We start from the raw sequence: 288,358 nt of genomic DNA, 5'->3' as shown, positions 1-288,358 counted from the left end.
TTGAACTGCCTTCCATCCATTTCCTGCTCCGTTCCATGTGTTGTTAGGGATTGTCACGCAGATGTTGAATTTTGTATGGTCTGATGACAGTTTCCGCTATTCTGCACACTGAGTTACAGAAACGCGTTTCTTCTTCTTCCTGTGGTGAATCTCAGCCTCCGCTCGTCCTCGCCGTAATATGTCCGCCTCCGTTCCGGATCGGCGGACATTTTTTATCCCTTCATATGCTGTTTTTAATAGCTTGCGATAGAAGTGCCAAGTGACGAACACTTTTGCAAAAACCATTGTTGTTACGCCTGTGTGTGGCTTTCGTAGGAGTCAAGCACACTTCAGGGTACAAGGTGCTTGCATTCAGGCTGCGTTGTATCTCTCCAAACCTTTCCACAGAGGAGTTATCCTCTAGGACCTTCGTTTCCACCCAGGCCTCTTCTTTTGTTATCTCGTAAGCTGACGTACCAGGCACTCACACTCAGTGTTCCTTCCTCTCGCGCCTAACTGCTCTCCTCAGTCTCGTCGTCGATCTGGCCGCAATGATGCTGCACCTTGGCTGCAGACTTCATCTGCAACATGCGACAGTCTTACTTTCCTTACACCCTTAGATTATGCTGCTGTCAGCTTTACTCTATCAACTTTATAAACATTAAACAAATTCTTGATATGACTTTACAAAAAATTTTCCTCATCTTCATCACGATGGACAGTAAGAGTGAGATTGATGGTGATGTCGGTTAGCATGTTAGTAACCTTTTTTTCTAACTACAAGTATTGCTGTTTTGAAAACTTCGCACCTTGACTTCGACTTCAGCGACTTTTTCTCTGCAATCTCTTCTTTTTTGTCCTTAGCAGTAACAGAACTTCGTACTTATCCCTTCCTCCTAATTTTTCGATCCCAAACTTTTACATTCCTATCTTCCCTCATTGTACTCTTCCATATAGAAATCTTTTCTGGGTGAACTTAACCTCCTACTGTTCTACCTCCTTCCACGAAATAAAATGTTTCTTGTTTAGCTTAGTATTTCAATTCTCTTTCCTAATAATTACCTCCTAACGACTACTTATTCTTATTTCCCTCATATTTCTAATTCAATATCAGCTTGTGGTACGTTCCACAAATCCTATATGCTTCATATATTCCTCAAAAGATCTCTTCAATTATTTGTTCACCGTCTTCGGCGGAACAAAATTAAAATGCCTATCTCCTTCCCCCTTAATCATCTATTTCCTACCTAGTTCTTCACTTCTTTTCTTCTACAAAAATCAACTTGTTCCTCCTCCACACTACGTCTTTAATGGAGAATATACTGCTATTTCGTTAAACTGTCCACATGGTGATCCATATTTCTCTCCTTACGTTCAATTCTTTCCCCTGAACACATTTCGTTTGTCGAAGAGTTAAATTAGTTGCTACTTTCCTGTCTTTTTATCATCATTATTATTTTACCTCCTTACGAAATTTATTTTATTTAATTAATCGAGATAAGTACAAGCTAAAAGTTTTATTTGTGTGCATTTTGCTCTCTTTCCTATTCTTTGATTTCAGGACATTCACTGCAACTAAATTCTCTAGTGGACTGTTTTTTCTTTTGTCTAACCTTTGCATAACTTTAAATGACTCACGTGGTGCAAACCTAATGATTTTCCTGTCTTTGGGTTAATCAATTCGACAGCATTATCATGGACTACTTTACTCACTTCCATGGCGCCTTTGTATACCGAAAAGAATTTGTGGCTCTGGTGTTTTTTCTTGCTAGAGAGATGGTGTGTTTTTACTAGTACCTTTTGTCCTGGTAAAAATACTCATGTGTTTGCCGTTCTGTCCGCTCGGTCCTTTCTCTTTAACGCAGCAGCTTTCGGATTGCTCAGTGCTAATTTTACTATGTGCTGTGCTGTACATGGGGTACTGGAGGGAATTTAATTATTTCTCGGGTTTTATCTGGTGCTGGTTTATTTTTAAGAACAGTAATTGGGGGGTAACAATGTACTGCTATGTGGCATTTCATTTATGACATCTTGGAAGTCAGACAAATGTCTGTCCCAGGGATTATGTTGCTTACTACAGTACAAACGACAGAGGGTTCCTAAATCTTTCATCATTCGTTCAGCTGGGTTGGCGCTTGGTTTGTACCTGGAAATGTAAATAGGTTTAATTTTTATGTCGTCGCAAAGTGTTTTGCCATTGTGCTGAACGATATTGCGGTCCATTGTCCGATAACGTTTTATCGACTCGATCAACTTATCGAAGGAAATCTCGTGTCAGTGCTTTGTTTATGCTCCTGCCTGTTGCTTTCTTTAAGGGTGTAAATTTCACGTATTTTGAAGTTAATTCTATGACTACAGCCCGCATCTCGTGGTCGTGCGGTAGCGTTCTCGCTTCCCACGCCCGGGTTCCCGGGTTCGATTCCCGGCGGGGTCAGGGATTTTCTCTGCCTCGTGATGGCTGGGTGTTGTGTGCTGTTCTTAGGTTAGTTAGGTTTAAGTAGTTCTAAGTTCTAGGAGACTTATGACCACAGCAGTTGAGTCCCATAGTGCTCAGAGCCATTTATGACTACAAGAATAAATACGTGACCTTTTTATGTGTGGAACCATGAGATCTGTTACAGATAAATGCCTCAGTTTCTCCGGAATGACAGGGAACATTGCTGGTCTCGTTTGAAATGTTATATGATTAGCTCTCTGGCATTTCTTGCATAGAGCTAGAACCTGTCTGATTCTTCGCTTCATATTTGCGAAGTGACAAGACATCTTTAATTTTGAAAAACATTTCTTAGGTCCAAAATGGCTGTTACTCAAATGAGTATACCAAATGTACTTGTTTATCAGTTCCTGTGTTATGCATGCGACCCATAAACTTGTATTTGTGTCACGTCTATAGAATAATACATTGTCTCTTACGATATAAAATTGTCTAATATCTTTCCACTTAATTTTAATTTTGGCTAGGTCTGGGTCTTTGTCCTGTTTCCCCCCACCAACTGTTTCAAGGAACGAGGCCAACGAAGTCTTTCTCGTTGGCCTCGTTCAAGGAATTAGTAACGTAGTTATCAAAGGGCACTTTTTTAGGTAACACATAAGTACTTGCTCTCCTTCTGTATTGCTCATTCTGTTTTTGTTAACCCCTTCTGGCAATCGGGAGAGGATGTCAGCTATGACATTTGAAGGTCCAGGTACATAAGTGATTTGAAAATTATATTCCTGCAACATCAGCATCCACCGATCTCGTCTCCCGGGCAATAGTTTTGCACTTAACAGGAATTCTAGTGCTTTATAGTCTGTGAACACATTGGTTCTTCACCCAAACAGAAAGTATCTAAATCTACGAAACCCCCATACTACTGCCAACGCTTCTAATTCCGTGATCGAATAATTCTTCTCACATTTTGTGAGGACACGACTAGCGAAAGCTATTGTTTTTGTTACCCGCTGTCCGTCTTCCTCATGTTGTTGAAAGAGCACCACTCCCAAGCCTGTTTTCCCAGTGTCAGTTACCACACAGAATTCTTTCGTTAAATCGGGATGCGCTAAAAGTGGTGCCTTTACCAGCGATCTTTTTAGTAATTGGAATTCCTATTCTGCTTGTTTATCCCACACCCAGGGCATCTTTTTACTGGTCAACGCACATAAATGTGGGGTAGCAAGGGATTCTATCCAAATAAATCTTTTATAAAAGTTAATGAGCCCCAAAAAACCACGCGATGTCTTTCTATTACATGGCGTACCCATGTTCTGAATCGCTTGTAGTTTGTTAGGGTTGGGTTCACTCCCTTGTTCAGTGATTATATGGCCTAAAAACTCAATCCTTTTATTTCCAAAATTGGATTTCTTTATATTTATGGTTACTCCATGTTCTTTTAACGTCCTTAGCAATTTATCAAGTACCTCATTATGGAGTTTCCATGATGGCTCGGCTACTAAAATGTGATCAACGTAACAGGTGAGACGCTGTTGGAGTTCTTTATCCAACACAGTTCCTAAACCTCTTATAAAAGTTTCAGAGGATATGTTCAGACCGAATGGGAGTCTTTTGAATTGGTAACTGCGTCTAAACGCGATAAAGGCCGTATACTTTCTGCATTCAGGTGTTAGTTCTATTTGCCAAAAACTAGCTCGCAAATCAAGGGAAGAAAAAATCTTAACTCCATAGAACTTTTGCAACAACTCTTCCAATTTTTCCGGGCGATCGTTTTCAGGAATAATAAAGGAATTTATTTGTCTTGCATCCACGACTATCCTAATAGTCCCATCCTTCTTATCTACAATTTTCAAGGGACTGTTGTATGGTGAAGTTGAAGTTTCAATACTATCATCTGTTATCATTTTGTGTAGTTCTGCAAATACCTGTTTTCTGTAACATAATGGAATAGTGTAATGTGGTACTCCAAATGGATTGTGTTCTTTCACTTGGAATTCGTATTGAAGTTCTTAATGGCACCGGGTTTTGGTAGAAACACCTCGGCATTTTTTCGTAATATTCTTTCTAATTCGGCTTCGTCTGTTTCTGAAATATCTTTTACTTGTCGCAGCTTATCATCTATTTCCTGATGAATTTCCATCATTACCTCGTCATCTACAGGTCTTAATTCTTTCGTACCCGGTATCGTGGATGTCCCTCCTCCGATTGATATATATCCAGTTGCAAGTTTCATTGTTTGTAAGCATCTGGCATCTCTTCATGTCTGATTTTCTCTTCAAAATTAAGACTCACCTTCCCGAGCATCATATACCCTTCGTCCATATTAAGTGTAACGCGATTTTGACTCATGAAAAAAGGCTCCTATTATTATGGGTACTGAAAGTTTCGGCACAATTATCATATTCGCCTCTATTTCATGACCCTGACATGAAAAAGTTACCCGCGTTTGCCTATTAATCACCGCAGACGCACCCATGATCGGTCCTTTGACTTTGAAACGTTTTGTCCTTAATTCTGGTGCCTGTTCAGCGTTACATTTCTTAAAGAGTTCTTCTGAAATCGCCGTCATTTCACTTCCTGTATCAAGAATGGCGTCTACAAGTATGCTCCCTATTTCAATCCGAATGATCGGTTGCACTTCATGAGGAGCTTTGGTTTCATCCTCGTGCATGAATGCCTCTTCGATCGAATCATCTGTCGATATGCTTGGCTTGATTTTTCTAAAAGTCTGTTACTATTACTTTATTTTCATCAATAATTTTACCCCCTGTCATCTTAATATTTTAGGAGGGAGTTATTTGCCCATAATCTTTGTCAAACGCCTCTATTATTTCTTCATATGTCCCTGTCCTATATTTTTCATCTGCCTTAGGAATCACTATCGGTGTTGCCACTGGTACATTCTCCTCTTGGCATACTATCTCTCTCTCCGTTCCGTATAAACGCGCTACATCTTCTACAGTTGGGTAATCATCATGAATTTTTGTACTTCTGTCTATATTCACCATTTCTGACTCCTCTTCCTCATCATCATCGGTAGATTCCCAGTCAATTGAATCCCAGCATGCTGGTGTCTGTATTCTATCTCCCCTTAAACCTACTTTAATATCTTGCTTGTCAAAACTAAGTCTATTTGCACGTTTGATTTTACAGTTAACTCCATTGTTCCATCGAATTACTTGTGACTGGTTTTCGTACCGCTCATCTCGTCAATTTTGTCTTCTACCTGGGTTTGGTGGCCTTACCTCAACTTCCTCTACCGGTTCATTTCGCATGTTTTGCCCCGCTGAAGTGTGATTTTTTCCAATCTTTCTGCGTTCTGGCCATTCCACTTCCACCTGAACAACCTGGATTTTGCTGCTGAAAATCTCTAAACCTTCCGCCTTCGTTTTCACGGGGATTGTATCTCGGATCATAGTTACCACCGTAGTTTCTAGGACCAAACTCCCCATTGTAATTCCGCGGTTCCCCAAAACCATAATTGTTATTTGTCCTCTGTGCGTTGCCAAAACCATAGTTATTATTGTTCTCCCATGGGCGATTACCACTCCTTCCAAAGCTATTACCTCTTCCACCGTTGTCCGTTGTTATTACCATTGGAATTATTATTGTAACCTGATCGGTTGCTGTTATTCCCCCTACTATTGTTTTCTTTGGTTGTATGTCGTTTTCTTGCGTCATCTTCACTGAATATGGATTCAAGTTCTCTCAACATTCCTTTAAATACTTGTATGTTATCTCCTGCCCTACCAGCCAATGACTGCTGATAATGTAACGGTAACTTCATTGTGCACATCCGTATCAGTTCCCCATCACTGTATGGATTATCTAAACACTGATTTTTCTTTGTCATATCTTCGAAAAACCTAACGGGTTTCTATTCTCCGGAATTTTCGAACAACGTAACGGTAACTTCATTGTGCACATCCGTATCAGTTCCCCATCACTGTATGGATGATCTAAACACTGATTTTTCTTTGTCATATCTTCGAAAAACCTAACGGGTTTCTATTCTCCGGAATTTTCGAACAACTCTTTCTGCATCAACTCATACTTTATTCTGTTTTGTGCTTCTGTGGACCAGTACCGCTCCAAGAACGCGGTTTTAAATTGTTCATATGAATGACAGTTTGCCGCTACTCTTTGCATGGTTTCCGCTTCTGCGCCGTCCATATGCCCACAAATGAAGTCAAGTTTATGGCTAAGTGGCCAATGCTCTGGTAAACCGATCTGAAACTGATTTATGAACGTGCGTGGACGTAAGCCGTTCCCGCTTTCTTTGTAATGTTGGAATTTTCTGACTGTCAAAAGTGATAACTGTCAAATCTTTCTCTTCCACCGTACGGCGTTTGTGTTTTCACAACAATTCCTCTTTCTTTCAATTGTGTCATATTTTCTACTACTCGTTCTACCACATTTGGGTCTTGAGCTGACATATTTGTGTCCCATTTAGCATCGTATCTAGGCAGTGGTGTGCAGTTGTCTACATCGTACCGTTCCTCGTGTATTGGACTGAAAGATTCGTTTACGTTTCCCGTTACTGGTTCCGTGTTTTGCCTTTCTATTAGATTTACATTGACTTGCGGTCTGTAACCTGTTGTGCTGTAACTCGGAAATTGTGGAATTGGTACATGTAGCGTCGCAATTTGCTCCGCTCCCGCGTCACCCGCGTACTTTCGGAGGGTCGGCTGCCGCACTGCTGGAATGCGTGCGTCTACCGTTCTCGCTGTCATATCTGATGTGACCGCACTTCACCTACTTCGCTCCCCTGTGTTAACTGCTCCTTTCCTATTTGTTTTTGTTTCGCTTCGGTGATTACTGACGCAACCTCTTGTGAATAAACGACTGGAATTTCATGACGTTTTTGTGTTTCCGCTACTTCTACGGAAGCTTGCACAACTGGCTTTTTTCTTTCTGGCTTACTGTCCATTACTATGTCGGAAGATACTACCGATTCCGGTGTCTCGCTACTACTTTCTGTACGATTCTCGATACACTGCTTCAATTCTGTGCGAAGGTCTTCAAACTGTTTCTGATTTTTCGAGACTATGTTTTCAATGCGTGTGTCAAATCTTTTTAATGCAGCTCGGGTGACACGTTTTCTGACCTTGTGCTCTTCCACGATTTTTGCGCCTTACCGTAATTACCGTGTTGTATCCGCGGACCCAACTGAATAGCGCGCGCGCCCTGCCGTTGCATCGCTTGCCACAGTTTCCCGTCGCGACCGCCGGCGGCGCATGGCGTTGCCGCTGAACGAAGACGTCGCGCCATTGCTGAGCTGGTGCCTACAGTGCCCTCTGGCTACACGATATGACAGGAGCGCTGGCCCCGAGTCAGGGGAGTCTTGACATAAAACAAGAAGTAAGGACACATCCCACGCACCGTCAGTTTGGAGGAATAGCCTTCCGGCTTAGCCTCCACCGACCCACAGGGGCTCATCTGTCCCTGTCAGGCAGCAGCAGCAGAGTCAGGCAGTCGTTGCAGTCGTCAGTGCCGTCGTTCGTTGTCTGGTTAGCTAGCTCGCTGTGTGAATCAGTGTTGTATAACGACTTAGGCCACGAATCAGGAATATTCTTTGGACACTAATTGGAACTGTATCTTCGGTACACCCTTCGCTGTCAATAAAGCTAAGTAACTGTTTTATACTACCTGGCGCTTATTTGTCACTAATCGTTTTCCTGCCACCAGATTTTAGTCACAACCTGGTCACGTCCTACTCCATATCCAAATTATGGTTACCACGCCCGGGCAGCCATAAAATACCGTCTATTGGCTGTCATCCCTTTTTGCATTACATACTGATAGACAAATGATCTCATCACCGCCGAATTACATTAGGTGTCATCTTCACCTTCTCGTTGCGATGTGTAAAGGTCTCATGCAAGGTGCGAATCTGACCATTTATTCTGCCACCTTACAGGCCTGTAACATTTCCTCAGAAAACCTTTGATATCAGTCTGTTTTTCTCGATGATTTTCCGTCAGTTAGTAAGTACTGTGATCTTTCTGACAGGAAATCGTGAATCCAGTCATACAACTGAAGCGATACTCCATAGGCACTCAAATTGATTAGAAGTCTGTAGTGATGAATGGTGTCAAAAGCTTTCTGCAAATCTCGAAATATTCAGTCAATTTGAGATTCCCAGTCGACAGCACTCATTATTTTGTGAGAATAAAGAGACAGATGTGTTTCACAAGAATGATATTTTCTGAATCCGTCCTGAGTGTGTGAACAGACTTCAAGGTAGAATGAAATTTTCACTCTACAGCGGAGTGTGCGCTGATATGAAACATCCTGGCAGATTAAAACTGTGTGCCGGACCGAGACTCGAACTCGGGACCTTTGCCTTTCACGGGCAAGTGCTTTACCAACTGAGCTACCCAAGCTGCCAAGTCTCGGTCCGGCACACAGTTTTAATCTGCCAGGAAGTTTCATATCAGCGCTCACTCCGCTGTAGAGTGAAAATTTCATTCTAGAAACAACCCCCTGGCTGTGGCTAAGCCATGTCTCCGCAATATCCTTTCTTCCAGGAGTGCTAGTTCTGTAAGGTTCGCAGGAGAGCTTCTGTAAATTTTGGAAGGTAGGAGACGAGGTACTAGTAGAATAAAGCTGTGAGGACGGGGCGTGAGTCGTGCTTGGGTAGCTCAGTTGGTAGAGCACTTGCCCGTGAAAGGCAAAGGTCCCGAGTTCGAGTCTCGGTCGGGCACACAGTTTTAATCTGCCAGGAAGTTTCAGACCTCAAGGTAATCTAAAATGTTCGAACATAGTATACTGGGTGTCCCAGTTTAATCTATACTGGCCGATATGTCTAGAGTGGAAAAAAAACTCTCTGGTAAAAGTTGTAAGGTTTGAGGGGGGGGGGGGGGGGGGATAATGGAATGGTTACCTTGAAATGTCCCTGAATCCTGTTTTCCAGGTCAAACCAAGGTCAAGCTCATTTTTGCAAATAGTAACTCCCATATTTTATTCCATGTCCGTATTCTACGTGAAAAAAAACACATTGTTTGTAGTGAACATTTTCTTCGAAAAACCAATAGTTTGTCACCAGGGGGCATTTCATTGTAACTTTCCCAGGTTACCAGTATCTCGAGAACGAAGCGAGATCGGGAAAATTTTCAATGAAATTCTTGTATGATTTCTGAATTCTGTCCACTGGTGAAATTTTCGTGAAGTTGAAATGGCCTTGAAATTCTTCACTTTGGATTAACCTAAAAGCAAATATCGCCAGCATTAGCGGAACCCTATAATATGAACAAAGTCGAACAGAAGGTGGCTGCTAGGGAGTCTGGCAAAGTGCAAAGACTGGCCTGCTTTCACAAACAGAGGGAATTAGCAGGACATCCACTCTCGGAATGAATATTATGCTAGACATGCCCGCCTTACACCTGTGGCTTAAAATGGAGGCAGCGGCAGGGACATAAAGGCTAAAAATTGGAAATAACTGGATATAGTTAGAATATACGGAATCCCAAATCAGTAAGGCGATGGCTGGGGAAATGCCGACTAACTATACAATAACTTCTAGCTGTTTAAATAAACCTTGCCATGTAGCAGTTGGAAGCAGGGAGCAGTGGAAGAACGAACCACTAAACCGTGCAGGAGACATAATATAGTGGTTTACTGACAGGTCTAAAACAAATTAAAGTCCTGGGTCTGGTGTACTGCCTAGAATCTCTTAAGGGAAGATGGCCACAGTACTACACGGTATCTTCTATCAGCATGTGCACGGAGGAGAATTAGAGTAGACCCTACAAAAATCGTAGCATCTACTTTTATTCAGACAGCCAAGCAGCTCTGAAATCTGTATCAGCCCCTGCAACTAGATCGAAGGTAGTTGCAGACTGCCATGAAGCATTTTCTTTCGGACATATCCGAAAGAACAGACATCACACATATATCCATATACAGGGTGTTTCAGGAGGAATAGTATATATTTTAGCAGGTGGTAGTACAGAGGAATTGCATAAAAGAATTCCATATAAATGCGTCTACTTTTTATTGAGTACAGAGATACAGCTTTTAGTACGTAACCCTAACAAACTCAAAGAAAGGCAAATGATGACATTCAAAGTTGATTTTCAAAAATTCCCCCACTAACATTAATGCACATTTGACTTCTCTTGATAGCACCACGTGTAGCTCTTCTGAGGTCGACCGAGCGAGGTGGCGCAGTGGTTAGCACACTGGACTCGCATTCAGGAGGACGACGGTTCAATCCTGTCTCCGGCCACCCTGATTTAGGTTTTCCGTGATTTCCCTAAATCGCTTCAGGCAAATGCCGGCATGGTTCCTTTGAAAGGGCACGGCCGATTTCCTTCCCCATCCTTCCCTCACCCGAGCTTGCGCTCCGTCTCTAATGACCTCGTTGTCGACGGGACATTAAACACTAATCTCCTCCTCCTCCTCCTCTTCTGAGGTCGTCCTTGCTTTCTTTTATGAGGACTGCACTATTCATAATCCGAACAATGAAATCGGCTCTTGGGTTTACTTTTTCTTTGTAGACTTCGCTTTTAACCATCCCGCAGGCAAAAATCCAAAGAGATAAGGTCCGGGGACCTTGAAGGCCAAGAAAAGTGCCCATATCTAACGATCCATCTTCCGGAAAATGTTAGCTTTCTATAATGCGTCACCCGACTACTAGAATGTGCAGGAGCACTGTCATGCTGGGGGAACATACGCATTCTTGTAGACAAATCAACCTGCATCTCGGTTCTTACAATAGTGCAATAGGTGCGCACTGGTTAGATGTAACTGATGAGATACTCCAGCACGGACTGTGGTTAAGGGCGAATCCCAAGCGCATGGCCACGAACAATTGGGAGCGGAAACTTAATGTCATCGGAACCTTGTTGAAAGACCATGGCATGCGATCGTTAGACCGACTGCAGAAAGTTCAGTTTATAAATACATACATACTTAGAAAAATATATCATGCCGCAGCAGTCTTACCGATACCGCAGGCCACTCCACATAAAATATTAGCTGTAGCCTCTTGGTATGTGTGGAAACAAAATATCTTCAAATTATCCTCCCGCACGGCGACTTTGCGGAGGCAAAACGGAGGACCTGGAATTAAAGACGTACTTTTAAACTAATACATGCCACTAAGACAGGCATTACGAAACTTCTGTTCCACTCGTTAAATCCTGGGGATTGGAACGCTCCTGTTAATGTAGCATGCCAGCCTACATTACGTCCGAAAGTACTATGGCGATTGGAGCTGTATAAGACTTCCACCATCACAAACCAACACTAGAAACGACCCTAATTATATTACCAGAAATCGTCTTCACAAACCAATTCCGGTAAATTAACCTACAAAAAAACTGGAGGAACGTCTGGAAAAATATCAACAATAAAATTCTACCAACTAGAGTCAGTGCCGTATGGTGCGACGTTGTAAACGAAACCATACCCACAGCAGAACGATTATGGAAAATCAAATTGAGACCATCTCCATACTGTAACAAATGTCGGCTTGTAGAAACCGTATTGCACATCCTCTTATGTGAAAATAGAATCAGAATTTGGAACTGGACTAGGAAGAAAGTAGCACTATCAACAGAACCGCAGAGAGTCATATACCGATAACTGAAACACTACAACCAGACTGGAACTGTTACCAGTCCGCAAAGAATAAGAGTTATTCGTGGCTTCTGGGACAGTTTCTGTTTTACGTCGTAACAAACAAAACTTAGAACTTAGAAGAGTATATGTTTTATATTACAGAAGAACATTTTAAGCTGAAGAAGAATAACAAATATAAGGAATGGTGTCAAATTTTTTTATCTGTTGCCTTATGTGGGCTACAAAGAGGTGGACAGTTTTATTAATTAGAAGCAGAATACTATTTTTCACTTTTTTTTATTCCTGGAATAATCTTTTACGTTGGTTCTAAAATCAGAACTGTTCTAATTTGGTAAAACCCCTCCAGCACCAAAATTTCTTTCATTTGATGAAAAATAAATGGCTTCGTTACAGACCTCATATGCATCCAGTGCATATTAACTTAAACTGTGAATATATTTCTGAACGAATGTTCGTCATGTATTTTTCCGTCACCCTTTGCACTGTTATAAGTTATGTTCTACATAGAACGCACGCCATTGGAGGCTGCAATCTGTAATTTATTTTACCTTAATAACTACATCAATTTTGTTCTATAATTTAAAGTAATATGTGGGTGCAAACATGGAATACATGCGAATAATGCAGCTGCTCAGTGACAGGTATGGGGGAGGCATTGTGGCCAGCCCTCGGATCTTCGACCCCTCCTCTCTTTGCCTCCGCCTTACTGGTGCTGAAAGGGGGAAACCCTACCCCATATGGGTCTCGCGGTTCTAGGCGCGCAGTCCGGAACCGCGCGACTGCTACGGTCGCAGGTTCGAATCCTGCCTCGGGCATGGATGTGTGTGATGTCCTTAGGTTAGTTCGGTTTAAGTAGTTCTAAGTTCTAGGGGACTGATGACCACAGCTGTTAAGTCCCATAGTGCTCAGAGCCATTTGAATCATTTTTCAGTGCTAAATTATGTGCGCCACCATTAACGTTACTGAACGCAGTTTGACAGCATAACACCACCACAACTACTGACAACCTGAACCATTATCATCACGCAGTTGTGACTCGCAGTGATTACAAGTTGCTGACGTTTGTCAAGAATAGCGGAAAGCGCCTCCGAAGTTCCATTTGCATTACGACTAGGACGGAGAGAATCCTAAATAACAGTAATAGGTCACCCAGCGAAGAGAAGAGACCACGTATTGTCTCAAGTTCTTGCAGTTTGATATTAATGCAGTTCCCGAAGGTTTCACACAAACGGGTTCTTTTGGCTATCGAAATACTCGTATGGGAATTATAAAATTGTAATTGCTAGAACGCTCAACTGCCTTAGTAACACCTCATTCTGGATTGAATACGACTCGGAAACCGTCGTTAATTTGACGTTTCCATTCATCACCTGTCGTCTTACTGAATGAAGTCTGAAGTGCACGCACAGTTGTGTTGCCTGCCGCATGGATTCTGTGAAGTGTTGTGGCAGCTGGCAGTCATTGCTGAATACAGACATGTGCAAATATCCTCGATGCGCTAGGGGAACTAGTCTTTGTTGCGTTTTTGCATACCGTAATTAGCACAATAACACAAGGCTTATTCTAGTTGATGTTCGGTGATCGTGGAACAAACTGCAACAGCTTTATCCTCTCGTGGCCCTGAAACCAATCTCGCACTGCTCTGCTATGATGGATGGGGCTCTGCTCCTGTAAATAATCTGTTATCTCGTTAGTTCATGTATTTATATTTAAATAACGTGTTTGTAATAAGCATATTGGATTATTATTTTCCACAGTGTTTAAGAATTCAGGCCCTGTCGTAGATAAGTGATCTATATTCAACAGTCCGATTAAGACTGTGGTTTACCCAACCTATGATACGATGAGAGTCGTAGCCGGATATCCACATTAAGACTGACTGGCTGAATCGGATTACAACGATCTGGTATCAAAATGAAATTACAGAAATCGGATAATTTAAACGTCTGTATTGCAACAATGCTGCGCACATAAATTCCTATGATTGAGTAACAGGTAGCAACTGTCTAAGAAAAGGCGAGAAATATGTCTACTAGCAGCAATGTAACGTAATTACAACCGTTATGTATGTGATGGAAATACTGAATCGAACAATACACATCTACACTACCGGCCATTAATATTGCTACACCACGAAGATGACGTGCTACAAACGCGAAATTTAACCGACAGGAAGATGATGCTGTGATATGCAAATGATTAGCTTTTCAGAGCATTCACACAAAGCTGGCGCCGATGGTGACTCCTACGACGTGCTGACATGAGGAAAGTTTCCAACCGATTTCTCATACACAAACAGCAGTTGACCGGCGTTGCCTGCTGAAACGTTGTTGTGATGCCTTGTGTAAGGAGGAGAAATGCGTACCATCACGTTTCCGACTTTAATAAAGGTCGGATTGTAGCCTATCGCGATTGCGGTTTATCGTATCGTCACATTGCTGCTCGCGTTGGTCGAGGTCCAATGACTGTTAGCAGAATATGGAATCGGTGGGTTCAGGAGTGTAATAAGGAACGCCGTGCTGGATCCCAACGGCCATGTATCACTAGCAGTCAAGATGACAGGTATCTTATCCGCATGGCTGTAACGGATCGTGCAGCCACGTCTCGATCCCTGAGTCAACAGATGGGGACATATGCAAGACAACAACCATCTGCACGAACAGTTCGACGCCGTTTGCAGCAGCATGGACTTTCAGCTCGGAGACCATGGCTGCGGTTACCCTTGACGCTGCATCACAGACAGGAGCGCCTGCGATGGTGTACTCAACGACGAACCTGGGTGCACGAATGCCGAAACGGCATTTTTTTCGGATGAATCCAGGTTCTGTTTACAGCATCATGATGGTCGCATCCGTGTTTGGCGACATCGCGGTGAACGCACATTGGAAGCGTGTATTCGTCATCGCCATACTGGCGTGTCACCCGGCGTGATGGTATGGGGTGTCATTAGTTACACGTCTCGGTCACCTCTTGTTCACAGTGACTGCACTTTGAACAGTGGACAATATAATTCAGGTGTTTTACGACCCGTGGCTCTACCCTACATTCGATCCCTGCGAAACCCGACATTTCAGCAGGATAATGCACGACCGCATGTTGCAGGTCCTGTACGGGCCTTTCTGTATACAGAAAATGTTCGACTACTGCCCTGGCCAGCACATTCTCCGGATCTCTCACCAATTGAAAACGTCTGGTCAATGGTGGCCGAGCAACTGGCTCGTCACAGTACGGCAGTCACTACTCTTGATGAACTGTGGTATCGTGTTGAAGCTGCATGGGCTGCTGAACCTGTACACGCCATCTAAGCTCTGTTTGACTCTATGCCCAGGCGTATCAAGGCCGTTATTACGGCCAGAGGTGGTTGTTCTGGATACTGATTTCTCATGATCTATGCACCCAAATTGCGTGAAAATGTAATCACATGTCAGTTCTAGTATAATATATTTGTCCAATGAATACCCGTTTATCATCTGCATTTCTTCTTGGTGTAGCAATTTTAATGGCCAGTAGTGTATTTCAGTGGTGGGATGATCCACAATATCGGATTTGCTGCTGACATAATGACAACAACAACAACAATAATAATAATAATAATCCCGTGTGGCGGATAGGGGAAATCGTACCCCATATGGGTGGTACCGAGGAAATCAAGTACTGCCGGGCGGGGTGGCCGGGCGGTTCTAGGCGCCACAGTCTGGAACCGCGCGACCAATACGGTCGCAGGTTCGAATCCTGCCTCGGGCCTGGATGTGTGTGATGTCCTTAGTTTAGTTAGGTTTAAGTAGTTCTAAGTTCTAGGGGACTGATGACCTGAGAAGTTAAGTCCCATAGGGCTAAGAGCCATTTGAACCATTTTGAAATCAAATACTTGGGGTGAACCAAATACTAACACAATCCTGAACGGCTACTCAATCCGTTGAACCCAAAATCCAGACACGTCAGAGTGAAAATCACCGCTACTCTGGTCACCGTCCGTTAGCTCAATGAGCTAGGCTGAAAATATTTGCTTCCAAAGGCTTCAACACCCTCTGGTCCTGTCCGGTCCTGGTATCACCGAAACCAAACCAGTGAAACACAAGCAAACGTCAACATTGCAAGCAAAGTCAGCTTTACCCTAGGTGGTACACAACCCGGCTGTCGACAGGCGGCAGTTGGATTTTCGGATTCTGGGGAGTCCAGGTCAGCACTGCAGAGACTATCGAAGATCTCTGGTAAATTTCCCTACAAGCAGAAAACATGCATTTGAAAACTAAACATCGATACATTGATCCAAATACGAAAACTAAATAATCTCAAATAAGAATTCAACCGACAAAAAATTCTCATCCTTGCTCTTCAAGAACCACGACTAACTGACAATGAAATATTGCGTTACGGAAACCACTGTATCTTCAAGAGCAAAATACAACAAAAGGTAGTGAAAGGCGTACCAATCTTCGGCATTGCATTTCTCGAAAACAGCTCAATCATCATCTCTGTCAAAGAATCACACCCATCAACAATCGATTTATGATTATGCTCATTCAGAGCCCCAGTAAAAAATATACACTCATCAATGCACATAACCCCACCAACATCGGAAATAAGAAAAACACCGAAAATGTCGAAAAATTCGGGATCACACTCAAAGATACTATGAGCAAAATTCACCAAGATGACGTGAAAATACTAATGGGAGGCTTCAACTCTGTATTTGGCACAGAAAAAACCTATAGAAAAATCATTGGTACAAATTCAACACACCGAAACGCTTAGACCAACGGCACACGTCTGAGTGACATTTGCCTCAAAAGGATATCTTCCCACTTTAGGAAAAAACCATTTCTCACATAATATGCCTGGCTACCAGGTGCAAGCCGCTTTCGTTCACCTTTCGATACTCGATGAAAGCCAGATTTTTAATTCTTTCTAGCAGAACTACAAGCAGGCAGATACTAATTCAATAAGGGAATCGTAACACAACGCTCGAGCAAAATTCGTCTTGCTACTTTCCGTAACCCTTAGTGTCAGAGCGAAAACCATATGGTATTGCCAATTTCATAATGCCACTTTTGTTTTCTGCCGACATATTTTTTGTTGTAGTGAATACATTATTTTATCTATAAATTGCCACAGTTTCATAATACTTGCGAATGATACAGGAAGTGAAGTTGTAAGGTGTCAGGCAAATCCAACACCTTCCATGAAAACCCTGACATGATAAGCAAATCCAGTAGTATGTCACATAGCTCCGAATAAATCGTGACATTAAATTAACCAAAGTAATACGAGTAACGAGTGAGCAAATGGAATACCACAGACTAACACAAGAATGCCTAAATGCATGTCATACCTTCCCACCGTGAGACAGACGCAGTTCCAAGGGGAGAAACGAGAACAGAAGCCGAGAGCAGAACCGTGTTAAGCTGGAAGGCCCTACGATAAGGGACGGACGGACACTCACGTCGCCAGCTAACCGCTAGGACCGCACCACCCGCAAGTTTTAGCATGAGACTTTTTCACGTCTCTGTTACGTTAGGACTACCCCCCAGCCCATGTTAACCAGAAGAACAGTATAGATCTTACGATAACACAAAAAGGGCTACACCACCCGCAAGTTTTATCGTGAGACCTTTTTCGTGTCTCTGTTACGTTAGGACCACCCCCCCAGCCCATTTTAAAAGATAGAGCCCTCCAGAAAAACAGTATAGATCTTACGATAACGCTAAAAGGACCACACCAGCTGCAAGTTTTAGCGTGAGACTTTTTCGCTCCTCTGTTACGTTGCAAACTTTAAAAACATTGCCCCACCACGAAAAGTATAACGTTTCTCATTGGATAGACAGAATTTTTGTAGGCGGAGCTTAAGGTTAACATTCAGACCCTGATTGGTCAGATGAAAACACAGCCAGATAGTTTTTTTTTAACCAGCTTCGGTAAATTTTAGTAAGGAGAAGTTAGGAGGGAGTTGCTTCCGAGAGGGCGAGCTGGACGGAGCTGCGCCAGCCGCCGCCCCCTGACGAACACTGACAAGGTAATGAACGCACGCGATGCCACATTTTTGAGCGCATAAGGCTTCACTCAGAACTGCAGAAGTCTCATCTGTTACAACCCCTTTTTGTGTAATACTAGTGTCGATCGTCAATTAAAGCTCACATTTGCCATTTGAAGTAAAAATCTGAAATGCGATGATTTTTCTGTTATATAGTTATTGAGAAGCTCCATCAGCCACTGTAATTTACGACAAGTTAGATAAGTAATTAAAGATAATTGAGGGTCACTGTAGACCATTTTTATAGTTTTCTCTTTTGTGAAACTTAATTTAAACCTAGATTATAGATGTGATATGGCATAGGTCATCCTTCGATCCATTGTAGAACTTGGAAACCCATTCAGGGAATATTTGTTCACATTTTTGTTGAACGCAGTTGGTTTTTACCATCCTGTATTAAAACATTTCCTTTTATCAATAGTGCAATTTATAAACGATGTTTTGTGAGTAGAATAAAATTTCCAATGGTAAACTTAACTGCTTTTTCGACGTTATTTTACCAGCTAACTAAAAATAGGAAAGCCTTGAACCCCTTCCACTAAATTTAGTTAGTATTGAGATTCCTTTACAGGGAGTGCAGTGGAGCTGACGCTGAAATCATTAAGTATTTGGTTATATCATCGCTAGTCTCACTGAACTCTTCTGAATTCTACATGTCATGTGTGGTCTGACGTCTCCTTACCAGCAACAGGTCCCAGGTTCAAACTAGTCAATTCCCTAAAAAACACGCTCAGAGCGTCGTTGCACGAAAGTGGTAGGTAGACACGATATAGAACAAACAGACACCATGCAGAATATTTAGAAAGTAAATACAGAGCTTTTCTAAGTCAAAAGTCGGTAATATCCTACAAATTCTTGTTAAAATAGCCTCAATCGTCTTACAGACACTACAGTCTGGGACGCGTGACCGCTACGGACGGTCGCAGGTTTGTATCCTGCTTCGGGCATGGATGTGTGTGATGTCCTTAGGTTAGTTAGGTTTAACTAGTTCTACGTTCTACAGGACTGATAACCTCAGAAGTGCCATAGTGGTCAGACCCATTTGAAACATTTTTGAACTTAATACTTTATTAAGATATACTGCCGTCATGATGTTTCTGTAGTAAGATGAATTTAATTTTTTATTAGTACATTGAATATTTTAATTGCATTTTCCATTATTTTACTAAACGCAACAGTAATCATCAAAGAGAAATTAATCAGCAGCAGAATTTTCTTTCACGATATCTAAAACAATCTGACAATGCTAAAGTTGTTTACAAATTCTACGCCCGAAGAATTCCACTGGTTCTAACAATATCATTAAACCAGAGTAGTTTTAAGAGTATTTTCGTCTAGAAATGAATTGCCTTGACGGTTGATCGATCAGGAGCGGGAAAGGTAAAATTTTACGAATATATGACGAAAGGGACAAGTGCTTGAGAGAGGACTTCCCTATCAACTCAAGTGCCTGAGAGACGACTTTCCTATCAGTCTCCTGCATGTTGTTGGCAACAAATTCCAGCTGTGTTGCACACACCCCTTCTGGCAGAATTCGTAGCCCAAAACACACTTTTGGAGCTATCAGATGTAAAATATTACGTTCACACTACTCTTTGCTCGAGTTTACGTCTTTTGGTGGGGCTCAGCCTTTCATTTCTTCTTAGGAAGTTAACGATAAAGGCATAATAACACGTCACCAGTAACACTACTGCATAGGAATGCTCAATGAGCGATCTGATGACGTTCAATAATAGCCACTCCGTTGATTTTTGTTGTTTCGTATTAGAGCATGCAGTACTCCTACACCAGACTTCTGAACTTTGCCTGTTGAATGCAAATGTCGCATGATGGTAAAATGGTAATCTATCACATATATCAGTAGTCGAGACTTCCTTAATGTGGAAAATCAATCATGCCAGAACGGTCTTTGGCGTATTTTACCCAAAAGCACTCGCTCCAAACACAGCTCAAATCTTTCTAGCTGCCTCCTCTGCGTTCACCCTTCTGTTATACCAAAAGTAAACGTTGTGTCAAAGATGTTACACCGTTTTCCACTTGCCACTCAATTTTACAATGCTTAACTGTAGTTCATAATTTTCAAGTATGCAAAATCCAATCAAGATGATAAATAGAACCTCAAATTCGAAAATGACAGTTGATACATACACTGACAGCGTCGTGCCGCATTCACCTGGGCGGCGCCGGATTTCAGGCGGCGGGTGGCGTCTGGCCGTTGGCCGGTAGCCGCTGCAGCGCGAGGAAACGCTCGATCGTAAGTGTACGTATAGGCTAGGCGCAAATTGAGACGCGTATATCGCGTGTGGCGCGACGCAGCGCAGCGCGCGTTTTTGTAACATCACAGGTTCAAATAGGACCGCGCGAATTGCGACGCGACGCGACTGGGACGCGACACGCGCCTGCGCCAGGTCGCGCGGCGTTGTGGTTGAGGCACAGTTTTTCGCGCCGCGCGTCGCTCTTGCCTCGCTGGCACCGTGGGAAATTTGAGGCGGGGAGCGGAAAGTAGCCCGGCCATATGCTCACATCGGAACGGCGCATATGAGCAGTGGTAATATTGCCCATACGATAAATTTTGTCTTACTGTGTACTGAATTTTATTGCCTTTGGGTAGTGTTCCGTTTTTCGCCATTTAAACGCTCCAGCTTTCTTCGTTAGCACGTTATACTTTCCTGTTATTTATTATATCTGCATAGTTTTGTTTTGTTTTTCTTCTGTCAAGAAAAATGTATACTTCAGTAACTGATGAGCCATTGGCCGCTGGAATTGCACCATATGCCTCCGCGATGTTTTAGATCGCAAGAAGGGACAGGGGGTAGTGAATAAGGAAGCAAGGAATATTATAAAATCATGTGATTAAGAATCAAGGCAGGAAAGTAAAGCAAGGTTATCTTCTCGGTGCCTAGTAAGCTAGCGTATCTGTACGATCTGTTACAAAAATTTAGAAAGGGATAATCTCCACACGTGTGATCCCTTTGTGCTTCCGGTAAAAAGCGTCCAAGATCTGAAGTATAGAAGTTTCACTGTGGTTACTCTGATATGAATGTAATAATGTAATACGACACACTGTACTACATGCATGTGAACAACATATTTCCACTGCAAGCTAGAAACAGTCGAAAAGCAGTCACAAATAATAATGTTTTAATTGGTTCGCCGTGATGAGAAAAAGCATTTCAGTATTTGCATGGACATTATCAGCATTAATAAACTAAGTATACAACAACAGGCAACACAAATGAAGAAAATGGTCGGTATTATTACGAAAGTAGGAATATCCTAAAAGAGTGTTATGATTAGTTATAATTAATTTGTTGAAATGTGCTGCTGACAAAGGCAGATCTACTTTCATCACAATGTTTTTCGAACTGCATCTCACAAGGCACGCCGGCCATAGTGGCCGAGAGGTTCTAGGCGCTACAGTCTGGAACCGCACGACCGCTACGGTCGCTGGTTCGAATCCTTCCTCGGGCATGGATGTGTGTGATGTCCTTAGATTAGTTAGGTTTAAGTAGTTCTAAGTTCTAGGGGACTGATGACCACAGCAGTAAGTCCCACAGTGCTCAGAGCCATTTGAACCATTTCACAAGGCACACATGGCTAGCTTGTGCATTCCTGTCGCGCGCATTATCCTTCGCTGCTGATAGTACATTGACCATTGTGTTGTGCGACAGATCAATTGTTTATTTTTCTCAATAACAACTATTTTATTCGCGATCACGCATTGTCAGTTTGGCAAGCCGTAGGTGAGTAAACAGTATCTGGCACGTGCCTATCATTCCGCCTGAAGGAACGCTCGTCATTATTTTAATACTGCTCAGATCAAGATTGTGTTGTGCGACAGATCAATTGTTTATTTTTCTCAATAACAACTATTTTATTCGCGATCACGCATTGTCAGTTTGGCAAGCCGTAGGTGATTAAACAGTATCTGGCACGTGCCTATCATTCCGCCTGAAGGAACGCTCGTCATTATTTTAATACTGCTCAGATCAAGAGAAGGAATAAAATCCTTTGGTAAGTTTCCATTCCAGTCGCTCAGTGATAAAAATGCGATGGGTTACGGGGATTCCACCAAAATTCCAACAGAATTACCAATCTGTTTTTGTGTGAGTTGTTAACCCTTTCTCATTCGAAGAAGCATCACTATTTATGAGTAAAGGCCACATTTCTCTTGGTGACTGGTTTAATTGTACTTGCTTTGTCACAATGTAATTTGCCAAATTCATCTCACAGCAGCTATTGAGACAGAATTCCGATTCAGAGGGCCTCATTAAAAAGCAATTGGCAATCACAGAACTCAATAGCTTACGAAAACCCTCATAGTATCGGTTTGCAGTAACATAAAAGAAGAAATTTCATTTTTATTTTCATACTAGGAAGCTATTGTTTCGCCAGCTGTCGATAATTATTAAAAAATTACAGTCACTGGAGTGAAATAAATAAAAAAAGAAGTATAAGTAGTGATATATCGCCATAGATAAGAAAGTTCCGTGTGTTTAATAATTGGCAAAACACTCTCCTCCTTATGTGCTATCATTCGCCAAACTTTCGTTTCGATGTCTCGAGCGGTTTAGGAGATACGAGAGATGTTGCGAGTATTTCATTGTCGCGGGCGTGAGATCGGAAGTGAGCGCGCTACATGGGATCCATTTTCTCGAGATCGGAGGCAGATAGAGATCTCCTCCCAAGTCTAAACAAAAATTCAGCATGTTAGCTAAATTTCATACGCAGCAACATATGGTGTAATACGCACCAAACGCAAAATCATAGCGACCCCTAATTTTCGTTGCAAACTTTTTGAGTTTTGCGTAGTGTCTTACTAAAATGTGTACATCACAATAAGAATGATCATTAGCGAGGTGATGGGCACTTCGTCACGAAGCTGACGCTACAAGTAAGGCAAAAATCATATATTTTCAGAGAATAGTTTCTGTAAAATCGTTTGAGAATAATGAGAGGTTGCGCGCGCTTCGGTTCACTCAGCGCAGAGCGTCGCCAGTCGGCGCGTGCGAAGTACTCGTATGGTGTACGCGTCGCAATATGCGCTGCACCCGCGCGACCCGTGCGGAACGTGCGTGTCGCGCTGTATTGTCGTGTCACGTCACACGTGCTATACGCTTCTCAATTTGCGCCTAGCCTTACACTGCCTGCGATGCGATGCGAAGCGACGCGACGCGCTGCGAGGCATAATGGCCAAAGCGATGCAATGCGATGGAGCGTTCACATTGCACACGATACAGCGCGCGCGCGATCTGGCCAGCAATTGAGCAGTCTCGGCACGATGTCGTGTTTCCTCGAACCAGTAAATTCTTTTTTATTAGAAAACAGTGCTCTGAGAATTCAACGCAGTCGTGAATGGGTGCATGAAATCAACAAGGAGAGGAGGGCTTTAGGTGAATTTCATCATTTGTTCAGAGACATGAGAAAAGACGAGGATAAATTTTGGAATTACTTCAGAATGAGTACAGAGACATTTGATTATATAGTGTCGTCTGTTTCAAATAGATTACAGAAGCAAAACACAAATTTCAGAATGGCTATTACCCCTAAAGAGAAAGTTATGATCACCATCAGGTTGTAATGGTCGCCTGGTCGTAGATATTGCTAATTGCTATAATCGCACTATTTCACTCCCATTTACGGAGCTTGTTAGCACTTGATGTTAGGTTGGCGCCATTACAATGCCTTGTAGTAATCACTGCTGCTTGCTGGATCGCTGCTGTGTCTCGATGTTGATGCTGGCTCTAAATCTGGTTGTCTAGGGTTAAAAACATGAGGTCCCGTGTTTTGTTTTATGTGCTTTTGATGATAAAGGATGAACGAAACCAACAAATATGTAAACTTCAAATATTTATTTCTCTGGTGGCCGTCTTAATTCCACTGTCCACCAAAGACTATGACACAACACAACTTCCTTTACATGTTCTTTGCATTGTTTATCCACCTCAAACAATAACACACTGTACCAAAGTGACATTCCGACTGCCTTTCGACCCTTCTTGCTGCTCGTATTTATAACATTGTCAAAGAACTACTAAAAAGAGATATAGTTTACAAGTCACATGTACATCTGTTATCATAATTTGTGCAGAAAAGTTATTAATTTGCATCGAGTGACATAATTTAACATGTTATTAAAATGACAGACAGATTTGTTGACTTGACAGAATAATTCTTTGTTACAAAAAGTCCGTTTTTTAGAAGTTTGTCAATTGACTTCTCTAATTTGCATAAATAAGTAATTAACATGAATTATTAAGAAATACATTGGTTTTCGTCTAAAACAGGATTGATTTCGTGAATACTAAGTGAAACCGCTCCTAGTGAACAAATAGGTTTCACTGGGTGACTTTTATTTAAGGAGATCCAAAATACCTAAGTTGGCCACTATTTTTCGTACTTCATATTAATTATTTAAGATGAACTCAGTGTTTTTACATGATGACATTTGCTGTATCAGTGATCAAGTGATATTAACTTTTGTGTGGGTTAGTCATTCAGTATAATTTAATGGGTTGACTGTTTATGGAGACATGTTACGCAATCATTGTTAACATACACAATAACTTTTCTATAATCATAAATACTCGTTAAACTGGTTGAATTTGGAGGGTATCGCATACTTCGGTACAGTAAAGCCTTTAATATGTTCCGTTACAATACCCCCCTCGGGTAATATCATTTACAGAATGTTAATGATATTAGCCGACTAGGACAAATGTGTCAAATGGTTAAAGTTGGAAAAGTACTACTTTAATAAAAATTTTTTGTTTTTTTTGTTTTACTATGCATAATGTGAATGTATGCAATGACCGTTACACCGTTCCAAAATGACTTTTTCCCGCAAATATTTTAGTTGTGTTGTTTCAAATGCACTTTGTGTTATGTCATTCAGTATGACAGCATAATAAAAATAATTAGTAATATATGAAAGTAAAACAAATGTTAATCTTTGCTCCCAGTGAGCCACATGGAAAATGATTAAAAAACAGACACAAATATATCACATGCGATTTTAAGATATATCAAAAATATATGTAAATTATTTCAAAGTCAGTTCTCATTGAGTCACAGATTAATCAAGATAATAGAAGGAACATAAATATATTACATAGATGGACAGGTCATATGTCCATAAGAAAATATTGCAACTGTCTGCTCTTTTTGAGCCACATAAAAGAAATGAAAACAGAGAACATAAATATAAGTATGGACATGATATATAAACACAAACACTAGAGAAGTCACATGTATGAATATAATATGCACTTGCAAAAAAAGGAAATATTTAAAAAACTTGTCTCCCATTGAGACGCATAGTCAAGACAGTACAAGAACATATTAATACTAAAATTGGACACTTAAATTGGTCACAACATAACACAAACATCAAACTTGGTGAACATCTGATTAACTGTAGAAAATTGTACACAAATCTTATGCCTAAGAACACAATAGTCACAAAATGATGGGTCTTGCACAACAATTTTTTCATTGTCTTTTATTTGGTGCAAGTATGTCCCATATTCAACAATACAAAAGGAAAGTAATAAATGTTTGTCACCTTCTTGCCCATTGCAAGTAAAGAAGATGTCTCAAAATTTAATATTCAATAGTAACAATAAAAATATAAAAACATTCTCTCAGAGATCTGGAACTTTTCCAGGGTTTGTAGGATGAGTGGTAGTTGCTATTTGACACACCCAGTAAAAACTTTGCTGATAACATGCTTTATGGAAAATGGGTAAGTAACTGTATTCAAACAGGGAAATGTGCTTAATCATGTTTATATGGTTTCAATTCAGTGATGTTTCTTAATCCAAATAACCTTCTTGATCTGGGAAAGATAAGTCTATACGCATTAGGATATGGGCTTTCTTTTATTTCAAATGGACAACTGTCAATGTTTACTTTAACATATGGACAACCTAGCTCAACATCTTTGTCTATTTCAGTATTTTCAAACAATAGATCATTTTCAATTTCTTTAGTTCCTAAGTCTAATGTCTCTTTCCTACACATAGACACATCCCTCTCTGTTTGCAAAGCATTGACATTTAAACGTAAACCTTTGTTTTCATCTGTTCCTTGTAACACTGTGTTGTCACTTAACCAACTACTGTTTTCACCCCCTTTTTTTATAAAGTCCACTACGGATTCTTGTCCACCATGTAGGATACAAGGTTGCACTTACCTTTGCTAATTCTTTCCAAAAGGCATCTTTGTTTATACAGTTTCCATAGTTGTTCCACAAAACTTCTAAAATCTTTTCCCCTTTCTCTTGAAAACACACATTTACATTCCATCCCTTTATATTTTCTTTAATATTATTATTATTACCATTCTCATAGATTAGTGTTTCATAGTTCCCAATAGGCAATAGCTTGTCCTCAGATACACATTCCCTAGTCTGCATTTCACTTACATTAACCTCATTATGACCCATGTTTGTCACACCACTTACCTTTACCTCATCATCACTTTTCAATTCTACAAATACTTTTATTTCTTCCTCCACACTCTCATCAACAACATCACTTGATTTAGGATCATTATTTAAATGTCCCTCTATTACTTCTTCCTCCTCCTCCGCAACAACCCCATCTTCAGTTTCCCCCCTATGTGTCTGAATCTCAGCAATTGAGTCTTTGGCTCCATTAAACACTTCGTCATCCCCCTTCTTATCAAATAAACCCCCCAAAATAGATTCTATTTGTGGCGTGTCTGACTTGATATTAACACCAGTATCTTTTTCAGCCCAACTATGGAACTCTGCAATACCTTCAACTTCTGCACTTTCACTAACTACCTGTGCTTGAACACTGTTTTTATTAACTGTATCACTTTTACTCATAGTATCCCAAAACCTTTTATTAAATTCTAATTTATTCATTCTAACAACATCAGAGTTTTTATGGTACTTACTCTTTACATTGTATCCTCTCCTTTTCCAGTTTCGGTTATGTGTTGTCCTATCATAATATTGTCTAGCCCCAAAACTACGGACATCTAGTGGGACTGTCCACCGTTTCCCGGCTGGTTCCCTCGGTCTGTCCGTTTGTAGTTGTCGTTTTGTTCACGAGTTTCAGCAAACCCCCTTCTATCTTGTTCTCTTCCCCAATACCTACTTCTATCATTCCTGTTATCTCTCCTCCATCCTCCCTCCTGTGTATTGTTTCTGAAATTATTTTCATATCTCCTATCTCCCCTATTTGGAGCATTATTTCCAGAATTTTCAAAGTCTCTCCTCCCATAATAATCTCTATTTACATTCCTGTTCCACCCCCCATACTGGTTGTTGCCAGAGCCAAAACTTTGGTTATTTTCTCTTTCCAAGGCCCTATCTAATCTATCCACAAATTTCAGGAACTCTTCCATTGAATCGTCTGGTCCATGGACCAATTCCCACTGCAGTCTCTCTGGTAACCTTCTTTTTAAAACATCAATTTTTGTCATAATATCAAAAGAGTTATTCAAGTGAGCAAGCTTTTTCAATTGATCTCTGCAAAATTTTTGCATTCCCCCTACTTTCCCTCTATACACTGGTCCATTTAGAAATTCTGACTTTAATCTGGCTTGTATGGATTGTGACCAAAATTTGCAAATAAATTTAGCTTCAAACTCTTCAAAAGTATTCAAAGAATCATTATTCTCATTTGCCCAGGATAGGGCCTCCCCTTCTAGAAACCGTTTTACTAACTTGATTTTTATGTTATCTGACATTCCTACCACAAACATATCCTTACATTGGTGAATAAAGACAATAGGGTGCAGATTTTCACCAGGAAAGCATTTCACTTGGATGTGCCCATACATTGTATTTTGATTGTAAATCGTTTGTTTGGACATCAATGCGTCCTCCAATTGTGTACATTTAGTGTGCATATTTTCTACTTTTGTATCTACATTACTGGTATACAGGTTATTCTTGTTTAAGGTTTTCTGAAGTTTTGTCTATTCTCTGATCTAATTTTTCAACTTCAGTATCTACTCTGTTGTAGATGACAGCAATACTGTCTGTGTTAGCTTGTATGTTTTCATTTAAACTTTTAACTTTAACTTGAAATTCTTTTCTGAAGTGTATCAACTGTTCTCTAGTGTCCTTACTGAGGGTAGTTTTAATTTCCTTACACTTCTCATTGAGATGAGTACTTAATACATCAAAATTGAAACTTAACTTACCCAGTCTATCTGTGTTTTCTTTCAGTTTCACACTTATTTCTTCACTGGATTGTTTAAGTTGCGAGCTTATTTGAGTTGCAAACCCTGCTAGCCACTCTGTTAAGTTTAATTGTTCACCATCCCCTGGTTCAATTTTTACATTTCCTACGATCTCATCACTCTCAGGTAGAGACATGTTAACTATTAATTATTTTAAATGACAACAACAACAAAATACCTGGCTTTATGCTATGATGTCGTGATCGGTGTTCCTGTTGGTTTCTTCTCTTGTATTCGGTTTTATTGAAGCTGAGGTCTTGATTGATGACTTCTGTTGACATAATCCAGACGTTAATCTTCCGAGCGGTGTGATGATGGTTTTTGGTAGTCGCACAAACCCACTTTATTTATTTATTTAATTTTGACATATTTTCACTGTTGCCACTCTGCACAAATAAACTTTTTTTTTTGGAATGCTAAGCACTTACGAAATTTATCGCTGCACTATTATCATCGATGCACTTAAAGATCCCGGACGAGCCCCCACTTTTGTAATGGTCGCCTGGTCGTAGATATTGCTAATTGCTATAATCGCACTATTTCACTCCCATTTACGGAGCTTGTTAGCACTTGATGTTAGGTTGGCGCCATTACAATGCCTTGTAGTAATCACTGCTGCTTGCTGGATCGCTGCTGTGTCTCGATGTTGATGCTGGCTCTAAATCTGGTTGTCTAGGGTTAAAAACATGAGGTCCCGTGTTTTGTTTTATGTGCTTTTGATGATAAAGGATGAACGAAACCAACAAATATGTAAACTTCAAATATTTATTTCTCTGGTGGCCATCTTAATTCCACTGTCCACCAAAGACTATGACACAACACAACTTCCTTTACATGTTCTTTGCATTGTTTATCCACCTCAAACAATAACACACTGTACCAAAGTGACATTCCGACTGCCTTTCGACCCTTCTTGCTGCTCGTATTTATAACATTGTCAAAGAACTACTAAAAAGAGATATAGTTTACAAGTCACATGTACATCTGTTATCATAATTTGTGCAGAAAAGTTATTAATTTGAATCAAGTGACATAATTTAACATGTTATTAAAATGACAGACAGATTTGTTGACTTGACAGAATAATTCTTTGTTACAAAAAGTCCGTTTTTTAGAAGTTTGTCAATTGACTTCTCTAATTTGCATAAATAAGTAATTAACATGAATTATTAAGAAATACATTGGTTTTCGTCTAAAACAGGATTAATTTCGTGAATACTAAGTGAAACCGCTCCTAGTGAACAAATAGGTTTCACTGGGTGATTTTTATTTAAGGAGATCCAAAATACCTAAGTTGTACACTATTTTTCGTACTTCATATTAATTATTTAAGATGAACTCAGTGTTTTTACATGATGACATTTGCTGTATCAGTGATCAAGTGATATTAACTTTTGTGTGGGTTAGTCATTCAGTATAATTTAATGGGTTGACCGTTTATGGAGACATGTTACGCAATCATTGTTAACATACACAATAACTTTTCTATAATCATAAATACTCGTTAAACTGGTTGAATTTGGAGGGTATCGCATACTTCGGTACAGTAAAGCCTTTAATATGTTCCGTTACAAGGTGAGTACGAAATATCAAGTTTACAGCAATCATTTTCTAATGAAAAATTTACAAATTGTGATAGATTCAAACTTTCTTTTAATAAGTTTTGATGTAAATGACAATGACAAGTAAAATACATCACAGTTCACTCACTTAAGTATCAAAGTTTTCAGAATCTGGTGGCTTGAAATAACAATGTCATCAGGTTGAATTTCAAAAATAACTGTTTCATTCTGCGGATTTCCAGCAATTACGATTTCAACTGGATTTTCAGGTGCATGGGGTGACATCAACGAATGTGCAGTGGAAGAGGTTCATTGTTCCAATTCTTCCAAAAGAACCTGCTGAATTTTTATCCTGGCTCTCAACTGAGCTGCTGGTGATAGTTTTCGCATTGCTGTCAGCAAACTCACTACAAAATGATAGCTGATAGCGTTTCTGATTTCGACATTTGTTGCTCAATTAGCTTCAACGTTTGCTTCTCTATATTTAGCAACTCAGAGTTTGTCGATTTCTTGGATTTCTTGTTTTGTTTTGTGTGTAGGCTGGGTCAGGGAGGAGGCATCGATACGATACCCTCTGAACTTACAGTCTTGAAGAGCTGGCTTGGTTGGTTTCATCAGGTGAAACACTCTCTCTATGTAAGAGCTGGTAAGAATGGTACGTTGTCGTGTGCGTCGTCATGTTGCGATGCTGTTCTTTTACTGTGATGAACATTAGTCTTCGTCTTCCACGGCGTCATTATGTCAGTCAGGAAGATCATTAGCTCATACCACGGCCAATTGGATTGGAAAGGCGGCATGCCACCTTCGTCTCCTGAACGTTCAGCAGGAGTGTTTTTTTTTTTTTTTTTTTTTTTTTTTTTTTTTTTTGAGTTCAGAGCGGAGAGTGTCACGTAGGTTCTTCCATTTATTCTTCAGTACCTCGCCTGAAAATGTAGACGTGAAAATATACGTAAATAATTGAGTACACTATATACTTAATACATTTTTTTGTCCTTAGCACATTGACTGCAAATCCTACGGAGATCCTACACATCCTTCAATTAAGCTCATTTCATTCTTTTTCAGATACTTGTCGGTTGGAATGTCTTTCCATGCACTGTCACAGTCGTTTCGGATGGGTCTAACTACAGTCGCACAATGTGTGCATGAAACGTGCGCCACAATATGTGAAATTCTGAGCCCTGTACACCTGCCTTCTCCTACTATACCACTGCTTCAAACCGCTGCAAAACACATGTATGCCAACTGGAATTTTACGAAATGTGTGGGGGCCATTGATGGTAAGCATGTTCGGGTTAAATGTCCCCCTCATTCTGGGACAATGTATTACAATTACAAAAAATATTTTTCGCTTGCTTTACTAGCTGTAGCCGATGCTAACTGCAGATTTTAGCAGTTGACATTGGAGGCTAAGGCAAGCAATCAGATGGTGGCACATTTAGAGCAAGTAACTTGTATAATAATATTTTGAACGAAACTGAAAACTGGCCTCCACCGAAAGAACTACCAGGTACTTCAGTAAAAGCCCCATTAGTGTTGGTTGGAGATGAAGCCTTTCCACTTCTGAAAAACTTAATGCGCCCTTTCCCTAGACTGTCACAGACTGAGGAAGAGAGGTTATTTAACAGGAGGCTGTCGAAGGCTAGAACGGTGGTGGAACCCACTTTCGGAATTATGGCCGGCAAGTGGCGTCTTCTCTGAAAGGAAATTGAAACTTCTGTGGAACATGCAGACACTATTATTCAGTGCATCTGCGTCTTGCACAATATAATAATCGATAAAGATGGGCCTGACACTTCCATTCAATTGTCTATTGACCAGGACATAACAGAACACAGTGCTTTAGCAGCATGCTTCCAAAATGACAGAGCAAACAGCAGTGCTTGAAGAAGAGCGAGTAATGTCAGAGAGGCCTTCAAAAACTATGTCAACAGTCATTAATGCAAATATATTTCATGTCGAAATTATCAATTACTGTAACTATTGTGAACGTCATTTCATTATAAAAATACTGTAACAGTATCTATACACAATTAAAATTAGAAAATAAACGAAGTTGTTTGTGTTACTTATTTCTTGGAGTCTTGGAGCTATTTATTTTACTTTTTTGTACTTACTGTCTGTTCCGCAATCTTCAGCTATTTCATTCCATGCTTGGCGAACAAAATCCCTATTGTGGTAATATTTATTTTTCTGGTCCCACAACACACGCACATTAGTCTTTCGACGTCCATCGCGAGCAAGCAATTACTCCAGACGTAAGTGCAAACAAGCAATCGCTCCAAACACTCGCGCGAAACGCAAACTCGGTTGCGACTACAGCGGAGTCATCGCATTGCACCGCATCACATCGCTTGGCCCAGCCTACAGGCTAAACGGGCATCGCTCTCTTGCCACTGTTAAACCAAGCCTACCCACTGTCACGCGATTTCAGCGCGTCATCGCTCCGCTCGGCTCGGCATCGCATCGCATCGCATCGCGGGCAGTGTAAATTTAGCCTAAGCTGTTATGATCGCGACGCAGCCACAAGCTGTCCTGCGGAATTTTTTCTGGAATACTTGTTATTGCTGGTGGGTAGAATGTAAAGCGAATTATCTTCCATGTTCAATCAGACTCATAACTTTAGACCGACATGTGGTTAAAAAAAAAAAATGCACTGGACGGGAACCTGCTACTACAAGACGGGCTCACCCAGTCTGAGAATCCCTAAGAAGTAGGCAACACGTCCTCCTAACTCTTCCACATCTTACAGTGTTGCCAGATTGTGCAGATAGCCGGACTTAGAGTTGTCAGGGGCGGTCAGTTTTATTGGCCACCTTAAGTGAACGACTCGGATTTAGTCTCTGTGGCGGCCGGCCGGCGGCCAGTTTTTATGTCTGAGACTATACATATAATTGCCAGATATTCATTCTCTTTAGAAACGCGTTTCTAGGTATTGTCAGCTTTGGAATTATTCGCCCATTGTTTTTTAATAGAGATCGGCGATGTGTAAAGAGAAGAGTGCGCTGTCTGCTTTAGAAGCTCTATCTCCAGAGAAAATTGTATTAGATCAGTCGAGCAGCGCAGGGGTAGTTCTTGACCCAGATGTTACTGCTAAACACGAAACAGACAAATTAAAAACTAGGATGCAACTGCTAAGGAAGAAAACTAGGCTTTCAAAAGAAGTAACGGGGCCTGCAAGCCAAGTATTCGAAATACGTTGTGGGTAAATAGATGTGCTTCTTTTACAACCACACTACTATTCTGCAGTTCGCAATTAAGTGCCCGGAAGACGGTTCATCGAACCACCTTCAAACTGTTTCTCTACGATTCCACTCTCAAACGAGAGAATAACGAGCATTGAAAGCTTTCCGTACGAGCTCTGATTTTTCTTATTTTATTACGATGATTATTCTCCCTAACCAGGTGGGTGCCAAAAAAATATTTTTGCATTCGGTGAAAGATGGTGATTGAAATTTCATGAGGAGATCCTACAGCAACGAAAAATGCCTTTGTTTTAATCATTGTCACCTAATTTGCATATCATATCTGTGGCACTCTCTCCCTGATTCGCGATAGTACAAAACGAGCTGCCCTTCTTTGAACTTTTTCGATGACCCCCGCCAATCTTATGTGACGCGGATCCCACATTACACAGTAGTGCTCCAAAAGAGGATGGACAAGCAGCTTGTATGCAGTCTCTTTAGTAGATCGGTTGCATTTTGTAAGTGTTCTACCAATAAATCGCAGTCTATTGTTTGTTTTCCCCACAACATTATTATGTGATCGTTGCAAAAAAATGGTTCAAATGGCTCTGAGCACTATGGGACTCAACTGCTGTGGTCATAAGTCCCCTAGAACTTAGAACTACTTAAACCTAACTAACCTAAGGACAACACACAACACCCAGCCATCACGAGGCAGAGAAAATCCCTGACCCCGCCGGGAATCGAACCCGGGAATGATCGTTGCAACTGAAGTTATTCGTAACTGTTATCCCTATGTACTTAGTTGAATTTAAGCCGACCTGTGTGACCGAGCGGTTCTAGGCGCTTCAGTCTGGAACCGCGCGACCGCTACGGTCGCAGGTTCGAATCCTGCCTCGGGCATGAATGTGTGTGATGTCCTTAGGTTAGCTAGATTTAAGTAGTTCTAAGTTCTAGGGGACTGATGACCTCAGATGTTAAGTCCCATAGTGCTCAGAGCCATTTGAACCATTTTTTAGTCGAATTTAAAGCCTTTAGATTTCTGTGATCAATCGTGTAACCGAAATTTAGCGGACTCATTTTATATTCACGTGGATGACTTGATAATTTCATTATTTTGGGACAATTGCTAGTTTTCTTTTGAAATAAAACAAGACATTAGTCAGTATTTCACACCAAGCCACATTCGATCTTGCATCGACAGTACTGTGGGTTAAGTCTCAGAGAAGCTTCTGGGCTCAGATTACTTAACCGGTAATGACTGGATCTCCGTAGTCTCCAGAGGGCGCTCGTTTCTCCGTCAATTGACTGGTTCATCAAAATAAACGAGTTTGAAGGGAGATTTTGCAGTTTTCATGAGCGACATGTTGCTAAGTGCAACGGAATGATGCAAAAGATAATTTCTACAAAAATGTCAAACTTTCCTGAAATGCATCACAAAGTGGTTTCTTTCTAAATAAGGCCAACAACCTTCATTAGAATAAGGCATCTGAACATACAAGCTAAAACGGGTAAACATACAAATAACTTTCTGCGAAGAAAAATCTCCTGTGGGTTGCTTCGTGATCTTTCTGAGCTACCGTGAGTATTTATTAACGTAGTAAGGTGCTACAGCTCTCAATATTAAGTTTTTAAAGGCTGCTATTATTATAACATACAAGTGTTTATTTAATAATTTTAGATTTAAGAGATGCTTAATAATGTGCATCCGTACTAAGGAGAGAAAACTACGCTTTGAAAAGAAGTAACGGGGCCTACAAGCCAAGTATTCGAAATATTTTTGTGGAAGTAAAGGCTTGTGTTAAAAAAAATGGTTCAAATGGCTCTGAACACTATAGGACTCAACTGCTGTGGTCATAAGTCCCCTAGAACTTAGAACTACTTAAACCTAACTAACCTAAGGACATCACACACATCCATGCCTGAGGCAGGATTCGAACCTGCGACCGTAGCGGTCGTGCGGTTCCAGACTGTAGCGCCTTTATCCGCTCGGCCACTCCGGCCGGCGCTTGTGTTAAAACTGTTGCGGACCGCGGTAAAAAGAATTCCGAGGCCCACGAGCGGAAGTCCAAACAATATTCCCCCTGACGTCGTACGCGTTAGCCAATAGCAGCGAGACACCCCTGAATGGCCTACAGGATTGTTTCTAGTTGCCTTGACATACCAATACAGTGCGCCGTAGCCATTGTGGATCTATTGTTGATACGTGTACGATGTTGTTCGTTACAATTCACAGTGTTATTTACAACAGTTTACAAAAATGAGCGACGAGCCTGCACCTGGACCTCCAGGTCTACATACTCCAACTACTCAGACATGAAAAAGGAGGGCTGTTATTAAAAGTAGTGTGAGAAATGTGATGCTAAATGTCATTCAGTGCTACGATAGAGAAACGAGACGGAAAATGCTGTTATAGCCGGTTAATTAACTCTCTTAAAAGAGCAACGACGTATACAGTAAGAGCGAGCGCAGCATGAAAATGCTGAGGAGTTTTATGAGGACTTGTCCTGGCGAATCACGTGCTGTCACTGACAAGAAATGGTAACTTCCAAGTCTTTTTATTTCTTTGCTGCGTAGTGTGTGTAAGATTGTTTGTTGTGTAATGTGTGTAAAGCACGAAAATAATTTACTGGGATAACCATTTTTCCATCTTCAGACAAACACTATAAATCGAATTACTAAGCCAATATAATCCATTAATCAAATTAATACTTCTATTTGCCTGTTACAGTTATACCAGTTATACCTACTACCATAATGTTAAGCTGAGCTACATTCCAATATCTTTTTGTTGCTGTCAGAGGTACACTTGATAGCAAAAAAAGTGGGTCACTGCCAAATACAACCAACATAACGTAGCTGTGTTGCAGGTCCTCTAAACACCAAATCCCCGTGGGGTACAGTCGTTTGACTACACACAATGGGTACCGCAAGAGACTACTAGAGACCAAAGGTCTTTATGGCAGTCAGTCTAAGCGTCAACTAATATCATCACACAAAACATATTAGAAAACACGTTCTTAGCGATGAGACACCCCATAACACTCATAAACTAACCTTAATTACAACAAGTGACATTCCAAAAGTTCTGAGAAAACGCATTATTTTACATACATCATACAGTAATCCTTAGTCAAAATTAAATACTTGAGACAATATATGGAGTTACAAAGTTGTACAGCAATTGAAAAACAGTTTTTCGCTCTCTAAAAGGTTTTCCATCCACGTGCTGAGGTCGCTCAACACCGAGTGGCTCTGGAAACTGGATATTGGACGAACCAGTAGAAAAACACGATTAACGGCAACAAGCACTCTAAGGAAATCTCAACATTAACAGCGAATCACCAGTAATATCATTGTTCTCGTAACACATCAACAGCTACGTGTACACAAATTTGAACTTTAAATGACATGCCCAACGTCGTCGTTCAGGACCTGGATTCAAACCCAGCACCTATAGCCATTGCCAACTAAGCTAAGCTTTGTTTGTGCCTTATTTAGACCCGATCACTAGGCATGAAGAGATATGAAGTACAGACGTTTGCACCAGTATCAGTTATCAATTGAGATCCTGAAAAAAAATGGCGAAAATGTTTGCACTGAAATGGGAATCCTGTCATAACAGTTATCTTCCTGGGAACTACCCCCAACGATGTTTAATATGGTGTCATTCACAAGGAACAAGGTATGCTCATGTTTAAAATTGAAATCCCATCATATAAAGTTTGTGACAGGGATGCGAACCCAGCACCTAATCGGATTGTTAACGAAGTACAGTCATGCTCAAAAGTATCCGAACGACCTGAATTGCATTTCGCCTGATTCCCATGCAACCCACATAACGCAGCTGTCTAGCAGGTCCTCTAATCTCTCCTTGTTACAGTCGTTTGACTATTGAAAATGGCTCCAACAAGTCACCACTAGAAAACACTGCTCTGTATCGCAATAACTCAAGATGTAAAGTAATACCACGATACTACAAATATCAGGGAACACCTCATCACAGATAAGACTGTCGTTAAGGCTTGTAAGCTCACATTTATTGCAATAAATGACATACCTGAAATGTTAGCACTCTCATTATTACGTCAGATAGGTAATGCACGTAGTTAGTTCGTCGTATTCATGATTTCCTCTTCAAAGTGACATACCATACTTGTTATTTAACACAAAATGTCATTAAAAATTTACGTTATTCACGAGCAGCTTGTTGAGAATATGTATGAACTTCAAATGACACGACGAACCGCCTCGTTCTGCATATGGATTCAAACCCAGGTCATGCAAACTAAGATTTCGAGACTGACGCAAATTAACAGTCATTCCTGACAAGGCATAAAGAGAGTGATATACCTCGATTTTATACAGTATCAGTTAACAAATATGAACTTTAAATTACATAACGTAAACATTTTTAACGGACGCGAATTCCTACCCAGCATCTATTGTCCCTGTTAACGAACTACGAGAGATGTTAAATACTGCTTCTTCACAAGTAACTTACTTGAAATGCAGTGAGGTAAAGCTTTGTGTTGGACAGGGATTCGAACCCAGAACCTAATCGAATTGTTATCGAAGCACAATCAACTTTGCATAACGGATTTTCTCAGCAGTAGCTAGATGTGTTAACTGAAATGACGAGACGAAACATAAATTTTTCCTTCCCAGGACTCCTACCCGGCACGTATCGCTGTTATATTATAGAGAATAGGAACGTTAAGTATGGGTTTGTTACACCAGCAGCGACATGTGAGCATGTTTGAACTCGAAATAATATGACGAAGAGTTCAGTGCTGACTGAGAATCGAAGCCCAAACATATCGTTGTTGACTACACACAAAGAGACGACAGTTACCGAATTTTTCTCCACCAGCAGCTCGGAATAACATCCTCGAAATTACAGATATCTCGCAAATAGTTCTGTGTCGCACTGGGAGTCAAAAACGTCAGATATCGTTAGTGTTGACAACGAATGAAAATGCATTAAAAATAAAAAATTATTATCCACCAGTAGATAGGTGTTCTCATGCTAGAGCTGGATAATACATAGTGAAAACTTTAGTGCTGGGCCAGGATTCCAACCCATTCATGCGCAATATGTGGAGATGTTGAGGAATCTGCAGTTTTGAAGAAACAACAAGTTGTAGTCGAGCTGTATTGTCACGAAGGGATCAAATTCCGCGGTAAGGGCGGTCTGAGTTGCATTCCCAGTTCAGAACCAATTTTATCGACATACAGAAGCTCAAATAAAAGATGGAATAAGTGTCCTGTGACCATACACAGGATTTTTTCCGTCACTAGAAATGAATGACTAGTATAAGAAAGGTTACTATTGATAGAGTTTCTACATGTTGCCACTCCTTACTTTATTGTGGTTCCACCTAACGTCTACTTGGTAGAGAAGGAATATCATGTTTAATGTGATTTTCAGACCACAATGCCATTATACCTTCTTCACTTGGCGTAGCCAGAAGAGAATAGAATCTGCCTCTCCCTATCAAAAAACATCAGCAGAAGCTGGAATCGAACCCAGACCATCATCATATGAAACTATCATCAGTCCAACAGACCACCATACCCTCTTTTCTACGATTCATTTCTCTATCATAACACTGTTGCTGCACACAAGATGAGAATTCTGACACACAGGCTCCCTGTAGTGGTTTGCAGGATGTTCAGTACATTCATTTACTTGGTTGACCGAATCGCCATGAACTAGCTGCCTTGGCTACCCAGTGCATACATTCGACTCTATTTTGTAATCACCGAAATAAAATAACGTAACTGCCACCTACACAGAACTGCCAACAGTGTAGTGTGCAGAAAGTTAAAAAGGTAGTGTTCCTTTCCATTTGAGCTACTCTATTGCGCTATCTGTTTGTTGAAACCGTCGTGCAGTCCAAAGGAAATGCTGTAACTGTCTGTCTCTCAAAAGTCTTGATCCGGCCATATGCATTATCTCACAGCACTGTGGAATGCGGAAGTTCTCGAGGAACTGTTGTTCACTTCCAGAGCTGCTGTAGCTACGTCACAGCTAGTAGCGTAACGGTAAGCGTCGCGCACTGTTGATAAGACGTCGCGTGTTGTATTACATTCGCTGCTACATTTTTTTGAAACGCAATTCTGGTGTCTGCTGAAGTTATCAATTTAATGTAACTTTGAACATAATTCTCTTCACTTCTCAACCCAAAATAGTCGCATGTGGAAAAAAGGCTAATTTCTGCGTCATTTTGTTCTTTTCAGGTTTAATAGACGGGCAGGCAGCAGATGCGTCTCGAAGCTTTTGTATTATGTATGGGGAGAGCGCATCGTGCCAAAATAGTCAGAAAAGTATTTTCTACATTAGCTGTCGTCTGGTAGTGGCATTTTATTCTTCTTCAAACCTTGTTTGACAGCTTTAACTCAGAACAAGTTTTACCGAGCGAGGTGGCGCAGTGGTTAGACACTGGACTCGCATTCGGGAGGACGACGGTTCAATCCCGCGTCCGGCCGTCCTGATTTAGGTTTTCCGTGATTTCCCTAAATCACTCCAGGCAAATGCCGGGATGGTTCCTCTGAAAGGGCACGGCCGACTTCCTTCCCCATCCTTCCCTAATCCGATGAGACCGATGACCACGCTGTCTGGTCTCCTTCCCCAAACAACCAACCAACCAACCAACAAGTTTTCTACATGCATGTACACAATAAACTGCATGTGCATTGTCAGACTGTTATAGACAACATCAGAGAATTCGCATACATCGTTGATGATTAATTTCTCTCTCATGTTTAATATTGTTTTAACAACACTAAAAGAAACCTTAGGAAAATTGTGCACTGTATTGTAAGAAACGAAATAAAATTACCCACGATAACCTTACGACGAAAGTCTGTTTTAACGAAACTGAGTATCTGTTCACAAGTGTGCCTCCATCTGCACGAATTAGTAAAATACTACTCACTTAGATTTCGATTGGGTCTGTGTTTAAATGGTATGCTGTGTCGTACTCAACAGGTATGCAAATGGTTCAAATGGCTCTGAGCACTATGGGACTCAACTTCTGAGGTCATCAGTCGCCTAGAACTTAGAACTACTTAAACCTAAGGACATCACACACATCCATGCCCGCGGCAGGATTCGAACCTACGACCGTAGCAGTCACGCGGTTCCAGACTGTAGCGCCTAGAACCGCTCGGCCACACCGGCCGGCAGGTATGCAAATGTGGCATTTCATAAATAAAGTTACGTATTCCTAGAAACCCAAAATTTGCTTGTCAGCAGCGGAACGAGGCGTTACCTGTTGTGCAGCATTGTAAGTTTTTCGCCATTGCACTATGAGCTGAAACTATTTTATTACTATTTGCTTATCGATGTTTCATCTGACAGCTTGCAGCTCTCACACAGAAGGGATAAAAACGTCACATTCAGCGAGTCTGGAACCGCGAACCATAATAGTCGCTATTCTACAGGTCAGCACGTCAACACAGAGCTAGCGGATAGATATAGTTTGCACCTTCCTCTTACGAGGCCATTACTGGCTATAACTCGTAAACCGCTATTTACAGGACAAGATTAGTCGCGATTGCCACGTTCAATGGCTTTGCTGGGCTGAAAACCGTAAATTTACAATCTTCTGTTACACCTCAAGCGATAACAACTCAGATTATTCAATGGAAATGACAGGAGAAATCACGTGAACTTTGAGGCTTAATTCCGTACACGCCAGGAAGTAGCCCGTCGATCACAGAGTTGCCAAACATACCTTGCGTTGTTGCTAAATCTCAGTTACATTACCAGCAGGAAGAAGACGAACCGATGTCATCCTACAACGGGCTGGAAAGTGACCATAACTGGCGCCTCAAAGACGCGGCTGCTACGGCCTGGAATACGTAATGCGTCTGATTCGCATTTCTGTAACTAGGTTTAGGGCCTGGAGCTTAATTACTAATAATACTCAGAACTGACTCTTACTCAGCATCATAAATCAGTAACTCTCAGCTGGCCGGAGTCGCTACAGTCTGGAACTGCGCGGGTTCGAATCCCGCCTCGTTCATGGATGTGTGTGATGTCCTTAGGTTAGTTAGGTTTAAGTAGTTCTAAGTTCTAGGGGACTGACGACCTCAGCAGTTAAGTCCCATAGTGCTTAGAGCCATTTGAACCATTTGAAGTAACTTTCGTACTTGTTTTTATATTTCTTTCGTAACTGTACTCAAAACTAAGAAACTCATTCACGGACGTTTTCGTGCCTCGCCGATAGTCGAGCATAACAAACAAATAAAAATAAAAAGAGAATGTGAGAGAGAGAAATAAACGACGACAGTTTTGGTAATAAACCGAGAGTCCTATCAAGACCCTTTCATCCCTGTTAACTAACCACGAATGATGTCTGATATACCTCCATTCAGAAGTAACAAAGTGTGTATGCATTTGAAGATGAAGCGCATGATGTGAAGTTCTGCGACGGAGATACGAACCCAAGACGTAATCGGATTGTTAACTAAGTAAAATCAAATGTTACGTATCGGTTTTTCTTGGCAGCTGCTAGGTGTTTGAATCTAAAATAAGGACACAAATTTTTGTGCCTGAGCGACAATCGAACCGCACTCCTATCGTTCTTCTTTATTGTCCACGAATATTGCTTAAGTATCAATATGCACGTTAATTTTTACTAGCGGGCCGGTGTGCACGTGATAGGGCTTGAAATGAAATTATGAATATTTTTGCACTGGATCAGGATTCGGACCCACATATTTACTTTTGGAGGAGACCTAGAGAAGACTGCAGTCTTGGAAAGAGCAACGAAATGATTGAACTATACTGTTCCGAGAGATTCAGATCCTCGAAAGAGGAGATACGAATTCGAATCACAGTGCAGCACCAAATTTTTCAACGTCTCTAGTTCAATTAAGTACAAGTAAAATAAGAGCCCTGTTCCTTTAGACGGCTATCAGTTCATCAAATAAAATAAAATTTTCTAATGTAAGTAAGTTTACTGGCGACAGTATTTCTGTTTACCCTGACCTCCACCTATGTCATTTTCCAACGTAAACCGGCTCTGCCCAGTTTGGAATGAAGGAACGTGACGTTTAATGCGGATTCTGGATTATAACAGCTTTCTCTTGAGGTTACCAGAGGTAAAGTAAATCTGTTTGTGCCTCTTAAAAGTAAATGCCTGAACCCATGCATTGCACTTCTGATAGTTCGTTCCACCAGACCATTGTGGGCACATTCCCCAGCCCCAGGAGTGTGCTGTAATGGATGATGTGCTTAGCTTACAAAACTGGTCACGGTGGAAAAAACGCGAGTCTATTAAATGGTTAAGTAGAAGCAAGCTTCTGACGTGGAGATTATGCTATTCTCATGTCAGCAGGATGTAAAGACTCTTCTAGGCGTCATACTCTCGATTTGAAGCCATTTTGAAATTTTCACTAATTCAGCAAATTTCTTAGTTCGAGAAAACCCACTGTAAAGTGTGAAGTTACCGGATAAGTCGATTATCACCGTTATTATTACTATCATTTTCTACATACCGCTGCTGGAACACATGTGCTTGAAGATCATTTAAGGCCTTTTGGTAATTATAGAAGTAGTTGCCCAAGAACAAGCTCTTTCCCTGTCTATGGAATCCTTTTCATGTTAATATCGAACATCAGCAATTACTCGTAGATCACATTAAAACTAAAGTAATGAATGAAGACGTTACTTGATAACGAAAACGCGCTGCCTTTCTTCATTTACTTGCGCCTAGAAATGGCTGTCGAATACTGCCAAACCAAAAGCCAAGGGATCTTACTGCCTTCCGATATACGTCGCTGTCGGTTCTTCCATATGATTTGGTCGACGTGTCCTGTTTCAAGTTGTGTATGACACAGAATGTTTTAGAAAATCAATTGTTTTCCTTTGCAATAAACAGAAAGATTTTCATTCTAAGCTATCCAAGTCCAAAATTTTTGCAATATTACTTCAAATTTAATATTCGCTTCCATAATGTAAGGAAAGTATTTCACAGTTGCAAAACCCGCATTCGACTCACTGTCCTTACACTTAGTCGCTGATCATAAATTCTAGCTCAAAGTGACGCCAGTTTAAGTAACCTAATGTAGCGAAGACTGCCAGTGCTCTTTCTCACCGGAAAATATGCAATTCACTCATTGGGCTCCATAAGTACACTGTAACAGTAATTGCTGTGTGTATGCAATGCATACGGATTGTAGAATTTAGTGGTGCTCTCTCTTCCACTTCTGTGTACAATATGCCTGACCTAAACGTGCGCTTTATCAGTACAGGCTCTGGGCGATGCAACATCATACTGACAACAGTAATGTTCTTATACTGACAACCTCATTGTTCGGTTTACCCGCTTTTGAAATCATATAAGTAAAACAACATGACCTTCGAGTGGGAGACATTTCGTCCCCCTTTTCCTTCTGTGAAATTTGTCAGTAAGCTTTTTGCCTTAGAACCAGCGAAATGCGGCAGAGTACAGCTGGTAAACAATTTACAAACCACCAATTAGTGCTGTTAACACGATTTCTTTAAACACTGGCGTAGCTGAAGGAATTTAGTTTCTTCTTAAATCGTCTTATGCAGCAACGTTCACAGGTATCGCAAATAGGAAAAGCTCTTTATCCAGGTACGAAGGTTGTAAAACAAACTTCCCACAGTTTGTGTCAGGTTGATCTTTTTCGTCTGATAGCACTGCGTAAGTATTTTGTCTAAGAGGTATTAAAGTAGTGTTCCTGTAGCTGTGGGAATCATTGGTTGAAAACAAGTTTCACACCAGTGGGTACAGTACTGATAAATATTCAATATGATTATCAACCTAAGTCTGCGTTCATCCACAAATTGAGGCGTATTTCTAACATTGAAGCTAGACTATGTATCCTTGTCTTCCTTGAGTGGGCATTGGAAGGCGTTTAGACACACGTATACGAGGGTAATCCCAAAGGTAAGGTCTCCTAACGGACACGCAAGTGCCAACGCAGGCACAAACGAGAGATCCTTAATTTTACTGGCAAGTGGAAACTAAAATGTTGGCTGCATGGTGGCAAGGTGATAAAGAACAAGAGTATGGATACGAAGGTCTCAGGTTCGATCCCTCGCCAGTCCCAAGTTTTTTGTGTGCCGTTTTGCACATATTTCCCCTCGGGCAGTGTTTGTTGATGGGAAAATGCCGAGTTGCACTGTGGTCCGAAAGCCACGTAAAACTGTAGGTTCCCCTATTAACTGGCTAGGTAAGTCAACTCAAAGGTCGGATGAAAGCAACAGCATACCACCTCCAATAAGACCGTGCCTATTAAAGCACTGTGGTGTTCAAATCACTCTTCCGACTGATGACTGCTTTACTTTCTATGGGTTCCAAAACTAATGATCTTCGGGTTATTAACATTTTTGTGTTTTCGTGCTGTGGCTTTGATACCAGTAAACGTAAGAAACCGGCCGAGCTCTGTAACCGTTCGAGTTGTCAAGGTGGTAGACGACGATGCTGTCGACCCCAGTTACAATTTTGGTCATGGCTATGTTTCAGTCGAATACCTCTATGGGCCTTTCTGCGTATTTCAAGAAATACTTTTATACACTTGGTACGTTTCCAAATTGATATCAGATAGAGCTGTATTTAGCAACATGAATCAGATATGTTTTCTGTGCAATATATCGGACAACACGTCAGTGCAGCGAGATTTCGTTTATGTGTTGCGCATGGTGCAAGAAATATTTGTGTGGTTGTGGTTGTCGGATTAAAGGGACCAGACTGCTACGGTCATCGGTCAATATTTGTGTTTTGCATGCTTCTGTAGGTTTCACCCCACTGAATGCGAGAAAACTCACGAATGGACTGTCAATAACTTGAATTACGCAATAACACACTTAAAAGTTGTATTTTTGCATTATGTATCCCGATGAAAATAACTGTAAACAGGTTATATGCCTACTTGCTTATTATCGCGCTTGTCGATGCTTTCCTCAAAAAATTAAAATAAAAATAAAGAGAGAGAGAGAGACAGAGAGAGAAAACAGAATGTATTTCAAATATCAGTTCTGTGACGCCATGTTCGTCTCGTGATGTAAAGCAAGGATAGTTGATAGGTAATATCTCGTTGTACTAGCGATATGTATGGCTACGGGATTCTTTGTTTTCTCTCTGCAAACAACTAGAACAGAATTCAGTAACAAAGTGGTAAGAAAACCTACTCAGTGCGCCAATTAAACACTCAGCCATTCTTGGTTATTTTGTTAATCGTCTGTAATGCAGTAAACATTCTTGATTATTGATTTGTAATTACTACCATTGTTATTGTTATTCGTCACCCCACAATAGCTTTCCTATCACTCATTGCCGCCGATGCACGTAACTAATGGATCAGGATGAATGGAATGTGGGATTTTTCGTCACGGGGAATATACACATTTGTCTCGGCGTCTTGTGTCAGGGTAATATGAAAATCTCAATAAGAGAAGACGACAACGGGAAGCCGGCGATGCAGGCAATAACACCCAACTATTTCTGTCCACTTAACACCATTACGACAGACAAATTGGCGTCTCGCTGTATTTTGATTATAATTCGTTAGCCTTTTTGCGACCTCATTTTAATACCTCGTGGGAACATCCATAATATTTTGCTTTTTGAACACCGAACAATAATACACAAAGATAGTAGATGGAAGGATACAAAGAAAAATTCAGACTCATGGGTGCGGATCCAGTTCATCATAAGAAGACTAAACAAGAGGGAAACATTACGAAACCAATGAATACCCTGGTTAGTATACATGATTTGTCCGCAGCTCGTGGTCGTGCGGTAGCGTTCTCGCTTCCCGCGCCCGGGTTCCCGGGTTCGATTCCAGGCGGGGTGAGGGATTTTCTCTGCCTCGTGATGACTGGGTGTTGTGTGATGTCCTTAGGTTAATTTGGTTTAAGTAGTTCCAAGTTCTAGGGGACTGATGACCGTAGATGTTAAGTCCCATAGTGCTCAGAGCCATTTGAACCAACCATACATTATTTGTATAGATCTGAAGATGAAAAGCGCAGATCTGGACAGTGCCCGCATCTGCACTTTATTTTCTGTCTTAATGGGCATAATTTTTAGTTTCTTCTCTTCTGAATTATCAAATGAATTGATTGTTACGTGGTACAGAATAATTAGGTAACTGTGTTTCTTAGAGCTTCCATTCGCACCAACATTTTTCTACATTCTCGTGCAATTCATGAAATTCTACTTGTATGATCACAAGACTGCACATAGATGCAATCGATTTTGAGGTGCAAAGTGTTTGTTATCTTATATTTCTTGACAGGTGGGGAAAGTTGATTTCCAAAGACTTTTTATTGTACTGACATAATCTTTCGTCACAAAGTAACAAGGTAAGTGTTTTATTCGTATATATTTTGTGGGAAACTGTAATCGTGATGGAAGATTACAAACCTGAATGTTTGACACAGCTGGTAGTAGAAAACGGTGCATATTAACCAAACCCCGCGCCTCCTCTCCGTGTCCTTCTATGAGACGAGCACAGGATTTTCCTCCTATAACGCTACAGAGCTGTTCCTAGCACAGCTGAGAATTGGCATCATCGTCACAAACATTTGGCAACACTGTGACAGTGCAATCACTTCCGCGTATGGTACTGAATTGACTCGCTAAATTCACTTGATATTCCCTTTCCATTTGAATGACTCGTGGTATATAATCCTCACGTAAACTAAGACACTGAGACAGAAATTTCAATTTTTTGGCTAAAGAAATGCTATTCTTCACATAAGTGACAGCTTTTAATATCTTTCACGATGCGTTATGAGGCTGAGCGACCAATACCATGATGAGAGTGGCGTGCTGGCAGCAGTGTGTCCTTAGCCCGTAGTACCGCGCGTGTCTCATGTTCCAACGGTTAAGAGACTCGTCAGTTCTAACAGTGGTAGGGGCAGCGCGTGCGACCTTTTTTTGTGTATTATTTCATGGAGCCGCGAATTCCCAGAAAAAATTCTGTAACAAAATCAGAAGAAAACCTTTACACATCAAATCCTCATGGCAGCTAAAACCTCCCCCTCACTTATTGACCTTAATGACAGTGAAAAATTAAACCGCGTGTACCTAATGAGAAATTTGGGAAAAGCAATCGTCACCGAAGTTGATTTGTCGGTAAAGAGGGAGGAAAGGGTTACATCTAAATGAAAGGAAAAATGCAAATGAAACTGGTGGAAATTAATTTTGAAAAGGGGTAAAGTTAATAAAGAAAGTAAATGTGCGGTCGTCACGTTAACAATTAATTGGCGCTAATTAGATATTTGAGATTTGGGAGAAATTACGGTCGCCAGTCCTAAGGACAATTACTATAGTAACTGAAAAAGAAAGGTTATTACACATATAATTAGCACTAGAAGCGTGGCAACTGAAGGTTGACACGTGTAGTGTGAAAACTGAAAGTTTGTCAGAAGTAATAAATTTCGCTACACTCTGACTTAATTTAGCAAAAGAATTAATAAAACCGGAAAATCGAAAGTTAATTTAGTGACTGAAGTTAATAGTGAGCTTTCTTTCTGAAGCACATCGAAATTCAGTAAAATACGGTTAGTCTTGGACTACCTCAACAATCATTTCAAAAGCTACTTGAATCTACGCAATTTAGAAATAAGAGATTTAACTTTGAACTTGAATTAAATGATTCTGAACAATTAACAATAGTAAAATTTAGTACGTACCAAGCTGAGCTGCAGTCACAGGTAAGCTAAAATACGGTAACAAAACTCGCACTCTTAATTTGTGCTTGTGTAATCTAAATAGTGTAGCCAACTATGAATACTTTAACTGAACTTTGAAGTTAAAGCAGTGGAATCGAATTATATTACTTTAATGCTGGCGTTTGAATTTCAACGACACTCGGGTTCATTTCAGAAAAGGAAGGGACCCTGCTTGGCAATGCAATTGGGACAATGAGCAACAAAGGTTCATGCTAAGTTGCTGTAATTTTGTGATGCAACAATTTTAAAAGTTTGAAAAGCTGAGGTCTGCCATACAGTTCTAAAAATTTACGTGCTTCCAGTCTTCCTTGTTGGTTGATTGAAGGTTTGATGCCGTCGATCGAGGAGGTGGCGACAGTCACTCATTGTCGGACATCGCTGTTGCAGAAGCTGGATGTTGGCGCGCCTTCTTCTCGACACGGTCAGCAGACGAAACGGGCTCTTGATGTGCGCCAGCTAATGCTTCCCGTCCGCAACACCGTGTCACAGCGTCCGCCGCTCGTGGTCTCGCGGTAGCGTTCTCGCTTCCCGAGCACGGGGTCCCGGGTTCGATTCCCGGCGGGGTCAGGGATTTTCACCTGCCTCGAGATGACTGGGTGTTTGTGTTGTCCTCATCATTTCATCATCATCCAAGAAAGTGGCGAAATTGGACTGAGCAAAAGATTGAGTAATTGTACGGGCGCTGATAACCACGCAGTTGAGCGCCCCACAAACCAAACATCATCACAACACCGTGTCAGAAACTATCATCGCAAGTCGAGCGCAATTACATGCTGCCAAACCCCGAAAGCGCGGCAACTCGCGGGAGCTTCACACAACCCACCTGCTCCACTGCACTACTCCAGCCAGACTCTGCTCTGCCCGCGCTCCACGCGGCAGAGTTAACACTACCAAAGATCCTAAACACTTTGGTTCTGCACACGACCTATCGATGTATTCGTTCGATAGCATAGTTTTCCATAGGCAAGACCCAGCGTAAAAATACAAATAGTATTTACAAAACAAACCAATTATACATCGACATAAATGCACAGTAAATAAAATAGTACAACAATTACAATACAAAAAGGCACAGAAATCTCATATCTTCAGGTAACAAAATAAGGAAAAAATTTATAATACAATAGGTGAAAATAGGAGGATATGCATTGCCGGCGTTACACAGCTCGGCTCAGTAAGTTGTGTTAATGGTCGTAGATCTCGGATTTCTGACTGCCAAGCTGCTATACAATACAAGCGTCTCTGAAGAAATTCGAATCGACCGTCAACGATACGAAATTCAATATTGTTCTTCTCTTAAGACTCACATGCCAGGGTCATAAGTATGAAGGAAGTCAATTGATTAGCAAATCTCAAGAAATTACTTTCAGCTCAAAGTGCAATGGTGAAAAACTTACAATGCTGCACAACAGATAACGCCTCTTTCCGCTGATGACAAGCAAATTTTGGGTTTCTAGGAATACGTAACTTTATTGATGAAATGCCACATTTGCACACCTGTTGAGTATGACACAGCATACCATTTAAACACAGACCCAATCGAAATCTAAGTAAGTAGTATTTTACTAATTCGTGCAGATGGAGGCACACTTGTGAATGAACAGATACTCAGTTTCGTGAAAACAGACTTTCGTCGTAAGGTTATCGTGGGTAGTTTTATTTCATTTCTTACAATACAGTGCACAATTTTCCTAAGGTTTCTTTTAGTGTTGTTAAAACAATACTAAACATGAGAGAGAAATTAATCATCAACGATGTATGCGAATTCTCTGATGTTGTCTATAACAGTCTGACAATGCACATGCAGTTTATTGTGTACATGCATGTAGAAAACTTGTTCTGAGTTAAAGCTGTCAAACAAGGTTTGAAGAAGAATAAAATGCCACTACCAGACGACAGCTAATGTAGAAAATACTTTTCTGACTATTTTGGCACGATGCGCTCTCCCCATACATAATACAAAAGCTTCGAGACGCATCTGCTGCCTGTCCGTCTATTAAACCTGAAAAGAACAAAATGACGCAGAAATTAGCCTTTTTTCCACATGCGACTATTTTGGGTTGAGAAGTGAAGAGAATTATGTTCAAAGTTACATTAAATTGATAACTTCAGCAGACACCAGAATTGCGTTTCAAAAAAATGTAGCAGCGAATGTAATACAACACGCGACGTCTTATCAACAGTGCGCGACGCTTACCGTTACGCTACTAGCTGTGACGTAGCTACAGCAGCTCTGGAAGTGAACAACAGTTCCTCGAGAACTTCCGCATTCCACAGTGCTGTGAGATAATGCATATGGCCGGATCAAGACTTTTGAGAGACAGACAGTTACAGCATTTCCTTTGGACTGCACGACGGTTTCAACAAACAGATAGCGCAATAGAGTAGCTCAAATGGAAAGGAACACTACCTTTTTAACTTTCTGCACACTACACTGTTGGCAGTTCTGTGTAGGTGGCAGTTACGTTATTTTATTTCGGTGATTACAAAATAGAGTCGAATGTATGCACTGGGTAGCCAAGGCAGCTAGTTCATGGCGATTCGGTCAACCAAGTAAATGAATGTACTGAACATCCTGCAAACCACTACAGGGAGCCTGTGTGTCAGAATTCTCATCTTGTGTGCAGCAACAGTGTTATGATAGAGAAATGAATCGTAGAAAAGAGGGTATGGTGGTCTGTTGGACTGATGATAGTTTCATATGATGATGGTCTGGGTTCGATTCCAGCTTCTGCTGATGTTTTTTGATAGGGAGAGGCAGATTCTATTCTCTTCTGGCTACGCCAAGTGAAGAAGGTATAATGGCATTGTGGTCTGAAAATCACATTAAACATGATATTCCTTCTCTACCAAGTAGACGTTAGGTGGAACCACAATAAAGTAAGGAGTGGCAACATGTAGAAACTCTATCAATAGTAACCTTTCTTATACTAGTCATTCATTTCTAGTGACGGAAAAAATCCTGTGTATGGTCACAGGACACTTATTCCATCTTTTATTTGAGCTTCTGTATGTCGATAAAATTGGTTCTGAACTGGGAATGCAACTCAGACCGCCCTTACCGCGGAATTTGATCCCTTCGTGACAATACAGCTCGACTACAACTTGTTGTTTCTTCAAAACTGCAGATTCCTCAACATCTCCACATATTGCGCATGAATGGGTTGGAATCCTGGCCCAGCACTAAAGTTTTCACTATGTATTATCCAGCTCTAGCATGAGAACACCTATCTACTGGTGGATAATAATTTTTTATTTTTAATGCATTTTCATTCGTTGTCAACACTAACGATATCTGACGTTTTTGACTCCCAGTGCGACACAGAACTATTTGCGAGATATCTGTAATTTCAAGGATGTTATTCCGAGCTGCTGGTGGAGAAAAATTCGGTAACTGTCGTCTCTTTGTGTGTAGTCAACAACGATATGTTTGGGCTTCGATTCTCAGTCAGCACTGAACTCTTCGTCATATTATTTCGAGTTCAAACATGCTCACATGTCGCTGCTGGTGTAACAAACCCATACTTAACGTTCCTATTCTCTATAATATAACAGCGATACGTGCCGGGTAGGAGTCCTGGGAAGGAAAAATTTATGTTTCGTCTCGTCATTTCAGTTAACACATCTAGCTACTGCTGAGAAAATCCGTTATGCAAAGTTGATTGTGCTTCGATAACAATTCGATTAGGTTCTGGGTTCGAATCCCTGTCCAACACAAAGCTTTACCTCACTGCATTTCAAGTAAGTTACTTGTGAAGAAGCAGTATTTAACATCTCTCGTAGTTCGTTAACAGGGACAATAGATGCTGGGTAGGAATTCGCGTCCGTTAAAAATGTTTACGTTATGTAATTTAAAGTTCATATTTGTTAACTGATACTGTATAAAATCGAGGTATATCACTCTCTTTATGCCTTGTCAGGAATGACTGTTAATTTCCGTCAGTCACGAAATCTTAGTTTGCATGACCTGGGTTTGAATCCATATGCAGAACGAGGCGGTTCGTCGTGTCATTTGAAGTTCATACATATTCTCAACTAGCTGCTCGTGAATAACGTAAATTTTTAATGATACTTTGTGTTAAATAACAAGTATGGTATGTCACTTTGAAGAGGAAATCATGAATACGACGAACTAACTACGTGCATTACCTATCTGACGTAATAATGAGAGTGCTAACATTTCAGGTATGTCATTTATTGCAATAAATGTGAGCTTACAAGCCTTAAGGACAGTCTTATCCGTGATGAGGTGTACCCTGATATTTGTAGTATCGTGGTATTACTTTACATCTTGAGTTATTGCGATACAGAGCAGTGTTTTCTAGTGGTGACTTGTTGGAGCCATTTTCAATAGTCAAACGACTGTACCAAGGAGCGATTAGAGGACCTGCTAGACAGCTGCGTTATGTAGGTTACATTGGTATCAGGCGAAATGCAATTCAGGTCGTTCGGATACTTTTGAGCACGACTGTACATAAAATCATAAGTTAAATATCAAATGTTTTCACCAATAGCGAGACGCTGACACCTTAAATGACGATAGAGTTGTTTTTGCCTGACTGGGATTCGAACCCAGCATGTAGCACCGTCGTTTTCTAGCCAGGAACAGACGATAAATAGCTATTCTTTTCCAATAATAGCTAGGAATGGCATGTTTGTACTTTCAATGATGTGATGGAAAATACTCTGCTGGCTAGAAGTTGAATCCACAACGTATCTGCGTTGGTGATCACAACGAACACAACGTCAAACACAAATTCGTTTTCACCAGTAGGATGGAGAGGAATGTTTGAACTTGAAAAGATGTAAGGAAACGTTTGATCTTGTAATGTTGTGATAAAAGGCTCATCATGTGGCTGTGAGTTGAAACGAACACGTTACAGCTCACAACGCACGAAGAGACGTTGAAAATGCAACTATTTTTCACCAGTAGTTCGGAGTGCACATGCTAGGGCTTGAAATGAAATAATGAATATTTTGTGCTGATCAGGATTCGAAACCAGATAGGTGCCTTTCAAGGAGGCCTAGAAGAGTTTGCAATCTTGGGGAACACAGTGAAATCGAATTCGAATCCCAGTCCAGCACCACAATTTTCAACGTCTCAGTTTCAAATAAAGTAAGAGCCTTGTGAACTTACATGGCCATTGGTTCATTAAATGAAATACGTTTTCTAGTTTACGACGGCTTGCTGGTGACAGTCTCTGCCTTACGGGGTTTCTCCATCTGTCACAGCTCAAACGAATGCCGCTCTGCCCCAGACGGCAGCGAAGAGATGTTATCTTTATTGCGGATATTGAACTACGGAGCTTACTGACGTTCTGCACTTGGCGTTACTAGGGGTGAAGGAGAGCTACTTGTGTGTGGAGATATTAACAACGAGTAAACATAAATGTTCAAATGTGTGTGAAATCTTATGGGACTTAACTGCTAAGGTCATCAGTCCCTAAGCTTACACACTACTTAACCTAAATTATCCTAGGGACAAACATACACACCCATGCCCGAGGGAGGTCTCGAACCTCCGCCGGGATCAGCCTCACAGTCCATGACTGCAGCGCCTAAGACCTCTCGGCTAATCCCGCGCGGCGAGTAAACCTAATATGAAATCTTTTGCGTATTGTGTGGAGGACGGAGGGTGTATTCATGGGTGGAGGGGAAGAGAGAGACGTTTTTGAAATAACAAAAACTACTGTGAGAGTCCATCTACGCTGATTAGTTTGTAAGTATGTAGACAGGGTATAAATGAAATCAAAATAGAATACTTAACAAACTGTATATTCAAAAGAAACTCACTTGAATTAAAAGGGCAAATCAAAGGAAAGCTAATACATATTGTATCTTTTCTGTTGCCACGCGATCTTCCACTAGCTCCCAATGAGGAAAAATGACGAAAAAGAAGACATAACAAAACATTTTAAGGACTCTAATATTTTATCCAGAATCCTTCATTATTTGGTACTTCTATCATGCGTCTTGGCACAGAATGTATAAGCCGTCGGACGTGACAGCCTGAAGAAGCAACTTCCTCCCAGGATTCCAGGACGCAGTCCCGAAGAGCGTCCGCAGTAGTTGGTTGGTTTCGTGGCCAGTTCTCTGTTAATGTTCTGGCGACCTCAGCCCACATGTTTTCCATGGAGTTCATATCAGTCGCCCGTGGCGGCCAGTCCATGACGTTGACGCCAATCGTGAAGAGCCGCTGCTGAACAAATGCAGACTTGTGAATGGGAGAATGATCCTCTCCCAATGTGACGTCTCCTTCTGCGTACAGCATTCGCACTGACGGAAGCATCAAATTTCGTATATGTGGGCATACTGCACGATTTCCAGAGTTCCTTCTATCCTGTGAAGGATTCCCGCCCCTCTCGCAGAAGTCCAACCCCAGCAGGTAACAGATAGCCGGCCACTTCTTCTCGTCGTGGTTACGTATTCGCGTCGATGGCGAGACCCTTGCGGCTTATAAACGATTCGTGAACCGTCGTTATTGGTGGAAAACACCTTCTCATCAGTGAAAATGACGTTGTCCCACGACGCCCTCAAATGGAGCTCCGCAAATGCTAAATGCTAGCCGGTATAAAACGTTGTCTTCGCTGAGCTCTTGTTTCACGGCGGACCGTCTTGCATGCAGTCCAGCGTCCCTCAGCCTTCGGCGAGTCGTTTCACTGGAGCCGGGGAAGTTGGTCTTCCGCCGCAACTGCTTCGCGTTCAGAAAGGGATTTTCTCTGCTCTTAGACACTAGGTCCCTGTCTTCCTGCTGTGAGATCACTCTCTTCCTCCCTGAGCCAGGAGCCCTGTTGGTGGTGCCTCTTTCAAGGCAGATCCTCCACCATGTCGTTGCAGTGGTATGTGGTACGCCATACCGTCTGCCAGCTTCTCTGATGGAACATCCTCCTTCCTCAATGAGAGAGACGACTCTACCTCGGCCGGGCGGAGTGGCCGAACGGTTCTAGGCGCTTCAGTCTGGAACCGCGCGACCGCTACGGTCGCAGGTTCGAATCCTGCCTCGGGGATGGATATGTGTGATGTCCTTAGGTTAGTTAGATTTAAGAAGTTCTAAGTTCTAGGGGACTGATGACCTCAGATGTTAAGTCCCATAGTGCTCAGAGCCATTTGAACCATTTTTTGACTCTACCTTGAATAGACCTCTCCCAGCGAGCCATTGCGGCAGACAGCCTGATGTGTATTTCTGCTTGCCGCTCTTATACTGATTCCAGGAGAGGGGGTAAACATATTTACGTCAAACGGAGAGGCAGAGGCAGAGGCATGCGGCGCAGCCGTGCTGGCTCGTCCCGGGCTGTTGGCCCACCAACGCTACCGCCAGCTCGCTCACGTCCGTCTCGCCTCGGTCAGCCTGGCTGGCCCGTAGCTCGCGAGCCGCGGCTAGTACAGACCAGGGCCGCAAGGCCACGATCACCCCTTGAAGGATCAAAAGTTACACCTAACCTATCCAAGTCTGTAGCATGAACTAAAGCAGCTACAGCTATTATGCTATAACATGTGCAGGCACACCTACAGTTGACGATTCATTCAAATATTTGACGAACAATACTTTCAAAAATACGTTCATTTTAAACATAGCTACCAAAAAATATTTTACCTAGCTAGAAATAGCATGACGCAGGAAACTATACTTTCTTGTAAGTGCTGTGCATTAGATGTAGCCTTAAGAAAACCTGTATTCAACCATGACAACTAAGCGGAATGTAAAAGTAAACAGGTTTGGCGGCAGCTTCTCCAAATAATATTATATACTTCGTATATAATACACGTTTTGTGCACATGTACTCAGTGTCTCTGAAACAATACGTGCTGCACGACGGAAATTACTTTCTGCTGAGGCACTTCATTTACATCTCAATGATACACGAAAACATTGCTCTTTACGGCAGTCAGTTCACTTGTAAATTAACGTCATGATATCGCAGATATTAGGCAACACGTTACTAGGGATGAAGAAGGCCTTAACGTTTGCAACTAAACATGCTACTCCTAGCTACTATTGAATATGATGTTGATTATTAACGTGTCTCCATAACCATGTGTGCGGCGTTCGACTCTCAGTCAGCATAGACGTTTTTGTCACCTTATTTCTAGTTAAACGTGTGCACATCTCACTGATGGTGGACCAGCATTGGACATTTCTCTTCTATTCCTGGTTAGACAACGACGGCGGTAGGCGCCGGGTTCGAATCCCGCTCAGGCAATACAACTTCAGTCGTCATTTAAGGTTCCAACCCCAGTACTGGTGACAAACTGTGATATCTACATTCTGATTTTACGTACTTATTCAACAATCCGATTAGGTGCTGGGTTTGCATCCTTGTCCCCAGCATTACATGATAGCTTTTTTAATTTTAAACATGTGCATCCTTTGTTCCTTGAGACTTCAAGCAACACTATACAACGTCTTTCGAGGTTAATTACCAAGAAGGTTAGGGTTCCTGCTTTCGTACAAACATTATCGCCATTTACGTTCAAATTGAGAATTGATAGCTGATACTGGTGCAAACGTCAATATTTGACGTCTCTTTCTGCCTAGTGATCGAGTCTCGATAAGGCGCAAAGCTTTGCTTGGTTAACAATGGCTTTACGTTCTGAGTTTGCATTCGGATCCAGACCGAAGATGTTCGTCATGTCATTTAAAGTACAACTTTGTGTACAAGTAACTGTTGATGAGTAATGTGAACAATGATATTACTTGTGATTCGCTGTTAATGTTGGGATTTCCGTAGAGTGCTTGCCGCTGTTAATCACGTTTTCTTTTAACTGCTTAGTATTACATAAAGTTGATGCGAAACCATTCCCTGTTGAACGTTGAACGACGTTCAGCATGTGTTGGGTAAACCTTTTAGACAGCAAAGAACTTGTTTCCAATTGCCATACAACTTTATAAATCCATAAACTGTCTCAAATATTTAATTGTGCCTAAGGATTACTGAACGATTTATGTGACAAAACTAGTTGTCCCATAACATTTGAAATGTCACTTATTGTAATTAAGTTTAGTTTACAAACGTTAAGGATTGTCTGATCTCCTCTGTACTATCGTGGTGTTACTTTACACCTGGACTGACTGTCATAAAGACCGGTGTTCTCTAGTAGTCTCTAGCGGTACCCATTGTGTATCTTACAACGACTGTACTGCCATACAACTTTGCGACGATGTGCAACACAGATATGTTATGTTGGTTCGATACATTCAGGTGCAGGCTACACGTTGGAATTCAGGCGTGACCCACTTTTTTTGCTGTCGAGTGTACATAAAGGCGTAAAGCAGTTAGGACTTAACACACCTTACGTAGCAAATACAGATTTATACTACTGGCCATTAAAATTGGTACACCAAGAAGAAATGCAGATGATAAATGGGTATTCATTGGACAAATATATTATATTAGAACTGACATGTGATTACATTTTCACGCAATTTGGGTGCATAGATCCTGAGAAATCAGTACCCAGAACAACCACCTCTGGCCGTAATAACGGCTTTGATGCGCCTGGGCATTGAGTCAAACAGAGCTTGGATGGCGTGAGCAGGTACAGCTGCCCATGCAGCTTCAACACGATACCACAGTTCATCAAGAGTAGTGACTGGCGTATTGTGACGAGCCAGTTGCTTGGCCACCATTGACCAGACGTTTTCAGTTGGTGAGAGATCTGGAGAATGTGCTGGCCAGGGCAGCAGTCGAACATTTTCTGTATCCAGAAAGGCCCGTACAGGACCTGCAACATGCGGTCGTGCATTATCCTGCTGAAATGTAGGGTTTCACAGGGATCGAATGAAGGGTAGAGCCATGGGTCGTAAAACACCTGATTTATATTGTCCACTGTTCAAAGTGCAGTCAATGTGAACAAGAGGTGACCGAGACGTGAAACCAATGGCACCCCATACCATCACGACGGGTAATACGCCAGTACGGCGATGACGAATACACGCTTCCAATGTGCGCTCACCGCGATGTCGCCAAACACGGATGGGACCGTCATGATGCTGTAAACAGAACCTGGATCCATCCGAAAAAATGACGTTTCGGCATTCGTGCACCCAGGTTCGTCGTTGAGTACACCATCGCAGGCGCTCCTGTCTGTGATGCAGCGTCAAGGGTAACCGCAGCCATGGTCTCCGAGCTGATAGTCCATGCTGCTGCAAACGTCGTCGAACAGTTCGTGCAGATGGTTGTCGTCTTGCAAACGCCCCCATCTGTTGACTCAGGGATCGAGACGTCGCTGCACGATCTGTTACAGCCATGCGGATAAGATGCCTGTCATCTCGACTGCTAGTGTTACGAGGCCGTTGGGATCCAGCACGGCGTTCCGTATTACCCTCCTGAACCCACCGATTCCATATTTTGCTAACAGTCATTGGATCTCGACCAACGCGAACAGCAATGTCGCGATACGATAAACCGCAATCGCGATAGGTTACAATCCGACCTTTATCAAAGTCGGAAACGTGATGGTACGCATTTCTTCTCCTTACACGAGGCATCACAACAACGTTTCACCAGGCAACGTCGGTCAACTGCTGTTTGTGTATGAGAAATCGGTTGGAAACTTTCTTCATGTCAGCACGTTGGAGGTGTCGCCACCGGCGCCAACCTGTGTGAAAGCTCTGAAAAGCTAATCATTTGCATATCACAGCACTTCTTCCTGTCGGTTCAATTTCGCGTCTGTAGCACGTCATCTTCGTGGTGTAGCCATTTTAATGGGCAGTAGTATATTACGCAAGACAGTTCTTCAAAATATCTCAAGCATCTCTTAGCATTACCGTACCTTGACATTTCGTGCGTCGACCTCTGGGTGTGAATGAAGGCATTGCCGAACCTATCTCATCACTTCCTCCACTTTCAACGTTCTGCGCGATATAGCAAAACTACAGTGGGCGCATTGTAGCTGTGAAATACTCTGACAGATGTTTGTTATTACTTTCATACCATTTTAACAGCAGCACAACTATAAATCTTTTTTGACGAGAAACGTAGTTTCACTTCATTTCCATGTATCTGGTGCAGAATAGGCGAAGAATTACGAAATTCAGGCTTCAGTCAATGTTTTTAGTAAATGGGTAATTAAAGAAACAACTGAAGAATTTTTTACCCGTAAGAAGATTGTACCGACCATAAGTAAATTGTTACCTAATAAAAAAAGGCTGCAACTGGAGTGCTACCTCCTTCAGGAAATTAATAAAGCCATTAATAAAGGTCCAAAATAAGAGACATTTACTAATCGAACGCCCAAACATTGTTCTGGCAGTCTCCCCTCGTAGCTAAAATAAGAAATATCAGAGAAGCTGGGACCGAAATTTTCTACCTTGACGAGACATGGGTAGACAATAACACAACCTTTGGAAAATGCTGGCAGAGCCAAGGGAAGTAGTGGGACAAAGTGATATGCCCCAACACTGCATTGTTGCCAAATTTATTCAAGATGGCGGATCCGAGATAGTGGCAATAGGTGCGGCAATGTCACAGTGACGTCATGGTGTGTAGTTAAAATTTTGTCGGAAAAATAGGTCAACTGGGCTATGTCCACAAACCTAACCCCCTCCCCTCCCACCTCCCTTCCCCCCACCCCATCTGGAAATTGGTGGGAAAAGGACTCAGTGTATATTGAACTGCCAGATATGACAGATGTAAGCCTTTATTTTGTATGCATTGCTCCCCTCCCCTCGCCCATCAGGAAATTGGCGGGTAAAGGACTCAGTCTATGCTGGGCTGCCAGATAGAATGGACATAATTATGCATTGTTTAGTCAAATTATTTTAATTATCATAGGCAGTAACTCACCATGAGGTTCAGAGTCCAGCTGACCTAGTTCACAACACTATCACCAGAGAGTGCTATCGTCTCTCTCCTATCCCCTCCTGGGACTTAATCCAAGATTGTGGTAGGGGAAAATGGCGCGAAAAGGACTCAGTCTTTGTCTAGCTGCTGGACTGGGAGGACAGATGTAATTGTGTACTGTGTTCAATGGACGTGATGTCTGTGCTGGAGTAGAAGGAGTATATTTCCATTTGAGGACTGCGTCAATAGCAATGATATTTTGTGAAGCTTCAAGAAATAATGAAGTTGGGACAAAGTTACGCTTCGAAACTCCCACTGATAAATGCATCTGCTGTAACCATAAATCATTTGATAAAAGCCCAGGCAGGCAGTCTTCCGAAGCGCAAGAGGCAAGACCTGCATCCGAGAGTCTCAGCGAAAAGAGAGAGAGAGAGGGAGAACTTTGCAGATGACACGAAAATATTTAAGCAATAACACGTTTTATTCTGAGCAATACCAACACCTTCACACTTGAACACGGACTCTAGAAGAAAAAGATTGCGACATCGTCGTGAAGCTGTCCCAGAGAGACTTTGCGCGCTTTTGTGTGAAGTACTCTTGGCTTCAAGCACAAGCTACTTCAGGAGTTACTAAATCCAATAGTATATGTCTGTAAATACACTTTCAAAAAGATCGCTGCACAGTAGTTTGCTTCAATTTTGCGTTGTATACTGCCACACTCGAAGACAGACCCTAAAAAATGATCGCTGCACACTTGTCAAACCGCCCAGAGGCATCTCACACGCTTTTGTGGGAAACAGCTCCAATATTGATTTTACAAGAGAAAACGATGAAAGTTGGAAGTCGAAATAAATATCTTTGTAACTCTAAACAGGACGCTCACCGCTTCTTGAGTTTTAGTTTTAGCTGCCTGTTTGAAGGCACTGCCAGAGAGAGAGAGAGAGAGAGAGGAAATTCTGAGTCATACAGCTACTGTGGTGCTCATCACTTTTCTGAAACCGCGAGTTGGCTTGGTTTTATATTTGCTGCTGCTGGAGACAACGACGTTATTTTTTCCTCACTTCTCGAATCACACACTGGTGTCTAAGCACAGATGGGAAAATCAGAACAATTACGCAAACAGAGATCGAAGCAGTGTCCTACAGACGAGAAAAATGGCTGGAATTTTCGGTGTCCGTCAGCTACTGGTCTGGAGGTGCTCTAAAGCCAGAGTGGTAGGTGAGGGACAGAATCCCGCCAGAGGTGGATGGTCTACTTGGATTCGTCTCTGGACACTCGAACAAAGAAGACATCAAGTTACTCTTAGAACTTTCCTGAGATACCTTGCCCCCTTGCCCCCCCCCTCCCCATCTCTTTTGAACCAGTCTGTAGAGGCTTCTATGCACCACACAAAAGATGTCTTGTGAATGGAGCGTTCTGATTGGTGCTTGCTGAATTTACCCACCAAACTGCTGCTGCTGCTGCTGCTGCCGTTGTGGGAGCACTGTCTGATATTTTCTGCAGACGAGACTCTCAGTGGCAAAACTATTTTGTGCAGATCAGGAAAAGAAACATACAGCAGTCATGTTATGCTCTTCTCGAGTATGCTTCCGGATATGATTGTCCTCACTACATGACATTTCGGCGATCCATCTGGCTTCCATCTTCAGGTGCGATCGCTGAGTACAGACTCACCCCGGAACTGAATGAACATCAGAAACTTCGGCTACTTTATACCCCGTGCACCTGCACGAGAAGCGGAAGCGCTGCCCTTTGCGAAGCGAAGAATTGCATCGCCGCTAGTGGTAGAAACTGGCGAAAGTGTTAAATCCCAAATTAAGATGTAAAGGCTCGAAAACCAGACAGTTGTTGTTTTATATTAGATAAAATAGAATTCCATATCTTGCTTAAAGGAAAGCCTTTATCTCCATTAATAATGTCAACAGATAATCGTATTTCGATGGATTTCTCAAGCACACAGTGCCAGTAACGAGAAGCCGGAGCAATAATTTGCGTCACTTTAAACGACGTGTTATGCCCTTCATTGAGGCAATGTTCGGCGACGGCAGTTTTTCCAGGCTGGAGCAAATGTATGTGACGCTGATGTTCCACACATCGGTCATGAACAGTGCGAATAGTCTGTCCTATATAGGCATTTCCACAATGACAGGGAATTTTATAAACTCCAGGCTTTCTCAATCCCAAATCATCTGTAACAGATCCAAACAGGGATCTAGTCCTGGACAAAGGCAAAAGAACACTTTTAGTATCATTGTTCCTGAGAATTCTAAAATTTTTTGAAGAAGTTCTTCCAGCAGAGTAGAAAAGCAACTGATTTACTAGTATCCGTTGGGCTTGAAGACAGCCTTAAGATGAGCAAGTTCCTGTGTCAAATTGTCGGAATCAGAAATGCCATAAGCTCTGCCGACTAATGTACATAGAACTCCCATGTGCTGATGTGGTGGATGGCAACTCGTAGAATGAAGATAGCGGTCTGTATTTGTGGATTTATGGCATACGCCATGGCCCAAGGTACCATTTTCTTTTTTGTGTACTAGAACATCCATCTTTTTCAGTTTCAGTCAAAAATTTGATGCGTGGATAAAGACAGTTAAAATGATCTAAAAACCGATTAAGTGCTTCCGTTCCATGAGGCCAAACAATGAAAATATTACCCACGAATCTCCAGAAAGATGTAGGTTGAAGAGAAGAAGCCCTGAGTGCGGTATCTTCAAAATCTTCCATAAAAGGATTGGCGACCATAGGAGAAAAAGGACACCCCGTAGCGACACCGTCAGTTTGCTCAAAAAATACGTCATTAAATAAAAAATATGTCGATATCAATGATGCTTAAGGACTCCATCGAAATACGATTATCGGATGACATTATTAATAGAGATAAAGGTTTTCCTTTAAGCAAGATATGGAATTTTGTTTTATCTGATATAAAACAACAACTCTCTGGTTTTCGACCCGCTGCATCTTAATTTACAATTTATCACTTTTGCCAGTTTCTACCGCCGGCGGCGCTGCAATTCTTTGCTTCGCAGTGGGCAGCTCTTCTGCTTCTCGCGCAGGTGCAGTGGCCTGGACCCAGGGTATAAAGGAGCCCCCGTTTTTGATGTTCGTTCAGCTCCGGCGTGATTGTGTACTCAGAGATCGAAACTGAAGATAGCGACCAGATGGATCACCGAAATATCGTGTAATAAAGACGATCATATCCGGCAGCATACCTGTGAAGAGCATAAACATGTACGACGCCAGGAAAATCTATGGAATCATATTACAGCATTCGTATTCCACTGACTGTTAAACCCTGCAAAAATGGTCTACACATCACGAAACATGGACGTTATCGCCAAAGGCACTTCCTCAATTACACTGCCCTGCTATTGTCGAGCAAAGCTAGAATTTTTCGATACGAAACCCGCCAAGCTGCTGATGCAGTCGGAGTGGGATCACTGTCTGCCATTTTTTTCTGCAGATGGAATAACCAATTCGTATCCTGCACCTTACTAAATCATCACTTCTGCAGCCTACATATAGCTGTAGACCACCAGAATCTCGTACATACACCGAAAAGACAGACATATCTCAAAAAAATTAAAAAAAACATAAACACGTGCACTGAATATAGTCCTCGCAGCACTAGTTACAAGTCAACTGCCCTCGCGCACACACTGGCCCAACGCGGGACCAGAGCGCCCTCAGCAGACTGCGTTCAGTCTCTGAACTGTTGTACAAAGGCTGGGCTGGTTTCAATGGGCACAAAGGCGTTACTGTTTCTGCCCCCAACCTGTTTGCTTTCTTACTTACTGTCATGCCATCACCATACTCTGGATTACAGGAACACATGAATTTCCACATGGTTTGCCAGAAAATCATACCATTTACGCAATAAATCACATAGCAATATCACTTACATATCAGTATCGCTTGCACAGTATAATTCTGAAGATAAAGAGTGGAAATTATTTCTTTAGAAACCCGAACCTTTAGCGAGTTGGAGCGAGGTGGAACGTGCTGCAAACCAATGAGTAACTATAAACTTATCCCGTTGCAAAGATCTGTATTTGAGAACTCGATAAAATAAAGGAAACTGGTAGTTCCACTTGAAAATTTCGATATCAGTGAAATAGCAGATTCAAAATCATCCTTCTACTTTACAAAGTCAACAAAGGTGTTTCTCATATCTAGAGAACCAGCAAACGTTTCTTCCAGCTGTCTCCCACCATTTAGGTGCACACAACACACACTACAATCGCTGTTCTCTCAACCAAATAATGACGGGAAATGTGAAGAAACGGACAACTGGGCAATTTACACGGAAAGTAATAACTGTCCAGCGCAAACACACGCCCATATTGAATCTTCTCTTATTTCCATGGAGAACACATGCGACCACGGAAGCTGCTCAACACATACTATTATTTCACTGTTCACCCGCCTAGAGGACGACGGGGTTAGGTCAACTACATTCCTGTGCCCAGCCGGCTTTTCCAGTCCAGACGGCTCCCACCGTAAGCCGGAAACGGCAATCGTTTCGACGAGAGGCCACCGCTGAAACGCGCTCCTCGCACGCCAGGCAGAATCGTCACAGGAAACCAGCCACATATATTTTATCACTGTACCTACAATTAAATATTATGATTGTAGTCTCAATCTAACGACATTCAACAATAAGCGAAGTATTCGAAATATCCCCTCCTGACTACTGTGGCTCTGGAAATATAAATATCTATAGCATTCTTATGACTGGGCATAATTTTTAACATAAAAAAATCTTTTATGCTCGTTATGGCTATTGCAGTTTTCCACATCTAATCCATACCTTCCCCACCACAGTACGTAGTCATTTTCTTTGAACATCTCGGAACACACAAGAATTGGGGCAACCTGCGATCTACCCTAAAGTACCATTATCCAATACGGTGGCAATGACATCATCCAAGATGGCGGTGATTACGTCATCCAAGATGATGGACTTTGGCGGAAAGTTTGAATTTTGGCAGGAAGATAGGTCAATTGGGCTACCTCCACTAACCTAAGTCATCCGACCACCACCTCATCCTATGAACTGGGGCCAAGTATGAATTTTGGTGCAAAAATAGGTCAATTGGGGTATCTCTACTACCCTAAGAAAATGGCGGGAAAGAAAGGGCAGTTGAGCTGCCTCCACTAACCTAAGTCACCTGACCGCCACCTAAGTCTAGGGCCTGGTGGGGGAGGACTCAACCTGTGCTGGTTTTGCTGGACACACTTAAGTTCTTTGTTTCAGAAGTCTGCATTCGAATAGATAATAGTATTCTATCTCTTCAACTACATCCATCGAGTAGAAATGTTTCTACACTATATAGGGCTGGCTGTACAATCTCTGGATAAATCCAGGGATAGCCAACCAAGGAATAGGCTAAGAACAGGTTAACTGGCGTTGTATGATGCCAGTTTATTCCCCTGTTAGTTATATCTGGAACAGCAGTCCCATCCATTTAAGTTGGCAACAACTGAAGACCACTCTGGGTATTTTTGCGTACGTCATTGCATAATGGAATGGGCTAAACTGCGATTTTCCGCTATCAGTGATTTCCGTGAATGCTACTTTTTGGTAACTACGTTTCTTAACGACAATTTGTCGCGGTTAACAATCATAGTTAATAACAAGTTCACAACTTATATCCCTCCGCTATTTCTGCAACTTTTTTCTGCGATTTTTGTTACTTCTGTGCTTTACGCGATTTATCACTGCATACACTACACTGTCATTGGTCGCAAGTAGGAAGTGAACTGTGTCAATGCAACCGAGAAATACGTTCTCGCCCGTATAGGCAATTATTTGTCAAGGTTAACATTTCAGTTACCCACCTAACAAAAAGTTACATGAAATGGTATTATTAATATTTCCAATGATTCTTCCTCATTTATTACATGAAACACGAAAGATGTGCTTACCCACAGACAAATTTCATCTCAACAAAATAGTCAGTACTAAGTGTGTTTTACCTAAGTTCTTTCTTTGGATTTAGTTTTATGTTAATGGGACAAGTGTGAAAGTATTGAAGTGCGATGTTGACAATCATAACACAAATTACCATACAATTCCATAAGAGTTCATGTTTAGATTATGGATTCTAGCCGCTGTGTTATCTTCACAAGCATCGGAACAACATTGTCAGTCACTCGATGAAGCGATAATTCAAAATATCAGTCACTCGAGAAGGCTATAATTCAAATTATCAGTGAAAGCATAACTGAAAAATTTGCCACGGCATCTTTACACCATCCTCATCAGAAGTAAGATTAGTTTCTAAAGTTGTGGATGAACGCAGGGGCATCGTTTAGTGAAAGTATGAAACCTCACGCCACTCAACTGCTTCACTATCCGAAATATTTGCAGTTGTATAATGTGAATTATATTGCTAATGATTAGTAGCACTATAAAAGTTTAATAATCCTCTTGATTTTTGAGATGCAGTTCCCATTTCGATTACTGGCTGCTCTGTGTAACCATCCACATCTAGAAGAGATAATCGTGAAGATTCAAAACAACTCTTGAAGAACTCACAGCATGAATGAGCCATAATTGATAACTTAAGTGTGCAAAATGAGTATTGGTACAGCGTGTTATTGAAGTCACTATTTGATATGAAAGAGATGATAAATAAATGTGAATTACACTGTGAGTGAATGATGAAAATTCTACTCTCAGCTTGTTTAAGCCATCCCATACCCCAAAATGTTCTGCCACAAAGCCTTGCTGGAGTGTGATATTGATCCCTCCATCCGTTTCATCTTGAATGCTGGTTGTGATGACAGACTGAACTGTAGCATAGCCCAGGATCTAGCTTAGGTCAGAAGGTTGAGTGTTTCAAGATTGATGATGTGCAAGTGAAAACAGTGGAAAGTACTGATCTTACAGTTAAAAGTTGACATTGGGAATACTATTAATACAGCCAAAAGTTTAAAACTGTGTATTGTACTGTAGGAAAAAGTATCCGTGTTGTGAATGCAGTTGTTAAACATTTGGTAAAAATTACATAGTTGATACCAGATTGCAATTTTAGTAGTTTATGTACAATATAAATATGTGTAATACGCATCAAAATACTCATCGGAGCCTTTTTCTGAAATTACACTGCAGTTTTAGCCTCTATGATGAAAAGTGTTTAAATATGTCACGAAAATTCCAGGCTACGCTAGAGGTCTGACTATTAGGACAACCTCTATTTGGTCTTCACATTCCTCGGCTGAACCAATTCTCAACCGATTATAAAGTTTTTCTAAGAGCAAATTAGCTCCCTGGTTCATTTCTTTGACCATAAGTAATGTGTGTAATAAATCCATATCGTGAGACACAATGTTCTTAGAACGAATCAGGACGTAGGTCAACAGATGGCATACGTCATCCAATGTTAACGGCGCTCTTTAGTTGCTATCTGCGACTTTTAGTCACGACTAGTCGCGGAAATCACAGTTAGACTAAATAGCGTGTCACAAAGAAAAACAGTAGTACCAACCCGGGTCAGATGGCGCATTGCTTTGAATGTTAACGGCCGGCCGGTGTGACCGTGCGGTTCTAGGCGCTTCAGTCTGGAACCGCATGACCGCTACGGTCGCAGGTTCGAATCCTGCCTCAGGCATGGATGTGTGTGATGTCCTTAGGTTAGTTAGGTTTAATTAGTTCTAAGTTCTAGGCGACTGATGACCTCAGAAGTTAAGTCGCATAGTGCTCAGAGCCATTTGAACCATTTTTTTTAATGTTAATGGCCCTTTTTAGTTGCGTCTTGTCACTGAAATCGCACTAAACAAAAGATCCACGGGAGGAGGTACCAAATTCGGCCAACAGATGGAACACGTCGTTGAATGTTGAATGCTACTTGCGACTCCTAGTTGTGACTGAAATCGCAGCCAGATTCTGTAACGTTGCTATTGTGATATTTGTAACTTTTCAATCGCTGTGATTTACAACAGATATGCGATTTCTTTCATATTTACTTAGTCGTCATCGTCTGTAGAAATAGCGTGGCAAACATGACTGACAATGTTCCACATCGCAAAACCGTCCGATGGACAGTATTTTGAGGCTGGCAAATACTGTAAATGAGTTCAAGAATGTATTAGAAGACACGAAAACTGCTGCAGTCTAATTCAATGAAAATATTAGTGCAAAATATTTAACTAAATTGGTAGGGTACTTATATCTATAACAGTATAATGATCTATCTTGAAATTGGTTAAATTGTTGTTTGACCAGTAAAAGATCTATCTAGATTTCCGAATAAAGAATGGGAAAATATGTAACAGTTGCCAATTACAAGCAACTTGACAGAGATCGACAGAGCAGCTACAACAGAAGTACGAAAGAAACGCGTAAATATTATGCCCAGAAATGGCAGCAGAGGCTACAGATTGGTGACGCCCCATAGTGGAATGTAAGTTGCAAATTGTGTACAATGAAATGCACGAATTGATAAAGTTGTCAACAGAAAGGCGTCTCCGTCAGTTCGATGCAGATGCAACGTTTTCTACACATGATAGCATTCCATCAAGTGTAACTGTACGGTAGATGGTGAATTGTTAACAGGCACTTAATATAGAAACAACTGTGAAGTGCTGTCTGCTTTGTGAAACAGTTGGTCTTCCCAACAAACTCTGATGACACAGACATCATGGAGACTGGAATGAGATTTTCACTCTGCAGCGGAGCGTGCGCTGATATGAAACTTCCTGGCAGATTAAAACTGTGTGCCCGACCGAGACTCGAACTCGGGAACTTTGCCTTTCACGGGCAAGTGCTCTACCAACTGAGCTACCGAAGCACGACTCACGCCCGCTCCTCACAGCTTTACTTCTGCCAGTATCTCGTCTCCGACCTTCCAAACTTTACAGAAGCTCTCCTGCGAACCTTGCAGAACTAGCACTCCTGAAAGAAAGGATATTGCGGAGACATGGCTTAGCCACAGCCTGGGGGATGTTTCCAGAATGAGATTTTCACTCTGCAGCGGAGCGGCAAAGGTCCCGAGTTCGAGTCTCGGTCGGGCACACAGTTTTAATCTGCCAGGAAGTTTCATATCAGCGCACGCTCCGCTGCAGAGTGAAAATCTCATTCTGGAAACATCTCCCAGGCTGTGGCTAAGCCATGTCTCCGCAATATCCTTTCTTTCAGGAGTGCTAGTTCTGCAATCATGGAGATTGATTTGACTGAAAATTCTGAGAGGGGTTACCGGCTATCTTGCTGTTGTATTTACATCTTAGAATGATTATTCATTACAGCAGCAATTTGTGTTCTACAGAAAAAACCCTTGATGAATTATTGAACACTATTTGTGCGTCCACATTTACGGCTCTTGGGCATATATAAATCCCGTTTCTATGACCAGGTGATCATTAATTATAATGAAGGTATATATGAAGAATAAGATGCCAAAATTTACAATAAACAACCATTATTTCATAATCCTGGGGTACAAATGTACCTATGGCACACAAACCGGACCCTATTGTTATGGTATCTCACCCTAAATGTTTGAGGAACAGAAACTATTTCATATATAATTTTGGCTTGTGCAGTCATCTCTAACAGCTATATGTAATCTGGGAGGGAAGAAGAAGTAACTGGAGGTGTGACACCTTCACTGTCTCCTTCTTTCTTTTCTACAGTCATCTTAGTTTAGAACTGTCATTTTTGTTTTCAGAATAAAAATACCTGTACTCAAATGTGAAACACTTAGCAGAGTTGCAGATGGGGCTGCTTAAAACAGCTAGACAAGAACCAGAGAAGAGAGGAAAAACTGTATTCATTAAAAAAGATCATAAAGCTCAAAATTAGGGTCAGAAAATAAAAATTAAAACAAATTTCAGAATAAAAATCTATTACTCTACGTATATTTATTTATTTTCATTTAATTAAGTCATAGAACTGAAATAATGTTGAAAAAACTGTCTTGTACATGTTATCCAGTGTCATGCACATCTGTTTAGTAATCCTGCTGGCTGTACCCTTGCCAATACCAGTGAGGTCTCCAATGAACAGAAGGAAGTCACTAGAGGCGAAATATTTGAGAGTCTGGAGTAGCTGGTTCATTGGTGGAACAGACTCATTTCTGAAACAAAAAAGAGAATGATGTGAGACAATTGAAGAAAAATTTAAAAACTTAACTTGCCGGCCACTCCATGCGCTGTTGTGTTTATGTAGCTTCAATAAGTAAAGATTCCTGTAAGATGAATCACAAGTACCTGATTACTTATAACAAAAAGCTAACAATTACTTTATAATAAATATAGATGTGGTTATGTGTATAATACTAACAACTGAGAAATACAACAGCTATCTGCTATAACTTTCTTTTAAAAAAACTGATTTTCCTGTTAATTTTACTGTGTTAAACTTACCTTGGGAATATTGCTAGGTGGTAGAAAACTTTGTTGCTCTGAAGCATTTCTCCTAGAAAAGAGTCACACACCTGATTCCACCCATAGCATGGAATGTATATTTGCTTGTCGTTGTTGCAATATTGAAGTCAACATTATCGAAAACGAACTGTGAGAACGAATCATTTGAAATATTTGGTTTCCAGAACTGAACAGCAGAAGCCTCAAATAAAAGCCACAGTGCTATATGAAGAGCAGAAACCCATATTCGAGACAATTTCAACAATGTTTTTTGATCCCACTTTACGAGACAAGTACACTACAAGACCAAGTTGCAGTAGGGAGATAAGTGAACGAGGCCTGGTAGCTGACACAATCACATGGGATATTGCTGTACATTTTTCTAAAGGCGACTGTTCACTACCTTTCTTTTCTGACAAAACAACGCCCTTCACAAATTCATGTGAAGTGTCAGGAACCATGACATCAGCATTCTCTGTCAAGTCATTGATATCTGGATAATCGGCAATACTGTAAGGAGTCATTCTTATATCTTCACGGATGATAGCTGCTGCTGCTTCTACTATTATCTTTCTCTCATCTTTTTCATCAACAGCTCGTTCATTGCGCTATTGATTCAAAAGTTTGTGGCCACTGCCACGAAAACATACAACTGGTGAGTTTTTGGCATTCTGGCAGACAAGACCCCCTCACTGAAGTGTTCAGTCAGTTTGTTTTTCAGAGTTTTTATAGTCATTGCTTCTCCTTCTGGGAGACATTCATAAACTTTCTGCAACAAATCGAGTAGTGAAAATTGACATTCCTCTGAACTATGTATAAATTTGCACAATTTTTGAAAAGCAGCATTGATGTTGATATCTTGAGAGCGGCCTCTTTTTCGAACAGAGGAGGGGTTAGACACTAATTTAGCATAGCAATCTTGATGATAATATTTCTGCAGCTACTAAACACAAAACACTATTGAAGTGTTTGGCAACCTTTCTACTGAAATCATCATAGCATTTCTCTGTTTTCTCAAGCAGCGTATGTTTCACAGTTAAAGAGCAAACTTCAAACACTCCACGGCGTTTGTGGAGTGGTTTTTTTTCGTTTCCGCCTCCATGTCACACTTCTTAGAACATATGAAACAGTCTTTTTTGAAATTAATGGGTAAGAGGAAGAAGATCTCAAACTTTTATCATCTGCTTGTGCAACATTCTGATTAATTAGTTTCCTTATATTACGATCCTTAATATAATCACATCAACACACCTTATGCACTTCAATCAGTCCAGCGTTCTGTAGAAGATTATGAGCCCCATCCCTCCGTTCCTTGACGGTACGTATCAGAGTTTCCAAGCCCTTCGTCGCTATTGATGTCTCTCCTTACGAAACAGATTTGCCACAAATAGAACAGGTAGTAGGGTCCAGAATTATTGTTTTCTCAGTCCAGACAAAAGAAATGAGAGTAAGATGAAGCACTTCATAACACCACAAACTCATGAATACTGTCACAAAAACAGAACTCTCTTCACTACTTTGACAGTTCACAACATTAAGACAACGGAACTGGACACTGGGTAGGAAGAAACGGCAGCAGCAGTAGTGGTAGGGGAGTACTGAGTGAATGAGAAGGGGAACTTGACGTTTTCATTGTATTCCAGATTTCAACAATACTGATCGCAAAAGAAATATCATCAAGTAGAACATATAGACACTTTATTATGCTTTTCATTTAAATACTTTGCTAAGCAACAAATCTGCAAACTATTATGTTAACAGAATTCTGATTCAATTCTTATACCTCAAATACCATTCGTATAAATGAAAAGATGTGCAAGATCTTTTTCATGTACAGTTTTGCGAGAAATATATTTGCTAATAAGAGCTCTGTTCGATAATGAGCCTTTTTGGCTATAAATTTAAAATATGGTAGAAATTGACTTTTGGAGGGCATAAAAGGGGGACGCCCCCCACCCCCTACGAAGGGGGAACTTTTCTGTTTCTTATTGCTACACCCCATATCAGTATTTTCCTGAAGTTTCAAAACTTTATATTTTTTCCCCAATTTTCTGATTTTCTTACTAATTTGCCAGGGGTATTTCGTGTATTTAACTCTTGTCACAACTGTAAAAGACAATACTGCACTATAACATTCATATCCACTCATATGATTTCAATTGGTGCCATACTGAAAGCTGTGCATCAACGTAGAATTTGTGGCTTCCTGTGTGAATGGTAGCTCATGATGCCACTACAGAAAGTCACAAGCCGTGGTGCCACATTAGATGTGTGTGGGAAGGTGGGAGACAATGTTGTTGCTCTGAAGCATTGATGAGACTGTGATCCTAGCATTTTCACTAAAAGGCGGAAAGTTGTCCTGACACTGTTGTGGTGTTCACAAAAAGGGCATTCCCAAAAGAAAACAGAATGGAACATTATTTTCTGCTTCTGACGTAATCTGGCTGAGAGAAAACAGGACATTGCCATTTTATCAAAACGCTTTGAAACATGAGAAATAGATGTCTTATCTAAAACAGAAAAAGCTGTGCATATAAATAGTACACATAACTGGTTTGGTTTTTCGATTTGGTTACGTATGTTGTGGCACTTCTGCTAAATGAGACGAAATAGTCCTTTCCACTACTGCAGCAATATTAACACACGCCAGACAAACAAGACTATTTTTGAACCAATCGTCATTTTAATGTGCCTGATTTACTTAAATAACACAATGGAATTTACAAAGTACTGACATCAAATGCATATTACTCCAAGCAAACAGTATTATTTATGATACAGGATACAATTTCTCACGTACAAGACTGAAAAGACGAAGTACGGCTTCCTTTGATAAGCGAAATCTGTATATAAATTCGGGATCGTCGTCGTCTTAATTTATCCTCCTTCCTCATTCTTATGAACAGTTCAGCCAAAGTCTCGTCGTCGCTGTCTGTAACTGTCACCAGGGGCGATTCTAGAAGTCGGTCAAAGGGGGAGCTAATGGGGTGGGGGAGGGGGTTTGGAACAATGGAATATCGCTTAACAAAAAGAGAATTGGGGTCCTCCACCGACAAATTCGTAAAATTTGGTGTTGCTTAAAGTAGTTTTTGGTAACTGTTTTTGAGCTCAGGGTAAAAAATGTGTATTAACAAATAATAAGACGGCCATTTTAAGTTAAATGATATTTATTGGTTTTATCCAGTGTAATATGATACTCCATTGGGAGGGGGGGGGGGTCTGTAGCAGCCCTGCAGCCCTGCAGCCAGGCGACTAGCGCGAGGTTTGGTGTTCTCGTAAAGATAAGTTATTTTAGATTATAAAACATATAGATTAGTACTGATTACGTGGTAAATAAGTGTATTAGTGTGCCGTTTAAGTGTACCATTAAAGGTTTCAATTTTCTTTACGTAATATAGCAGAAAACGCGAAAAGACCGTACAGTCGTGTTTTCTGTTTACGTTCTGCTGCAGCAAATCTATAGAATTTCGTTTAGTTGTTCCTTGCTCTCTCCAGCAATTTAACTTAGCGTACCTCTTCATTATTTAAATAGCATTTCCGGAAAGTAGCGTAAAGTTTAACTTGTTGTTTCAGAAACATTACACTTTTGTTTTTGTTTACACACAGTTGCGTATAGGCCAAATTTGTGTAACCATATTTTCGTGTTTATCTGTAATTTAACTGACTTATTCTTAATAAATTATTACGTTTATCATGAGTGAAAAGTGCTTGACTTGCCGTAGAATAGTTAGGTCGGGGCTTTGGTGTGATGGGTGCTGTAGTTTTTTCCATGTGGGTGACTGTAGTGGCGTGGGAATAGGGGAAGTAAATGAGACTCATCAGTGGTTTTGTAGGATTTGTAGTAGAGATAGGAAGATACTGGAACAGGAGGGGAAAATTGCTGCCCTTCAGGCTGAGTTAGACAAGGCCAGGGGATATCTTGACAGGTTAAGGAGGGAGAAGGGTAAAGAGAGATGGAAAGTGGCAACAGGCAACAGGAGGAACAGGCCTAGAACTTTGTCTGACAGCTGTATGGTGAATGTGGAAAATAGTTTTGACCTGTCGCTTCAGTTAGAAGCTGGTGAGCCTCAAGCAGTTACATGCGTAGACAGGGCACAACAAAATTTCAGCAGCAAATTGAAAAGTAAGAATGTAGGGAAATCAGTAAAGAGAAAGAAAGTGTTGTTGTTAGGTAGTTCCCATGGAAGAGGTGTTGGCCAACTCTTGCAGGATGAACTAGGATCAGAATACCAGGTCACCAATTTTTTTTAAACCTAGTGCTGGTCTGGAGCAGGTGACAGAGGATTTAGGATCACTTTGCAAAGATTTCACTAAGGAAGACACCGTGGTTATAGTGGGTGGGGCAGGTAACAGTATTGACAGAGATCCTGGGTACAGCATAGAGTGTGACCTGGCGAAGATTGCATCAGCATCGAGGCATACCAGTGTTGAGTTTGTATCTGTTCTTGGGCGCTATGACCGACCTCATTTGAACTCTTCTGTCAAGAGAGTTAATTTGGAGCTGGAACGGCTGCTCATGTCGGGTGCGGGGTCACACATTGGTGTGGTTCATGTTGATTCTATCAGTAGGTGGGATTATACTAGGCATGGCCTTCACCTCAACAGGAAGGGGAAGGGTAAATTGGCTGGGGAAATAGCAGGAAAGTTAAAGGGGGGAGGCACTGTCATGAATGGTAAAATACCAGTGGTTATAGGATTCAGAAAAGACCCTTTTTTAGGGTAGGGAGGACAGAAAGAAAACAAATTTTAAGAGAGGTTAGAACTGAGACAAACCTTCAGTTTGAGAAAGAAATCAAAAAACATAATTCCAGCTTATTACATCAACATAAACAGCCATTGGTTAAGAATTTTCAACTGTCAGCAGATATTTTAACTCCACCCAATTTTAACTCAATCAGTGTGAAATGTCAGCTATCTTTATTGCATCAAAATATTCGAGGACTGAGAAATAAAATTAATGAATTAACTATCTGCATAGATGAATTAGAGTCTTCAAACCCAGCTGACATAATCTGCCTCTCCGAACATCATGTGACCACTGGTATAGAACTTTTAAGTGTTACAGGGTTTAGGTTAGCATCTCACTTTTGTAGATCAGAAATGGAGAAAGGAGGAGTTGCCACATTCATCAGGAACTGTCATAAATGTAAGAACATAGACATTCATAAATTTTGCCTAGAACAGCATATCGGAGCATGTGCAACAGAATTAGATTTTCACAAAAAATCTTTCATAATATTAAGTGTATATCGAGCACCTGCAGGTAACTTTAATCTGTTTGTAAACCACTTTGAAGCTGTACTGGCCCATTTAACAACCAAAAACAAAGAAATAGTGGTTGCTGGTGATTTCAATGTAGATTTCCTTAAAGACTCTCCCAATAAGAACTTATTTGAGTTAGTAACACTATCATTCAACTTAATTCCCACAGTAAAGTTCCCCACTAGGATAGCCACTTGCTCACAAACAGCCATTGATAATATATTTATAGAAAAGTCAAATGAACAAAATTATATTACAAAACCAATAGTCAATGGCCTCTCAGACCATGACATGCAGTTCCTTCTGTTAAATGTTAATACTGAACAGGATATAAAATCTGTTAAATCTGAGCTCAAGAGGGTAATCAGTAAGCCAAAAATTGATTATTTTAGGACACTCCTCAGAGACATTCACTGGACTGATGTTTACAGTGCTCATGGCATGAATGAAAAATATAACATTTTTGCTAATAAAGTGCTTACCTTACTCGAACACTGCTTTCCCCCAAAACTTACCAAGGTTAGAGCAAAGTCTACAAAGAAGCCATGGATTACTCGAGGAATAGGGGTATCTTGTAAAACCAAAAGAAAACTGTATCTGTCAATGCGAAACATTTCCAATGTTGATGCTATAGCACATTATAAGAAATACTGCAAAATATTAAAGACTGTAATACGGATGTCAAAGCAAATATATTACAAGGAAAATATAGTCATATCAGATAACAAAATAAAGATAATATGGGATATAGTGAAGGAGGAGACCGGTAGAACCAGACATGAAGAGGAACAAATAGCATTAAGAGTAAATGATGCATTGGTGACAGATGTGTATAGTGTTGCAGAACTTTTTAACAAACATTTTATAACTGTTACTGAAAAGATGGGGTTGTCAGGTTCGGTAGATGCTGCTATGGATTACCTTAGACCAGACATTTCAAGTAACTTCCATAATATGAATTTGACCCTCACTACCCCAACAGAAATAATGTCCATCATAAAATCTTTAAAATCAAAAACATCTAGTGGGTATGATGAAATATCAACAAAGTTAATTAAAGAATGTGATTCTGAGCTAAGTAACATATTAAGCTATCTGTGTAACCAGTCGTTTATCAGAGGAATATTTCCTGAATGGCTGAAATATGCTGAAGTTAAGCCACTGTTTAAGAAGGGAGATAAAGAAATAGCATCAAATTTCCGTCCAATTTCACTGTTGCCAGCATTCTCAAAAATTTTCGAAAAAGTAATGTACAGTCGTCTTTATAACCATCTTATCTCAAATAACATACTGTCAAAGTCACAGTTTGGATTTCTAAAAGGTTCTGATATTGAGAAGGCTATCTACACTTACAGTGAAAATGTACTTAATTCATTAGACAAAAAATTGCAGGCAACTGGTATATTTTGTGATCTGTCAAAGGCATTTGACTGTGTAAATCACAATATCCTTTTAAGTAAACTAGAATATTATAGTGTAACAGGAAATGCTGCAAAATGGTTCAAATCTTATATCTCTGGCAGGAAACAAAGGGTGTTATTAGGAAAGAGAGATGTATCAAGCTATCAGGCATCATCCAACTGGGATCTAATTACATGTGGGGTCCCACAAGATTCCATTTTGGGGCCCTTACTTTTTCTTGTGTATATCAATGACCTTTCATCAGTAACATTACCAGATGCCAAGTTTGTTTTGTTTGCTGATGATACAAACATTGCAATAAATAGCAAATCAAGTGTAGTCTTAGAAAGATCAGCCAATAAAATATTTGTGGACATTAATCACTGGTTCCTAGCCAATTCTTTGTCACTAAACTTTGAAAAAACACACTACATGCAGTTCAGAACTTGTAAGGGGTGTCCCAAGAGTATATGTCTAACATATGATGACAAGAAGATAGAAGAAGTGGACGGTGTTAAATTCTTGGGATTACAGCTTGATAATAAATTCAACTGGGAGGAGCACACCACAGAACTGCTGAAGCGTCTTAACAAATCTCTGTTTGCAATGCGAATTTTGTCAGACATAGGGGATATAAAAATGAAAAAGCTGGCATACTATGCTTACTTTCATTCCATAATGTCATATGGGATTATTTTCTGGGGTAATTTATCAAGCCAAGCTAAAGTTTTCCGGGCACAAAAACGTGCAGTAAGAATTATATGTGGTGTGAACTCAAGAACATCCTGCAGAAGCCTGTTTAGGGAACTAGGGATACTAACTACAGCTTCCCAATATATTTATTCCTTAATGAAATTTGTCATTAAAAATATATCACTTTTTCAAACCAACAGCTCAATTCATGGAATCAATACTAGAAATAAGAATAATCTTCACAAGGATTTAAAGTCACTTAGTCTTGTACAAAAAGGTGTGCATTATTCAGGAACACACATTTTCAATAACTTGCCAGCAGCCATAAAAAGCTTAACAACCAATGAAATTCAGTTTAAGAGAAGCCTAAAGGATTTATTGGTGGCCAACTCCTTCTACTCCATTGATGAATTTCTTAGTAAAACCAACTGATTTGTATATAAGTACAACATAACTTCTGCACAATTTCAGTGCAGTAATGTGTTCACTGAAAATTTGTGTGTGTGTGTGTGTGTGTGTGTGTGTGTGTGTGTGTGTGTGTGTGCTTGTGTGTGTGTAAGTGTGTAAGTATAATCTAACTTCTGCACCATTTCAGTGCAGTAATGTGTTCATTGTAAATAAGTATTACAGTAGTTGTATTACATGTTTCTTACCTTATAAATAAATAAAAAACTTTTTTATTTTAAATTCAGTGCAATAGTATTTGTAAAATGACTCTTAGTGTTCATTAAAAAATGACGATCATTCCACTTGGGACCTGTGGAATGGTACATTAGCTTATTTGTTTTAGTTGTAAATATTTGTCATGTATTGTTGTTTTTCTGACATGTTCCACATCCTGGAGGACCTCCTCACTACGGATCAATTGGAATGAAAGTAAATCTAATCTAATCTAATCATAGCACCCCTCCCCTCCCTTGTCACCGCCCCTGTCTGACACTATTCCTGCCTTCTTCAAAACTTATTCCGTGCAATCCCCCGTTACGTTCGCTGACAGACCAGTAATCGCCGATTAAGTTTTCACAAGTTAATTCTCCGGTTAGGCGTTATACCAGCTTCGTACAACGTCTTTCTAGAGCTATTCCATCTAATAGAGCTTAACCAGCTGCTAAACAGAGATTGTATAACTGGCCCTATGTCTACATCTAGCACCCCATTTACATGGTTCCCAAAACCGGATTTTGTAAAAATTGTAAACACTTCAAAATCGATTCTGGAAATCTGCTTCAAGTCGGCCTACTAATTCCGCACTCGATTTTAAATCCCATGTAAACGCAACCAGTTTTGAAACGTGCTTTTGCTGTCAGGTTTCGTCTTGTTTTTAAAAACTTTCGGTTAATATGGACGGAGTGGCTTTTTTTACTTCTCGTCTAACAAGAGAAATAGCGATTGAGTAGTGAATAGTGATTAGTGTTTTATTCGTCTCATAACATACAATTTCTAATCACTCTTTGTTTCCTATTTGATAAGTATGAAGTAAGCCAACTTTAGAACATTACCCTTGATCTCATACTTGTCAAGCTTATAGATGAGTAGTGCACGATTTACATAGTTAAAGGCTTTTGTGAGATCACAAAAGATTCCTGCAACTTTATTATGGTTGTCTAATGATGTGCTGATCTTGTCGATAGACTTGTTAATTGCATCAATAGTACTTTTGCCACGCTGGAAACCAAATTGGTTTTCCGTAATAATATCATATTTCTCCATAAAATTTCGACTCTGTATAGCAGCAGCATTTTCAAAGAATATTGATAGGACTGGAAGGAGGGAGATGGGACGATAATTCCCCATATCCTCTCTTGACCCTTTTTTTAGCAACGGTTTTACTTCTGCATACTTCAGCACCTCTGGGAAGCTTCCTTGTTCAAAGGATTGGTTTATTATTTTAGATAGTTGGTATCCTATTATTTTACACACAAATTTAAGGACTTTTTCTCTAATTTATAAACTGTAACGGCCGTTTCCCATACGCGATATGTAACTGGACTAGCAAATCAGGTTCAGATCTTAACATGTAAACACGACAGCGAAAAACGGTATCCGAAATTCGGTTTTCGTCTTTCGGAAAATGCACTGGTCGCATGTAAACGTAGTATAGGTACAGTAATAACCTCCATGAGTTTACTGATGCAAGGAGGTGATTGTTATAACTTTGTGATATGGGGAGATGAAAGTCTTTGTGTATTGTAGGTTGGTTGTACACGCGTGGTAGTTTACGGTAGTGTGATAAGATTAAAAAAATGAGGGTTCACATTTTTGTGTTTTTAGTGTGCAGTGCTGTTATTTCTGCAATATCTGCATCGGTTTGTGAGAATTTACAAATAAGGAATGCGGAGAGAGCTATTGACTTAACTTCTCAATTAGTTAAGATAGGACATACAATTACGTTTGAAAACATCGGGAAAGTTACCTGTAACAGTTTTAAGTTTGCCATTGATCCAAAGCTGGCCCCAGGCTTTGCATTTATTTCTGCTCAGGTTCGTATAGTTCATCTGTTTCAGTTTCGTGTAAATACTGTGGAAATGTGTGATGCCGGTTGACAGCGTCCATGCCACGTAATCGCTGTTGCGCTGCTGTATCTTACTTGTTTTCTTAAAAGAATGTGATATGTTTTTCTACGTGGATGTAAATCAAAACAATTCAGTAGTTGTGTTTAGTCCTCTCAGTTTTCGTTTCTTACACGTCACGTCACTGGTAGTCCCGTAAACGTAGAACCATGTGACATTAGGTACTTCCGATATTGTTTACTTTGTAATGCGTGTAAATCATTTTTAAGTAGTCACAGAAAAATGCATTTCCGGATATATTATTTGATACAGCATTTATTTTTCATTGTGCAGCATTTTATAAACTGTGGTTGTATAGTTATGTACCGGTATGTTATGCCACAGGGCTTTGAATTAACCATATGTGTATCATGCTTGTATATTTACCTCCCTGAATGTGTGTTTACAACTGCACCGTGTAATAAAAGTAAACACAGGCTTCCTTTAACTTCGCACTGCGTGTTGTATTTACCAAATTATTAAATTTCCATTTCGTGTTCTCACTAAATAAATAGTGTTTCTAAATATTATTTTCCTTTCACATGTCATTACACTAATGCAAATTATCTGTTACTGAGGCTAATGCAACCTTCGCTGGCTGAAGCATAGGAAGAAACAAACACACAATATGATTGCTGCTAGTTTGATTAGGGTTGGCATGGCGGCTCCATTTGCATCTTTTGTAGTTCATACATAAAAAGGAAAATACTTATCAGAGATTTTTCTACTATAAAAGAGAGCATTTCTGAGTTTACCGTGCACTCATAGTTATTTATAAGGGAAACTGCTAAATATGAATTGCAGATGTTGGCTGTGGTGATTTTCATAGTGGAAGTAGAAATGACTGATTACTTGTCAGGGTGAATATGTCATACTGGTAATTACTTGTATCAAAATGGAGCATATGTTGCTAGTGATGAATGTAGACCCCCAAGCTTTGTTACAAATCATTCTTTTGCCACAGCTTTCATTCCATTTTCATATTCATTGGCTTCACAATCTCTGACCATTATTTTTACCCTCCAGCCTAACTTAGACCTTGGCTACACTAAGTAAATTTCAGTTTGGTGATGCAGTATCACAATCAATCTGTTAGTGCCAATGTGTGTTAATCCTTGATTGATACCAAAGTATGGGTGGTTTGGCTTAGCCAAACCTTTAACCTAACAGTTTTGCCGGTGCCTAGATTTTTATTTGAGAGTGCAATATGGAGGGTTGAGACATATAGTGATACATCCAGGTTATATTCACGTGCAGGTGAGAATTATGTAGACAGTGACTACTTTAAATAGGATGGCATATCTTGTATTTACCTATAACAGACAGGATCTGTCAGTTGCGTCTCATCCTTCGTACATCTTGTGTTTATGCAGGAAACATTTAATGGTTCCAAATTAAATCACATTTCTCAGTTCAGCATGTACGGTAATAGAAATTTGATGCTCTGTCCCAGTGTTACGCTAGCTGTTATTTCATCATAACTGCCTTGCAGAGAAGGCAAGACATAACTTTGCAAGAAATCTCTCTTGGACAGGTTGGGTAATGCTTGATTAGTGCTCAACTGTAAGGTTCAGTGAAATGGTTATAATATCCATTTGGAGATCTCATGTCAATCTAGGAGCACACTTATGTGACATCCAGCATATTATAGGATTGCTTAATTGTACTGTATAATGTTCACATTACTATTTATGCTAATCAAATGCTGTTAGGTCTCTGTATATGTAAACACTGCAAATTACTGCAGATTTGTTATGTGCAGATAGTGTGAGGTGTTGAGTGCACAGAACTCTCTGATTACTGAGCGAAACTTGGTTTTCCTAGAGGCTGTGTATGTGTGTTCTTTTTTTTTCACTTCTTTAGGTATCGATATGTTGTGCAATGCTACTGGTTTGTGCTGACTGGTTATCTTTGCACAGTCCAGTGTTTGTAAACTGTAAACAGTGTTTAATTCTATCAGAAGTGAAAAACCAAGTGTGGTGGCTGGGTACTCAAGATACTGGACTCATATTTGAGACAAGTGGGATTCAAGTCCCCGCATGGCCATCTTGTCTTGGGTTTGAGTTATTTCTATGAATCCCTTTAACTGAAAGCAGATTGTGTCTACTTTCTTCCTCCACAATACTGCAACAGTACTGGTGTGTCTTCTGTCTCTAATGAACTTACTGACAATGAGCTGAACACGTCTTAATAAGAGAAACAAAGAAACATACAGAATTAGACATGATCACATTACTGTGCTCTCCCAATGAGATAAACTACAATAACATTGCTGGGGCTTATGGTGTCATACAGTATCAAATGAGGGTAGTGTGCACCATACATTTTCAGCAGAACTAAGTATTTCTTAAGACATTAAAAATTCAAGGCTTTATTGCATCATGTCCTGTCTTTAGTTGTTTGATTTTTTTTTTTCCATTCTCCTCTGTCAAGTCAGACAAAAATAGTAGGATATTGCTTTTGATTAAGCCTCAGCTGGTTCCAGCCTATGTTCCGGCTCAGTTGGCCCAATACTCCTCTTTTAATGGCATTCCTGTTGAAAAGAGAGGTCATTGTCATGAGCAAATTTTGTATTAAAATGTTGAGCAATTTTACTGTTAATACCCTTGCCAAAATACTTGAAATGAGTATTGTTAGATCAAATTGTGTTGTGATATTTACTACTTAATGTATTAATCTCTTTCACAATCATGCAAATGACAGTAAAAATCAACTTTGCAGACACACAGTCAGTCACATTTGACATGCAGATCATGTACAAAAATAAGAGCCATGGGCAGGAAATATTGTAATACCTCTCACCTACAGTCTAGTTGTTTACTAAAATGGAGGAATACAGTAGGGTGATGCTAACAGATTCCCTAGGTGTACTAAAGAGCCTTAGAAAACCAAACTGGAACAAAATTGTGTTGCCTATTAATTGCCGACATTATTAAAGAAGTCATTACAAATAAGCAAGCAAGAACATTGACAAATTTCTTTTGGATTACAGGGCACAGGGGCATTTTTTATAATGAAATAATAGACAATGTAGCAAAGTGAACAATGAACTTGCATGAAATTGTAAATAAAAGCGTTTCCTTATCAAGCAATAGTGAACGTAATCAATGAAAAAGTGAGAACCGACTGGCAAACACAATGGAACTCAACCAAGATCTCAAAAGGGGTACTATATAGCCAGCTGCAGCCTAAAACAGCATTATCCCTTTGGGATACTTATTGGAATAGGAGCATGTTATTCATAACAACAAACGCACGCTTAAATTGTGGAAAATACCCAAACCACCTGTTCTGCATAGGAGTGAAGGAATCTCTGGTATGTGATTTATGCAATGGAGGGGGAGACGTGAACCATCTACTCTACTCGTGTACCAGATACAATTGATGGCAAAAATCCTTTACCAGCACATTGGTTAACACAGAGATTCCTCTTCCAACATCGGCTGCAGTGTTGTTGTCAACAAAAGAGTCCACTAGTTTTAATTGTGATGTTTAGCCACTTAAATATTTGTGACCTATGTCAACACCCTGTGTACGTAATGTGTGAGTTTTTGTATGGTATGTTTTCTTTTATTATTATTATTATTATTATTAGTAGTAGTAGTAGTAGTAGTGTGGTATAATCACTTGTAGTTTTATAGCGGTGAATGCATCAGTCATTTATTCATACTCTAAATATTTTTTAAAATAGCAATTCTCAAAGTGTATATTAAAGTAACCATTAAGGAAGATACTTTTTTAAATGTGATGGATGGCTGTATGGCAGTGGCCACAAGCCAATTCTAATTACAGAGGAGAACAAGCACATACGTGTAATTTCAAGACTACATTTTTGTTTAGGAATTTGATACACTTATTTAAAATGTAGTCTACATCTACACGATTTCTCTGCAATCAACAATTAAGTGCCTGGCGGCAGAAGATTCATCAAACCACCTTCAAGCTATTTCTCTACAGTTCCATTCTTGAACAGTGTGTGGGGTAAAACACTTTCTGTGCAAGCTCTGGTATATCTATTTTATTATGCTGTTCATTTCTCCCTATGTAGGTGGGCACCAAAAAAAATTTTCATACTCTAAATAGAAAGTTGGTGATTTTGATCTCATGGGAAGATCCTGTTGCAATAAAAAAAAAAAAAATCTTCTGTTTCAATGATTGCCACCCCAATTCACATGTCATATCTGTGGCACACTCTCCCAATTTTGTGATAACACGAAATGAGCTGCCTTTCTTTGAGCTTTATTGATTTCCTACATCAGTTCTGTTTGATGAAAATCCCACACCCACAGCAATACCCCAGAAGAGGACGTACAAACATAGTTTTGTCAGCCTCTTTAGTAGACCTGTTGCATTTTCTAAGTGGTCTTCCAATAAATTGCAGTATTTGGTTCTCTTTACCTACAACATTATATATGTGATTGTTTCAATTTAAGTCAACCATAATTGTAATCCCTAAGTAATTCGCTGAATTCACAGCTACACTATGCAGATGGGAATTGTCTCTCCAGCAAATCCTGCGCACTCGCAATCCCCCTAGCCTAAACCTCCTCTAACCTGTTCCCGTTGTCTCACCTTGCCTTCTCGCTTCTCTCCTCTGTCTGTACCACACCCTTCTCTGTCGAGATCCTGTACTGCTGTCTCCCACTACTCCCCCCTCCATGTGGGCATCCCCCCTCCCTCCCCATTCTCTCTCTTTCTCTCTCTCTCTGTCTCACCTCCTCTTTTTCAAACTCTCTTCCTTATCTTTCCCCTACCTCTCTATCTTCACCTGTGTCTCCTTTTTTCACCCCTATCTCTTTTTGTTGTATTTTTTCGTCTTGTTGGGTGGCTGCAAAATCATATGTACATAGACTTGCCTCTTTCCTGCTATCTCCTTCTTGTGTCCTTCCCTACCCCATCCCCACATCCATCAAGTCAGGCGATTGCTTTCAGTAATGAAGTATTAAAATTAGTAATGTTTCCACAAGGTGAGGTTAACAGTTGAAAAGTATGTAATAAAATGCATTTTAATGCTCAGCTGTTTATTTGTCCAAAATGTTAAAATGTGTGTGAATTCCTAAGGGACCAAACTGCTGAGGTCATCGGTCCCTAGAATTCCACACTAACTAAATTATGCTAAGAATAACACACACACACCCATGCCCAAGGGAGGACTCAAACCTCCAGCGGTAGGGGCTTTATTTGTCCCATTAGTCATCAGCAGTTTCAGTTATTAACATCATCCGGGATGTTGGGTACAACAGATTAGTTAAAAGCATCCCGTATTCCTTTGAAGCTGACCAATATTGAAATTATCCAATGCAGTTGTACAAACAGTTTCTTAGAATACTTACAGTCATATCTTACGTCAAACAGGCAGACATCACAGGGGAAATAAGGTCATGTTTCTCCTGTGATGTCTGCCTGTTTGACATGAGGTATGACTATCAGTATTATTGACAAATTGTTTGTACAGTTGCACTGGATAATTTCGATATTGTTCAGCTTCAAAGGTATATGGGATGCTTTTAACTAATCTGTTGTACTCTACATCCTGGATGATGGTTAATAACAAAATCAAGTAGATGACTAAGGGGTCAACTAAAAAGCTGATGCTGAAAATGCATTTTAAAAAATCAACAATTAGTCTTGCCCTGGCCATGGGAGTGCGCATTTGAGTATCTGGTTGTGTGTGTGAATGTGTGTACTATTGCTGGAAAAAGAACTAGTGTAAATGCTATTTTCTTTCGTGTGACTGTGTTCCACACGTTGATCCTCAGTGAATAGTTGCATTTTCCTTATTTTACATATTGCTCCAGCCTTTACCATTGGTGCGCTTCAACATGTAACCGAAATTTGGTGTATTCCTTTTAGTACTTAAGTGGGTGACACCACACTTCACATTACTTAGTCTATTGCCACTTTTTGAACCATATATACATCTTGGCTAAATCATATTCCAATTGGTTTTGATCATCTGATGACATTACAAAACAGTAAGTGACAGCATCATCTGCAGGCAGTGTAGTAAGGCTGCTCAGATTGTCATCTAAATTGTTTATACAGATCAGGAACAGCGGAGAGCATAAACACTACTTTGGGGATCTCCAGATATTACTTTAGTTTTACTCGATGACTTTCCATCAGTTACTACGAACTGTGATCTTCCTGATAGGAAATCACGAATGCAGTTGCAAAACTGAGATGACACTCTGTAGGCAAGCAATTTGATTAGAATAAAGAGCTAGGTATGTTTCACATGGGCCCTATCCTTTGCAGCACTACTTTCCTTTCTGTGCTGCATGTCTATCCTCCTATTCTTTTTCCCTGCCTTGGAGACTGAGTCATATGCCTTCTTTGGGAGACCAGAGTTCTTAGTGAAACTGTGTATGGATTCGTCCTGTCCACCCATCTTTCTTCCTCTGTCCTTCCGTTTCTTACCCTTCCTCTGCTTTGGCGTTTGAGGTCCAGCCTTTCCTTTTCTTCTTCTATCGCCTTGTGCATTCCTGAAGGCCAGCCTATGCCTTTGACGCATAAAAGGTGACTGGGTAATGCATAATTCCCAGTCCTGGAAATTACACATGTGAATTTTGGGAAAATGTAGGCCAAACGCATAACCTGTGGAAGGGATGCTCCTGAGGGTGAACATCCACCTCTTCCCCTCACACTTATCAACTGCAAGTGTGATCATGCTGCTTCTTCATTTGACTGTCCAATCTACCTCGGAGAGAGCCATTTGGGAGATCCAGCTGAAGGAAAAGGTTCCTACTCTCATTGCTCGGAAAATGTTGGCTAGCTGCAAACCTTGTACACCATTCTCTGGCAATTATAGTATAATTCTTGCTGCATCCCAACCTACGAAAGACATGGCTACGCAGACTTGGGAGTTCCAGTTTACTGACATGGTTGTGAAATCATCCAGCTCCAAGATCACACCCTCATCTTCACTTGCTATGTGTGCACACCATACCAACAAACCTTTGCCTGCCCCAGCGAAATCGCATGCTCACAAACAGAAGCACGGAAATCCAAAAAGGAGTACTCCTGCGATGACTTTCTGTTTACATCTAGCCTGCCAATGTCTGGATCTGCATCTGATGAACACCAAGGTTCTAAGCAGTAAAACAAAGGCAAATGATCCTCCTCTTCTCCACCTTGATGTTCTTCAATGGTGTCACCACGTGATGCCTTCACCCAGCCGGCCACTGTTTAACGGGGACGCACTGCCAATAATCAGTCCACAAGTCAACTGAAGGCGAATACCGACACCTCTGTCACACTAATGAACCAGGATCCTCCAGCCTCTGAATCTGGTTGTTGAGCACATTTGAATTCGGGCACTCAGCAGCCACCGTGGTGACTGCTTCCCTATTTGACCCATCTTCTGTCTATCATCGTATATGGTTATTCTCCAATGGAACATTCGTGGCATCAAATCCAATAGGGTTGAATTACAGCTCCTCTCACGATTATACTGTCCTGTTGTTATTTGCCTCCAAGAAACAAAATTATGGCATCACAATCACTTTAACCTCCCACATTTCACTTCAGTCCTTTTAGACCTTCCACCTGCGGCGGGGACTGTGGCTCATGGGGGAGTCATGTTGCTCTTTTGAGGCAGTGTTTATAATCACACCATTTCCTTGCACACTCAGCTGCAAGCTGTTGCTGTATGGCTTTCCCTTCCGGGTTTTACCCTCCCTCTTTGCAACATCTACTCACCCTCATCTTGTGCTGTCTCGAGGGCAGAAATTTATTCCACACACTCCTTTTCCTACTTGGATATTTCCATCTGTATTGCTCGGCTTGGCCCTCAGGGGCTCAGCATTTGTTTGCTGAGTACGGGCTTGGCGACCTTGGGGTTCCTGGGCTGGGGACTGGTAAGCACCACCAGTCTCCTGCTACCGTAAGCTCTGGGCATGCTTCAATGACCACTGTATGATGCGGCAGTGGAACGTTGTGTGTTGCAGGGAATGGGGATCTTTGTTTGACCATTTGGATCACGAGGATGGTAATAACCTCTATAAAAAAAACTCGATCTCAAGGTGCGCTGCATGCTGATGAGACGCATGGCTGTTGAGGTGGAACAGTCATTAGCGGGCAGCCGCTGGGGAACCTACTGCGCCTCAGTTGTATAAGGCTTACTCAGGCAAGCGGTGCTCTGTCTGAGTGGACCCTTTTTTCCCTAGCTGCTTGTGGGACTGAGATGGAAGCTTTGAAATCATCGTCTTCTCCTCCCAGTGGGAACGGTGTACCGCCTGGGATTATTCACACCCAAGCCTCCAAATGAGTGAGGGAGGCTAGCCCTCGTCGTAACCTGCATCAGTTGAATTATAGTAACAGGGCTCAAGGAGTCATGAATCAAAAGGTGTTTTTGGTCATCTAGAGGAAGGAGGGGATGTTTGAAAAAGTCTCCCCCTTGTGTATCAATAAAGGCTTGGAAGGACTTGCAGCAAATCTGAAGTTCATTAAGCGGCTGCAGAATAGTTCCCTATTGGTCAAGACTAACAGGGCAAAGCAGGTGGAACTACTTACAAATACCAAAAAATTGGGTGAATATAATGTAACTGTTGAACTGCATAACTCCCTTAACTCTAGCAAGGGTATGGCCTCATTCTGTGACATGATGGATACCAACATAGCTGAACTTAAACAGGAATGGCCATTACAAGGGATGGAGGATGTAGAGCAAAGAATGTGTAGGAATAATTGAGAAATTGAGAAGACCGCCACCTTCATTGTGACATTTAATTCTCCAATGTTTGACCACATCATGGCAGGTTTCTTCCGACTTAGGGTTAGGCCTTATGTACCTAACCCTGTGCGGTGCTACAAATGCCAGCATTTTGATCTCACAACGCTGAGTTGCAGGGGTGAAGTGACCTGTGGTAAATGTGGAAAGGCAGCCCTTGAAGCTGGGACTGACTGTCCATCTCCAGCAGTCTGTTTTAACTGCTCTGGGAGCCACCCAGTCTGGAGCCGAGACTGCCCTGTTTTTGCAGAGGAACGAAAAATTCAGGAACTAAAAGTCACATGACTGAAGCCAAAAAGGAATATAAGGCGACAAAACCTCACGTCTTTACCACTTCTTATGCTTCCGTGGTCCTGAAACCTTTTCCTAAGGTCAACGCCTTGACGCAGATGTCATCCAGTGTACAACCACCCACCACCAGCACCTGTACTTACATGTGTACATGCCCAGGCAAAACGAGTAAGGAAGGAGCAATTGAAGCAGCCACCACATAAGAGAACAGCAACAGTTTGGTAGTGAGTGTGAAGAAGGCACACAACAAGCAGAGTGCCTCTCAACACCCCATTTCCCATTCATCCTTGAATGGACAAGGTGCAGGGAAAGGCTCATGACATTCGGGTCAAAAGCTGTCCTGAACACCATCAGACATCATTCTTTCACGTCTGACTGGTGAGAAGGGCATCATGGAGTTAGATGCCTTGGATCCAGTCAGCCCATCCACTTTCCCTTGTTCTGCAAATGCTTCACTACTGCGGTGCACAGATAGGCTTAAATTAAAGCAACATAAATGAAATGGCTCCCATCCTGCAGTGGAACTTGTGGGGATTCAGGACGCATTTGGAGGAACTCTGTGTCATATCTCAGGGTAGACCACTGTGTCTGTGTCTCCAGGAGACTCATTTCCATCAATCATACACCCCTGTGACTTGAGTGGAGAGAGAGTTAGAGGAGGTGTAGGTATTTTCATTAGTACCGACTACCACTCCTTGCCTCTCTCTCTTACACGACTTTACAAGCGGTTGCTGTATCAGTGCACTTACATCATACGATGACAATAAGTTTCCTTTACTTACCCCCAGATGACGCACTTGATGAAGATGCCCCTAACCGACCTTATTACACAGCCCCCCTCCCTTCATCCTCTGTGTTGATTTTCATGCACACAATGTGCTTTGGGGCTCTGCATCTACCTGCCCCAGGGGTAGAGCAATTGAGAGGCATCTCGTGTCATCATACACAGACTTGCTAAATGCGGGACAGAGAACTCACTTCTGCGCAGCAACTGGGTTGTTCTCTGCCATGGATCTCTCACTTTGCTCTCCAGCTCTTGCTCACACTGCTCAATGGGAAGTGGTTGATGACTTGCACGGAAGTGATCATGTCCCGATCTGGATTCACCTGCCAGATGGGGTGGAACCCAAAAGGAAACCGCTGCGATGCATGCTCGGTAGAACTGACTGGACACTTTATAGCCAGTTGGCCCAGTTCCAACATTGTGCGAATGTCAAGGCATGGGTGGATCATATTACCAAAATGATCCACCACACTGCTGCAGTACCATTCCACAGTCCATGGGACAACAGAAGAGGCAACCTGTGTCTTGATGGAGTGCCGAATGCCATTCTGCTATCAGGACCAGGTGTGCGGCTCTGCCTAGGCTCAAGTGTCAGCCAGCTGCAGAGAATCTTGCAGCCTTTCAGGTGGCAAGGGCAAAGGGTCGCTGAATTATTTGAGAGACCAAGAAGAGGTCATGGCAAGAGTTTCTGAACACCATTAATTGTTCCACCAAAAGTTCTGTTGTGTGGGAGACCATCAGGAGAATTTCTGGGAGAGGAGGGAGGTCCCTCTGGGCTGCTGTAATGGGGAATGGCACACTCCAAACCAATCCACGAGTCATTGCCAGACTATAGCAGCATATTTTGCCACAGTTACTGAAACAGCCAGTCAGGATCCACATTTTCAGTGCCATAGAGCAGTTGCTGAGAGCTGTAGTTTGGATCTGATGAAGATTACAACTGACCATTTCCATTGGGAGCTGGATTCTGCATTGTCTGTCCCTTGTGACAACGTCCTCCGGTTACAACAGGATCCATTACAGTATGCTGCGACACCTCACAAGGCGAAACAAAGATGTTCTCCGTGGACTTTTTAATGCCCTTTGGGAGTAGAGTCACTTTCCCGACTCGTGGCGTGAGGCAATTTTAATTCCTCTTTTAAAACCTAAGAGCGAGCATACATGCCCAAGTAGTTACCATAGTGTTGCCCTCACTAGTTGCATGGGGAAGACTGTGGAGTGGATGGTCAACCACCGTCTAGTCTCGATCTTAGAATCCAGGCAACGCCTTAGTTGCTTTCCGTGTGGGTTCAGGAGGTATCGCTCCACTTTTGATAACGTTGCCCTCCTCGAGACAGGTATACAGTAGGCTTTCCTACAATTGGCTTTGCAACAATATGTCAGTTGGACGTTCGGATGAATGGGCACAGAAGAATGATTTTAAGTTTTCTTTTTAACCATTCTTGTTCCATTTTAAACTTCCTTGAATTGAGGATGAGGGACACTGTCCTTACTTTCAAAGGCACAGTGAGGTTTCTGAGCCTCATATTTGATGCTTAGCTTATATGGTTACCACATCTTGAGGACCTAAAGAAACGGTCACTTAAGGCTTTGAGTATGTTAAAATGTCTTAGCCACAGTACATGGGGAGTAGATAGGACTTGTCTGCTCTAGTTTGACAGGGCATTTGTGTGATCTCAGCTCAATTATGAGTGCACGGTGTATAGGTCTGCGAGACCCTCGTATTTAAAGATGTTGAGCATGGTACTCCGTGAAGGGATTCGGTTGACCTCTCGGGCATTCAGAACAAGTCCCATACCAAGCCTCTGTGCAGAGGCCGGTGAACTGCCACTTTATATCAGGCGATGGCTACTTACAGTGTGCCAGGCGTATAAAACACTGTCCACACCATACTCACCCACCTATCATACTGTTGCTCAGCCTCAACTGGAAAGGCTTTTTCATAACCGGCAACAGGCAATGAGGCGTGTGGGATTTGTGCACAGCATTGCCATCTAGAGATGGATGTGGCCAGTCTTCATGTTTTACATAATGGTGGAAGCAGATTTCCACCTTGGCTTCTCCGGAGGCTCAGACTTATTTTAGACTTGATGAATTTTAAGAAAGATCGCCCATCAGATTTTACATTTCAATCTCTGTTTTTTAACATTTTAGATATGCGTGAGGGTTTCACAATAGTGTATGCTGATGGCTCCAAGCAAGGGGATTCCCTTGGCTGCTCTGCGTGTTCCCTAACCATGTCACCAGGATTTGCCTTCCTGACGAGTATACCATTTTCTCAGCAGAGCTCCACCTGACCTTGAAGGCACTGGAGCAGATGCTTTGTATTCAGCACAAACAGTTTCTCATGTGCTCCAATTCCTGTAGTGCCTTACAATCGTTACAGAACCTGTACCCAGCTGAGGAGTTGGTCTGAATGATATATGACCAACTGTACTTGCTCCAACGGCAGGGGAAGCAGGTGTCATTCTGCTAGGCGCCAGGTCATGTAGGCATATGGGGAAATGAACAGGCCGATCGGGCTGCCAAGGAGACCTAGAGAGGACGGGATGTGGCACACTGTCCTATTTTCTTGCATTCTGTCATTTCTGTGCTACACAAGAAATTCATGCAGTTGTGGGATGAGGAATGGCTGATGGTGACGGTCAGCAAGCTGCGGGTGGTGAAGTCAAAAACCCAGTCATGGTGTTCCTCCTGCCAGTTGCTCAGGCAGGATGAAGTGACCCTCACGTGTCTCAGAATTGGGCACTACCCTCTCACACACAGCTTTTTACTATGGTGAGAGAGTCCCCCGTTTTGTGATGCTTGTGGCATGCACATCTCCATCCGCCATATTTTAATGGAGTGCATTTTATAATTTGATGCAAGGGCAGAAGCAAATATTGGTGGGGATCTGCCCTCTATTTTCGCTGATGATGAGATGAGTGTGACTAAGGTTTTAAAGTTTTGTGATGTGTCTGGACTCAGGCTTAAACTTTTAGGCTGGAGGTTTTAGTGTGTTGCAGAGTGGCTGGCTTCTCCATTTTTTATTTTTTTTATTTTTTATTTTATTCTTGTGGTCAGCCAGCCACATCCATCTGCTGTATTGTCTTAGCTCCTTATACCAATTTCTTCCTGTGTCGTTAATGTTTTACTACTGATGCAATACTTCGTTCCGTGGTTCTGTGTGGGTACACACATAGTTTTCCTACTTTTGTTACCTGCATTTTACATGTTGTTTTATCTTCTTGTTTTGTGTATTTTACTGACACTTGTCTCAATCTGTTTTCGCGCACGCGCTAAAGACCTTGCTGTCATGCACCCATACAAACATGTTTATGTCCGTGTCCAATGCTCAGCTTGCTCATCATCTCAAGTGGTCCATTCTCTCCAACAAACACTCAAGTGACTGTTTCCCCTCTGTCATTCGTTTGCTAACGCCTATCCCATCTGTTCGTCCAACTGGCAGCTTTCCGAAACTGACTGACAGCTCTACTCCTCACTGGCCGCTTTTGATAACACAATTTCTCCTTCATTGATGACCAGGTAGAATACCTTACAAAAGCTATCCTTACTGCCACGAAATGTTCCGTATGTCACACCTTTTTCTCGCCACGATGTGCCTCCGTTCCCTGGTAGACTGAGGTATGTCATGTCACAATTCACACGTGGAGATGAGCTCTCTGCATTTTTAAACACCGTCCCACAATGATGAACTGTATCCATTTCAAACAGCTACGTGCTCAGTGTTGCTGCGTTTTTAGGGATAGCATAAAAGGTAGTTGGCTTTCTTTTCAAAGCTCTTTTAATAGTTTTACTCCCCCCTTCTGTCTTGTGGGGTAATCTCTGGTGGCTTTCAGGAACCACAGTTCATTCCCTGGTTCCTCATCTGACCATACCAAACAATGGCATTGTAGACCCTCTTGATATCTCCAACACCTTGGGATGATATTTTGCAGACATTTCGAGTTCCATCCACCATCATCCCGCCTTTCTCCCACTGAAATGGGTGGCGGAGGCAGTGATGATACCTTTCTCCTCCCAGAATTGTGAATGTTACAATACTGCTTTTGCTATGAGGGATCTTTAACGTGCACTGTCTTCATACCAATCATCTGCTCCAGGACCAGATGACATTCACATTCCAATGGTGCACCACCTATCTCTTGAGGGTCTAAGCTTTCTCCTCCATACATATAACTGCATTTGGACAGGTGGCATATTTTCCAGTCACTGGCATGAGGCCATTGTCATTCCCATACCTAAGCCTGGTCTTTCTTTTAGCTTCTGTGCAATCTCACTCACCAGTAGCATCTGCAAGGTGATGGAATCTATGGAAGGTTGGCTGGTGTGGTGTCTTGAGTCTCGGAATCTCCTCACTAACAACCACTGTGGATTCCGTTGGCACCGCTCTGCAGCTGGTCATCTAATCACCTTGTCAACTCACATTATGAACAATTTTTTGCAGAAGTGCCAAACTGTGGCCATGTTTTTTCATTTGGAGAAGACGTATGAGACAAGCTGGAGAATGGGCATCCTCCGTAATATGTACGAGTCAGGCTTCCAGGGTCACTTGCCCCTTTTTAGCTACGAATTTTTAAAATACAGTGTTTTTAAGGTACATGTGGGCTTGGCTGTGCCAGAGACTTTTATTCAAGGGTCTTTATGCTGGGGCTGTTGAGTGACCTTTGTCCTGGCGGCAAGATATTCTCCTCAGTTGTTATGCGAGCCATCTGTCTTCTATGCGCGGTCACTCATCCTGTGCTCCATTTTTTGACGATTCCCTTGACTGCCAGTATGGACTGCGCCCATCTTCTCTGTTGCCTCCCGGAGTTCTCTTTCGTTTGGTGCTTCAATAGCTTTGGTTTACACTTCCTGCCACATGCATCGTGGGTGTGAGCTCCTCACTGCCCTGGCTTCATGCCAAGGCACATGTTCATTTTGGTCTCCATTCACTTTCTAAGGACAGTACTCCAGGTCTGGTGTATCGTAGCAGGGTTTCTCGCACTCTGCTCGCAGCTTGAGGACAATGTCTCCATCTACACCAATGGTTCCAAGACTGATCGTGGTGTCGGGTGTGACTTTGTACTTGGTGATAAACCTTTTCAGTATTGGCTTCTTGACCAGTGCTCAATTTTTACTGGGGAGCTCTACGTATTTTATCAGGCCACTTGGTACATTCAGCAACACAGGCTTCCATTTGTCGTATCTGCTCAGATTCTCTCAGTACTATTCAGAGCCTTTGTGCATTGTACTTTAGTACAACAAATCCAAGAAAGTCTCCACTCACTCACTGTGGTGGTGGGGGGCACATGTTGGGGTGCTTGGTCACATCGGCATGCCAGGAAATGAGGCTGCTGGTGCTGCTGCAAAGGCTGCAGCTCTCCTTTCTCGGTCTGTCAGTCATTCTGTTCCTCTGATGATCATGTTGCCGTCTGTCGGCATGTAGTATCACTTTGGAGTGCACAGTGGTCTTCTCTCCAGGGGAGCAAACACCAGGATATTAAACATCTCCCAGTAGCATGGTCAACTTCCTCTTGGCCCTCATGTTGTGAAGAGGTCAATCTAGACCAGCTGCATGTAGGACACTGTTGTTTTAGCCACCACCATTTATTAAATGGCGACCCTGCCTCACTCTGTGCCTACTGCTCTCAACCCTTGACAATGTGCCACCTTGTGATCCGGTACACGTTTTTTTGACTGTTTACATTTGCATCTATGTTTGCCGTCTACTTTGTCAAATGTTTCAACCGATGACACATGTTCTGTCGATCGCGTCTTAACTTTTTATTCACCGCAGCGGCATAGTGAAGCAAATTTGAACCCCCCATGGGACCCCCACTGTCTCAACAATGTTTTGAGACATTTTCCCTAGGGACATCCTTGTCCTTAGAGGCTTCTCATTTAAAATTGCTTGATTAGGTTTTTGCCTTTTTCGCCTCAGGTCTTTATTTAGTACTTGTTTTTTCTTATGTTATGATATGGGAGCTTATGACCTTTGCAATTTTCTGACCTAAAGCAAAAAGAAAAAATTATATAGTTTTCTGAGACCCTATAACCTAAAAATCTACCCAGTCCCCACCACACAGCTCCCACTTCCTGTCTGTAGTGGACTTCTGTCCTATTAAGTGGAACCCGAAAACCCACCTTTCTGTCGCAAGTCAAGGAATCTGCAGCGTGCACAATCACAGAACAATCTGAGCCTCTGACTCAGACCCTTTATTCAGAACCATGCACACAGGTGGACTGTTTCGAACATATGAAACATTTTATTAGCAGTGTCTCATCCTTAGCCACATAAATTTTTGTTCAATCCACTTGGGTGGCCGAAAGAAGTTGTTCAGTCACCTCTGTCAACTTACCCCAGTGATTCATGACCCTTGTCTGTAGTGTCAACGAAACAGTGTTCGAAGGGCTACCACAGTTAGCTCCATGTGCACTCTAGAAGCCTTGTGGTGACAATAGAAGTTCATTTAGGTGACTTTTACATCAGCCCAGGCACCAAGAGAGAGACTACCTTCTCATTCCACCCTTGAAAAACAGAAAGGATAATGTGGATATATATGACTTGTCTACTGAAACAATTGTATTGTAGCCTGAAGGGCTGCATTGCTCCTGTGAGCTACATTTGTCAACTCCTTTGTCTGGTGTTGCACTGTCTATGATCAGATTCGACAGGAATCCTGTAGACAATGTAGGCATAATGTAACAAAGGCCAAATAACTATATTGTGAAATTTTTGCCAGAAAATGTCATTCCATGCTTCATATCCTAATATTCCAGACTTCTGAGTATTCATAACTTCAGGACCCTTTTCATGAAGCCCTGCATTTGTATGCATTTGTATGCATTTCATTTCCAGACATACAGGATATTCAGTAACCAGCATTTGTGTTACATTGCTGTTTTGAAGATTGTTTAGAATATTTCCCAAAACAGTAATAATTGTCATTATTTTTTATTGCGTGCCCAGAATTGAGGCTTTGAGATAGATGTCTCATCGACAGAGTTTTGGTAAAAGACTAGCTCAGTTGGGAAAGCACGAAGGAAGAAATTGCCCATGGCCTTGCTGTAAGAAACCATAACAGCATTTATAAAAAGTGATTTAGGGAAATAATAATGTACAGAAAGTTCTGGTTGAGAATAACAAATTATTTAGAAATAAAGGAGACGACTCACCTAAAGACAGAAGCGCTGCCTCGTTGACAGATACCCACACAAAAGGTACAGAGCTTTACTTTGCTAGCTTTCGGGATGGAATTCCTTTCTCAAGGTGTAGGAGAAATGTGCGCGTGCATGCGCGCCCACACACACACACACACACACACACACACACACACACCTGTGTCCCTACACACCTGAGCCATCACATAAGCATCTTTTGTGTGATGTGCAAATGTATACTATGTTTTAAATCCTTTATTTGCAGCAGAATTCTTAGCAGTCCTTGCTTAGGAAATAACAGTTTTGCCATTTTGATTAGTTTTGTGTACTTTTGGACTGAAATTCACTCAACAGTACTTTTTCATTTTGAAAAGAATAGTATAGTTACAGTAGGGGTAAAATGCTACTGTGTTGACAGCTTCTACTAACTGTAGAGCATAGTCTCCAAATGACAGACACGAAACAAGTGTAGAACCTATTCAAAGCAACAAATATTATAATGATCTCATATCACTAATAATCCTCAAAGCAGTTTTTATAACAAAGGTGCAACTCATGGTGCCAATACAAATTTCTTTTCCTCTCCCCTCCTTCTGTATAGAACATACATTTTCAATGTCCAGGGGGAACGATTTTTCAATAGAAAGCAGGCTGACATCACAGTCAGATGGCTAGGAGCCCAGGTAATAGTCTGCACATTTCAGCAAATTCTGTAGATGAAGAGCCGACATTCCACTTCATCAATTTACACCACTCCAATCTGGTTGCTATGCATTCATCTATTATGTTATGTACCAGTACACTTTTTAATGCTGTTTTGCAGTCACCCTTACGCCCCTTCACTAATGTTGGATGTTCATTAGCTGGGACATTGAACTGACGCACACACATTATGATTGAATGGTGTGAATGAGTTTAAGCCATGCAGGACTGAATTTTTATATAGCAGTTACTTTTTTAATGGCAAGGCTTTGTATCAGTGACCTCGAATGTACTATGTACTTGCTATTGTAATATTTTGCTATTTTCCTGTGTAGCTGAAATAACTACCCAAGTATCATGTAATTCTTTACAGAGTGGGGATTCATCCAAAACTAGTCTGGGAGCTGTAGAGAATGCTGCAAAAGGCACATGGAACATAGCACTGAAGGAACCATTAAGTTCTGGGAAAACAGTGACTGTAAGTATGTTGTTATATTTTTTTTAAAAAATTGCAGCATTGTTGTATGCATTTTCTGTATGTTAGTGCAATTAAATTATCAGATCTGTCAGAGCTAATGTGATTTGCAGTGATGGAATGTGATTTACTTATAAAACATTCTGTCATGGTAAGTTATCCTGTCTAATGGGCAGTATAAGCATTTTGTCTTTGTTATTTGGACATAAGTTTGTTATTCTGCTCGTGAAATTTTGTTTGGTGTTCTTAACATAGTCTACTGTACTTGATTACTGAATGAATGTTGTGACTGATTCTGTTTTAAAATATTAGGAAATCGTATTGTAATTCTCCATGTGTATACCTCGAAGTGGATATGGTGAAGTGGAAAGAGAAAAAGGAAACATGGTCAGAACTGTCTTTCCAGTGGCATAATTTCTCTGCTCTAATGAAATGTTTAAAGTTGAATACTAAGTGATTTCATTTGCAAGCTGAACAATCTGCTGTTTTTTGCTCTTTCTTGGGTTTATGAAATTATTGGTATTGATAAACAGTTGGTGGTTGTAAAATTAAAATAGTGGTTGGATTAATTAGCAGCTGATATTACTGTTGTAATTTCAATCAGAATTCAATTCAATACTGTAATAGTTCATGTATGAATTAAATTATTGGCATACCATATGAAAATATTCTGTTATTTTTCATTCATCAGCAATATGTGCACAGTTGTGATTGTGTCATGATGGACTCGTCAGTTACGTCTTTTGGCAGTACTCTGTATGCTCTCTGCGAAGAGGAGATGAATTCAGTGTCGTCTCAGCATGTAGTTGCATGCTCCAGAACTAAGCTGGGGCTTTTTTTAAAGAGCTGTACATGCAAAATGTGTGTGTGTGTATGCATGTGCACACTTGCGATCACATGCTGCCCAAGGGTCTCCCAAGTACACAACTGGAGTTTCCTACATGTGTTTGTAAAAACACGTTCACTGATCAAGAAACCCAACACAATCCTTGCAGCTTTTTATTTGGACATTTACCATTCCTTTAGTCAGTACAACCTTACACAGATACCAGGCAGATTAGCAGCACTCGAGGTAGGATTATGGGAGTGCATGGTCAACTTTTTCCTTGAGAGAGAAGCTTCGCTTTCCCTGAGCCTATGTAGTTAATCAGTCTGAGTCTGCATTTTCTTCAGTATGCATGCCTATTTATAGTTGGTACCCCACCTTTATGTTCCCGGAATTAACATTTTCCTGGGGTTTATGGCTTTTTTTTTTATCCCATCAAATTTCCTATATTCACAATGTTAATTTGCACATGATTTTTAATTAACATATTCACAATTTTCCCATGATTTTCACTTTCTGTATTGCATACGCACAGCTTTGTGACCATTGTGATCGTCATGACTCCTTCGCAAACACACATTTTTATTGTTTGGCCACTTGTAGCAGTGCTGGTTGACACCTTTGCTCTCTCTCTCTCTGATGCTCTGTTTCTGTTTTAAATAATGAAGCACTGCACCAATTACATATTTTTTTCATGCTTAGCTAGAAACATTTTGAGAATTTATTCTTGTTGTCATGTGCAAATATTTGCATAAGTATTTTTTGTGGTGTTGTTGTGTGGTTGTTTGAATGTCTGTGGTTTTCTGTATAATGGAGGAGCACAATACCTTATAACCTCAACCAGATGACTTCAGTGCAAGAGACATGGAACAAAATACCTATGTAAATATTTGCACATGACAGTGAAAATAAATTCTTGAAATTCATCATGCTAAGCATGAAAAAATATGCAATTGGTGCAGTGTTTCATTATGGAAATGGGGAATGACACAGTTCAGGCTTTCTAAAAACACTGATCTGATAAATGAAATTAAGTCAAATGTTTCTGCTTCCCAGACAGCTACCAGTTCCAGTTAATTCAGTGGCTAAATGTAGTAAAAAATTCATATAACCTGTATTAGATATTAAACAAGTCCCTGACAAGTATTTTGATACCTGTTATATATCATATATCAACTATAATAATGCAAAACCTATACGTAACTTTTTACTGCTTAAAATGTTATTTCCCACGTTTCGCATTTTCGTGCATTTTACACAATTTTTTTTAAAGTCCCTTGAAAATTGTAAAAACATTGTTTCATTGTACATTGAGAAAGTGCCTGTCAGTTTTGTCTGAGTGTACAAATTTCTTTATGTTTGTTGGTGTTTAAAGAGAGCTACTAGTCACCACAAATACACCATGGGCACTCACAAATCCTCAGGATTGTGTCACACTGGACCATGTGGTATTTAATAGAAGTGGGTTTCAAACCCCATCCATCTATCCAGTCTGAGATGTTGTGAGGTGTCCCTTTACCATTGTTGTTGTGCTCTTCAGTCAAAAGACTGGTTGCTACAGTTTTATGTGCTGGTCTGTCCCCTGCAAGCCTCATCGTCTCTGCATAACTGCTGCCAGCCTATGTCCATTTGAATCTGGTTACTGTATTCAAGCCTTGTTCTCTGTCTACAGTTCTCCCCTCCCCCCTTACTAACATCTATTGCCAAATTGAAAATTCCTGTATACCCGAGTATGTGTCCTGTCACCTGATTCATTCTTTTAGTCATGTTGAATCACAAATTTCTTTTTTCCCAAATTTGGTTCACTGCCACCTCATTTGTGTTTCAATCTACTCATATTTAATGTTCAACATTATTTCCACATTTCGAAAGATTTTATTCTCCTCTTGGCTGAACTACTTGCTGTTCACATTCACTTCCATACAAGGCTACATTCTAGACAGATACCTTCAGAAAACACATCCTATCACTTAAATTAATATTACATGTTAAGAAACTGCTCTTCAGAAATGTTTTTCTTTCTGTTGTCAGTCTGCATTTTATAGCCTCTCTACTTTGACCATCATCAATTATTTTATCACCTGAATAGCAAAACTCATCGAATTCTTTTAAGTGTCTCATTCCCTCAGCATTGCCTGATTTAATTCTACTACATTCCATTACCCTTCTTTTAACTTTGTTGTGGTTCACCTTATCATCTCTTTTCGAGACACTGTCCCTTCTGTTCAACTGCACTTCAAAATCCTTACCCATCTAGCAGAATTACAAGGTCATCGGCCAATCTGAACATTTTTATTTCTTATGCCTAAACTTCCTCCTTGGTTTTCTTCGAAGCTTACTCATTGTACATACAAATTGAATAAAATCGGGGCTAGGTTACAAACCTGTCTCACTCCCTTCTCAACTAAGGCTTCCTTTTCATATCCTTCAACTATTACAACTGTAGTCTGGATTCTGTGTAAATGTAAATAACCTTTCACTCCATGTATTTCTTCCCAGCTGACCGATGACCAAGCAGTTTGCCCTCCCTCCCCCCTCCCTCCACCCCCTCTCTTAAACAAACTAATCAACCATCCCAGCTACCTTCCAAATTTCAAAGACTGTAGTCCAATCTACACTGTTGAAAACTTTCTCCAAACCTGCAAATACTATAGACATAGGTTCGCTTTTTTTCAACCTATCTTGTAGGATAAGTCATAGGATCAAGTAGTTCCTTGTGTGTTCCTATATTTCTTCAGAAAGCTAATCTTCAGTAAGGCTGGCTTCTACCAGCTTTTCCATTTGCTTGTAAATAAATCATGCCAGTATTTGCAACCATGATTTATTAAGATGTTTAAGGGTATTTTCCCTGTGTCATATATCTTACACACCATATGGGAAAGTTTTCTCATAGCTGGCTCTCGCAAAGATTTCCATAATTCTGAAATAATGTTGTCTGTTCCAGTAGCCTTTTTTCCAGGTCTTTCAGTGCTCTGTCAAATTATTCCCACAGCATTGTATCTCCCATGTCATCATTCTCTTTCCATAATTTTGTCCTCTAGTTAAATTTCCGTTAGATAGGCCATCTTATATATCTCTTCCATTTTTCAGCTTTCACGTTTTGTCTTAGTAGTGGCTTGTTATCAAAGCTATTGATATTTGTATCGCTGCCGCTCTTTTTCTCAAAAGATCTCTTTAAATATCCTGTAGTAGGCACCATCTATCTTTCCCCTAGTTATGTATGCTTTTGCAGCCTTGCATTTGTCCAACAAAAAAATCAATTATTGATAAAATTATTTAATTGGATAGATAAAAAATCTACTCACCAAGCGGCGGCAGAAGACACACATAAGGCTATTGTGATTGGCAAGCTTTGGGAGCATTCTGCCTGAAGAAGGAGCCACTGGCTCCGATAGCTTCCCAATCACAACAGTCTCTTATGTTTTTGTCCTGCCGCCACTTAGTGAGTAGATTTTTTTAACACACGCACTACGCCTTGTTGTTTTTACGTATATGAACATCTGCCGCCTTTCTTGTTTCATCTCTTAAAACTACCCATTTGTCATCTGTTGTATTCCTTTTGCATGTTTCAGTCCAGCATTGCCTAATGATCTCTCTGAAACTTTCGGCACACTATGGTTCCTTCAATTTATTCATGTTCCATATCTGTAATTTCCCACCTTTCTGTGATTTTTTCAGTTGTAATCTCCAGACCACAACCAATCAGTTATGGGCAGCATCAACATGTCTCTCTTGGAAATGTCTTAAAAGTTTAAAATGTAGCTGCAAAAACTCTGTCATACCATTATATGTAATGGTCATCCAGAAAGTAAAGCCAAACGATTGCACACCACTCCTGGTACTGATCCCATTTCAGCGTGAGCCGAGTTTTGTTGCTGAGCAGGAAAGGAGGTGCCCATTGAAAATCCTGCCAAATGCAAAAAATGTGGTGTCATTCATTCAATCTGTTGGGAGTGCATACCAAGAGGAGAAACAATACCGTATTTACTCGAATCTAAGCCGCACTCGAATTTAAGCCGCACCTGAAAAATGAGACTCGAAATAAAGGAAAAAAAATTTCCCGGATCTAAGCCGCACCTGAAATTTGAGACTCGAAATTCAAGGGGAGAGAAAAGTTTTAGGCTGCACCTCCAAATCGAAACAAAGTTGGTCCATTGTAATATGAGACACAGTTTAGGTCGAATGAATGACGATACAGCTACAGTAGTTTGGTTCAAGTCGTAAGCTTAGCAGTTAAGCTTTACCACGTAGCCATTGCTCTGCGTCAGGTGCTCCGTCCGTATTTATACGGGTACCCTTCCTTTTTCACGTGCTTCGTCTGGTTTGAATCGGTTGCTTATTTTGCTTTGATATGATAAGTGCTGTTTTCTTTGTTATAGGTGTTTGCGTCACTCTTAAGCTGAAAATGCATTACTGCACTGTGTCATGCATTGTTTGTCGCATTCTGATAGTGCGTGTTTACGGCCTGTCGCGGCTCGCGGCATGGCTTGCTTTTGTGTGCGCTACCGCCGCGTACAATTAAAAAAAAAAAAAAAAAGAGAGAGAGAGAGAGAGAGAGAGAGAGAGAGAGAGGAATCGTCTCATTAGCGAAACAATGGCAAGAGACTGCTATTTGTTGTTACTTACACTGCTGCTTTCTTTCATAATAATCAACAAGAATCAAATAATAGACTGTGTATGATAGAACATGTTCTGAACGAGAGTTAGGCGAAAATTTTTCTCCGTTTGAAAATCTTTGCAGCCGCTTCTTTATTACATCAAATACTGCACAGAAATTAGGGTCATCTTAGATTTAAAAATCTAGTCACTTGCCGTGCTTCATTTCTGACTATATCACTATTAGGCATAAGAATAATACGAATATAAACATGACACGATACGTATATTCTTCCGCGTTTGCTGTTGTCTCACTCTAGTTTCTCAGTTTATTAGGCAGACAGGATTTAAATGAGATAGCAGCAAACACGAAAGAATACATGGAAAAATGTTTATATTCGTATTCTTCTTATGGTGAAGAGAATACTGTATGTGATTCAAATTTCATCAGGTTCCCATTAGCAACCATCTTTTCTCACAGATAGGAAAAAATTCAGAACGTAGAGTTGGCCATATTGACAAACATCCCAGTCTTGCCAGTCAGATTTTCGTAGTACACTGAAATTGTGCTACATTCAAAGACGAACAATTCGGAATTTGTATTTACTTCGTTGGATAATGTATGAAAATGCAGTGGTCGAAACTCGCGGCGGAGAAAAAAAGCTCATCTTACACTTTTTTTTTTTTTTTTTACTGACGCAGAGGTTTTGGCGCCAGTATTTATCTTTGTGCCTACAAAGCATGCCTGCGTAGCGCTACATATATTCGACGGCAGAAGTTAGTTGTGGCAGCACGTAGCAACATTTTTCATGACTTCCGCTTGCTTTGCACTCTATTCTAAGCCGCAGGCGGTTTTTTGGATTACGAAAACCGGAAAAAAAGTGCGGCTTAGATTCGAGTAAATACAGTAAGTTCAGAGGCATATTGTGAAACTCTTCATCGACTTCAGCGCACCATACAAAATGAAACCTGGAATGTTGTCAGCAAAGGTGCATTTGATTCATGAAATTGGGTGGCCTTGTGCATCAGCATGAACATAACAACTATTTCAGCACCTTAAGTGGGAAATTTTTGAACATCTTCCTTTACAGCTTTGACTTGGCAGAAAGTGATTTTTGCTTATTCCCGAAACTAAAGAAATTTTTGTGTGTAAAACAGATCTCAAACAAGCAGTGACATCCTGGCTCAAATCATTGGTGGTAGAGGAGTATGACATGGGAACTAAAAAACTGGCCCAGTGGTACAATAAGTGCCTTGACAGCTATGGCGACTACATTGAAAAGTAGAGTAAGGCACTGGAACTTTAAAGTTTTGTGTTGCTATCTTTCATTTTTGTTTAGTTATGCCAAAATGTTCTTTACTTTCTGGACAACCCTTGTAAGCAGTCTGAAATCATCTAGTGTCCCCAGGTCTCTTCCACATGTACAAGCTTCTTTCACAATTTTTAACCTCAGGATTGTCAATGATTAAATTGTGGTGTGTACAAAATTCTACTGAGCAGCTTCCTCTTACTATTTTTTCTTCTTCTTTTTCCTAGTACCAAATTACAGTCACCCATCACAATTAAATGTTCATATTCTTTAACTATCTGAATAATTTACTTTATCTCATCATACATTCTTTCAGTAGCCTCATCTGTGGAGCTAGTTGTCGTATAAACTTGTTCTACTATAGTGTGTGTTTGCTTATATCTTGGCTACGGTAATGTGTCTACCATTATGTTCATAATAGTTTACGTCATTTAGGTTCTCTTATTCATTATTATTCCTACATTACCATTATTTGGTTTTGTGTTGATAAAGCTATACTGACCTGACCAGAATTCTTGTTCTCACTGCCACCTCACTTAACTTGTTCTCACAGTATCTAACTTTAGCCTCTGTGTCGTTCCATGTCAAATATCCTAATTTTGGAATGTTTTCCTTCTTGACTATTTCAGAATTCTATAAAATTTTATGTGAAGATTCCTACATGTCCCTAATGAACGTTGGTGAAGTTTAACATTCATTGAAGCAGTACTGGCTGAGATAAAGTCACTTGTTTGCCTCCATGTGGAACTTCATGAAGATTGAGCGTAAATTTCTGACGACTGTGAGCTGTTATACCAGGCATTATTTTATTGAAAGATATGAAATGTGACAATCTTACACAACTTTGTTTTCTCTTAAGATAAATAAGGACCAGAATTTTACAAGCCATATTCAACCAGAAAATTTTGCGCAAAATTGCCAGAAAATGTCGACACCAAAAAAAAATTTCAAAGTTTGGCTGCTTATATCACAGGGATTAAAGGTATGGCTTTATGAAACTTGGCATGTAGTAACCTAACAACACAATGTTCTTGAATTTGTGGTCTCATTTATGTACCATTTTCCAATAGTGAATAAAATAAGTGCAAAGTTGTAGATTTTGTAAGATGATCAAAAATGATGTATTTTCAACCATATTTTGTAAAAAACTGCATCCTATAAAACTTTCCAGGCTGGCCTCATTAGAAAGACCAAGGTTGTAACCACAAAAAATGTATTTGATTATCTGATTATCCAATATGAACTAACTATGCTAGAAATTTGAAACAAAGTTCAGTACAAAGTTTGTGGTATGAAAAAAAATTGTAAACTTCAGATTCTTGTATCGCGTAGAGTAAACACATGGTAAACATGAAACTTAATGTGCACTAGCTCGGTAGTACAGGCTTCAAAACCACTCTCATTCGAAACAACCCCCCCACCCCCACCCCGAGAACAGTGGTTTTAATTTCCAACATGGGCTAACAGTGCTACATAATTTATAATTTGAGGTAAAATAGCCAGAAAAAATCAAGCTACGAATAAAGTGTTAACATTGGCTTTTTATATGTCATTGGTTAAGGGCATGATAAATGTGGAACTTTGGACACAACTACTTAGCAACAAAAGGTTTTCCAAATATAAAATATCATTCACATACTGCTTCCCAAGGTTGTACAATGACAGTTCAAACTTGATTTTCGTAAAAATTGCAAAAATAGTTCACATTCGGTGTACTTTTAGGAAATCTGTTTCCTGTAATTGATTTCAAAATAATTCCAACATGTACTAACAATACCTAAAACTGATGGACAAATTTGAGTAACTGTACCATGGCAAATTTCAAAAAATGGGAACTGTAATGTTGAGAAGTTTAAAATTAAAATTGATATTACTTTTTGCTTGCTGCCTATGGGAGATACTCATGCAGGTTTGAGAATTAGAGATAAGGTACTTAGCAAATGGCTTTGTGAGTAGACGAAGCCTTGCAACCCAAATGAAGAAATGGGATTACACGCCTGGGAACATGGATGAAGTGCCGAACTGTGGCTGGTATTGCACAACCATCAAGCATGAACCCAGGGACTGGGTGTTTGTGTTGTCATCATCATCATTTGTGGCAGTGGCTAGATTGTACTGTGTAAAAATTAGGACTTTGTACGTGTGCTGATGACTGAGCATTTGAGTGTCCCACAAACCAATCATCATCATCATCATCATCATCATCATCATCATCATAAGGCATGATGCCTACGAGCAATAGGGTTGCTGGTTCATGTTCTTGAACCAGTAGTGTCAATGTCACCCTGGACCAATGCAGTATAGTGAGATATTACTTGTCATTTTAGAGATAGAAACAACATGCAATGAAACATTGGACAATCCTCCATCATTTTCAGATATTTTTAGTGCACTGCATGCACATTGGAAAATCGAATGTGATTATCTGACTGCTTGAAAACGTTGTCTTTCCAACTGCGATTCCTTTGAAATCTGTTACAGAAAAGAGATTTACTAAAAGTAGACTAAATGTGAACTATTTTGGCACTATTTATGAAAATCATGTTTGTACTGACTTTGCAGAAATTTGGAAAGCAGTAAATGAATATACAAAGTTGTTAAAGCTTTTGTGGCTACTTGTTGACAAATTGCCTATTGGCTTCTGTCTCAGGTTCTTCGGCTGATGTTAGTTTGATGATTTTACTGATGTTTTGCCAGCACAAGTAGCTGGCATTGTCAAAGCTTTGTCCTCCATTACTGGTGGTAGACTGGAGTTGAGCTCACTCCTGCAGATTATGTGAACCTGGCATGTCAACGTCCAAGGGCTTTTCCGTGGTCAATTCCGGTGCAGTTCTTCCCTTGCTACCTGCAACAGTCATTCGCTGCAGCACAGGAATCCAGGATCCTCTCTTGTTGAAACTATTGTCATGTTTATGTACTTTTATAGTTTCTCTGAACAAGCAAGTATGATTGCACTTCTTTACAGCAAGAATTTCTATGTCGGTGAATTTACTATGTGGTTGCTCTCACACAGCGCATGCGTCACCATGGATGACTTCTCCACCTGCCCCAGCCTACAATGCCACCTCTGTTGGTTGATTCAAAATGGTTCAAATGGCTCTAAGCACTATAGGACTTAACATCTGAGGTCATCAGTCCCCTAGACCTAGAACTACTTAAACCTAACCAACCTAAGGACATCACACACATCCATGCCTGAGGCAGGATTCGAACCTGCAACCATAGCAGCAGCACGGTTCTGGACTGAAGCGCCTAGAACTGCTCGGTCACAGTGACCGGCTGTGTTGGTTGGTCATCCAGACATTCCAACATAGACTGTTCTGCATGTACGTGGTATGCGGTATATTTCCCTTATTGCAAGTGGGTGCCTTTTCTCCTTTCCCAATCGGAGACACTCATTGATCATCTTTGTCAGTTAATAAATAGTCTTTATGCCTTGTTTGCTCAGCTGATTCTGTCCATCACTCTGGGAATGTATGACAGAAAGGGTGTACCTGACCTTTCTTTTCCGATATGTCACTTCAATGAGTGTTTGATTCTGTGACACACCTTATTTAACTGGTGGAGTACCCATTGCCACTCAGAATATTTTCCAGGTGTTGCATGCCATGTCCAAGGTTCTGCGGCTCACATGGGCACATTAATCACGCGTCTTTTCTGGCTCGAGTGATGATTTGACGGTTTGAGCAGGTATTGGTCTGTGTATGTTGGTTTTTGATGCATGCTATGTGCTATCCCTCATGACCAGCACATCTAGAAAAGGCAGCTGTTTGTCATTTTCTATCTCCATGGTAAATTTTATGTTGGCATGGAGACTGAGTGTCTTAGGAAGTCCTTGAGCTTTTTCCCAACCATAGCTCCACACTATGAAAGTATCATCGACATGTGTGTACCACATCTTAGGTTGATAAGGTGCCAATTCTATTCCTGCGCTTAGAAATGTTCTATGAAGAAGTTGGCCAGCACTGGACTAAGTGGACTATCCATGGAGACTCTCTCCAGCTTAGAAGTTGCCATTCCATATGAATTAGCTCTTGGTGGGACTTGCATGAAAGAGCTTGGTGATGTCTTGTGGGGAAAATGGAACCAATGTGCTCCAGAGTGGCAGTGAGTGGGATCTTGCTTAACAAGGAAACATCCTGAAAACTAGAGGAGAAAGAAAGGTCAGGTACAGCCTTTCTGCCATACATTCCCAGAGTGGCTGACAGAATCAGCCATATATTGCGCAAACACGGCATAGAGACTATTTATAAACTGACAAAGAAAATCAAAGAAAGTCTCAGATTAACAAAGGAGGAAAAGAACCCATTTGCAGGGAAATATATTGCACACCATGTATCAGTCAACACCAGGATCATCAAGCATAATGGCATTGCAGGTTGGGGCAGGTGGAGAAATTGGCTATGGCGGAGCGTGCACTACATGAGAGCAGCCACATAGTCAAGTTCATGCTGGTGAAATGTTAGTAAAATCATCAAACGTCAAGCTGAAGGACCCGAGACAGATGCCAACAGGACATGAATGATACTTTGTATTGGGAAACCTTATGTTGCTAAGTAGTTGTCCAAAGTTTCGTGCATACCATACCTGTAATCAATAAGATATAAGAAGCCAAAGTTATACTTTATTTGCAGCATAGTGTTTTATGTAGTGTTGTTAGCCCATGTTGGAAATTACATCCACTATTTGGGGGAGGGGGGGGGGACTGGTTTTGAAGCTTTGATAGAAAACAGTATTTGTACAAGAAGTGTCAGGTATATCATATTTTCACCCTTACACAAAGATCATCTTATCAACAAATTTGTAAACTGTGGGAAAATAGTAGGTGAATGAAATTTTGTATTTCACATCCTTGTGCTATTGAGCTAATGCATATTAAGTTTCATGTTCGGCATGTGTTTAGTCTAAGAGTCTGAAGTTTACATTTTATCGTGCCACGATCTTTGTGCCCAACTTTGTTCCAAATTATCTAGCATTGTTAGCTCCCATTTGATAATGAAATACAGTTTTTGTGGTGGAAACCTTGGTCTTTCTAATGAGCTCTGTTTGGAAACTTTTATGGGATGCAGTCTTTTATAAAATCTGGTTGAAAATACCATGTTTTTTATCTTTTTTGCAAAATCTTCAACTTTGCACTTAATTTATTCAGTATTGGAAAGTGGTACATGAATGAGACTATATATTCAACAACTTTGTGTTGTTAGGTTACTACATGCAAAGTTTCATGTCTGTCATACCTTTAGTCCCTGTGATATAAGACGACAAACTCTGAAATTTTTTTGAGCGCTGATGTTGTAGGGTGATTTTGCGTAAAATTTTCTGACTGAATACGCCTTGTAAAATTCTTTTCGTTATTTTTCTTGTGAGAACACATTAAGTTGTGCAAGGTGGCCAAATTTCATGTCTTTCAACAAAATATTGCCCACTATATAACGGCTCACAGTCACCAGAAATTCTCCCCCCAGGGGCTCAGCATTCATTTGCTGGGTACGGGCTTGGCGACCCCGGGGTCCTGAGCTGGGGACTGGTCAGCGCCGCCGGTCTCCTGTCACCGTAACGCCCGGACATGCTTCAGCGACCACCGTATGGCGCGGTGGTGGAATGTTGTGTGCTGCGGGGAATGATAATCTTGGCTTGACCGCCTGGATTGCGAGGAAGGACAACCTCTATAAAAACCCCTCAATCTTCCGGTGTGCTCCGCGCCTATGAGATGCATTGCTGTTGAGGTGGAACAGTCGCGAGCGGGCAACCTCTGGGGCACCTGCCACACCCCAGTTGTATCAGGCTTACTCAGGCATGCGGGGCTCTGTCTGAGCGGACCTTTAGTTCCCTAGCTGCTCGTGGGACCGCAATGGACCCTTCGACCTCTACATTTCCCCCTACCAGTGGCTTGGGTGGGCCACTGGTAGGAAAACACACCCCATCGAAGAAGCGTCTTCGTGCTGCGAGTCCTCCAGCGCCTAGTGTTGATCGAGATTTATCAGACTGTCGTAACAGAGCACATGCTGATAATCAGAATGTGTTTTTGATTATTAAACGGAAGGAGGGTAGCTTTGAGAGGGTTTCTCCCTTTTACATCCACAAGGGTCTTGAGGGGATTGCAGGAACACTTAAATCTGTGAAGCGACTTCGCAATGGGACTCTGTTAGTTGAGACATCTAGTTCCCGTCAAGTCACTTCTCTTCGGAAAGCAACCTGTCTCGGTGAGTACGCTATCGAGACCAAGCTCCACTCCACTCTGAACTACAGTAAGGGTGTTGTGACATGTAGGGACTTGGTGGATATCCCCACAGACGAGTTAAAATCTGAATGGGCTGATGAAGGTATTGTTGACGTGCAGCATATTATGAAACGAGTCGATGGGAACCTAGTCAAATCCGACTTGTTTATTCTCACATTCTTTGCCCACGACTCCCAGAGCATGTTAACGCGGGGTTCTTACGTTTGCCAGTAAGGCCATATTTCCCCAACCCAATGCGCTGTTTTAAATGTCAGCGCTTTGGGCATACTACGTTGGGGTGCAATGGGATAGCCACTTGTGGTAAATGTGGTCAGCCTGCCCATGAAGGAGCCGATTGTTCATCACCTGTGAAGTGCGTGAATTGCTCTGGGAGTCACCCTGTCTGGAGCCGGGTCTGCCCCATCTATCTCGAAGAACTGAAGATACAGGAGATTAAAACATCTAAGCGCATCCCCTATGGTGAGGCCAAGAAGCTCTTTAAGGCCATGCAACCTCCTGTGTTTACAACATCTTTCGCTTCCGCTCTGAAGAAACCGGTACAAATGGCCACTGTTGCTACGCAAACGGAGGTTGTTAGTGTTAGCACTAATACCTGCGTTCGCCAGTGCACTTGTGCTGCTGCGGTTGTTTTGCAACCTGCGGCTCTCCCTGCAACGTCGGACAAGGCTGTGGTTGCCGACATTGGGGTACTTCCTGCCTCTCCCCCTATGGCGCCTTCAGCCCAGGCGAGTAAAGCTCTACCTGTTGACAAGGCTCTGCTTTCTAAGCCCTCCAAGACAAAGACGCCGAAGGTGAAGGTTTTGCCACCTGAGGAGACTAGTCAGGGTTAGTCCGATGACGAGGCCATCGTACTGTCTGACATCTCCCGTGGGTCGTCATCGGAGCTGATGGACATTGATGTCGACCGGGGGCGATCTTCTCGCCCCAGGACTAAATCTCCGGCGGGTACGGGCTCTCCTCCGAAGCACAGAGGAAGGGTGAAAGTTCAGCCACCCTAATCACTGGCTCCCATATTACAGTGGAACCTGAATGGGTTCAGGACGCATGTGGCCGAATTACAACTCCTTGTACGAGAGTGCCCTTTGTGCTTATGTCTCCAAGAGACACATTTTCGGGCCACTGATGCTCCTTCTTTACGGGGCTATACCATATATCGGAAAGATGATCTGACGGGGCAAAGGGCAAAGGGTGGTGTTGCGGTTTTTGTCCGTGACATGCAACCCTCATCTGAGCTCCCTCTCGTTACAGACTTGCAAGCAGTTGCAGTTGACCTTCTTGTGGGTCGGAGGCTCACAGTCTGTTCAGTCTACTTACCGCCTCAGGATGCAATAGACTCTCAGGCTCTCACAGACCTTATTAGCCAACTCCCCCGCCCATTTCTTCTGCTGGGGGACTTCAATGCTCATAATGTCTTATGGGGCTCTCTGACTACTTGCCCCAGGGGTCGCATTCTGGAAAGCCTCATGATGTCTGAAGAACTGTGCATCCTCAACTCTGGTGCTCCTACTCATTTCTGTACTGCTTCCGGGTCGTCATCGGCTATTGACCTTTCCTTTTGCTCTCCTGCACTCGCGGATTCTGCTCTGTGGGAGGTTGTTGCTGACCTCCATTCTAGTGACCACTTCCCCCTTTGGATTCGCCTCCTGGATGAGGCTGTGGCATTATCTGTGCCACCTCAGTGGCACCTCTGCCGAGCTGACTGGACACTTTTCAGCCAACTGGCTGTTTTGGAACACCGTGCTAGCGTCCACGAATGGGTAGACCATGTTACGGCCGTGATCTCCCATGCTGCTGAATTGTCCATTCCACGGTCATCTGGTCATCCCAAGAGGCGTCCTGTCCCTTGGTGGACCACTGAGTGCCGCTCCGCCATCCGAGCCCGTCGTGCAGCTCTGCGCTGCTTCAAGTGCCGTCCCTCCGCTGACAATCTTGCGGCCTTTCGGGTGGCAAGGGCCAAAGCGCGGCGAGTGATTAAAGAGAGCAAACGACGGTCATGGCAATTGTTCTTGAACTCCATCTCCCGCTCCACTAATTCTACGAAAGTATGGGAAGCCATCAGGAGGATTTCCGGGAAACGCAGCCAACTACCTGTCACGGCATTGCTGCATCAGGGATGTCTCCTCACGGCGCCGAGAGACATTGCCCAGACACTGGCCATGCATTTTGCGGAATCTACCGCCACTATTAACTGTGATCCAGATTTCTGCCGCTACCGAACTGCCATCGAGAAGGGTCACTTGGACTTCCGGTCTCCAAATTCTGAACCCTACAACTGCCCCTTCACAATGTGGGAACTGGATTCGGCGCTGTCTGTGGCTCATGATACTGCGCCTGGTCATGATCAAATCCGATACAGCATGCTGCAGCACTTGTTGCTGCCATCCAAGGAAGTTCTCCTGAGTTGTTTTAATATGATATGGTTATCCGGCACATACCCTGACTCGTGGAGGGAGGCGGTTTTGATTGCTCTCCTCAAACCGGGGAAGGACTGAACGCATCCCAGCAGTTATCGAAGTATTGCTTTGACGAGCTGTGTCGGGAAGACGTTGGAACGCATGGTCAACCGTCGCCTGGTTTGGCTGCTCGAGACCAGGCAGCTCCTTAGCCCCTCTCAGTGTGGCTTTCGGCGATGTCGTTCCACTATCGACAACTTGACCCTGCTTGAGGCGGCCATCCAGCAGGCCTTCCTACGTAACCAGCATTGTCTTGGTGTCTTCTTTGACATTCATAAGGCGTATGACACTACTTGGCGCCGCCATATCCTCAATCAACTCCATGAGTGGGGCTTACGTGGCCGTCTCCCCATCTTCATTCGGTCCTTTCTTTCCCACCGCCTCTTTCGTTATAGGGTTGGTAATGTGCTATCTGATTTGTATGTGCAGGAGGATGGTGTTCCTCAGGGAAGCGTTTTAAGTGTCACCCTCTTTGCCGTCGCCATTAACAGTATCACGTCCACTATCCGGAGTCCTGTCCAATGCTCCTTGTTTGTGGACGATTTTGCTGTTTTCTGTTCTTCCTCCAATCTTGTCACTGCTAGTCGGCAGTTGCAGCGATTAGAGGCATGGACTGCGAAGACGGGTTTTACCTTTTCTGCAGACAAATGTGTGTGTGTGTTCATTTTAATCGTTCTCGACGTCTTTTTACCTCCCCTGACTTGCGTCTGAGGGACACCATTCTTCCTTTTAGCGACACTGTGCGGTTCCTGGGCCTCACTTTTGATTCCAAGTTGTCGTGGTTGCCTCACCTTAAAGACCTCAAGGTGCGGGCCCTGAAGGCACTGAATATTTTGAAGTGTCTGAGCCATCGGTCCTGGGGAGCAGATCGGGCGCGTCTGCTGCAGTTCTATAGGGCTTTCATCCGATCGCGTCTTGACTATGGTTGCACCGTGTATGGGTCAGCAAGGCCTTCGTATCTGAAGATTCTTGATGCAGTACACCATGAGGGTATCAGGCTGGCCACTGGTGCCTTCCGTACCAGTCCCATCCCCAGCCTGTGTGCTGAGGCAGGGGAACCGCCGCTCGCCATCCGGCGGAAACTCCTCATGGTGCAACGGGTGTGTCAATTCCTTGCCTGTCCTACCTCCCCTGCGTACCCTACCGTTGCCCGACCGCCTATGGAACGTCTCTTTTCCAGTCGTCCCAGGGCAACGAAACCATTTGGGATTCGTGCCAAGCATTTGCTTGAGTCCCTTGGTGTGGAGCGTGTGGCCCCCCAACGACAAGGTTTTACTCGCCTGCCTCCCTGGTTGCTCCAGAGGCCCAGCGTCCTTTTAGACTTGTCGGAGTACCGGAGGAGTTGCACTCCTGCGTTTGTTTTTATCTCCTTATTTTATGATATTTTAAACCAGCATCCCGACCATGTACCAGTATTTACGGATGGCTCTAAACAGGGGGACTCCGTTGGTTGTGCTGTTGTTTTCCCTGATCGAGTCGTCAAGTTACGGCTTCCTGCGGCGTTTACCATCTTTGATGCCGAATTGTTTGCGATCTTGCGGGCATTGGAGCAGATGAGGTGTGTTCCCAGTCTTAAGTTCCTCATCTGTTCTGACTCCCTGAGTGCCCTTCAGACCATGCAACACTTGTATCCAGCGGATACGGTCGTCCAGAACATCCATGATGCCCTCCTCCACCTGCAACGGCAGGGAAGGTGGTGTCCTTCTGCTGGGTGCCGGGGCACGTGGGTATTAGGGGAAACGAACGGGCGGATGTGACTGCCAAAGATGCATGTTCCCTCCCTCACGTTGTTGAATGTGCCGTCCCCCTCCATGCTGTTAGCTCCCTCCTGCATTTTTGTGTTATGCGTCAGTGGGAAGAGGAGTGGCTGGCAGTCGGTGACAATAAGCTGTGTCTGGTCAAGGCTACCACGCGGCCATGGCGTACGTCCTACCAGTCATGCAGGCGGGATGAGGTTCTCCTCACTCGCCTCTGCATCGGGCACAGTCCCTTAACGCATGGTTTTTTACTCCGGCGGGAGGACCCCCCAATCTGCAGTTCTTGTGGCGTCCAGATTACTGTCCGCCACATTTTACTTGACTGTCTTTTATTCTCTGACCAGAGGGCGGTGGTTTCCTTGCCACCGGATTTGCTCTCTATTTTACAAGATGACGCAACGACTGTAGTTAAGGTCTTACGGTTTTGTGTCCTGTCCAATTTGTTGCCTCGGATTTTAGGGAGAGGGTTTTAATGTGCTGCTGGGTGACTGGCTCACCCAGATTTTAGGTAAGAGGTCAGCCAGTCACGATTACCTCCTTGTTTCCCTTCGGTTTCTGTTCTCTTTTCCTTGTGTTTCCTTTCCTTTTTAGTGTGTCCCTTCTCCTCTCGTTTTGCCTCTGTGTGTGAGGATTTGGAACTGCGTCAGGTCTGTGTGTTTCAGCCGTTCTCCTTGTTCGCTGTTTGTCTTAGTCCCTTCACTGCATGTGTTCCTGTTTTTATGCGTTTGGGCGCTGAGGACCACGCTGTTTAGCGCCCGTAAACTATGCTTGGAGTCAAAGAAGTGACTATATATCTCAGTCAGTATTGTTCTGATGAATGTTAAACTTTACTAGTGTTCATCAAGGACATGTACAAATGTTCACATAAAATTTCAACAAGATCTGTGATAGTTGAGTAGAGTGGCCTTGGTGAGTTGACATGGAATGACCCCTATCCATTTACCTACGTAAGTTCTCTAGCCTGCCTACACGACTAAACAATCTAACATTCCATGCTCTGACTCATAAAATGTCAGATTTATTTATTTATTTTTCTTTTTTTAATGACATTGTCCTGAGTAGTCCCTGCCTGGAAATCCAAATGGGAGACTATTTTACCTCCAAAATATTTTATGAAAGAGGATACTGTCACCATTTAACCATACAGTAGACTTCACATCTTCAGGATAAAAGTAACGGTTATAGTTTACTATTGCTTTCAATCATTCACAGTACCCACACAACAAGGCCAAGATGGCAAGTGTTACAAGGCCACATTAGTAAATCATCCAGATTCTAAAGAGTTGTACAAGTTGTGTTGGCTTTTTTTGCCAGCAGGAATGTATTTAGAGACACAGCAAACTCCAACCGAATATGTGGGAGAACGTTGCGCAAAATGTGAATGACTGACCTTACAGTTTCAAGACTCTCTCTTCACAGCAGCATCTAACAATGTAATAATTCTCTGGTCACACACTTTAGCGTTGCCTACCAGAAAAAGGTGGCCCTCATTTCACATTTCATGCTGTACACCTAAAACACACATGCATAGCCAATGTGTGGTTAAATTTTTAGTTTAAACCAAGAACATAATGGATTACAAATTGAAAGCTGCATGCTTTGATATATACTGGTAGAATTTATGGGTTTTTACATCAGCACAAAATTTGAAGTACAATTCAGTGGTGATATTGTAGTTGTTTCAGTGGAAAAACATTGTTTGAATGTGAATGTTGGCTATATTTATGCTGATACACTATTTACTCAGATCCTTTTGACGTAATCTGAATGAGCTCTACAGAACAAGAGGCAAAGAAAAATCATGTGGATGTTTTGTTCTCTTTGTGTGTGTGTGTGTGTGTGTGTGTGTGTGTGTGTGTGTGTGTGTGTGTTAGTAATGTGGTTGCTTTCCATGTGATGACAGTTTTATATGTTATAACTCAGTGATAATGTACATTTCAGGTGGAAGTTGAGACAGTGTTCACGCACCAATTGAAACCTCACCCAGCTTCAATATCGCAGAAGGAGAAGCAACTTGTACTGTATCATGGGAGCACTGTTCTTTATTCACCATATACTGCAATCAAGCAGACAACAACTGTTACCTTGGCATCGAAAAACATAGAAAGTTACACAAAGCATAAACCGGTAGCAGTTTCTGACAATGTAATAACTTATGGTCCATATGAAAAAGTCCAGCCTTTTTCACAGGTGTGTACACACAAACTGATGTGAATTACTTTTTGGGAGAATGTTGGAAACTTATTATATTTTGTATAATGTTTGTTCTGAGTGAACTCAAATGAAAGTAATATTAAAGTGGGAAAAAAAATGTAGTTCAACCATCACATATTGTGCAAATTGGATACAAATGTTGATCGTTAAGGGTCTGAAAGTTATTGTTGATTATAACACACCAAAATAGCAAACTCATTCTTACTTTACTAACATGAAATACAATATGTATATTAAGTACAGGTATAATTTTTATATAAGCTATTTATACACACATTACATAAGCAAACAACAAGTCCTACTGAGATATAAAAAGTGCTATGAAGGTTGTATACATGGAAGAATCCTGGAGATACTAGAACACATCAGACAAATTATATAATAATAAGACAGAGATTTAGGAATCAGGTTTTAAATTGTAAGACATTTACAGGGGCAGATGTGGACTCTGACCACAATCTATTGGTTATGAACTGTAGATTAAAACTGAAGAAACTGTGAAAAGGTGGGAATTTAAGGAGATGGGACCTGTATAAACTGACTAAACCAGAGGTTGTACAGAGTTTCATGGAGAGCATAAGGGAACAATTGTCACGGATGGGGGAAAGAAATACATTAGAAGAAGAATGGGTAGCTCTAAGGGATGAAGTAGTGAAGGCAGCAGAGGATCAAGTAGGTAAAAAGATGAGGGCTAGTAGAAATCCTTGGGTAACAGAAGAAATATTGAATTTAATTGATGAAAGGAGAAAATATAGAAATGCAGTAAATGAAGCAAGGAAAAAGGAATACAAAGTCCAAAAATGAGATTGACAGGAAGTGCAAAATGGCTAAACAGGGATGGCTAGAGGACAAATGTAAGGCTGTAGAGGCTTATCTCACTAGCGGTAAGATAGATACTGCCTACAGGAAAATTAAAGAGACCTTTGGAGAAAAGAGAACCACTTGTATGAATATCAAGAGCTCAGATGGAAACCCAGTTCTAAGCAAAGAAGGGAAAGCAGAAAGGTGGAAGGAGTATATAGAGGGTCTATACAAGGGCGATGTACTTGAGGACAATATTATGAAAATGGAAGAGGATGTAGATGAAGATGAAACAGGAGATATGATACTGCATGAAGAGTATGACAGAGCACTGAAAGACCTGAATTGAAACGAGGTCCCGGGAGCAGACAACATTCCATTAGAACTACTGATGGCCTTGGGAGAGCCAGTCCTGACAAAACTCTACCATCTGGTGAGCAAGATGTATGAGACAGGCGAAATACCCTCAGACTTCAAGAAGAATATAATAATTCCAATCCCAAAGAAAGCAGGTGTTGACAGATGTGAGAAGTACCGAACTATCAGTTTAATAAGTCACAGCTGCAAAATACTAACGCAAATTCTTTACAGACGAATGGAAAAACTGGTAGAAGCTGACGTCGGGGAAGATCAGTTTGGATTCCGTAGAAATATTGGAACACGTGAGGCAATACTGACGCTATGACTTATCTTAGAAGAAAGATTAAGGAAAGGCAAACCTATGTTTCTAGCATTTGTAGACTTAGAGAAAGCTTTTGACAATGTTGACTGGAATACTCTCTTTCAAATTCTAAAGGTTGCAGGGGTAAGATACAGGGAGCGAAAGCCTATTTACAATTTGTACAGAAACCAGATGACAGTTATAAGAGTCTAAGGGCATGAAAGGGAAGCAGTGGTTAGGAAGGGAGTGAGACACGGTTGTAGCCTCTCCCCGATGTTATTCTATCTGTATATTGAGCAAGCAGTAAAGGAAACAAAAGAAAAATTCGGAGTAGGTATTAAAATCCATGGAGAAGAAATAAAAACTTTGAGGTTCGCCGATGACATTGTAATTCTGTCAGAGACAGCAAAGGACTTGGAAGAGCAGTTGAACGGAATGGACAGTGTCTTGAAAGTAGGATATACGATGAACATCAACAAAAGCAAAACGAGGATAATGGAATGTGGTCTAATGAAATCGGGTGATGCTGAGGGAATTAGATTAGGAAATGAGACACTTACAGTAGTAGATGAGTTTTGCTGTTTGGGGAGCAAAATAACTTATGATGGTCGAAGTAGAGAGGATATAAAATGTAGACTGGCAATGGCAAGGAAAGCGTTTCTGAAGAAGAGAAATTTGTTAACATTGAGTATAGATTTAAGTGTCAGGAAGTCGTTTCTGAAAGTATTTGTATGGAGTGTAGCCATGTATGGAAGTGAAACATGGACGGTAAATAGTTTAGACAAGAAGAGAATAGAAGCTTTTGAAATGTGGTGCTACAGAAGAATGCTGAAGATTAGATGGGTAGATCACGTAACTAATGAGGAGGTATTGAATAGAATTGGGGAGAAGAGGAGTTTGTGGCACAACTTGACAAGAAGAAGGGACTGGTTGGTAGGACATGTTCTGAGGCATCAAGGAATCACAAATTTAGTATTGGAGGGCAGCGCAGAGGGTAAAAATTGTAGTGGGAGACCAAGAGATGAATACACTAAGCAGATTCAGAAGGATGTAAGTTGCAGTAAGCACTGTGAGATGAAGAAGCTTGCACAGGATAGAGTGGCATGGAGAGCTGCATCAAACCAGTCTCAGGACTGAAGACCACAACAACACAACAACATGATTGTTTTACAACTGTTGTGACTGAGACCCATGGTAAGTCCTGTAGCTGACATTGGAGCCAAGTCCTGTTTCATGGTTCAGTAGTAAAATTTTTATGAGGTTAAAAAAACCGTGGTTAGCTATAAATAAAAGATAAGTATTTGTATAAAAAAATATCGTATTAGTAAAAGTTACGTACACGTATGGTTATTTTTTGGCATAAATCAACAAAATAATTGAGGCATTTGTTATTTCTGTGAACAAGCTTTTCAATTCCCTCTTCATAAAATGTTACAGCCAATGAATTGAAATGAGTTGTGACGTTATCTTGATGGTCCTCATTAGTTTGAAAGTGCTACCCTCCTAGCCACATCTTCAATTCAGAGAAAAGATTGAATTCACTCAGCACTAGGTTGGGAATGTATGGTGGGTAGTCGAAAATGTTCCAATGAATTTGCTCAAGAACCCATTGGGTTGCACTAGCACTGTGAGAATGATTGTTGTCATGGATCAGAACAATTCGAGAAGCCCGCATGCCTCTTATTTTGTTTCGAATGGCTTTCTGCTCATTCTTTGCTGAATTTCTGCTGCATTATTCCCTTCTGCTTCCAAGAAACAAACAACAGATCTTATCTCCAGTCTGAATTCATTGGCGGCAATATTTTTATGAAGGGGGTATTGGAAAGATTGTCCACAGGTACAACAAATGTCTGAGTCATTGTGTGGTTATGTTGAAGAGTAACTATAAGTGTACATAACTTTTACTAATAAAATATTTTTTATATACACTTGTCTTATATTTATGCCTTGCCAAAGGTTGAAACAAATGTCATAGAAAAAATAAGAGGAGTGTAGATAATACTAAATACAAATAATTGTGTGTACTGTGTCATAAGATGATGTAAATTTCATGTTTAAATTGTGTTTCCCAAATATTTGTGTATGTTGTATTTTTACTTTACAGGATAAAATGATAATTCACTTTGAGAACAATGCTCCCTTCTTGACAGTCACAAACTTGTTAAGAACGATTGAAGTTTCACATTGGGGCAACATAGCAGTTGAGGAGACAATAGACCTGCTTCATACTGGTGCTACTCTGAAGGGACCGTTCTCTCGTTATGAGTACCAGAGAGAGGCTCAGAGTGGGTTGTCGAGTGTAAAGTCATTCAAGGTATGAAGTGTTCATGGTTTTCTATGATGTAAGAGTAAATGCTTAAAAGCCACTGTATGTCTCCAACTATCACAACTCCATGAAAAGGTAACATGAAATGTCATATATCTTCAACAGTTTGTCAAGTATTTCATTTATCTAGTTTTATTCTGTGACACTGAATTATGCCCTGATGTATATTATTCATTATTACTAGAATTTATAAGGGAGAATTATATTTATTTTACTGTATAGCTATATATGATAGCTCTCTAAACCATGCCTAGCTTACATACATTGGTTTTCCACCCGCTGATGATAGTATACAAGCTTATAGAAAGATTTTTCATTAATGTACATTGTTGTATCCCATGTTTGTAAGGCATCAGAACAACTACCAGTTTCTCGTTATATTGTGATCTGGACAATGAGGTTTGGCACACTCATTTTAGCTGTGGATATGTGGATTTTGTCACAAGGCACTGTCAGTTTTTAGGGCAGATTGTATGGTTGGATGAAACATGAATTAATGCCTATCATTCTGTCAGAAAATACAGTGAATCCAATAATCTCTGTGAACAGGTAGTGTGTGTAGGAATTTAGTACAGAACTACACACCTGTTGCTGCCACAGGTATACTGCACGTGCAGGTAACACTGAACTGACATCGTTTCTTACCCCCCCCCCCCCCCCTTTCCTCCGCTACTATTTTTTTTCTTCCCCCCCCCCCCCCCCCCATGCTCTGCACTGTCATTTTGGTATTTGTATTTAGTTATCCAGTAGTATCATCATCATCATCATCATCATCATCATCATCATCATCTGTCTTTGCACATGGAAACTATTAAAAATGAATGTGAGTTGCATCATTTTTATTGTTCAACTATCACTCAGCATAAGGATAGGATGGTGACAGCACTTCATCTGATGTGTTGCCTAAAAAAATGCCAAGATGTATTTAATCATTCCACTTATTTTCTTATTGGATGTCATGATTTAGCGCTCTCCCTCTCCCCCCCTCTAGGTGGGTAACAATGCTAATGGCAATTTGCATTAATTCTCCAAACTGTCATGATGTGTTGGAATCAGTTTTGCCTTTAGTTCTGTTGCATTTTCCTGTAGTGTTGGTCATTTTCATATTTCCTGATTACTTTAAACCTAAAGCTCCTACTTTATAATATTCATTACTCACATTGTTACAGACCTATGGGAGTAATTATTCATGTTTAAGAAGTACTGTTTATTCTTCAGACAGCACCTAACATTTTTCATGTACATGTGCTCTGATGTACCCCCATCATGCTTTTGTCTCTCTGTCATAGTTACTACGGCTTTGAGACATCTTGTTAGAAATGACATTCAGTGGTAACATAAAAATGTTACGCTCTCGGATTTTTAGACAGAGCAAACAACATGCCAACAGCTGTGGATAAGATGGAAAAGATTCAGAAATACTCATTGTCAAGAAGAAGTTAGATACACTAAATAGGAGATCCAACAAACAGTGGCACCTTTCATCACAGGGATGCCTTACAAATTCCAATGAGAGATACTACAAGAGAAATGTCATGCATCTTGGAAAAGTTTGCTGTTGAAATTCCTGGAGCATACATTCTGGGAAGAGTTGGACAATGAATTACTTTCTCCCACATACATCTTGAAAAATGATGACAAGAAAATTGGAGAAATTGGAGGTAATACATAGGTGCACCATCAAAAATTTGTGGCTGGAACAGGGAACACTAGAAAAAATAGTAGTACAACACAACATGGTAAGCCACCCCACAAAGAAGATGTGTGTTGTTGTGCTCTACATGTAAACACATTTTGTGAGATACACTTATGCTACAGTGTTCATCTTTGGCATGCTAAAGTAAAAGGAAACACAAAACCAGGTACATGCAAAATTCTTGCCCTTCCTGACATCGAAAACCTGGGTCCAAAGTTTGACATAAAACTTAAATGACTTTTTCATGTTATCTGTGTCAAAACTTGTGCGTATATTGTGATATATTGTGTAGTACTATATCATCAATTGTAAAATAAAATTGTGCTTTTAGAAACTTTTGACCACCGTATTCTCGTTCAAATCCAATAGTTCTCTAATTTCATTATAAATTTATTTGAAAAAAAGGTATGTTTTTGAGAATTTTCGGATGCTAGCAAACATATATTTTCATAAGTTACTAGTGTTGTATTTAGTTTGTTTCACAGTAAATTAGCATTAGTGATTTACAGTTATTGTAAATAACTAATATGTTGTGCCATATTAGTCATCTTTAACAGGAGTGTGTATTGTCTTTACTTATCACACTGCTGCAGAATTGGTTAGCGACTACAACCTGAAAATTGTTTCGGAGAAGCAGTAGATTTTGGACCAAATTTTTCTGTTGTAGTAATAGATATTTTGTTTTGGCTGAAAATCGCTTCAGTTCCAAAAAGCAACTGCCAATATTTGCAGCATATCAACCCATAAATTAAAGGAGAATCAACAAGCTTAATTTAAAATCACTTATTATTATTCTCAAAATATTGCACCAAGCACAATGCAACCCCATTGTGTTTGCTGTTCTCGGGCACAGGATGAGGAAGTTGCTCTTCATGAGCAGTTGGAAATTGCCTTGACTGCTGTCAAGCGATTGGAAGCTGCTATGAATGGATGTGTTTGGAAGGTTACCGAGAGTCATGTACCAGATATACAAAAGGTACCTCAGGTGCTATCCTCTCCTGTAGATACTGTCTCTTCTGCTGGAAATGTACCTCAGGTACTATCCTATCCTGTAGATACTGTCTCGTCTGCAGGAAATACAGGATCTACCACTACTTAGCCACTGGATTGTGAGTGGCATTGTCAATGGTAGGTATAGGCATCCTGTACAGAGGAGACAAGAGACCAGGGAGAAGTCAAGATGTTACATCTATCCCCCTAAACAAGTTTGAGGTGCTGTCTTCCACAGAAACCGACAGTGACCATTGTGACACATGCTGTGTCCCTTGTCAAGGATGCGAGTGTATTAATCATCTGCAGTTCAGACATTAAGCTAGTAAAGAAACACCTTAGGGAAATAGCAGCAAGGGGCAGGAAGGTACACCATGTGCACTCAGTCTGTATGCCCAGGGACCTCATTCAAGATGTTGAAGAGGTTGTTCTAGCAGCCATTGAGGAAACAGGGTGAGACCAACTGCATATTGTGGCACATGTTGGGAGGAACAGTGCCTGTTGTTTAGGCTCCGGGGTCATACTTGGATCATTTCGACTGACAGAAGGTTGAGAATACCAGCCTTGATTGTAGAGTTTCAACAAAGCTCACAATCTGCAGCATTATCCCCAGGACAGATTGAGGCCCACTGGCTCAGAGTTGAGTGGTTTTGTGACAAGTCAGGCTGTGATGTCCTAGACATGACTTGAGCTGTAGGGCTAAAAGTTGTATGGTCCTCCTGAATGGGTCAGGTGTGAACTGCACATCACAGGATACTATCTAAGTAGCTAACTTTGCACTAAGATGGCTTTCTATCAAGTCCAGATAATGATAGCTGTAGGAGACACCCAAATGTATCAGTGTGAGATCCAAAGAATCGTCCTCTCACAGGCAAGAGTATTAAAATCATAAATTGAAGCTGCATGCAGATTGTTTGTACAAGACTCAGTATTAGGATTGGGTGTAAAATTGTAATTGGATTCTTGTAACTACCACCAGCCTCTCCTCCTGATGTACCCAAAACTTTAGAGAAACCTTCAGTTTGCTTGTACCTAAGTTCCCCAATTGTTCTGTAATCATTGGATGAGACTTCAATCATCCATTAGTCAATTGGGATAATTACAGTTGAGTTAGTGTTGGGCATTACAAAATATTTTGTCAAACATTACTAAATTCCTTCTGTGAAAACTGCCTAGAAAATATAGTTTGGAACCTTACTCCTCTTGGAAATATATTAGATCTAATGGCTCCAAATAGATATAATGTCTTTGACGATGTCCACTTTGAAACTGGCATTAGTGACCAAGAGGCAATTGTAGCATTAATGATTACCATAATACAGAGGGCAACGAAATCAAGTAGAAAAATACGTATGTTCAGTAAAATAAGTTAAGAAGTTATAGTAAGGTATCTCAGTGAGGAATTCGAAGCTTTTAGCCCAGGACAGGAGCATGTAAAGGAACTATGGCTATATTTTAAAAGAAAAGTAGATTATGCACTGGATAGATATGTGCCTAGTAGAACAGTTCATGATGAGAGGGACCCTCCATGGTATACAGTCACTATAAAGAAACTTCTAAAGGAACAGAGGCTACTGCATCATAGTTGTAAAAGAAAGCATGGGGCATAGACAGATGTTGAATGAAACACGTTTGGCTGTCAAGAGAGCAATGCGTGAAGTCTTGAATGACTACCATAGCAGAATATTGTTGGAAGATCTCTCCCAAAACCTAAAGAAATTCTGGTCGTATGTAAAGGCTGTTAGTGGCAGCAAAGTTAGTGTCCAGTCACTCACGGATGAGAGAGGAACTGAAATTGTGGGTAGAAAAGCAAAAGCAGAAATGCTTAACTCTGTTCTCAAATATTCCTGTACACAAAGGAAAACCCAGGATCATTGCCATGCCACTGAAAAGATGAATGAAGTAGGTAGTAGTGTTGGTGGCATTGAGAAACAGCTGAAACAATTGAAACTGAACAAAGCGTCAGGGCTTGATGGAATCCCTATCAGGTTCTGTAATGTATCTGCTACTGAGCTAGCCCCTCTTTTGACTATAATCTAACATAAGATCAGTTGAACAAAAAACCATGCCCAGTAGTTGCAATCAATTACAGGTTGTACATGTCTACAAGAAGGATAACAGAAGTGATCCACAAAACTAGCACCCAATATGCTTGGCATACATTTGTTGTAGAATCTTAGAGAACATATTCTGAGTTCAACTATAATGAGGTATCTTGATTAGAATAACCTCCATGCCAACAAGCATGGATACTGAAAACAACATTCTTGTGAAATCCAACTCTCACTTTTCTTGCATGATGTACTGAGAACCATGGAACAAAACAATAAGGTAGATGCAGTATTTCTTGATTTCCAAAAAATGTTTGACTTGGTACCAAGCAAAATTTATAACTGGATTAATGGTTTTTTGATAGGGAGGACACAACTGGATGGATAGTCATTGACTGATGTAGGAGTAACATCGGGAATTCCCCAGGGAAGTGTGTTAGGACCCTGGCTGTTCACGTTGCATATTAATGACCTTGCAGACAATATAAATACTAACCTCAGGTTTTTTATGTTGTTGATGTTATCTATAATGAATTACCATTTAAAAGAAGCTGCAAAGATATTCAGTCAGGCTTGTATGAAATGCATATTATCATAATGATAGCCCGCATAGTTACTTTTTTTGTTTATTTTTTTATATTGGTTTCGAGCATAGCTCATTTTTGAGCAATGTGCTGTTCTATTGTAAATGTTATTCTTATATTTGAGACATGGGACACTGATTCTACTGCCACTAACAGCCTTTACATACAACTAGAATTTCTTTGAGTTTGTGAGAATCTTTAAACAATATTATGTTACTATGGTGGACTATCGTGACGCTGGTATACATTTCATACAGTTTATTGAGGCTGCAGAACAACACACAAGAGAAATATTCAAAAAACTGCCAGCTTGCTTTAAATAACCAGAAATATAAGTTTCTACACTTTACAAAATAAATTTACCAATAAATCACAGTTGGAATCAGCAAATCATACAGATTCTTTTGTGTACCACTTTCTACATCTACATAGATACTCCGCAAGCCACCATACAATGCATGGCAGAGGTTACACTGTACACCACTAGTCATTTCATTTCTTGTTCTACTCACAAATAGAGTGAGGGAAAAATTACTATCTATATGCCTCCGTATCAGCTCTAATTTCTTGTGTGTTACCTTCGTGTTATCCTCTTGATCCGTACTCGTAATGTACGTTGGCGGCAGTGGAATTATGTGGCTGTCCGCTTCAAATGGCAGTTCTCTAAATTTTCTCAGTAGTGTTTCTCGAAAAGAGCATTGTCTTCCCTCCAGGGATTCCCATTTGAGTTCCCGAAGCATCTCCATAACACTTACGTGTTGTTCAAACATAGTGGTAACAAATTCTTGCAGCCTACCTCTGAACTGCTTCAATGTCTTCCTTAAATCTGACTTAGTATGGATCCCAAACACTTGAGCAGTACTCAAGAATAGGTAGCATCAGCATCCCATATGCGGTCTACTTTACAGTTAGACCACTCTTTCCTAAAATTCTCCCAATAAATCAAAGTCAACCATTTGCCTTCCTTACCGCAGTTCTCATATGCTCATTCCATTTCCTATTGCTTTGCAACATTATGTCCAGCTATTTAAATGACTTGACAGTGTCAAGCAGGACACTAGTAATATTGTATCTGAACATCACAGGTTTGTTCTTCATACTCATCTTTACTAACTTACATTTTACCACATTTAGAGCTAGCTGCCATTCATCATACCAATTAGAAGTTTTGTCCAACTCATCTTGTATTTTCCTACAGTCACTCAACTTTGACACTTTACCGTACACGACAGCATCATCAGTAAACAACCACAGATCGCTGCCCATCCTGTCTGCCAAATCATTTATCTATATAGAGAATAACAGTGGTCCTATCACTCTTCCACGGGGCACCTCTGACAATACTCTTGCCTGTGATGAACATTCGCTCTCGAGGACTGGGTTCTATTACTTAAAAAGTCTCTGAGCCACTCACATATCTGTGAACTTATTCCATATGCTTGCACCTTTGTTAACAGCCTACAAAGGGGCACTGTGTCAAATGCTTTCCAGAAATCTAGAAATATGGAATGTGCCTGTTGCCCTTCAGCCATAGTTCACAGTACATCACGTGAGAAAAGGGTAAGCTGTGTTTCGCACGAGCACTGCTTTCTAAAAGCATGCTGACGACTTGTGAACATGAGCTTCTCAGTCTCAAGAAAGTTTGATATATTCAAACTGTGAATATGTTCAAGGATCGTGCAGCAAAACAAAGTTAGGGATATTGGTCTGTAATTTTGTGGGGCCGTTCTTTTACCCTTCTTACATACTGGAGTAATGTGCACTTTTTTCTTCCAGTCACTTGGAACTTTGTGCTGGGTGAGAGATTCACGATAAATGTAAGCCAGGTAAGGGTCAGTGCTGTAGAGTATTCTTTGTAAAATCGAACTGGGATTCCATCTAGACATAGTGATTTGTTTGCTTTCAAATCTTTCAGTTGTTTCTCTGTGCCAGGGATGCTTATTACCATGTCATCCACATGGGATTCTGTCTGACGCCCAAATGACGGTATGTTTACACGATTCTACTGTGTGAACAATTTGTTGAACATGAAATTTAAAATGTCGGCTTTTGTTTTGCAATCTTCAACTGCCACACCAGACTGCTCAACAAGGGTTGAATGGAAGCCTTAGACCCACTTAGCAATTTTACTTAGGACCAGAATTTTCTTAGGTTCTCTGTCAGATCTTTTGCTAAGGTGTGACAATGGTAGTTGTTGTTTGCTTCACACACAGATCTTTTGACAGATGAACGAATCTCTACTAATCTTAGCTTGTCATCATTTATGTGTTCTCTTTTGAAATGAGAGTGCAACAGCCTTTGCTTCCTCAGCATCTTCTGAATTTCATTGTTAAACCATGGTTGATCTTTTCCATACTTTATCCACTTACTAGGCACATAACTCTCCAGACTATAATTTACAATCCACTTAAACTTTGCCCATAATTCCTGTACATACATCTTACTGTAACTAAGTGATGTCAATTCGCTGTCTGAGTGAGGTGCTAACAACTGCTTTATCTGTTTTATCTGCTCTGTCTTGCAGAAACACTCTCCTGGCCTTCCTGACTGATGTATTAACTTTTGTAATCATAGTTGCTATAAAGACATTGTGATTGCTAATCCCCATTTCTATATTGATGTTGATAAGGTCCGGCCTATTTGAACCACAAGGTCTAAGATATTTCCATTGCGTCTGGGCTGCCGAGCTATCTGCTCAAGACAGATTTCAGAAAACATGTTCAAAGTATTTTGCATGACTGTCTGTCTGTAACCCCACAGTGAATCCATAGACATCCCAGTCTATACTTGATAGGTTAAAGTTGCCTCCAACTAGTATTGCATGATCTGGATATTTACGTGCTACTGACCGTAAACTTTCTTTGAATTACTCTAGAACTGTCACAGCGGAATTGGGTGGCCCTTAAAAAATCCAACAATTAACGTGGTTTCGCCTACAACTGTTATACGTGACCAGATAACTTCAGTGTCGCACTGAACTTCGACTTCAATAGAGCCAGCATTTTTGTCAGTTGCAATAAACACTACTCCACATCCTTTGGCGTCTAATCTGTCTTGCTGATATACGTTCCATGACTCGCCATATTTCTCGGAGCTTCCCAACTCAGGTTTCAGGCAACTCTCGGTCCCAAGAATGAGTGTGGGAACTTTCCTGGAGAGCATAAAATTTATTATGAATACTTCGATAGTTCACTGATAAAATTTCGACAGTTGAATAAAATTTCGACAGTCGAAGTGTCTTAAGTATTCTGAATGCTGTCTGTCTTCCCTTGTTGCATATTGGCAGGTGAGTGTTCATTAGAGCACCTCAAACTACTGTCTAATGGTAAAAACTGTTACATGCACTCCACAAGTACTCTGCTACCCGAGTAGCTGCTTCCTTTGTGTAATGCACCCCTAAAGGGGAATCCTACAAATCCCCACATAATAACGTAGGTCTAGGCATCTGCAGCCAAGACTGTCATAGAGTTGATGATGACCCTCCACTTGGCTCCAAAGCAAAGGACCCCAATCAATTCGGGGAACTTTGTAGGGATGTGAAATGGAACTATGATACAGTCTGTCATAGGTAAAGCTGGTGGCAGATATTTATTGGTGGAATACTAGGAAACTGCAGTCAGTCTACAAAGAAGATTGCTTACAAATAATTTGTGCGACTCATCCTAGAATATTGCTCAAGTGTGTAGAACTCGTACCAAATAGGACTAATGGGGATATTGAACATTTACAGAGAAGGGCAGCATGAGTGGTCACAGGTTTCTTTGACCCCTGGGAGAGTGTCATGGAGATTCTAAAAGAACTGAACTGGCAGACTCTTGAAAGGGTAGAACTTAATCATCCTTAGAAAAACTACTTTCAAAGTATCAGCATTAACACTTAACAGTGCTGATCTTTTATGTAACTGCCATTACCTGTGAACTGTTCAAAACATTTGGCTTCTTGGAAGCTATAACTAGTGTGAAATTTCAAAACATTTCTAGGTTTATTGAACTACATATTTTGTCATTGCTGTTGTTAAATCTGAATCCACAGATGAAACTTCGATTTAACCCTCTAACGGTAAGGTGAAGTATCCTGACATAAACGGTAAGGTGGGGTTGGATCAGACCCCACCCTCCAAATATCGATTTTTCGAGGTAAAATGAAAAATGAATAATGGGAAAAAGTTTTATTATCAGTTAAACACATATTTGTTATAACAACATTTTTTTTTATTTTTATAGTCAATAAGTAAGAATATAAAGTACTTGGAAAAAAATAGGAACTTGATTACAAAAAAATACCTTAATAGAAATATTCTCTATAAAATTATTGAAAACATAGTAAAAATCAATAGATTCAGTCATCAACTAGGAACTTGAGTGCTTTAGAAATTCTAAAGATACGAACTAAATGAGAAACATCTCTTACTAATTGTAGAAAATAATTATAGTGTCAGCAGTTTCGAAATATAGAGTTCTCAATAATAAATGTCTTTGTACACATAATGTAATAGGAACAAATAATAATTGTATAATGTTATCCTGGAAACGATCACATACAGCCCGGAAAATACATATTTGACACAATTTATCACATCTCAGTTTCTTTACAGCCAGGGCATATAATAACTTTATGCTTTCCACATATAGAATGATTACACGTACTACAAAGAGCATTCCCCTTCCTATCTTTTGATCTGTCACAATAATCACATCTTGTTTTCTTTAGTGGCTGTGCTTAGGTAGGCTTGTCTAATTCGATTGGTTCTTTTTCTAAAAGTTTTCCAGTGGATGAACGACTCTCACAGGGAAGATGTGTGTTATTCAACGTCTTTTCCATAAGAGGTTTTGTCAAAGAGAGCGCAAGATTTTTGAGAAATGATATTCTCGCTCATTTGAAAAGCTGTCCATTTTGCTATTGCTTTTGTAAATGATAAAAATGTTTATAGCAGCGATGTCTAAAATAGCATAAAAGTACCTCATGGGCCATCTTCTCGACTTTCTTTTTGTGGTCCTGCTGTGGCAAAGCATATCTAATACATCGACCCCTCTTTAGTTAGATTGTAGAACTCCACAATTTCAGGCTTATTTGATTTTTCATTTATCTCTCCAGAGAAGTGCATAGACGATATCAGTAAAACTTTTTTTATTTTTCTTTGGGGTAAATGACACCAAAGTTTTGTCGTCCTGATACATAAATGTTGGAGAGCCTACTGGAGCAGAAAGTGGAGCTTACTGGAGCAGAAAGCAACATTGATGGTGGTATTTGCGGTTTGTTCCTCCTCAATGTACCTACAAATGTGAGTTTCTTTTGGTGGAGGGCATCAGTCACCTCCAGTGAGGAGAACAGATTGTCCGTTGTAATGTTTGTGTTAGAACCCCCTGATAGATTCCGTCAGGTGCAAAACATACTGGGCAGGTAAAGGCAAATCTCCAGGTCTCCTTTTTATTCTGTTGTCCTTGCCGGTGTATGGAATGCCACGCAAAAAATAGAATGTCCTCGCGTTGCATAGTGACATTATTTTCAACCCATATTTGTTGGGTTTCGATGAGATATATGTTTTGAATGGACAGTCATCCCGAAAACTCAGTAGAGTCTCATCTACTGTGACATATTCAGATAGACTATAATTTTTTTCACTGTTAGATTCAAACATGTTCCACACTTCTCTGAAAGCCGCAAATTTGTCGTTGATTTTTCTGGCCTCTCTGGTGGCGTTATCATTGAATCAGAGGTTTTCTAGTAGAAGAAATGGAAACCTTTTCTTGCACATAGTGCAATGGAATACCGGAGGTCCATAGGTTGCTGAGAACATCTCATCTACACTAAGCCTAGAATTTTTTAGGACACAACGCATGAAGAGAAGGCCCATCAGCCCTTTTATTTCAACACTCTCTGTTTGTGAATGAAACCACTGGAGCGTATTGTACTTTTGCCTAAATTTTTTGATTTCAAGATTTGTGTACAAAACAATTTTTTCTATAATTTTCTAATATATAAATAACAAAAATATTTCCAATTCACTAGTGACCCCCCCTTGCTTCCCCACGTGGACCAGGGAGATGAGTGATAATATTTGACGCTGGTGTCCTAGAAAATTTTGAATGGATGGGTTTGTTGGGCCATATTGTCTCTAAGTCTTTACCTAGCTCAAAATTTCTCTCATCATCTACATCTGACTGAGAATTATCAAACTTGACTGCTCCTGCCGCACAATGAAATACATCATCCTCGTCATCAGTATTAGATAATACATCGTCCTTGGTTTCTGAACAGTTTTCTGCATCGATATTGTCGCCATCCTTTGACTCAGCCTCCTGTCGGAGAAACCCCTTGTATAGCTCCTCAGGAGTTCTAAGGAGTTGATGTGCCATTTTAGTAAGATACTAGAAGAGAAAACAAAACATAGATGTAATATAAACATCAATATGGGGTTGACTCCTCCCCACATAAGAAACTAATAAGTGTGACGTAAACAGTAAGGTGGGGTCGGATCCAACCCGAGTGCGGGTAATGTAGGTTTCGGATAGAGAGGGTAGCTGCAGGTCACTCGCCAGACTGACGTGGCCTCCTCAGCGTTCTTGGGACAACTGGCTGGTAGGGTAGCTGGAACCACAGTGCTCTCAGAAAAGGGAATGGGGAGTTATAACCAAAACAGACTTGCTGGGGTCGGATCCAACCCCAACCTTACCGTTAGAGGGTTAATAGTAATTATTATAGAAAGAAATTGAAAAAGAGTTCTGGTATTCAGGTACATTCCCTGGTAAACAAACAAGTGATCTTTCTGTTTAAATTTCTTTTAGAGCCAATTCGAATCTAAAGAAACACACAGAACACAAGAACAAAGCAAAATTTAGCATTCATAGTGGAGCACAGTGTGATATAAATTGAGACATGGACAGATACACAGTTCAACATTACAGTCACTGGAATCATATGCTTGGATTGATTTCCTGGTGTAACGGTAAGAAAACCCTTCATAACAATAAACTGTGAAAATAATGATAGGTTTGTAATCTGGATCATTATTAAATATTTTTTTCTCATCTTTTGCAAACTCGTGAAGGACTCTGTAAATCATTCGCTCCAGACATTTCTCTTCTTCACTGTACATTTTGAACACAAAATCAATACAAAAGCGCACAAAACACATGAAACAGAGAGAACTTAAATGTCAGCCAATACCTGCAAAACAAGAGACGATAACAAAGGTTTCAAAAACTATGAAGTCTGCAGACCTGGCATACGGTTGACACAGCACAAAATCATAACAACTGGTGTGATGTAATATTAAGTTTGCCACACATCCCAATTTCCCACAAGTGATGTAATATTGTGTCAGCCACTCACTGAGATGATGGATCTAGGAATATACTAAAATCGCATACATATCGCTCCTGTAAGTATCATGAGAACAAGAACAGGTTAGTTATAGCACTCACAGAGGTATTTATGCTGTCATTCTTCCTTTACTCCATACATCAAAAAGCTAATAACTGGTACAATGGGATGTACTCTCTGCCATGCACTTCAGTGGTTTGCAGAGTGGAGATGTAGATGTATCCATCACCTCACATTGTAAGGTACCTTGCAGAGTATAGATGTGGATTTAGAGGAGGATAAAAGTAGGATAGCTGAATTCAAAGAGAGATTACAGTGTTCTGCTTGATGTCTGTAAACTGACAGAACATCTGTATTTCTGAATCTGTTGCACCTGTAAGCATCATCGTGTATGTAGAAAAATCCTCAATGTGACAATAACAACATAAATCACCACCAAAGGGTACTATGAAAGTGATAGTATTTAGCCTATTGACTGCACTATGCGAGACACGGTGACAGTGTCTCTGGTAATGTATACTTACGGCACATACAACATTTCATTACTTTATTTGCAGTATGTACATTCATACGTGATAAACATTTATTGGCCAGACATATAAATGCATTAACAACTGTTATGTATTATTTATTATTAGTTTGTTGTTGGAGTACATTTTGAAGCATTAGGCAGGACCTTCAAACCTATCTTAAAAATAGTCCACCTGATAATACCTAAGCATACCAAGGCGTCAAGCATTAATGTAGCCTTTGCAGATATGGTGGCAACTAACTGAATGAGATAATACTGAAAGGAATGATAGTATCTGGAACTATTTTGATATGCATTTTTGTACTAGTGATTTACATCTGGACAGAAGGATTGTAGAGATTATATTGTGAAACTAGGATTATTTCAAGTATCTCCAGGAGTGAAATGTTATACTGGTTGTCAGTGTTGTCTGTGTTACTTACAGATATAGGCATTTTTAACAGTACTTCTGCGTTTCTCTATGGTGTTGTACATATTGCTTGTTTTAAAAATTATGCAGGTTAGAGATGGTAGTTCCTTTTTGGAAATAAAATGAAACCTGAGTGAGGAAAAAGAATGCAATGATTTGGGGGATATAAATTTGCACTGCTCACACTTCCACTCACTATTTAAATCATGACTGAATCTGTAGTTTCAAAATGTTTCAGCAATTCCTTCACCAGGGTAAATAGAATGATGCAAACTGTTATTTCTTTAGTTCTATTCAGATTAGCTATCATGTCTGAGGTACTAATACTAGAATCTTATCATTAGCAATAAATCTTAAGAAATTTTTTAAAGAAATAGAATTTCATAGGTGTTTTCAATTTTGTATGTTTCAACACTACTCCACAAGTAATTGTTGCCATGTGTAATAACTAGATACTTCATTTCTGTCACAAACAGAAGTATGTATGAAACAACAGTTCAGTAAAATGGTTGTAAATGTAAAATTTCTCAGATATGGTGAGACACACAATAATTTTAATTTTCTTTAAAAGTAAGCTTCTTTGGGTGAATGCCAATTCTTCCTCAAAGTAAAAAATTATCATTTCAGACTATTCTTCCTGCTGCTGCAACAGATGCGTACTATCGGGATGAAATTGGAAACATTTCAACATCCCACATGAAAGTATTGAGTGACTCAGTGGAACTTGATCTCAGGCCAAGGTTCCCACTATTTGGAGGATGGAAGACACATTACACGATTGGCTATAATGTGCCAAGCTATGAGTATTTATACAACTCAGGTACCTAAATATTACTCTGAATAACATCCTCTTAAAATGCCACATTATACATCTTTTACTGATTGTAAGGGCTGCTTGACATTAGCAGTCACTCTAGAAATGAATTTCATTGCAGTGGTTTTGCAGTGATACTGCAATAATGCCTATAGTCTTATATAAGGGAATTCTGTGTTGCTAATGCCGGCCTGATTATTTTTATGTAGGTGTACCATATGATAGTTCCTTATCCAAGGCCACTGTCTCGCCATTCCATTTTCTTCCTACCTTAGTGAGCTCTGTTGATAATAATCTTACTATTGACAGTACTTTAAAGAAAATCCATGTCACTCACACTGAATGTGATTCCTTAATAGCTTTATACATCATCTGCATTCTGTTCAGCTTATGATACTCATAAACAACTAAAGAACCAGTTTTTTTTTTTAATTTAGCATCTGGATTGTTTAATTCTAATGTTGAGTTCATTTTCCTTTTTAAATTTTAGGTTTAAATTTTAATGTACATTTCTGCTGAAATTACTGTAGTATTTCATAGATATGCATCACATGAAGCTAAAACAATGTTGTGGGCTGTGTTTTAAGAAATTTTGCTCATCAAGCAACAAGCAATGTTTGTGGGTTCATGTTTGCTGCCCCCCCTCCCCCTCTCTCTCTCTCCCTCTCTCTCTCTCCCTCTCACTCTCTCTCTCCCTCTCTCTCTCTCTCTCTCTCTCTCTCTCTCTCTCTCTCTCTCTCTCTCTCTCCCTCTCTCTCTCTCCCTCTCCCTCTCCCTCTCCCTCTCCCTCTCCCTCTCCCCCCCCCCCCTCTCTCTCTCTCTCTCTCTCCCCCCCTCTCCCTCTCCCTCTCCCTCTCCCTCTCCCTCTCCCTCTCCCTCTCCCTCTCCCTCTCCCTCTCCCTCTCCCTCTCCCTCTCCCTCTCCCTCTCCCTCTCCCCCCCCCCCCCCGACTCCTTTTGGTAACTCTCTCACTGTAAACTTGGCAGTTCAGCAACCCAACACTAACCAGTGGCTGAAGGAGACATGGACTGTGAGTCTCAGGGCTGCTCTCTCCCTTCTTCTGTTCCAACACCCACACCCCAAACTTCAACTGCCAAAATTTTTGAAAGAGAAAAAGAAGATATCTCTGGAGAAGGCTACTCAGGTGATCCCAGAGGCACCATATTCCCCAACACCATCAGACTATAAACTGATGTTGTTAAACCACAACGAGTGAAAGACAGTGATCCTGGGGTGTGACCTGTCCTGCTGGCCCCTGCACACCTAACCAGGATACCCTCAGAGTGATGATCTAAGCTCTTGACTCGTCCTACTATATCGCTCCTGGCCCTGATTTGATTCATAATCATACGATCCAACTTGTGAATGTTGTTCAAAAACTCCATCTACTCAACTGTATTTGGCTAGAATGTGGTTTTGCTTCACAGTTACAAGAAAGTATTATCATTCTAATCCTTAAACCAGCCGAAAACCCACCTGTCAACGCCTGCAGACCAGTTACCTTATCAACGGGCTCTACAAACTGCCTTTCCTTTCCATTTTAGTGTGTTCCTTCTCCTCTTGTTTTGCCTCTGTATGTGAGGATTTGGAACTGCGTCAGGTCTGTGTCTTTTAGCCGTTCTCCTTGTTCGCTGTATGTCTTAGTCCCTTCACTGCCTGTGTTCCTGTTTTTATGTGTTTGGGCGCTGATGACCACGCTGTTTAGCGCCCGTAAACTTCAAACACACACACACCTCTACAAACTGCCTGAAAGGCTTAGTCCACTGCTTATGCAGGGTTCTCGAATTGAGGAGCATTTTGTCCCCCTATCAGCTCTACTGGGAGGATGATCCACAACTGACCATCTGGTTCAGTTGGAAATAGCAGTGTGACAGGCTTTTTCTAAACATCTTGTTGCAGTCTTTTATGACCTACATAAGGCACCATCACCTCTTGATTCCATCACAATTTGCTTATCCTCCATAACTGGGGCTATCAGGGCACTCTACAGATTTTTATTCATCCATTTTTATCCCATTGGTTGTTTGAGGTTAGAGTTGATACATCATTCAACTCCTCACTGGCCGAATGGAATGGTGTCCTTCAGGGCTCCATGCTGAATGCTACTCTATTCCTCGTACCATCAGTGGGCTAGTGACCTCTGTCGCACCACTGGTTGCCCCCGCTCTGTAGGTCAACAACTTTTGCTTGTGATGTAGCTCCCAATCTGTCACCTTAGTTGAACACTGGCTCCAAGGCACCATCTGAAGGTCTTCCATTAGACCCTTTCACATAGCTTCCAGTTCACTCCTGTGAAAACGCGATTCATGTTTCTATCATCGTACTGCAGTCCATTCTAATCCAGAACTCTACTTGGGTACAATATGCTGTTTTGGATGTTGTTCTAGAGTCCCAATTTTTGGGACTCCTCTTGGATAAAAAGCAAACATGACTGTGTCATATTCTTCAACTAAAGACTAGCTGCATGCAAAAGGTTAATACTCTCTGCTTTGTCGGCCACACTTCGTTGGAAGCAGATGACCCACCTTACCCTCCATGTTTACCAGTCCCTGGTCTTGTCTGGATTGGACTATACAGGACATGTTTACAGCTCAGTGGTACCTTCAGCTTTGAAACTGTTGCACGCAGTCCATCATAGTGGAGTAACTCTGGCCACTGGAAATTTCTGGACTACTTTCATAGATGGTCTCTTTTGCTGAAGCAAGGAACTTCTGTCTTCAGTTCCAACAGTACAAACTTTTGTTCCCATACGCAATCATTGTACTCATCAAATTCTTTTTTAATACAAGGGACTTTGATACTGTCATACCCTCCCTCAAGTGGGATGTTGGAATGAACCCTGAGGCCCTCTGCAAGACCTCTGCCTAATCTGCTTAGAATGTGCTTTCTGTGTTTTTCTCCATATCACTCCTTGGTTAGTACTCAGAACATGAATTAGGACCAATCTATTTCAAGAATGTAAAATTTCAGTTGGCCCAATGACCTTCCACCTTCTGTTCCTCTCGGTTCTTCTTTAGTATCGTGGTGCTGGTGTTATTTACACTGATGGTTCAAAAATTGTGGATAGGACAGAATATGCGTGTACATCTCCCGGCAGTCAGAAACAACATTTATTTATGGGAATGTGTAGTGTTTTTATGATAGAACTGATAACTGTTAGTAGAGCCCTGTGTTTTATTAAACAGGCCTCCTTCAACTGCAGTTTAAGTTGTTGTGATTCACTAAGTATTTCCGGGCTATTGATCGAGGTTACTCTTCACCCTGTGATATCTGCTACTTATGACCTTCTCTCTGATCTTTGTTGTACTGCCTTGTCTGTTGTCTTCCCCTTTGTCCCAGGTTTTGTAAATATCTCAGGGAATGAACTGGCCGATCATTTGACTAAGCGAGGGATTACTCACACATCATTTGCTTTTGTGGGCCCAGGTGCAGGTTAGCAGGTGCAAATAAGACCTCCCCTTCCATGGAGATAGAATAACAGGTGGGCTACTGCCCCATCTAATAAACTCCACACTAACAAGGACACTACTGCTGCATTACATCTCTTTCTATCCCTACCAGAAGAAAACCACTATCCTATGTTGCCTCCATATCAGTCATACCAGGTTAACCTGTAGTTTTTTATGTAATGAGCCACCTCTACATCTACATCTACATCCATACTCCGCAAGCCACCTGACGGTGTGTGGCAGAGGCTACCTTGAGTACCTCTATCGGTTCTCCCTTCTATTCCAGTCTCGTATTGTTCGTGGAAAGAAGGATTGTCGGTATGCCTCTGTGTGGGCTCTAATCTCTCTGATTTTATCCTCATGGTCTCTTCGCGAGATATACGTAGGAGGGAGCAATATACTGCTTGCCTCTTTGGTGAAGGTATGTTCTCGAAACTTTGACAAAAGCCCGTACCGAGCTACTGAGCGTCTCTCCTGCAGAGTCTTCCACTGGAGTTTATCTATCATCTCCGTAACGCTTTCGCGATTACTGAATGATCCTGTAACGAAGCGCGCTGCTCTCCGTTGGATCTTCTCTATATCTTCTATCAACCCTATCTGGTACGGATCCCACACTGCTGAGCAGTATTCAAGCAGTGGGCGAACAAGCGTACTGTAACCTACTTCCTCCATGGTATGGAACCCTACATCCTGGTGGAAATCCCCCCCCCCCCCCAACGTGCGCACGCACACACACACACACACACACACACACACACACACACACACACACACACACACACACACACCTCTTGGCTCTCCATGCTAATCATGATCTTCTGGATTCTTTGCCTCCAATGGTGGCAGACAATTCATGGCAGTTGAACTGGTTCTCTCTTTTCTCAATGACAGCTGTTTTTCTTCTCAAATATAATAGAGACAACATCCAGTGCCTACAGGACCTGGTGGATCCTTAGCCCTATCTCTTTTGCCAGCGTGCTTGGTCATCCCACTTTTACTCTGTTTTAATTGCCTTTTGATGTGGTTAGCTCTTTTTCTGCTGCACCCTGTTTTCTGTTTTAAGGTTAGCATGCCAATGAATAGTGGTTGCTGTTCCCTCTTTAACACTTTAGCTATAATGGATTGGGAGTGGGGCAATTGTGGTAGGGATTGTCCCCATTCCAATGCAGAGCCCCAGGGACACTCGCATGGCCCTACCCGCCCAGTGACCTGATTATTTCTCTCACCATATTATTTTATTGTTGGTCCAACTTACACACTCATTATCTTTTTAAGCCTTCTCACCTATACTATTACGAATCTCCTGGCTAGAAGACCTGTTGCTCATGCCACAGATGAGCCTTAAAAGGCTCCTCGCTTGCTCTGACATATGTGCCAGCCTGGCTGATACACTTTTACTTATCTTTAAATTACTTCTCAGCTTTCAAGATCTCAATTTTATTACTCTTACATACATTCATAATTTGACCAAGTTTGTGGCAGTCATCATTAACTCCAGACAAACTACCTCATGACTTAGCGACTGATGGCCTTGCTGTTTTGTCCATTAACACCTGACCAACAATCTTTTTACCTTTTTTAGGGAACAATTCAAATTTTTGTATAGCTTTCATATTCTCTTCCATAGTATTAAGCAAAAGATATTAATGTATCTTCAAAAATTGGCTTTGTCATGTTTACAAAATCAACGAACTAAATTTAATAAAGCAAATTGGTGAACAAATTTTTGTCATAATTTATATAAACAGTGGATTTGTACTATTACAGAAACTACTGATTAGAATGTGAGCTGTGTTGATAATATTTAAATTATTAGTAAATGTGTATTTCAAATAATCATTACATCAACATCTGACCTTGTATAGACTAAAGTTTGCCAACAATCTTTTGGGAATGAAAACATGGTCGAAGTAGGCTGTAATCTGTTTATTGGTCATGCAGTTGGCTAATTTCAACTGTGGGTCATTTTCAGGCACCTGTTAATATGTTCAGAAATGGAGACATTGGTTTGTACATAAATTGTCTACAAGCTCTCATATATACATCTACTTTTTAACCCAAATTACTTACATATTTTAAGCTTTATGCTTCATTTCACATTCCGTGTGTTGCTGATACATGTGGACAGGCATACATCATATTTTTGTGTGCATGTGGCACGAGAACAGTACAATAGTGTACATGATTACGTCCATTAGCCGAAACAGAAAGCTGCCAATCATAGTATAGGTACAGTTGTTATGGTATGACCAAAAAGGTTTAGAATCCTATCTGTGGGGAATCAATAACATTAAGTAGGCTACTGGTGCATTACTCACTGGCATATTATGTTTGTTATTCTCACATGTGCTATTTTATTAAAAACAGAGGACCGAAACTCATACATTGTATGCTCCACCACATTTACATACAAAATTGTGGTACAAAGTCTGAATTACAGAAGATTATGTCAGGTCTTTTAATGAGATGTGCCAGTCAGTCTATGAAATAAAACAATAGGAATTAGCAAAAATATGTTGTGGTACATTTCAACCAGTGATAGATTATATTTCACTTTATTGAATACTTCTCAAATTTACACAACTATTACACAGTTCTGTCAAATCTATAATATTGATGATTATCAATTCTGGAACATCCCCCAATGTTCACCCCTTTCACTCCCTCCTACCACCCCCCATCCTACACACACACACACACACACACACACACACACACACACACACACACACACACACACACAGAGAGAGAGAGAGAGAGAGAGAGAGAGAGAGAGAGAGAGAGAGAGAGAGAGAATATACCTGTACATTCAGTAACATCATCATCTTAATGTACTGGATCCCTTCACCTGTAACTATAATCCCGTCTTCCCCAAATATTTATTAAATTTATTAATTTTCTAATCTTTAAGAACTGTGAATTGTATAATACTTTTACGTCTATAGGCCCAGACTTTTATTGAGATTATAATATTAACTTACCTGTACTGTTTTTTTTTTTCTGGGATTAAAATGTCCACTATTCCTCAATTATTCATTTGGTTCATAGACTTAACAGAACTGTGATTTCCATATACAATACTGTAACTTAACGTCAGCTTGTAATGTTATTTTACTGCCTCAACTTAGCTGTGTTATTTTGCCTGCATTATTATTTTAGTATTTTAATTTCTGGGCACCTTTACTTTTACATAAGTAATTCACATATATATAACAGCTACAAAATAGCTAAATTCATGAGGAGAAGCAGTGTTATAATACAGGTAAAATAACCTAGCTAAATTTAGATAGTAAGATAACATTATGAGCTTACAGAAGTTACAGTATTGTGTATGGAAATCACAGATCATTAAAGTCTGTGAACCAAGTGAATAATTGTCCAGGGCTATAGACATAAAAGTACTACACAATTCAAAGTTCTTGATGATCTGAAAAATAAATGAATTGAATAAATGTTTAGGGAAGGTGGGATTATAGTCACAGATGAAGGAACCCTGTACATTTAAGATGATGATAATATTAAAGTACAGGTATTGTGTGTGGCTAAATTATCTATAATGAAAGGGATGTTCCAGAGCTGAAAATCATTAATATTATAGATTTGGTAGGGGGGAAAAACTGTGCACTTCATGCATTAGAAACAGGTGTTCGACCGTGCATTAGAAAGATTTGTGCATTTTCTTTCTTACAGTACTATAGCACCATATAAGTGTTACCATATTTACCTGAGTATAAGACAGCCCCCCCCCCTCTCTCCCCCCCTTCTCCCCGCCCCCCCCTCTCTCTCTCTCTCTCTCTCTCTCTCTCTCTCTCTCTCTCTCCCTATCTCCTTCTTTGAGAAAAATTTATTTTTTAACGTCTTCTGACTAATTAGATTTACAAACTTCTGTGGTGTATGGGATCTGTCTAAAAAGCTAACATTACATCTCTTCTAAATTTAAGCCATTTATTGGTTGTCTGCATTTTGATAATACAAGGAGAAATAAAGTGAACAAAAGAAATTGTTAAATTAATTTTTATCTTCACTGTCTTTCTTGTGTACTTAGTCTCTTGTCTGTGGTGACACTATTTTTAATCCTCATCCTAACAGGACAGCTGTGGAACTAATTTCTCCATTCTCACAAATATTTGGCTATTTCTTCTAAATATTTTGTCATTTCTGAGGTTGTGGTTACTGTGGGACCCAAGAACACAGCCGTTTTTTACACACATAGCGAATTTCACTTCTATACTGACATGAGAACGTTACAATGTGTCTTACTTTCAAACATATCGTCTGCCCACCACTCTTTCATTGGCTGTGTGGAACCAGCAGCTGACATATTCCCAGTTGTTGCTGTCATATTTCATAGTGAGTGTTGACAACATTGCTGTATGAAACACATAAGTAAACCACTGGCGCCATCTAGACTTTTTGCTTCTCCTGCCAACATATATGCTATTGTTGAGATTTGCCCAAATTTGAAGTCAGTTCGATTCCGAGTGCAAATGGATTCAGGCAAAATGCAGTTTAAATGTGGTATACATTCATAAAAAGCCAAAGTAAGCAGTATATATTTTCATGGTTGGCTGCACGACGAAATTTCTGCCTGCTCAACATTCCCATCCCCACATGTATAGTAGCTTTCGGTCAAGCTGGGTCTCCGTTATCTCTCTAACTTTCTGTAGCGCTGTGCTTGAGCAACAGTGAAACATGGACAGCAATGTTTTCTAGGTTGCAGGTCATATGTGCAAACAGCAGCTAATACATAAATAAAAGATCGCAGTCACTATTCAATCCAATTATCAAAGTTTAGATCGTCCTGCAATCTAGTAATGTCTGTTGGTACTATCTCCATAACAGGTCTTCCCACTGTAATCTGTTCTTGTGACAACAGTGACAGTCAGTTTAATATGATTTATTTCATTTGCTAGACATTTCCATTCTGTGTTAATTTTTCCTTCTCATTTCATCTCAGTGTCATATTGTCCTAAAGCAGATACGAAGTTATTAACAATTTTCTCTGGTTCTCTAATACATGTACAGTGACTGAAATTCTCGTTTGTCAACCTGCTTGTTAGTTTCTCATAACCAAATAAAATATTTTCATGGGCTCAGAATCAAGTAAGGATTTTTGAATGATAAGATTTTTGTCTGTGATTGTTACCTTTACTTAAAAAACAGTATAAATTTATGTATGCAGTATCCATACATGTATGAAAACTATCGCAAACCTGTTCGAATACAATTAAAGTTTGTAAGTTGGTAAAATTTAATGTTATTTCCTCTTGTGTTTTACAAAATTGTCAATTTTTAAGCAGAGTTTTTTTATTGTAGCACTGGCTATATAGTTCATAGTTTCTCGTGTATCTCTTGCACTAGTGTAGCAAGTCAAATGTCACATGATTAATCGAGCAAGGTCGATACTGTATCAAGCACTTCGGTGTAGTGTGGAATCTAGAATCTGTTCAAACATAAGTATTGTTTGATATGCCCTACCCTTTGGGATTGTTCAAAGTAAATTTGTACAACACCTCAATAGCCAAAGCTTCATCAGTAAATGTAAGGTGACCCCAATATTAAATTATTAAACAATGTAAAAACTTTGACCCCAGCAGCAATAGTTTAATCTGCGAATATAAGATAACTCGATATTTTTCAAATGACAGGTATGGGAAAAAAATTAGTCTTATAATTGGGTAAATATGGTATGTGGAATTTGGATATTTTATGTATGTATGATGTACTAGAACTTCAACTTAGTGTATAATGTATGAATGTTTATGTTGGTTTAAAGTATTCAGTTCATCCTGTTAATAATTTGCTTATGAAAATTTTAGTTTTTAGTCTGACTAATACGCCCCATGAGAAAGTCTGGCATGTTTTTAGTGCTTTTAACATGAAAATAATGTTACACTTGTATGTGTACACGAGACCTGATGTATGAGCTCTAAATGAGGCTATTTTCCTGTAACTTCTACTTCCATTTCGCATCAAGTTGTACAGTAATTTAGATGACCCATACAGGCAATCCAAAGTAGGTCCCTTTTCCTTCACATAACACATATAGGTTTCAACATCTGTACTGTAATATATTGTTGGAATAACTGTATTGACATGGTGTAATCCAACTTTGGTTTTCCAGCTTTATTATAACACTCCATAAAAGATACAGTGACATATAATTTATCACTGGCTCTAATGTAACACATGACACAATTTTTGATGCATCTCTATTGTTTTATTTTATAGACTGATATACTCTTTTGTAATTCATACTTCGTTTTGTGGTTTCTGATATTACATGTGGCATGACATACGATGTATGAGTTTTGGTCCTCTGCTTTTAATAAGATAGCATAACAAACATAATGTCAATGAATATTGCACCAGTAGTGCTTAATGTTATCGGTCATGCACAGATGGGATTCTAAACATCTTTGGTCATACTACAACAGCTGTACCTAGTCTGTCTGTCTCAGCTAACGGAAGTAATCGTGTACACTATTGTACTGTTTTTGCGCCACATTTGCACAGAAATATGATTTATACTTGTCCACATGTACCAGCAATGTGTTAGAATGTGAAACAAAGTGTGAAGCTTAAAATTTAGATGTATATGTGAGAATTTGTAGACAATTGATGTATAAAACAATGTCACCATTTTTGAAGATATTAGAGGTGCTAAAAAAGGACCCAAGGTTGAAATTGGTCAATTGCATGGGTTATAAGCAGATAACCTACTTAGGCCACTTTTTCATTCTCATAACATGTTGGGTCTGTGGATCCACACAAAAAATTAATTTTAAAAATATGCCAACATTCATTTTTCATAGCATAATTATTTTTGCGAAGTGTTTACATCTTATTACTAACTGAAAACTATACTAATGAAAAAATATATTTTAATTTCTAATTTCAGGAGATGACTATTTGCTGAAAATGCGTTTTATAGACCATGTTTTTGATGATATGGTTGTGGATGAAGTGACAACCAAGGTCATACTACCTGAAGGATCACATAATATTGAAAAATACACTCCATATCCCGTAGAAACTATGCCGGATTCCCACCACTTTACCTATCTGGATACAAACGGGAGACCAGTAATTATGTGGCGGAAGAAAAATTTAGTAGAAAATCATATTCAGGATTTCAAGGTTAGTGTTAATTTTATTGGACACAAATTATATGTAGAACATTTATTCTCATATTTTTCCTAGTCTTGTAGTTCTCCAGTGATAAAATTTATTGTACTTTGTAGTGCAAGGATACTTGAGGCAGAATTGGCAAATTCTTGGATAACAGAAATAGCTCTGTGAACTGCTATAAGTCATCTATTCGAAAGATGAATGAAATTTTGCACGTGAAACCATCTTTAGTGTGAAAGACAATACATTTTTTTCCCAGCACAGATCAACCCAACATATTCAATTTCTTGAATAGTATGTTTCCTGGCCCCTTTTTCCTGCCTTTCTGGCTTTCATAGGGACACTATGATTTCATTGAGGGTTATGTGTAATCTTTGAACTATTGATTTTTGACACCTTAATTGGACCTATGGGATTTGAATCCCACTCCATCCTAATACCATGCATTTATAGTAAGTCAAGGAGTGAATTTTCCTTTTCTTTATCACATGAATGTCCCAGCCTTCCTCTCATTTTCATTTTTCCTGTTTCCCTATTGAACTAGAGTGGTGTTTTTCCCCTCTAATGTCATTTGCTAACACTGCACGATATTTGGACTGACAGGAATGCCGGGAAAAAAAATTAAGTCTACATTAATGTTAATGCAAAGCTTGCTTCATTTGTGTGGCCCTAATCGGTGTTGTTGTTTCCAGCTCCAATACAGATTCCCACGTATATTCATGCTGCAGGAACCTCTTCTTGTAATTGTGGCATTTTACCTTCTGTTTCTGATGGTGATCATTTACGTGAGAATAGACTTCTCCATTTCAAAGGTAAGATTTTAAAATTTAGGAAGTTACACGATATAATGATGGTCTGGATCTTTCTTGGCGGTGTAGTGTGGGTTAGGGCTTCAAATTTCATAGTTTAATTATGCACTGAGTTAACTATTTGACATGTTATGTCTTAACAGTGGTATATTAACTCACACTCTGTTCTTGAATTATGGAAGTGTTGGGATGTATTCTTACTATTCGAACATGCAGCACAGCTGAGTGTGAGCTTCAGAATTATTTACATTAGTTCATTTCTTGTATGGTTTTTAAAGTAGTAAATCAAAGTAAAGATAAACAAAGGAACAAGATATTGCTAATATTTGGAGGATATAATTATTTTGCTAATTGTGTAACAAAGTCATCAACATGTATAAATATTCAAGTGATAAAATTTTCAGAGCAAATATTTTGGAAGTGTGTTCCTAAACAGAAAATGAAAGGGATTACATTGTGATTTGGAGATATATGTAACAGCAGCATAAGCTGTTTTGGCCTCCATTTCTACATTTATTAGTGTTCCTTATAACTACAAAGTACAAACAGGGAAATTACTCATCAGGGTCCCTTTCTCATCACGTCTTACATGTGTACAGTCAATCTATGGTGTGCATGTTGTGACATGTGATGTCAATGGTGCAGCAAACATTCTTCACAGATTTTGGCTTGTGATTTCTTTGGAAAACCGTGTGATGAAAGTGGACATCTATAGTGTATTTCTTAATGAAGAGAGTATAATCCTTCCTGAGAAGTTGTACAAATACAAAATTCATCATTTTGAATAAACTAACACTTTTATTCCTTATGGTGTTAGGTACCACTTGAGGGTAACAAATTTTCTGTGTTAACACCTTGTTGTTTGAGCTGTCATGTTGAAAGTTAAATGTGTGAATAATAAGTAACAGATACGAGTGCATATCAAGAAGAAGTGCAAAATCATGCATATTTTGTAATTATAGAGCTTCCCTCTGGTCATACTTACACATTGGTAAGCGTTTGATAACAGTACTCTGAGTAAGTTGGAGGTTTAAATTTTGTCCAAATCCAGAACAGAGAAATGTTAGCTGATGGCCGTGTATAATGTGGCTGTGCCATGATGAATAGAGATGTGGAAGATGTCAAAAAACTTGTCACAGTATAACAGTTGTTTTGGCTGCATTTTTGCACAGCAAAATCCAAAATTTCTGTATTGTTTTCTATTATTTAATGAAGTTTTATTGGTCCTTTTGCATTGTCAGGTGGTACTAACCGTTGTCATTACTTACACACTGTGTGTGTGTGTGTGTGTGTGTGTGTGTGTCAAAGTTGTGAAGTCTTTGAAGTAATTTTTGTGAAATAGTGTTTTTAAATTTCATGTTGAGACAAGACTACTTTACAGTACTAAATGGTAAGCTTTTCAAACAAAAAAAATGTGTGAAATTGTCAGTGTAATATTTGTACCTGTTAGCATACCATTTCTGCTTCATTATTTTTGCAAGAGCTGCTTCCAGTCTATAAAAAATTGCTGAAACCTGTGAGCTCAGTTCATTGAGCTCTGATGCACATGGCATAAATCAATTCACATTCTTTGGTGTGTGTGTGTGTGTGTGTGTGTGTGTGTGTGTGTGTGTGTATGTGTGTTTTGCTTTATTTATTACTGTAACTTCTTTAGTTGTGCAATCTAAATTTGAAATTTATGTCATAGGATGAAGTGAGCGAAACTCGGATGAGAGTTGCTGGTTACTGTGAAAAAGTTTTAGCTTACCAAGACAAGCGAGCACAAACTTTTGCACGTTATGATGAACAGCTAGCCAAATTGAAAACGACAAAAGATATAAATTCCTTCCAGGTCAGTAACTGTTCTTAAAAATTTGTAATCATATCTTCCCAATTTTTTCCTACTATACTGTAATAACTCATTGTTGTAAGATTCATTCCTGTTTCTTCATTTTGGCAACATTAATGATGATAAAATAAAAGTGCGAGTGTATACCTGTCCTTTTTTTCCCCCTAAGGTAAGTCTTTCCACTCCCGGGATTGGAATGACTCCTTACCCTCTCCCTTAAAACCCACATCCTTTCATCTTTCCCTCTTCTTCCCTCTTTCCTCATCAAGCAACCGTGGGTTGCGAAAGCTTGAATTTTGTGTGTGTGTTTGTGTTTGTTATTGTCTCTATCAACGTACCAACACTTTCATTTGGTAAGTTACATAATCTTTGTTTTTAGATATATGATAAAATAAAAGTGTAGATTTAATGACATTTCATGCCTCCATTCCGCTATGTGATTATTAATCATGTTTAGGTGATTACTGGTCCGGTTGTGGTAGTTAAAAGTTACTAAGAATAGCCAGAAAACTGAATTGATTGTAATTTCATCAGAAATTTGCACTGTCTGAAGTATGGTGAGAAATTCTGGGATGGAGCAGTATGTAAAATAAGAAGGAGGCAACACTCAGGTATAGCATATCGATGCTTGGAGCACAGAAACATGTAAGAGAAAATGACAGTCCCACTAGCTTTTGAACACTAGCTCTATTTCTAGCAAAAGTATGCACAACCACACAGACACCCGAATGCACACTCCTGTGGCCACTGCCATTTCCTGTGCTCCATACATTCATCCGCTGAAGGTGAGTGGTTGCCTTTCCCTTATTTTACACATTCTATGTGTAGTTAGACCTCACAGCTGACATTTGTAATACACAAAGTGGAAAACAATTAAAGTCTTCTACATTGAGGTGACAAAAGTAATGGGAGAGCAATATGCACATATACAGATAGCAGTAGTATCGTGAACACAAGGTATAGAAGGGCAATACATTGACGGAGCTGTCATTTGTACCCGGGGAAATAAACAGACTTTGAACATGGAATAGTAGATGGAGCTAGATGAATGGGACATTCCATTTCAGAAATCATTAGGGAATTCAGTATTCAGAGATCCACAGTGTTAAGAGTGTGCTGAGACTATCAAATTTCAGGCATTACCTCTCACCATGGCAACACAGTTGCTGACAGCCGAGAGCAGCAGCATTTGCGTAAAATTGTCAGTGCTAACAGACAGACAAAACTGCTTGAAATAACCACAGAAATCAATGTGGTACATACGGGGAATGTATCCGATAGGACAGTGTGGTGAAACTTAGTGTTATTGGGCTGTGGCAGCAGACTACTGACGCAAGCGCCTTTGCTAACAGCACGACATCATCCGCAGTGCCTCTCCTGGGCACATGACTATATCGGTTGGACCTGGGATGACTGGAAAACTGTGGCTCGTTCAGACGAGTCTCAATTCAGTTGGTAAGAGCTGATAGTAGGGTTAGTGTGTGGTGCAGGCTCTCAAAGCTGTGGACTCGAAGTTGTCAACAAGGCACTGTGCAAGCTGGTGGTGGCTCCATTATGATGTGGGATGTGTTTACATGGAATAGATTGATCATTGACTGGAAATGGCTATATTCAACTACTTGGAGATCATATGCAGTCATTCATGGACTTCATGTTCCCAGACAATGGTGGAATTTTTATAGATGACAGTGCACCTTGTCACTGGGCCACAGTTGTTTGCAAGTGGTTTGAAGAACATTCTGGACAATCAGAGCAAATGATTTTGCCACCAATATCGTCTGAAGGGAATCCCAACGAACATTTGTTGGTCATAATTGGGAGATTGGTTCGTGCACAAAATCCTGCACTAGCAACACTTTCGCAAATATGGACAGCTATAGAGGCAGCATGGCTCAATATTCCTGGAGGAGAGTTTCAGTGGTCTGTTGAGCTCATGCCACATTGAGTTTCTGTACTACGCTGGGCAAAAGGTGGTCTGATGCCGTATCAGGAGGTATCATATGACTTTTGTCACTTCAGTGTAGTATGTGGCAGAGGGCATTTTGTACGAACCACAGCAGTTTTCTGCTGTATTACATTCACATACACTGAAGAGCCAAAGAAAATGGTACACCTGCCTAATATCATGTAGGGGCCCCGCGAGCATGCAGAAGTGCTGCAACACAACACAACGTGGCAAGGACTTGACTAATGTCTGAGGTAGTGCTGGAAGGAATTGACACCACGAATCCTGCAGGACTGTCCATAAATCCGTAAGAATACGAGGGGGTGGAGATTTCTTTTGAACAGCATGTTGTAAGGCTTCCCAGATATGCTCAATAATGTTCATGTCTGGGGAGTTTGCTGGTGTTTAAACTCAGAAAAGTTTTCTGGAGCCACCTCTGTAGCAATTCTAGATGTGTGGGGTGTCGCATTGTCGTGCTGGAATTGCCCAAGTCCGTCGGAATGCACAATGAGTGCGAATGGATGCAGGTGATCAGACAGGATGCTTATGTACATGTCAACTGTCCGAGTTGTATCTAGATGTATCAGGGGTATCATATCACTCCAACTGCACATGCCCCACACCATTTGTTATAATGTCAAGTTGAACACACATATTTCCAAACGACACAATACATATAAGTCACAAAGCAAGTTGACAAGCAAGACATGTGAACACGGTAACATTCGAATGAGCACTGAGTCCAAGTTTAGTGGCCGCTGGCTGGCTGGCTGCTTAGGTGGCTCGGCTGCTGCATGGCTGGCAGACAGCGCCGCATGTAGAGGATGCGCGTAATTGCGCGGTGGCACTTTGAATGATTGGCGAGTCACGACACTTTTCCCCCCTTTGAAATTTTTTCACTGGTCTTGATGGAGGTGGCCTGTAGATTGCTAAGGTCCATAGGCGTTGTTTGACTGGCCATAGAGTCTCGAGGAGGAGGCTTCCCGTACGGACGGAAGTGTCCCCAATGATAACGGGTCGAGATGACAGGAGACGTAGGGGTCGAATCTGCTGGGCCCCCGTGCACCAATCTGCCCGTTGCGGCAAGCCCAGTTGATATAACAGGAGACATGGGCGATGTGTCGGCGTCCGTAGGAGAAGGAGGCGAGTAGATTGGCTCAGACAGATGATGGTCATCCTGTTCCTGCATGGGCACGTCTCCTGGTGGCGTCCGTTCTTGTACTGGCACCGAGATGACGGTGAGAGGGCTGCGTTGTGAGTAATGAGAGATGCCAAGATCCCGAGCGTCAGGTTGAGCCGAAGGTGGTGTAGCGGCATTCGGAACAGGTGTTGCCGGCACATGAGGCCGAAGCTGGTCCGAATGACGCACTGCAACACCCGTGTCCGTCTGGATTTCATACAGGTGTCGGCCATGGTGTCGTAAGATATGGCCCGGACTCAATTTTGGCCACCTGCCGTATCCCCATACCCAGACAAGGTCGTCGGCGGTGAACCGGCCAAGCGAAGGCATCTACATCTACATCCACATCCATACTCCACAAGCCACCTGATGGTGTGTGGCGGAGGGTACCTTGAGTACCTCTATCAGTTCTCCCTTCTATTCCAGTCTCGTATTGTTCGTGGAAAGAAGGATTGTCGGTATGCCTCTGTGTGGGCTCTAATCTCTCTGATTTTATCCTCATGGTCTCTTCGCGAGATATACGTAGGAGGGAGCAATATACTGCTTGACTCTTTGGTGATGGTATGTTCTCGAAACTTTGACAAAAGCCCGTACCGAGCTACTGAGCGTCTCTCTTGCAGAGTCTTCCACTGGAGTTTATCTGTCATCTCCATAACGCTTTCGCGATTACTAAATGATCCTGTAACGAAGCGCGCTGCTCTCCATTGGATCTTCTCTATATCCTCTATCAACCCCATCTGGTACGGATCCCACACTGCTGAGCAGTATTCAAGCAGCGGGCGAACAAGCGTACTGTAACCTACTTCCTTTGTTTTCGGATTGCATTTCCTTAGGATTCTTCCAATGAATCTCAGTCTGGCATCTGCTTTACCGACGATCAACATTATATGATCATTCCATTTTAAATCACTCCTAATGCGTACTCCCAGATAATTTATGGTATTAACTGCTTCCAGTTGCTGACCTGCTATTTTGTAGCTAAATGATAAAGGATCTATCTTTCTGTGTATTCGCAGCTCATTACACTTGTCTACATTGAGATTCAATTGCCATTCCCTGCACCATGCATCAATTCGCTGCAGATACTCCTGCATTTCAGTACAATTTTCCATTGTTACAACCTCTCGATACACCACAGCATCATCTGCAAAAAGCCTCAGTGAACTTCCGATGTCATCCACCAGGTCATTTATGTATATTGTGAATAGCAACGGTCCTATGACACTCCCCTGCGGCACACCTGAAATCACTCTTACTTCGGAAGACTTCTCTCCATTGAGAATGACATGCTGCGTCCTGTTATCTAGGAACTCCTCAATCCAATCACACAATTGGTCTGATAGTCCATATGGTCTTACTTTGTTCATTAAACGACTGTGGGGAACTGTATCGAATGCCTTGCGGAAGTCAAGAAACACGGCATCTACCTGTGAACCCGTGTCTATGGCCCTCTGAGTCTCGTGGACGAATAGCGCGAGCTGGGTTTCACATGACCGTCTTTTTCGAAACCCATGCTGATTCCTACAGAGTAGATTTCTAGTCTCCAGAAAAGTCATTATACTCGAACACAATACGTGTTCCAAAATTCTACAACTGATCGTGCGTACTCTGTGTAAAATTGAACTGGTATCCCATCAGGTCCAAAGGCCTTTCCTCTTTTGAGCGATTTTAATTGTTTCTCTAACCCTCTGTCGTCTATTTCGATATCTACCATTTTGTCATCTGTGCGACAATCTAGAGAAGGAACTACAGTGCAATCTTCCTCTGTGAAACAACTTTGGAAAAAGACTTTTAGTATTTCGGCCTTTAGTCTGTCATCCTCTGTTTCAGTACCATTTTGGTCACAGAGTGTCTGGACATTTTGTTTTGATCCACCTACCGCTTTGACATAAGACCAAAATTTCTTAGGATTTTCTGCCAAGTCAGTACATAGAACTTTAATTTCGAATTCATTGAACGCCTCTCGCATAGCCCTCCTCACACTACATTTCGCTTCGCGTAATTTTTGTTTGTCTGCAAGGCTTTGGCTATGTTTATGTTTGCTGTGAAGTTCCCTTTGCTTCCGCAGCAGTTTTCTAACTCTGTTGTTGTACCACGGTGGCTCTTTTCCATCTCTTACGATCTTGCTTGGCACATACTCATCTAACGCATTATGTACCACAGTTTTGAACTTTGTCCACTGATCCTCAACACTATCTGTACTTGAGACAAAACTTTTGTGTTGAGCCAACAGGTACTCTGAAATCTGCTTTTTGTCACTTTTTCTAAACAGAAAAATCTTCCTACCATTTTTAATATTCCTATTTACGGCTGAAATCATCGATGCCGTAACCGCTTTATGATCGCTGATTCCCTGTTCTGCGTAAACTTTTTCAAATAGTTCGGGTCTGTTTGTCACCAGAAGGTCTAATATGTTATCGCCACGAGTCGGTTCTCTGTTTAACTGCTCAAGGTAGTTTTCAGATAAAGCACTTAAAAACATTTCACTGGATTCTTTGTCCCTGCCACCTGTTATGAACGTTTGAGTCTCCCAGTCTATATCCGACAAATTAAAATCTCCACCCAGAACTATAAAATGGTGGGGAAATCTACTTGAAATATTTTCCAAATTATCCTTCAGGTGCACAGCCACAACAGCTGCTGAGCCAGGGGGCCGATAGAGACATCCTATTACCATGTCTGAGCCTGCTTTAACCGTGACCTTCACCCAAATCATTTCACATTTCGGATCTCCGTCAATTTCCTTCGATACTATTGCACTTCTTATCGCTATAAACACGCCTCCCCCTTCACCGTCCAGCCTGTCTCTGCGGTATACATTCCAATCTGAGTTTAGGATTTCATTACTGTTTACGTCTGGTTTCAGCCAACTTTCTGTCCCTAGTACTATATGGGCGTTGTGACCGTTTATTAATGAGAGCAGTTCTGGGACCTTTCTATAGACGCTCCTGCAGTTTACTATTAGCACATTAATATTGTTATTCCCTGTTGCATTTTGCCTACTCCTACCTTGCCGCGTCTCAGGAGGCGTCTTGTCGGGCGTAGGGAGGGGATTCTCTAACCTAAAAAAACCCCCATGTGCACTCCACACGTACTCCGCTACCCTTGTAGCCGCTTCCGGCGTGTAGTGCACGCCTGACCTATTCAGGGGGACCCTACATTTCTCCACCCGATAGCAGAGGTCGAGAAATTTGCACCCCAGATCGCCGCAGAATCGTCTGAGCCTCTGGTTTAAGCCTTCCACTCGGCTCGAAACCAGAGGACCGCGATCGGTTCTGGGAACGATACTACAAATAGTTAGCTCTGATTCCACCCAGCGAGCGAGGCTTTCCGCCTTCACCAATTCCGCCAACCGCCTGTACAAACTGAGGATGACCTCTGAACCCAGACGGCAGGAGTCATTGGTGCCGACATGAGCAACAATTTGCAGTCGGGTGCACCCAGTGCTCTCTATCACCGCCGGTAGGGCCTCCTCCACATCTCGGATGAGACCCCCCAGCAAGTAGACGGAATGAACACTGGCCTTCTTCCCCGACCTCCCCGCTATTTCCCTAAGGGCTCCATCACCCGCCTTACGTTGGAGCTCCCAATAACTAATAAACCCCTCCCCCCCTGTGCCTGCTCGGACCTTGCTGAAGGAGCAGCCACATGTCCACTCACAGGCAGAGCGGGCAATGCCACACGGCCAGCCTCCAGATTGACCCTCCGCCTCGTGCGCCGCGAACGCCGCTGAACCCGCCACTCCCCTTGGGGAGAGGGTGGCCCAACCGCGCCCGGTACCCGCGAAGATGTCTCGACAGCAGGGACAGCGGATGAAGCATGTAACACCTGGGGTGTACCTTGCGATGCACCAGACTCCCCACTGCCGCTACACTCCGAGGCAGCAGCCTGAAGACGGCTGACCGCGGCCATCAACACGCTCAGCTTTTCGCGAACAGTGGCCAGCTCCTCCTGCGTCCATACACAGCAGTCACACATCCTATCCATCCTAAGGAATCAATTTACTGAAGAGAGTTAATCAACCTTTAACTAGACTGCTAATTCACTAAAGGCGGCTGTTTATTCACTAAACTGTGCTTGCTAGCCACTTCTTGTAGAAAACAATGAAAATAGCACTACTTGTCTCTGGACTGTATTGAAAACAAACACTAGCACTACTGGCACTATGGTTGATTAAAGGGACTCTCTCTGACTGTATTCAAAACAAACACGAAATCTATGGAACTATTAATAGCACTCGACAATTAAAGCTTCCTAAAAGCAAAAACACACGGAAGAAGAAGTGACAAGTAAGAAAAATACAGTTAATACTTAAATTACGGTAGCTCGCTGCACAGCAGACGTGAAGCGGACGGCGGTTACGACGACACCCGCGGCCGTGAGGTGGAAGGCCGCAGAAGATGAAGTAGCGTGCGGGGCTGTTGGCCATGTAAGAGCTCAGCCGGGCTGTGGTCGCCCATGGGGGTGAAACGGTAAGAACCCAGAAACTGGAGAAGCACATCATCAGCAGTTTCCGCGTGTGAGCCTTAAATGTGCGGACCAGTCGTTCAGCCTCACCGTTTGATTGTGGATGGAATGGAGGGGCCGTGACATGGATAACGCCGTGACGAGCACAAAAATCCACAAAATCGGAAGAGGCAAATTGCGGACTAATATCAGTAACAAGAGTAGAGGGAAGGCTTTCCAAAGAAAAAATGCGGGTGAGAGCTCTTGTGGTTGCCGCGGTGGTAGGCGACGTGCAACGGACAATGAAAGGAAAGTTAGAGTAGGTGTCAATTATGAGGAGCCAATAAGTACCTACAAAAGGTCCCGCGAAGTCAGCATGAATGTGCTCCCAGAGCATCTCAGGCGAAGGCCACGGTGACAAAGATGACTTTGGGGCGGCGGCCTGTGACGCACAAGGGTCGCAGGCAGCGACCATGTGTGCTATTTCAGAGTCGATGCCAGGCCAGTACACATAAAGCGCGCCAGAGATTTTGTGCGAGACACACCCCAGTGCCCTTGGTGAAGGAGGCGCAAGACCGAAGCATGCAAAGACGCAGGTACCACAACACACGGCGAAGCATTGTCGGTGGAAAGGAGGATAACACCATCCCTAGCCGTGATGCGGTAGTGCAAAGCGTAGTAGTTCCGCAACGAGTCAGAAGTCTTAGCGGACAGACGATCTGGCCAACCCTTCTAAATACAGCGTAAAACCCAGGAGAGGGTAGGATCAGAACCCGTAGTCGCTGCCAGCCGGTCCCCTGTGATGGGGAATCCGTCCACAACCCGCTGCTCGGCAACATCCAGACGGAAACACAAAAGTTCGTCCTTATCGAATGCCAGATCAGGACCCATGGGAAGGCAAGACAGTGCATCAGCATTCGCATGTTGAGCCGTCGGCCGGAAATGAATCTCATAATTGAAACGAGACAAGTCAAGAGCCCAACGCTGGAGGCGGTGTGCAGCCTTGTCGGGAAGTGACGATGATGGATGAAACAAGGAAACAAGTGGTTTGTGATCCATAACAAGGTGAAATTTAGATCCATAGAGAAAAACACCAAACTTATGAAGAGCATAAATAATGGCCAAAGCTTCTTTTTCAATCTGAGAATACTTTTGTTGGGCATCTGTGAGCGTTTTGGAGGCATAAGCAGTGGGTTGTTCAGAGCTGTCTGAAAAACGGTGCGCAAGGACTGCATTGACCCTGTATTGAGAGGCGTCCGTGGCAAGAACAAGAAGTTGGCCAGGTTGATAAGTAGCCAGGCACGATGCCTGTTTCAGCATAGTCTTCAATTTCTGGAAAGCCGTATCACATGATGCGGACCAGTGAAAAGGTACGTTTTTATGCAACAGGCAATGCAACAGCTGAGCCACCGAAGCAGCAGACGATAAGAAGTTGTGATAGTATGCTATTTTCCCCAGGAAGGCCTGCAGTTCCTTAACAGATGTAGGGCGAGGAAGGGCATCGATCGCAGCAACAGTTTGCTGAAGTGGACGAATATCATCCCAAGAGAGTTGAAACCCCAAGTACGTGATAGATGCCTGAAAAAATTGTGATTTCTGAAGATTACACTTAAGACCAGCAGTCTGTAAGACATGAAAAAGTGTGCGGAGATTCCGAAGATGTTCTTCAGTGGTGGAGCCAGTGACAACAATGTCGTCCGTGTAATTAATATACCCAGGGACAGGGAGCAATAATTGTTCCAAGAATCACTGAAAGAGAGCAGGGGCGCTAGCAACCCCGAATGGCAAGCGTTGGTATTGATAGAGGCCAAAATGCGTGTTAAGGACCAGAAACTGCCGGGAGGCAGTGTCGAGAGGAAGTTGATGATAAGCTTCTGACAGGTCAATTTTAGAAAAATACTGGTCTCCAGCAAGTTTAGTGAACAGTTCTTCAGGTCGGGGCATAGGGTAAGTTTTGAGCATTTACAGTGGCTTTGAAATCGCCACAGAGACGAATATCACCTTTTGGCTTAGCAACGACAACGACAGGAGAGGACCACTCACTGGAAGTGACAGGAAGCAAGACCCCTGAAGTAGTGGACGATCCAGCTCCCGTTTTACCCGATCACGAAGGGCCACAGGACTGGGCCGAGCAGTGGGTTTGAGAGTGATATGAGCTTCAAAGTCGTTTGCACGGCCTAACCCAGGAGAAAAAAGGGATGAAAATGTCGTCGACAAGGAATCCAATTGAGCATAAGGAGTAGCATCAGAGATGATAAAGTCATCTATGGAGAACCCAAAAACACGAAAGGCATCGAAACCAAAATGATTCTCTGCATTACTCTGGTCGACCACAAATATGGGAACAGTGCGAACGATGGATTTGTAAGATACCTCAGCATTAAATTGTCCCAAGAGAGAAATCTTCTGTTTATTGTATGTCCGTAATTGCCGAGTGACAGGTGATAGGAGTGGAGAACCCAACTGAAGATACGTCTGGAGAATTAATTATAGTGGCAGCAGAACCGGTATCCACCTGCATGCGAACATCCCGACCAAGGATTTGGACAGTGAGGAATAACTTCCCTGAAAGGGAAGAAGTGCAATTGACAGACAACACAGAATCAGAATCAGCGTCATGTTCATGAACATCATGTATGCGGTCGGATTTGGAAACGGAAGACACATGACCTTTCTTTTTGCAATTGTGACACACAGCCCAATGTTAGGGACAATCCTCGCGTGAATGTTTCTGAAAACATGAAGGAAGTTGCCGGGGGTATTGCTGCAGTTTCTTAGCGGGCTGTTTACGGTTAGGCCGAGGCTGCGCGTGGGAGTGCACGTCGGCCGGCGGGGACGCGCCGCACGCGTCGTCAACAGCGCACAGAGGTTGTATTTCCTCGACATCGCCCCACGCCTCTATTTGCGCCCCAGTGGCACGAGAAATTTCAAAAGACTGCGCAATGGAGAGGACTTCATCTAGAGTCGGATTTGCTAACTGAAGGGCACGTTGCCGAACTTCTTTGTCGGGCGCCGACCGGATAATAGCATCCTGTACCATGGAATCGGCATAGGATTCTTTGTGAACATCAGTAACAAATTGACACTTTCGACTGAGGCCGTGAAGTTCAGCAGCCCAAGCGTGATGATGCGGTTGTTTTTAACAACGATAAAAGGCAACACGAGAGGCTACCACATACATTTGATTTTGAAAATAGACAGACAGAAGTGAGCACATTTCAGCAATGGACAAAGACTCAGGATCTTTCGAAGGAGCCAATTGCGACAACAACCAATACATTTAAGGTGAAATCCAGGAAAGAAACAGAGACTTACATGTTTGTTCGTCCGTGACATGAAATGCCAAGAAGTGCTGTCAAAGACGTGTTTCATAATCAGACCAGTCTTCCGCCGTCTCGTCGTAAGGAGGAAAAGGAGGTATAGCCAACGACGAGAAACACCCTGCATTTGACGCCGTGACGAAATCGCGAATCACTGATGTTAGAAGCGTTTGCTGTTCAATGAGGCCTTGAAATAGTTGGTCGACTGCAGCCATGGAAACCTGTGGGTCAACGATGAAAAGGAAAAATACACTAACTCGTCGCCAATTGTTATAACGTCAAGTTGAACACATATATTTCCAAACGACACAACACATATAAGTCACAGAGCAAGTTGACAAGCAAGACATGTGAACACGGTAACATTTGAATGAGCACTGAGTCCAAGTCTAGCGGCCACTGGCTGGCTGGCCGCTTAGGTGTCGCGGCTGCTGCATGGGTGGCAGACAGCGTCGCATGTAGAGGACGCGCGTAATTGCGCGGCGGCACTTTGAATGATCGGCGAGTCACAACACCATTACAGAGCCTCCACCAGCTTGAACAGTCCCCTGCTGACATGCATGTCAATGGATTCGTGAGGTTATCTCCAGACCTGTACACGTCCATCCTCTTGATACAATTTGAAACAAGACTTGACAGACCAGGCAACATGTTTCCAGTAATCAACAGTCCAAACTAGGTGTTGATGGGCCCAGGTGAGGTGTAAAGGTTTGTGTCTTGCAGTCATCAAGGCTACACAAGTGGGCCTTTGACTCTGAAAGCCCATATCGATGATGTTTTGTTGAACGGTTTGCACGATGACCTTGTTGATGGCCCAGCATTGAAATCTGCAGCAGTTTGCGGAAGGATTGCACTTCTGTTACATGGAACGATTCTCTTCAGTCATTGTTGGTCCTGTTCTTGGAGTATCTTTTTCCAGCTGCAGCAATGTTTGTGATTTGATGTTTTACCGGATTTCTGATACACTCGTGAAATGGTTGTACGGGAAAATCCCCATTTATTCGCTACCTTGAAAATGCTACGTCCCATCACTCGTGCGCTGACTATAACCCCACGTTCAAACTCACTTAAATCTTGATAACCTGCCATTGTAGTAGTAGTAGTAGTAGTAGTAGTAGTAAATGATCTAACAACTGCACCAGGTACTTGTTGTCTTATATAGGCATTGCCGACTGCAGTGCCGTGTTCTGCCTGGTTACATATCTCTGTATTTGAATACAAATGCCCATACAAGTATTTAGCGAAGGAAAAAATGTCTCCATAAACATCCTATTGTCTCTCAACTTATTCTCATTATTCCTACCTGAGTTATATGGTAGTGGAAGCAGATTTGTTACACAGTGTTCTGCTAGTAGTGGTCCTCTGAATTTACCCAGCAGGGTCTTCACGTCACCAACATTCCCTTTCTTCCAAAGATTCCCAGTTATGTCCACCAGTCATCTCTGTTAACTTTCATATGTGTGTAACCATTGCAATACGATCCTTGCAGCATCTTTATAAATTTGTCCACTGTCTGCTGTCATACCTACCTGATAAGGACTCAAATAACTGGAGCAGTATTCTAGAACTGTTCACAGTAGTGTCTTCGTTGTAAATTTTCCTTTTCATAGCCCTTTCAACAAATCTAAATTTTTCTTTCACCTTCTATGTTACTGTTACTTTGTGTTTGTCCCGTTAAATACCACTCCTTAGTATTGCCCCAAAATATTTAAATAATCTGGTGTTCACCAGTAATCTTGTAATACGTAATAGTCAGGACCTTTGTTATGGGCATTGTCTTGCCCTTTTCCACGTTTAAAGAGAGCTGCCATTCATCACACTAAGTGGAAATTCTGTCCAAGTGTCTCTGCATTTTCAGGTGATTGCCCAGCAACAATAATTTTCCTACACTAAGGAAAGTGATACTGTAGTAAGACAGTGGACTTGCATTAAGGATTACAGCAGTTCAAATCACCATATGGCCATCCATATTTACTTGTTCTATGGTTTCTCCAAATTGGTTAAGCCAAATGTTGGGACGGTTCCTTTGAAATGGACACAGCAGATTTCTTTTGCCATCCATCCTGAACTTGAGCATGTTCTCCATCTCTAATGACCTCGTCATTGAGAAGACTTTAGACCCTAATTTCACCTTTTTTTAAATACATTTCTGTAATTGAAAACACCTTCAATGAACAGTCTGATAATACTGGTGTGACCCTATGTAATCAGTTGTTGAAGTATACTGAGAATGTCCGTGGTCCTATTACACTTCCTTTGGGGCTCACTTGATAAAATGCTGGATTCTGTTAGTGAAAAATTCACGGAGCCAATCTTGGCTGTTAGTCAACAAGGTGATGCAGTCTTCAAGACTCTGGAAATACAGGAAGACAGATTCTACATGTTGACCTACGTTTATTGTTTGCAGTATATTTGGTGTTTCACTTGAGTAGTTTATTATTATTATTATTATTATTATTTAAGTTGCTGGTTAATTTTTTGAGAGAAACTTCTTTTTCTCCAATAACATTGTAATTACACAAGCTGCGACATTGTCGGGAATAAAACAGTGATCTGTATATACAATAAGTTTCCTTTAATTTACGTCTATGGTCACAAACTTTTTGTTAACAGATTACCGGTTTTGGCCAATAATGACCGTAATCAGATCTGCAGCAAAAACTGAGATAAAACATAAATATACTCGCAGATTGGCTACAGCTTAAAAACAATACATAGATCATAATGAAAGTAGTATTGACAAATATATGCATTTGTGCACTTTTAAGTATACCTGTTTTATAAAAACAACATCCTAATGTACTGCAGCCATAGTGGCCCCGTCAAATGTTAACTGCAGAATCAGCACCAGCATCGTCAAATATATATAAATGACATGATATGCACGGGTCATGTTGTCAGTAGCACTAATGTTCAAAACAAGCTGCCGTACAGTAGTCACAAGCTATTTGTGTTGTAAGTTCACCACATGTCGCTAATGTCGGCATACACTAGTTTTCAATAATTAATTGCACAGCAAAAATAAAGGGGGATACAATAGTTGATGTCTGTAATGAGCTTATAATGTACATAAGGCATTACAGTAATAAAAAGCAATGAGAAAGAACATGACGAAAGTAAGATTGTTAAAAAGAGGAAGAGTTAAGAAACAGTAGTGACATATGCTCTAGTGCCAATATTTTAGAAAACGGCATAAATAATAAACACCTTTAATAGTGCACCAGATAATATAAAACAACCATAGAAGAAATTGCTAAAGAAGCCACAATGAAAGAAAACATAGTGTTGCACATAATCAGCGCTCTCTGTTAGCGTTAACACCAGAATTCCGCATAGGCCGGAAGTAGTTGGAGGAATGTGACCGCCAGAGGGCCCCTCATACCTGTGGCACTGCGTTGCAAGAAAAGAATGATAAAATTCTGTAACAGCGCATGACCCAACTTATCTGGTTAATGCGGTCTATGAAATGAACAGAGAAGGAACAAGAAAACACTAGAGTCATGCGTAAAACGTACGAAAACGAAGTAATATGTGAGGCACTCAATACTAAATTAAACTGTCAACAAACTATATATAACAGAGGCATGCAGTGATTAGAGTAAAACATTGTCAAATAAAGCAGGCTAAAGAAACGTATAACAAACAGCACGCACCCACACCCTCACACACAAAATAGAACCGGCAAAGATAGAATAAAAACCATTCCTATGAAATTTAACGGTAAAATGTCCCTGCAAATAGAAAAATGTTTGATGTCAGACGTGGCTTTCAGGATAACAACACCTTAAACTGTGAATAAAACATAAACTGAAAGGGAAGTGTGACAAATTTGATGGCTCTGGAGTATATAGGATTGACTGCAGTAACTGTGACAAATATTATATCAGTAAAACAGGCCACTGTTTTAAATTAAGGTTTAAAGAACACTCACAGCCACGGAACAAAACTGCTTTGGGACAGCATTTATCTGAAACTGGTCATTCCATAGGGAGCATTGAGAATTGTATGCGTATTCTTCACAGAGTGCGTGCTCTTAATTTGTTAGAGGAGTTTGAAATTTATAAAGCAAAAAATAAAGAACCAACAAAACTGCTTAACTGGCAGAGCGACTTTGTGCCCAATGCCTACTTTGCTTTATTTGACAATGTTTTACTCTAATCACTGCATGCCTCAGTTATATATAGTTTGTTGACAGTTTCATCTAGTATTGAGTGCCTCACGTATTACTTCATTTTATTACGTTTTACGCATGCACCATCAGTGTTTCAGTTCCATACAAGGCTGCACTAAAGACAGATCCCTCCAGAAAACAACTCCTAGTATTTAAATTTGTATTTGCTGTTAATAATATTTCTCCTTTCCAGAAATACTTTTGTTACTGTAATCAGCATGCATTTTGTATCATCTTTACTATGATCGTGGTCACTTAATTTTGTGCCCAAATAACAATACTCATCCAATACTTTTAGTCTCATCTTTCGTAAGCTGATGCTCTCAGCATTGCCTGGTTTAATTTGACTATGTTCCATTATCCATTTTTTTAAACTTATAATCTCTTTTGAAGGCAGTATCCATTCCATTCAACATATTTTACAAGGCCTTTGCCATCTCAGACAGAATTTTGGCAAATCTCAAAATTATGATTTCTTCTCCCTGAACATTTTCTGTTTCCATGTTTTTTTATTCATTTTATTCATAACTTGGACAGTGTAATGTAGGCCAAGGAATCTACAGCTGAGATCATCAGTGAACCAATGAAATGTCTGGTTTAGATCTTCCACTCGACTCCCCCCTACCGCAACCCCGAAATGTAGACATCTTAATACATTATTTTAACACTTCTTTTCGTCAGAGGTACCGGTAGAGTGTACCGGTGCGTACTGCCACAAATCGAGCACTGCTTACAACTATCAGCCACTTCTTTCCCTTCTGTAGCTGCCTAGATTTCAACAGTGGATGTACCACTGCTGAAGGAGGAAAAGCAGTGTCCATTGGCTCTGTCTCAATATCAGCAGAAGGCAGTGCCTAAAACCTGTTCAACATCAGTATGGGATTTTTGTTTTGGCCATTTGCTACATACAAACTTCCCTACGATACAACTTCAGATTTAAGGGCGTCCTGCCAGCCACCATCAGGTGACTGCTTAATATTAGTCTGTAGTTCTCTGCATATCACTTTTTCAATCGCAGAAGCTGGTAGGCTCTGTGTTTTATTGCAACAACATTAGACCCCCCTACAATTCCATCGCAGGTGAATCTTGCAGGTATATGAAGCCTGTTAGCAGGTAGCACTGCTGCTTCCAGGTATTTGCAAACAGCTGCCAGCTCCCTGATCATGATCCTGCGAAGGCCACAATCTGTAGCTATGTCTGCCTCTTTATGTAGCTGTTTTAAGACAAAAAGAAGTAAGGAAACCAAATGAAACATTAATTGCTGCTTACTTCCAAATATAAGCACATAAAAAACTAAACAAAATGCATGCACGAGCTTCAAATTGTGGCTGCTGAAAGTGTTGTAACTAACAAGAACCGATGCTTTGGGATCTCCTGCTCTACATTTGGCACTCACTTGATACTTGACTGACAGTGTAAAGTGTAAATGACATGTTGAGACTTTGAGTTGGTAGATGAGGCACACAAACTGAGAGTGTAATTAGTAGCAAGCTGTCTATGAAAGGCAGGAGTTCCAGGTTCGATTCCTGCTCTAACATACAATTTTAACTTGTCAAGAAATGCTAACTGTAATCACTGTTCTTCATTCATAAGATGAAAAAAATGTTACATTTCTTTTTGGCACATACTGAAGTCCTTGCAGAACAACTTGATCAGCTTTGTAGAAGCTAAACTGACTGACAAGCACACAGTTAATGCCCCCTATGTTCTGTTCCGTACAGTGACAAGAACTTCGTGGAAAATCCTTCAAGACAATGAATGTAATGGAAGTAATTGTTTGCATACTAGGCCTTCTGTATATTTGAAGTATGATAATATTTCGCATCACTTTGCTGTGTAATAGGTCAACAGACATCAGCTTTTGAACAGAAATATTATTTTAAGGGATGCAGTAAGACCTAAACAAGAAATTTGCACAACACAGTTTGGATTGTGTCAGACACCACAGGTTACCTCGATATTGCTAGATAAATGCTTGGTAACAGCAAATATTTACAGTGCACTTCAGGCATTTAATATGAAACTGATAAAATGGGAGAGTCAGGTGGCAACTCCTGAAGAACAAACCTAAATTGATATGTAGTAGTTTGTCTAGTTCTGCAACTGAAACTTATGATTAATTCAAAGATTTGAAAAAAAGAAATTTGTGTCATTTAATAATTTCAGCAAAACTGCTGGATGCCCATAATTTTTTGCCACAGTGTTTTGATCCATAGTCTTCTGACTAATGTTTGATGCAAACAACCTGGGCCCCTGACACTCAATATTTAATGCACAATAATGTTGCCAATCAAATCTGGAAAAGTGCAAGGACAATAACAGCACAATAATATTGGCACAATATTTATGCCTTCGTAGTGAACATGTTCGCACTTGATAATGTGGCACTCGTATGTATTGCAATTGAGTTTCTTGCCTTCTCGCAGAACACAAGCAGAAATTATGCAGAATGGATTAAATAAGTCAGGAAAGCTTCCAGTAAATATTTCAATGGACCAGGGATCTTTCATTGGAGTATAGATTCATAAAGGTCAGCAACAACTAATTACAAATTAAACAAGTGAGCTGTGTAATTTGCCATGTGCATGTGCTGTTTTCTATGTACTCGTAGTTCTATATTATAAAAACTGTTGCAAACAATATATAACGGTTATTTACTGATTACTAGTTGAAAATTTGTGTGATCATATGTCCATGATGTGACAACAGTTGCAAGGAAATAAAGTGTGTGCTTACTGGACAGCTGAACATACCTTATTTGCCAATTCTGAAAACTGCTACAAGCAAAATAAATGTTATTTACTTTTTCTCTTCTTTATGGAAATTCCTTTGGGGTAAATTGAATGCTTCTTGGTCTCTGCAGTAAGTGCTATTGATTGCGTAGTACTATCCTCACTCGGTACAATACATTACACAATATATTCACTGAGTGTCAGTATTTTTAAGACCCCCTTAAGTAAATTGTGTAAACTTTTAGTCCCGCTGTCAGATGCTCAATATTATTGTGCAGTACTGAATATTGAATGTATGAGGGTCCCTTAATCCTTTGACTACTGCAGACGAGTGAACTCCTCATGCTCTGCTGCTCCCCAGGTACTGAGTACATGTTTAAACACGATCTCGCAGTTGTCCTTAAGGGCTATTGATGTATTCTACATGTCCTGGTCCGCCAACCCTTCCACTGCTGTGGAGGAGTTACTTCCATATCTCAATGAATAAAAGGAAGTTGAGTGTTTATCATACAACACAAGTGCCTCTTTACATTCTATCCTTTGCAAAAATCTTGTTTTGATATCGTGAACCGTAAATGAAATATGACGATGGTTATGACCACGATTCCCGATGTGCAGGGGCAGAATTGGGCGCACTGTGTGCAACCATCCTTTGGATATAAAAATGAATATCTTGAGAATGAAATGTGATATCATTGTGCTCTCAATTTTAAATAAAATTTCAATGTGTTATCTACATTTCAAACACAGCAATGTACGAGCTCAAATGAACCATACACAAAGTCTAGGAAATGCATTTCTACCTTTGCAAATTCTTTAAAATTTCATGGAGTGCTTTACTTAATTTGATGCTGCTCTGTAACTATTACTAATAATGAAAAGAAATTCCATCCTTTATTGAGTGAAGATAGCAGATGGCAAGTCATGCAAAAATCAAATTGTTTTCACTGAGTAGTTTTTCTTAACATCAGGTAACAAGTATTTCGTAGTGGTTGGAATGCTGCCTCACAACATAGGTAGTACATTAGGGGAGCAGTGACAGTGATGAGAAAGCCTCACTAAGCATGGACTGCAGAGAGCACATCTGTAGCTGTGATAGGGTTCAGGAAAATATTGCCCTAAAACATAGCAAGATTTCAGTTGGTGTGTGTGTGTGTGTGTGTGTGTGTGTGTGTGTGTGTGTGTGTGTGTGTCAGCACAGCTATGAACTTCACTCCTTCCATTATTTGTATTCCACCCAACCGGAACTTTGTAGTCTCATATTAAGACTTGTCCATTCACATGTAATCCTTTAGTTGTAGGTCATCATTGACAGAGCCCAAAAGCACTGAAGTGGTTTCTGCCAGAAGCCAAAAATCACTTTAACTTGAAGTTTACTCAGTACTCTACTCATAACAGTGTGTGCCATCATCCTCTTTTTTTGGTATTCCTTTGATGCAACTGTATTTCATGCTGTATCTGACAAGACATATTTCCATGAGCATATCTCCATCTGAGATGATGTAGGCTTGATTAATTGTCATTTTGAGAAGGCCCATTGCCTTTGCTGGGCGGTGGCAACTAGTGTTCAAGAGTGTCTTAAAGAATTTCCCTTTTCTTTTGCAGTTAAACAACCACTGCCTTTTGCTATTTATTTTTTCATCATTTGTTGTCCCCATACAAATTATCTGTTTTATTGTCGAGGTTACTTTGGCATCCTCCACATTTTGTAAGCTCTTACGTGTTGAACAAAATGCTTTCGTTTCCAGATAACTTGTTTCCTTACTCTAAATATAGCAAATTACTGTCAAATCGTTATATTTTTCTGGATTAATAGGTGAACAAAGAATAAACTCTCAAGTGTTAATTACTGTTAACTGCAGCTCCCTCACATCTTTTATCGCTTCCTTTATCTGCACTTCTTTTTTTCCCTACATATGTAGCATGTGTTTCTCCTGCACTCCATTGCCCCATCTATTATGGAACAGCAACTTCTGAGTGCTTTCAGTCTCCAGACCGAGATCTCCAGTCTAACCTAGTCAGTTATCCACATAAGAGAAGCTCCTGATTTTGTAATAAACATTTTTCTTTTTCAGAGTGCAATGAAAAGTATAAATCAAGAATATAAGGCACAAACATCAGCCATTGCTGAGCTGTTATTGAAACTGAAAGATGCACCAGATATTGCTGAAAAGGTTTCTGAGCTGCAGAAAGCAGACAGGTAATATATTTTACACTTAACTGCTAAATAGCTTGAATGTAATGACTGGAGGAAATATAATGAATCTTGAATTCAAGCCAGACTGCGGAATTTCAACTTGGCCATTTATCTGTCAAACATGTTTCTCCCAAATGCAGAATAAAAAGAAAGTATTCATGCTTGCATGTACACTGTGCTTTAGAAGAGACAAACATACTCATCTCTGTTTAATTCAAACAGGTTACTTCAAGCCAAACAAAAGTTACGTGGCTAGTGCAGCAACATGAAGTGTGGAAAAAATATTTCTCTCTAAAGGCAATTCAATCCTATAGATATTTTTTATGGTTCATGTAATTCTTCATTGTAAACTGCAAGCTCACTTCCTTTGTTTTGAGTAGAATGGCAAATCAGTTTGTTAATTAATGCTGTCAATCAACAAGGAACCTTATTCCATAATTTTTCAGGTGTGCATCTGGGATATTTTTAATTCATGTTTTGATATTTCGGCTGATAACCTTTAAAACTTTCTCAAGATGAGTTCTCGCAACAACAGTGTTACCTCTGATGCTTGCAAGTTTAATCTAAAGTGTGTAAAGTGATTTAAAAACTTGCAAGCAGCTATCTTGAGAATGGCTGAAAGGTTGCCAGCCAAAATATGGGAACATGAATTAAAAATATCCCAGACACACACCCAAAAAATGATGGAATAATTGCTTTGCTGGGAAAACGTCAAGAAACATGTAACAAAAAACCTTTCCACTGAATCCACAGTGCCATACATTGATAAAGCTTACTACCGGAGCAACTTCAGAAGCCTCTGGTAAACTTTTCGTAAAACTGTGACTTCTGCTGGATGAAGTAATTTTGTTTTAGCGTGTAACAGATAAAGTAATGTAGGAGGAGAATTAGGAAACCAGGAGAAATACTGTCTCACCAACAGGAAGCAGAAAGTAATTTTGGAAGCTGTGAATTACAAACTGGACATAGCGCTCACACCAGACTAGGATGTTATTCATCATGGAGTCTCACAAGGTTCTGTTCTAGATACTTTATTGTTTCCAGTTTATGCTAATGATTTGTCTGAAGCTGGGATGATGAGTGCAAATTTACTATGTTCGTAGACAACACCAGCATTTAACTGACTTTCTGTTAGCTCCATTTCTGCCAACCTAAGCAAGACAAATTTTATGCTGTTTCAGTCAAGTCACAATGATAGTGGAATTTGATGACCAGCAATTGCAGGGAGTTGATCACATCATATTCCTGGGCCTTCACTTAAGACTGCAAACTGAACTGGGAATATCACATACTTCAAACTGTGAAGAGATTGAGCTTAGCTGCTTTTGGATTAAGAGTGCCTTCTCATATTACAGTGCTCTCTTCAATACCAAATGGTCTGAAAGACAGCGTATTTTGCATCTGTGCATTCCATCATGTCATATGAAATTATCTTCTGGGCGAACTCTTGTCTTGTGCAAAAAATCTTCATTGATCAGTGAAGTGTGATTACAGTCATTCGTAGAGTAAGTCTAAAAACCTCCTGTTGCAAATTGTTTAATTAACTGGGAACACTTAACGTTTCTTCTCAGTACATTTTTCTCTCTATTTGTGTCCTTATAAAGAACCCCATTCCTCTGAAAGCATCTAGCAGTCCGAGTGCATGACATAAAATATAAGAAAGACTTAGACTACCAACCAAAAAAATCTGCCTCTCGTGCAGTGAGGTGCTAAGTATGCTGGTGCAAAAAATTCCAACTTTCTTCCCACTGTGCTTAAAATCTTAAGGATGGGTAAATCCTTTGTCGAAACTAAATGAAGCAAATTTCTCTTGAACCACTCATTCTACTATGTTGAGGAATCAGTGAATGAAAGATACAGGTATAATTTTCATGATTGTCAAATGTTAATAAAATTATTTTACATCTAGTGTATTCAAAGCTTATTTAGGATTGATAACTACAGAGAAAGTAGTTGAGTGAGGTTCACGAGAAAGGTACGGCACAAATTCAGCCAATACTGTGAGACCTTCAGCCGCAGAAACCATCTGCTGTTGTCAGTCATACATGGCCCACTGTATAACACTGCCTGCTTGCTCTGTGCTGAAGTTCGAGGGGTCTTGCTGTCCTGTGGGATCATGTGTTGCACACTGTTATTTTGTATGTTTTCATTTCTTGCAATTGTATGGTTAATATTGTATCTGTCATTACTATTTTGTGTTGTGTGGTACTGAACAATGTCGGAAGCAGGTTCGTCAAATGTTATTCAGTGTAAATCTTCATTAGGAGTTGTCATATGAGATCACTCAAGAAATAGCTCACATTTACATGCCTACGCTATCAGCAATTGGTTTTGATAATTCTTCCAACTGTTTTGTTGTTGTTGATGTCGACAAGATGCCTCATAATATGTCAGACCAAGAGGAGGAGATGATAGGCTTAATAAATACATGAGCTGGACAGAAATGTGGAAACACGAAAAACACAACACAACACGACATTAAGTCACTCTCAAGTAAACATTTAGTGATGTTCGTAGGTATAACAGTAACAGGTCACACATTATGTCTTACAAGAAACAAAATATAAGAGAATATTGCAAGAACATCAGAATTTCGTCAAGCCCACTAAAAAGCATATACCAGTAACCTAGGTTACTGTGCACGTAATGTACGTCCAGATTCACCATAAAGTAGGCTACCTGGTATTATTCCTTTAATTGTGGTTTTTGGTATGCCAGTTTTGTTGGGGTATTTTCTCATGATTTATTATACTACAGCATCATATATGATCTGTTAGTGCAATACACATAAGAAAATGAAAATTAGTAGTTGAAATTAGGCAAGCAGTCAAAACTAGATAATTATGTAGAATGAAACACTTTGTTTTAAATGAATTGATAGTCTCAGTGGAAAAGAATAAGTCCATTTCATTATTATTATTATTATTATTATTATTATTATTATTATTCCCTTCCTCCGTTGGCTGGGAGAGCTGTTGCACTGTATACAGACACCTTTGTGGCCTTTGCTCTTTGAAGATTCTGGATGAACTGCCACTGACTAGTTATATATGTTGGAAACCGCTATTGGCCTCGGGTCACATACCTTTTGGCTTCTCAGGAATAACTGAAACTGGGAGAATCCACTGCCTGAAAACAACTACCGCTCTGCACTGATGATGACTGGTCCCAACTGTTGCTCAAATGGACCTAATGCAGCTCTTCCACAACTCAATAACGCTAGTTCCATCTTTTTACACTGAATAGTCTGTAAGTTTGTGCACGTTGAGTGAAGTGTTCACACGTCTTCTGTGTGAGGTGTGGCAACTCTCCTTCATGACTCCACGCGTTCCTGCAAAGATGTCAACCCTAAAGTAATTTTGAACAGGCTATAGAAAAGGTTACTTTCATCCAGTCACTGCATAGTATGATATTTGTATTGTGTATATGTTGCTGAACTGATTGGCCAATAGTATGATAACTGTTCCTGTCAAACTTTTCTGAAAGGGTCATCATTAAAGTGTGAATATGATAATCATTTGTTTTATTTGTGGTATCTATTTGTAAAAGTGTTGAGTAGTAAACTATAATAAAATTTATATGTAATCATAATATCGGCACATTCTACAAAGGGCGTTCAAAAACTTTTGCACAGTTGTCTCTAATTTATTTATTTTTTGCAAGAGGAGAGTGAAGTTTTTTGTGAACATACTTCGAACATTTAGCTATACATAGAGCCTACTCAATGTAGCCTCCATCAGCTGCAACGCATCTGGCCCATCATTCTTTCCATGATATAAATGCACTTTGGTAAAATTCTGGGGATAGACTTTTACACCATCGCTTGACACAGGAAATGAGGTCTTTCTCACTAACAAATGTTTTACCGTGCACGTGGACCTTCAGACGGCCAAAGAGGTAAAAATCAGATGGAGCCAAGTCCAGACTGTAGGGAGGATGAGGAACAATTTTCAACCCATTTTCCTGATTTTCTCCTGCGTCATAAAGGCTGTATGGGGTTTGGTATTGTCATGGTGTAGTCTGGTGAGCTGACCCTGAAGCTGTGGTCTGTGGGTCTTCATGGCACGTCGCAGCTTGTCCAATGACAAACAGTAATGGTCCTTGGTTAATTGTGGAGCCAGGTTCCAAAAAGTCAATGAAAATGACGCCATACTGATCCCAGAAGAAGGATGCCATCACCTTTCGTTCTGCTGTCCGTGAAAGTCTTGGGTTCTTCTTCTTAGGGGAACTTGGATGATGCCACTTCTTGGATCGGGTTTTGCTCTCAGGTTCAGAAAAAAACAACCCTGTTTCATCCCGGGTAATAACGCCGTCGAAATACTGTTTCCACTCTTCAGTAAGTGTCTTATTGAGACCCTCACACACATACTTCCTCAGTGTTTTCATTTCCCTTGTCGATAATCTAGGCACCCAATGTGCACAGATTTTTCTGTACCCTGGTGACTGTACTAGTGATACCACACTACCCAATGACAAACAAGTCATTTTTGCAAGCTGTCGTGTCGTCACTCATCTGTCATTTTGGATGATTTGTTCAATGGTCTCCTTATTCACATCACTCACTGCCGTCGATGGTTTACCGCATCGTGGATTGTTCAGTAGAGAGAAATCACCTTCTTTAAACCTCTGCACCCGCCGCTGTACAATGCTGCGATCCACTGTGTCCTCCCCATAAACAGGGAGCAACTACCTGTTAATCGATGTGGCCGAGTCATCGCCGGTCTTGAAGAGGAACTCCATCACCGACTGTTGTTGCAATCTGGCATCTACTTCACGGTCCATTATGGCTCACCTGTAAATAAAAGAAAATACTTTTATACACCAACTTATAGCTAAATGTTCCAAGTATGTTCACAAAATATTTCATTCTCCTCCTGCAAAAAATAAAAAAAAAATTAGAGATGATTGTGCAAAACTTTTTGAACATCCTTTGTACATTTGGGGCTGGCTCACCACTGTAAGAATCTGATTTCCAGCACTGGATATATATCAGAAATATTAGTTTTCACATCAGTCTTAGTTCTTGTTTGTAAATATTAAAGGTCAGGAAAATAAATAAAAGTGTACATTTGCTCTTGTTCAGTCAGGTGACTCCAGCAACATTGGTTTTAAGTCTTGATCTGCAAAAGATTTATAGGTGGTTGGTGTAGCAATCATTTAGTTGCAAGGGTACAGGTAGAGGAAGACAGTTGTTTCATTCAGACCTTATTTGAATATGATAAAATTCATGATAGTAGTCTTACTTCCCTGTCTTTCTATACACAATTCCTAAATTTTGGTCCGGAGTGGTTTCCTTGTGATAAAATTACTGTCAGTGAGAGATGATGTTACAAAATAGTGTTGAATAGTAACTGGGGTAACTTAGATTGTAAATGGGATGTATTAGCATCTTTATTGTGACTGTATTTTATGTTACAGAAGTTGAGATGCATGCATAGGGATTGACTGTGTACTGAAGTATCTTAGAGGTGGACATGCAGTTGTGTTTGGAATTTACACGACAAGATTGGTGTGTTTTACTGGAGAATTAGCCACCTTATTTACCAGTATTTGCACTTATTTGCAAATCTTACATGCAGATATTTGAACTAGTGCTTTCTAGAAGAGTAGAATGTGCTCAATGCTTAGATGTCTTCCACACAAAACCATCTACATACACGTTTGTGCTCCACAAGCCACCTTGTGGGGTGTGGTGGATGGTACATCTGGTACTACAATCAATTTCCCAGTTCTCTCTTCCATTTGTGAATGCTTTGCGGAGAGAATGACTCGCTAGACTTCCACATGAGCTTTAATTTCTGATTTTTTTCGTCATCCATTTCACTATCCATATGTGGGCAAAAGTAATGTGTGTCCCAGTTCTTCTCGGAACAGATATGCAGAATTTCAGCAATAACTTCCTCCGTGACACGCAATGCTGTTCTTGTAGAGACTGCTACTGGAATGTGTTGATCGTCTGTGTAACACTCTCAGGCCACCTAAACGATCCTGTGGTGAAATGCGCCACACTTTGTTGGATCTTCTCTCTCTCTCTCTCTCTCTCTCTCTCTCTCTCTCTCTCTCTCTCTCTCTTCTGTTTTACTAAACCTGGTAAGAATCCTGGACTGATAATCAGTTCTCAAGAAACAGTCGAACAAGTGTCTTATAAGACACTTCTTTCATGAATGAATTACATTTACTTAACAATGTGGGAAAAGATAGATTGCTACTTAACTGTAAAGATACCATGCTAACCCTCAGATTTAGCGGTAAGAGAGTGCAGTGGACAGCCCATCAAAAATTGAACACAGATCTAGCATGTAAACAGGAAGAAGGTGTACTGAACTGTGAAAAACAGGCAAAATAGAAACAGTAAACGGTTGAAGAATAAGAAGTGCAATGTAAAGCATGTGTGAAGAGAGATGGCGTCGTGGTTAAGTGGTTATGGTGTTGGACTGCTAAGCAGGTGTAATGTGTTCAAACATCCCTCATGCGGTGTTTTTCCATTTCGCTGTTTGCTTTATTCAAATTTGTGTCTGTGTCATGGTGTAAGATCCATTTGCAACAGTGAGGCGTAAGATAGGAACCAATAATGGCAGCTGATTCAGCACAACTACTACATTAGCAGTTGAAAGGAAGTGGCTTTCGAATGGGGACCACAAACATTTGATGACAAGGCGACAAGTCAACCGAATCCTCCACTGGAAAATACAGCTGGTGTGTCATACATGACATTAGTGACAGTAGGTGTGTCATATGATAGGAATCTCTTAGTATGCACTAAATTTGTACATCTGGTAAGTGAGTGAGATACACCTCCTTGCCTGATATAAGTGTTCGTATGAATGTGAATGTGATCACTCCCAAGGAAATGATGAAAACTTATAATTTTTCACATAATCTGCAACAAATGGATGCAACAGTTTCACATCTGTGCTCTGTCAAAACAAATGTTTTTAACGTTTTTGAAGTTGTGTTCCATTTTGGGAGTCTTGACTCTTGAATTCCTTTTTTTTAACATATTCACACTTGTTTATTTGTTGTTTTCATTTCTGTGGGACATCGATGTGGTATCTCGCCTGCTCTCACCATTCATCACATTTATTTACGACACTAATGTATTCTTACCACATGACTCGTATTCTATCACCAAAGTGTAGTATGACAACTGCCAAGAGCAGTTGTACCCAATAGCGGAGGTTGAGAAAGTCACATCCGAGATCAACGCAGAATCATAATAGCCATGGTTTAGATCTTCCACTCACCTCCAAACCAAAGTACTGCAATTGTTTCTGTGAATGATGCTGCAAATAAAGAGCCATGCTTCTACCCTGTGTATGACTCTCCACCAATTCAACCAATTGTCTAAAGCAACCAAGGATGGCCACAGAAGCCAGATGGCACACATCTTTCCTGCTGACACAAGATACTACTTGCAGCAGGTGCACCCAGTGCATTCAATAGTCACTGGCAGAGCCTCCTCCATGTCCCAGACAAGATCTCCCGGCAAGCATACCGAGTGCACACTAGCGTTCTTTCCTGACCTGCCAGCTGTTTCTCTGAGGGGCTGTAGTACCCACCCAATGACCAACAAACACACCCTCTGTCATTTTTGAGATTTAGCAGGAAAGTTGGCCACTGGCCCAACAGATGAGGTATTCCATTCTGCCTCTGAATTACTTGTATTATCAACAATGGGTAGCCTCTCATATTTGTTACGAAGAGGCAGCCGTGAGGGCTGTACCCACTCTTGCCCTCAATCTAGAGATGACCAAACCCAAGATGTCTGGCATCTACTTTTGAGTGAAGACAGACCGATCAAATGTTGTGCATTTGGAGTTGCAGTGACAATGGCATTATTAGGGGATTCCAGTAGCACCATAAGTGTTGCAGACTTCACCAGTGGTGTTGTAATGTTGCTGCAGCTTAATAACAGCAGCTTATAGTTGTTTGCAGACAGAGGCCACACAGGCACAGTCCTATCCATTTCTTTTAAAGAAGAAAACAAAAAGGGGCTCCAGCATTTTCAGATGACAGTGAAGGTGATACTACTAAACATTTATTAGTTTATTTATTTATTTTGCTGTTAAGTGAGAGAGTGCAGTGGTTTGCACACTGGACTCATATTCAGAACAGCAGTTCACATTTGCATCCTACCATCTAGATTTAGGTTTTTTGTGTTTTTCCTAGGCAACTAATGTTGGCTGAGATGGTTCCTGGAAGGGTGACAAATCCAGTTTCCTACCCCATCCTTCCCACTAATGTGAACATGTGCTTGATCTCAAATGATGGAATTGTAACTTTTGATTTTCCTTCTTCTTTGAACTGACAGTAATAATATGCAGTGTTCAAAATTATTTTTGAACAGGTAATAACAGTGCAGATGCTTCACAAAAAGAAACTGCATAACTGTGTTGAAGCTATCGTAATCACCACAGTTTTATATCACTCGTATTCTATCACCAAAGTGTAGTATGACAACTGCCAAGAGCAGTTGTACCCAATAGCGGAGGTTGAGAAAGTCACATCCGAGATCAACGCAGAATCATAATAGCCATGGTTTAGATCTTCCACTCACCTCCAAACCAAAGTACTGCAATTGTTTCTGTGAATGATGCTGCAAATAAAGAGCCATGCTTCTACCCTGTGTATGACTCTCCACCAATTCAACCAATTGTCTAAAGCAACCAAGGATGGCCACAGAAGCCAGATGGCACACATCTTTCCTGCTGACACAAGATACTACTTGCAGCAGGTGCACCCAGTGCATTCAATAGTCACTGGCAGAGCCTCCTCCATGTCCCAGACAAGATCTCCCGGCAAGCATACCGAGTGCACACTAGCGTTCTTTCCTGACCTGCCAGCTGTTTCTCTGAGGGGCTGTAGTACCCACCCAATGACCAACAAACACACCCTCTGTCATTTTTGAGATTTAGCAGGAAAGTTGGCCACTGGCCCAACAGATGAGGTATTCCATTCTGCCTCTGAATTACTTGTATTATCAACAATGGGTAGCCTCTCATATTTGTTACGAAGAGGCAGCCGTGAGGGCTGTACCCACTCTTGCCCTCAATCTAGAGATGACCAAACCCAAGATGTCTGGCATCTACTTTTGAGTGAAGACAGACCGATCAAATGTTGTGCATTTGGAGTTGCAGTGACAATGGCATTATTAGGGGATTCCAGTAGCACCATAAGTGTTGCAGACTTCACCAGTGGTGTTGTAATGTTGCTGCAGCTTAATAACAGCAGCTTATAGTTGTTTGCAGACAGAGGCCACACAGGCACAGTCCTATCCATTTCTTTTAAAGAAGAAAACAAAAAGGGGCTCCAGCATTTTCAGATGACAGTGAAGGTGATACTACTAAACATTTATTAGTTTATTTATTTATTTTGCTGTTAAGTGAGAGAGTGCAGTGGTTTGCACACTGGACTCATATTCAGAACAGCAGTTCACATTTGCATCCTACCATCTAGATTTAGGTTTTTTGTGTTTTTCCTAGGCAACTAATGTTGGCTGAGATGGTTCCTGGAAGGGTGACAAATCCAGTTTCCTACCCCATCCTTCCCACTAATGTGAACATGTGCTTGATCTCAAATGATGGAATTGTAACTTTTGATTTTCCTTCTTCTTTGAACTGACAGTAATAATATGCAGTGTTCAAAATTATTTTTGAACAGGTAATAACAGTGCAGATGCTTCACAAAAAGAAACTGCATAACTGTGTTGAAGCTATCGTAATCACCACAGTTTTATATCACTTTGTGCTCTTGTTCCTGTCACCAATGATAACAAGATACCTCCCCCTCTTCAATGAAAGGAGACTTTGGACAAGGACTGGGCACGAAAGCTGCAGGCCTTATGGATCACAGGCACATGTTCAGGCCAGGTGCCATGAGAGCACTTGCAGCTTGTTTACAGGAAAAAATTCCAGAGCACCTTTAGATCCTCTGCTCATCATGGGCGGAAAACACGCACATATTTTGGTTTGTAGTTTTAGTCCATTCAGTTTCAATATGTTGTAATATGTTTTTAATTACACGGGCGCAAATGGAACATATACACAAAGTATTGAGCAAAAGATACATTATATTTGTTAAATATGTACAATATATTTCATTCACTCTTACACAGAAGTGTGAAGTTCCAAACAAGCTGGCTATGTGCAAAAATAACAAACTTTTTTTTTTACATCAGTATTTGCTAAGGTCATTTTGTTAACATTATTGCATTTAGAGTGAATCTGATGGTTATCAGATAGAAAACTCCATTCTATGAACATTAGTGAGAGTATTCCTGGGTTTTGATTCCATTAATTTCATCGCTGAAAAACTTTCACAAAAATATACGACTCCAAACATTCTGCAGGATCGAACAACTATTTTAAATAAATGCAGGAACTGTTCATAGGGATAGTCCTTGCAGAAGATTTTCAAATTTTATCCCTCACTATGTAACTACACTGAAAGTTGATGAGCTCCATTTGAATTTCAGGAAGTGCTTTTTCAGTGCCCTTTTCAAAAAAATGTTAAAATCAAATTCAAACATATTTAAGTCCCTAAATCTACTGTCATTGATTTCTCACAGAGCTTATAGCCCTGGAACAAATCCATCGAAATTTCATTCAGTGTCTCCTTTTTCAGTTTATATTTGCCCTGCAAAGTTGTGCCCAGGACATTCAAGTGCTCTCTCAAGATCTAATATCCATCGATAAATGTCCACCTCTCTTACTTTCTTCCATGTTCTATCCATGAATAATGCTGTGTCTTTACGTAAGTTAAAAAAAATTGTGTGAAGACCACATCTCTGCACATAAATAAGGCACATCACCACATTCACAGTTGAGTTGTCTCTGTGAAGATGTGAACTACTGATGATTGAAATTGTTCAGTCTTGAGTATGTTAATTTTCTTTACAACTATGCCCATAACACCATTTACTTTTGTGCATTTTGCCAGCATATTAATGTGCTGTAGAACAGTGTATTGGTGATTTAGTCCAGTGATGCCAGATTTGTGACCAAAGATCCAATGCAGTCAACAAAAGGTTTTCCCATGGAAAGACCATCTTTGTCAGTTATATTTTCTAAGCGAAACGTTACATTGTGAGCCATAGCTGTCACTCGTCGAGATCAGTAAGAGGAGCTCTTGCGTCAAGTTGAAGCTGGCGTCAACAGCTCTCACTAAAGTAGTAAGTTGAGCAGCATCAGGTACATAACTGCTTTTGTCCAAAGCAAGGATGGAAATACCAAATCATTATCCTTGTCTTTCAACTGTGCTTCCACATTTTTCAACTCAATACAGGCCGTGTTGCTGCACTAGCATCAGTTTGAAACTAGAAATTGGTAGATGTTTTATCTATTTCTGTATGTTTTGTTTTATTTTTTCATTTGGTCTGTATTTTGTCACTGTGAATGTGACTTTATTCAGTACACAGGAAGTTTGAATAACACTACCTGCAGTCACATTCTTTTATGTTTTGTTAGATTATGCAATGCATTTTGCACTCTGTGGGTGCATCTTCAGGTGCAAATAGTCTAATACATAATTTGCATTTGCTCTTCAGTGACATGAAATGCATGTTCCTGTTACAAGAAAGTTAGATGTTATGTTTTGTATTTCATGAGTCAAGAGCGGAAAATATGTGAGAAATAGTGGAACTTACTGAACAAATAAGGAAGATCATTTTTAACATTTTGAGGTCAGCATACATTGGTTTATTCATTTTGTCATCACACATCATGTCACTCAATGCATAAATTTGTTTACACATTGTAAAAACACTTCGCAGATTTAGTTTAACCTTATTGAGCAAGGATGAAGTTTATGCTGTATCAGGTTAAACTACACTGCTGGAAAAGGAAAATGGTACACCTGGAAAGACGACGTCGATTTTGCTCCAGTGGCATCAGATGCTACCTGGAGGATAATAAATGTACTAAAAATGGTTTTATCATCATCTGCCAACATATAGTGTAGTGTCGTAACTACCAGAGTGCCATCTGTGCCTACCATTGAATAGGGAATGCTCACAGCCAGATGACTCAGTGTAGTGCAAACGTGTGAAGCAAACAGCCAATCATACCACAGAGATGCACTCTCGCTTCCTACAGCCAACAGCATGAGTTTGAAGTAGATCAAATTGTGGCCTTCTGAGTGATGGAATGCTGATTTTGGAGGATTGTCACACAAGATAGACGTTCTGCGTCAGTTGTGCAACAATGCTGATATGAGTGGTTAGGTGAACATTCTCACATTTGTAGACTAGGTTCTGGACATCCATGCAGTGCAGACACTCACCAGGATTGTCGTATTGGAAGGGCAGCAGTGGCAAATTGTGCAGCTACCACAGCACGGATGAAAGGATTTGTGAGCCAGGTGTGTCAGCACAACCAGTTGTTAGCAATAGCACTGTGGGCATGCACACCTTTAGCCCATCTTCCACTCCACCACAGGATTGACATGCATGACTTGCTTGATTGATACCATCGGAGGATCACTTGGAAAATGAAATGGCGCGCCATGGTTTTCAGTGATGAAAGCAGACTCTGCCTGCACGCACATGATGGCTGTTTACATTTATGACGTACATCTCATGAGCACTATTGTTGAGTACATTTGCCCAAGACACACTGGTCCCACCCCAAGTCTTACGGCCTGGGATGTTAAAAGCTACAACTCTTGTTTTTCTGCAGGGAATGCTAACCAGCACTTGGTAATTGCAGAATGTTGTTAGACTCATTCTTTTGCCATTCTTGCAACAGGAAAATTATGTATTTTTCCAACAGCATAATGCTCACCCAAGACTACCCGTGAAACTCGATGTGCAACAGCTTCCCTGGCCAACACAATCTCCAGACTTGTCTCCAGTGGAGCATGTGTGGGATGTGATGGAGCAGAAGTGACTCCTGTGACTCATCAATCAACAATTCTTACAGAACTAAGGTTATCCAGTCGTATAGTGATCAGGTTTCGCAGGCATGGAAAAATGCATCCCAGGACAGTATTCACTGTCTGTATGATTGACTGGATGCCAGAGTTAGTGCCTGCATTCCTGCTGCTACAGGCTGCATCACTTGCTTGTATGGGTGTTTCAGTATGGGTTGATACCCGGTACCTCAGAACTGCTTGTGCTGTTGATCTGTAAATGTAATCATTTCATATACTCCATATGCATTGTTGTAACAATAAATCTTTACTGATTTGGAAACCTCTAAGACGGTGTACTAATTTTTTTTCTGGCAGTGTACTTCTGTGAAGTGAAGTGTTTTTAAAATGTGTAAACAAATGTGTGGCTTGAGTGACGTGACATGTCATGACAAAATGAACTAATGAATGTTTGTTGACCTCAAAAGGGTAAAAATGTTCTTCCTTGTTTGTTCAGTAAGTTTATCGCTGTTTGTTCCACCATTTTTCATATATTTTATGAGCTTGAGTCATAAAATACAAAACATAACATCTAACTTTCTCATAAAAGAAACATGGGTATCATCTCTCTCGAGCTTGTGTAAATTAGGTATTAGACATTTTGTACCTGAAGATGACTCACAGGTTCCAAAGTGGATCACATAATTCAATAAAACATAAAAAATATTGTGACTGAAGGCATTGTTGTTCAAACTTCTCATGTATTTCTGTATAAATAAGACTGAAGGATGGTAAATAAACCTTCAGTTATCATCAAAACTTCTGGTAACTTGTAACACTTTGTTTTAGTGATTTGATCATGATACTGTAGATTTCTACCTTTGAAGAACCTGTGTCTTATATAAGGTACTTTCTTCTGTTAAAATGCACGTGATTGGACACTCTGGTTTTTTTTTATGTAGACAACTCCTTTATTTTGCCCATAACTGCTGTGATGGCTTAGGGAAAAGACAGGTAGAGACCCATGTTTTGTTATTTTTTTACTTTCCTTTAGGCTGCCTTTGATAGCATTCATCATCTTCAGTGATTGGACTGTGTCATTCACATCAGCAACCACAGAATGTCATATGCCAGTTGTAGAGTTTCATATATCAATCAGACATTTGAAAAGAAAATGCACACTATAAGTCAATATAATGTCCTGTTACAGAGCACAGCAATGCTGGAAACTATATTCAACAATAAAATCTCTAGCAGTGGGTCAAACCGTCGACAGGAGAAAGTGAAGATCATGGGCAGTAGAATGTGAATATTTATAGTCATTATTTTAGGAATATTTGCACTGAGTTTTGAATCTCTGTTTGTTGTAATTTGTGATGTCAAGCTTGTATAAGAAATTGTTCATTTGCAATGGAAGGAAAAAAAATTAGTAACAACTCGTGTTTATATTTTACAGGCAATTGAAGGAGCTTTATTCACAGCATCAGAGCCTCTATGTTGATAAAGTGATTCCTGGAAAATCAACCAGAGCTCAGATTGATACAGAAAATCAGATTAATAAGAAGAAAGAAGAATGCATTGAAAAAATAAATGCTATTGTTAAATCTCTTCAGTGAGAACTTACATATACCTGTGAGACTTGAAAAAGACTGTTTAGCATTTAAATGAAAAAGGGATTTACTTTGTTTCAAGAGAGGTTTCTGTTGAATGGGAACCACTCTAAAGAAAAATATAGGTAATTGAGAAAGACTTTGTGTAATTTTTTTGTCAGAATGTTGTATTTCGCTCAGGTATTTGCCTTCATTGTGCAATGTGGACTTTTTTACATTAATTTTCATGTATAGTGGTTTACATTTCTGTTTTGGGCAGTTGTAGCCTGGCAAAGTTTGTGCTTGGAAGGAAAATGATGTATTTTGGAAATACCTGAGTTGTAGTTTGCACCAGGTATATTTGTTCCAAATTCTTTGGTATTCCTTCTCTGGTAAAGGGAATAATACAGAGTGAAATAGGTTGTACATGGTGTTTAATTTTTTCCCGAATACAGGAATAACTCCATCTGATTAATTCCAAAGCTCACTGTTAGCCCCTTCACCAGGCTTACACTTTCATCGGTTAGGCTCTATCTGGGATGTTCCACTGTTTTGTATATGTTTGTATAACTGCACAAAGAGAGTATAGATATGTAAGGGGACTCGAGTGTGATAATATATAAGTGATAAGATTATCTTTTTCCTTTTTTAAAATGGTATTTAATGTGGAAGATTTGCTTTCGTGTTCAGTCACATTGGCATTGCACTCCTCCAACATGAACTATTCACAGTACAGCCATTCTGCTTCACATCTCTGACTCCTTAGTTGTACCATATTAAATTAATCTGTAAGAATCTGATCACTAAATTTGTTTGTAATGGCACTGAGTGAACAGTATATATTTACACTAGTAGTTATGTATAATTACACACAGATTTGATGTGCTCTAGACTTTTACTCAATGGTACACAAATTTGGGGAGGAGGGATAAGAAACAAACAGAATACACTCAGAGAAATGAAAGTATCATTTATTCAATCTCTAAAATACACTGAGATAGCTTTTGTGGTATCTGACATCCTATCTGTGGCCCTCTACACTTACTTTTGGTGACTGGTTTAACAACTGTAGCCTTACCCTAGTAATTACTTTTGGCAGTGACGTGCAGAACAAGTGGAGCATAGTAATATAGCCAGCCCACAAGGAGTGATATGCAACTGTTATGCAACACAACCTGTTACTATATTTACTCATGGCATGGTAACAGGGGGCACTACATAAACCTAATTGTTGTTGATGCAAGAGGGGAAGCTGGCTCACCATTAACATTGATGGAAAGATGTCATCATCCCTATTGTAAGCTAAATGTCAAAAGATACTTTAATACTACTATAGCTCATGAAGGATCAAAAGATGAGTTTAAAGTGTGATTTGAAGGCCACAGAATTTTCTTGAAAGTCCTGAGATTAAAATATATCAAGTTTGTGCTTCTGGCAAAGAGCTGTTCAAGAGTCAGAAAACATGTGAGGAAAGGTAAGCACACTCATGTCACATACCTGAAATAACCATAGATATTGGTAAGTATTTCACTTATCTGAAAGATATGTCTGCCAGATGATATGTTCTGAGCACCTTACTGTGTGCATACTGGTTGAGAATATTGGAGACATGTCTGGATTCTATGGGCAATCACAGTCCCTCCTCCCCCTGTACTTATTAACAAAATTGTACTTCCAACTTTCGTGAGAATGGTCATTCAATAAGAAGAGAGGTGTGTGTGTGTGTGTGTGTGTGTGTGTGTGTGTGGCACAGAGGAATGTGAATAGCCCACTGTGTGCATGCCCTCAGAAATGGACAATCTGACGTGTGGGCCACAGACAATTTTGGGGTAGTGTAATGTGACACTGTGCTTATCCTGAGCGCAGCTGTGATACCAGTGGCCACTACAAGTTCTGACATCATCTCACTCATATGACTTGTCACTTTCTTCCTTGCACCAGGAAGTGCTCTCAGCATCACAACAGCTATGCCTGCTTCAGTTGCTCATAAAACTGGTAACAAACTGTACTACTATGGGTTACAGTCTCTTATAATTTTTTTTCTTCTGTGAATATTTCTGTCACAGTCTCCTTGTATTTGTGCTCTTTGGTAGAGTATGCAAGCAACACAAAACCATTGAAACACAAATATATGTGGTGGGTAAAAACACCAAATTTTATACGCTTTTTATGTTGTGTTCACACAGTGAAAAAGGTGGTGGTTTGATTACGTTACACAATACACGTAAGGAAAGATAAGCGCACTTACGTCACATACCTGCAATAACCATAGATTTTGGTAAGTACTTCACTTACCTGAAAGCTATGGTCTGCCAGATGATTTGTTAGTTCCGAACACCCTATTGTGTGGAAACTGATTGAGAATACTGGAAATATGCCCGGGTTTTACTTACAAACACAGTTCCTCCTCCTTCTGGACTTTTAACAAAATCTTACTTCCGACCTTTGCAAAAATGCTCATTCAGTAAGAAGAGAAGACAAAATTATGTCTGGGAAATTTGATCTGCCATTTCTTAACAACTCTGTTGAAAATATGACAGATCGAGAACTTCCAAAATCTGAACACGGTTTCACAAATGTTCTTCCAGATATTGAGGGTCCATCAAAACATTTTGTTTTTTCAATCCCACATTCACTGGAAATGAGCAATCTTCCGCCACTATAAGCTGAATTGAGAGATGGCATGCAGTGTAATGGTGAAGTGAAAAGTCCCTACCAAGCGAAATTTGTCTCAGGGGTTGATTTAGTGGTGTCAGAATAGGAGTTAAACATGAGAGGATGCAAATTAGCCATTTCATGTCTTCCCCCCCCCCCCCCCCCCCCCAATACTTTTTTAAGCTTAGTGGGTGCTATAGTGAATGATTTCATCCATGTTCATAACCAACAATCAAATTAGTAGGCAGTGGAAATATAATTCTGCTCATACTTAAAAAAGGCACAATTGCAAGATACTGTTTAAAGTAATGCTGACAGATTCCGTGGACTGAGGGAACACCAAAGACACCTCTTGTCCATTCACTTTCCCCCATCCTGATCATTCACACCTCCCTCTCTCCTTTTCTTGTGGTGCTGTCTTATTGGTGATGTACACAACTTCATACACAAAATGGAAGTTAGTTTGATGCTCAATTTACCTGTGGCATTGTGAACTACAAATGCCACGTACATGGTGCTAAATTGCTCATCACAATCAGTGATGGCTGAGTTTGTGTTTAGTGAATTGTGGACCAGTTAGCACCCAATAGGGTGGACGACTATTGACACAAAACAATAGGTAATGTATTACACATTCTTTGCTCTGTGTGAGTGAATATTTCATTCCGTATTTGTTAGCATGACTAGCTGAGTAATCGATGTCACCTGGGTAGTGTGTGTGTGTGTGTGTGTGTGTGTGTGTGTGTGTGTGTGTGTGTGTGTTCCAAGCTTCTATTAGTCCATACCCCACAATATTATTATTATTATTTTTGCCTGATAGTAGTATGTGTACCAAATTCAGTTGAAATTGATCAAGGGGTTTAAGAGGAGCTTTTTGCCCATGGCTTTGCCCACATATGCCCATCTCACATATATTTAAATATATCTACACGTAGCTCACTTGTAACTCTAGTGATTTTTGTCCTTTAGTTTGTTTCATGCGACTCAATGTTTATGACGTCACATATCCTGAACTATGTGTTGTATAGTGTTATTATTTCATTGGTACATTTAGCGGTATATGTGGGTACAATCTGTAAAATATGTTCCGAATAGATTTAGTAGCAAAGAAGTAACAAATTTAAACATCATGCATGATGCAACAGTTTTACTGCATGAACAGCAAAAATGTAGTAAGCGATAAAAATTTTTCCTTTCACCTTTTTGTGGGATTTTCAGTGAGAAAAAGGTTTCGCATTTAAGATTATGTATAACGTGTGTTGCAAGTTACTAAGTGCTCTCATTCTCAAATAATGGGTGAGTAGAATCTGGTTATTTGCAAGTCTTGGGCTACACATCTTTTTTCACTCCCATCCCTGCCCGTTTCAGAGGTAGGAGGTTCTTGCTCCTACAGTGATTCATTCTGCACATTTAGTGATATGTGTACAAAGTTTGGTTGAAATCCATCCAGTGGTTTAGGAGGTGAGTTATATTTGAAGGAATGTACAAGTAAATAAAAAGTCAAACTTGGCAACTTGTATGTGCTAACATGGAACTTTAGGTGCACTCTACTAACAAAGCAGGGTAGTTTAACCTTGAAAAATTATTGAAAAGAAATCTGAAATAATCTCATTAGACAGTGTTGCCTGTTCCGGCAATTTGTTCACACAACCCTGTTGTGCAACTTCCAGTGAATATTGGCTCTGCAGCAAAAGTGTTCATTATCCTGGAACAGTGTGTTTGTGTTCCCAGTTCTGTATGAACTCTTAAGATAGCCATCTCCATCTGAAGCAACCTGGACTCGCATTCGGGAGGACGACGGCTCAATCCCGTCTCCGGCCATCCTGATTTAGGTTTTCCGTGATTTCCCTAAATCGCTTCAGGCAAATGCCGGGATGATTCCTTTAAAAGGGCATGGCCGATTTCCTTCCCCGTCCTTCCCTCACCCGAGCTTGTGCTCCGTCTCTAATGACCTCGTTGTCGACGGGATGTTAAACACTAATCTCCTCCTCCTCCTCCTCCTGAAGCAACGATTGACTCAAGACAAGTCTAGGAGACCTTTGGTGATACAATCCTATATTTTCAAGACCCCATTGCTCCAGCTTTACAAGTACTTGGTGTAAAAATAATTGCTTGAGCACACTCAGTGTCAGTGTTTGCCTGTCCACCTGCACCTGTAACAAAGTAAGATGGCACCTGTTGTGGAGTAGTGATAATTAATAGTAAGAGTCCCATCCAATGCACTAAAGTACTTCAGTAGGAAGATAGATTTTTAAAAAATGTTTATACAAGACAGTACATTCTTCTCCAGGGAAGGGAAAGATTTCTACAAGAGGGGTAACTGGACATCATAGTTTACAGGTTGTCTTGGTGGCAGTGAGGAGTCTGTTGTGGACCTTATAATTAGCAATATACAGCCAGGTACTTCAGTAACTCCTCTACTAGTTGTTGAGAGATCCTCTGCTCAGTGTGAAAAATTCCTTTCCTTGTCCTTTGTGATATGGCATGATGCTGAATCCTAACCATGGTCATGACTGATATCCTTGTGCTTTCCTCGTTGTGTGATGCATAATCCAAATTATACAACACACAATAAACAAGGACAGAATAGTACTGTTAACATCACAGCACATTGATATGGAGGTTATTAGCCAGCTGGAGTAATTTTTGACACAAGAAATAGACTTAGCATTTGTTTCCATGGAAACTTTCGGAGTTTTGATTTTTGGGCAGTTGTTGACCTACATTAATCTGAACTCTTACCCTAATTTATCGTTGTGAGGATTTCTAGAGAATTTGCAAGGAATCAGTTGGAAGTGGTGCAGTGTATGTTAGTAGTGTTCCTTTTCCAGTCTAGAGATCAGACCTTGGAATCTTTCTAAATGCAATAAAATTGTACATGGCTTATATGTGAGGAATTGTACAACTGATTAGTTAAGGAAATCTTTATTGATGAACCTGAACTAAGTCTTGATATGTAAGTGCTGTAACAATCTTATTGCACTCAGAAAAAGTCCAAGATCTGATCGCTAGACAGGAAAAGAAACACTGCTAATATACACTGCACTGCCTCCAACTGATTCCGTGTCAATTCTGCAGAAGTTCTTCTATGTCTATTCATGCACTCAACAAGTTTAGTGGTGGTAATTCCTAAATATAAATGTTGTACAGTGAATACATGTAAGTTAGTAACTGTAATACTTGATTCCACAGCCACTTATGTTAGATTTATCTGTGTCTGGAGGGAAGGGGGTAGTGGTGGCAAGTGGGCAGGTTTTACGGTGAGAAAGATCGCAGGTTAGAAATGTTGGGGTAGGGCTAATGTTACTATTGTTTTCTCAAGTTTATCTTCCTTTTAATGCAATTAATGCAATGGTCACATATAAAAGAAATCTATCTAAAACAAAAAAGGAAAATAAAAGTACAGCATCCTTTAAGAAAGCAGTCTCTAGTCATCCATACCATGATTATTACTAAGTAAACTGACAAATATTCTTGATCAAATCATGTGAATGAAAATAATAACTTATAAAACTCAAAAATAAAAGTAATACATATTGTATCTTTAAATTCTGAGATACTAATGATCCTAACCAAAAAGTCATTACTAAATGAAATGTGGAAACATCTGGAAGCAAGAAACGTAAGCCTCAAAGTACAACTGTAACAAAAGGAAAAAACTACAGATTAAGAGAGTGAAATTCAAAAATATGTCCAATTTAGCTAAAAGATAACCATACCTACCTATTCTACATCTGTACTCTGCAAGCAACTTTACAGTGTTTCGCGAATATGCAGTTATATAGATAGATACTGTTAATGTAACACTTGTTGTCCACACAAGATTATCAGCTTGAGAAAAGAAACTACCCTTTAATGAAATCATTAACGAACCACCTCTTCACCACTAACACATAGGCAACAGTGTGCAGTCAAAATCTTGTACTCTGGTACTCCAAATTCACAGATGTAGAAGTCACATAGACTTTCACGGAAAACTGATATAACACATGTCACCATCTTAAACTATCTGTTTGGTTTCACTTGATTTTTAAGGACTTAGCCTTCTTTCTCTTTAATTCCTCTCCACTTTCCTATCACCATCACATATTTGTTGCACATTTAAATCACTTAATGGATCAGTGAGCAAAGTTGTAAAAGCATGGGACCTAGTGCAGTGGTCATTTGAAAGCCCAACAGAGAGGATTTGAATCTTTATTTACAAAGCACCTGATGATAGAAATTTGCAGAAATGGGCTCATTGTGATAAAATGTAAACAATTTAGATAGCAGTATAGCTGGCTATTATTAAAAAATAATCATGTCATTAAAAGACATATTTTGCACTGTGGGCCCCAAAGAACAAAAGTTCATCATAATGTTTTTTTCATTTATATATATAATGTATTTTTATTTGGACCACCTCCAACTCCCTCTTTGCTGTGCAACAGATTCCAGCTCTGATTTCCGACTCATATATTGTCTACAACATTACCATGATACTTTCAAAAACTGAGCAAGTCTCACTAGTGCCTGAAACTATCCGTGGTCTCAGTATCATTCCACAACTAGAACTAAATCAACTTGTAAAGCTTAGCTCCCCTTTCATTCCATTCAGTTTCTGCTTTTCTTAAATTGTGCAACACCTTCTGCACTTGACAGATACTAACAGTTTTTTCAGCAAAACTCTCAATGTTTATGCAAAAAAATTTTCTCAACATCGCTATGTTTAGTTCTGAATCAGGTGAATATGTGTGTGTGTGGGGGGGGGGGGGGGGGGGGGGTTGAGGGTTATGCGAGCGCGCCGTACAGTGAATCTTAAAAGTGAGAGGTAGGAATTAATCCATTTCATATTTGGCTAAAATAAGTTTCATTCCTCTAATCATGTTAGGGAGGTTCACAGTGTAAAACCCTTTCATCAAATGACACTGAATTCACATCTTACAGCATGAATGACTGTTTATTTCTAATTTGAAGTAAATAACCGATAGTGCCTTAGTTTAAAATTCTGCTGTCATCTCTTTGGCGTCTTCTATTTTACCTTTTGTGTCATTATTGCATTAAAACTTGGGTGACGTGGCACCTCAATATTTCAAACTCATGTTTCAATGCTAGACTTTCCCGCAGATTTTGTCAGATTATTGTTTCATGTAATCATCAGAAATTCTATCATCTGTGTTTCCTGTTCCTTGTTACTTTCAGATGCCACTACCGAAAATGGGTGGTGCTCTCTGTTTCCTCTGTTGTTATTATTTATACTGCACAATACATTCAGAATATCAATCTGAAGCTTACCTATTTACCCTTACTTTTGTGCCGCATTCATAACCTGAAGTATTTTCCCACTTTATCTGTCCTGCCCTTACATCTCTTGCCTACCATCTCTCTCTCTCTCTCTCTCTCTCTCTCTCTCTCTCTCTCTCTCTCTCTCTCCTACCCCTCGCTACTGAGTGAGGTGGCACAGTGGTTAGCACTCTGGAATTGCATTCAGGAGGACAACAGTTCAAACCCGTGTCCAATAATCTTGATTTAGGTTTTCCATGATTTCCCTAAACTGCTTCAGGTAAATGCTGGGAAGGTTCCTTTAAAAGGGCATGGCTGACTTCCTTCCCCATCCTTCTGTCATCTGATGGGACCAATAACTTCGCTGTTTGGTCCCCTCCCCCAAATAAATCAACCTCCTTCCCTCCTCCCCCCCCCCCCAAAAACACACACACACACACACACACACACACACACACACACACACACACACATTGAAATAAAAGTCTTCGTGCAAGAGGCCCCCCCCCCCCCCCCCCCCACACACACACACACACACACACACACACACACACACACACACACACACACACTCGTACTAAACCTCCAGAAATGTCTCAGTTCAGCCATGAGTCCACAGATGGTGGTATAAGTGGCATAGAGTATAGCTGGCCACACTTTCCTGGTTGAGTTTTACGATAATTAAGCCAGCCTGTCCTTGAACTGACTTATTGAGCTGCCACATAGGAATTCTTCCTACCTGTTATGTGGAGATGCTCTTGTAGTTTTATGTCCCCTTGCAGAGCCATATCAGCTCTGTCGGACTCTGAAAGTGCAATACAGCTGTCTGTGTTTTAAGTAATGAAGCGGGAAGAAGTTTTTTTTTTTTTTGTGTAAATTATCTTAACATAGGATGCCATTGTGTTGTGTTTATTTAAGAAACACTGTAAAATGAACTTGTTCACACTGATTATTATCTAACTAGTAATGATTGGAAAGTATGGTCTACTGCATGACTAGTTCAAAAGAAATCCTATCAACGAATCCGACTATGGTGCACAGGCTGTAACTTGAGCGTACAATCAGTATAGTTCGTATAAGGTTGTTCAACCTCAGTTATGCCAAAGTTATTCATTTATTTATTAATTTCAACATTTCCTGGCTTCGTAAAATTACTGCACGATAGTATCTATGACCTGTAGACTCCTCCTAATATCTGAATGGCAAAGGGCAACTTTTGTCAGCAAATTTTTATTAATATCAGTTACTTGATTTGCGCCAGGAAGATGTGCTTCCCCAGGTATCTCTTTGCTGACATCATGAGCGATTTCTGCATCCGCACCTCATCCCACTGTTTCTGAAAGTACCAGATGACCAACTGCCTCTACTAGCTAGTGTGGGAACCTACCGTTCATTCCTTACTCCATAGTAGTGCTGAGACATTCACTTCACATACGTAAAATAGCAAAACTGGAAATAAACTAAAATGCATTCTTATCTGCAAGTAAGGGGTACCTTACATTGCGATACCTCCTACCTCCTCCTCCTGCCCGGTGTAGTGCAGCAACTCGATATGACATGGACTCAATGAGTTGTTAGAAGTCCCCTACGGAAATAGCTGCCTGTAATTGTAAAAGTGTTGCTGGTGCAGAATTTTGTGCACAAACAGACTTCCTGATTATGTCTCATAAATGTTCAGTGGGATTTATGTCAGGCGATCAGGGTGGATTTGTCATTCGCTGAAATTGGCAAGAATGTTCTTGAAACTAATTGCAAACATTTGTGACCCGGTGTCTTGTTGCATTGTCATCCATAAAAGTACCATACATGAATGTCTGTAGATGATCTCAACATAGCCGAACATAACCATTTCCAGCCAATGATAGGTTCAGTTGGACCAGAGGACCCAGTGCATTATGTAAACACAGCCTGCACAATTATGTAGCCACCACTAGCTTGCTTAATGCCTTGTTGACAACCTGGGTCCATGACTCTGTGGGGCCTACCCCACACTCAAACCCTACCATCAACTCTTAACAACTGAACTTGGGACCCCTCGAATGGGCTATTGTTTTCCAGGCATCTAGGGGCCAACTGATACAGTTGCAAGCCCAGGAGAGGCACTGCAGGCAATGTCATGCTTTTACCAGAGGCACTCACGTCAGTCATCTGCTGCCATAGCCCAATAATGCCAAATTTCAAGACACTGTCCTAACAGGTACATTTATCGTACATCCCACATTGATTTCTGCAGTTGTTTCACGTAGTGTTGCTTGTCTGTGAGCACTGACAACTCTGTACAAACACCACTGCTCTCAATCATTAAGCGAAGGCCCTCAGCCACTGTATTGTCAGTGGTGAGAGGTAATGCCTGAAATTTGGTACTCTCAGTGCACTCTTGCCGCAGTGGATCTCGGAATATTGAATTCCTTAACAATTTCTGAAACAGAATGTCCCAGGAATCTAGCTCCAATTGCCATTCCACATTCAAAATTTGTTAATTCCCGTCATGTGGTCATAATCACATCAGGAACTTTACACATGAATCACCTAAGTACAAATGACAGCTCTGCCAATGCACTATCCTTTTATACCTTGTATGCATGATACTACTGCTATCTGTGTACATGCATATCGCCATCCCATGACTTTTGTCACCACAGTGTATATACAGGGTGACAACTATTGAACTATACGAAATAATATCATCGTAATTTTTGAAAGGTTTGCGTTAGGATGTTCAAACTGCACAGTTGGCTGCTAGGCATGATGGGAATTAGTATGTGCTGTACAGTTTGGTTTAGTGTCGAAGCCATTGTTTCATTTGTATGGGTTCATCAGTGAGCAAAATTGGTGCATTTGGGGGACTGAGAATCCACATTTTGCACTCGAAAAGCCTCTTCACTCTCAACGGGTGACTGTGGCATGCAATGTCCAGTCACGGAATAATCGGTGCGATATTCCTTAATGGCATGGTTACTACCAAATAGTACGTGAAGGTTTTGGAAGGTGATTTCATCCCCATTACCCAAAGTGATTCGGATTTCAACAAGATGTGATTCTCGCAAGACGGAGCTCAACCCCATCGAAGCAGGAGAGTGTTTGATGTCCTGGAGGAGCCCTTTGGGGACCGCGTTCTGGCTCTGGGGTACATGCAACTCCTTCTTGTGGGGCTGTATTAAAGACAAGGCATACGGTGTTAAACCCAAAACCATTGCTGAGCTGAAAACAGCCATTCAGGAGGTCATCGGCAGCATCAATTTTCCGACACTTCAGTGGGCCATGCAGAATTTCGCTACTCATCTGCGCCACATCATACCAATGATGGCACACATATCAAACACGTCATGACCTAAATCTGAATATCTGTAGTGATGTTTACATGTTGAATAAACTGTGTGCACACCATAGTTTGTAACTAATTTACATTTTTTTTTTTCCCATGTAGTCCAATAATCGTCTCCTTGTATCTCTTTCCCACTTCTGTCTCTTCCTCTAATATATTTTACTTTCTCTTCTCCATTTTTATTATTTGAATCAATTTGGCTAACATCTCTTGAATATTTAGCTGGCTTTTTCCCCATTTTAGTTGTTTCCTTTGCTACCATCCAAAACTGCACTGAAACAGAACAGGTATAAAATCTCTCTGCTACTTGTTTTTAGATTTCCTCTGTAACCTGGTGAACCCCAATACATACTCCAGTAGTCCACAGCACTTTCGAGAAACAGTATTATTGACGGACCCAAACCAATTTTTGACACTGTTGCAAGTGTCATCCTCAGTTTGACCTGTGAGACTGTGTTAAAATAGGCAACAGAAGGGAATTATCCGACTTGTCATGTCTGAATCTGCCGAGATTTGTTTGCGCTCATACTTAACGTCAGTTAAAATCCATATACTAAATTTCAGTAGCCAATGTAAATTGGAAGCTACCTAAAAATCGTTGTCGTAAAAAAAATACTGTAGCCTATGTTCGTCCGAACATTCACCAGGGAATTGTAAAAACTGGAAGGAAATCGGTAATGTACTTTTCGAGATTTTTAAGAAAGAATTGTCTTCATATACTACTATAGATTTAAATAGTGCAGACATGTAGCTAACACTTGCTAGTACAGACTGCAAATCCACTTACAGCGAAAAACGTTTATACCCATGAAGAATCTTAAGAGTTATTGTGCGATGTTTTATTATCAGTTATCTCCGAAAGAAATGTGAACTCAAATTCGTTATAGAAGTGGTAAGAAATACGTGTTAGTAATGAAAAGAAAGAAATTCCATTTGTTCGTTCTGAGCCTGAAATACCTAAGTGGAAAATCGAAGTTGCAGAACGTCGTTAGAGTCGATTGTATAGTATATTTTACTATTCAAGAGGAGAATTAACGTTTTTCCAGCTGGTAATATTAAACTCGTTGTGTAGTGTCTCTGTATGTCTGTGAAGAACACTATCGGCGCCAACGTTCCCACAGCGTACGTAATTTTGTACACGTAGACAAGTTACTCTTGTGGTGGAGAAGCAGCTACCGACTCCGACGGTTGCCTTTAAAATTCTTGAAATATAAGAGAAAGAAAACTTCTATAGGATCTTCTCGAACTGGAACGCTGCCATTCGCATTTGGTCATTCGATGGTTGTCTGCGAGGGAAATGAGTTATTTTTATCAGAAAAAGCTTTCTCTATGCTTTGACCGTGTGATAAAAGCAGGTTCTACCGTAAACAGCGATTACCAATGGTTAGAAGTCCTATACAAGCTTGCAGTGCATAATAGTTCCTCACAGAATCCTTTGATAACAATTAAATACGCGCAATTACCTTTTAAATGCAACAGACTGTATTCTGGCCGTTACTAAACTCCACATTAACATTACATACTGCTTGTGAATCTCAAAACCACAAGTTATATAATATGTCGGCTAACAATGACTGTTTCATTGTACACACGTCCTCTCGTTATCCTGCCTCGTAACAAAGTCCCGTCACATTGCCATTTACTTTTCTTTGCTCGCCATGGAGCAACGCAATGTGAAGGAGTAAATGTTGCGCTCGCACGAGTGAAACACACCAACTCTCGAGATATATATATATATATATATATATATATATATATATATATATATATATATATATATATATATATATATATTCACTTTGAACTGATAACAATAGGGAGGTCGTTGAACAGATTTCTTCAGCTAGCACGGGTCAAGGGATATTACATGCCCCCCCCCCCCCCCCCCCCCCCCCCCCGTAGGAGCGAAACTTTGCATCTTTTCGGGAACCCACTCTGTACTGGCTGTATGCAACCGTCTATACTCCAGGTTGGACTACGTATACCAAACACCGTTGACAATAGGCGATTGGTAGGGCTGTGGCCTTTTTAGATTTCGGACCTCCCCATCTGGGCAAAGCCTCCACGAGAAACCATAGAAAACCGGGAGTGAGGTCAGCCAACCTGGTTTCCGAAACGCATTTCGCATTTTAGTAGTTTTAACTGAAATTTCTTAATTTAAAATACAGTCTTCTTGTTCAGTTTTTTCACAGTTAGATATTTCAGAGAAGCTGGGTGACGTCGGTCGATCTCGCATGGAAGCTGGGCACTGCAGGACGGGCTGGTCTCGAATGATGAATCTCTCCCCACGACTGCTACCGGGATGCGTAGTCGATGTATCGGGATCGGGTTGTCTCTGGTGGTGGACATGAAACAGAATGACCAGTCTGAGCCTTCTGACCCCTTACTCTGAATTTCTTCTCGCCCCTGAAATTGTTAGTAGATTGGCATGCTACCATGTTTCTGCGCTGGCATGATAGATTCGGATCGAGTTTTTCTTTGTTCATTTTTCACCATTCTTTCACAATTATATCACTTTTGTTAAATGTCACTGTTTTTATAGCCTATTTCCATCGAATTACACCGTGGATCAGTCTCAACACGATATGAATTCTCATAATGTTCCTAATTATAGTGCATTGTTTGTATCCTATCAACAGTCACCGGTTGTCCATGGGCACACACAATTACACTGCACTTATAGTTCGATAACTTTATACATAATTTAATCAGTCATATATTCCCGTATTTACAATGTGATATTACTTTGCTTGCTTCACTGGAAGTCCATTTGCTCAAGTAATACAAACATTTGACCACTAATACATGGTAATTTCTCGCTAGCATCCGAATCTAAAATAGCTTGGCCACCGTTAGTTTACCTTTTCATCCTTTTACATGACACTGAAAATTTGGTTATATAGCAAAGGTCCACCTAATTGTAGTAAAGCCAACCACAAGATGACATGCACACCCCTGCTCTTTGTTGTCTAGTATCCCCAGAAAAATTAATCTGCCTTAGCATACTTCTCAGAAGGTTGCATGAAGTTTGGTAAGTTCCTATGGGACCAAACTGCTGAGGTCATCGGTCCCTAGACTTACACACTACTTAATCGAACTTCAAGTAACTTTCTCTAAGGACAACACAAACATCCATGCCCAAGGGAGGACTCGAACCTCCGACGGGAGGAGCCGCGCGAACTATGGCAAAGGCACCTAGACTGCACAGCTACCACGCGCGGCTCAAAATATTTGCTTCTAGAAAGTACTGACACTATCACTCATAAACTACATTACTCTTTAAACTTAATTGAGAACATGAACACATACAAAATTAAAATTCATTCTGGAAATAAACACAAAAGTTATTCATATATACATAAAAGTATACAATCAGCATCAGCTCTCCTTCAGTGATTCTGCTGAAAATAAACATCAATACACTTACTTATCTAATTAAACCTACCTACACCTAAAAACTCAATGAAATAAAATCTCCTTAATATATACAATCTTTACTAGAGGCTGGACTAATGACGAGGATAGAGTCCCTTCACCTTTCCCATCACTGGTTAGGCCAACAGCTATGCCCCAGGATGTGGAATCATTATTTCAAACGGTCAAACAAATAATAATTGCCATTTCTTGTTCCTCTTCTTCAATAAAGATGCCTGTGGATGAGTGCGCAAAAACACACTATAAGTTTGTACTTTCTTTAACTTATTGTCATATTTTACCTTTCTCCGTCCGGCCGTTCAGGCCATGTTCACTAAAGCCAGCTTATCTTTTCTTCCCAAGTCGGCTTATCATGTGGTACATTTGGTAGACTGTTCACCTATTCATTCCTTTCTTCCTTTTGAAACCTCGATTCCTCCGGTTTAGGTACAACTAACAGCTGGGCTAACCGATGGTTCTATCAGGTCCCAGTTTATCATCCTGTTTATTTCTTCACTCACAGATTTTTTCAATCTCCACGGAATTGGATATGATTTATTACTATGCTTCTCATGAGAAAACAACTCCAAATGGTACGTATATCCCTTAATAATTTCTGGCCTTTCTTCAAAAACCTGGATATATTTCTCCAAAAGATCTACCAACTTATAATTTTGTTCGTTTTCCAATCCATCAGCTTCCTTTGCCTTTTCTTCCACTTGTTCTGCTATCCCGATTATCTTGCTTTCCTTTACCTCTTCTGTACGTTTACATCTCATTTCTTTTCTAATGAGCTTAATACTATGCCCAGGACAGTAATTTCCAATGCTCCTTTCTTCCCTGATCAGATCAACTTGTGCCATTTCTCAATTATCACAAAAACTGATTTACAGGACGAGAAGTCTATTTTTAAGTCCTTCTCCCTCATAATCTCTAATCCGATGATACAATCATATGGTTCAAATGACTCGGAGCACTATGGGACTTAACTTCTGAGGTCATCAGTCCCCTAAAACTGAGAACTACTTAAACCTAGCTAACCTACGGACATCACACACATCCATGCCCGAGGCAGGATTCGAACCTGCGACCGTAGCAGCAGCGCGGTTCCAGACTGTAGCACCAGAACCGCTCGGCCACTCCGGCCGGCGATGATACAGTCTTCTAATAATTTTTGAATTACTAGGAACACGCATCTTCTAAGCTGTATTTCCTATTCTTACATCTAGCGAAGTTTGTATCCGGACTGGTTGCGAACGGGTACCTAAGGCTCCAATGATCTTACAGTTCCGAATCGGCAACGTCGGTAACTCTGTCTCCTGGGAGAACCGTTTAAATAAGTTGTTGGAGATCGCATTTATCGAGGCTATGGTATTCAAGATTACTCTGATAGGTATGTCTAATATTTCTTCACGGATCGCTGATATTGGCACTTTATTAGAAATGTGTTCCCCAGGATTTACGTCTTCCGTTAACTATTCAATGATCCTCATTTCATCATCGTATCTAAAACTGTTGACAGGTGATTACCTGCCCCACATTACTCTTATCAACAGAACCTCTGGGGCGTAATCCGGTCTGATTCAGTTTAAATTTCTCGGTCTAGCCGGTCCGTTGTCATCAGTTGCTTCGACTATGACCGGTGCTTGTTCTCGCCAGTCTTGATTATTTGTTGGCCTTGGCCTCGCCTCGTATATGGTTTGATTACTCTGTCCTTGATTTCTAAGGTCATTATACACACGATTGTACCTCCTTTCAAATCGCCTCTGTCTGTTTCTGTTCGGCTCACAATTTCTTCCATTATTGTGCTGTTCCATACAGTTTGCTCCATTGTTGTAACCATTATTCATTTTGGTTCGATGTGAATTTTCCATTTGTCTTCCATTCATTCTTCCGTTATTACTGTTATAATCTATCTGCATATTTTCTATTTGACAGGATTTATTGTAATTATGTCTTCCTCTTTGTATCTCCTGTAGCAAATAGATTGAATTCAGATTATCTTTTGAGACATGCAGCAGTTTTTCCCTGATCTCCATCGGAAGCTGAGCTTTGATGATCATTATCACACTTTTGTGATCTATCTATTGATCCCCATCTCTTGCTTTATTCAAATATTTTTCGAAATTTCTCCTTAAGTTCCCTTTTCGGTAAGAGAAGGTTTCCTGGTTATGTACTTCCTTCTTCAATCTCTCCTGAATGCCTCTTGACCAGTATCTATTTAGGAATGCTCTCTCTAATTCTTCGTATGTGTGACACTTGTCTATTATTTCAGTCCCCCACAGACTTCCATCGCCTTGGACGTATCCTGACACATATTCGACTTTCTGTCGCTCAGACCAAGCTCGTGGTAACATCCCTCTGAATCGTCTGATAAATACCACAGGATTTACTGTCTTCTTTTGCGGAAAAAATATTTGGAATTGCCTATGTTTTAACATTTTCTCTTCCATGATAGATGGCACATTTGCAAATTCTGGGTAGCTTCTCCTTTCCATCTTTGGAACTCTGTTCCTATCTGCTGGCGAACTTCGCTCAACTCTTGTTCTGTGTGACATAGAAAGAAGGATCCTTTATTGTGTGATTATATGATAGCGGAACAAACACTGGTAGAAGTTACTTCTGTAAAATATCTGGGAGTATGCGTGCGGAACGATTTGAAGTGGAATGATCATATAAAATTAATTGTTGGTAAGGCGGGTACCAGGTTGAGATTCATTGGGAGAGTCCTTAGAAAATGTAGTCCATCAACAAAGGAGGTGGCTTACAAAACACTCGTTCGACCTATACTTGAGTATTGCTCATCAGTGTGGGATCCGCACCAGATCGGGTTGACGGAGGAGATAGAGAAGATCCAAAGAAGAGCGGCGCGTTTCGTCACAGGGTTATTTGGTAACCGTGATAGCGTTACGGAGATGTTTAACAAACTCAAGTGGCAGACTCTGCAAGAGAGGCGCTCTGCATCGCGGTGTAGCTTGCTCGCCAGGTTTCGAGAGGGTGCATTTCTGGATGAGGTATCGAATATATTGCTTCCCCCTACTTATACCTCCCGAGGAGATCACGAATGTAAAATTAGAGAGATTAGAGCGCGCACAGAGGCTTTCAGACAGTCGTTCTTCCCGCGAACCATACGCGACTGGAACAGGAAAGGGAGGTAATGACAGTGGCACGTAAAGTGCCCTCCGCCACACATCGTTGGGTGGCTTGCGGAGTATAAATGTAGATAACGGTAGGCCTTCACTCACTATTTTCTCTACCGCTTCCTTGATACCTTTACTAACAGACAATATCACCTGCTGTTCCTTATCTAACACGCAGTCGTCTAATTATTGCTTAAACTACTTGGTTTTTTCTTGGAACTTTTGTTCCATTCGCTCTTCACATCCGGACGCTAGTTCCTTTACTGTTGAGGCCAGGTTTTGTACCTCTACTTCTACCGTTTGTTGTCTCCCCGCACGGTTTCCATTTCACTGTTTGCTCTGTTTATTTCGATAGGAAATTGTTCGTGAGTTTGCTTCATACTATTTATTTATTTATTTATTTCCTGATTTCTGTCTCTTCATTTGTCAAACTATTCACATCAGCTAATACTTTAACAAATTCTTCCCTTGAGGGCAGTTCGTTCACTTTGTTATGCCCGTTACTTTCTCGGCTAACTCTGCTTGTTCTGTAACTAATTTGCTCACAGTGGGGATCAGATTTATTACTTTAGCCACTATATTTGCCTGTTCCATAGCTATTGTTTCTACATTTGCAGAAATAGCCGCCTGCGCATCTGACATATCCGCTTGCGCAGCTGATATGCTAGCCTGTTCCGAAGCTAAATTTTCAACTATTGTTGAATATTCGCCTGAATAGTAGACATGTGAGACTGTTCTGCAGCTAAACTAGCTACGGTATTCATCAACAGTTTCATTTGATTTAAGAACTCAGCCATAGGATCTTTAGATTCTGTTCATCACCACTGGACTGCAAATTCGCTTCCTGTTCCCTCTGCATTTTAAACTGTGATCTGGTTTTAACCATAAAAGTTCAGTTGTTCACTATTCTTGTAATTACTTTACTCTGGACACAATTCAGCTTTACCCCACGAAAACGATCAAAACACACACACACACACACACACACACACACACAGATATCACTCTGCATATTCTAAAGCACCCGTGGTAGAGTGGGATGTCGTCTCGAGATGTGGCAGGGGGCGAAAGACATTCTGGAGGGCTGAACGGAAGGCCTCTCCAGTTTGTCTGACGAATCGGTTTCAGGCTCCGTCTACGGCTGATAGTGATCTTCGGCCGGACATGGCTGCTAGTCCTGTTCCAGAGGTTGCCCCTCAGTCTGCAAGATCCGGGCGGACGCAGAGGGTGGGCTTACTGGTAGTTTGAAGCTCCAATGTCAGGTGCGTAATGGGGCCCCTTAGGGATATGGCTGCAAGGGAGGCGAAGAAAACCAATGTGCACTTCGTGTGAATACCGGGGGGAGTCTTTCCAGATGTGGAAAGGGTCGTTCCAGATGCCATGAAGGGTACAGGGTGCACCCATCTGCAGGTGGTCGCTCATGTCGGCACCAATGATGTGTGTCGCTATGGACCAGTGGAAATCCTCTCTGGCTTCCAGCGGCTATCTGATTTGGTGAAGACTGCCGGTCTCGCTAGCGGGACGAAAGCAGAGCTCACCATCTGCAGCATCGTCGACAGGACTGACTGCGGACCTTTGGTACAGAGCCGAGTGGAGGGTCTGAATCAGAGGCTGAGACGGTTCTGCGACTGTGTGGGCTGCAGATTCCTCGACTTGCGTCACAGATTAGTGGGGTTTCGGGTTCCGCTGGATAGGTCAGGAGTCCACTACACACAGCAGGCGGCTACACGGGTAGCGGGGGTTGTGTGGCGTGGACTGGGCGGTTTTTTAGGTTAGATGGCCTCGGGCAAGTACAGAAAGAGCAACAGCCTCAAAGGGTGCGGAGCAAAGTCAGGACATGCGGGGACTAAGCAGCAATCGGTATTGTATTGTAAACTGTCGAAACTGCATTGGTAAAGTACCGGAACTTCAAGCGCTGATAGAAAGTACCGAAGCTGAAATCGTTATAGGTACGGAAAGCTGGCTGAAGCCAGAGATAAATTCTGCCGAAATTTTTACAAAAGCACAGACGGTGTTTAGAAAGGATAGATTGCATGCAACCGGTGGTGGCATGTTTGTCGCTGTTAGTAATAATTTATCCTGTAGTGAAATAAAAGTGGATTGTTCCTGTGAATTATTATGGGTGGAGGTTATACTCAACAACCGAGCAAGGTTAATAATTGGCTCCTTTTACCGACCTCCCGACTCAGCAGCATTACTGGCAGAACAATTGAGAGAAAATCTGGAATACATTTCACATAAATTTCCTCGGCATGTTATAGTCTTAGGTGGAGATTTCAATTTACCAGATATAGACTGGGACACTCAGATGTTTAGGACGGGATGGTAGGGACAGAGCATCGAGTAACATTATACTGAGTGCTCTGTCCGAAAATTACCTCGAGCAATTAAACAGAGAACTGACTCGTGGATATAACATCTTGGACCTACTGATAACAAACAGACCCGAACTTTTCGATTCTGTAAGCGCTGAAAAGGGAATCAGTGATCATAAGGCCGTTGCAGCATCCCTGAATATGGAAGTAAATAGAAATATAAAAAAAGGGAGAAAGATTTATCTGTTTAGCAAGAGTAATAGGAGGCAGATTTCAGACTACCTAACAGATCAAAACGAAAATTTCTGACAGTGTTGAGTGTTTATGGAAAACGTTCAAGGCAATCGTAAAATGTGTTTTAGACAGGCACGTGCCGTGTAAAACTGTGAGGGACGGGAAAAACCCACCGTGGTTCAACAACAAAGTTAGGAAACTACTGCGAAAGTAAAGAGAGCTCACTGCAAATTTAAACGCAGCCAAAACCTCTCAGACAAACAGAAGCTAAACGATGTCAAAGTTAGCGTAAGGAGGGCTATGCGTGAAGCGCTCAGTGAATTCGAAAGTAAAATTCTATGTACCGATTTGACAGAAAATCCTAGGAAGTTCTGGTCTTACGTTAAATCAGTAAGTGGATCGAAAAAGCATATCCAGACACTCTGGGATGATAATGGCGTTGAAACAGAGGATGACACGCGTAAAGCTGAAATACTAAACACCTTTTTCCAAAGCTGTTTCACAGAGGAAGATCGCAATGCAGTTCCTTCTCTAAATCCTCGCACGAACGAAAAAATGGCTGACATCGAAATAAGTGTGCAAAGAGTAGAAAGCAACTGAAATCACTCAACAGAGGAAAGTCCACCGGACCTGACGGAATACCAATTCAATTCTATACAGAGTACGCGAAAGAACTTGACCCCCTTCTAACAGCCGTGTACCGCAAGTCTCTAGAGGAACGGAAGGTTCCAAATGATTGGAAAAGAGCACAGGTAGTTCCAGTTTTCAAGAAGGGTCGTCGAGCAGAAGCGCAAAACTATAGTCCTATATCTCTGCCATCGATCTGTTGTAGAATTTAGAACATGTTTTTTGCTCGCTTATCATGTCGTTTCTGGAAACCCAGAATCTACTCTGTAGGAAGCAACATGGATTCCGGAAACAGCGATCGTGTGAGACCCAACTCGCTTTATTTGTTCATGAGACCTAGAAAATATTAGATACAGGCTCCCAGGTAGATGCTATTTTCCTTGACTTCCGGAAGGCGTTCGATACAGTTCCGCACTGTAAACGGTAAACGTGATAGCGTTTTGGAGATGTTTAGCAAACTCAAGTGGCAGACTCTGCATCGCGGTGTAGCTTGCTGTCCAGGTTTCGAGAGGGTGCGTTTCTGGATGAGGTATCGAATATATTGCTCCCCCCTACTTATACCTCCCGAGGAGATCACGAATGTAATATTAGAGAGATCCGAGCGCGCACGGAGGCTTTGCGGCAGTCGTTCTTCCCGCGAACCATACGCGACTGGAACAGGAAAGGGAGGTAATGACAGTGGCACCTGAAGTGCCCTCCGCCGCACACCGTTGGATGGCATGCGGAATATAAATATAGATGTAGATAATAACTAAATCTACAAATATTCCTAACCTAGTCGTTATCTACCAAGACCAGACTAATATGTGCAATGAGTTAGCATGTCATTCTTGTGCTTACCTTTACTGCAGAGTAGTGCCGTATGTAGTTAGTGTGTGATGGACTCGCGTTGTCGTGGCTGCCTGATGTCGGATGTAGCTCACATAGAACGAGTCCATCAGTCGTACAAGAAATTATATGAATCACAACATTAGTACACAATAATAAATAAAATACACATTTATCACAATAAATCACAACCCATAAAATAAATACATATTACAAATGATCGTTAATTTGTTTTTGTTCATAAATGCTTGTCAATGTCTATGTTTTACTCCTTGTAGGTCCTGTCACGTTTTAACCATTTTTATAGTATATTTTGCTACTCAAAAGAAGAATTAACGTTTTTCCAGCTGGTAATATTAAACTCATTGTGTAGTGTCTCTGTATGTCTGTGAAGAACACTCTCTATCGGCGCCGACGATCCTCACAGCGTACGTAATTTCGTACACGTAGACAAGTTACTCTCCTGGTGCAGAAGCAGCTGCGGACTCCGACGGTTGCCTGTAAAATTCTTGAAATGTAAGAGAAAGAAAACTTCTATAGGATCTGCTCGAACTGGAAAGCTGCCATTCGCATTTGGTCATTCGATGAATGTCTGCGAGGGAAATGAGTTATTTTTATCAGAGAAATCTTTCTCTATGCTTTGACAGTGTGATAGAAGCAGGTTCTACCGTAAATAGCGATCACCAAAGGTTAGAAGTCCTATACAAGCTTGTAGTGCATAATAGTTCCTCACAGAATCCTTTGATAACAGTTAAACACACGCAATTACCTTCTAAATGCAACAGACTGTATTCTGGCCGTTACTAAACTCTACATTAACATTACATACTGCTTGTGAATCTCAAAACCACAAATTATATAATATGTCGGCTAACAATGACCGTTTCATTGTACACACGTCCTCTCGTTATCCTGTCTCGTAACAAAGTCCCGTCACATTCCCATTTTCTTACTTTTCTTTGCTCGCCATGGAACAACGCGATATCAAAGAATAAATGTTTCGCTCGCACAAGCGAAACACACCACCTCTCGATATATATTCACTTTAAACCGGTAACAATAGGAAGGTCGTTGAACCGATCACTTTCTTCGGCCAACACGGGCCAAGGGATATTACAATTGGAAATTACGACGACGTGCATTTAACGTCTTTTTTAGTTTTTCTCTGAAGCCTGCTAAAAGTCAACTAGTTTCCGCTATACCATCTTGTGCGGCCGGGCTTCAGATACTGCTAACGGGTAGGCGCAGTAGAATTGACAGCCTCTCAGAGTGGGACTACTTGCTTCAAAAACTCACATAAAATTACATCATGCTTAATAGCAAATTGTGTATGGATAAATAGGTCGGAAAATGAAATGGTTCAAGCTGAAGTAATCGAAGCTTTTATTACTAAGGCAAAGCGTTAGATATTGTTGGTATCTTAATCTTTTCGTTATGCAGAACCCTTTTCATGTTTGCTTTTATCGCGGAATGCCTTGTTTGTTTCTACAGTATGTTTTCATTCAGCATTCTGTAAACAACAAATATTAAAATTGTTTCAAATTTTATTTATGTTCTTCAAAGTGTGATTCCGAATTTAATTCAAAAATCTTAAATTTAAACTAACATAATCGAATAGTACTTTCAAATTTTAATGAGAATGGTGATGGTAGTTCGAATTTTCGAAGGTATAGTTAATACTGAGCTTTATGGATAAAAGTTGAATTCTTATTACAGGTTCGCCACAATGGGTGGACAACAAAACACTAAAAATACTACACATTGCCATGCCTGTTAGGGGCAGTAAGTCCATTAGCATTCAAAACAGCTTCCAGTCGTCTCGGAGTGGATAATTACTGGTCCTGCACGGTTGTCAAGGGAATATTACACCGTTCTAGCTGCAAAATAGTGGTAAGTTCACTTAATGATGGTGGAGATGGGTAGCGATCATGCTTCCTTCTCTCAAAAGTAGATTACAAATACTCAGTAATACTGAGATCTGGTGACTGGTGGCCAGGGGATATGCGACAATTCATCCTCGTGCTCATAAAACTGGTACTGTAGGATGCGAGGTGTGTGAACGGAGGTTCTGTGCTCTTGGAACATAGCATCACGATTGGGGAGCAAACATTGTACCTTGGAATGGATCAAATCAGCAAAATGGTCACATAATTCTTGGCAGTAATACGACCTTCCAGAGTACCCATGGTATACCACGTCATGGCTGCCCAAATCGTCACCAACCCCTGTCGTGTTTCACTTATGGGACGTAAACTTGACCAGGAGTTTGAAACAGTGTGCGGTAAGACTTATCCGACCAAATTACATTTTTCAATCCCTCCATCGCCCAAGTTTTATAGCTTTGGCGCCGTGTTGTGGTGTTTTGGGCATTTGCATCACTGCTGAGTGGTTTTAGAATACCAGCTCCCCTTACAATGCCCTGCTTATGGAGCTCCATTCGTGTTGTTTTGGTGCTGACAGGGTTCGTGAGTGCGATATTCGGTTCTGCAGTGACTTTTGCAGCTTCTGTCCACTTGTTTTTCGTCCCAGTGCTCTTCAGTGACCAACTGTCTCGATCACTCTTAACACACACTTTCGTTCACGTTGTGAATTGGCGGACGATGTCTTTGTGCTTTCAATGCATGTGGTGTAAATCTTCAATAATGTGCCTCTTGATACACAGAACATTTCGACTACCTTGATTACAGAAGCATCTATGATACGAACACCAAAAAGTTGCCATTGTCGAATTCACTGAGCTCCGATACAACGCACAACTTCACAGAACGCTGTTATGACAGCGACTGACACTTGCAGCGTATTGAGCACATTGCACAGGCGCCGTTTGTGGTAAAATACCACAGTTCATCCTGCTCGCTGGGCTAGCGTGAGTTATGAATGAGCATACGGGATGTAGTGAGCGTAAGATCAAGGTCACTGATAGGATAAGGGGGTATTACTTTACACAGTTGGGCGACTTGTATTCAAGACCGCACGGCAGTTCTACATCTACATCGATACTCTGCAAATCACATTTAAGTGCCTGGCAGAGGGTTCATCGAACCACCTTCACAGTTCTCTATTATTCCAATCTGGTATAGCGCGCGGATAGAATGAACACCTATATATTTCCGTACAAGCTCTGATTTCCCTTATTTTATCGTGGTGATCGTTCCGCCCTATGTAGGTCGGTGTCACCAAAATATTTTCGCATTCGGAGGAGAAAGTTGGTGATTGGAATTTCATGAGAAGATTCCGTCTCAACGAAAAACGCCTTTTTTTTAATGATGTCCACCCCAAATCCTGTATCATTTCTGTGACACTCTCTCCCATATTTCGCGATTATACAAAACGTGCTGCCTTTCTTTGAACTTTTTCGATGTACTCCGTCATTCCTACCTGGTACGGATCCCACACCGCGCAGCAGTATTCTAAAAGAGGACGGACAAGCGTAGTGTAGGCAGTCTCCTTAGTAGGTCTATTACATTTTCTAAGTGTCCTGCCAATAAAACGCAGCCTTTGGTTGGGCTTCCCCCACAACATTTTCTATGTGTTCTTTCCAATTTAAGTTGTTCGTAATTGTAATACCTAAGTATTTAGTTGAATTTATGGCTTTAATATTAGACTGATTTATCGTGTAACCGAAGTTTAACGAGTTCCTTTTAGCACTCATGTGGATGACCTCACACTTTTCGTTATTTAGGGTCAACTACCACTTTTCGCACCATTCAGATATTTTTTCTAAATCGTTTTGCAGTTTGTTTTGATCTTCAGATGACTCTATTAGTCGATCAATGACAGCGTCATCTGCAAACAACCGAAGACGGCTGCTCAGATTGTCTCCCAAATCGTTTATATACACTCCTGGAAATGGAAAAAAGAACACATTGACACCGGTGTGTCAGACCCACCATACTTGCTCCGGACACTGCGAGAGGGCTGTACAAGCAATGATCACACGCACGGCACAGCGGACACACCAGGAACTGCGGTGTTGGCCGTCGAATGGCGCTAGCTGCGCAGCATTTGTGCACCGCCGCCGTCAGTGTCAGCCAGTTTGCCGTGGCATACGGAGCTCCATCGCAGTCTTTAACACTGGTAGCATGCCGCGACAGCGTGGACGTGAACCGTATGTGCAGTTGACGGACTTTGAGCGAGGGCGTATAGTGGGCATGCGGGAGGCCGGGTGGACGTACCGCCGAATTGCTCAACACGTGGGGCGTGAGGTCTCCACAGTACATCGATGTTGTCGCCAGTGGTCGGCGGAAGGTGCACGTGCCCGTCGACCTGGGACCGGACCGCAGCGACGCACGGATGCACGCCAAGACCGTAGGATCCTACGCAGTGCCGTAGGGGACCGCACCGCCACTTCCCAGCAAATTAGGGACACTGTTGCTCCTGGGGTATCGGCGAGGACCATTCGCAACCGTCTCCATGAAGCTGGGCTACGGTCCCGCACACCGTTAGGCCGTCTTCCGCTCACGCCCCAACATCGTGCAGCCCGCCTCCAGTGGTGTCGCGACAGGCGTGAATGGAGCGACGAATGGAGACGTGTCGTCTTCAGCGATGAGAGTCGCTTCTGCCTTGGTGCCAATGATGGTCGTATGCGTGTTTGGCGCCGTGCAGGTGAGCGCCACAATCAGGACTGCATACGACCGAGGCACACAGGGCCAACACCCGACATCATGGTGTGGGGAGCGATCTCCTACACTGGCCGTACACCACTGGTGATCGTCGAGGGAACACTGAATAGTGCACGGTACATCAAAACCGTCATCGAACCCATCGTTCTACCATTCCTAGACCGGCAAGGGAACTTGCTGTTCCAACAGGACAATGCACGTCCGCATGTATCCCGTGCCACCCAACGTGCTCTAGAAGGTGTAAGTCAACTACCCTGGCCAGCAAGATCTCCGGATCTGTCCCCCATTGAGCATGTTTGGGACTGGATGAAGCGTCGTCTCACGCGGTCTGCACGTCCAGCACGAACGCTGGTCCAACTGAGGCGCCAGGTGGAAATGGCATGGCAAGCCGTTCCACAGGACTACATCCAGCATCTCTACGATCGTCTCCATGGGAGAATAGCAGCCTGCATTGCTGCGAAAGGTGGATATACACTGTACTAGTGCCGACATTGTGCATGCTCTGTTGCCTGTGTCTATGTGCCTGTGGTTCTGTCAGTGTGATCATGTGATGTATCTGACCCCAGGAATGTGTCAATAAAGTTTCCCCTTCCTGGGACAATGAATTCACGGTGTTCTTATTTCAATTTCCAGGAGTGTAGATAAGGAACGGCAAAGGGCCTATAACACTACCTTGGGGAACGCCTGAAATCACTTCAGTTTTACTGGATGACTTTCCGTCAATTACTACGAACTGTGACCTCTCTGACAGGAAATCGCAAATCCAGTCACATAACTGAGACGAGATTCCATAAGCACGCAATTTTACTACGAGCCGCTTGTGTGGTACAGTGTCAAAAGCCTTCCGGAAATCCAGGAATATGGAATCGATCTGAAATCCCTTGTCAATAGCACTCAGCACTTCATGTAAATAAAGAGCTAGTTGTGTTTCACAGGAACGATGTTTTCTAAACCCATGTTTACTGTATGCCAATAGGCCGTTTCGTTCGAGGTAATTCATAATGTTCGAACACAATATATGTTCTAAAATCCTGTTGCATATCGACGTTAACGATGTGGGCCTGTAATTTAGTGGATTGCTCCTACTACCTTTCTTGAATATTGGTGTGACTTTTGCAACTTTCCAGTCTTTGGGTACGGATCTTTCATCGAGCGAACGGTTGTATATGATTGTTAAGTATGGAGCTAATGCATCAGCATACTCCGAAAGGAACCTAAGTGGTATACAGTCTGGACCAGAAGACTTGCTTTTATTAAGTGATTTGAGTTGCTTCACTACTCCGAGGATATTTACTTCTATGTTACTCATGTTGGCAGCTGTTCTCGATTCGAATTCTGGAATATTTACTTCGTCTTCTTTTGTGAAGGCATTTCGGGAGGCTGTGTTTAGTAAATCTTCTTTGGCAGCACTGTCTTCGATAGTATCTCCTTTGTTATCGCGCAGAGAAGGCATTGATTGTTTCTTGCGTGCTAACATACTTCACATACGACCAGAATCTCTCTGGATTTTCTGCCAGGTTTCGAGACAAAGTTTCGTTGTGGAAACTGTTATAGGCGTCTCGCATTGAACTAAGCGCCAAGTTTCGAGCTTCTGTAAAGGATCGCCAATCTTGGGGATTTTTGCGTCTGTTTAAATTTAGCATGTTTGTTTCGTTGTTTCTGCTACAGTGTTCTAACCCGTTTTGTGTACCAAGGAGGATCAGCTCCGTCGATTGTTAGTTTATTTGGTATAGACCTCTCAATTGCTGCCGATACTATTTCTTTGAATTTAAACCACATCTGTTCTACACTTATATTATTAATTTGGAATGCGTGGAGATTGTCTCTCGTGAAGGCATCAAGTGAATTTTTAACTGCTTTTTTGAATAGGTATGTTTTTCGCTTATTTTTCGATGACTTGGGGATTACAGTATTCAATCTCGCTACGACCACCCTGTGTTCACTAATCCCTGAATCGGTTTTGATGCTAGTTATTAACTCAGGATTATTTGTTACTAAGAGGTCAAGTGTGTTTTCACAACTATTCGCGTGGGCTCATGAACTAACTGCTCGAAATAATTTTCAGAGAATGCGTTTAGCACAATTTCGGATGATATTTTATGCGTACCTCCGGAATTAAACATGTATTTTCGCCAACATATCGAGGGTAAATTAAAGTCACCACCAACTATTATCGAATGAGTTGGGCACGTGTTTGAAATCAAACTCAAGTTTTCTTTGAACCTTTCAGCAACAGTATCATCTGAATTGGGAGGTCGGTAAAAGGATCCAATTTTTATTTTATTCCGCTTGCCAACAATGACCTATGCCCATACTAACTCGCAGGAAGTATCTACTTCAATTTAGCGACAAGTTAAACTACTTCTAAGAGCAACAAACACGCCATCACCAACCGTGTTTAGCCTATCTTTTCGGAACACCGTTAGGTCCTTCGCAAAAATTTAGGCTGAGCTTATCCCCGGCTTTAGCGAGCTTTCAGTGCCTATAACGATTTGAGCATCAGTGCTTTCTATTAGCGCTTGGAGCTCTGGTACTTTCCCAACACAGCCACGACAATTTACAACTGTTATACCAATGGTTCCTGTATCTATGTTCTTCCTGTGTTCAGCCTGCACCTTTTGTGACTGGAGCCCATCTTGTGTATTCCCGAGACCCTCTAACCTAAAAAACCGCCCAGTCATCGCCACACAGCCCCTGCTACCCATGTAGCCGCCTCCTGCGTATAGTGGACACCTGACCTATTCAGCGGAACCCGAAAGTCAGCCACTCATTGGCGCAAGACGAGGAATCTGCAGCCTACACGGTCGCAGAACCGTCTGAGCCTCTGGTTCAGACCCTCCACTCGGCTCAGTACAAGAAGTCCACAATCAGTCCTGTCGACTATGCTGCAAATGGTCAGCCCTGCTTTCATCTTGCAAGGAAGAGTGGCAGCCTTTACCACTTCTGTTAGCCGCTAGAAACCAGAGAGAATCTCTTATGATCCAAAGTGACACACATCATTGGTACCGACGTGAGCAACCACCTGCAGTTGGCTGCTGCCTGTGCTCTTCATGGCATCCGGGAGGACCCTTTCCACATCTGGAATGACTCCACCCAGTATGCACATGGAGTGCACATTGGTTTTCTTACCCTCCTTGTCAGCTAAGTCCCTAATGGGCCCCATAACGCGCCTAACGTTGGAGCTCCCAACTACCAATAATCCCACCCTCTGCGATTGCCCGGATCTTGCAGGCTGAGTGGTTTCCTTTGGAACAGGACAGGCTACAGCATCTGGCTCAGCGACAGTGTCAGCCACAGCCAGCACCTGGAACCTGTTTGTCAGACAAAGAGGGGAGGCCTTACGTGCGGCCGCCTGGGAAGTCTTGCGCCGCCTGCTTAACCCCGGGGCGTCCTCCCACTCGACCACAGGTGAGGGGTCAGCCTCAGTGCGAGCAGTAACTGGGTTGGCCACCGGTGAGGACCGATCGGAGGACTCTGACGCGCTGGACGTCCGTTGGATCCCCACAGCCGGCCCACAACAGTGGTGCCAATCCACTGCAGCCTCAAGCTGTGTAACCGAAGCCATCACAGCCTGAAGCTGAGTGCGAAGTGTCACCAACTCGGCTCGCATCTGCACACAACAATTGCAGTCCCTGTCCATATCAAAGACCATGGAAAACTAAACTATGCAGATAAACGGACTATCGGCACATTCTGCGCAACTGTAATGTAGACCCTGACGAAAACGCACGAACTGTGTCTAGTAATACGTAAATATTCAAGAACCTAACTACCGAAGCACTCAGGTGAAACTAAATAATTTGCCCCTGATAAGGAACTTGTAATACGAGGTGCATTCAAGTTCTAAGGCCTCCGATTTTTTTTCTCCGGACTGGAAAGAGATAGAAACATGCGCATTGTTTTAAAATGAGGCCGCGTTGATTGTCGATACGTCCCAAAGATTGCAGCACCGTACGGCAGATGGAATTTTACCGCCAGCGGCGAGAATGAGAACTGTTTTAAATACTTAAAATTGCGACGTTTTCCTTACTTGAACAGCGTGCAATCATTCGTTTTTTGAATTTGCGTGGTGTGAAACCAATTGAAATTCATTGACAGTTGAAGGAGACGTGGTGATGGAGTTATGGATGTGTCGAAAGTGCGTTCGTGGGTGCGACAGTTTAATGCAGGCAGAACATCGTGTGACAACAAACCGAAACAACCTCGGGCTCGCACAAGCCGGTCTGACGACATGATCGAGAAAGTGGAGAGAATTGTTTTCGAGGATCACCGAATGACTGTTGAACAGATCACCTCCAGAGTTGGCATTTCTGTGGGTTCTGTGCACACAATCCTGCATGACGACCTGAAAATGCGAAAAGTGTCATCCAGGTGGGTGCCACGAATACTGTCGGACGACCACATGGCTGCTCGTGTGGCATGTTGCCAAGCAATGTTGACGTGCAACGACAGCATGAATGGGACTTTCTTTTCGTCGGTTGTGACGATGGATGAGATGTGGATGCCATTCTTCAATCCAGAAACAAAGCGCCAGTCAGCTCAATGGAAGCACACAGATTCACCGCCACCAAAAAAATTTCGCGTAACCGCCAGTGCTGAAAAAATGATGGTGTTTATGTTCTGGGTCAGCGAGGGCGTAATCCTTACCCATTGCGTTCCAAAGGGCACTACGGTAACAGGTGCATCCTACGAAAATGTTTTGAAGAACAAATTCCTTCCTGCACTGCAACAAAAACGTCCAGGAAGGGCTGCGCGTGTGCTGTTTCACCAAGACAACGCACCCGCACATCGAGCTAATGTTACGCAACAGTTTCTTCGTGATAACAACTTTGAAGTGATTCCTCATGCTCCCTACTCACCTGCCTTGGCTCCTAGTGACATTTGGCTTCTTCCAACAATGAAAGACACTCTCCGTGGCCGCACATTCACCAGCCATGCTGCTATTGCCTCAGCGATTTTCCAGTGGTCAAAACAGACTCCTAAAGAAGCCCTCGCCGCTGCCATGGAATCATGGCGTCAGCGTTGTGAAAAATGTGTACGCCTGCAGGGCGATTACGTCGAGAAGTAACGCCAGTTTCATCGATTTCGGGTGAGTAGTTAATTAGAAAAAAAATCGGAGGCCTTAGAACTTGAATGCATCTCGTATATCACAAAATCGGTTTATTTGCTGACGCAAACGAAAACGCGAGAACTGTGGCTTTTTAGATTTTAAATTTACACGCAGAAACTCAAGAAACTATACTATTAAAGCACACAGATAATATAATAAAATTCGCTCCTGGTTAGAAACTCATAAATGTCACAAAAGCGGTTTACTTATCTGTTGCTGCGTCTGTCGCGGTCGGCTACTACTGCCTGACTGACTAACACCAACAAGATCCCCCCCCCCCGGACGAATGCCACTCAGGCACGTCCTCCCCATTTTCATCTTTAATAACTGGGCACTTGACAAGGTGGGCTTACTCTGGAGGTATATATCATAGGAAGAGGATCAGGCTGAACGAACAAGTTCCCCTATTGGAAGATATAACGACGTCATAGCACATTCCGTAAGCACTGCAGTTTTTATCGAAATAGCACAGCATTACAAAATATGAACCAAGAGAGGGGACCAATATCTGCAGCGAAAAGTGTCATGCGTACAGGGTAGACCATGCCTCTAATGCAGAAGCGTGGAGTATAGTCTCGACTGTGAGCACCGAACTAGCAATGCCAGAGAAATTTGTAATATTTTAGGTGTAATCAGCTCCGGTCTAGTTACTGGCCGAAAAGACACTGTTACGAAAACATCCACTCAGTGACGGCCATACTGCCCACGGCTAAACAGGTCCCGACATATTGATGGAAAAATAAATCGGTTGCATTGCCAAGCACTTACGTCCCTCCCTTCTCTCTGGACCAATCAGAAGGAAGTTTCCAAAACTAGCACTTCCACACGGACATCATCAGTCTCGGTCATCCACAGCTTCCAGGCAGAATAAAATACCAGGTAACACCATATAAGCTATTGTATCGTTATTAGAGCGTGTTAAGATTGTTAGAAGACTCAGAAGTGATTACGAAAGAAAATCGAGTGGGGGAGCTATCCATCCTTCGGTGTTCTTCACATTTTTAAGGCTACGCTGGAATTTCCTTCATATGTAGGCAGGAGTGGCGTAGCTGCTATATTCCTCCTCCCCCACGCCCCTTATTCGTGAACTATACTGTGCATATCGGGAAAATTTGGCGAAAAAATACAATCCTGGAAGCACACTGATGGTCGCGAGATCTGCCAGTCCTCCATGGCAGAATAAAAAGACATGTAACACGAAATAAGTCTTTGTAGTAGGAGATTGAAACGTCACTATAAGACTTGTAAATAGATAGGGAAATAATCCGAAGTATATATATTATGCCCCTGCCACACTAATGAGACCGAGCAATGGCCACATTGCAGCAAAAATAAACTATTTCTACATACAAACACCATCGGTAGATAGGCCAATTTTCCAAATACGCGCACGTAAATACAATTAAACTTCCACAAACAGGGATTAAATTGTGAACAACACATGCACAATTACTCGTGGAAAAATAGCCTGCACATACATGAAAACAAAAGATTCGCCATTTCTTCTCGATTCCTGCGACCACCCCGAGTGAACGCTGCCTCCCCTACTGCAAGTCTCCAAGAGGTTCAGAGGAGTACAGCTATTGACACAACGGCGCTCCTCGCGTACATGAAATGTCTAGTCCTCTGGAGTATCAACAGCTCATTGACTCCTAGGAACAGCGGGAACACTTCCTATCAGAGAATACCCACTCGCTGAATCGTTCGTGGTAACGGTCAAGAAATTATTTCTTCCCACCCGCGATCACAGTGTCCAGAACCAGAGGGGCCACTCTACAACCAATAAAAGAAACGGGAACTGAGTAGCACTCACACACTGGTGGCATCACAGGCAGCCAGTGTTGGTAAGATGGCCAGTACGTCATCTACCGAAGACGTGCGGCAGCCAGTGGATGCAGGCAGCTGGAAAAAAAAGACTTCATAATCGCGTGATTCTCTTACAAGCAACAAGTGAGCCAGGACAGCCATTAAAAAAAAGTGTCCAAGGGTTTATCTTTTAACATTACAGGTAATGGGGACCGGAAATTGGCTATAAAACTATGCTCTGTATGTCTGTAGTTTTAGTTATTTAACCTGTAACTCTGTTACGTGAACCACCAAACAGCGATGCTGAGAGTTCTGCAGTGGACTCTCTTGGTGGATGACTGTTCTTCGTTAAGCCAGGGACGTCCAAGATTTCGGCTCGCGGGCCGTGCCTGGGCATCAGTGCCAAAGCACTCAGCCTCGCTGCACATTTACCCCTACCACCACACCACGCTGAGTATGAGTAGGGAACTAGGGGAAAACAGCAAACGCACCGCATTTATATGGTAGTGCATTCGCGCTGCTTACGATTTGGTTTTATATTTCTCATTTATCAACAACACTGATCACAGACGAAATAACTGTATTTAATTATTTTTGACACGCTAAGGACATAATATAATTTTTATCTGGTACAAACTGTCAGCGTAGGAACAGATGCAAACAATTTCAGTGTTTCGCACTGAAGCTACCACGTAATAGTGACTCATTTAGTTTCATAATCAAAAAAAGCTCTTTCACACAAATATAACGATAGAAATATTTTAGCCATCATTAAGACTTGGAAAATCTATGTAGACTTGGAAAATCTACCCGAGGAAAGCGATGTAGACGTCCTGGGTAGTTTTAACGTAAAAAGATTTGTCATTAGAACTGGAATTACCTTTCACAGGGGCGCTTTCAAATGAAACAGCAAACTGTCTCGAAAAGAGCTTGAAAACAGATGTAAGATTGACAGTGTCCTCAAACCCCTTATAAAACTGTACTTGTAATCCTTCCAAGGCCACAATGAAGTATTCAAACGTCTCTTTTAACAGTAGTGAGCTTAGGGTACTGGACTGTCTGTCAGAATGTGTCCCTTCTTTATTTTTAAACGCATCCCCATAAGATCAGAAAGAAATTATCTTGCAATATTTTACTGTGGACAGTGTGCAGTCAAGTCGACTTAAAATGAGAAGTCTGCGATCCATTCTTGATGTTCTAATTTCGGTCTTACACTCCTTTTTACTTTATAAATTCAACAGTAGCGAGTTTTAAATCGAAAAATCGTTCCAAGCATGCCCTTGACTTAACCAATGTACTTTGCAGTGATGTATGACGTCGCCATACTCTTCATTGATTTCCATTGAAAACTGTTGCAAGTGACAATGGAATAATTTTTGCGACTTCAGAAATTTAACTACTCGTACTACCAATTTCTTCAAGTGCTCCATGCTTGCAAATTTAGCACAAAGTGCTGCTTGATGTACAGAACAATGAATCACGTTCGTTGAACATTGTAATTTTTTGCTCTTACATTGTCATTTAAATGTTTAAATTCTTTCTGCATGGTATTGTAACGTCCTTTCGTTGAAAATAAGAAGTACCTGTCGCTTATGCGCAGTGAGAGATCTCGTCCCTCTCTTCCGTCATTATCATTCATTTTAAAGGAGTGTTATGCCAGATCGCTAGATTGCCTCTCTCTGTGCAAACAGTCTCTGAATATGTGAATGTCCTTTATGCCACGAACAAATACCAAAGTGTAAGCAATGCTGACACCACTATTCTGCTGAACTCTGAGAGTTGTGCCACCGAAAAATGCCACACAGCAACGCTAAATGAAATATGGCGCTGTTCCTGGTACTTCCGAGAGGGGCCGAGCAAAGCTAGTGACAGGCTGGGCCTTGCCTGTACACACTGCACGCCTGAAGTTTAGCACGCCGTGGCTGGCCTGTCATAAGCACATCAGTATGGAATACAATGCTCGACGAGAAGTTTTTAATGCTAGTGGTATGAATTAACAAAATTCTACTGACAGTAAATTTGAGAACAGCTGTACATCTCTAAGGGCCTGAATGTCTTACTGACAAAGATATACACACTACCGGAAAAAAAACACCTGGAAAGACGATGTCGATTCTGATCCGACGACGGCATATGCCGCCTGGGGGTAGTAGATGTGCTGGTATGGTTTCAACGTCGTCCGCCAATAGATTGCGTAGTGGCATAGGTCTCTACCCTTTAATAAGGAATGCTCACAGCCAGAAAGTTCAGTGTGGTGCAAACATGTGAAGCAAGCAGGCAACCATGCCACAGAGACGCACTCGTGCTTCCTACAGCCAAATGAGCGAGTCTGAAAGGGGGCTAATTGTGGCCATCCGCGTGGCGGGATGGTCCTTTTGGAAAATGGGCACCCAAGTTGTACAAGTTGTCAGCGGTCACGTGAACGTTCTCACACATGTAGACGAGGTTCTGGATGTCCACGCAGCACAGGCGCCCGTCAGGATCGTCGTATTGTAAGGGCAGCAGTGGCAGGTCTTACAGCTGCCATACTACATGTAAGGGGGCTTGTGAACCCAAAAGTGCCACAAGAAGTGTTGCAAGCTGATTATTAGGCGGTGGAACTCTCTACCGTCTTCCATTCACACCACAGCATTGACGTGCACGGCTCGACTGCTGACGTCAGAGGATCACTTGCGAGATGGAATGGCGCTATGGTCTTCAGTGATGAAAGCTGATTCTGCCTGCACACAAGTGATGGTCATTTGCATGTACGACGTAGACCTGTTGAGCACTGTCTCGCCTAGTGCATTCGTTTGGCCCCACCCCAAGCCTTGTGGTCTGGGGTTTGATAACCTTCAACTCTCGTTCAACTTTGGTGTTTCTGGAAGGGACAGTAACCAGTGCTCGGTATGTGCAGAATGTTGTCAGGCACATTCTTTTGCCGTTCATGCAACAGGAAGGTGATATATTGTTCTAACAGGATAACAATCGTCCATACACTGCCTGTGAAACTCGATGTGCTCTACAAGACATGTAGCAACATCCCTGGTCATGGGCGTATCCAGCGAGGGGCAGGGGGGGGGGCAGCTGCCCCCCCCCCCCCCCCTAGAAGATATTCGCAGTTTTTCAGTAGTTTACTGTTTTATTTAATAAGAAATGCTGCATGTTTTCTCGGATTGTACAAATGCATTCTTGTATTTAAAATGTTTATTAAAAGCAGTTTTTCACTGGTTTACTGTTTTATTTAATAAGAAGTGCTGTATGTTGTCTCGAGTCCTTGTTTCCTGAGACTACTATGACTTGCCCCCCCCCTCCCCCCAGTTCAGATCCTGGGTACGCCCTTGTCCCTGGTCACCATGATCACCAGACTTGTCTCCAGTCGAGCACGTTCGGGATATGATGGGACGAGAAGTTACTCATGCAACTCTTCAACCAACAACTCTTACAGAACTACGTGAACAGGTCGAGCAGGCGTAGCATAACGTATTCCAGGGCAGTATTCGCCATCTGTACGATCAAATGGATGTAAAAGTCAGTGCCTGCCAAGCCGCCATGTAGAGATATGGGTGTTTCAGCATGGGTTAGTACGTGGCACCTCAGAACTGCTTGTACTGTTGCTCTGTCAATGTAATCTCCCTCCACCTCCCTCCTACTATTTCCCTATCTATTTACGAGTCTTATAGTCACGTTGCACTCCCATATTGCGAGAGTTTATTTCGTGTTGCATGCCCATTTATTCTGCTTGGGAGGGCTGACAGATCTCGCCACCATCAGGGTGCTTGCAGGATTTTATTTTGTCGCTAAATTTTTCGCAGTATGAACAGTATGGTTCACGTGTAGGGGGAAATATAGCACCTGCGCCACTGCTGCCCACATTTGAAGGAAACTCCAGCATAACCTTATCAAGGTAAAGGACACCGAAAGATAGGTAGCACTCTACTCGATTTTTTTGGTAAGCATCTGCGAGTCTTTCTAGCAATCTCAAGCACTCTCAAATAATAATTCAATAGTTTATATTGTATGACATGGCATTTTATTCTGCCTGGGAGCTCTGGGTGAACGAGACTGATGTTATTCATGTATAAGTGCTAGTTCTGAAAGTTTCATTCTGATTGGTCCAGAGAGAAAGGAGACACGTCAGTGCTTCGCGCTTATCTGCAACGCAGCCTTCATATTTTTCTACCGATGTGTTAATGACCTTTACGGCTTGGGCGGGATGGCCCTCACTGATTGGATGCTTTCGTACCAGCGTCTTTCCCGCCAGTACCATGTCTGAGACCTAAAATATTGCAAATTTCTTGGCCATTGCTAGCTTGGTGTTCGTGGTCAAGACTATACGCCACACATCTGCATTAAAGGGGAGGCCTACCCTATAGATGTGACACTTTTCGCTGGAGGTACTGGCCACCTCTCTAATTACATACCTTATAATGCTGTGCTATTTCTTTTAAACACAGTATCTTAGGTTGAAAGCATCGCGATTTTGTTATGAGGTCATGCAGTTTTTAAAACGACAGGAAAGGGCATTGCCACCTTTATGGCTCACTCCCTTCGGTCAACTCTGAAGAAAGTCAATGAATTTTCACTGTCCCTGGTGGGAAGGAAAAGATTAAAGGAATCGTCTCTAACTCGTCCCAAAGATCCCATGTTACTGTTTTCATACGAATGGCCATCTAAGGCATTCGGATATAGGAAGGAATGTGGCTGTTGATCTCAGTAGTCACATGAGGAAATTAAAATAAAATAAATTGTCCATTATAAATCATCCTACAGACGTTGACACGTGTCAGAACAATGTGAATAATGCAAAGATTAAATACAAACCCACAACAGCTCAAAAAGTGAAAGTAAAAAAGATACACACTAGTAATATCTACATTATAAAAGATAGGCATGAGAAACATCTACCTTTCTTCACTTGGACACCTGCGCTGCCCATCAATTGGGCGATAACAACACATGGACTGTAAAATATGATACGATATAATTGATACCTCTTGTTATCACAACACATCAAATATAGAATTACTAACTGCCCAAAACGGACTTGAAACTGACGAATCTGCTTTCCAAATACTTTACAGCAAACACAACCATAAGTTACAAGCTTAAAGTATAAAATGAAACATTCAGTCTCAACGAATTAAGTAAAGGTAATCGTGAGAGTATCCTTTCTGATGTGTGCAATTTAAGTGTAACATACATCAGTAATTAAAAAAAAAGATAATGTCGTATGACTAGGGCCGTCCAGTCGGGTAGACCGTTTGCCGGATGCAGGTCTTTCGATTTGATGCCACTTCGGCGACTTGCTCATCGATGGGATGAAATGATGATGATTAGGACAACACAACACCCAGTCCCTGAGCGGAGAAAAATCTCCGACCCAGCCGGGAATCGAACCCGGGCCCTTAGGAATGAGATTCTGTCGCGCTGACCACTTTTTTTTGTTTTTATTTATTTATTTATTTTCCATAAAGATCACTCTGTGAAAAGGAACATGTAGATCATTTCATGGTATAGTATGTGCATTATATGTGGAGCGGTGAGGGAAGCGTGAGGTTCATTATCAGCTGTCAAATGTGCATACCGACTGCACCCGGCACATCCCAACTGCGTGGGGGGTCGAGGAAGACTGCCTGAAGATAGTTGGCAGATGTTTTCCGATAGTGTGACCATATGTGAACCTCATTGTGGGCTTGCTGCAGGAAATACCAAAAGTCGAGTCGCGACTTGGCAGCATCCCCATAGAGGTACGCGATCGTCCAACCTTTGACCCAGATGATCGAGTGCGATTTAGTCGCCGGAAAGTATTCACTCTCCGGATGTAAGAAGGAAGCAGATGTAATATGTTGCGGGGTCACACGGAGGTAGCAAGCCACCATCTGTCTTCCTAGGAGCCATACGTCCTCCACCGCGATACAAGTTAAGCGGTGATGGTCGTCATCCACTTGGCGACATTTCGGGCATAGTGGAGTGTCCACTAGTCCAATTACATGGAGTCGTTGGTTGGTGTTGAACTTGCCACAGGTGACAGAGAACCACAGTGCCCGAACGAAGGTAGGAAGGAATTTTTGGTGCACATGTCTCCAAATCTTCGGCCAATGCAACTCGGGGTGTTTGAGTTCAATGACGTTACGACTTATCCGTCGTAGCAGCCAAACATAAAAATCCTTCGCGCATGGCGGTCTCGTGCGCGGAAGCTCGTCACTGATATAACTAAGTTCTACGATAAATGTCGATACATGCGCAAAATGTGACGTAACGTTGCCCACCGCCACCGGAGGTGTGAGGGACGCTGGAACTAGGAGATCCAGTAGGCGGGATGTAAGGGAATCACGCCCGCTACGCCATTGCTTGTACATAGTGGCTAGAAGGAGCGCCGTCGCTCGGCAGTGAACATTCGTAAGTCCGAGTCCCCCCTTGTCCGTAGGAAGCGTGAGCGTTGTGTATCGCACCTTGAGGGGCGATCCAATCATCACAAAATAGCCTAGTGCTGATTGAAGTCGACGTCCGAGCGTGAGTGGTAGGGGCAGGATCTGCGAAATATGCACCATTCGAGAAACCACATAAGTGTTCAGATATTCGACTCGCTGCAAAGGATCAAGGCACCGTAGGAGATGTTGTCGGACCATGGTACGTGTTGTCTGTAAAATACGTCGGTAGTTAACTGCCGCAGTATGTTTTACAGATGAGGTAAAGTCTATGCCGAGATAGCGGAATCGTTGCACATAAGGAAACGGACTGATTTCTTCCGGCGTAAGGCCCCTTCCAACCGGCATTGCCGCCGATTTGTTCATGTTCACTGCACTACCCGCCGTCACACTGTGGTCCAACAACAGTTCAAGGACCCTCTTCACCTCTTCCTCAGAACGAACGAGCAGCAGGAGGTCGTCCGCATAGGCACGACATTTGAAGGTGTAGCCCCGCAGTTCCAACCCAGAAAGAGAATTTGTTAGCCTCCCAATTAATGGTTCCAACGCTATCGCGAACAGCCGCATCGAAAGGGGACAGCCCTGGCGAATGGATCGTCGAATTTGAATGGGCCCTGCTATACGCCCATTAACCTGTACCAAGGATTGTGCGCCACCATAAATCCTTCTAATGAGACCAGTAAAACGGTCTGGAAATCCCATTTGTTCCAGTACAGATAGTTGTGGCGCACCTTATCAAAAGCACTGTCAAAATCAACCGCCACCATCGCCGCTTTAAGCCGGCACTCCTCCGCCAGCGCTATCACATCACGGCATTCGCCATTAGCTGTTTGCACATTCACCGATCCACCCGGTGTCGTCTGTTCTGGAGAGAGAACGCTACGAATGAACATACGACATCGGGACGCTAGCAACCGTGCAAAGATCTTATAGTCGGCATTAAGCAGGGTGATGGGGCGATAATGTGTGACCGTAATTCCTGGCTTCGGTTTATGTACTGGCACCAAGAGGCCTTCCATAAAAGCCGGTGGAATAGGCGCATCGGAATTTAACATCTCGTTGTACATTTCCGTCCATCGTGGTGCCATTTCGTTGCGAAATTCTCGATAAAATTCAGCAGGAAGTCCATCAATGCCTGGGGACCGATTCAACGCACCCTTTGCGATCGCATCATGTACTTCCTCACAGCTAATGGGATCCAGTAAGGTTCCCGCGGCTTCCACCGTCAGTGTACGGGAGACGTACGTGGCTATACGTTCGAGGTCATCGACAGGGGTCGACGAATGCAGAGACAATGTCCGCTTGACGCGTCACTCTTCGGTCTTCGCGGGTAATTAATTCCCGTACCAAAACGCGTCGTCGGTGCTTTCGTTCATTCACGACGTGGTGCGTGGAAGGAATCTCGTGCATTATCGTATCGTGACATCTGGCGCGCACCATGGTTCCCTGAAGATGTTTCCGAGCTAAAGCCACTAGTTTAGCTTTTATCCTTTTGCGTTCGATCCAGACGTCCTGTCCCGGCGGACCATCGTCCAGGTCGCGCAACGCTGCAAAATAAAAGTCGGTCGTTCGGCGGCGCCATTCTGCCATTTCCCTGCTATATGAGATGAACGTACGGCGAAGCGCCGGTTTAGCACAAGTCAGCCACCAATCAGGCTTCGTCGCATACCTTCCAACCCTTCGCTCGCACATCGTCCATGTCTCAAGGATCCGGTGACGGCATTCAGGATCATGTAGATGTTGAATGTTTAATTTCCACGGGGCCTTACTGTTCCACACCTCTCTACGGGGAAGAAGCACCGTACAGGTGTAAGCGCTGTGATCGGAAAATACCAATGGCCAGCGTTCCGCGTCCTGGACATCATTTGCATGAACCCCTGAGATATAAATGCGATCTAACCTGCTCGCCGAATGACTTGTCACATAGGTGTATCCCGGTGCATCTCCATGTCGTAATTCCCACGTGTCAGTAAGTACAAGGTCGTTGACAACGATTCGCAACTCCTGGCTGATGTTTGCTTGCGGCCATTGGTCTTTCTGGCTGAGAACACAGTTGAAATCTCCACCAATTATTACACATTCATAACGTCCATGGAAAAGTGGGGCAATGTCTTCTGCATAAAATCGCGCCCTTTCCCGCCGCCGATTGTTTCCCGACGGTGCATAAAGATTGATGATGCGTGTCCCAAACGTCGTGAAAGCCATTCCCCTGGCCGACGGAAGGTAACACACGTTTTCCACTGGGAAGCCATCTCGCACGTAAACTGCCACCCCACTCCCATTATGATCTCCATGTGACGAATAGAATTGGTAGCCTGCGATGTATGGGAGTGCAGCTATGTGGACTTCCTGCAGCAAAGCAAGCAATATCCACGTCAGATGCCCAAATCGTTTCCTTCAGTAGGTGTATTTTGGCCGGTGAACGCACGTCATTTATATTTAATGTCGCAATACGGTTCGCATGGCGTTGGATCCCACTCTGTCGATGCGCAACAACATCTCCCTGCATCGGCGCTGGGGGCTGAGTTAGAAGACGTTCTCTCGCCCCTCTCCCTTCACCTTCAGCAATTATTAGGCTGTCTTCGTGAGTGCCGGCTGCCTCTGTATGACGTCCGGCGCCTCCTCAACATCGTCATACCACATCTTTGCAGGCAGTGATATATTCGTGTCCATTGCCACAGCATCTGCGTCTGGAGAGCCAACTGGTCGTGATTCCTCTTCAGCATTACCACGTCCCGGTACGGTCAATGTGACAGACCGCTGCGGGTCTGATCTAACAGTTTCCATTGCCTCATCCTGTTTCGTAGAGGCTGTTGTGTCGTCTTGGTCCACAGGCACATCGTCGTCGGGGCAAGGGGAGTCATCCCTAGGAGATGTCGTGCGACGGCGCCGTTTCCTCCTTTTCGGGGAACGTTGTTTGCGTGATCTTCCTTCCGTGTTCTCAGATTGTAGGGAATCACGGCTGCCCGACAGAAAAGCATCCGTAGGAACTGGAAGTGTTTCGAGTCCCATCGTTGTACTTGGCGGGAGTTCGGTCGAAACTGATGTTGTCGCCACAGAGTGCGTTCCAGACGGAACAGCATCCGTAGTAGCTGGAACTGCTTCGTGTACTATCGGTGTGCTTGGTGGGAGTTCGGTCTCATCTGATGTTGTCGCCGTAGATTGTATGCTCGATGGAGCAGCATCCTCTGTGATCCCGACGTCTGCTATAAGGTTTCGGAGAGTGCCATCTTGATCTTCCACCGGGGCTGTGTCCTTTCGGTCATCAGCGGACGCAGTGAGGGCTTTGGCATAGGTGATCGGTAGTACTGTCATCGCCGGCGACGGCTCCCGCACATCTGAAGGCAGTTGCGTAATCCGCCGTTGCATACAGTTCGACCTGAGGTGTCCCTCCTGGCCACAGCCAGAACACGTACGTGGTTGACCATCGTAAATCACCACCGCCCGACAACCACCAATTGCCAGATAGGACGGTACGTGCTTCTGAAGATCAATAGTGATCTGTCGCACTCCGTTAAGAACGGGGTACGTGGCGAATTGTGTCCAGCGTTCTGCTGTGTGACCATGTACCGTGCCGTATGGCTTAAAAGCCTCGATAACTTCGTCAGCCGGGAGCTCAAATGGCAGCTCAAACACACGTATTGTCTGTACACTCAGACCAGCATGTTCTACAGTTACCGTGCCGACATTCCCGTCACTATGGCAAAATCGGAGACCTGCTTTTGTCGCCTGTAGAATTCTCTCACACGCCGCGTCATTTACCATCTTAACGTACACGGTGGGACTAACGATGGACAGGTGAATTCCGACAACATCGTTTGGCGGTATCTTGACGTCCTCTCGAATGAATCTTTCCACTGCTAAAGCCTTTGGTGGTTCATAGTCTTTGCAGAAATTGAATCGTAATGTAGTTTTCCTGTACTTGTTCGCCATGATCGTTGTTACTAGCCCGCGCGCAGACTAAGTCCACAAGTAAACGAACACTCGCACACGCCGCACAGGCGGAAGTATCGGACCTCCGCTTCGCACGGCCGCTAGCGCCGGACTTACCACTCAGCTACCGGGGGCGGACATCAGTAATTAAGGCAACTGATAAACTTATAATTGGTGCACGCACAGGAGGACTGTCAAAAACAGCTTGAGGCCACGTACATATCTTATAATTATGTACTAAAGCTTGCTACTACAGGTACAACAAATCAGTAGCAATCACAATGGGCAATAAACACAAAAGACAGACAAATAAGATCACATAGAACACCACACCGATTGATAGGAAGAAAGCAATGGGTATGGAGGTCCACATCATTAACAGGACAGTTCTTTACACACATATATCTTCGAAAAAAGTAACAAACACAAACACATATGTTGAACTTGAACATAAAAGTGCACAAAACACAATCTATACTAAAATTTAAATCAATCAAACCATAGTAAGAAACTTGCTCATGAATGAGTGCACCAGATTGCACAAAATTTTGCGCTAATCATAAATTGGGTATAGACAGAATTACGAATTACATATGGATTTAAAAACTTACAAAAGTAAATCAATTAACACGACTGTCAATAGTACTCCGTAAAGTAAATCAGTCTCCTTTCTGATACCTATTGAACAAAAATTTCCTATTCTCCAGCACTTCAGCCTACTACTGAATCATTATCCACAACACTTGATCATAGGACTTTACTTAATACGCTTATTACTCTAGAAATGGTCCAATCAGACGTGTCGAAGCCTAACCGGAAATTCCTTATACAGGAAGAATACACTGAAAGAAACATAATATCACAACTTTAGATGCTAAGACACACTGCAAGTATTTTTATAAAAAAATGTTGAAAATTGGTAAGTTCATAGGTTGCCAGGCGGTTGGAGGAATGTACACCCTTACTGCAGCTGTAGCATCCAGGACGTGTGCAACACAACAGGCACATATCCTTGGTTGATGGCGCATCGATTAACTGATAACATGGCACAATACGATCGTAATTTCTAAAGCGAATTTCTGTTTCCTTTGACAGCTTCCCTGACGCAATTGTTCAGTTACTGCAACTGATTTAATATCCACAATAATTAGCAGTTGCCTTTGTGGTATCATAGAGTGTTAACAATAGAGATAAAACTAAATTAATTTTCGTTGTTTTTCGTCATGTATGCTTGCTAATAGCATCTGTCTTTGTGCACATTCCAAAGTTTCACGTTAATGTGGAATCCAATTAATATTTTCAACCTTGCAACGGTGAAATATGAAGAACGTAGTAAACAATCGAAATCACTTACTACTCCTGAAGACCTACATATGTACGATAAAGATGGAAGGAGAAGAAATGAATTAAAATTATTGCCACGGCCGGGGCTCGAACCCGGCAAAAACTTTAATTAATTTCTTCTGCTTCCATCATTATCGTAGATAAAGGTGAGACTTTAATGTCTCAGGGAAAATTTAATTATACGATCTATAAAGATCACCTACTTATGTGTTATTTAGTAGCTAATTTATTTGACACTCTTTCAAGTGATGTCAACATTTCGTTAGAAATTGTGGAAACTTTAGAAGAAAGAGGATATAACTCTGACAGTTCCATGAATGATGATTCTTGTGCTGATTGAAGTCCAGAAGAAAAATACAGTTCCTTCCTAACCCAAATAAAACATTACAGTAATAGCTCCCAGTGACGAAAAAAAGGGCTATAAATTGTTTCGTTAAGTGAAGGAGGCGAAAATGCTTATAGTTACGCAGTGTGCAAAGCCATTTTCGTTTCTAAAATCTGAACATGAATTTTCTAAATGGAAGAAAGAGGTAAACGAACTGCAAAATATGTGCCGAAATTACACTAGCAAAAGTGTTCAAGAGAAACTACTCTAAAGATTTTGAACTGCTCGTGACGATCAATGCACTGTTACCGAGGGAGATCTACAAGACTGAACCCTTTGAGTTGCAGGTGAGATGAATGTTACTGCTTTTCAGGTTTCTGTGACCTAGTTAAACAGATTCCGTAAATGCACGGAAAAGGAAGTCGCAAAAGTACGAAGTTTACTTAAAGTAAACCGATATAGGAGATGTCTTTCGTAGGTAGAACTGTAGAGAAATTCACAGCTGACGTGAGACGAAGGTGATTTTTATCCCCTAAACACCTGTGTCTAAAGCCAGTCAGTCAGCTTTCGAGCAAGAATTGCGTGCAAACGGCACTTTATCATTGAGGAAAAAAAAAATCTGTTTGCAGTCGATGAGTGCTATGATTCATTAGTATACAACAAGGCATGATAAGTACCAGTGGGTTGTTGTTTCCACAGCTTTACATCTTTTCTCGAGAGCCTCATGGCAAATCAGGATCAAGTATTTAAAAAACGACTGCCTAGTTACAAAAATCTTCTAACCGATGTAGCAATATCTGGAAACGGGAGAAAGACTAAGTTTCACTATTACATCCAAAACGTCTTCTTACAAGTTGCAGAAACTAATTCATTGCTTTTGTTGGACTCTTGACCTGAAAATAACCACACCTCTGTCTTTAGGATGACGATGGAAATGCTGTCGAAACTAATAATGTGATTCGGCCACTCGACAAAGAAGTTTTTCGACAGTGTAAAGCATTTTTCAGAAAATATAATTCCGATAGCTCTTTGTCATTTCACGTTTATCAATGGAACAGTATTATTAAACTTCAGACAGTTGTGCGTTGTCAATAGTATCACCACTTTAACGAGTTTCATCAAGTATGCCTGGTGTGCAGCACAATATACAGACGATGGCCACAACCATTTCTTACCCCGTCCCAATGATGTCTAAATAAAACTAGTAATTACTGTGAAGTGCCTGAGTGCATTAATTTTTCTTTTATCAGTTGTGCCAGGTGTAAGCAAAATGTCTGGTTTCGTCATCCAATACACACTTCGCATTTTTGTGACTATTACGGAGAATAAACAACGAGCTGTTTCACGGATAGTAAAATAAACGTTACTGAAAATTTATCATTAGAACTGAGCTGCACGAATTATTATAAAATATTTAATGCCAACAAATTAAAGCCCTGACTCATTAAAGTTGCTTGTAATGTAACATCAAACACTGTCTTGATTTTCATTGCATTGAAAGAAAAGTGAACTGATCTAACTCTCTGATATCACCTAAAGTAAATATAGTACTGCTAATTTCGACATTGTCCCTTCTTTTATAATGAAGAATTATTAACTGCAATGGAAACAATCTTTTACTTCCTCATACAAGTCGCCATGTTGGAAGTGCCTGGATTCATAACTGACAAATTTCATAAATTATTCACACAATCTACATGAGTGCACCTTGGATGTCGCACTATGCAGCACTACATTGTGTTCTCATGGTTGAGTCTGCTTATTCTCCATGTCACGCACTAGGTATGAAGGGCTGCATAAACCGCCATTATATGTGGCTCTTTGTGTGAGAAAATTAGTAACTTTAAATTTTTTTAAATACTTGTAGTGCCACTTAGCAGCTAAAATTTTGACGGTGCATTTCTTTTCGTGTGTTCTTCACTATGTTGGATCGGAGTATTCCCTTGTAACGATGATTTGAAGAACTGTGGAGATGATAGAGGTGGTAACATTTACGTGACGTAGGTGTCGAAGATGCGGTTCTTATGAAGTCAGAGATCATCAAGTCTGGACGCCCAGCAATTACCTTCTAAGTTTGCACTAGTGGCAATTTTTACTGTCTCGCGCCGTTTCTGCAGCAGCTAGCCTCTGAGCCTCTGCAGCACACCTTCATCAAAGAATGGTTATGTCCAGGACAGATAGCTTGTTCAATGATCATGATTCACGCCAAGATTGCACTGGGTGTATTAACAACGTTTATTTCATTAATGCTCACCTGATTATGTCTACTGTGGAGTCCCTTTCGAAATTCGAAAACAACACAACCCTTGTTGATCAAAGTTTATGTTGGTCTATCTACAGTTTACTTTTTTGTGGTGACACAAGACTGACATTCTTTGAGAGCTTATTCTTGTTGGGTGAAGGGTACACATATAAAATGTTGTCTTCATTTATTCACTTCACTTTGAGAGGAAACTGGGGTACACAAAATGCGTCCTTATTACCTGTAGGCGGGGGGAGTTAATTATTATTTCCATGAAGGTGTGAAATGTCAGGTGGGAAATCACTGTGATATTGATCCAAGAGTAGATCACACCGTCAGCATCCTTCTTCCAATATAAGCACAGCGTCAATGTGGGTATCAGCGCACTGAGGCACGCGGCACGTTATGCCTGTGTTGTGGGTGTATCGACCAGCCCAGGCATAGTTGGCATGCTGCATCTCACGAACTTCGACGTCTACATCGCAGTCTTCAGCAGTTAGGGAGCCTAAGTCAGCTTCAAATTCTAACAGAAAGAAGGTTCTGCTGCTAGATAGTTCGCATGGCAGACGTGTGGGCTAGCAGATGCAGGAAGTGTTGGCGAGTGAGTACCAGGTCACCAGCATTGTGGAGCGTAGTGCAGGGCTGGCTCAGGTGACTGTCCACATAGGGGAGTTATGTAGGGATTTTACGAAAGAGGATTAGTTGGTGATTGTGGGTGGAGCTGGGAATAGTCTTGATAGAGACAAGGAGTATGATGTAGGTGGTAACCTGACAAAAGTAGCTTTTCAAACTGATGGCACTAATGTGCACTTCATGCAACTGTTTCAGCTACATGACTGACGTCATCTTAACGCTGCTGTTGGGCGTAGTAACGTGGGGCTGAAGAAGGCACTGATGACGAACGGCATGGCTCACATTGCAGTGGTGCCAGTTGAGTCTATCAATAGAGCAGGTTTCACTAGGCATGGCCTGCAACTCAATAGGTATGGGAGGTGGAGGCTGGCAAAGCTTATAGGTGACAGTGTTGTGAGCGGTGATGGAATCACTCATGGAAAAAATCCTGTAGTAGTTGATGTTAGAGGTGCACCTTTTTTAGATTGAAGTCAGCTAATAGGTATCCCTGCTTAAATTAAGTCCCTCTAACAAAGGAATCACTTTCAGAGTAGGTCAGGTATCCAAGTAATGAAGGAATTAAAATATAAGAGGTATTAGACATAAAGTTAGTGAACTGCTTACAGATGTTGACTGTGAAATTATTAGTATATCGGAGCACCAATTAAATAATTTGACAATTCAGAGGCTTCCTTTACCAGGATATAGATTAGCTGGCTGATTTTCAAGGAGTTCTTTGAGGAGTGCGGGAGTGGCCACGTACGTAAAAAACAGTATCACGGAATTTCACTCAATAGCTATTTGAATGTTGTGCAGAGGCAGTTGAATCTCGTGAAACTAAACTTCTAAATGTTGTTCTTTACAGGTCCCCTAACTTTGACTTCAGAGCATTTCTACTCAAGCTAGAGAGGGTTCTTGATTCACTTCATAGGATGCACCAAAAATTAGTTATATGTGGTGACTTCAATATTAATTTTACATGTAATTGTGCAAGAAAAATAATGTTGGAAGATCCCCTAAGTTCATATAATGTGGTGCAGACTGTTTTTTTTTCCAACCAGGGTGCAGGGGAACAGTAGCACAGCAATTGACAATATTTTCAATCTTCCTTTATTTCTAGATGGGCATTTTGTTAATAAAAGGGTGAATGGGCCTTCAGACCATGATGCACAAATTTTAACACTAAAAGGTTTTTGTACTCAAGCAAATGTTATAGATAATTACAAACTATGCAGAAAAGCTAATACAATGGCAATACAGAATTTTTTCAACCTTAAAGAACGAGAGTGGCAGGATGTTTATTGTGGAAATAACATACCTTGACACATTTCTCATGCTCTTTGAAATTTGCCTTTCATTAGAATGTTCTAAACAGGGTACTAGCAGTACAAGGCAGCCTGGATGGCTGACTAGTGGGATAAGGATTTCATGTAGAATAAAGTGGAAATTATACCAAAATGTTACAAGTAGTCACATTCAAGTTACAGTAGTCTATTACCAACAGTATTGTAAGGTGCTTAAAATGTTATCAGGAAGGCAAAGAGTATGTGGTACGCAAATAGAATAGCTAATTCACAGGATAAAATTAAAACTATATGGTCAGTCATGAGGGAATCGTCTAGTCATCAGCACGAGGTCACCGATATAAAGTCAGTAAAAATATTTCTGTTACTGATAAATCAGATATGTGTACAGTATTTGACAACCACTTTCTGAGCATTGCTGGTGAATTAAATAAAAACTTATTTTCTGCAGGGAATCATATAACTTTCTTCGCAAATGCCTTTCTGGGACTGAGGCCTGAAATACTCCTCTGTGATACTGACAAGGTGGCTATTGAATTAATGGATTTGATGGAGTGGCTAGCAGAATATTACTTTGCTGCACATGTTAGCCCTGTACTTAGCCATATTTGTAATTTTTCCTTCAAGAATTGTCAGTTTCCTGAACAATTAAAGAACTTAGCAGTAAAGCCGCTTTATAAAAAGGGAGAAAAGGATTATGTAGACACTTTTAAACGTATTTATATGCTATCAGTGTTTTCTAAAGTTATTGAAAAGGCTCTGTATGTAAGGACAATTGATTATTTTATTTCACATAATTTGGTATCAAATATACAGTTTGGTTTTAGAAGTGGTTTAACAACTGAAAATGCTATATTCTCTCTTCTCTGTGAGATACTGGATAGATTAAACAAAAGGTTTCGAACGCTAGGCATATTTTTTGATTTAACTAAGGCGTTTGGTTGTGTTGATCACAAAATATTGCTCCAGAAGTTGGACCATTATGGAATATTGGAAGTAGCTCACAGTTGGTTCACCTCTTACTTTAACAGCAGACAGCAAAAAGGTCACTATCCACAGTGGTGGGAATGCCTATGATTTTGGGTCTGAGAGGAGCACGGTCAAACAGGGGGTTCCCAAGAATCAGTGCTGGGACCACGCCTATTCCTTATTTATATAAATGATATGCTCTCTAGTATTACAGGTGACTCTGAAATATTTCTACATCTACATCTACATTTATACTCCGTAAGCCACCCAACGGTGTGTGGCGGAGGGCACTTTACGTGCCACTGTCGTTACCACCCTTTCTGTTCCAGTCGCGTATGGTTCGCGGGAAGAACGACTGCCGGAAAGCCTCCGTGCGCGCTCGAATCTCTCTGATTTTACATTCGTGATCTCCTCGGGATGTATAAGTAGGGGGAAGCAATATATTCGATACCTCATCCAGAAAGGCACCCTCTCGAAACCTGGACAGCAAGCTACACCGCAATGCAGAGCGCCTCTCTTGCAGAGTCTGCCACTTGAGTTTGCTAAACATCTCCGTAACGCTATCACGTTTACCAAATAACCCAGTGACGCAACGCGCCGCTCTTCTTTAGATCTTCTCTACCTCATCTGTCAACTCGCCCTGGTACGGATCCCACACTGATGAGCAATACTCAAGTATAGATCGAACGGGTGTTTTGTAAGCCACCTCCTTTGTTGATGGACTACATTTTCTAAGGACTCTCCCAATGAATCTCAACCTGGTACTCGCCTTACCAACAATTAATTTTATATGATCATTCCACTTCAAATCGTTCCGCACGCATACTCCCAGATATTTTACATAAGTAACTGCTACCAGCGTTTGTTCCGCTATCATATAATCATACAATAAAGGATCCTTCTTTCTATGTATTCGCAATACATTACATTTGTCTATTTTAAGGGTCAGTTACCACTCCCTGCACCAAGTGCCTATCCGCTGCAGATCTTCCTGCATTTCGCTACAATTTTCTAATGCTGCAACTTTTCTGTATGCTACAGCATCATCCACGAAAAGCCACATTGAACTTCCGACACTATCTAAAAGGTCATTTATATATATTGTGAAAAGCAATGGCCCCATAACACTCCCATGTGGCACGCCAGAGGTTACTTTAACGTCTGTAGACGTCTCTCCATTGAGAACAACATGCTGTGTTCTGTTTGCTAAAAACTCTTCAATCCAGCCACACAGCTGGTCTGATATTCCGTAGGCTCTTACTTTGTTTATCAGGCGACAGTGCGGAACTGTATCGAACGCCTTCCGGAAGTCAAGGAAAATAGCATCTACCTGGGAGCCTGTATCTAATAATTTCTGGGTCTCATGAACAAATAAATCGAGTTGGGTCTCACACGATCGCTGTTTCCGGAATCCATGTTGCTTCCTACAGAGTAGATTCTGGGTTTCCAGAAACGACTTGATACGTGAGCAAAAAACATGTTCTAAAATTCTACAACAGATCGACATCAGAGATATAGGTCTATAGTTTTGCGCATCTGCTCGACGACCCTTCTTGAAGACTGGGACTACCTGTGATCTTTTCCAATCATTTGGAACCTTCCGTTCCTCTAGAGTCTTGCGGTACACGGCTGTTAGAAGGGGGTCAAGTTCTTTCGCGTACTCTATGTAGAATCGAATTGGTATCCCGTCAGGTCCAGTGGACTTTCCTCTGTTGAGTGATTCCAGTTGCTTTTCTATTCCTTGGACACTTATTTCGATGTCAGCCTATTTTTCGTTTGCGCGAGGATTTAGAGAAGGAACTGCAGTGCGGTCTTCCTCTGTGAAACAGCTTTGGAAAAAGGTGTTAAGTATTTCAGCTTTACGCGTGTCATCCTCTGTTTCAATGCCATCATCATCCCGGAGTGTCTGGATATGCTGTTTCGAGCCACTTACTGATTTAACGTAAGACCAGAACTTCCTAGGATTTTCTGTCAAGTCGTTACATAGCATTTTACTTTCGAATTCACTGAACGCTTCACGCATAGCCCTCCTTACGCTAACTTTGACATCTTTTAGCTTCTGTTTGTCTGAGAGGTTTTGGCAGCGTTTAAACTTGCAGTGAAGCTCTCTTTGCTTTCGCAGTAGTTTCCTAACTTTGTTGTTGAACCACGGTGGGTTTTTCCCGTTCCTCACAGGTTTACTCGGCACGTACCTGTCTAAAACGTATTTTACGATTGCCTTGAACTTTATCCATAAACACTCAACATTGTCAGGGTCGGAACAGAAATTTTCGTTTTGATCTGTTAGGTAGTCTGAAACCTGCCTTCTATTACTCTTGCTAAACAGATAAACCTTCCTCCCTTTTTTTATATTCCTATTAACTTCCATATTCAGGGATGCTGCAACGGCCTTATGATCACTGATTCCCTGTTCTGCGCTTACGGAATCGAAAAGTTCGGGTCTGTTTGTTATCAGTAGGTCCAAGATGTTATATCCACGAGTCGGTTCTCTGTTTAATTGCTCGAGGTAATTTTCGGACAGAGCACTCAGTATAATGTTACTCGATGCTCTGTCCCTACCACCTGTCCTAAACATCTGAGTGTCCCAGTCTATATCTGGTAAATTGAAATCTCCACCTAAGACTAAAACATGCTGAGAAAATTTATGTGAAATGTATTCCAGATTTTCTCTCAGTTGTTCTGCCACTAATGCTGCTTAGTCGGAAGGTCGGTAAAAGGAGTCAATTATTAACCTAGCTCGGTTGTTGAGTGTAACCTCCACCCATAATAATTCACAGGAACTATCCACTTCTACTTCACTACAGGATAAACTACTACTAACAGCGACAAACACGCCACCATCAGTTACATGCAATCTATCCTTTCTAAACACCGTCTGTGCCTTTGTAAAAATGTCGGCAGATTTTATCTCCGGCTTCAGTCAGCTTTCCTTACCTATAACGATTTCAGCTTCGGTGCTTTCTATCAGCGCTTGAAGTTCCGGTACTTTACCAACGCAGCTTCGACAGTTTACAATTACAATACCGACTGCTGCTTGATCCCCGCATGTCCTGACTTTGCCCCGCACCCTTTGAGGCTGTTGCCCTTTCTGTACTTTCCCGAGGCCATCTAACCTAAAAAACCGCCCAGTCCACGCCACACAACCCCTGCTACCCGTGTAGCCGCCTGCTGTGTGTAGTGGACTCCTGACCTATCCAGCGGAACCCGAAACCCCACCACCCACCCTATGGCGCACGTCGAGGAATCTGCAGCCCACACAGTCGCAGAACCGTCTCAGCCTCTGATTCAGACCCTCCACTCGGCTCTGTACCAAAGGTCCGCAGTCAGTCCTGTCGACGATGCTGCAGATGGTGAGCTCTGCTTTCATCCCGCTAGCGAGACTGGCCGTCTTCACTAAATCAGATAGCCGCCGGAAGCCAGAGAGTATTTCCTCCGATCCATAGCGACACACATCACTGGTGCCGACATGAGCGACCACCTGCAGATGGGTGCACCCTGTACCCTTCATGGCATCCGGAAGGACCCTTTCCACATCTGGAATGACTCCCCCCGGTATTCACACGAAGTGCACATTGGTTTTCTTCCCCTCTCTTGCTGTCATATCCCTAAGGGGCCCCATTACGCCCCTGACGTTGGAGCTCCCAACTACCAGTAAGCCCACCCTCTGCGTCCGCCCGGATCTTGCAGACTGAGGGGCAACCTCTGGAACAGGACAAACAGCCATGTCCGGCCGAAGATCTCTTTGCTCATGAGACTAGCTTGGCAGTAAAGGATGTTGTGTGCAACATTGGCTCGGTTTCAGATAGTGCGGTTCATGACCTACTTTCATGGCTTGTAGAAAATAAACTCACGCTAAATCACAGTGAGACTCAGTTTTTACAGTTTCTAACACACAATTCAACAAAACCTGACGTTTCAATTTCACAGAATGGGCATATGATTAGTGTAACTGCACAGTTCAAATTTCTAGGTGTTCAGATAAATAGTAAACTGTTGTGGAAAGCCCACGTTCAGGATCTTGTTCAAAGACTTAATGCTGCCATTTTTACTATTCGAACGGTATCTCAAGTGAGTGATCGTTCGACACGAAAATTATTCTACTTTGTTTATTTTCATTCGCTTATATCGTATGGTATTATATTTTGGGGCAACTCTTACCATTCTCAAAGGATGTTTTTGGGTCGAAAGTGGGCGGTTCGAGCAATAAGTGGTGTGAGTTCACGAACCTCTTGTCGACCACGGTCGCGAGTCTTGGTATTTTGACATTGGCCTCTCAATATACATATTCCTTGCTGTCATTCCTTGTTAACAATATTAGCTTATAGCCAAGAATAAGCAGCTTTCACTCAGTTAATACTCGGCAGAAATCAAAACTGCATTTGGATCGGACTTCCTTAACTCTTATGCAGAAAGGTGTGCAGTATACTGCTGCATCTATTTTCAATAAACTACCACTCGAATTCAAAAATCGTAGCAGTAATACACGCACTTTCAAATCGAAACTGAAGAGTTTCCTCGTGGGTCACTCCTTGTATTCTGTCGAGGAGTTGCTTGAAAAATTAAGCTGAGTCCTGTGTTATATTGGTGACTGCTTTTACATAAACTTATGGATTGACTTTTTTCGGGTTCATATACATTTTGTTTTTATCTGGTTGTACTTTAATGTTGTAATTTCATGTACTGACACGTTCCATGACATTGGAGATTTGCTCCTCAACTTGGTCCTACGGAACTTGACGTGTATTATAAATAAAAAAAATAAAAAGGTGGTCTTTTGTTGGAGCAATGCAAGAAGATCCGTGGTGTCAGTAAGTGCTTGCAGAAAACGCTGCATGATGGTTTGCGATGTGAGGGTGCTTGCATCCTCATAGGTTGGCGCTGCCATGCCTAGTTTATCCATCTGAGAATGAGAATGTCGTATTGGGTTGTCGCCGACCGAGTCGACCGACTCTGGCACGGCCGAAACAGCTGCCTCAGCCACATTCTCTCCACGGTCTGCTTACTGCAACATCGCGCAGTCGACTTTACAGTTTATACGTTTCAGCTATTGCAGTACTAAATATAATTGTCGATGGAATTCCAGTCACATCACTTACAGTATGTGGGGTGCATAATGGACAGAATGTCAATAATGTTTATTGTTCATTCTTACTTAAGACAGCAATTTGTCCACAGTACTAAACCAATAACACGTGGATCAGTGTCCAGTGTGAACATCTGACCAAGTCGCACGATGTAACCAAAGATCGAGGGAAAAATCTCGAAGTTGCCCATTATTTTCAATTGACTACAATTCAAATAATGTTCATAATGTCATATTTCATGGCGTAAACAGTCTGTTCACCGCTAGGCTTGTGCGTAGCGCCCAAGAGAAACCTCCTGTGTTGGCAGTGCTATGGATCTGGGCAGGCAATGTGGTTGTCATGCGCCATGGTCTCAAAGAGCAACCAGTTCTTACAGCTGGGCTTAAGTGGTCGGCACGTGGCATTATGGAAGAGAAGCTGAGGTCTCATCTTGTCACACAGTGGCTCAGTAGCATGCAAGTGGCCGGCCAGTGTTCTGACGAGTTACCACCCGCAGGGACAGGGAGTTGGCGATCTGTTACGTATTGTGTCTTGCACTTTGCCACCACTATCACTAGAGCATTGACTCCGTGCGCGGTTGCTGGGGAAAAACGCTTGATCATGTGATCTGACGTCACAGAGGATATATACTCGTAGTTCCTACCCTCTCCCCTACTGACCTCAGTCTGATCTACTCGGTGCTAGTGGTCAGTTGTGTGTCTCAGACTACTTTTGCTCGTTTGCTCTGTTACTGTCCAGTTTACTCTGTTCCTGCTCAGTATGATGAAGCGAGCAACATCACTTTCATCAGCAGATGACAGCGGTAGCGCTAAGCGCGCTCATCCACACACTCTATCATATAAGTTAATAGTTTTTGTTTATTCATACAATGTACCTGTGTGTTCTGTAATTTTAGTACCCTCCATCAGCAAATGTTTAGGACGCAGGTGGCAGAGGCACTCCTCTGTACTATTGCGCTTTGAATGGTTTGTTGGTGTAATTTTTTAGTACCTCACCCCCCTTCAACAATTTTTTAGGCCATAAGTGACAGAGACATACCTCTGTACTACCGAATTTTTGAATGGTCTCCCCCGTAATTTTAATGTGTGAGAAATTTTTATTCCGTAAAGGGTATTACAGTGCTTTGTGTTTTTTTGTTGTTGCAGCATTCATCCTTGAGATGCTGGCTGAGCTGGATCGCCAACTGGAGGCAGAGAAGACGCTGCAGCAGCAGCCTGCAGCAATAACTGAGTCAGCACAGCATGAACGTAAGTGCATTTTTTTTTTGTAACTGAACCCTGTGCGGCTCGTGTTCTTGCCCTTTATTACTTGACATCTTGTCTTTGCTGTACTGTCATCCCGTTCCTTATTCGATTTACTGGCGTCACTAAGTCGCTGGTCTGCCTGCCCATAAGTGGCAGCAGTAGCGCTATCGATAAGATCACTGTCGTTATATCTTTGAAGCGACCGCTAGTATTTCCGGGTCGTGGTGTGTGGTGAGTTCAGTGGGGATGGAACTCCAGTGAGGTCTGGACAGCCATTACTCGCCCGACCGCTGGGGACACACACATGCACTGTCCGACACGAGACTTGAGCGGAGACGACCGTTGGTTGGTCATTTTGTCGGTTGTCTCATCGGGCGACGTTTGTTTGGTCTTCCGATCGGTTCTGGGCCCCTTCAATTGATCATCTTGTGGGAATTTCGTCGGTTCTTTCCTTGTGCAGAGATGTCGGATGGGCAATGGGCCAGTGTTCCCTCTGCATAGTTGGGTCCGAGCCAGTATCTCTGGGACGTCGTCCGTACGAAGCCAGTCGGGACAGAGTAGCAGTGAGGTCTGCACAGCCAATACTCGCCTGACTGCTGGAGACACACATGCACTGTCTGCCGGAAGGAGACTTGAGCAGGGACGACCGTTGGTTGGTCGTTCGGTCGATCAGCTCATCAGGCGACGTGTATTTGGTCTTCCGGCCACTTCTGGGCCCCTGCAATTGGTCATCTTGTGGGACGTGGGTCGGTTTCTTCCTTGAGCACAGGTGTCAGGTGGCCAATGGGCAAGTGTTCCCTCTGCATGGTTGGGTCTGAGCCAGTGTCTCCGGGTCGCCATGTGTCCGAGTTTCGAACAGACATCAAGGGAGTCAGGAAGGGGCAGCAGTGGAGTCCGGACAGTCATGACTCGCCCAATCGTTGCCGACACACATGACTTGAGTGTGGCTTTTGTGCTGGAGTGAGTGGGCTGGGAGGGAGCAGCAAGCAAGTCTCCGCGGCGCGAGGCCAGGCCAGGGCGGCTAGCGTTGTGCACGCGCTGTTGGATTGTGAGGCACTAGCTGCAAGAGCGACAAAATTCATTGCCCACCGAACCTGGACGCTGAAGTTGAGTGATCAGTTAACCTTATGAAACCTCAACTATTGTGACATCTCTTCGCTCATTTGTTGGTTGCTCCCTTGGCCGTTCGGGCTAGCAGCAACGTATCATGTGTTGGAGTCGGGGAAATCTTGCAGCCGTCTTGAGGCATAGTATTCTCGTCCTCAGCCGATATTTTGCCGTTGGTCGGACGTAAGGGTATTGGTTAAATTGTTGGTCAGTCCTTGGGCCGTCCCTAGTTTGGGTCACCATCCGACTATCGAACTTTAACTCTTGACTACCTGTCGCACTTCACCTTACAGTTGAGCTACCTTCCCAGGCCGACCCTTGGAGCACTTATGAGCTCCACTTGTTCTGTTGGTTTTAAATAGTGATTTTCATTTTAGCTGAAGTGTTGTGCAAGGCTTTCCACCGTGTATTAATTCATTTTTTTTTTTAATTTTACATAAAGGCCTTCAGCTGTGTTAAATTAAAATGTTGGGCACTGATTAAAAAAAGTTTCCTTAAAAATTGTTCTATCTGAAATTGTTTGTAACCCAGGCCCTAAACTGTTAGTTGTTCCATGTGTTATGTGTGGTCTTCAGCCGAGGATTTGCGTGAACCCCTTAATAAACCCTTCAGCCGTGCGTATTCTTTAAAGGAAATTTTTTTAATAATTCAAAATTATTTATCTGACTTGTTCTCTGGGCCTTCAGCTGTTGTTTCAAATTTGTTAGTAGCCTTCAGCCGTGCAATAAGTTAATATTTCCTTAATCAGGCTCCGGCCATTTGTTGTAAGTTCAAAAGGAAATTTCTTGGTTAGAAAAATTGTTTATTAATGTGCTTTAATTATAGTTGTCCTTCACACGTGTGGTGTAGGCCGTCAGCCGTTAACTGTTTTCATTGCATGTTTCTTTAAAAAAAAATTACCTTCTACTTTCAATTGCTTTGATCTATAAGCCAAGCCTTCAGCTGTTCTTGTGTTTGCTGTGGTTTTGGGGCCTTTAGCCCGGAAAGCATCTCAGGTTTTCTTTAACTAGGCTCTCTGCCGCATTGTTTAATTTTGATCTTTTAAGCCAATGTGTAAATAAGTGGTTCTTAGAAAATATAGTTGTGTGTTTGATTGTGGAACCCACAGTAACTGTTCATGACCCCATCCACAACCTTTAACTTATCCTGTGAGCTCTCTGGTTACCTAGCAACCAGGTCTCAATAACATGTAGCTGATAGACAAATTTTTTTCAGGTCATGTACTGTGATTCTAATGATGAGGGTGGGGAATGTGTACACATTTATTTTTCATAACATGTTGCACTCAGTTGCCTGAGACATATTCTTCGCTTTTCTAGGTGTTTCTACGGATGATGAAGTAGTGGTATGTGTCGAGACCGAAAGTCAGGAGTCATCGATTCAGTCTTGTAAGTACCAGAATACGATTTTAAAATTCAGTGTGTATGTACGAGGGCTATCCACAAAGTACATTACGTTTTGGAATTAAAAATAAATAAAGTATGGGAATTTTTTTTATTATATACAGATGAAAGCCACACTTAAATACTACTTTTCTACATAGTTGCCATTTAAATTAAGGCACTTATCGTAGCGATGGACGAGCTTGGAAAGTCCTTCGTCGTAAAATTCGGCCGCCTGCGCCTTCAACCACGTGGTTACCTCTTTTTGAAGCTGTGCGTCGTCATCAAAACGCTGCATAGCCAACCACTTCTTCAATGCTGGGAATAAGTGGAAGTCGCTCGGTGCCAGGTCGGGACTGTACGGCGGATGAGGAAACAACTCCCACTTAAAAGATTCGAGAACTTCACGAGTGGCATTTGCCGTGTGGGCCCGGGCGTTGTCGTGAATCAGCAAGATCTTTGAGCCCAACTTTCCCCTGCGCTTGTTTTGTATTGCTCTTCTGAGGTTGTGCAGAGTTTGGCAATACCTTTGATAGTTTATTGTAGTGCCTCTTTCCAGCAAATCCAAAAGAAGAGGTAACCACATGGTTGAAAGCGCAGGCGGCCGAATTTTACGATGAAGGAATTTCCAAGCTCGTCCATCGCTACGATAAGTGCCTTAATTTAAATGGCAACTATGTAGAAAAGTAGTATTTAAGTGTGGCTTTCATCTGTATATAATAAAAAAATTTCCAATACTTTATTTATTTTTAATTCCAAAACGTAATGTACTTTGTGGATAGCCCTCGTATTTCATGTATAAGTAATTTCAGTAAACTAAAGTATATGGTTTTTTGTTTATATATGAGTGAGCTAAAGAATATGATTTTCTGTTTGTATTTCGGTGAGCTAAAAAATACTATTTTCAGTACGATTTTCTGTATGTTTGTCTCTACCAGTTTCAGGAAACAGTTACGTTCAACTGATAGTTATGAAAAGCATATTTGCTTAAGCTATCTCACTTATTTTTCGTCAGATAAGTTATTAGCACCGCATCTAGTTTATTGCACCCCCAAGGACCCGGCATGTGTGATTACCCCAATTGAGGAAAACATCAGATACTATCCTTACAGGAAAACACGTACCATACCCTTGGCCCTAATTTCGTTTCCCTGCACAGAAGACCGCCGTACATATTAAATTGTGGCTGTGTCCGATACAATTTACAATCGTCGTCAGTGTCCTGTAATTCGTGTCATACTGCTAGGTCACAACCTATGACTTCTACTTTTGCCACCTTCCTACTTAGTGCATCCGCATTACCGTGCTTCTTCCCAGGCTTGTGCACCACCTCGTAGTCCAATTCACTAAGCCTCACCGCCCGTCTAGCGAGTCTAGTGGACGGATCCTTCAACCCCAACAACCACTTCAATGCAGCATGATCTGTCACTACCCGAAATCTTCTCCCATTTAAATAACATTTAAAATGTGTGATTCCATAGATTACGCTAAGCTTCTCGCTCTCTGTTGTTGAGTAATTCCTTTTCAATTGCATTCAGTTGCCTAGACGCACAGGGTACAGGATGTTCTTTCCCATCAATTTCCTGACTAAGAACACACCCTAAAGCCTGATTCGATGCATCGCATGCTAGAATAAATTCCTTTCCAAAATCTGGAAACACAAGAACCGGACTTAATGTTAACACTTCTTTCAGTTTGTGAAACGCTTTCTGACACTTTTCTGTCCACTCAAATTTCACTCCCATTCCGTAACAATCGCGTCAATGGCTGTGCTAAATCTGCAAAACCCTTCACGAACGTTCGATAGAAATTGCAAATTCCGACGAATGATTGCACTTCCTTAACTGTTTTCGGCTCCAGAAAATCCCTTACAGCCTGTACCAACCTCGGATCTGTTCACACTCCGTCCTTACTGATGATATGACTTAAATATTTCACTTCTTCCAATGCAAAATGACACTCCTCCAGGCTCACCGTTAACCGAGCTGCTCTTAACCTCATAGAGACTTCCCGTAACCGCTGTCTATGCTGCCCATACTACTTGAAAACACTATAATGTCATACAAATAGACAAGACACTGCCGTGGTTTCAGACCCCTTAACACACTGTCTAGCAACCTCTGTAACGTTGCCGGAGCGTTTTTCAAACCGAATGGCATTCTGATATACTGGTAATGGCCTCCAGCAGCAGAGAAAGCAGTTTTTGGACGATCCTCTGGAGCTACCTGTAACTGATGATAACCACTTGTGAAATCCATCGTAGAAAAATACTGGCACTGACCTAAGTGATCCACAGTCTCCGGTATGTTTGGAATGGGGTATGCGTCTGTTACTGTCTTATTATTGAGGTATCGGTAGTCACAACAGAACCTGTATTTCTAAGTTTTTTTGTTAGAATAATTGTTAGTGTGTTTGGGGCAGTAAGATGTTGTTTTTTGGGGCATTTGATTACTTTTGTATTGGTGTATGATGATACTGAGTATGGTGATATGGAGCTGTAGGAAGTCAGGTTATTCTTGTACTTAAATGTTTTGTTTCAGGGCTAATTGGGAATGAAAGCAACACAATGACACAGTCAGGGCTGCAAGGTGTGTCCGAACCAGAAGCGGTATGGATTTTGTTGGAAAAGGTAGCACAATTGACAGTGGACAATACGCAGTTGAGAAGTGAATTAACATGTAGAAGTGAGTGGGAAACCGCATCGGATCAGTAGTTTTTGCCTAGGGTGCCGCAGCAGGAGATTGAGCCAACTGCCACAAGTTTGATTATTCATTTTCTGGCAAGGCATCTGAAGATGTGTGTTTTTTTGTGTAGGAATTGGAAACTTCAGCTGTGATGAATGGTTGGTCTGATGAACAGTTGTTACATGTAGCGAAGATTAGATTAACGGGTGAGGTGAAGACATATGTAAGGTGTTCTGAGGCCTTAAGGAAGGCGGGACAGTTTAAGCAGTTGAAGGAGGAGCTTTTACAGAAGTACAAGAAACTGAATAGCGCTCGGTACTTCAGGGAGACGTTGAGTACAATGACGAAGAGGCAGGGGGATACGGTAGAGAAATTTGCGGACAGAATAAGAGAAATTAACGAGTATATTTACGAGTCGGGTCAGAGTGATGAAACGAATGGTGTTCTGTTGCAGGAGGCCGAGCAAAGGGCACTTGTATTTTTGAAGGGATTACCGGCACATCATATGTCGCGGAAAGTGCGTGAAGGGACTCCGAAAGATTTGTATTCGGCCATTCAGCTGGAAATTCAATGTGAGGAAACTATGCAATCGAACGAATACATTGATAGGTCGTGTGCAGAACCAAAGTGTTTAGGATCTTTGGTAGTGTTAACTCTGCCGCGTGGAGCGCGGGCAGAGCAGCAGAGTCTGGCTGGAGTAGGGCGGTGGAGCAGGTGTTGCCGCGCTTTCGGGGTTTGGCAGCATGTAATTGCGCTCGACCTGCTATGATAGTTTCTGACACGGTGTCGCGGACAGGAAGCATTAGCTGGCGAACATCAAGAGCCCGTTTCGCTTGGTGACAGTGTCGAGAAGAAGGCGCGCCAACATCCAGCTTCTGCAACAGCGACGGCCGACAAAGAGTGACTTCGCCACCTCCTCGACCGACGACTTCAAACCTTCAATCAACCAACAAGGAAGACTGGAAGCACGTAAAGTTTTAGAACTGTGTGGCAGACCTCAGCTTTTCAAACTGTTGCATCAAAATTACAGCAACTTACCATGAACCTTTGTTGCTCATTGTCCCAATTGCATTACCAAGCAGAGTCCCTTTCTTTTCCGAAATGATCCCGAGTGTAGTTGAAATTCAAACGCCAGCATTAAAGTAATATCATTCCATTTCACTGCTTTAATTTCAAAGTTCAGATAAAGTATTCATAGCTGGCTACAATATTTAGATTACTCAAGCACAAATTAAGAGTGCGAGTTTTGTTACCATATTTTAGCTTACCAGTGACTGCAGCTCAGCTTGGTACATACTAAATTTTACTATTGTTAATTGTTCAGAATCATTTAATTCAAGTTCAAAGTTAAATCTCTTATTTCTAAATTGCGTAGATTCAAGTACCTTTTGAAATGATTGTTGAGGTAGCCCAAGACTAACCGTATTTTACTGAATTTCGATGTGCTTCAGAAACAAAGCTCACTATTAATTTCTGTCACTAAATTAACTTTCAGTTTTCCGGTTTTATTAATTCTTTTGCTAAATTAAGTCAGAGTGTAGCGAAATTTATTACTTCTGACAAACTTTCAGTTTTCACACAACACGTGTCAACCTTCAGTTGCCACGCTTTTAGTGCTAATTATATGTGTAATAACCTTTCTTTTTCAGTTACTATAGTAATTGTCCATAGGACTGGCGACCGTAATTTCCCCCAAATCTCAAATATCTAATTACCGCTAGTTAATTGTTATTGTAACGGCCGCACATTTACTTTCTTTATTAACTTTACCCCTTTTCAAAATTAATTTCCACCAGTTTGATTTGCATTTTCCTTTCATTTATATGTAACCCTTTCCTCCCTCTTTACCGACAGATTAACTTCGGTGACGATTGCGTTTCCCAAATTTCCATTAGGTACACGCGGTTTAATTTTTCACTGTCATTAAGATCGATAAGTGAGTGGGAGGTTACAACTTGTTTTATGGTTTTAAACTATTAGCTCCATTTCTCCCTGCAGTTCTAGGCGAGGGCATTCGGGAATTTTAGTTCAAGGAATTCTCATACGTGGGAGACAGTTATCCTGCATATGACTTGGTTTTATATTGTACATTTCTCAAGGACATAGATCACAAACAAAGTTTTAGTATTCATTAATTAGTTTTGGTGCACTGAAGACATAATTTTTTTTCTGGTACAAACTGACAGGATACGGACAGACGCAGACAATTTCACAGCGTTTCGCGCTCAATTTGTTACTTAATCGTGACTTATTAAATTTCATAATCGAAAAAAAGATCTTTCATGTAAATACTGCGATGGAAATATTGTGGCACTTTTGCAATCTCATTATGCAGACTTGGAAAATCCACCTGAGAAAAGCAATGTAGACGTCCTGAACAGTTTTAACGTAAAAAGATTTGTAGTTAAATCTGCAATTACCTTACAGATGAAACAGTCACGTCTGCACATACACAGGGGCGCTTTCAACTGAAACGGAACATGGTCTTGAAAGCAGATCTAAGACTAACAGTGTCCTCAAAACCTGTATAAAACTATCGTCGTTATCGTCGTTATTCCTGCAAGGCCAGAATTTATTCAAACCTCCTTCAACGCCAGCGATCTTAGGGAACAGGTTTACCTTTGGCAGAATATGTAACTTCTACAACTTGATTTTCTTTTTGAATGCATCTCCATCACGTCAGAAAGAAGTTACTTTGCAATGTCTTACTATGTACAGTGTGCAGTCAAGTTCACTTAAAATTCCAAGTCTGCAATCCATTCCGGTTGTTCTAATTTACGTTTCTGCACTCCTTTTTCCTTCATAAACTCAACAATAGGGAGATTTAAATCGAAAAATCGTTCCAGGCATGCTCCTTCACTTAACCAGTGTACTTTGCAGTAATATAAGAAGACTCCATACAACTCGTTGATTTCCATTAAAAACTATTGCAACTGAAAATGGAATAGTCAGTGCAACTTCTGAAATTTTACAATTACCGCCATCAGTTTCTTCCACAGCTACATGCCTGCAAATTTAGCAAATTTCTTGATGAATCCCCACGTCTATCGTTGTATTTTTGCTCTGTTGCCTCGTGATAACTGGGTGGTGTGTGTTGTCCTTAGGTTAGTTAGGTTTAAGTAGTTCTAAGTTCTAGGGGACTGATGACCATAGATGTTAAGTCCCATAGTGCTCAGAGCCATCTGAACCATTTTATTTTGCTCTGTCATTGTCATCTAAATGCTTATATTCCTATTGCATAGTAATAATGTCATTTTGTAGCAAACAAGCAGTGTCCAACACTTGTGCAAATTGAGAACTCTCATCCATCTCCTCTGTCAATCCATTCATTTTAAATAAATATACATAAAATTGAGTGACTGTGACGATGGAATGTTGGTAGTAGGGCAACCTATGTGTCAGTGCACTCTGCATTGTTGCCAAATTTATTCAAGATGGCGGCATGTAGACTTGGCAAAGGCGCATGACGTCATCCAAGATGGCGGCTTTTGGTGGGAAAATAGGCCAATTGTGCTACGTTCACTAACCTAACCTCCAGAAAAAATGGCGGGAAGTTTGAACTTCGGTGGGAAAATAGACCAATTGTGCTATATCCACTAACCTAAGCCTCCAGAAGAAAAAATGGCGGGAAGTTTGAATTCCAACAGGATAACCCATGTAAAACCGTACTTGTCATTATTATCATTTATCATAATTCATTATTATTTATTATTATTGACCTACCTCCACTATAAAATCCGCACCAAATTCAAATTCCAACACGATAATGGCTGCCAAACCTTACTTTTGTTCGTTATTATTCATTATTATTCATTGTCATTTATTAACATTCATTATCATTCATTGTCATTTATTATCATTCATCATCATTTACTATCATTTATTATCATTTATTATTATTATCATTTATTATTATAGTCCTACATCCACTAGAAAATTGCGCCAAATTCAAATTCCAACACTCGAAAACTGCATTTCTATTTATTATTATCATTTATTATTTATTCAAGATGTCCGATTTTCTTGACGAGAAAGCCATTTTCCTTACATCCATAACAAAAATCTATCACAAGTTCGAATCCCAACAGCATAATCGATCACACGTACGAACTTTCTCCGTCACTTATCTTTTTTCACTGGTAACCTATCAGAATTGCGTCAAATAATAAACTGCACTCATAGTAACCTAAGTCACGTCCTTTGATTTTGCAGGGGGGAAGGGACTCAAGACTTTATTTCAAGCAGTACGGTCATCACTTGTTCTTCAATACAATCAGCACACATCTTTGATATCGCAGTGCAGTCGCCACAGCGTCTGCGCTCCAACTGAATTAGTTCAAATCTTCGCCACCCCCTGGCCCCATTCGGCCAGCACGCGAAGCCACTGCCCCGCCTGTCACATGAGGCGGCCGCTCGTGCTGAACTGCCGGTACGCTGGGGGTGAGCCCAGCGGTCGCTCCCACATCGTAAAAATGTTTTCGCTGGACACGCTGGAACTTCCGAGTTTGACGTCACAGGGGTCCCTTGCCCGCTCACCACATGTATTCGTCGCCTCCGCACATTTCCCGCCAAAATTGCTTGCCTCGGAGCTGAACTGCACAACGGTCGCCCATTCCCTGTCACACTTTTGGCGCCAAAGTTGTTTTCCTGCGCATTTTCAAACTTGTCGATGCCAACCACTCACCATCCACAACGTGTCCTTGTGCGGGCGGAATCGCAGTGCTACACTTTTGGCCGCGAACTTTGCTCGACAGTGGAATCCGCCATGACTGTATAACAGCACGTTTGATCGGCACTAGAACGCTCGTTAATTGACTCTCTCTCACGCGCATGTTATAACTGGACAATCGCTGCACCGCCACCCCGCTTACGTCACACACCCTCCATACATGCGACAGACATAGTCTTCTGTAAATATGCTAACTCCCACATCGCTCATCTAACCTATCATTTACCTAAGTACTTAATTCCATTTCAGTTTTAATCATATTAAATAATTCAATTTACAATTTGATATACGTGTGCAAATGTGTTCATCTACTTAAATTCAACTACTTTTCGAGGACCAGACAGCCACCTCTTCCTACGAACTAGCGCCGAGTAAGTAAAGAAAGGTAAAGAAAGGTCACTTCCGCTCTCTCTACCAACCTAACAAAATTGTTGGAAAGGAGGGGCACTTGTACTAACCTCAGCCACCCGACCGCCACTTCCTCCTAGGAACCAGCGCCAAGTTTGAAATCTGCCAGTAAACAAAGCTCACTTGCACTTCCGCCACCAACCTAAGAAAATTGTTGCAAACGAAGCTCATCACCACTAAACTAAGCCACTAGCACTCAACCTCTTCCAACACGTTTTGGGTAAAAGGACTCACCCTGCACTAGGCCCATGGATGGAGGAACTAATTTACTTAATTTAGGAATTGAGTATATGTATCACACTGACATGTTCCACACCATACAGGCCTGCAAACCACTCCTACATAACTCATTTATAATGCTCTAGACACATGCTTGCAAATTGTAAACAGTTAAAAATAACTCATAGCACAGCCTACAGACATGTGAACTGCTCGTAAATAATGCAAAACATTTACGTCCACATAGCCAAACAACTCCTAATTTTCGGAAATAATTTCAGTCCATAGGCTGATGGAAGGAGGAAAGAGTGTACTTTATTTATTTGGGGCATATCTTTTTGCAACTTTTGCATCTCATAGGTTTCTTTATGTAAGGCTGACATAAGGCATTCCAATCCAGACCTCTAACTCCTCTACAGATAAATTTGTCCGGTTATTTTTTGACTCACTCACAGTCTGACCAAATTGCAGTTTTTGCGCAAAAACCATTCAGACTGCGCTGTGCTGCTCGGGGAAGTAAGGAAGGACTGCACTGTATTTATTTGGAGTCCTTTTATTTAGTCGTGGAGTATATTTGTCACACGAGCCGGCCGTAGTGGTCGTGCGGTTCTAGGCGCTACAGTCTGGAACCGAGCGACCGCTACGGCCGCAGGTTCGAATCCTGCCTCGGGCATGGATGTGTGTGATGTCCTTAGGTTAGTTAGGTTTAATTAGTTCTAAGTTCTAGGCGACTGATGACCTCCGAATTTAAGTCGCATAGTGCTCAGAGCCATTTGTCACAAAACACCAGCACTGATACGACTGTGGTCATCAGACACAGGCCACAAACACGTAAGCAACTCCTAATTTCACCACATAATAGCAAACAGCTCTTAAATAATGCAGTACACAATATCAGCAGACGAGCTCTGTACTCTTAAACTCTCCCAATAAAGCACAGCACAGTGCACAGACATGCTCGCAAAATAGTGCAACAGACGCGCCCAAACACCCCCAGCTGCCAAACCGACCAAAAGTCTCTGCTCGGCCTCCCCCAGGCATGACCTCAACACAGTCGCATTCGCGCTTAACATCGGAAAAATTGATATCGCCTTTGCGCCTTAGATTACACTCCAAGGCAGGCCACGCGCGCGTGTTATCGGCGGGGGAGGGGGTTACAAAGCCTCCAGCCAAGTTCAGCTTCCGACCGCTTGTGACAGCCGACCAGAAAGGGCACTCTCCTCTGACACATGTGAAAGCTGCATTGTTCTTCTCATGTATACCGCCGGCGTCTCAGGTCTGGACCTGCCTTCACGTCTATTGTCAGAATAGCCCATAGCTCGTTGACACACACGATTAACGCGGCTGGGAAAACATTTACTACTCCCTTGCAACCGAGATGGCGATGGAAAACCAATCACTCTGATCTGCGCTGCAGGCGCGTGTAATCATTGAGAACACTCTATTTATTTTTTGGAACAACTTATTTAACCATACAGTATATCTATCACGCTATCACAAAACACCCACCCAGATGTGCCCTGGGCCATGTTGCCCAGTCTACAGACACACACCCAATCATAATTTCAGTACACACTATAGCAAACTGATACTAAATAATTCTTCACACAGATGTGTAGATACGCTCAGTACTCGTAAATTAGCCTAATAACGCATAGCAGAGCCTGCAGATCGCCGATAACTCAGCAGACGTGCGCAGGTACCCACCCTCCGTACCCTGCCCTCAGGATCGTGAAGTCACCCATCCATCTGATTTCAGATCTCACACAGCCCCTGCTCGGCTTCCGCAAGCGTGAGTTGGCGCGGTCAACGCGCTCGTCAGCTGTCAAAGCACACACATATGTCCGTCCAGGACCGCGATCCATCGCAGCCACGACCACTGAATGCAGGTGAGAGTCAACTTTATATCAACATAGCATAATTCCAAAGCGCAGCCTCCATACGCTAGACACATCATAGCAGCAGCACATGTCTTTACCTCCTATGACACACTGAGCATTGCTCCTGACACGACATTACACGGCCCTTTAACTAAACATAACTACACATCCTAGCCATCTAAAACCTTCTCAATATTATTCTTAATTTACAACATTTAAAAAAAAAAGATGTAATTTACTCCTCCCACCGCACCTAACCTCATACCCGTCCTACCATCAACATGCACAAACGTCCTCAACCCTATCTTGATGCTCATATATCACCCCACAAACCATGTCCATCAATCAATTTACCAATCTCACCCAGCCATTTAGAGATTCCTATATCTGAACACATAGCATCATTCAACAACTATCACTTGCTCTTATCTAATAACTCATCCATCAGGTCTGGGGGCGAGGTCACCCCTTTCTTTCTTTCTTTCTTTCAGCAGCAGACAGCTATTTTTTACAGTGGTAGCTAAATTGCGCCATCAACTTATCATCACCAATCGCGAAACATATCTTAAAATACGTAAACACACTTACTCAATTACACAGCGGTCCCACTGAGGACATGACCTTCAATATTACAGTTCTTAATCCAATAACCACCAAGCCAAGTACTAAATGCTCAAACTAATCCCATAGCGCCATACAAAGCGACCGCCCGAGCGCCGCCGGCGGCATGTCAAAGCGACATATCTGTCCATCTAAACAGCCGCCCACTCAGGCGCAGGACCAGAATGCCGAAGTGGGCTCTCTCTATACCTGCTCTCCAGCTATTGCCTAACGACATACAGTGCACAAATGGACTCCTGAATAGCGCAGATCTTTATCTCCCCCTTGCATCTCCAGCACGACATGTAAACAGTGTCTTCCCCAGCCAGCGTACGTGACATGATTCACCCTTCGCTGACAATTTCCACTCACAAATCTTAAATACTCGCACATATAAAACCATATTCACTCCTGCCAAAACTCACTTAATAATAAAAAAGTATTCTCCCTTTCTAAGCATAGATGAGTATGCATTTATCTTCGCCCATCTGATCTCTGCAATTTAAGTCGCAGAAAGACATATCTATTACCTTCTGCAGCCTGTACAGAAACAGGACGACCTCAGTTACTGCAACAGGACCTTGTTTTGACCATTCGCCGGAAATGAGCGCAATGTAGTACATCCCAAACTAGATACAAGTACAACAGATCCTCAACACCCAATCATCTTTATCCTCTACCATCAAACAGTGAAAAAAAATTACCAGCTATAAAAGCTCATCATATTTACAAGTCACGAAAGCACTAATGCGATCCACCTCCAGCGAGGACAAACCGAATTCTCTATACTCTCCCCGAATAACTCCTAACAGCTCACCATGTCAGACGCTCAAACTGCAGCTGCCTGTATGAACAAGATCATATTAAATATACAGACGCTGCACAGACCACTTTAAAGTTTGATCACCCATACTCTAAGCAAATGAGAATCTACCTCTGACCCATGTTCAAATAGTGTTGTCTAACACGCTTTTCCACGCTGACGAACATTTCGTCGTATTGCCGCGACTTCGAAGACAGTGTTTCATTCTAAACAGACATTAACACGGACTGATGCTCTGCCTCTCAAAGGAAACTATACCTTTCACATTGTAAGTCATATTCTTACAGTCGATAGCATAACATTGAATGATTTTAAATAAAGGATAGCCACAACACAAGGAAACTAGAAGAGCCTGGTGGCGTTGTGGCGACTTCCCTCGAATGTGATTGACCACCTCTACATTTAAACTCATATGTCACAGTGACCAAATAGTTTATAACTCTGTGTTCCATTTCTAGTGATTGGTCAGTTTTGCACACAAGTACGGGATCACCATTTTCGGTGGTAGCAACCCCAGAAGTTGCGGTCCCTCAACCAAAATTTGTCCCCCAATTCAAACAAGCATTGTCAGTCAATCATTATGTCCTACCCAATGCACAGATGCGATGGATAAGACACCACCGATCTACTGTAATATTATCCATCACAGCTGATATCGGGAAAAATTTTACAGTAAGTCCAACACTGGCCAATCACGTGACAGCTTGTTTTCCTAATTTCAGTATCATAGCTAAACCATACATCCTCTACTTTGCAAGTATCATTGTGAACATTCATTGATGACTGCTCAGCACTTCCATTCACACTTAATTCTCGAACACATAAAAACGATCAAAGTACACCAGACAATGCTATACATATTTCTAAGACCTCACGCATAGTACTCGATCAATCTTTCTGCATATGGCGGTAGCAGAGCTATCTCGCCCTCGTACGTTAAAAGACCATCCCCACCTCGGCATTGTCCAACCTACCCCGCAACATCCCTACCCAATTATTCCTCAACTGAGCAGACGAATACAGCTACACTCCACCTCTCTTGACTGAATAGAGCTTTCCTAGTCCTAATCCCTCCAAGTGCACCAAATTTCTCGAAATGTAACCAAGTCTTGGAGCTTTGCACACCATATCGATCTATAGTATCAGATCTTAATTTAATAGCATACAGTTAAGAAGAACAAGAACGGAGCGATATTTACGCACAACGTAGTTTGACACATTTTTTAGTAAATCATCCAGTGTATCATGTGTAAAGTATTGTTCTAGAGTCCAGGATCGGTGCATCGAAGGTTCTGGTAAGAGAGAGAGAGAGAGAGAGAGAGAGAGAGAGAGAGAGAGAGAATATAGACACACACACTCCTAAGACTAGAACCTTCAGCACTTAAAAACGGGTGACAACCTTAGATCGCTTACTTTTCCGTCCTGTCAGACATACATCCTTCTCCCTGGTTCCCCTACGCTGAGCTATCTCTCCCCCAATCGTAAAACTTTTCCTTTTTATGATACGAGCCCAATATAGCCCTGCGGACACGTCTAGTGTCCAATGATCACATCCGATCACGAGTCAGAAATTATACTATTACTCCATCTGGTCTATATAAAAATGATAGCTATTAGCAGCTGGTACATCTTACAACCAAACAGATACGCATATCAGCAGCGTCCAACATGTGAAAATTACAAGTCATCCTATCACCAACTCTGTAAACAACCATCTGTCGGGTAAGTGTGTACACAATGATTACAGAACCTCACAAATACCCACAGCTAATTTAGTTATGACGCTGAAGTCTCGATTTTACACCAAGCATGCGACAGGGTGGGGATCGCGTAAATCAAAGTGTGTTTAGCAGAATGTATGAACTTTCATCACGCATGAGATGGAAGTCCTCTGATGGCCGACGGGTTCACCGCTAACGATCGCAAGTAGACAGTGCTTTAAACCACATACGGAACACGTGGCCGCATACGACTAGAACGCAGGCTATACCACGTGACTAAAGCATCCAAATAGAATACTAGGGAAAAAATCGACCTTCAGCAACTTGTCCTTCTCTAGAATAAATGAGTCAACATTTGAATCGTACCTAGTTACAGCTCTGTCTCAATCGATCATCTCGTACACTCTCTGTTATCATTTAACACAGATGTCAGTAAGTTTAGACGTGAGTGATTCTCTGTCCTCCTGAAAAGCATCAAATACAGTATTCAACTCACGTATATCACTGCTACCTCAGTAGACATGCACTATAATACGAACTCAACGAGAAAAAATTGACTACCTTCCATATTCCGCTCGCTTCGATGTCATCGTTTTCCTACATTCTTCTTGTTGCCGCACACTTGACTCCATGTACAAATTCCCCCCTGCGAACCAGAAGATAAGCAAGTACGTTCTCATTTTCACCGCATTTTGGTGTATATTAGGTTAGTTTATAAATATGCGCTAATCAGTTTTCGCATTTCTTTCGATTTTATGTCAGATCCATCCATGCGACTACGACATAAGCTATCGAACTGTGTTCTACAATTGCCTGTAAATGTAACCAAGGCATATCCAGTCACCACCATATTCGGAGAGTGCTTGCTCTGTTTTCTGTATCTCTATGTGATGATTGGCTGTTGAGGGTCTGTTGTACTTGTATCTAGTTTGGGACGTACTAAGTTGCGCTCATTTCCGGCGAATGGTCAAAACAAGGTCCTGTTGCAGTAACTGAGGTCGTCCTGTTTCTATACAGGCTGCAGAAGGTAACAGATATGTCTTTCTGCGACTTAAATTTCAGAGATCAGATGGGCGAAGATAAATGCATACTCATCTATGCTTAAAAAGGGAGAATGCTTTTTTATTATTAAGTGAGTTTTGGCAGGAGTGAATATGGTTTTATATGTGTGAGTGTTTAAGATTTGTGAGTGGAAATAGTCAGAGAAGGGTGAATGACGTCGCGTACGCTGGCTGGGGAAGACACTGTTTACATGTCGTGCTGGAGATGCAAGGGGGAGATAGAGATCTGCGCTATTCAGGAGTCCATTTGTGCACTGTATGTCGTTAGGCAATAGCTGGAGAGCAGGTATAGAGAGAGCCCACTTCAGCATGCTGGTCCTGGGGCTGAGTGGGCGGCTGTTTAGATGGACAGATATGTCGCTTTGATATGCCGCTGGCGGCGCTCGGACGCTCGCTTTGTATGGCGCTATGGGATTAGTTTGAACATTTTATACTTGGTTTGGTGGTTATTGGATTAAGAACTGTAATATTGAAGGTCATGTCCTCAATGGGACCGCTGTGTAATTGAGTAAGAGTGTTTACGTATTTGAAGATATGTTTCGCGATTGGTGATGTTAAGTTGATGGCGCAATTTAGCTACCACTGTAAAAAATAGCTGTCTGCTGCTGAAAGAAAGAAAGAAAGGGGTGACCTCGCCCCCAGACCTGATGGATGAGTTATTAGATAAGAGCAAGTGATAGTTGTTGAATGATGCTATGTGTTCAGATATAGGAATCTCTAAATGGCTGGGTGAGATTGGTAAATTGATTGATGGACATGGTTTGTGGGGTGATATATGAGCATCAAGATAGGGTTGAGGACGTTTGTGCATGTTGATGGTAGGACGGGTATGAGGTTAGGTGCGGTGGGAGGAGTAAATTACATCTTTTTTTTTTTAAATGTTGTAAATTAAGAATAATATTGAGAAGGTTTTAGATGGCTGATCACGCGACGAGGCGAGGGCTAGGATGTGTAGTTATGTTTAGTTAAAGGGCCGTGTAATGTCGTGTCAGGAGCAATGCTCAGTGTGTCATAGGAGGTAAAGACATGTGCTGCTGCTATGATGTGTCTAGCGTATGGAGGCTGCGCTTTGGAATTATGCTATGTTGATATAAAGTTGACTCTCACCTGCATTCAGTGGTCGTGGCTGCGATGGATCGCGGTCCTGGACGGACATATGTGTGTGCTTTGACAGCTGACGAGCGCGTTGACCGCGCCAACTCACGCTTGCGGAAGCCGAGCAGGGGCTGTGTGAGATCTGAAATCAGATGGATGGGTGACTTCACGATCCTGAGGGCAGGGTACGGAGGGTGGGTACCTGCGCACGTCTGCTGAGTTATCGGCGATCTGCAGGCTCTGCTATGCGTTATTAGGCTAATTTACGAGTACTGAGCGTATCTACACATCTGTGTGAAGAATTATTTAGTATCAGTTTGCTATAGTGTGTACTGAAATTATGATTGGGTGTGTGTCTGTAGACTGGGCAACATGGCCCAGGGCACATCTGGGTGGGTGTTTTGTGATAGCGTGATAGATATACTGTATGGTTAAATAAGTTGTTCCAAAAAATAAATAGAGTGTTCTCAATGATTACACGCGCCTGCAGCGCAGATCAGAGTGATTGGTTTTCCATCGCCATCTCGGTTGCAAGGGAGTAGTAAATGTTTTCCCAGCCGCGTTAATCGTGTGTGTCAACGAGCTATGGGCTATTCTGACAATAGACGTGAAGGCAGGTCCAGACCTGAGACGCCGGCGGTATACATGAGAAGAACAATGCAGCTTTCACATGTGTCAGAGGAGAGTGCCCTTTCTGGTCGGCTGTCACAAGCGGTCGGAAGCTGAACTTGGCTGGAGGCTTTGTAACCCCCTCCCCCGCCGATAACACGCGCGCGTGGCCTGCCTTGGAGTGTAATCTAAGGCGCAAAGGCGATATCAATTTTTCCGATGTTAAGCGCGAATGCGACTGTGTTGAGGTCATGCCTGGGGGAGGCCGAGCAGAGACTTTTGGTCGGTTTGGCAGCTGGGGGTGTTTGGGCGCGTCTGTTGCACTATTTTGCGAGCATGTCTGTGCACTGTGCTGTGCTTTATTGGGAGAGTTTAAGAGTACAGAGCTCGTCTGCTGATATTGTGTACTGCATTATTTAAGAGCTGTTTGCTATTATGTGGTGAAATTAGGAGTTGCTTACGTGTTTGTGGCCTGTGTCTGATGACCACAGTCGTATCAGTGCTGGTGTTTTGTGACAAATGGCTCTGAGCACTATGCGACTTAAATTCGGAGGTCATCAGTCGCCTAGAACTTAGAACTAATTAAACCTAACTAACCTAAGGACATCACACACATCCATGCCCGAGGCAGGATTCGAACCTGCGGCCGTAGCGGTCGCTCGGTTCCAGACTGTAGCGCCTAGAACCGCACGACCACTACGGCCGGCTCGTGTGACAAATATACTCCACGACTAAATAAAAGGACTCCAAATAAATACAGTGCAGTCCTTCCTTACTTCCCCGAGCAGCACAGCGCAGTCTGAATGGTTTTTGCGCAAAAACTGCAATTTGGTCAGACTGTGAGTGAGTCAAAAAATAACCGGACAAATTTATCTGTAGAGGAGTTAGAGGTCTGGATTGGAATGCCTTATGTCAGCCTTACATAAAGAAACCTATGAGATGCAAAAGTTGCAAAAAGATATGCCCCAAATAAATAAAGTACACTCTTTCCTCCTTCCATCAGCCTATGGACTGAAATTATTTCCGAAAATTAGGAGTTGTTTGGCTATGTGGACGTAAATGTTTTGCATTATTTACGAGCAGTTCACATGTCTGTAGGCTGTGCTATGAGTTATTTTTAACTGTTTACAATTTGCAAGCATGTGTCTAGAGCATTATAAATGAGTTATGTAGGAGTGGTTTGCAGGCCTGTATGGTGTGGAACATGTCAGTGTGATACATATACTCAATTCCTAAATTAAGTAAATTAGTTCCTCCATCCATGGGCCTAGTGCAGGGTGAGTCCTTTTACCCAAAACGTGTTGGAAGAGGTTGAGTGCTAGTGGCTTAGTTTAGTGGTGATGAGCTTCGTTTGCAACAATTTTCTTAGGTTGGTGGCGGAAGTGCAAGTGAGCTTTGTTTACTGGCAGATTTCAAACTTGGCGCTGGTTCCTAGGAGGAAGTGGCGGTCGGGTGGCTGAGGTTAGTACAAGTGCCCCTCCTTTCCAACAATTTTGTTAGGTTGGTAGAGAGAGCGGAAGTGACCTTTCTTTACCTTTCTTTACTTACTCGGCGCTAGTTCGTAGGAAGAGGTGGCTGTCTGGTCCTCGAAAAGTAGTTGAAATTAAGTACATGAACACCTTTGCACATGTACATGAAATTGTAAGTTGAATTATTTAATATGATTAAAACTGAAATGGAATTAAGTACTTAGGTAATTGATAGGTTAGTTGAGCGATGTGGGGGTTAACATATTTACAGAAGACTATGTCTGTCGCATGTATGGAGGGTGTGTGACGTAAGCGGGGTGGCGGTGCAGCGATTGTCCAATTATAACATGCGCGTGAGAGAGAGTCAATTAACGAGCGTTCTAGTGCCGATCAAACGTGCTGTTATACAGTCATGGCGGATTCCACTGTCGAGCAAAGTTTGCGGCCAAAAGTGTAGCACTGCGTTTCCGCCCGCACAAGGACACGTGGTGGATGGTGAGTGGTTGGCATCGACAAGTTTGAAAATGCGCAGGAAAACAACTTTGGCGCCAAAAGTGTGACAGGGAATGGGCGACCGTTGTGCAGTTCAGCTCCGAGGCAAGCAATTTTGGCGGGAAATGTGCGGAGGCGACGAATACATGTGGTGAGCGGGCAAGGGACCCCTGTGACGTCAAACTCGGAAGTTCCAGCGTGTCCAGCGAAAACATGTTTACGATGTGGGAGCGACCGCTGGGCTCACCCCCAGCGTACCGGCAGTTCAGCACGAGCGGCCGCCTCATGTGACAGGCGGGGCAGTGGCTTCGCGTGCTGGCCGAATGGGGCCAGGGGGTGGCGAAGATTTGAACTAATTCAGTTGGAGCGCAGACGTCGTGGCGACTGCACTGCGATATCAAAGATGTGTCCTGATTGTATTGAATTACAAGTGATGACCGTACTGCTTGAAATAAAGTCTTGAGTCCCTTCCCCCCTGCAAAATCAAAGGACGTGACTTAGGTTACTATGAGTGCAGTTTATTATTTGACGCAATTCTGATAGGTTACCAGTGAAAAAAGATAAGTGACGTCTCAGTTCGTACGTGTGATCGATTATGGTGTTGGGATTGGAACTTGTGATAGGTTTTTGTTATGGATGTAAGGAAAATGGCTTTCTCGTCAAGAAAATCGGACATCTTGAATAAATAATAAATGATAATAATAAATAGAAGTGCAGTTTTCGAGTGTTGGAATTTGAATTTGGCGCAATTTTCTAGTGGATGTAGGACTATAATAATAAATGATGATAATAATAAATGATAATAAATGATAGTAAATGATGATGAATGATAATAAATGACAATGAATGATAATGAATGTTAATAAATGACAATGAATAATAACAAACAAAAGTAAGGTTTTGCAGGCATTATCATGTTTGAATTTGGAGGGAATTTTCTAGTGGAGGCAGGTCAGTAATAATAAATAATAATAAATGATAATGAATGATAATAAATGATAATAAAGACAAGTACGGTTTTGCATGTGTTACCCTGTTGGAATTCAAACTTCCCGCCATTTTTTCTGGAGGTTAGGTTAGTGGATGTGGCACAATTGGCTTATGTTCCCACCGAAAGCCGCCATCTTGGATGACGTCATGCGCTGTTGCCAAGTCTACATGCCACCATCTTGGATGACCTCATCGCCGCCATCTTAAATAAATTTGGCAACAATGTGGAGTGCACTGACACATAGGTTGCCCTACTATTAATACTAGACTGCCTCTTTTCCTGTACAAAGCCACCGGTCCTGTGAACATTCTTCATACCATGAGTAAACAGCGACTGGTAAACAGTATTGACACGACGATTCTGCCGAACTCAGATAGTTGTACCGACTGCAAAATGCCGCATTGCAATGTTAAATGCAATGTTGCGCTGTTCCGGGTACTTCTGAGAAGGACCGAACAAAGCTAAGTGACAGGCACGGCCTTGGCCTGCGCCTGGCCCACACACGCTGCATGCGTGATGTTTGGCAAGCCATAGCCGGACCTGTCATAAATTTTCTCGGTCTTGAGAGTCTGGCAGACTTATTTACACGCCAGTTAGTTTTCGGGTAGACAAACTGCAGAACATTGTTAAACATCAAATAGCAGCTGTTCTGTAAGTTATTAGTTAGCTGGAACCACGTGGATGCGATTGGCCCACAGTATAGTGGAGCACATTGTAAACACTGTTTGTTAGATTTTAAAACACTTAATCAGTTTTGCACAAGATGAAACACACGATCCATTCTGTAGTTGTATATTGTAGCCTCCAGTCCGGTAATACCATGTTGTTTTGCGAAGGAGGCTGTAAAAATTTCTTATTTTCACATGCCTATACATTTTATAAAATCCATAAGGTGGTTATTGATAACTTCGTTCACACCTGGGCTTGTGATTTGACATATGATACAAATTCGTTATATAAATCTGTACTGTTGGAGATCATCCATGTTAATCATACCATTCCAACCGTCTTATCATTAGCCATAGTCACATTGTTGCACTGCTTGCGGTTTCCTTCCAAGCAGAAGTGGTTTGATATTAGGTAGTTGCACATCTCGATTTTATTAAAAATCCCGACGAAATTCTGCGTTTCGTCCAAATCCAAAGGTAACAGTCGTCTACCAACAGCTGCTGCGATACCCCTGGCAGCTCTTCAATTAGAACATCCATTTTAACGGCAGCTAACTCCACTCTATGTGATATAGAGACAGGAATTTTATATACCTTCAGAATCTTTTCCAGTGCTTCCTTGACGATTTTATGCAGTATTCCTCCTGCTGTCACACTGTCGCTTCAGTGTAGGAGAGAAGGTAGTTTCGCCTCGACAATGTCTTGCAGCTACGAACTTGGAGAATTTACTTCGTAGATAGTGTTTAAATGATCCACACATCTCCTCTTTAACGTTACAGATCGTCCCATCTCTAACTGCTCGTGACAGTCCACTTGACCACATATTTTGACTACCATTATGATATCGCAAAACGGTTCTGTAATTGGGGTAAGCACATTTCAATTGTTCTTGCTAAGGAGCATACTATTTTCGGTGCAATTTGTATTGCCAGTGTCAGAAACAAGATTGTGCAGGTTCTTCAGTAGTAACCATGAACGAAAGCGTTTGTCAGTTGGTCTCGTCTTCCTCCCTAACAGCTGAGGCATGTTACGCACTTTAAAGGAAGCCATGCTGACGCATTCAACTACCACAGAAGACTGATCAGTTGTGGCTGTCAAGGCTCCTTTTATAGAATAAACGTACAAGATGACGGCACGTCCGGTCACGTGATCTTCCAGTCGTATAATCTAACTTTGGTTGTACTTTCAATGCAGTTGTAGACTACAGGCCCAATTGCGCTATTTTGTGTGCAAGGTGTCTGCGACAGGAAGAGAGACCGCCCCTCGCAAGTACCACCCTATCCCGCGCCGCACAATCTCGCAGTCACGCCCGGATGCAGCACTACACTATACTTTCCAACTATTACGCTGTACCAGCCCATCCCAATACCGTGTCCAGGTACAACACTATACTCTACTGTGCGAATACTACGCTGTACCACACCATCCAAAACAGTGTTCAGGTGCAAAAAAAAAAAAAAATGGTTCAAATGGCTCTGAGCACTATGGGACTCAACATCTTAGGTCATAAGTCCCCTAGAACTTAGAACTACTCAAACCTAACCAACCTAAGGACATCACACACACCCACGCCCGAGGCAGCACTCGAACCTGCGACCGTAGCAGTCCCGCGGTTCCGGACTGCAGCGCCAGAACCGCTAGACCACCGCGGCCGGCTGTTCAGATGCAGTCCCATCCTCTACTGTGCAGATATTGTAATGCACTATCTTTTCATAAACATGTGTCCAAGTACAGTACTGTACTGTACTATACATTCTGGCTGCGTTGGTTCTGCCCTATACATAAGGGAGGTACTCGCAAGGGGCAGTCTCCCTCCCACGAACACCTTGCGCGCAAAATAGGGCAATTGGGTTAGGAGTTTACAACTGGATTGAAAGTACAACCAAATTTAGAATGTAGGACCGGAAGATAACGTGACCGGAAGTGCCGCCATCTTGGATCTTTAGAGTTTAAAAGGTTGCTTCACAGATGTAACCCATCAGTCTTTTGTGGTAGTTGAAAGCATTAACATGGATTCCTCGTAAGGGCAGAACATGACTCAGCTGTCATGGAGGAAAACAAGACCAACCGACGAACGCTTTTGTTTGTTGTTGTTAGTGGAGAAACTGGACAATCTTGTTTCTGACAATGACTACATAAATTACACCGAAAATGATAGTCTTCTTAGCAAGAAGAATTTAAATGTTCTTACTCCTATTACAGAACTGTTTTGCGATATCATTGTGGTAGCTAAAAATCTGTGATCAAGTGGACTGTCAGGAGCAGTTAGAGAAGGGACGATCTGTAATGTTAAAGAAGGAAATGCGTGGATCATTTAAATACTATCTACATCGTAAATTCTCGAAGTTCGTTAATGCAAGACAGGGTGCCAAGACGAACCTACCTTTTCTCCTCCACTGAAGCGACAATATGACAGCAAGAGGAATATTGAATAAAATCGGCAATGCAGCACTGAAAACCATTCCAAGGAAATGAGAACATTCTTACATAATGTGAAATTAGCTAATGTTAAAATGGATCTTCTAATTGAAGAGCTGCCAGGAGTATCGCAGCAGCTGTTGGTAGACGACTGTTACCTTTGGATTTGTACATAACGCAAGATTTCGCAGGGATTTTTAATAAAATCCAGATGTGCGACTACCTGATATGAAACCACGACTTCTGCATGGAAGGAGACCGCAAGCGATAAAGCAGTGTAATTGTGGACAACGATAAGATGGTTGGAACAGACTGTGTAACGTAAACGACCTCCAGCTGTAGGGTAAACATTTCTAACACATTTATATGTCAGATCACAGGCCCAAGTGTGAACAAAGTTATCCAAACATGCAACAAGGACGAAGTTTTATGCCGTACTTTGTCAAATAACATGGTATTACCTGACTGGAGGTTAAAATCTAGACCTACAGAATAGATCGTGCGATTGACCCCAAACAAGACCGTTTAAGTGTTTTAAGCTCTAACAAACAACTGCTGTGTGGTGTTCAACAAAGTTCTGCAGTTTGTCTACTAGGGTAATAAGAATACACGAAAATTGACTGGTGTGCAAGTTAAGTCTGCTAGACTCTCAAGATGGAGAAAAGCGTATTAGTTATGCACTGGCTGCTGTGTAAGAGCACATGAACACACTAACTTTCTACACCTTGCAGATTTGTCGGTTTGTTTCTTTGAAAGCTGTTGAACATAAAATAGATTATGCTGTCTGAAGGATACGGCACTTAAAGCTATTGTGCTATTGCTCCTCTAGACTCTGTGAAACTTGGCATCGGTGACGCGAGCACACCTTCATTTGTGCACCTTTTAAGGAGCTTCTGCACATGCGCAACTCGCGTTACGTAATTGCCTTATGGGCCAAATACATTACAATTTGACAAACAGCATGCATTGTTCACGATGTGCACAGCTAGACTTTGCCACTCACCTAGAAGTTTACGTCAGCGCCACCAGGTGGTAACACACTGCGACAGACTTTTTTCCCCATTTGCTCGACATAATTCCTGTTAGATGATACCATATTCCTCAGATATGCTAATTCGCTCACTACATAGTAAAATTATATTGGAGGTCAGCATATGTTAAAGATGTATTGACAGTAAACTTATTTTGTGGGTTTCTGAATAAGTTCTAGAATATTAAGTTATGAATTTCATCATACAGAAATACATTTGTTGATGCTTCTGAAATTTATTGATCCTATGGCGAGTCACGTTTATCTGTGCTGTAGGCACACATTGTATACATGAACATTCACGAAAACCTGTATCACTGTTTTCTCTGATGTTCACTTAAGGATACAGGGTACTGTTCCAGCTCAATATTATGTAAAAATCGACATCTATTTCTTTCAGGCACTGTTTATAATGTATATCTTTTACAGATTTTTTGTTTGTATTAGGTAATGGAGCACGCTTTCTAAACAAATTAGAAATATTTTGAAAATATTGAGCCTGCATAGGGTTATTAAAAAAAATTACAAAGAAATTGATGCAACTTTTTTTCCAAAATGCTTCCTCAAATTGAGGTACCATTTTATCCAATCTGATACATTTGAAGAAGACCATAGTTTTACAAGATACGCATGACATGATGGCTGAAGTACTAGACCTGTTTAATTCCACCTATTATGTGTATTATAAGGATAAAAAAACACATCTTGCATTTTAATTTTTATAATTTTTTTCCTAGTAAAAATGTTATTTTTTCTATAATTTAGTTGATTCTGCAATAAAGCTTAGGTCTACTACGTAAGTATGGACTATTGCAAGTCACCGAAAAAATCAGAGCAACGTTTTATAAACTTTAGGAAATATTTGTACCTGAATTCTGAAAAATACAACTTGTGGGAAATTGCAAATGAAGATATGAGTCCAATTAAACTGTGCCTGAGAACATTCCTGAAGCATAGTCCTCATCCCGCAGTATTTCTTTATCTTCAAGCTTCTTCTTGGCATTAATTTTAGCACTTCTTGCTTCTTTGGTAACTTGAAGAGCGAATCTTTTAGCTTCATGCACCCGTTGTCTCTCACACGCAAACAATTGATCTTCCATATTAGAGCCACATTTTATGCCTAAATTTCTCAGGACTTCCAACCTCCCTATCACTCCATGATTGATGCATATTACTGCATCTAGTACACCAACTTTTAATGTATTTAGTCTTACAAAAACATTCTTGGGTAATCGTTCCCATATGCAATGGTTGAAACTTTCATTTGTATTCTGAGTGCACCCATCAAGACATTTACTAAGCAAAACAGGGTCACTCAGGTCTCTAAAATTTGGTTTTATTTCAGTCTTAACAGGCTCAGGAAGAGAATGCTTATGATGGTATATTTGACCACTTTCTTTTGCTTTTTGGTAACCACACCAAGAAACTGCTCCTTTAGGGCAAAGTCTGTGAACAGGTTCATGTGTGGACAACTTATGAAAGTAGGTGGCCCATACAGCTTTTCTCATTGCTGTAACATCATTCAGAGGCGCAGTTCGTCTAATGGCCAGTCCATAATAACTCTGAAGGAGGTCTATTGTCAATCTGCCTCAGCCAGACAGACATTTTCCATCAGATAGCAACTTTCCTTTCATTTCTCTTCCTAGCTTCCTCAATCTAGCACCCATCCTCTTTTGCACATGTTCACAACACTCCAGTTTTGTTACCAAGGTAACACCATAAACAATGAACCCATAAATTTTATTGAAAGTTTTAGAGTCCCCATCGCCTAGGTACTTCGTATATCTAACGTTATAAACGGGCACCAACCTCTGAAATATTTTTAGAGATCCATCACACTCCATACCTCCACTGTAACCATCATAATTCTTAGAACACTGATGTTAAATAGGTCCTTCAGTGTTACCATGGCAGGTGTGGCTGTACTTAGACAAGCACTCAACGTCAACAACTTTTCCATTCTCCAGAGAAGTAGCATTTACAACACCATTCAAGGAATGATGTCCTCAATGTTGCCATGTCCCATCAAGTACAACAGCAACGACCCTGGTTCCACTAATATTTACTGCTTCTTCTACTGCACATTTCATAGATGCTTTAAACACAACTGTCAAAGCACCTAAAAGTATTTTTATATACTTGCTGAACCTACTGGGAGGAGGAGGAGAAAGGTCCATCAAACCACAAAACGTTTGAGAAGCCTTTCTTCCTTTTTCTGTTGTAAGCACCGCATACACTAACTTCAAATTAACATCATATGAATTATGCACAATGTTCGAAGTCATTTTCGAGGTAGATTTATTGCAGGATCTAGACAGAACAACTAATTTTGACACTAAACCCTTCATGCTACTTTGTTGTTCAGTTATTTCCAGAGAGCCTACACCATCACATTGTTTACATTTCGCCACTTCCTTTATCAAACAAGATAAGAGGCCCACATCAAAAACAACAAATCCCCTACAACTAGTGTCATTGTTAACACAAAAATTTGAATCACCAGGAGGCGTGCCATGTGGGAGTTTCTTCCCTGAAGAATTGATACATAGGTTACTTTCAACAGTGTGGCTTGCTTTGTTTGTGAACTGGTTACCACGGAATTTCCTTTCATTGAATTTCTTGATATGTGGCATAGTTCGTATTTATTGCAGACTAAAGGATATGTACTTCCACAGATATATGTAGCACTTGGGCAACAAACATTCAGTAGCATGTTAACAAACTGCTTCAGCACAACGAAAGTAAATACTAGCAAAGATAATCATTTACAGAGCCTAGAAACCTGCACCATTACCAGCATATACAATGTATCATACGTATAATAGCTGTAAGCAGAAAGTTCACAGTTCTTTTGAAATAATACTGGTTTCTGTAACAGAAATAAAGGGGGCGTGGCGGCATACATGACTGTAACTAAAAAGGGGTATATATGGGTCATTTTTCATTTGAAACCCTATAATGTATATATCAATGTAATCAGGAAAGACTATAGTATTTCATAAAGTCATAAAAAATTTCGATTTTTCCACCATTTGTCAGGGTGTATACGCCCCTGGACAATCGGGAAATCCGGAAAAAATGGGAATTTTTTTCAGCTGGGAGAAAACCATGAAAAACCTGGGAAGTTTTTAGAATTCCGGGAATTTTTCATTGTTTTTGTTTTTAGTTAAATTTTTGTAATTTTACTGGTTAAGAATTGATACGCTAACAAAGAATTTTGCTGCATCCTGGTACTGTAGAATAATACTGCAGCAACGAGAGAAAAAGATAAATAAAAAATTTAAAAAAATTAAGTTGCAAAAAAATGCACCATTTACAGCTACAAAACACAGTGCACACCCAAGCGTCTACCAACAGCAAAATGTGTCAGAGGCCCTAGGATGAAGATATGCAATACTTCAGAACAACAAACTGCGTCCAATGAGCGAGACGTCACAACTGTTTGTATTAGGTTCGTTTGAGCAATTGCCAGCAGGTTCATGCACAGTTGAGTCCCGTATGACTGGTACCTTCTTCCGCTTCTGGCTACTTGAAGTGTGGCTGTTATCTGTATCAGCAGTATCAAGAAGCAGTCAGATGCTACTTTTTTGGCGCACCAAAAGCTGCCAGCATGCACAGAGCAGTCTGAGTTGCAGTGGGGTAGTCTCCATGTGACCTGTGTTTGTGTTTAGTGATTTTGCAGTTTCCTCTCCGTTTACAACTCTCATGTCAAATGATAACAAAACGGATTTCTATAGCCAGGAGATATCAAGTGAATTAAAATACATCCACATAATTACAGAAGGCTAAAGTACGTTATTAGTTTGTTTTCTGATTTTATTTTGGTTCCACATTTTTAGCAGTCATGCATTAACCGCCTTGCAGAACAATGAAGTTATTTTTGTCGATTTGTTAAAGAAATTTTACTTTTATTAATCTTTCCAAAAGAGGTAATCTATTTATTTGAAATGAAGTGTTTCATTCCACTTTATTGGCTAGTTTCAGCTGCTTGCTGACTTTCAAGTGCACATTTTCATCTTCTGGCACATATGGTAATTGTTGTGGGTTGGCAGGAGAGCCAACACCGGGTTAATAGAGGAAGCTGAAAGGCACGCGTTTTAGCTCACGCAGGCTGGCGTGAGGTCTGGAACAGGACAAGGAATTTAGACTTTAGAAAAATGGACGTAGCAGGTGGAATACTTAACTTTAATCCATTAATGATGAGCGTCGCTCTTGACGGTACATGATTACAGTATCAATAGTAACTGGTAATGGTGCCTTGCTAGGTCGTAGCAAATGACATAGCTGAAGGCTATGCTAACTATCGCCTCGGCAAATGAGAGCGTATTTTGTCAGTGAACCATCGCTAGCAAAGTCGGTTGTACAACTGGGGCGAGTGCTAGGAAGTCTCTCTAGACCTGCCGTGTGGCGGCGCTCGGTCTGCAATCACTGATAGTGGCGACACGCGGGTCCGACGTATACTAACGGACCGCGGCCGATTTAAAGGCTACCACCTAACAAGTGTGGTGTCTGGCTGTGACACCACATTCCTCCCCCGCAAATCAGCGCACGGTTGTGGCATAAGGCTTCCGCCCGCCGTGGGGAGGACCCCATCTTGACGTGTGCGACGAGGTGGGGAGCCAAACAATAGGCGAGGCTGTGCCACCCGCACCCTGCCATTCGGACCGCGGGGAGCTAGGAAACGCCTGAAAACCTGCTCCAGGGTGCACGCCAACATGCGGTGTATGCGCCCGCAGAGAGACAGGAGGGGCCGAAGGGTCGACCTCCATCGGGCCGGGGCACCCGACGGGCGAAGACGACATATGGTCCGGAGCGGGCAAGAGTTCCATGTCGGAGGACAACTGGTCACGGGAAGCGACCGGCGGCGCGTGACCCAGGGAGGCGCCCGGCGGTTGCAGCAATGCGTCCACTGCGGGCGTCGCCGGCGGGAGAACAGGCGGCGGCGGCGGCGGCTGCGGCGCGTCGCCATGGGGCAAAATGGAAGGCAGCGTCGGTAACACCTGGGGCTGAGGCGAGCCAGTAGATGGGTCCCCAGGGCGCTGACCGGACGGCACCGTCGCTGAAAGCAGACGGGGAGCGGCAGATCCCGTGCGACGACAGAGGCGCCGCTGATTGAGATGCCGACGCACCTCACCAGAGGCCCCCAAAACCAGATACATAGCGCTGCTGAGGCAGCGAAGAATGCGCCCTTCGAGCCAACGCCGTGAACCTCGATAGTGACGATAGTAGACAACGTCGCCTGGAGCAAAAGCAGGTGGCTGCCGCTGCACAGGAACCTGATGCGGCGGATGTAGCAAAGACATCAAGGTTCGATGAGGGCGACCGTGGAGCAACTCAACCGGCGAGCGACCATCTCGGGGCTGAGAGCGATACTAGGACAAAAAGAGCAATAACTCGTCCTCCCGAGAATGCGACTCTTTCAACTTCAACATCTGTGACTTGAAAGTCCTGACCAAATGTTCAGCGGCACCGTTTGACTGTGGTGAAAACGGCGCGGACGTCAGATGTTGAATACCATTGGCCTTGCAGAATGACTGAAATTCTGCGGACATGAATTGCGGGCCATTGTCGGAAACAATAGTCTGTGGAAGACCTTCAGTACAAAAGATAGCAGATAACGCTTAAATGGTGGCAGATGACGTCGTGGAAGACATCCGGACAACAAAAGGAAAATTACTGAATGAATCTACCGTAACCAACCATCGAGCATTCCAGAATGGACCAGCAAAATCGATGTGTAAGCATTGCCAAGGGGAAGTGGCTTTTGGCCATGCAAAGAATTTCCGCGGTGGTGCTGAGTGTTGTTCGGCACACACCATGCAAGAAGAGCACATATTCGTAATCGCGGCATCGATTCTAAACCAAGTACAGTGCTGACGAGCAAGTTGTTTCGTTCTCACTATACCCCAATGTCCTTGGTGGAGAACCTGTAAGACAGAGGACTGTAACGAACGTGGGACCACGACCCTGGACTGATCATTATCTGAACGCAACAGCAAAACACCACGTCGTACAAAAAGTCTCTCCTTGTGAGCAAAAAATCGGCGAACCAACGGATCCCCGATCCGTGACTTTGACAAGGGCCATTGCGTAGCAACGAAACGCAGAACGGTAGCAAGGACAGGGTCGGCAGCTGTGGCTGTAGCAACACGACGAAAAGCAATCGGAAACGATTCGACCACGTCATCGGTTTCCGAATCAATGAACATGCAAGCAAGTTCGGAGGAATCGAATGCTCTATCCTCAGCAACAGGCAAATGGGACAACGCATCGGCGTTTCCGTGCTTAGCAGTGGACCGATACAAGATATCGTAGTGGTACTGCGAGAGGAAAATAGACCAGCGAATGAATTTCTGCGCTGTACATGGAGGTACAGGCTTGTTCGGATGAAAAAGCGATGTCAAAGGTTTGTGGTCTGTGATTATGGTAAAGTGACGGACATACAAGAAATCATGAAACTTTGTAACACCAAATACGAGAGCCAATGCTTCTTTCTCGATGTGTGAATAATTTCTTTGCGCAGACGAGAGCAATTTGGACGCAAAGGCAATAGGGCGATCGTGCGAACCATCTTTGTGCGCAAGCACAGCACCGATCCCGAAATTCGATGCATCCACCATCAACAAAAGGGGCTTCTGGGGATCGAATGGCGTAAGGCAAGTATTGGAAAGCAACGCCGATTTCAACTGGCGAAAGGCGCGTTCGCATTCCGTCGTCCAGACGAACGGAACACCTTTACGCCGTAAGCGATGAAGCTGTGCTGAAATGGAAGAGTCGTGTGGGATATATTTATGATAATAGTTGATTTTTCCCAGCACACTCTGTAGCTGCTTCAAATTCTGCGGCGAAGGCAAGTCTTGTATGGCACGGAGGTGCTCTGGACTGGGATGTATGCCTTGGGCATTGAGTACATGTCCCAGAAAGGGTAAGTCACGAGCAAAAAACACACATTTGTCCTTCCGCAAGCGAAGACCATTTTGTTGCAAGACCTGAAATAATGTTCTGAGATTGGCTAAATGTTCTTCTTCCGTCTTTCCGGAGATCACAATATCGTCCAGATAGTTTGCTGCAGTAGGGACCGACACACAAACAGTTTGTAGATATTGCTGAAACAATGCAGGGGCGAATGCACACCCGAATGGCAGTCGTTTGAATCGATACAAACGAAGATGCGTGTTAACCACCAAAACGCGCTGGGATTCTTCGTCCACCGGTATTTGCAAGTACGCATCTGCTACGTCCAACTTCGAAAAATATTTCCCCTGGCACAGTTTGTCAAAAAGATCTTCCGAGTGGGGTAAAGGAAAAGTTGCAGCAACTAGTTATGGATTCACTGTTGCCTTGAAGTCCACACAAAGTCTCAATTTTCCGGAAGGATTTGGCAAAATTACTAAGGGTGATGCCCAGAGAGAAGCCTGCACACGTTCAATTACACCCTGTGATTCCAAATCGTGTAATATTTTTGCGACCTCATCACGCAATGTGTGGGGAACATTGCGCGCTCTGAAAAATTTCGGTTGTGCGTTTACTTTCAGTTCCAAATGTGCTTTATAGTTCTTAGCGCAACCGAGGCCCGGTACAAAAATGTCTGCATATTCTTCACATAGACGAGAAACACTGTCTGAAGGCACAGTCTGGTTCACTGATAGGACCTGATTTACTGTAGACAAGTTAAACAACTGAAATAAATCGAAACCAAACAAGTTCACTGCAGAAGAAGAACGAAGGACGTAAAATGACAAGTTTTGTTTGTCCCTTATATGTTGCAAGAAGGCTGCACTGTCCTAACACAGGGATCTTGTGAGCCGAATAGCTAATTAACTTAACAGTTGCGGCACGCAACAGAGGTGTGCCCAGCAGTTTGTAAGTGTCTTGATTGATCAGTGAAACTGCAGCCCCGGTATCGAGCTGGAATGGTATCACTTTGCCGTTAATGTCCAAGTCCACAAAACGTTTATTGTCCTGCTGACGACAAGAGCGACTGTCTCGTGCAACGTGAACTGACACTGGTACAAAATCACTTGCTACTTGACGGGAGTTCCTGCGAAGTCGACGCACACTATTTGTGGGACGAACACAGTCACTGTTAGAGAGAGTGGCCCTGGGCGGAGTGGCATGAACTATATGAATTTCCATGGGCGAAGGTTTGCAAGCCTGAGTATCCTTGGTTCGATTCCAATTCCGGCGCGAAGCAAAGGGCCTGGAATGGTTTTGAGTTTCCGATCTGAGCTTTTTCTGGCAAACACTCTGAACATGTCCTTTTTTATTACAGTAAAAGCAAATAGCTTGGCGTGACGGGCAATTCTCATGCGAATGTCTAGTAGCACACCGCGGGCATGATTTTAGCACTGCATTTGCTTGCCAGCGTGGTACACATGGCTGAGAGCCTGGCATGATGGCGCGGGCGGGCGCGAGGACTGTTTAGTGTTCCGTGCAGCTCGCCCGGCGGGCCGGTTAACCTGACACACTGGTGGCGAAGTTTCAAATGATTCCTGAGCAAAGTCAAGTGTGTCCTGCCGATCCAATATGTCCGTCACTTGTTGAAGGGAGGGATTGACTAGTTTCAAAATCTGTTCCCTTATACGAACATCAGAAACGTTCTGTGCAATTGCATCACGTACCATAGTATCTGAATAAGGGAGTCCACATTGACACTCAAAAGCACAATCCCTAGTAAGGCCTTGCAAGGTTGCAACCCACTCCCGATTAGTCTGACCGGTCGTACGTTTTGTACGAAAGAAGGTATAGCGTTTGGCAACTACATTGACTGAGTCTTTGAAATATGCATCTAATGCAGACAAAATTTCGTTGTAGGACAGAGTTGCTACGTCGCGTCGGGGAAATAATTTGACTATCACACGGTACGTGTGCACCCCTACGGAGGACAATAAAAAAGGCTGCCGCTCGTTACCTTGAATTCTGTAGGCGGCGAGATGGAATCCAAATTGGAGTGACCACTCCGTCCAGCTTTCCAGTGCCGATCAAAAGGACGAAAAGTTGGTGCAACTGCGTGTTGTGGCTGCGTTAGCAGTGGAGCGGCGGCTGCCGCATCGTTTTGCAGCGCATGTTGACCCTGGATGAGCTGTCAAAGAGCATCCAGTAAGGCCTGCGTCTGCTGATTCTGCAAGCGATAAAATTCGGACAGTACATGTGGAGATGTACACAAGTAAATCAGGGCAGTATAGTTACGAACGTGGCGTGGCCTCGTCGCCAATGTTGTGGGTTGGCAGGAGAGCCAACACCGGGTTAATAGAGGAAGCTGAAAGGCACGCGTTTTAGCTCACGCAGGATGGCGTGAGGTCTGGAACAGGACAAGGAATTTAGACTTTAGAAAAATGGACGTAGCAGGTGGAATACTTAACTTTAATCCATTAATGATGAGCGTCGCTCTTGACGGTACATGATTACAGTATCAATAGTAACTGGTAATGGTGCCTTGCTAGGTCGTAGCAAATGACATAGCTGAAGGCTATGCTAACTATCGTCTCGGCAAATGAGAGCGTATTTTGTCAGTGAACCATCGCTAGCAAAGTCGGTTGTACAACTGGGGCGAGTGCTAGGAAGTCTCTCTAGACCTTCCGTGTGGCGGCGCTCGGTCTGCAATCACTGATAGTGGCGACACGCGGGTCCGACATATACTAACGGACCGCGGCCGATTTAAAGGCTACCACCTAGCAAGTGTGGTGTCTGGCGATGACACCACAGTAATATGCCATAATAAAGAACCAAACGTGAAGTAATACAGTACTTGTACCCCAAAAAAATTTGTATCCCAAAAACCACAATGAAAAGCTTAATATCTAGTTGGGGCCTATTTCATTGTAAATACGTAGGAACATAAGAGCTTCCTACATCATCATAGCTGTGTATGCACAGTAACGTCTGTCTTATTAGACTCTCTGGCAGCTGCTGAATAAACATATTCCTAACAGGTCGTGGGAAAATATTGTGAATGGTGGTTTGAAAAGCATTATTTTCAAAGTAAATTTCCTCTTATCCTAGACGAAATATTTACATGAATTAACATGAAATGAATTTCTTAAACTTCTAATTTAAAACTTAACACTTTGAGGACCAGCCACTTAGAAGAATTTCGAACCCAGAGGATTAGACATTTACGTCATTATTTAAAATTTTACTGGCACATATGTGTGATGCATCTTAAGTGTAATACATGCAAAATAAGACCAATATTATATGTAAAAGCTTAGCTTTTGTTATAGCTACACTATGTATATAAATTTAAACCACTAACTTTTCCTATTTGTGTGTTAGCGCTATGTAACAGTAAAATTGCTATTGGCTGAATACATCATGTGTCCTATGCTCTGAATATCTGCTGTCATCGACTGGTGAGATCACATGACATGAGCTGTGATTAGCTTACAAAAGCGCATCACAATCTCAATTTTAATGCTTTGGAAACTAACGTGCCGTGTTTGATTGAATTCGAATCTATACTTTCGTAATATGAAAATATGCAACTTGCATGTTGCCCCACATCAAAGATCTTTCCAACACTCATGACCCTTTTTTTGTAACGTTTAATTTTCTTAAGTGCTAAGTTTTATAGTTATGAGGGAAAGTATACTATCACTTAACAGAAAAAAAGTGTATTTTCTCCTGAAAACGTGAATACACTCCTGGAAATGGAAAAAAGAACACATTGACACCGGTGTGTCAGACCCACCATACTTGCTCCGGACACTGCGAGAGGGCTGTACAAGCAATGATCACACGCACGGCACAGCGGACACACCAGGAACCGTGGTGTTGGCCGTCGAATGGCGCTAGCTGCGCAGCATTTGTGCACCGCCGCCGTCAGTGTCAGCCAGTTTGCCGTGGCATACGGAGCTCCATCGCAGTCTTTAACACTGGTAGCATGCCGCGACAGCGTGGACGTGAACCGTATGTGCAGTTGACGGACTTTGAGCGAGGGCGTATAGTGGGCATGCGGGAGGCCGGGTGGGCGTACCGCCGAATTGCTCAACACGTGGGGCGTGAGGTCTCCACAGTACATCGATGTTGTCGCCAGTGGTCGGCGGAAGATGCACGTGCCCGTCGACCTGGGACCGGACCGCAGCGACGCACGGATGCACGCCAAGACCGTAGGATCCTACGCAGTGCCGTAGGGGACCGCACCGCCACTTCCCAGCAAATTAGGGACACTGTTGCTCCTGGGGTATCGGCGAGGACCATTCGCAACCGTCTCCATGAATCTGGGCTACGGTCCCGCACACCGTTAGGCCGTCTTCCGCTCACGCCCCAACATCGTGCAGCCCGCCTCCAGTGGTGTCGCGACAGGCGTGAATGGAGGGACGAATGGAGACGTGTCGTCTTCAGCGATGAGAGTCGCTTCTGCCTTGGTGCCAATGATGGTCGTATGCGTGTTTGGCGCCGTGCAGGTGAGCGCCACAATCAGGACTGCATACGACCGAGGCACACAGGGCCAACACCCGGCATCATGGTGTGGGGAGCGATCTGCTACACTGGCCGTACACCACTGGTGATCGTCGAGGGGACACTGAATAGTGCACGGTACATCCAAACCGTCATCGAACCCATCGTTCTACCATTCCTAGACCGGCAAGGGAACTTGCTGTTCCAACAGGACAATGCACGTCCGCATGTATCCCGTGCCACCCAACGTGCTCTAGAAGGTGTAAGTCAACTACCCTGGCCAGCAAGATCTCCGGATCTGTCCCCCATTGAGCATGTTTGGGACTGGATGAAGCGTCGTCTCACGCGGTCTGCACGTCCAGCACGAACGCTGGTCCAACTGAGGCGCCAGGTGGAAATGGCATGGCAAGCCGTTCCACAGGACTACATCCAGCATCTCTACGATCGTCTCCATGGGAGAATAGCAGCCTGCATTGCTGCGAAAGGTGGATATACACTGTACTAGTGCCGACATTGTGCATGCTCTGTTGCCTGTGTCTATGTGCCTGTGGTTCTGTCAGGGTGATCATGTGATGTATCTGACCCCAGGAATGTGTCAATAAAGTTTCCCCTTCCTGGGACAATGAATTCACGGTGTTCTTATTTCAATTTCCAGGAGTGTATTTTAACCAGGAAAAATCTGGGAGTTTTTTCTCCTTATGCTCGTATACATCCTGTTTGTATTCTAGTTAAGTGACCATGTTGGTAGACATTAGTGCTCGAGTTTAATCATTTCCACAAATGGTAGTTTGTGTTTGGATTCGTTGTTTATTGTGTGGGGTCAATATGAACTTTGTTGAATCTATTTTAAATGCTAACAGAAAAGTATAGCTGTGAGGATAGGTCGTGACTTGTGCTTGGGTAGCTCAGTGGGTAGAGCACTTGCCTGTGAAATACAAAGGTCCTGAGTTCAAGTCTCAGTCCAGCACACAGCTTTAACCTGCCACGAAGTTTCATATCAGTGCACACTCTGCTGCAGAATCTAAATCGTACTCTGGGAACAGAAAAGTAAATTATCAGGAAAAGTTAGCTGCAAAGGAACTAGGGCCTCTGAGAACAGATCCTGTGTTGAGACATTGGCGACATTAAATAAGCGTTTTAAAACCGAACATTTAACGAGGAAGTGTACAGTTAGCACAAGTTGTTGTGTGGCTGCATCTTAAGAATATCTGATTTTCAGCCCGGACGTAAATTTGTGAACTAATACATCTATTAGGGATCTTAAACATCTGTCCAAAATAATGCAAAAGCTTCTACTTACACAAAAATTCGAAGCAGAGAGTTGGGAAAGCTTGCACATTATTTCGTAACTACTTAATTATGTACAAAACAACAGAATTCCACAAAAAACAATTCTTTCTTTTGTCAGATAAGCTATGCATCAGTAGTGGGACAAACTTCATTTTAGAACAATTTGTTAGTGAGGTTTGTCTACATTCAGGAGCAAGTATACATTCAGTGGCAAACCTATTGTTCTCGTTTGTTTGACAGGCCCTTAACCTATTGTTGTGCTAAGAGGATTAAGACCCCCTGGGGATAATCCATCCTTTTAATTGACATGTTATGACCCCCTGGGGCTAATCCAACCTTCCGATTGACAGATTCTTAACTTACTGTTCTCCACCCCTCCCCCTCCTCCTCCTCTCCCTCCAGCTACTCCTCCCCATCCCTCAGGGAACTCTCCCTCCATACAGGCACACTTTTGATTAATTAATTAAATCGATCAATTAATTAAATCCACAGTCTGGAAAATACCCCAGCCCTCCCCCTCCCCTCCCCCTCCCCCCCCTTATCCCCTGGAAATTGGCAGGAAAAAGACTCAGTTGATTGGTCATTTGAAGGGAAATCGACTGCAGTGTATGCATATTGTTTAAAAATTTAGACAATGTGCAGTATATGGTTATTTAAACAATTTATGGGATTCAAGGCGGTGTGTGGAATATAGTTTATTTATTCATTGAAAGAAGTTGTCAGGAAATCGATTGCAGTGTTTGGAATATAGCTTATTTATTCAGTTAAATATTTTGTTGGGAAACTGACTGCAGTATATGGAATACTGTTTATTTACACAATTTACAGGATACAAGATGGTGTACAGAATATAGTTTGTTTAAAGAATTTGTCAAGAAATCTATCAGAGTATGGAATATTTGAACAATTGCAAGGCATTTTTTTATTCTGATTGCAGTTGGAAACGCTGAGTAGGCTTAGTTTATGTATGCTGCTAGAGTCAGGGATGTTAAGGCTCTTATTATTTATTTTCCTCACTTTTCGAAGCACAGTGGTGTCCAATTACAGATGGGATAATCAGAGCAATTATACATCTAAAAGTTCATGACATATTTCGTGACCCACCATCATTTTCTGCAGATGGACAAATTACTAGAATCTCAGCAGCAAACTATTTTGTACAGATCGCGAAACATACGGCATCATATTCTACTGACAGTTAAACCCTGCAAAAGTGGTCTAAGATCATGATTGGAATGAAGTGTGGTATACTAGCCGCTATTTGGGGTCTCCTGTGCGTGCCTCCATCGACAGGGCACCCCCATGGAGTTCAAAACCGTCCAAAGTCCTAATTACAGATCACATTTGTTAAGTCCCATAGTACTCAGAGCCATTTTAACCATTTGAACAGATCACATTACTAAATACCACTGACCACAGAGCACATGTCGACCTGCTTTGATCTCATGGTCCCCAAACAAAGCGTGAAGTAGCGGCATTCTGTTGATCGGGAAATTCCAGACGCGCTTCCTGTCTCTGTCGCACCCAAAAAGCCACTCCAAGCTTGTCTGTGTGAACCAGCGTCTCCAAACACGAAGATGGAGGTTTTCATCTTTCCTCAGAGTATTTCTATTGGCTAATGCTAGACACAAAAGGAGAGCTGATACAATTTAGAGTGAAATAACCCATTTGCACTACCCTTTCAAATTAATTGTTTAACAATTTACAGCAGTCAAATGGATCGCTTAAAACCCTCACCTCCACCTTATGATGATACTTCTTCGCAATAAAACATATTTTTAATGTTTGAGTATCATACACAAACATTATGCAAATCAAGTAATGAAATTTCCACCACAAATAGATCGTAGCACTAAATATATCCGATTTCTTGTACACACCAATGTTTCAGAGCTCAAACACTCCCCTCCCCCACAATGTTCCACTAAACATATCTGATGAAAATAAAAATCCTACCGATCACACAAACTAGTGATCGCGAGGTGCGCAACGTTCGCCGTCTATAGCATAGCCCCTGTTCGCACCGGCCAGGAGAGGGACCCACACCTGAACACATGTGTGCACGCACTACAACTATCAGAAACTATAAACTGATCAATCGGGAATTTGACGTCGCGATTGGGTATTTAAAAGTACTGCAGAGCTCCTAAATTGGTTCTCTTCACTACATTCGGAAGGAGATTGAAGAATCATATCTGTGATGCCCTAGCCAGCGCCTACACCCACCAGGTCGCATGTCACTGATCTCAGATTGATAGTTTAATTGATTAAATTGATCATGAGAGTCACTGTGGATGGCGAGTAATTTTTCTTTTTCAGTAGTCGCATTACACTCACAATATAGTTCAAATGGGAAGACGATGTTCTTTTTGAGGACCACTATTGAGAACCGACATTTGAAGCTGTCCACAGAAGGACTCTACCACCTGCAACATACATTACACCTAAGGACCGCCCTATTAAAAACACGACCACACTATGTTACCATCACTATGCATAAAAAGGAGTATTGGTTCTATAGGTATACAGAAGAGTCGCTGATAGTTTTATGCTTTCTGGTAGAAATGCTGTATGCAATTTGGAGTCAAGTCTTTCCATTCAACCACATACCTGCGTTGGATCCAATGGAGATGTCTCTTCATGATTACAGCCACTAGTGAATCTAATGTGGTTTTAAACAGTCCCACTGCATCCTGTAACTGCTCTTCAGTCTCCCCTCACCCCCCATCCCTGCAGTTTTGCACACGTGATCACTCCAATTTCAGTCGGAGCTGAGCAGAAGTCAGAAAATGCTAATCTCCCACCTTATGCAACCTGTGCAGAAACAGGGTAAGCTGAGTTAGTCCAATGGACAGTGTTTTGGCCACTCAATGGAAATGGGAACATGTTGTCGTGGCTCTGCCAGCAGTGTACATTGTGCAAGATCAGCGAAAATAACAAAGCTTTCTTCTGGAACACGAGGTAGTATAAAATACAGTACAAACAGTTACAGTGGTGTTTCTTATCGGGAAAATTAGGAAGACTCCACATCATACAGGAACTGGAAGGAGGACAAAGATTTTGCTACTCTATTCCAATGCGTTTTCAAAAAACTATACACAGCTACTACAGTCTGAAGGATATCTGCGTTCCTCAGGGTGTATTCACGTCTCTCACCCAAACATTCTATCGTCGTTATTTTGTACCATCCAACAGAAAAAAACTGCGAACTATAAAAGCTCTGCTAACTTCATCTGACAGAGAACTCGATAAGATTTTTACCACATCTCTCTCTTTCGATGTATCGAAAACAAATACCGTCTGCATGCCGGCATACAGCATATGTGTCGATCCTATTAAATATGAATGTATTGGTCCATTCGGAGCAGGTGGCCGGTATAAAGTTTCATCGACTGTACTGTAGGAGAATCATATCCCACAGACTATCAGTCGCAAGAGAGAGTCCCTGTTTTGTTGTTTGATACATTGTTTCTTTCGTTGTAACACGCTTTGTACTCCACCATACATTTTGTTTTTTTCCACCACAACTTCGAGGTCTGTGTCATGTTCTAAACTAACATTAACAGGTTTAGATCCATTGGCTCTCACAGAAAACTGGACATCGCATGTTGCTGCTGCTCCCACAACACAAACACTGGTTGACTGAAATAAAAGACAGTCACATCAGAAGGAAACTGGAAGAATTTTGCGGCACTGTGTATCGTTTTCAAACTGCTGTCTGAAGGTGATTGATGACCTCTACATTTAAAATAATGTTTCACAGTGACGAGACAGCTGCTGGTTCGATGTTCTGGATTGATTCCTCATATTGCAGTCACGTATGCAGTCAATGTTTCGGTGCTAGCCATCCCTGGAAGGTGTTGCCCCTCCACCAAGACTCTTCCTCCGCCTCAAACAAGCGATGTCAGTCAGTCAATCATTATGTGGTAATCAGCAGCGTACCACTGGACAGATGGGATGGAAAAGACACCATTGATGTACTGTCATAAGCATCACAGTTGATAGTGCGATCAGTTTTACCATTTTTACCAGTTTTTTTACAACGGCGACCAGTGACACGGCAGAATGCTTCCCAATTTCTGTATCATTGCTAAACCACCCCTCTTCTACTTTGCAAGCACCATTGCAAATGTAGATAGATGACTGTGCAGTAGGTCATTCACTGTTAATTCTCGAACATATACACCAAAGTATAACAGTCAGCGATCTACATGTTTCTAGTAGTTCAATCGTAGAGCGTAATTTACGATTATGATTGCCCATCTTTCCCCATGTGGATGGGAGTCACAGAGCATTCTCGCATTCTTAGGATAAAGTCAGAGACTGTGTGATCTCCTCACACGGTCTTTGACCAACGTTTCCTGCAACACTGTCACCGATTGAATCTGCAACTGACCAGAAGTAGACTGTTACAATCCGCATTTCGTGTAGGAACAGTGCGAACTGAGTCTGTAACTGCTGTCCCACTCCCATCCAAGAGCACAAGATTTCTCCAGATGCGTGAATGTCGAGGAGGTTAGCACCCTTTATCGGTGTGTAGTAGATATGAAAGTGTTGTGCTCATATAAAAGACGGTTAAAAACGAGAAACGGGTGGTTTTTATGCATGATGGAGCTACAGATGGACGGAGTTTGAAGCATTTTACGTAACTCAACTGCTCTATCAAATCTTAAGTGTGGTTCTGGAGTCTGGGGTAAGTACAAAGAAGGTATTGGTAGGAGAGAACATAAACACTTGCACTTCTAAGCCTACATGGTTCTTCACCTAAAACATGCTATAATGTTAGATAGTTGTGTTTTCCAATCAATCAGTCGTATGGAATGCAACACTGCTACTATCCCAGTGTAAGCAGCATATTTCCAGCGCATGATATACATTCTCCTTGCAGGTTTCTCTACGATACACTATTGTGACAAACTGTAAAATTAAAAAGACTACTTCCTTAAAACATCGATTCTTTGTGATACATGCTTTGCTTTCTAGAGATGTATAGTGCCCACTGTTCACATGCGATCACGGTTCAGAAATTATACTATGCTCGCATTAGTCCTACATAAATTAATCGTTAGCAATGGAGAATGCCTCTTACACAGAAAGAGACAAACGCATAGCAGCGGTGTTTGAAATGTGAAATTACGCGTCATGCCGCCAGTAACTCCGTAAACAGGACATCTGCAAGCAGAAGCATACATGGGGATTGCTGTACCTCACAAACACCTGTCGCTAACTTATAATCACGTAGTTATGAAACTGAAGACTCGATTTTATGCCCAAAATGCAGCAAGGGAATAGAGTACGTCGCATAAATCTTCGTCCGTTTAGAGGAATGTGTCGAAACAGGATAGTCACATTTAATCACACATGAGATGGAAGCCCTTGATGACCGAGAGGTTTGCTGTTAACAAGCGCAAGTATACAGTGCTCTAAGTCAAACACAAAACACGCAGTTGTATACGAGTTGAACGCAGGTTATGTCACATGCATCCTGACAGAGCAACGGAAAAAAATGGTCAAATGGCCTGCAGCAACATCTTCCTCCCTCTCTCTAGAGTGTATTATCAGTCTACCATTAAATCATACCTCGTTACAACTCCATCTCAATCTATCACTCCATACACACTCTGTCATCCTTTAACGTGGGTGCAAGTAAATTTAGAGGCAGGTGGTTCTCTTTTTCCCAGGAAAGCATCAGAGACAGCAGTCAACTCGCGTCTATCACTATTACCTCAATAGAAATACAGTAGAATGTCGTCTCGACGAAAAAAAAGACTGATTCGCTGGTTTCCAGTGCTTCCATCTCAACGTTTTTCTCGTATTCCTCTTGCTATTGCATGCTCTTTCCCATATGCAGGAATTGTTCCGTCACCAAGCAGAAGATATGCAAGTACTCCCTCAATTTCCTCTCATTTCGGCGTATTTTCCCTCAATTTATGTATTTCCCATAATTTTTCGCAATTTTATCGATTTTATGTCATTTCTACTCATGCGATCGTGACATCACTTCTCGTTCCATACTCTGAAATTGCTTGTAGATGTATTACAGCTGCCAACACCTAGCACAAATGCACTACTTTTCTGATTGCACGGCATAGTATAGCACTGTACTCGAATGCATCCGCCTCCAACCACATAGTCTACAGTTGCAGTACGTTTGCTCTGTTTTCTGTATGTCTGGGTCTATTGGTTTGTGATGATGATGGTTTGTGGGCGCTCAACATCAAGGTCATCAGCACCCGTGCAAGTTCCCAATCTTTCCAGTTACAATCTCGCCACACCCCGAATGATGATGAGGACAACACAACCACCCAGTCCCCCTGCAGAGAAAATGCCCGACCCAGTCGGGAATCTAACCTGGGACCCGGGACCCGGGACCCATGACCCAGAGGTAGCTACACTAGCCACTAGACTATGAGCTTCGGACTGTCTATGTCTGTGTCTTTGCATGTGGCACAGGTGGCTTCCATGACCCACAGAAGACCCAAGTTAGCATCTGCAGCGCATTATATCCAGAGCGATGTTAGGATGCAGAACCACAGTATGCAACATCTGGGATAGGGTTTGAGGGTGCATCCACCATGCATTATATCCATGGCGATGTTCAGAGGTGGATCCACAACATGTCTTATTTGGGATAGGGCTCAATGGTGGACCAACCATACATTACATCCAGAGATATGTTCAATGTTCAGAGTTGGAGGCACCAGCTGGATGACCAGGTGGATTTCCCTCTAATGGGATATATTATAATACCAGTATCGTCTTCAAAAAGCGCTAATTATGCTTATTGAATATATTATATACATAAAGAATTGCAATGGACCTAAAACTGAACCCTGTGGAACTTCCTTTTGCGATTACTCCCCAGTCACTATTATTTTCAACCCTTCCAACATTGTTTGAATTATTCAGCATAACTTTTTGTATTATGTTAGTTAAGTATGATTCACACCAGTTGTGTGAAGCTATCGATTCAACAATACGTTCTAAATAATGTGCTCTGAAAAACTTGTGCATCTACTAACATTGTACTCTGTCATCAGATCAGGGAAGGGAAAAACTGACTGGTTTAAACTTATACCGGTATTTTAATTCTGAGTAACCAGTACTTTTTGGTATTTGTTACATCTTGATTAACAGGTTTTTTCCGCTTTTTACTAACAACCAGGTAAAGAACTGGCATATCAAATAGTCGCAGTGGTAAATTTTTTAGTTTTTAAATAAAACTTTTTTAAATGCATTTAGTCATAAAGTTCCCATTGCTTTGAAATATTGGATTATTATAGAAATTGGGAAAACTGATTAGCACTATTTTAACAATGATGACTACAGTCAGAAACTGGCAACAAATACATGACATAAGAATTGGTACAGCAGTGCAGAGACAATAACGTATTTCTTGCAGTGTGGCATGACATATTAGATGGTACAGTAGTTTCTTGCTGTCATCTGAAAGCAGAATGGTACTATCCCCAGCTTGGAAGAATTTTACGAACTGCGGTAGCAATGAAGTACAATGCTCCATATACTTCAATGTATTGAAAACGGCAGGAGCCACAACGAATTTGTGATATCATATAAGGAGAAGGAACAACCACAGTGTTCCTTGGAAGAGAAGGTAAATTTGATATACCTATACTTTTATTGACTTGCTATAAAGTTGTGATAATAGCTGAACCCTTAATTTTGTGGTTGCTTCAGGGTGAAAAGTTGGCACATTCCAAAAGTCGTAATGCAGGTAAGTCCCTAGCTTGTGACCTTTTCCTCTTGATGTCACAACGCTCATCTCTTTCGCCATTTTTCAGTATTTGTTTTCGAGGTCTATGTTTATTACAGGAAATAATAACAAAAATGATCCAAAAATTGGTTTCTTCAGAATCCGTTTTTTGAGTGGTTTTAACAGTCAGGTTAAACTGGAGACGAAAAGAACCAGTGTAACTGAAAGCTGGTTGCTTCAGAGATAACTTCCATCCCTACGTTACATCTACCAAAGATCGCTGCCTATTCTTTACAGATTGAGAAATTCTCCAACCTCCATGCTCTGTCATGAGGAATGCAAGTCCAGCACCTTGTCACTTACTCACCGTCCTTCAACCAATTTCCATATAAGCTCACAACAACAGCAACCGAACAGCTAACCAGCTTCACCATTTCCAAAATTCTCATCCCTAGACACAAGATCATAAAAATCTACCACTAATTAGTCACTTATGTCAGTGGATTTCTCCATTCGAGGACTATCACCACTAGAATGCTTTTATACTTTCCTCACCACATTACGTGCCCCCAACACTAACAAGTAGCATTCAGTCTCAAAGTGGACAACACTCACAATGTTTTGGCTCATCAGTATATATACCACATCAGCATTACATATGAGTAGTAGTCAAAGTTTAAATTATCACGTCAGAAAATTAAAATACATCATTAACTTTTTGTTTCTTTACAGGTACATGTCTGCAGTCCTTGTACAGGTTTAAAGTCCCTACACACTTCTGTAGAGCAGCGAAACAAACTGCTGCAGCATTTTGATAAATTGGAGTATTGTGTGGCAAATTTTTTTTTTTTTTTTTTTGTTTTTTTTGGCAGCAGTGGGAATGTTGTAGCTGTGTCAGGCCAATCCAAATAGCTAAAGAAGTCACAGCTGCAACATTTCTGCCACTGCCAAAAATTAATTAACATACAGTACTCCACTTTATCAATGGGCTGCGGCATTCTGTTTTGGATCTTCTAGAAGCGTTTTATGATATTGTGGCACTGTGATTTTAACATGTCCCAGGTTTGCAGCGATGTACCTGCAAATAAACAAAACGTTAATTGCAAAATCCTCCGCAGATGGGGATGAAACGTCGGGTTTTAAGGTGAAATCCATTCAACCACAGCATAAGAGCCTGGAACATTAACTGAAAGCATTCAGTATTTTGAGGTGATAATTGAAAATGTTACTGCAACTTATACAACCATTGTGCGCCGACTCCTGCTGAAACTCTAACTAAACTTCCAACTGCAAAGTAACCACCACTTGTCTGGCAAATAGTCAACTGTATCACTGATTTTTGTTGTTGTTGTTGTGGTTTTAGGGTTCAAAACTGCTACAGTCATAAGCGCCCATTCTGTGACTTCGGGAAGGGTAAAAACCGAATGTTAAATGAACAGCAATGGGAGCGAAACTCAAGAAAGAGGGAAATTAAAAACGGAAGGAAATCTTAGAAAACTACTATTGAAGGGGGGGGGGGGTTAATCTCCAAAAAAGACTTCAAATGACCGATGTCATCTCACTGACACTCATAAACTCATGGACGCGATCGGCTGAAGGCGTGTCATCTGCTAAAAGGGAAGATATATCAGGCGACAACTGTAAACGGGCGCGTAGCGGATTACAATAGGGGCAGTGAAGTAAAAGGTGTCTCACCGTCCACTGTTGAGAGCAGTGGGGACAAAGCGGAGGAGGATCACCACTTAAAAGACGTCGATGGCTGAAAAGACAGTGCCCTATCTGGAGTGTAGTTAAAATTATCTCCTCTCGACGACGAGGTCGGGAGGAAGAGGTCGAAGAACAGGGAAGAGGTTTTACGTCCCATAATTTATTATCGGGAAGTGTAGACCAATGTGCATGCCATAAAAGAGCAACACGACGACATAAAACGCTCTGTAGATCAGCAATCGGAACCATGCGAACAACGGGCTGAGGAAGAGAGACTGCAGCCTTGGTCGCTATATCGGCTGCCTCGTTTCCGCGGATACTAATGTGCCGTGGGATCCAGAGGAATTCCAGAGAGACGCCCCCCAGATGGAGCATGTGGAGGCTGTCCTGAATCCAGTGGACCAGAGGGTGGACGGGATAAAGAGCTTGGAGGTTGAGAAGAGAGCTGAGGGAATCCGAGCATATAATATACTGTAGCCGCTTATGGCGACGGATGTATTGGACAGGCTGGAGAACAGCGTAAAGGTTCTCAATAAAAACCAAACACTGGTCGGGAAGCCGAAACCTATTAGGGGTGTTGCCAACAATATAGGCACTCCCAACACCAAATGTTGTCCTTGCGCTGTCAGTGTAAATAAATGTGGCATCCTCCATTTGTGCACATAGAGCAGCAAATGCCTGATTGTAAACTATAGCGGGGGTACTATCCTTGGGAAGCTGACAAAGGTCACGAAGAAGGCAGCTCCAGAGATGAAGCTAATGTGGCGCCATACCCCCATTTGTCAAGAAAGTGGAAGGAAAGTGAACATAGCAGTTGACGGAAGTGGACTCCTGGTGGTAGTAGAGAGGAAGGGCGGCCTGCATACCTTAAATGCAAGGTAGCATGGAAAAAAGGGCATGGGTTGGATGGGTGGGCATGGAATACAGATGA

The 288,358-nt window shown here is 41.7% G+C and overlaps 1 protein-coding gene across 1 annotated transcript; it reads left to right on the top strand.

Moving 5' to 3' along the window:
• The first annotated feature begins 79,383 nt into the window (after positions 1 to 79,383).
• LOC126183534 (dolichyl-diphosphooligosaccharide--protein glycosyltransferase subunit 1) lies at positions 79,384 to 183,285 on the top strand. The gene is made up of 10 exons (XM_049925602.1): positions 79,384 to 79,703; positions 97,797 to 97,901; positions 117,023 to 117,271; positions 120,862 to 121,071; positions 135,296 to 135,488; positions 145,833 to 146,071; positions 146,755 to 146,874; positions 148,559 to 148,702; positions 168,569 to 168,693; positions 182,993 to 183,285. Exons 1-10 carry the CDS (start codon positions 79,467 to 79,469, stop codon positions 183,150 to 183,152), a joined length of 1,782 nt encoding a protein of 593 aa, XP_049781559.1. The 5' UTR covers positions 79,384 to 79,466; the 3' UTR covers positions 183,153 to 183,285.
• The last annotated feature ends 105,073 nt before the right edge of the window (positions 183,286 to 288,358 follow it).

This window comes from Schistocerca cancellata, chromosome 4, assembly GCF_023864275.1.
Source record: "Schistocerca cancellata isolate TAMUIC-IGC-003103 chromosome 4, iqSchCanc2.1, whole genome shotgun sequence".
NCBI lineage: Eukaryota > Metazoa > Arthropoda > Insecta > Orthoptera > Acrididae > Schistocerca > Schistocerca cancellata.
This window is presented reverse-complemented; position numbering and strand designations above follow the sequence as displayed.

Excerpts from the sequence above, each read along its gene's own strand:
- LOC126183534 (XM_049925602.1), top strand. The coding sequence starts at position 79,467 with ATGAGGGTTCACATTTTTGTGTTTTTAGTGTGCAGTGCTGTTATTTCT. Across the intron at positions 117,272-120,861 it reads AAGTCCAGCCTTTTTCACAG|GATAAAATGATAATTCACTT; the intron begins GTGTGTACACAC and ends TTTACTTTACAG. Across the intron at positions 168,694-182,992 it reads GAGCTGCAGAAAGCAGACAG|GCAATTGAAGGAGCTTTATT; the intron begins GTAATATATTTT and ends TATATTTTACAG.